At 35.7% G+C, this 288,358-nt stretch overlaps 2 protein-coding genes across 2 annotated transcripts; one reads left to right on the top strand and one right to left on the bottom strand.

Moving 5' to 3' along the window:
• Positions 1–4,107: 4,107 nt before the first annotated feature.
• wdr48a (WD repeat domain 48a) lies at positions 4,108–36,505 on the bottom strand. The gene is made up of 19 exons (XM_088918899.1): positions 36,430–36,505; positions 22,177–22,317; positions 21,663–21,741; positions 21,385–21,467; positions 20,056–20,185; positions 18,696–18,784; positions 17,781–17,882; positions 16,381–16,605; positions 15,971–16,045; positions 15,365–15,467; positions 14,062–14,159; positions 13,867–13,974; positions 10,264–10,360; positions 8,781–8,876; positions 8,283–8,388; positions 7,943–8,030; positions 7,470–7,546; positions 6,515–6,707; positions 4,108–5,845 (listed from the first exon to the last, which is right to left on the bottom strand). Exons 1-19 carry the CDS (start codon positions 36,475–36,477, stop codon positions 5,750–5,752), a joined length of 2,034 nt encoding a protein of 677 aa, XP_088775025.1. The 5' UTR covers positions 36,478–36,505; the 3' UTR covers positions 4,108–5,749.
• A 56,309-nt stretch (positions 36,506–92,814) lies between these two features.
• scn5lab (sodium channel, voltage gated, type V-like, alpha b) lies at positions 92,815–263,555 on the top strand. Its single transcript, XM_088918724.1, has 27 exons — positions 92,815–93,090; positions 96,151–96,269; positions 104,259–104,348; positions 106,078–106,206; positions 110,484–110,575; positions 121,153–121,395; positions 125,200–125,263; positions 147,269–147,410; positions 148,580–148,777; positions 150,533–150,712; positions 151,825–152,178; positions 164,370–164,502; positions 171,150–171,388; positions 175,816–175,989; positions 177,495–177,851; positions 212,516–212,938; positions 225,571–225,579; positions 231,019–231,139; positions 239,882–240,036; positions 242,371–242,544; positions 250,560–250,682; positions 254,931–255,206; positions 256,484–256,537; positions 258,563–258,700; positions 259,828–259,932; positions 260,995–261,265; positions 262,119–263,555. Exons 1-27 carry the CDS (start codon positions 92,821–92,823, stop codon positions 263,351–263,353), a joined length of 5,868 nt encoding a protein of 1,955 aa, XP_088774850.1. The 5' UTR covers positions 92,815–92,820; the 3' UTR covers positions 263,354–263,555.
• The last annotated feature ends 24,803 nt before the right edge of the window (positions 263,556–288,358 follow it).

Genomic DNA, 288,358 nt, shown 5'->3' with positions numbered 1-288,358 from the left:
GCAGAAAGATTCTTGATGAACCTGTTTGGCTAGGTGAGTCACTAGAAAATATCTGTAAGGTGAAGGATTAAGTGTCTTTTCACTTTTATTGCTCCCAAGTTCTTAAAAAAGGAAAACTGCCTGAATGAACAAATACCTGGAAATTTATGCTTCTGAAATAAGTGTTAAACAATAATTCAACAGAACAGTACAACAAAATGTGAACCTCACCTGAGAAATAAACATGCTGTATACCATCCCCAAAAAGGTTGGTAACTAGTAAGATGTTTATTGTGTAAGAAATAAAAAAAAACCCAACAGTCAGCACATATCCTTTGGCATCTGTGCCATAAAATTGGATATCTCACACTTTGAAGTGATAGGAACAAGGAGAGAAGTTAATTAAATTTAAAATCTTTAAAGATTCACACCTTTCACATTCCAGAACTTGGAAAAAGAAGCTTCTACAATCTTACCTCTTGACAAGGACTGACTTTTGACAGTTTAGGATGTCTGAACTTTGAAAGCATGCAGATGAGAAGAGACTTTGTGTAAAGATGTGATAAGGTCTCCAACTGCATCCCAGTGACATGGCCTGCGATTCGGGGAAGCCTTCAATACACAATAAAACACCGAAAAACACACATTAAAAAACACAGTCAGTTCACAGCTACTCCCACACAAGCAAACAAACAGACCACAACAACAAAGAAATTAACATTTTCTAGTCATCCTCAGATCTGGTCCCAAATAGTCTTCCTGTAAGATTATTTGGAACCAGATCTGAGGATGACTAGAAAATTCTAGTCAACAAAACAAGTCAAACAAACCAAAAATCTCTTTGCTCAGCTCTTCATGTCAATTTGAAACAAAGCTAATTACATTTCTAAGTGTGGAAAAAATTAACCCAAGTTCAACACATTGTTTTATATGGATATAGCATGATCAATCACAGTTGAATATTTCTTCCTCCTTCCTTTTTTTGAAATGCAGCTTATACTATCTGCTCTTTAGTATCAGAATCAAAATACAGTGTTGTTCAAACTGTGTAAACCCAATTAAAAATATCTGACAATCTCTGCGTTTATTAATGATAGGCTGTAGTCTCAATACTGTATACCACAGGGACTCATCTGATGATCATGAGAAGCAAATTCAGTCTCAGTGAAGCCTGAGTCTTTTCAAGATGATTGCACGTAGCAGGAAAACCTCACATCTGCCTTAATGGTCTCACCGATGTCGGGAGAGGAACTGACACTTACACTGACACTCTGAGATCACATTGGTGAAGTGGTTCAGATGGACTTCCCGAGCTCTCTCCCAATGGAGAAATGTGGAGATCAGTTCATAGAAAATAATTGTAATAGAAAATGTTTCATTGCAATGAAAAAATGGTCAGGCATTTAATTAGTGTCTGCAACTTTAACAATATTTAAGATTTAACTAGAATATTTTCACTGTCTTAATATTAATATGGGCCATGAACATTTTACAAAAGTGTGGCCTTACCGGCAAAATCAAAATGAGTTTTCTCCAAATTGTTTCTGAAGAAACGCACATTAAAAGGTCTTCTAATGCTCCAAAACTCACATTTTAAGGTCTTCTAAACACAGATAGATAAATACAGGTATAAGAACAGGGTAAATTCTAGTATTACAATGCATTCCACAAACCTTTTTATGAAGGAGTGGATGGCAAGATCAGAATGCCCTCAGAATGTGTACTATAACATAAACTCAGGAAAACAAATTTAAAACATCTTTGGCTTTTTGCATTTAGGAATTGCAGCATTTCTGTTTAATGCTTGGCTGACAGAAGACTTGGATTGTCGGTCACACAGACTGCTCTCAAGGCACATTATCCTCCCTCAGAAGGCAGCAGGAGGTCCCTGGCAAATTTACATGCATTTCCCTTCTCCTGTGAAAATCACACACAGAAGGAACTTCACCACAACACATCCTACAGAAAAGATACACAGAAATCACATGGGTGGGGCATGTTAAAATGTGAGCAGTCTGAGCAATATTAATCCAAACAGGATATGAGTAAAAGAAAAGCGAACAAACACTACATTGTGTGACTCATTTAAGTCCCACTAGAGAAATAAGGTGAAGCAGTTATGGACAGTTTAAATATTGCTGTTATATTGTCTTCACTTGGCATTTTTGCATTAAGAGAGAACTGAAAAGAACTGAAAGAGTTTCTTTGTGGGTGTCAGTTCTCTGTTGGTACACAACACTGCTAAGTAGGATTCTTCTGCTCTGTTAGTGGAATTTCAGTTCTGGGAAAACATAAAAATATATTAAATTGCTATCGTATCATTTGGATAAGTAAATTATATTATCATAGAAATATACCTGGCATATATTCACATGGTTTCTTTAAATGAATTCTAGTAGAGTCCTTGTAAGAAATAGGTGTGTGGTGTTAAAATCTGTTCCTGACTAAATGCAAAACAATGGGATGAATTTGAATCTAAACATTCCTACACACGAATCACATTCAACAGCAAACCAGGCACTGGATTCTCTGGCACTCAGAAGACAGGGTAGAAAATATGATACATTTTATTCCCTATCTGTTATGTTCAATTTCCTTCAATTGTGTGCCAAAATACCTTTATAAGTAGTTATTTTTTAAAATGTACTGTACGATAAGTATATGTGCCTGAAGAATCTGAAGTGATTTTCTATTAAACTGAAATGAGCTGAGCTAGTGTTCTAGTGTGTCTTGATGCTGCTCCACTTTCCAGAACTCACTTCTGGATGGACTCCACTGTGCTTCCCCTCTCTTGGATTGGCTACAACTGTTCCATCTGTCTCTCTCTCCTGAACAGGCTCCTGATGGGCAAGTGTAGGAATCCAAAAGTTTAAAACTTTCCTACATTTTCAAAGGTGAAAGGACCTGCATTTTATGTCCTGGAGAACTGGTTTGGAGTCTGGCCTCCAGATAAGACTGAAGTTTAGTTCTTGAGCGGCCTATGTAATACTGAGAAAATTTCCCTGAATTTTCAGGTTTGAGATTGAGGTACCTACAGTATATAAGGACTCTGTGTAGACTATTAACGGAACTGTTTACCATTTAATGACTTCATTAAATGTAACTCTTTATTTATCACTGAAATTCCTCCCTCAAAGGGAAGCCTTTAAAGAGTTTATTTATAAAGAGTGATATTACACTTCGCTCTTCAATTAATCCAACATATTGCATGAACTGAACCTTTTTGAATGGAAATAAAATATAGACTCGGCTCCTCACACTCTAAACATCATACAGAAATATCAGTAACAGTGGTGTAGACAAAAAAATAGAATAACTGGGTGAAGAAATAAGAGAGACACCTGGGAAGTGAGATAATATAATGTCTTGTTTTTGTATTTTTGCAAACTATGCAGTCTAGTGGCTTGAAGTTGGCTTTCCGCTAAAATATATAAAGATGCTGCCTGTCCTTGGTCAGTAAGATAAAGGGCATGTGTTTGGTAAAGCTGCTGGCTGTATGCCCAGAACGTGAAAAGAACTGTATTCTAGTCTGCATCTTAAATATAATTAATTGGCATGTGTTGCCATCTTATCACTTGTTTAGAATGTGTTATAGGAACTGGTTTGGTTTAAGGTATAAAGGACCATCTTCAGCTACTTATTTTCAAGTCCGGTGGTTGCAAGCCAGACTTCCATATGCATATGAAATAAAGAGACTTCTGCTTCACAGACACCTGAACTTTGTCATTTGTACGACACAACATGGGTAAATGAAGGACACCACATATATTGAAAGCAAGAGCTTTGACACAAGTGTGGATCATGCCATAATTACCTTGAATTCAAGACCTGACCCAGACCCAGAACTGACCTCTGGAGGGCTTGAGGGCTTAAGCAGTAAGAGGTTAAGCAAATAACCCCCCAGCGTGCTTATTATGTATAAAATGGCAGACAGACTTGGTTGCCTGTAATTATATGAGTAATACAGTAATCCACAGACATTTTAACAACTAATTTGCAAACTACTGTTTAGTTATAACATGACTTCAGCACAATTGACAGACATCAGCTGACAATGTACAGCTAATTTTCTTCTGCAGTGGAAAGGGGAGGGGTGTATAAATATTACAAAATGATCCAAACCTGGAATTTTATATTGGTCAATTTATTTAGCAGATATTAAACCAAAATATACTACATACATAGTTACAATCAACACGGGGAGCATAAATAATACAGGGGTCATGAATATGGCAGCTTTACACATTCCCCATAGATTTTAACTTCATATACAGCTTGTACAACAACTATACTTAAGAGATCTGTTTTCAATTTTATTTTTGGACTGGCCAAAATGAAAATATTATCATTTTTATGCTGAAATATATTTTCTATAATCTGTTACACTGGGCAGTGAAATTACCACCAATAAAAGTCAAATTTGTGGAGCACAGCTTAAATTGTACTATATAAAAAAATTGGACTGAGCTTCACTGTCTCATTTGGAAAATACTCAACTTTCTTCAAAATAACATTTGTTGCAAACCCTTAGTTTTTCTGTATGTACCAACAGCTAAGTTGATATTTTGCAGGCAGGCTTGGGTAACAACAAGGACATCATCCCTGTATTATTCCTACATGAGAAATCCTACTGTATGGACATTGACACGGTGTTCTCCACAAGGCTATAAATATAGCGCTGTAGCTTTACTTCTGTTTTTTTTAGGAGAAAAAAAAACATCTACTGAATTCAGAAAAGAATTGCTACATAAAAACAAGTCCAAACTGGCTTCCTAAAAATAAAGGGAATCATGTATTTCACTTTACCTATAAAATAAGTTTTAAAATACACATAATTTACAGAAGAAAGGAAAAAAACAGATACCCTCTACTAATGAAAGGCAGTGCAGCCCACCTAGAATATGCATAAGAGAAAATGGAACTTCTATGCATGAAACATTGAGGTGAAATTAAATCCCTGGGATTCCGATTGACTTACAAATTGATGCTTATGCTTAAAACCCCTACGTATTTATGTATCTTAGTGCTGTATATTCGCAGAATCGAAGGATTTGTTCTGATGCATTTCTTACGAGGAAGAACGATGAGGCATCAAAAGCCCATGAAATGAAACATGCCAGGTCAGGTCATTACCCTTACTAACTCACACTTGATTGAACGTTTATGATTGTTTCATACTGTAGCTTGCGCGTCCACATTCTTCATTTGGACTTCTCACTAGTATGGAAAGACAAAAGGGTGGTAACGTTGTTGGAAAAAAAGTAAGTTCCTGGAATGTACTGAAAAAAAAAAACACAAAAAGCGTGCAATTTACCCAACACATCACAAAGAGAACACTGATGTGCACAAACAACCAACGTGGTATGTTCCAAAATGGGCATGCCCCCTCAAAATATGTACAAACCAAAAGTACAACTAGAAAGCAAAGAAAATAAAAATAAAAAGTAGTAATAATAATGTCCTGGAAATGATTTTTTTAATCCATTCACTGTACACAGCATAATGTACCCCATACCATATTGTGTTCTTTCTCATGGACAAAGTAATTCAGACAACAGTGATTCATTGTATATTCTATAGTTTATCTATATTACATTATGAAACAGCTTCTTGCAATAATTAGAAATTGTCGTGTGGCCTGATCACTGAAAGACAGTATCTAACACAGGGTCGAGTGGGGCTTCTACAGTACTACTCTTGAGATTGGTACAGTGATTAAAAGTACAGTCTGGTGGTGGCTGGCAGATTTTCAGACTCCCATGCCTTTGGTTCACGTAGATTTCTGTCTGTAATGGAGGGTGAGGTCACCACCACTCTTCCAGATAAAATGCTTTACTGTTCGCAGGTCCATATTTGGATCCAAAACCTGAAGTAGAAAATATTCATTATTTAGTCCCAATTTACACATTTTTTCATGTCATTATTTACATAGAGGAAATATAAAATTAAAAATGTTATCAAAATGACCATTTTAAGCTACGTTTGCCATTTAGCTCTTTAGAGTTTTATTCTAATCAAGAATCTAGGTAACAATCAGTGCTCAGGTAATTATTTTATAAACAGAAATAATGTTAAAAAAACAGAGAATGCCATTTGGACCATCTATCCTGTTTAGCAGTTAATGCAAGAATATCAGCAGTTTCTTAAATGAAAACAGGGTATCGGATTCAACAACATCGGAACATGTTCCCACACTATATGACACAAAGAAACGTGAACCACGCTTGGTCATAGTGCTTTTGTGAACCTTGACCAGAATTCTTTATATTTTGTTGAACTCAATAAGAATAATAAAAATAGACATACATACAATAAAAAAACAACATGCAGGTGATCAAAAAAATCATTAAAAAAGTTTTACTTTTTCTCCCATTAAGGTGGGAAATAAGTAGTTATCCTAATGGCAGTTATCCTTAACTAGAGATGGGACACACACCAATTTCACACAAAGCCCAAGGAACCTGAGGCTGACAAGAGTTCCAGTTAAGTTTTTCTAAGACAAGAGCTGCTCTGATGAGTATTTGGGATGACACACCTGATCCTGACAGAGCAGTTCAATCTTCTCCTCTGCCAGCACAGCTATATCTTCCTCTTTCTCCTGCTCTCCTGGCTTCTCATTGTTGGAGGAGCTGGTGGTCTGCGACTCGTTGTCTAGGTTTATTATCTTCTCGTACACGTGCTCCATGACTTTTCTCACCTGCAGCATGTCACTGGCGGAGAGTCGATCCCTAAAAAAAAAGCATTGGCATTACAAATGATAGTAGTTCAGGTGGGTAGCTGCGTCAGCATGCATAGGCTGCAAAGGAACAAGTAATAGGTTTATTCCATGCTGAAAAAAAGAAGAGAGAAAACGCAACGTTTCGGCCGTGGAGCCTTCTTCAGGTTCATCATTACAAATGATGCTCTTCTTCTAACTCATCCATCCATCCATTTTCTAACTGCTTTATCCAATTCACGAGAGAAGCCGAAGCCTGTCCCAGCAAGCAACGGACCTCTGTCAATCATGGGGCATACATGCACACCAAGGCCAATTTTCCCAGAAGCCAGTTAACCTACCCCTATGTCTCTGGACTGGGGGAGGAAATCCACGTGAACACAAACTCCATACAGATAGTACCCCAGGTCCAGAAACGAATCCAGGGCCCCAGCAATGCAAGGCAGCAATGCTACTCACTGTGCCACCATACTGCCCTTTTCTGACTCATTCTTCCCAGTTTATACAACACATAAACAATTCATTTGCTTCACAGTACCCAGATATGGACAAATGAACAAAAGGGAAATATGGACGGAATCTGAAATGCTTAAATATTGGTAATTTTATATTTTATAATCTGTTTTCTTGTTCTCAGTTTAGTTAGCTTATTACACCTCTCTTGGCAATGCGCAGGAACTCCATCCTACAGTCTGTTTAATTCAAGTTTAATTTGTGTATGACGAGATGTAAACATCTGTTGTTGTTTAATGCAAACACAAATTAGTAAACTTACTTCTTTAAAGTCTTTGCACCAGAAGAGGAGTGAGGCTGGAGGTAGAATGGGATTTTGTTGAATTTAGGCATATTTTTCTGAAAAATAGAAAAAAAATGCTAGTTGTAAGCAATGGGAAACTAGCTAGCATTCTACCATCTGCTACGCACATTGTTTTTACCACCAGCTAAAGCTAATCCTGCCACATGAGCATCACCGTGAAATGACACTTGTTCATTTTTGTATGTGCTCTGATTCATGTTAACAGCTGCCTTCAGTGATATTATAACAGTAACTGAGATTGTCAAACTTTCACTCTGTTGTTCAAGAAATGCAACCAACTTGGCTTTCTTTTGCTTTGTTTACAAATACTTTCCATTACTTCAAATTAACAAGAGTGGTACTTTTGTGAGCACGCTAGTAACTCATTTATGGAAAAAAAAGTCCATCCCTCTCAGGAATCTAATGTACAGATTGAGTACAGCTCTACGTACATCCACAGTGATATCAATAACCCATTGTGGAACAGTCTCATTTAGCAGCATGGACTCTGTTTCACCACCTGAATCTCGACACAGTAACCTGTAATGAAAATAACAGAGATGACAAAGAGCTCTGTTTGCGGGAAATGACATGTTTGAATTGTTTATTTGATGCTGCAAAATCTTTCAAAGGGATAATAAAAATGTTTATAATTAAACCTCAAATATACAGTAATTACAACCAACAGTATTTAACAAACGTTAGTAGTACTTTATGAATACTGCATGTCTGATACTATTAGCAGCACTGATAAAGAATCCAAAGTGAAAGTGGAACTAACAGGACACTTACCTGAAAAGAGTCCTTCCTCCTGCTTCCCCAAAAATGACTGGAGTGTGTGGTGGAACCTGAAAATACCCATTTCCTTTCTGTATCCTGTTTTCCTGTTCCCCGTTAACTAGAAAAGAAAGAAAATTACACACAGGACAATGTCTGAATCCAGTAGAGTATTACATAAAAATGAGAACTGGAAATGAATTCACAATGAACATTTAAAACAAACAACTGGGATTGTTTAGTTGGCTTTTTCAGCCACCTTATCTGTTTTTTATGTTTTCCTACATGAACATTGGGTTTACTTTATGTCATACTAATAATACTTGGCATATGTTAATGATTGTACAATAACCTACAAGGTTTTCAAAAAAGAATTAAATGCAGATATAAAAAAGGCAACAACACAAGAAAATAAATGTAATAATCGTGAAAGAAAGCAACAAAAACAACAATGAACTTCACGCATAGCATACGATCTACCTATAGAAGGCTACACAAGCACAAAATACCTACCATGGTTAATTTCATTTTCCTCTTCATCCATCGGGTTGATGTGCGTTCTTGGCCAGTACTCCAACAAAGCTTGAAGAAGCAGTCCACCGAGATTTACTGGCAACAAAAAGGAAAATTAACCTTCCAGGGCTTTCAATGCATTCACAATGGATATAATTTCATTTGGAATTCAAAGTAGAGGTAATAAAACATGCAATACATTCTTCGGTCAAACTTCCTGTTAATATGTATGAAAAAGAATTCCTGAAACACAAGTAGAAGCTACAAGGTAGTGCATTTAAAACCAAGAACAAGGCAGTCCTTTGAACAAACAGTTGTGGCAGTATGGACCAAGCTACACAGTGATGTTGTTAAAGCTGGTACCTTGGCTTCTTTCAATAAATGGCTGGATGAGATCCTCAGATATACTATGTACAAACTAGAAATGGGCCAAATAGCCTTCTCTCAAATTAAACCATTCTTTTGCTTGTGGCGTGCTGAAAAATATTTCGTCCATTCTATTTCTGATTTGGTTTGCAATGAGCACATCAGAACACCAACTTCATGAAGTATCAGTCAGTGAAAGATTGATCCTCATAATTTATACCATTTACTAAAGTCTCAGTTACATTCTAAATTGTTTAATCCTTTCATTATTTTTTATTTTCTATACAGAAACAATTCTTTGGCAATCCTATACATTTTTTAAAGGTTACATTTGAGAAATCTAGATTTTGTAGTACAAAACAATGTTTTGGTGTGATGTTTGCATGGAAAGGAACAAATGATATTAGTAACGAGAAACATTAAGAAGTTTATAAGTCAAAATTAAGTAGTGTGCATTAAAGATTCCTAAATGATACTGTACGTTTAATTTTTCTTTGAGTCAACTCATGCAACTCTTTTAACTTCTTCTGACAAACATGTCTTAGTCTTTGAGCCAATCCTAGCCCAGACAGGAGAGATACTGAACAAAAGGAGAAAAGGAGCATGTGTTTTTTCAACAGCAAAAGCCTTATGAACAGACCCTCACGTCATGCATCAGGACACAAGATGTTTACATTAGGCATCAGCAAACCTTTCATGTGCTCATGTTGACTTGAATATGGCACCTGAGTACCTGTCTGAATCAAAACCTGTTTCCATAGTAATATATGAACATTTAATATGCCCCAATGCTAGCGAGATGAAAGATGAAACACACTTCTCTTTTACAGTCAGTAGATGCTGTACCCCATAAACACTGCTCTATTCCTCGACCAAGAGCTGGCCAGGCATATCAGGTTTTATTTTACTTCATCACCAATCCAAATCTCCTTGGAGTGATGCCTTTCATTATGCATGTAATACTTTCAGAGATGTACCATAATTTCACATGTGCTGGCTGCAGCAAATTAAAATATTAATTGATCAGTCTGTCTAGTTAATTTGTTAACAGTTACATTCATTCGCTTTACGATATAGAAGATAATGCTACAAAGATGTACTTTACAGCTCCACTTACGTTTTGGGTCAGATCCATCAGGACTAGTGAATCCAGCATCCTTGGCAGAGACCCAGGCAGCAAAACAGTCACTCTCATCCAAAGTGATTGTCAACATCTAGGGGGGAAAAAAGTCAATAACATTACAATCTTGTGGAGTTTCAACAAGCACTGTTTCTTCTTTCCTGAAGTTCTTTAATGAAGTAAAAGCCCTCCAAAAATAAAGTCCAAAATCTTGGAGAATAAAGAAAAAACTATTTTGAGAATTGATATTTACAGTGGTGTGAAAAAGTGTTTGCCCCCTTCCTGATTTCTTATTTTTTGCATGTTTGTCACACTGAAATGTTTCAGATCATCAAACAAATTAAAATATTTGACAAAGATAACACAAGTAAACACAAAATGCAGTTTTTAAATGAAGGTTTTTATTATTAAGGGAAAAAAAAATCCAAACCTACATGGCCCTGTGTGAAAAAGTGATTGCCCCCCCTGTTAAAACATAAATCAACTGTGGTTTATCACATCTTTGGAAAGCTGAGTTCAATTTCTCTAGCCACACCCAGGCCTGATTACTGCCACACCTGTTCTCAATCAAGAAATCACTTAAATAGGACCTGCCTGACAAAGTGAAGTAGACCAAAAGATCCTCAAAAGCTAGACATCATGCTGCGATCCAAAGAAATTCAGGAACAAATGAGAAACAGAGTAATTGAGATTTATCAGTCTGGAAAAGGTTATAAAGCCATTTCTAAAGCTTTGGGATTCCAGCGAACCACAGCGAGAGCCATTATCCACAAATGGCGAAAACATGGAACAGTGGTGAACCTTCCCAGGAGTGGCCGGCAGACCAAAATTACCCCAAGAGCGCAGTGACGACTCATCCAAGAGGTCAGAAAAAACCCCACAACAACATCCAAAGAACTGCAGGCTTCACTTGTCTCAGTTAAGGTCAGTGTTCATGACTCCACCATAAGAAAGAGACTGGGCAAAAATGGCCTGCATGGCAGAGTTCCAAGACGAAAACCACTGCTGAGCAAAAAGAACATAAAGGCTCGTCTCAGTTTTGCCAGAAAACATCTTGATGATCCCCAAGACTTTTGGGAAAATACTCTGTGGACTGACGAGACAAAAGTTGAACTTTTTGGAAGGTGTGTGTCCCATTACATCTGGCGTAAAAGTAACACAGCATTTCAGAAAAGGAACATCATACCAACAATAAAATATGGTGGTGGTAGTGTGATGGTCTGGGGCTGTTTTGCTGCTTCAGGACCTGGAAGACTTGCTGTGGTAAATGGAACCATGAATTCTGCTGTCTACCAAAAAATCCTGAAGGAGAATGTCCGGCCATCTGTTCGTGACCTCAAGCTGAAGCGCACTTGGGTTCTGCAGCAGGACAATGATCCAAAACACACCAGCAAGTCCACCTCTGAATGGCTTAAGAAAAACAAAATGGAGACTTTGGAGTGGCCTAGTCAAAGTCCTGACCTGAATCCGATTGAGATGTTGTGGCATGACCTTAAAAAAGCAGTTAAGGCTCGAAAACCCTCCAATGTGGCTGAATTACAACAACTCTGCAAAGATGAGTGGGCCAAAATTCCTCCACAGCGCTGTAAAAGACTCATTGCCAGTTATCGCAAACGCTTGATTGCAGTTGTTGCTGCTAAGGGTGGCCCAACCAGTTATTAGGTTTAGGGGGCAATCACTTTTTCACACAGGGCCATGTAGGTTTTTTTTCCCCTTAATAATAAAAACCTTCATTTAAGAACTGCATTTTGTGTTTACTTGTGTTATCTTTGTCTAATATTTCAATTTGTTTAATGATCTGAAACATTTCAGTGTGACAAACATGCAAAAAAATAAGAAATCAGGAAGGGGGCAAACACTTTTTCACACCACTGTATATTACCTACATCATGATTTTTATCTGACTCATGAAATCCATTATGCTGTACATTTATGCTAATTAAGGGACATGTCTGCAGCACACACTCAGTACAACCCCCTTTTACTATGCAATGCAATAGCAATTCAGCACTCACTCACACACCACTCACTCTATGTACAAAGAAAACAAGGCAGGACATAGACTTCCACCAATTTCACAGAACTCAAAACACAACTCTGGGACTTCCCTATGGTAATATGAACAATGCAGTCTAAAAAATGTAATAAAAATTGATTTGAATCTAAAACAAATATCTTGACCATTGTGTTAAAAACAACTACACAAGTTTCTTTATCTTAAACTGCAATATAAGGTGCCTTGCAGACTCTTGCATAATTGTCACTACTTGTTCCTTTACAGTTTGCAGTCAGAACACTTGGAAGTAACAATTGATATTTGTTATATACACATCCAGTACTGCACATTCAAAGCAAACAAAAAAACAAAACAAAATGTAAATTGATAATATTGAAGAAAATGGAAAAGTCATGACAGCATAAGTATTCAAGCCCTTTGCTGTGGCATGCCTAAATTTAATAAAAAATATTTTAGCAAAAGTAACATCTTCCAAAACAACTCAGGGTCAAAGTTTGAAGGCACAGAAAAGGAAGAAGGTATAAAAACCTTTCAAAGCCCATTATCATCTCTGAAAATGGTGAGGTTGATCATTAAATACTGCAATATACCCAAACACTACCTAGGTCAGGCTGTCCTATATTATTCAGATGGGCAATGACTAAATTGGAACGGAAGAAAACGTCCTTGGGTTAACAATATTCAGATCACTGCACAATGGAGGGCTTGAATGGAACTGAAAGAAAAACATCTCAAAACCTTCATGTGATGCTGCAAACATGGCAAAATGTTTTGTGATCAGACAAGAGAAAACTAAAATTTTGGCTTAAATGCAAAGGGTCTGAAGCAAATCCACCACAGTGCATCACTTAGTCAGCACCTTCCCACTGTAATGCATGATGGTGTCAGCATTATATCACAGTTCTGCTTCTCATCAGCAGGGACTGGGAAACTTGTCAAGACACAGGAACACAGATTGGTACTGGCAAATGTGACAAAAATTATTTTTTTCTGCAGGACAATGATCAAAAGCACAAAGTCAAAGCTACACCAGATTGGCTCGAGAATAAAAAGTGAATGTCCTTGAGTAGCCCAGTCAAAGGGCTCTCTTAAATTCATTCGATCATATGTGGAAAGACATAAACACTGTTGTCTATAAGATCCCCAAGCACCCTGAAAGAGACTTGAAGCAAAAAGACTTGCTGCTATAATTGCTGCCAAAGGTTCTTTAACCTAGCACCAAATTCATAGGTCTAAATACTTCTGCAATCAACATATTTCATTTTTTCTCTTTAGTCTTTGTTATCATTTACTGTAACCTATCTTAACCTTAGTCTTCAGTTAGAACATTCAGTTTTTTAAAAAAAATTACCAAGATTAAAAGAAAAGTGGTATACATAATTTTGTGATTGTGTCACAAAATGTGACATTAAAGGATGGGTCTAGATACTTTTCCAGGGCACTGTACTGTATGCTAAGTGATATGTTATCCAGTATTAAGTTGGTGGAACAACAAAGTATCTCCACTGTACTGAGTGCCTAATTTAGAGTATAGTAAGTTAGGGGACCTCCTACTTAAACAAAACTACTTTTACCAATCTTACCCCAGTTTTCAAATCTACAGAGAACCAGTTTGGCACGTATACCATCTTGAATCTCTTTTTGATTTCTTCATCAAATTCTACCTTCCCGAGGTCTTCCACCTTACATGCCTGGGAAAAAAAAAGTTCAAAACAGCAATTAGTCAAAAAGTGCTTTAGAAATCCTATATTCAAACATGATGAAGGTACACTACTCACCTTCAGTACATCCCAGTAAGCCACATTGTTGTTTGTGTCTTTGGTAAGTATGTGTCTCTTATCATTCAGTATGTGGCACTGAATTATGCTAGCTCCCCCTAGAGGACAAAATAAAACTTGTTTTGGGGTATTATACAAGCAAGGAATTAAAAGAATATTGCAGAACAAATCTTAACCCTTATTTCTAGCATTTTTAGAGTTAATTAAAGTGACAGCATACTACATATCGCCTGATTATGAAAGCATTTCTAATGTGTTCATTTACTTGTTACCCCTTTACTGGTACAAAAATGGATCTAAGCATCACAATACACCATAATTATGTTCATAATGAAAGGAACTTGAAAGGCAAATGCTTTTAGGATTTTGTTATTTTTGGCTTGTTTTGTAATGAGTTTATTGTTTTGAATTCCCACAAGTATGCTCAAGGTTAGCATCCATATTCAGCTTCCATAAGTATGAGTTGTAGCCCTGCTTCTAAAACATCTTATACAGCAATGTTTTCTATTGTAATAAACTGACTGCTACATTAACGGATTTTGACATTTCTTGATCGCTTCCTAACTTGTAACACACAAGTCTTAATTTTATCATTGATCATAACAAGGAGAGACCACTCTGAAATTGTGTTCAATAAAAAAAATAAAATAAAATCAAAGCTTTTCATTTAGGTCTAAAATGAAGGTAATACACAGAAGTGATCTGTATGCAAGAGGAACAAGTGATATTAATTGAAAACTCTTCCTTTTCTTTTCTGCATGACATTAACTATCATTTTGCAGCTCACATACTGGCACAGCTTCCAACTCCAATCTCTTTTCTATCTGACTGTGATCATACCACAGTTTATGCAGAAAGAAACAACAAGACCTATTTCAGAACAACTGTACTAGCGTAATCTTAAGTATTCAAACTAAAATAAATTGATAAAAGCATTACTTTTTATGCAATCAGCTTAAGCCATTGATGTGAAAGCCAGAGATGCTACCTTAAGAGGGCTTTGCCATAATCATGTTTCCCATGGATTGAATCCAATGGGAATTCAAAGGGAGTTACTAGAAATGAACTGTCTGCTACTGCATAGCTGATTAGGCAAAAAAAAAAACAGCTGCTGGGATAATGCTGTCAAGTGCATCCATCACTGCATGTCCCTAAAAATATGAAAATCAAAGCTCAGGTGCCTCTTCCAAAGGCTTTAGCAATACTTTTTGAATGTTGTTGTTGTTTGACACCACTTGAGAATAAACGAGGTGCACATACTGTACAACATTTTTCTTTTTCACAACGAATTAAAAGCCTTTACCTTTGATGACCTGTTCTGGTTGTGTGCAAAGAGGTGTCAAGGGAGTGCTACAGTCATTGTCATAATCACCAGATGCTCTGAAATTGTGGATACCCTTTAGGGACTGCAATAAAAATAAAGTGAACAAACACTGAGAAAATGAAATTCCATTATGATACAAATTTATGACACAAAACAGAATAATATTTAAGTAATGGGGCTATATTTTTCATCATTAAACCCATTATCCCATTAGGCATCGACAAAAAGGTTAGGAATCAGGAATATTGCACAACCAGGTTCTGCAAGTCATTTTACATTCCTACAAGATGCAAGATCTTTTGTTAATAAAATTACATATGGCATTTCTGCTCTGCTCCCGAATGTAGCTAGAGGTAAGTAATAAAATAAAAAACCTTTAGATAAATTTTATTTAGAATAATTCTCCAGATTACTGAAAACATTTCTAAATTAATTGACACACAGGACAGTAAGGAAAGTGACGATAAGCTAAGACTTCCAAAAATGCCACTGCAATCTTCAGATCTCTAAACCATGTACCTGTAGGCAGGTGGTAATTTTGCTTTTCACACCCAGAATAAATCCTTCTTTACTTGCTGTACATACCCATTTGTTCACTGAGGATTTAGTGGTGGACACCCAGATAGCTGGAGGAGGATCTGCTGATCTGTCCAGTTCCATCTAAACACAATTAAAGGAATAAATAATAAAGAAAAGACTACGCACATACTGTTACTGTAGTGAACTATGGGAGATGGTGTTTTCTTCTCATACATTTTCATAATGCTGGACTGCTACATTTGCAATGAGGGGAAACAAAATGAAACTGAATAAAGTGTGTTTCACAATGTGTATGTATGACTGTGCTGTTTTAGTGCAATACTTTAAGTGATGTGCTGGAGAGACTTGTTAAACACATTTGTTCTACATAACTTTCCAAAAAAAACATAACAGATTTCTTCAGGACTGTATAGCCTGATCTGGCTGACACTTTAAACAAAGATAGCACTCCTCACCTTCAGAACTGGGGCTTTTTCCTCACAGATGAGAACCCTGATGTCAGGACTCCGGAGGTCTGTACAGTAGATCTTTCTGTCCCGTCCCCCGGAGTAAACGTGGGTGAAGGCTTCATTAACCTGGAGAGCCCAGACTCCTTCATCATGTACTCGGTACGTGGCTATACACCTCTGCTGACCCAAGGACCACAGGCGGATTGTCCCATCAGAGCTGCCAGATAAACACTGTTCCAGAGAGAAATTCAATTTTCAATCAATGCCTACTGCTAGTCCAAAAATACATAGAGGCTCATTCACTGTCATTTCTGTGCAGGAATTGTGTTTTTTGATAAAGTTATTGATTCAGAAACTGTCACTTGCTCTTATGGAGCCATACCTTCACATCTTTTGCAGAAACTTGTGTATCACAAGTGGTTGTGATGATATCTGTTAAATTTATTCTTTCTACTTTTTATTTGGAGTTCTTAGAAAACGATTTTTGTGAAAATCATTAATGTACGATATTAATAAAACTGAATTATTTCCTTGCAGATTTAGCCAAAAGGATCACAAAGAGTCCTGCACATAGGATGGGATGCATTTCAATCCATCACTGCAATGCAGCAGCCATCTTGCTGATGCATGGAACACATTTAGCACCAGGTGCTCCACTACATAGCAAATCAGGTGGAGAAATGAGAAATTATTTCACTGATTGGATGACGAAGAACATTTATGTACACCAGATTGTGTTAGCACAAAGCAGAATTCAGCCAGGTCTCAGGGGTTAATGACCCTTACTCTTGGAAAGTGTGCCTGGGAATCTTTAACAAACAGTCAGAAACTTGGCTTAATGGCTCATCTGAAAGAAAGCACCTCTTGCAGCACAGTGAACATAGTCACCATAGTGGAGCTGACAAATCACTTTTCAGAAATTTCCTTAAAACATCAAACATGTTTAAATGTTCCATCAGGTGATAATTTTCAGCATCTTAATCTACAATGTGACTTGAGAACAAAACCATGTCTTTACTGATGTTGTCCTTCAACTCAAACGATAAAGTGATATTTATGTTTCAAGCATGGCAATTTGTAAAATTACCTACGTTTCAGGATTTGCACGACCTCTGACAAGCCACATGACCTAAGCGGTTTAATTTATTTTCATTCATTTCTTCCTCTTCAAATCAGAATAAATAATACACATGCTACAAAACAGAGGCAGATAAAGACTTCATTAAATCATATTTATTTAAAAGAACCTAGTCTATTATTAACACAAACATTTTATTAACCTTTATTAATGAGGCTGCCAAAACCTTAGATGACCACGTTTCTTCACCAACCACCAAACCACTTGAAAATATAGTATTCTAGAATAATAGATGTGACTGTGCATGTAGATGTAGTTTCTTTGTTACCTGTGTACCATCCCTGTTTAATAGTAATGATTTCACATTGTCTGTGTGTCCTTTCAGCTTCATTAGTTTCGCACAGGTCCGAGGGTCCCAGACTCTCAGCACCTATTAGAGAATAAAGTAAACAACAGACAGATGAACACAATACAAGATGCTACATGATTTCTCCAAATATTTTCTGAACAATGAATTGCACACAGTGCATACCTAAGGTGACATTTGATCATTTAATTCAATTCATTCACAACTGTCAAAACAAACATGTTTTCAGAAAATGCTGAACAAGCCATGATGAACATACTGTACAGAGTAAGACATCTAGCAGTGCTAGGCATCATCTTCCTTTTACGAAAAAGGCATCAGATCTAAGCATGCATAGCTTATCAAACTCTAAATCAAGACTAAACACATTCCAGCTTATCTAATGGACCAACCTGGCAACATGAAGAAGAGAAAAGGGAATTACTTGAATTTACTATGAAACAGAAAAGTGGGAATGCCACCTTTTCTGTGACTTTGTGAGACTTTCTAGCAAATACAGAGTTACTTAAGTCACACACTGTAAAAATACGAATTTAATGTCTGGCTACTTTCCTTTCTACATACATTTATAAATGTTATTATACCCTCTATCCCGATAGCCTAACAGAATAAAGAAATACATCTTTAAAATACAGCTGAGGAAGAACATTCATTTTTATTACATAAAGTTGAGTTTGAAAACGTGTACACGGGTTCCACGTCAGCAACTACAGTACCAGTTCAGTGCTACAGTTAAAGCTTATTGTGATTGCAGTGTTTCACCATCAGAGACAGGCCCCATTTCATTTCTCTATGGCAAACTTTGAAGTCAGTATTGCAGATGTGGACCAATTAATTTTGTACTCTAGTGGGCAAAAAAAAAAACTCAAAACAAACCTTTTCAGTGGACCCAGAAACAATTACTGTTCCCATCTGATTCATGGCAAGACTGTAGATTGAGTCCTTGTTCCCACTCAAGGAGGAAGCTGTTTCAGAACAGAAAAGAGGAACAATACAATTATTTTCTGACACTGAAGCATTTGAAGGCTGATAAACAAGGCACTGACAGTGAAAAATGGGATTGAATGATACTGTTAATATGCCTTCTGAGTTTTTCAATCAATATATTCCAAAGAAATCTGAAGTATCCACTGATTCATTTTAAAACAATGCAAAACAAAGCCACCTATTCCTGCTGAGAGTTATGGCAATGTGGAGCCTATCACAGTGTAGGGTATAAGGCAAGACCAGACACTAGATGGGACACCTGTCCATCACAGGGTACACACACATACAATATAGGGACAAGGAGGGACAATAGAGACTAGGAGACCACTTCAGAGAACATGTTAGGGCTGTGAAAATTAAAGATTTCTCCAAGCTCATAGTTTCTCATTTCACCTCAGACGGCCATGATCACACTGCTCTATCTCTGTTCTCAAAGAAGGATTTCTTTATGTAAAAACAACAGAAACGCAACTCATCCTGAAACTAGGTTCACACTTTCCCCCTTCGTTCAATGACCGACTTATTTTCGAGTAATCTTATCTATTCTCATGCAGGTTTTGACTTCACACTTTTCTCCACCCCTCTCCACTTTGCACTTCCTGAGTGGCCTATCCCCTCTCCTCCACTTTTCCAGATTTTGTTCTCTGATGCTATTTAATCTTTGCAGTCTACCCCGTCTTTCTCACACCTGAAGAAGGGTCCACAGCCGAAACGTTGTGTTTCATTTCTTTTCTTTTCAGCATGGAATAAACCCGTTATCTGTTCCAGTATAGGAACAATGTAACCTAGCACCTGAAGAATACTCACATAGACATGGAAGGAACATGCAAACTGCACACAGAAGGTTTCTCAGAATGGATCTAAGAGCTATTGTATAAGACAGCAGCACTTACCACCAACCACTAGGTAAAAATACATAATACTACATAAGAAAAGTATTTTAAAATGGAGATAAAATTAACCCATATCTGTAGTCTGTCATTTTGCAAAGTAGATCATGCAACCTTCGCACTGCTGTAAAAGCTAGGGTATATTCTTCCATGTCTGAAAATAACAATATCTCACTTATCTGTAACTGAATTTTAACCTCAAGTAACTTAAACAAAATCAGAATTAGAATCAGATACTGTGCTAAGTATTAAAAAGGTTTAAAAACTGAAGCAGGTGTTTCTTAACAACTACTGCCACACTTTTCTACAACGTACTAAAGTTTGCAGAACATACAGTATGTTTCTTATGGCATACTTACTTGTAACTGTGTTGTTTGAGGCAGTCAGTGCTGTTAATGTATTTACATCCCAAAGGAAAATCTGTCTATCCAGTCCTGCAGATGCCACCAATTCCTTGTCTTTTGCGTATGCTAAAGCTTTTACGTAGTCCTGCACATGGAAATAATATAAAAAGTATAAAAGAACAAAAGAAAGTTTGCAAACGACAGAAGGCCATTTGGCCCATCTAGCAAAAACATTAAGAAGTAATTTTCTGATAAATGATACAAGCATATAATTTAATGTACAAGCATTATATTACAAGCATATATTATAATATATATTATAGTACAAGCATCTGTGAACAGTACAGAGTTACACAATGCAGAATATAAGCATTCAGTCATGTTGAAAAATGCATTTCTGAGAATTATACATCAAGAACTGTCTGAATATATTCCAAACCAGATGCTGTGGAAATGCACATCTATATCTGAGGTAGGCATTTCTTTTTCTTTTTTCCTAATGTTTTCTAAAGACACATAATGTATAGCAATATATCTGCTTTAATTAAAAAACAAAGTTTATTATAAGCATCATGAAATTGAATTTGCAACTGCAAAGATCACTTCCAAACTGCAGATGGAAGTAACAGGAACAGATCTGGCTCAACTGATATCGGTTTACAAAACGTATCTATATGCTTCTTACAAGTAAGCTTCTGCTCGCCTGGGAAAGCACAGCTGCTGCCTGCAGCAGCAACTAGTCATCCCTATAAAAACCTAGGGCTCTCCTTAGTAGGTGTGAGGATAGAGCTGGAATCAAAAGGCACACTAGTGGGAGCCTTGATAGCTTGAACATGATGACTGCAGGAGAAGCCCCGACGAGCTTAAGTGCTGGAAGACTAATGAGATAAAGGAACAAGTAATAGGTTTATTCCATGCTGAAAAGAGAAGAAAGAAAACACAACATTTCGGAGCCTTCTTCAGGTGTGAGGAACCTGAAGAAGGCTCCACGGCCGAAACGTTGCGTTTTCTTTCTTCTCTTTTCAGCATGGAATAAACCTATTACTTGTTCCTTTGCAGCCTACGCATGCTGACGCAGCTACCCACGTGAACTAATGAGATAAAGTGCAGCAGCTTGTTTGGAGAAAAGATGCAGAAAGTTTTCTTTTTTTCCTTTCTTTGTGAGCAATAAAGAGCACTTTTGCACTATTTGTTTCTGGCGCATGCTTGCGTAATCATTTTTTCTCGAGCCTGTTACAGCTGTGTTCTTCACATTTAGGCGATAGCCTTGATCTTTACTGTGACCACAACAAATGAGCTGTCTCAACAATTCCTTATTTCAAATGTGAGTTATGTTTACTTTACCTTGTGAGTCCGCAACGTAGACATGCAAAAGCCTTTATGTGCATTCCAGACTTTCACTGTGGTGTCCGAAGAAGCTGATATTACTAAAATAATAAAAACATAATTGCTCATTTCTTATGTTTATCTTATGTTTATTTAACTAGATACATTTGTAAGAGGAATTCATACTTTGATTAACCTCAGTTTAAAATTCAATGATACACAAATTGATGGAAATAAATTGATATGAGGAAAAACTAGCACAATTTAAAATATTCAACAGTGAATAAAATACTCACAGGTTTTTCCATTGCAACACAACACAATGTCATTCACCCAATCTGTATGATGCTCCATGGATGCTATGTAGGGATCTTGCTGCAATTTAAACAAGAAAAATATGTTCGGACACATTTTACAATAACACACCAGTAAAAGGATCCTTGAATTTCTTCTAAAATGGGATGATTAGATGACATAGATTACACCTCTAATAATCTATGTCATCCAGGTTAAACCGCATTTTCCTTATCAAAGCAAGGATAACGAAGTTGCCCAGTAAATAAGAATCTGCATTTGGCTTCTAGAAATTACAAAATATAAGATACTCAAAAGACAGTTTACATAATTCTGTATTCATAAGTCAACTTCTTATTAAACTGTAGTACTGTTACACATATGGGAATGGCAATAAAAATAAGAGACAAGACAGACTGTGCTTAAAAGGGGTAAATTAAAGCTCACTTTACAGTATTTTCGAAATCCAAAGGCTATGGCTTCTCCTCAATATTTTTTCAATGAATGACCACTTACTTTGTGCTGGTTGACACTCCATATCCTAATGATGGAGTCTCTTCCTGCCGTGAATAGCCGATTCAGAGCCGGGTCCAACTGTAGAGCATTTACCCCATTGCGATTGTATTTCTCCACCTCATCTCTTATTACATAGGAAACCTGCCAAAAAGCCATAAGGACTTAATAAGAAAAAATAGTATCAATCTGAACAATCATTCTTTCACGTTTGTGTGTTGACTATCGTCTATATCAACATGCCTCATCATCGGTAGCACTCCAATTAAGAAATTACTTCACCAGCAGAATTAAGAGGGAAATTACAGTGAGTGAACTTAGAATAAAAATTAGGACACGTTTTATAAAGGTCCATTCTAAAAAATGGTATCTCCTACTGCTCAGTGTCCCTGGTCACCATACTATTCATACTGGTATAGGAAAAAGTGTCCAGAGGAAAAACTGCCACATACTGGCTCACTTACACCATAAACCTAGTGTGACGCCCTGCCTTCCTTAGTTTCTGTGATCTGTGGAGATGAGGCTACAAGGTGCTTGGACTGCTGCCTTGAAGAAGGTGGCAATGAGCAGTACAGTATATCAACCTGTTGCTTTCTTATTACTTGCAATTTTGTTTTTAAATACACCTGGATGAAATGGTACTACATCTTTTTGGGTGGTAACTAATTTGGAAGAGTTTGTTCACTATATCCATCTTCATTTCCCTACTGTCACAACTGTGACCATCAAAGTCCACCTCATTGTCATCAACACATATATATATTTGTCCAATCAGGATAAACAGCAGAAGCTATATCATTAATACAGTTCATGCTAATACCGTCTCTACAAATCACTATCCTTACAACTCAGTCAAGCTCACCTGCTTGATTCAATGGTGCAGAAGATCATGAATCAGAAAATTTGACTGAATAACTGAATAATACTAGCACAGGTGTGATAAGCAGGTCTAATATTCATGAGGTGCATACAATTTGAAAACATCATCTCGAATGCATATGACCTCATGTTCACAATTTCCATTCTTATCCAATACCTTATGTACATAAATATTCCAGAACCTCATCACAAAGTACTATTAACAGTCATTTTATTGTGCTTTATTTATTATTATGAAAAGCATAATAGACATCATACACAAAGATTTAGATTAGCACAGAACAATCCTTAATTATCACATACAGTAGTACTATTAAAATGAAGATACAATAAAAATAAGTTCTATATAAAAGGAGAATAAATATATTTGTTCCAACACTACTCAGAACCACTTAATGTTACTTGCATAATATTAGGCCCTCAAAGCATCTTAAGATCTCTCTCCTTCCAATAAAAGTTTAATCCCTACATTTCCTTTTTTTGTAGAGCTGCCAATTTGTTTCTTATATATATACTTTCAATACAGAAGCATTAGTTATTTGTGTCTTGACTCTCAGCAATGACTCACATACCTAAAAAGGGAGATCAAGAAGAGCACACTAACTGATCTACAAGCTACTCAACAATTTACAGGAGAGTTACTGTTGACTGGAAGAGTAGCATGCCTCTAACTGGTGTCACCCCAAAACTGCTGACACCCAAGAAGCTGTACGAATCGCTGCTTGATGAGCCAGCAAAGTTATGAAACAAAGTTGAATGTACTCAAGAAAAGGTTAAAGAAAGGAATTTCAGATTCCCCAACACCAAGGAACACCACCTCCTCTGTGGTAGAGGTAATGTCATACATGGCTGCCTCTGGAAACAGCAGAATCACCTGTACTGATGTAAATACAGCTAATGATAACAGCGGCAAAATTAATTCTGAAGTTTACAGATAGGATTTTTAACGCTAGTGTAGAAGAAGATGAATCAATATGTGTTGAATCTTCAGCATGCAACATGATGATGACCTAAAACATACCGCCAACGCAACCAGAGAGAACATCAGGAGGAACCATCGAAAACCTTAGACTGGCCAGTGGAGCATACAGTTGTAGTGTTTCATAGCCGTTCAGGGACGCCAAATATGTAATCATAGTGGCTCTCTGAAGGCACCAGTTCTGTAGGGTTTGGGCATTTACTGAGACAATTTTCAATTGTAGCAGTAAATCACAAAGTTGATTCTTTTGATGGCTTTAGAATCCAACCATGCGATATAACTCAAACAACGCACACACACAGGTACTAATACACGAGGATACATTTATTAATACATAGAGTATGCCTTAAACCTAACAGATCTTATCGAGAGGGTTATCAGAATACAAAAGATATATATTCAATCAGTTACGAAGTGCTACACATATCAAGAGGACATACGTTCAGTATATCATTCATTAAGACCGTTTCGTAAATGAACTTGGTTACAACTTCTACATTAGATACTCAAAACAAGTACATAACTCTTAGGAATTAAATTGATATCAACTGGTTGGGATAACAATTGAATTCTCGAGCTGTAATGCATTGAAGTTGAATACTCATCCAATTTCTGGGGATTCAGATCTCCTGCAGGCACAAACAATCAGCTGCAGGCTTGTTGCTGTCCAATCCGCGCTCTCTGGCTCCGTGCCAGGCTGTGCTGTGCGGCTTGCGACGGTGCGCTGCAGATGCTCACTGACCGGCTAGTTAGTGTTGGCTTTAACTAGCAAAGTTTGTGCACAGGAGAAAAGATGACTGTGGGTCCCAGCAAGTCAGGAAGAGGACTGGTTCGTTCCTGATGAAGAGCTAGTTCTGAATGGTGATTCAGCTGTCCACAGTTCTGACCTGTTCACGAGGCCTGCTGCTGGTTACTCTCTGGCAACCTCCACTCTAGACTCTTAGAACAAAGGAAAGTTCTGGCACTCGGACACACTGGCCGTTCCGTGGTTGTCCGGGCTGAGTCTCGGGATGGTCAGGAGGCGCGCTGCGAGAATGTCCTGCCCTTGGGAGCCTTCTGCTCCTGGGCCGTCCTGCCCTGGAATTCTCCTTTGAACTCCCTTTAGAACAGTCCACAGAATCCTCTCCAGAATCTTACTGAATCTCCCGAATCTGAATCTTGTTGAATCTGAATCTTGTTGAATCTCTCAGGCTCTCTGTGTTGCCTGTTTTTACCTGGAGGAACTTCAGCTCGTTGATTGGCTGAAAGTTCCATGGGCATCAGAGTCCCACATGGGTTACTCAGCCCTACCAGTCCCTGATTGGTTGATCAAGGTGAGATATGAGTCACTTAGTCCTGACACTTAGTAATGCAGTCCAGATGTCCATCCGGCACTCCCTAGACTGATAGGCGCCAGTGGATGACCATTGATCATGATAGCCAGACTTAGCTAAGTGCATCCCCCTTTGGGAGCTGTCCTAGGAAACCTTAAATCATCTTGCATGAATAGTTTCTCTGTGGCTGCACCACAGAGATGAACAGAGAAATGGGGCCTCATTTGGGAAGCTCAGAAACACTTAATTCTGCCTTATTATTAAGCCTCGCCGCTACATATCCCCCCTTTTTGAAGGTCACGAGGTCCTGAGGCGTTGTTGCCTTCAAAACAAAACAGAGTTAAGTGATGTCCCTTGCCATTAGAACATTAATCTTAAATGTCTACATTACTCCTCGAGAATTCATACCGGAACCAGCATTGGATACAAACAGGATGAATAACATCTGGAGTATGTATAAAAACGGTAGGAGACATTATCTAAGTCTAGGAATTACACATCAGGAAGTTCACTGTCAATATCTGATACCTCTGTGGTAGATATTTGGGGAGAAGTCACTTCCTTTCTTTTGGCATGCTACCTTTGACTCATTCATGCTACCCGGAGTACATCTTGATGTGAGAGTACAGCATTCAGAGTACATCCAGTCATGATCCAGCTACCCGGCAGTAGTGTTACAATAACAACAGTTCCTGTTCCCAGCCCCCCGATAAACCACAACACCTGTGTTGGGTATCTGCTAGGGTGGTTTGGAGGTTTGTTCCATTAAAGCAAACTAACTACCTGTACCTCTTCAGGGCTTACTGTTTCTTGGATTTCTATCCAATTCCTTAGTGTGGCACCTGAAGGCATCCATGACCTCAAGTTTGGTCTTATGTTGTCTGGTTCTAGACCGTACAGTGTTAAGTTACCATGCTGTACTATGGCCTCCTCAGGAACTTAAAGGAACTGTTTTATTAGGTAGCTGCATCATGCCTGTCACAAGTCACAGTGTCAGTTAAACGTGGTGTGCTGACCAGCCATTTACTTCCCACCTGCTCTTCATGGGGTTCATTAACCTTCCTCTGCTCGTTAGTAGCTTTACACCCTTCATTGGTGAATCGTTTAGACACAGCCAATGGATAGCTTTGGTAGCCATACCCATCTCAAGATTTGGAACCGAATTCAATCTTGGATTGCCTTCTGGGTGAGCTATGAGCGATGGGGTTAATGTCACATACTCCTCTACTGAGAAGAGTGGAATCAAGTGGGTTGGGATTTGTGCCGTGGCTAGACTGGCTACAGTGGCACTAAGCTCCCTTAACAGGTCTTGTGTCAACATTCTGGCCTGTTGCACACAAGCATAAACCCACTGTATAACACCAACAATCATGTCCACTGGTTGGGGAATAAGGTTTAACCCTGTTGCATAGGAAATTGCCTGTAGGGTTTTCCCTAAGCTTTCCAACTTTTGATGCTGTCGATACAGTCTGTCACTACCCTCTGGTATCTCTGACACCTGCCTTCTTGGGGCAGTCAGGATGAGAGTGCCAGCAGCACACAAACCTACCAGAAAAAGCAAACGTGCAACAGTGGCGGCAGCAATCAGTCTTCCCAAAAGTCTTTTCGGGTGGCTGATCCCAGTCATCTCCTTCTGAGTGACTGTTGCCTTTCTAAGCTGGCGCAGCGTGTACATGGTGTCTTTCTCAGTATGCCATGTGGCATCTTGGGCACCAACATCCTGGAAATCTGGGGAGATCTGACACAGCTGCTGATGCTGCTCCTCCTTTTCCAGGGCATCTGCTTTTTCGATTTGTTCATGCCTGTGCTCTAGGAACCCTGCAGGGGGCGGTGCAGCGGTGGAGCATACCTGACCCTCGGCTGAGTGGTCATCTGGAGCACCTGAGTGATCTGGGATTGTTATCCCATTCTCACTGTTCAGGTCCACCCTGCACACTTCCTGATTGAGGAATCCCTCTATTGGCATGTTTACAATCGTTCGCTGGGCGTGGGTGTAGGACACCTGCTCGCTCCCCCCTTCCCTCGCTAGGGGTTCAGGGAGCTGCCCCAGCACTGGGATAGCTAGTTCACTGTCTTCGAACTCGCTATCACCCACCAGGCCCATGTCAGTGCAGGCGGGGATTCTGACACCCCTCTTTGCGATGTCCTGCACTGGCAGGCGGGTGACTTGACCATCCAGCTCCAGTCTGGCTGAACCACTGTTGGTCAGACTCAGACTGACAGACTGAGCTGGTGGCTGTAAGAAAACCGGCTCGGCTTTCATTCCCTGTCCCTTCTGGGGGACTGGGTGTGTTGGCAACCCTGCCGTTGAGGCAGGAACAATCAGGTCAGTCTCACTCACTACCTGGTAGTTGTGAGAAATAATGTTACCTGACTGCAGGTTCCCTGGGTCACAGCAGAGGGAATCGGCATCTGGGATCAGGTGTGTCCACAGCGCAGTAGTCTCAGCGTCCAGCTGGACCTCCTGTCTAACCTGTGAATGTTGCACCAGGGGCACCTGGCGGTGGCCCTGTGACAGCTGCTCAAGCAGATCCTCACTAATAGAGGACCTCTCAGGGCTAAGGGCGAGGGCTACATCACCAACCTGCTCTCCTGCCATCTGGATCCCTTCCACCACTGCAGGGTGGTGGTCCTGACCCCTCTTGGGTGCCAGGGTGCACAGGGAAAGCTCCTTTTCATCGCCAGGTGGGGAGATCTGCTCCTCTTTAGGGATGTAAAAGGTGTGTGCTTTACCTGGTGGATCAGGCGGCTGCTCGGAGCACCGCTCCTGTGGCATGGAGGCTGTTGGGACCTTGGCCAGGGCACGACTTCCCTGTATATCCGGGGAACAAGAAAATATTTTTATTTCTTGTCCAGAGGGAACAGAAGGAATCTCCGCATAGGCTTCTGTGTTCGGTGGGCACTGTGTAAGCACAGTCTGCCTCTTGGCCCCCCTTTCCTTCTGTACAGAAGGCTTAGGAGGCTTGACCTGTTTCCACACTTTGCCTTTCTGGTGATCCACCAAAGGTTCCACTCTGAGTCGCATACCCTTTTCTTTTTCTACCCGTTTGAGCTTGCCGTGTGACATCAAACACCTTTCAACCTCAGTGTCAATCAGTGTCTCACTGGGTAAGACATCTCCCATGGCAGCCTTGAGGTAAAAGCTTCGTGCTTTTCCTCTGTGTTTTACTGCCTGCTCTGTGACTTCAGGGGTGGAGTCAGCACTCGCTTGGGAGTGGCCGACCTCATCCAGGCAGGAACCCTTCCGCTCAATCAGATAGACTGAGGGAGGGAGAGGGGGCGGGTCTCCGCCTCCTCCAGTGGAGAGTATCAGCTCATTCACGCTTCCGGCAGCCTTGGGGAGCGGTTGTCCCTGTCCTAATAAAGCTTGTTCAAGCCTGGCCAGGCGGGCGGCTACTGAATCCTTTTGTTCAGCCTTTTCTAGCCCTTTCCCTTCCCCGGTGTTCTCATGGCACTTAGGACGCTGGGTGCGGTCCTGTGTGAGTGCTTTGGAACGGGGCTTAGCCAGCTCAGGAGCCTGTGCTCCTTCGAGCAGGGGGGAATTAACCCTGCTGGCTCTGACGGCGAACACAGTCGCTTTAGCAGCTTTTTGCTCAGAGCGACTTTGGACATCATACTCCCAGGCTTTCTGCGCGAATCTCTTAATATCAGTCATTTTCATGGTCTGTGCATCTGTATGCATTAAGATCATCTTTCTGACTGACGGGTGGAGATTCGCAATGAATAAACCCTTGAAATGTGTGTTCTCTTCGCAACCCTCATCATTTCGCCCTGCAAAATAAGTTCGTCTAAGTCTCTCGTAATATTCGCGAGGGGACTCTGCTCTCTCGTGCTTAATGTTAAGGGCGGCGGCTATCGCGGCAGTCGGGTCAATAAACGCACTGTATTCTTCGATAAGTGCTTGACATAGCTGCTCAGAGTCATTACAGACTTCTTTCATCTGCCTAGCCATCCACTCATGTACAGCTCTGCTGGTAGTTTTCCTGACCAGAAACACTTTCTCCTGTTCTGTGGCGTTTGGCAGGTACTGCAGGGTATACCTGAGGTCCTGAATATAACTCTCGATATTATTCTCTGACACTGCGGGGTCAAATCTCATTATGTCCTTCGCTAGCTCTCTCAGAGAATGGAGATTTATCCTTCTAGCTTCTCCGCTGACGGAGATATGGAAGAGATCGTGGTCAGACTTGTCGCTGCTAGAGAGAGTGCTTAATAGCGACTCGAATTCAGACCTTTTAGCAACCATCGTTAAACTTAAAGAGTATTACTTTTAAGTACGAAATCACAGTTTTACCACAGAAAACCACAAGATCAGGTATGCAATCAACCCTGTAGATTGCAAAAGATCACAAAACAATCAAGCACTGCTTAAAGAGCAAGGGGAACTTTTTCTTTCGGCTTTCAGCACACTGTATTATCGTGTATGAAACCCGCGGCGTTTTATATGAATTATTCCGCTTGGTTGATTCATTTCAGTCTTGCCACGCCCACCCAGGGACGCCATAAATGTAGTGTTTCATAGCCGTTCAGGGACGCCAAATATGTAATCATAGTGGCTCTCTGAAGGCACCAGTTCTGTAGGGTTTGGGCATTTACTGAGACAATTTTCAATTGTAGCAGTAAATCACAAAGTTGATTCTTTTGATGGCTTTAGAATCCAACCATGCGATATAACTCAAACAACGCACACACACAGGTACTAATACACAAGGATACATTTATTAATACATAGAGTATGCCTTAAACCTAACAGATCTTATCGAGAGGGTTATCAGAATACAAAAGATATATATTCAATCAGTTACGAAGTGTTACACATATCAAGAGGACATACGTTCAGTATATCATTCATTAAGACCGTTTCGTAAATGAACTTGGTTACAACTTCTACATTAGATACTCAAAACAAGTACATAACTCTTAGGAATTAAATTGATATCAACTGGTTGGGATAACAATTGAATTCTCGAGCTGTAATGCATTGAAGTTGAATACTCATCCAATTTCTGGGGATTCAGATCTCCTGCAGGCACAAACAATCAGCTGCAGGCTTGTTGCTGTCCAATCCGCGCTCTCTGGCTCCGTGCCAGGCTGTGCTGTGCGGCTTGCGACGGTGCGCTGCAGATGCTCACTGACCGGCTAGTTAGTGTTGGCTTTAACTAGCAAAGTTTGTGCACAGGAGAAAAGATGACTGTGGGTCCCAGCAAGTCAGGAAGAGGACTGGTTCGTTCCTGATGAAGAGCTAGTTCTGAATGGTGATTCAGCTGTCCACAGTTCTGACCTGTTCACGAGGCCTGCTGCTGGTTACTCTCTGGCAACCTCCACTCTAGACTCTTAGAACAAAGGAAAGTTCTGGCACTCGGACACACTGGCCGTTCCGTGGTTGTCCGGGCTGAGTCTCGGGATGGTCAGGAGGCGCGCTGCGAGAATGTCCTGCCCTTGGGAGCCTTCTGCTCCTGGGCCGTCCTGCCCTGGAATTCTCCTTTGAACTCCCTTTAGAACAGTCCACAGAATCCTCTCCAGAATCTTACTGAATCTCCCGAATCTGAATCTTGTTGAATCTGAATCTTGTTGAATCTCTCAGGCTCTCTGTGTTGCCTGTTTTTACCTGGAGGAACTTCAGCTCGTTGATTGGCTGAAAGTTCCATGGGCATCAGAGTCCCACGTGGGTTACTCAGCCCTACCAGTCCCTGATTGGTTGATCAAGGTGAGATATGAGTCACTTAGTCCTGACACTTAGTAATGCAGTCCAGATGTCCATCCGGCACTCCCTAGACTGATAGGCGCCAGTGGATGACCATTGATCATGATAGCCAGACTTAGCTAAGTGCATCCCCCTTTGGGAGCTGTCCTAGGAAACCTTAAATCATCTTGCATGAATAGTTTCTCTGTGGCTGCACCACAGAGATGAACAGAGAAATGGGGCCTCATTTGGGAAGCTCAGAAACACTTAATTCTGCCTTATTATTAAGCCTCGCCGCTACACAGTTTACAGGCTGAAGAAAAAATTGAAGGGATACACATAAGCACAAAAGTGGCTATGGCAACACATCTCAAATGACTGCACAGAGTTTGGTGTGCTTAATGTCTCACAGAAAAAATGTAGTTATTGCCTTGATATGATATGAAACTAAATACTGACATTTTCTCTGAATTCACTGGGTTAAACACAAAGTATTCCTTTGTTCTAATAAGATCAAATATGTGTGTGGTTACCTAACTATAAAACGTATTTTCTCTTCATTTTAAGTGCATGGTGTCAATTACAAATTGCTGGACCCTAAGGCAAAAATATTAGTTTTGACTTTGCTGTCTCATAATGTTTGGAGAGTGCTGTGCATGCATCTGTGAGCCAATTTAAAAATAAATTCACATGCTCTCTTTTCCAAACTCTTAAAACAGAGCTCCAGGGTCCATTCACACTATTACTTTGCTCTAAAAGGTTTTAATTACATTTCCATTACTTCTTCCCAGTCAAACCGTCTGTGACATTGTAGCTCTTAATCAGTTTGAGGAGAGAGGCCCTGTACAGTGAAGCCCATTTCTTGATTATGGTCTGAGGCAGAGACATCCAATGAAGTGTAGTGTACATTTATTAATGGGCGCTGATATTTTTTTCAAGAAAAATGACCCCTACAAATTGAAATACTGAGCAAAAATGAATATAAAACACCCAAAACAACTGTTAGTACACCTTGTCAAGTGATTCTCCAGTTTCTGTTATGATACACACTTGCTACTGAAGAAAGATACAAGATGTTAAGTCCGTTCTGCATGAAGATTAGACTTCTAAGGCTGGAGTTTATGGCAGGAAAGGGAGAACTGATAAGGATTCCAGATGCCAACTAGAAACCCCCTGGGGACTTAATCCCTGACCATTTGGCCAAAAGGCTGTAAACTGGCCAACATTTTGCGCTTATTGACCAATAAGTCTTATGCATATTTTTACCTGCTCTCTAAGAAAAGCTGTTGCCAATGTCGTAAACAAGAAAATTAAACCTTACGTGGGACGGGATCTTAAGTTAGAGACAAAAAGTTGTTGTACAGTACACACAACTTGATTGCAATAAAGGCCATTTCCCATAAATGAACAGAGAGAAAAAGTGAATAACAATGGAGTGGCACAGTGGCTAGCATTGGTTCCTCACAACAATGGGGCCCTGGGTTCAATTCCTGAGGTGCTATCTGTGTAGAGTTTGTATGTTCTCCCCGTGTTGATGTGAGTTTTGGCCGGGTGCTTTGGTTTCCGCCCAAAGTCCAAAGACATACTGGTGTGTGAATGCGTTTGTTTCTGGCTGCCCTGCGATGGACTGGTGTCCCATCCAGGGTGTACCCTGTCCTGTGCACGTTGCTTGCCAGGATAGGCTCCAGCTGCCTCGTGACCCCGAATTGGATGAATTGGATAGAAAATGGATGGGTGGATAACAATTTCACTCTACCCAAAGAATAAAAAGACCTTATATAAACAAGCAGTGTGTGTGTATGTGTGTACCAATTGGCTGCCATGCAGCCTACATGTGCAACCTATTATCAGCTCCCCAGAGCACTGTGTTGATAAACACCGGTAACTGTCAAAATAAAGGAAACCCCAACATCAAGTGTCTTAATAGGGCATGAGTCCACAATGGGCTGCCGGAACAGCTTTAATGTGCCTTGGCATACATTCTACATGTGTCTGGAACCCAACTGCGACACCATTCTTCCACGAGAAATTCCATCATTTTTTGTTTGGTTGATGGTGGTGAAAAAGTGCTGTCTCAGGCCCCACTCCAGAATCTCCCGTAAGTATTAAACTGAGGTGAGACCTGGTGACTGGGACAGCCATTCAGTTTACAGTGCACTGACCACTCGAGCCCTGTGGGGCATATACATAAGTGCCATGTACCTCTCCACTTGTGGATAGGGGAGATGAGGATAGGATTGTGGATAGGGAAGATGAGGATAGGATTTTCATAGGATGAAAGTGATCACTCACAATGGCTTTGTATTTATTTGCATTTCCTTTGACCTCTAAGGGCTTCAGAGGACCTAAACCATGACAGAAAACCACCCCACTCTCTAACAGAACTGCCAGAAACTGGGAAACAATCAGTCGAGCCTATAGCCTTCTTCTGGTGTGGAAGTGTTTGCATGACTCACGTTCTGTGCATTCCAACATTAGTGCCATGTACTTGTCCACATGTTGAAAACAGAATCAAGGATGACTCATTTAACCATATGACATTTTTCCGCTGATCAGTAGACCACTGCCTGCGTTCTTTGTAGCACTTTCCTCGCAAAAGTGAACTTTTGTGAACTTCCCGACGGCTTGTACTTGATGAAACTGCCTGCTCATGGCTGAAACTGACATTTGTCGTCAACTGATTGCAGAGAGCTGCTTGTCTGTTTCGCCTTGCATTCAGAAACAAAGCATTGACGTCACAGTCGAGGAATATGCGCTTCTATCCACATCTGCCCTTAGCTGATGTCTTTCCCTCAGATTTGCATACCAATACCACACCTCTGTGAAAGCACCTACACTTTCTATCCCCCATTTACTCACGTGTTTCCTTTATTTTGGCAGAAACCTGTACATGGGTGTACTATGGAAGCGTAACTAATAATATCTTTATCTGGACAGATAAGGATGTTCAGGTTCCAACATCCTGGGATACATTACATATCTCAGAAACCAGCCTCATCGCCTTCTCTTTCAGATTTCTTCCAGTTATTACTGGGGTTTTGTAAAGAAGGTGTAGAGTTCACAAATGGTAAAACCTCAACATGCAATTTATGTCCTGGCCATGGAAAAAAAATGAGTTCATGGCTTAATGGTCAGCACACGCAACGTAGGGCTTCAAGAGATAAAATGTATTGATATGGTGAGAAGTGCTATGAACAGTCTCTTATTAGGCGTTTGCAATCGCAACAATTTACAGAGGCCTTCAGCTTTATTCATTCACCTAATCAAATAAGACATAGAACACAGAACAAAAAGATTTATGGAATGAATAATATGTCTTGCTTAAAAAAAATCTAAAAATGTTAGACTGCAGTGTTGATAGCATTTCACAAAGCAAAGTCAAATTTATCAGACGACCAGAAAACACACCAGTCACATTAATTCAGAAACAAAAACATCTTTCATATATCCTCCCTCTGCATTGATTGTAAAGACAGGTCTCCTAGTATTGTGCCATGAGGTTTCTGGCACTTCCTCCAGGTATGGAATTTTGGCCATTCGACCAGGCAGTATTGCTCTTGGTCCTTTACGTCCTTTGGTATATATTTGTGAACTGCTTTCTTGAATATAAACTACAATCATTCCAGTGCATTGAGGTCCGGAGATTGAGACGACCAGTCGAGAACACAGAAAGCACAGTTTTCTAAAAACACACATGCATAGACTGATCCATTTCTTTTAATGCTCTCATTTTAATATACAAAAGATACATTTGGACTATTGCAGCTTTACTTGTAGAGTATAACAGATACAAATGTACAGTACATCTGAATACTTTAAAGCAAGAGAATTGCTACGTTTTACCACAGTAAGAACTTTAATCAGTCTTACGATTGTCATTTAAATCAAGTCCATGTCCAAAATCAAGAAAAAATCTGTTAATGTCTTGGTTTTATTAAAACTAAAGGACAATTTAATAATGAAACGTGAACCAGACACTAAATCACTAAAATACCTACTTTTTTGTGTTTACTATGGTTTCACATTGTGTTTCTTAACATTAGTAGAAAAATATTTTACAGTCACTGTTAAGTATCTGTACATAGAGTCCTGCATCAATCAAGTCAAACTCAAGCAAATAAATGACAGTATCACAAAAGACACAAGTAGTGAGCAACGTTTCTGAAGAGATAAAGTCAGGGGAGTATGCTGCCTCTAGAAACATGCGTTTCCATTATGGAATCTGAAATAATGCAGTACATTTGGATCATACAGCAGGACCTACTGATCTAAAAACAGTAACTCCCAAACCTAGTCCCAGAGAAACCTTGTTTTGAACACTGAAATGAGTTGACTTCTAAAAAACTCAAAACTCAGCTCTATGCAAGCAACCGTGTTTCAGAATTCACGTCACCCAGATTTACTGTTTCAAGGTGGAATTTAACCAATGGGTTTATAAAGTGCTAAGAATACTTAATCGTAGACAAGTGCTTGTCTTTCCCATTTGTGTCTTTACATTAACTGATAATTTACACTCAAACATCAAACAAATACATCATTAGGGTTTCAGTACTAATGAAGTAACGACGCTTAACTAATGAAGCGTTCAATTAGAACAAAAATAAGCAAGACAGGGAAATATTAACCTAAAACCATTATCTTCAATTAATGCCACCCTTCTGTGAATACCTGTATAATATAATGTACATTGTTTTCATATTCATAACCGGACATACACGTATAAATACGTATCACGTATCACCTACAGAGACAGGTATTTTAACGAAACATACCACGATATGTAACAAATTTACCATTTGGGAAAAACGCTACACCCTAATAATGCAATTAGTGTCACCTGGACCGAAATTACTGTCCTAATCTAGGTTAAGGTCATCAAAAAATTTAAATAAAAAAAAACTTTCGGTATCATATAAATCATATTTCGCTATTCAGTAAATCTTGAACAGATCTGTATTCCGCGATTAATACAGTACATCTAAACAGGGATTCAACAACTAGTACTGTGAGGACCATTGAATTAACAGCTAGTTCCACAGAACCGCCAAGAACAAGGGCCTTTCACAATCTACCTCTTCTCACAGATTTAAACGAGACCTGAATGATTTATCGATTATGCAGTGATTGGCGATCCTTCTGGCTCATACGCTCAATATAAAGCTGAACCCCATTAGTCGAGCATTGCAATGCAGTACAGTTTCTAAATGTTGCAGCTACAGTACACTCATCCTCTGAGTGAACACCACCTGCCCTATTCCAGCCACATCAATGCAATTGTTCATACGAACGTCTTTTCATCTCGTTTCGCATGTTCTACACATCCTTACCCAGGGTCACTGTACTAAATTAAACCTGTACGCTTCACTCCACATACTGAGATCCGATGAAAAAACAGATTTTACCTGCACTTTTCTCCGCCCAGCAGCATTCTGCCTGTGATGAGCCGCCATCTTACATGTTGACAGCTCTACGTCACTTCCACCAAGGAACGAAGGCGTAATCTTCCGGATGGGCCTTGTCAATCAAACAAAAAACTCTGACGCTAATCGGAATAGTCTTGTTACCATATAATAGAGAAAAGATGAGAATTAAACAATGCCATTAAGAACCCCATTCTTGAAAAAAATATTAATAATAGATGGTCTTGTGACTCATGTCTCTCTGCGTATTACATTGAAAATAAAATCTGTAATTAGACGTGTAATTATTTTGCTATGAACTTGGCAAATCGTTTTCCTAACGAAAAAACAAACATTAATCGTTGTTGTGACTTCAATATATATATCGGTGTGTGATTTTTGTAAAAGAGATTATACGGTTCCTGTATCATAAAATAATATAAGAACAGTAGTTTATAAAAAAAAGGACGCTCGCCTTCCACCATAAAACAACTGCGTCACTAATCGCAGTTCTACGGTCACCGTAAAGTTGATGTGGGCGAAAGGAGTGCACCGAAAGAGACGCTGTACCTGTTCTGTCAAAAGCATGGAGATCCGTACCTGAACCGTGCTTTTATTTTGCATTTTGTATCTAAATTAAGGGAAGTAAATTATGATATTTCTAGACAGGTTATAAGTCATCGTGCAACTAATGTACGGGAATACAGTACATTCATTGAATGGAGAAAGTACATAGTGTATCGGTATTTCCTTGTTCCATTGATAAACCCCAAACCCTTCCTGCTGGAAGTTAATGGAATTACTGTTTAGGCACATTCTGTACGATCGGTCCAAATTATGTTCAATCTATGAAATAAAGAAGGTGACTTGTATGATTAGATTTTGTCATGTAAAAGCTGAGATCAATAAATATTAATTAACGTAGCATACATTTTTAGTGAAACAAATTATTAATGTCGATGGTAGAAGGAGAAACAATATAAGTAAAATAATTTAATTTATATAAGTTTATATAATATAAGTTATTTTTTATGGAAACATATAAGGTTAGCTATTCCATTTTTTTTATTATGAGGTTTTTATTTTACCAGTGGGGAATCAAAATGTGCACTACAAAAGCTGAACTGTGTAATACCCCCAGGAATGACGTCTTAACCCTTCAAGTCGACTATGCTTCTTTTCCCACTTGTTAGAGTGAAAAAATATAACATTATAAACCAAATTATCATTATATAAAACATTTGTGATTATTTAGCAATAGGCGTCCAGTGGACAAAAGACAAACTGCTTGCTTGTTATTTATACACACTGTATTATTATTTGAAAGTGCGATACTGAAATATATACATTTTTTGTTTGGTCATTGTTATGTGATAGAAAAATAGTCACCTAATTATACAATTATACCACACTGAGTTATACATTATTACAATTAATAGATTGTTTTAAAACTTGAGTGTCATCATGGATAAAGCCATCAGCTAAATAAAATAGTAACAACAATAATAATAATAATAATTATAATAATTTCTTACACTTACTGTATATAACGCTTTTCTGGACAAAAATATAACGCTTTTTTCTCCACTCAAACCTGGATGATGCGATCGCAGCCATAGTGCGCCGGGGTTTAACCTCTGTATATGAAATGTTTCTAATGCCCCTGGTTTATACTCATTTTTACGTCCAGGTAACTATTAGTTATGTATTCATCAGCATCTTTAAAATTCAAGAATAAAACTATGGAAAATTAAGGACAGGTGTGTGGAATATGATGCACTAATTTAAAGGTATGGTGCCTAGAACAAAGTATTTAACTAAGGTCATGGAGCTGCTGATATTTTAAAAAAATATCTGGTTGCCATCTGTCTATGCCCGTTGTACAAAGTTGGTCTAGCCATTCTGATAGTGGTGTGTGAGCAGTCACAGCCCTCTTAACTCTGTATCTGTTTTTATTTTGTCTTCTTGATTGCTCAGGTATTAAAAATCTGATATATATATATAAGGTACATTAAATTGATTACAAAGTGTTTTAATTGCATTAGTCTGCAATTTTTAAAACCATGTTTGTAGAACAAAAAAGCACATTGATTTCTTAATTTAACTAAATCCTTTAGTTCTTGTGGCTAGCCTATTGCCAACCATAGCAATGTGATACATGCAATTTGAATTCAACATGCTGTCCTATTAGTCTGATTAAAGACCATTCCCTTTCATTCACATTCATGTTGTTTTCTGTATTTTCCTTTGGAAACATCGGAAAGAGCCATACATTTTAAAAAGATAATTCAGAAAAGAGTATCATCACATTGAAAAAGAGCAACTCAAATCCAGATGTCCTCTCACGGTTTATCTAGAGCAGAGCAGAGACAGATGTGCCTTCTCTTCCGCTGCAATGATCATGTTAAACACTGAGATTAAAAATTACTCATTTTTTTTGTCTGGGAATAATGCCGAGCTGCATATTTACTAAGTAAGCCTGTCTGACCTTGTTATTTAGACCTAAAATGTTAGCAGATCACTTTTGCCAGGCAAAGCAACGTCTTTATGCTAAGAATTGTAGATATATAAAAAACGCACTGTTTCTCTGTAAAGCATTCCATATGATGTAGACCCTACTTCTTGATTCCACTTCCAATATGTTATGTTTCTGCCAGACTCCAAACTCCTCCTCCCCTTAATGCAGGTCTAGGAAAAAAGTTTTTAAACCAGGCAGATGTTTTAATTCATATTTTATTTATCTTATATATTTTGATCCCAGTTTTGCACTGTTACTCAATTAACTGCTATGACCCATGTACCAACATGGAGGAAATGAGGACAATGCTAGCTTTCTTTCAGACCAAATAATACTGAGATATTCATCATTCTACACACTGAACTAAAAACAAAAGAATGCGTAGAAATAAGAGGCAACCATTTGACCTATTTAGCCTATTTGGTAGTACAGTAGCTAAATAATTTGCTAATCCCCTATGTCTTTTTTTTAAGATGCCAGGGTATCGGTTTTTACAATATGATTAAGTATTGTAGCTCACCTGCCTCCCACAAGCTTTTGTGTAAAGACATGCTTTCACCTTAGTTACTGTTTGTATCCTCTGATTTGTGTTACCTTGCTAAGAAACCCATAAGGCTGACTTTGTCAATACCTTGACGTTTTCAGTGCTTGAACCAGATCTCTGCATAGTTTGCTCCATTTGTAACTAAAAGATTTAGTTTTTTTAGGCTACAGGAGTAGTACATTCCTTTGAGACTAGCTCAGTAGGGTCTTTGCTTCCAGAACAGCAAGACCTTTTTAGTAAAGATTAAAACAGTACAAAAAAACAAACTTTCCATCCATTGAATATTATTTCTTTTGAAGCTTTTCCATTACCGACAGTAAAAAAATGTTATGAAATAATTAGCTGAACTTCTTAGCACAATCTTACTGTAATATGTTGCACTAATAAATACACAACATGTTTATTTTTAGAATAAATTATGAATAGTATTGTATTACTACGTTTCAGAAAGAACTATAATATTACTTTTTATAGATATACCATCATTTTATATAAAATACCATACACTGTTTTTGATACATTATAACATAAATCCATATTAAAGTTTTATGGATTTATGTTGTATTGTCTGCAAAAAGATATAATGTACCAAAAAGCTGGCTATTTTAAATGACTTTCTACTCCATTCTAATCAGTAATAAAGTTGTCTAAATACCTTAGAAATTAAGTTCAAATTCAAAATACAGTTGTTGTTTTTTTTTCAAATCAAGATTTCAGCTTTGGTTTTTAATTCCTCACCTGGCTTTTAAATTCCCACCCTGTGTCACCACCTGTGACTGGGATTCCCCAAGTGACTATGCACAAATGGTTGAGTGCCACCAGGGGCAGAATGAGATTAGTTGACTGTCTCGACTGTTGTTGACACGGCAACCCCTTTGGTTTCGCAGGTACTGGCAGCCTCTCTTCCAGTGAACACTGAACCTCCAGTACAGGTCTGTGTAGTCTGTGACACATTATAAAATGAATGGCTCAAAGATGGCAGGTTAGAGGAGTCGAGCTGCACTTCCTCATTCTCTCCTGTGTGCGGCTATGGGAATTGTAGCCATAAGCATAGACATGAAAAGCACAATGGGCAAAATTATTTTACATTTTATTGTTCCTAAAATGTTTTATTTTTCCAAAGTATAAACTTTGTCAAAACATTTCCAATATCATTTCCATTACCAAACATTTCCATTGTCAACCTTGTCTGCTTTTTAGAAGACTGTCATAGTCCCCTTGGAGCTGTGATGTAACCAGGGACAGTGCTCCTAGAAGCTTCTAGAAGCCAATTAATCTAAAAGTATGTCTTTGAGCTGTGGGAAGAAAATGGAGCACTCAGAGGAAACCAAAGCAAACATGGAAAGAAAATACAGACTCCACACAGACTAATTGAACCAGGGGTCCCAACTCAGCAAAGCAGAAACGTTTAATTTAAATAAAACACCATTAAGTTCAGAAAAAAATGCTTACATTGTAATGATATCCTCATATTGTCTATCGGAATTGACTATCTTTGTGTCCCAGTGACACATTTTCTGAAAGAAAATGCAAGAATATCTGAAACAATGTGATTCATGAACTTCATAAACTTCATAAACTGGTTTGTCAACTATATAAACTCTATAGTTCATGATTACTCATTCATCTGTCAGATGGGATTTATTGTGCCAAAAATGCATAATTGCTAATATATAATTCAGTAATTTAACCATAAGTGGATATCCAGTAAACTCATAACTGACTTTTTCCAAGAATCTCTCTTACCAACACATGCTGGGGAATCATAATGTTTAATCACTTAGCCTCTCACTTTACAGACAGGTATCATACTGTTGATAGCCATTATCAGTGGTTTTCCTAAAGATTTTTTTATCCCAAAGCCATATGAACTCTGTCTTCCTAAAGCTTATGGAATTCCATTTGTAATAACCCACCAGGACATGCAGTATATCTTTGTCTTTAGTGTAATGTAGTGTAATGTTTTTTTGTAAAAAAATAATCAAGTTGCATGGTTATCTGCAACTTTAGAGCAAATTCCTTGTGCACTGTGTAACGTGGCCGATAAAGTATTGTATCTGCACCTACTACATTTGTAGAGCAGTGGCAAAAAATAAAAAAGAAGATAAAATTAATATATTTTCAGATATAGTAGAGCAAGGACAATTGTTTATTGAGCATCCCACTGTTATGTTATGTTTCTGTAAAAAGTACCAATACCAGAAGATGGAACAAAATATAAGAAATTTTGAATTTAGAAGAGATGATGTCATATGACGTTATAACAAGGTGGGGGAGAGTTTTCATCTGGGGTTCCTCCCACAGTCCGAAGACATGCTGGTAGGATAATTGGCTTTCATAAAATTTGTGCGAGTGTGTGCATGTTTGTGTCTGTAATGGCCTGGCTTGCTGTCCAGGGTATATTCTGCCTTCGGCCAATGCTTACTGAGATTCAATTTGGAAGCACAGTTATTGACAGAGATGGAAATGTGGTGACGTGATTATATACAGTATATGCACAAACTAAAATAAAGCTGTTTGTGTGAGGGAGAGGCAATGTGTCATTGATGTCGGGAAGGGCATACCGTGGAATGACTAGGTGAGCAGTAGAGACCCTATGCATAGCGGTAAAAGGGGCAACATGGAGGTTAGCCCAGGCTCAGGGGGTCAAACGATGTCGGTATAGAAACCTATGCCCTCAGGCCACGGACTTGGGGTGACCTGGTATTAGGCGGCTCTCACGACATCCGTACCCTCAATGCTGAACCAGGAGCAGAGCAGACACAGGAAGCTACACAACAAGACACACTGGAAAGAGATGAATAATCACAGGGAACTAAGAACAGGATGGAAGTAGAGCGCCCTCTAGTTGTACAGGGCATGACACAATGTTATTCATTATATTGGGTATTGATTTACACATTGCAGCATCACAGTTGCAATAACACAGCTAATAGTTGTGGTTTAAAATCCAGAGAATGCAAAATTAGTAATATATATCTTTCATATACTGTAGGTTTTATTTGCAGTTATAATTAAGCATAATGATTCACGCAATATAAAAATAATTCCTTGATTTGATAATGCACTTTTCATTCCAAAATGCTTAACATACAGAAGATGATCCATTTCATCCCCCACTGAAGTGCAGCACCAGCCTTTATGTACCATCAGCAATTCAGTATATTAGGGAGTCATTGCTTTACCAATGGAATTAAGGGGGAAATTTATTCAGAGCTGAATTTTATTGACCCCAAATGTGAACATTTATTGTTTCTTCTTGGTACCCAGATTTACTTTTGTTTAGGAATTCTTATTACTATCAAATTACATAATAAATGTTTTAAAATATATTTTTTGCTATACAGTGGTGGTACATAAGGGATTCAAAGATTGTAAGCTGAGTTTTGCCACAAGGTAAGCAACTAAGCAACCTTTTTAGGTTGAACGCCATGTGCATTCCCAGAGTTCAGCCCTTTGTCTATGGCCAGTGTTCAGAGTTTTTGTATAGGACAGACTAAAAATGCTTACATATGCATACAAAATCTCTGACCTGGTTTTATCTGAGGACAGAGCACAGTGCCCCTGTGGCAGTCATTGCTCATACTATCAATGTAATGTGTTATACAGAACATTGGGTGGAAATTTTGAAAAAGGTGTTATTAGATTTAAATACAGCTGGCCTAATAAGTTGTAGGTTAAAACTAGTACAATACATGCCATTTTTAAAGCTGTGTTCAGATACACACTAAAGACATTGGTTAACTCAATCTGTCAAAGTCATCATGAAACCAAGTCAAAAGGAATATAAATCTCTGCCTGAAAAGGTCATTTATACCATTATTTAATGCAGCTTTTCTGAACATTAATTAGGTCTTGGAATATTTGTCCACTGCATCATTGTACTGTGGTTGTCTGGTGTAAAATTTATTTTTATTTTTAAGCTGTATCCAAAGCCTTTCTGTTGTGCAGATAGTACTTTTATCAAGCTTGGAATGCATTATACACTAGATGTTTTCTATAGGGTTAACATCTGGACTTTCAAAAGACATATTTTATTTTGTGAAGATTTCTGGAACTTTGTCTTCACTGCATGTTCAGTATTTTATGGCGGTGTGCTTTGCATCACTCTGTTCCTTCAATATTAATTTTGCCAATTCAATTTTTCTTTGTTGCCAAAGTGGAAGGGAATAAAATTGTTTTAGCAGCTATACTAAAGTGAAGTTGTACTTACCTTCCACAGTTATGGCACCCAAGCTCCTCAAATAAGCTTCATTGTTTGATATCTCACACAAAATGCTTTTCCACCAACCTTTCAGAGGTTCTGCAGGAGATAAATCCCAGTCATTTTGCAGTTAGCAGTTCATATGCTAGTGTTCCAAAGATCATGATATACATCCTCTGCAAAAACAAGTCTTTTTTCAAAAGGAGTTTCAATAAGGATTCCATTTATTTACCAAATGCTTGATTTACAGTTGGTTCTAAAATTACTTATAGCAATTGTACAATATATGAGGGGGCATGGTGGAACAGTGGGTAGCAGTAGATTCAATTCCTGGGGTGCTACCTGCATGGAGTTTGCATATTCTCCTTGTGTTCATTTGGTGCTCCAGTTTCCTCCCACAGTCTTAAGACGTGCTGGTAGATTCTGTAAAATCGGCCCTAGTGGGAGTGTGTGTGTGTGTTTGTGTCTGTGTGTCTTGCAATGGACTGACGTGGCGCCCAGGGTGTATCCTGCCTTGTGCCAATGCTTCCTGGGATAGACTCTGGGCCACCGTGACCCTGAATTGAAATTGACCCTGTTATTGAAAATAATGTGATGTCATAACATATATTGGTGTATATTTGTTGCATATAGATTTGGATATTACAAAAATGCACGTGTCCAATATAATTGAATATTTTTAAGAGTGTGATGTTTAAAATTTAGGATGCATTCAAATTATTAAAACTATTCTGCAATCAGTATTATGTTGATCTTTCTTTGGCATGGATAACAGAGGGAAGGTGCTAACTTCTTTTTAATACAGTAGCTTTATCCAGTTATCGGAAGAGATTTGTGACTATCCCTCCTTGTATACCTTCTCCCTCCTTCAGAACATATAATGTGCGCATGTGAAATGCCTCCTTGAGCTCATAACATTATTGTTCAATTGGACTGAGGTTTAGGGATTGTGATGGTTAACTTTATGCTCCATCAACATTTTGGCAATAGATTTGGTGTGCTCTCAGGATTTTACCCTGCTGGAAATTCTGTTTGCAACCAAACTTGAGCCTGCTAGCAAAGTGAGCTGGATTTTCACATACAGTATACTATGGAATTCATACCACCCTCAATTCTAATAAGAGGGTGCACTACAGCTCCAGGGCAAAATAGACCCACATCCATAAGTGACCATAACAGATCCCTGCCTCCATCCATATGAAGGGATGACATTTGTTTTCAGAGCAAGGGCTTTAGCTTTCAGTATAAATCGTAATGTAATAATATCCTAAAGAGACATTTCTTTGTAATTTCTGAATCTTATCAATGTTCAGTTGTTTGGTTGTGTACAGTATATATAACATAAATATTTGCTACTTATTAAGTGATCCTGAAACAATATTTACTTGAAGAATCATGTGACACATTGTTTTTTTATTGTGAGGTACTTTTATTGCTCATCAATTACCATTAGAATATTTGAAGCAAGACAGTAAAAGAATATCCATTCTGTTTGTGACTGCAATTGATTTTCCATTATCCATGAAAAGGCATCACTTAATACTCTTATTTGCGGTAACTAAATGCTGGAAGACATCTTATGGCATTTTGTTGTTCTTTGATTTGTCAGAAAGATGATTTATTGGTGTTTAGGAACCATCATTTAAATTTAACTGTTGGTCTGCTTCTGGCTCCAGAGCTATCAGATTACTGTGAATGTACAGCAAATGCTGTAAGCTTCTTGTTGTGAAATGAGCTCATATGAAACATTAATTTCATTATCACTTCACCGCCCCCTAAAAAAATTGACCATAAAACACATAATATTACAGGGGAAGAAAGATGCATAACTTCACTAACTACACATCATCTATAGTTGATCTTCTCCATTTCACCACAGTGCTGCACACATGTCCTCTTCTGCTCTTGTGTTCCATTTGTGTCTATAAGAAAACAAATGACCATACAAAATGCTGTGGCCACCATTCTCTACACATCAAAATTCTACATCCATCCACCTTTTAATCCCTTCTTTCAATTCAGGGTTGTGGGTGAAATAAAGCCTATCCCAGCAAGCAATGGGATGTCAGTCCATCACAATGCAGACACATATGCAGAAATACACACACTCACACCAGGAACCATTTTCCTAAAAGCCAATTAACCTACCATTGTGTTTTTGGATTGTGTGAGGAAACCAAAACATCTGGATGAACACCATGTGTCACGCCCTCTGCAGCCAGAGGGCGCTCCTACTCTGTCCTGTCCCTAGTTTCCTGCTTTGCTGCCCTTCCGGTCTCTCGTTCCCTGGGGCTATATATTTCCGGGTCTTGCACTCTGGTGGGGCTCAGCATTGATGTTCGGATGTCCTGAGACCCACCTAGCACCAGGTCGCCCCACGTCCGCTACCTGAGGGCATAGGTTTCTATACGGCATTTCATGAACAGCTGAGCCCGGGCTAACCCCCATCTCGCCGCTACGCATAGGGTCCTTTCGCTCTCCTGTCATTCCATGGATTGTCCTTTCTGACATCCGTTACACCATGGAAATATAGAGAGAACATACAAACTCCATGCAGACAGCACCCCAGGTCAAGAACTGAACCCAGAGATCCTGTGAGGCAGCAATGCTAACCACTGCACCACCATGCTGCCCTCAAACTCTATATAATACTCTCTTTTTTATAAAAAATGTCAATAACAAATGATTTATAAAACAATACCTATAGCCAATTTACAATAATAAAATCTGACTCTGTTAATTATCTTAAACAAATGACAATTGTAATGGTTAAACACTGAAAACAACTAGACTAACTAAAGTTTTCCAAAGTAAGCATCGAACAATTTTCCACAGATCTTGCTCAGAAAACATTCTTATATTAGTTTGAAAAAGCCCCAGAGCCTTTACACAAAAGGCTACGGTCTCTTTTTAGAATTTAAAAATGCCACAAGGTTTACATGCAGATACTGGGAAACTTGGCACATATCGTATGAATGGGCAAATGCATGTCTGTCCTATTTCTTCAGGGAAATTGTTTAAAAAATCTAGATATGCAGCATATTGATGATGATAATAATGATCTGGCTGCTTTATCCAATACAGGGTCACAGGGGAATGGGGGGAATTTTAACATTGGTTTATATTATTATTAGAATTAAACATTATATTTAGTAATATATTAGGGTTGAGTAAGTAAATGCTCTTTTTTATCATCATTGTGTCCAGACTGGTGGCATCACACAACCACATGGGACAGAAAGGCCATACAGAGGGTGCTGTACCATCAATTGATAAGCTCTACTGTATGTCAACTGTTGCTGAAATAAAACCTTTGCCATAATGTGTGATTATAACCACCCTGACCACAAACTGTTCTCACCTCTACAGTCTGGCATGTGGTACTGCACCATCAAAACACACAGCACCAGGTTCAGAAACAGGTTTTAGCCCCAAGCACTACTGTACGTATCTTAGCTAATTGCTAAATGCAAACTGACTGACATCTAGCCACTACCACTGACTGTTGAATGCTGTATTGTTTTTGCAATACTTACCGTACATCGTTGTTTACTACTGCATATTGTAAATTGTACTGTATATTGGTTTTTATACTATATGTTGTATCGTAACCACTTGCTTACCGTTTTTATCACTTTCTTCACCTGTCTATAGACTGTAAGAACAAACATGAATAAGAATTCCAATGTACTTGATACTAATGGCAAAAACTTCAATGTTTGAAATATGTAAAATTTAAATCATTCATTCTCATATCAGGTTTCATGAAAGAGAATCCTGAAATTTAAAAAAAATAACAGACTGGGAAGAGAGAATACATTTCTGAAAATAAGCTTTTGATAACACTGACCTAAAACATGAATGATATTTATCAAACAAACTTTAGATTATACAGTGATTGTTTTGGTAGTGTAATTGTCAGACAAAATGTTATTTTCCATAAAACTTGTATGTAAGAAACTTTTACTGAAATGCACATCCTTTAGAAATTTACATTTTTGGTCAGTGTGCAATCACAAGCAAAGATATTGGCACCATTAATAATAATGTTATTCATGAACTAGGTCGAAAATGTTCATTGTTGGTTATCATGTCAATCTGAGTATCAAAGATGTCTTTTTACAGTTTACATTGATATGTGGTGGAACTAAATTCAGTTTCACCAGGTGAGTGCTCACTACTTTATATTGCTTTTCAGAAGCTGTTCAGAAGCTGTTCTGCATTCTCTTTCAGTTTAGTTTCTGTATCTGCACATACAGTACACTGTTTATACAATTTCCTCAATGGCCCTTACCTTTGAAATGTATTTATGGTCCTGTCAGAATTACTTTTGATCTTCTTCCCTGGAGCTGTGGTAGCTCACTTATATACCATTGAGGTAGAAATATTCTTTACCTTTTCCTTCTTTCAGGTTCTTTTAAAAGAATCACAGTGAACAGCAAAAAGAATAAAATGGAGATTAACCTATTCTTAAACTAATTTGTTGTATTATTGCAAATAAAAAGACTTTAATTTCCTATAAAGCATTATATTGAATTCTAAGCAAAATACATTTTTAGAATGCAAATGTGTAATGATTGTCTCCATCCATGAAAAAAATGCAAGCAGACTTCTGGATTTCCTGGCCTGGCTCACTTAACTCTATTCATGACATTTTAGTAGGACAGAGATTTGGGATGGCCAGCCCAGCCTGTACTTTAATCAGCCTCTTGATAAGTAATACTTTTGCGCAAGCAGCTTACAGAAAAGATAGGATAAAACTATGCACCATGGATTGCTGCTACATCATCTGTTACAATACGATCTTGTATATTAGAACTTAGAATGCCAAGTTATACCAGATGAGGTTATGTCCAAACAGTATCACTTCTGTCAATATTACAGTATATACTGTATAGCACTTTCCTGCATTCATGCTTTCCCTCTCTTCATCTAAAGGAGGTCCATATTACAATTCATCCATCACCACAAGCCCACTCCTTTACAGCTAGTGTACATAAAAACTTTGGTCTCTGGACCAAAAAAGTCTAGACATTTATTGGACAAACTTTAAAACACGACTGAAATTTAAATTACATTTTAAAATAGATTTGGCTAAATATTTGTTCAATTTTATGACATAATTTTTAATATTTTTAATATGTGTAAACAGGTCAAATAAATAGTTGAAATGGTTGTTTTGTGTATTATTTCAATAGCATTACAGAAAGATTATGATTAATGGAATTTCTATTGAATCTTGTAAAAATTCTATTTTTTATAATTTGATCATAAATTACTGTTTCAAGTTTTCAAACCCAAATGTGACCTCTTGTTTAATTTTTACAAGTTTGATGTTGATACACAACTTGGCTGGGATGTATAGGGGATAGGCATAGTTTATTTTTCTTATATTTAAACCAATCTGAAAATAAATAATGTAGAAACAGAGCTGCATTTTAAGTATTTATGTTTGCTGTTGAATGATTTGTGAAATTACATTAATTAAAGCTGGAGACTTATCTTAATCTAGCACTGCACATCAGTGAAGCACAAAACAAGGACGTGTGATCAACTTTAGGGATGGAAAAGTGTTAATTTGAAGGTAGATCAACACTTCTGTAAACAAAACATCTTAAAGATGCTACTCTGTATTATAAACATACGTTTATTTATGAAAAGACTTCATCACTATACTACTACTGCTTGCAGATTGTCCATGGTCTGAAATCTGCTTCTAAGTCCTTCTTGTTCTTTCATTCAGCTGTCCTTTTGCACCTTGATGAAAAGTTGAATTATTACAAACAGTACGCACATTAAATTGTGGTCCTTGAGATCTTGTTTATCTCCTTTGTTTTCTACAAGTAATACGCTGGCTTTTTTCATTTACTGGTATTTTCCTTTGCTAATACATTCTTTAAAAATGATTTGTGCCCATACCTCAGTCATTTCATCGCCTACTTTGTGAATTCCACAACCTACATAAACGTAACAGAAAACCAGGGCAGGATGCAAACAGCTTTTCTGCCTTCCAAAAACGTTTGTGTATGCAGCTTACAGTATGCTTGTACTAGAATGGGGAGCTGTATCAGTGCACGAGTTGCATAGGAACTAGCAGTTGTTTCCATGCTGTCCATGCCAGTCCAGCTCAGGTCCACAGAGAGAGAGATGAATCACAGACACTGATGAAACTTATTGGTGAAAGCCAGATCATGGAATAATGTGCAAAGCCCAGATGCACAGACACCTGGGACTGGTATCGACCCAGGACCATGAGGCTCCTTGCTCACTCTGTAGGGGAGTGAGAGGTGGCTTTGAGAGAAAGACACTGATTAAGGAGAAAAGATGGGGAGATTGAATGATTGGCATCCCAGGGAAGTGGTCAGTTTTATACAGAGCCTATCCTATCTGCTCCTCTCCCCCAACACCAACTGGGTGCCAAATATTCAGTCAGCCAAGACGTGTCCCACTTTACTTAACTTTTCTCCTTAATGGGCAGCTTTCTCTCAAAGCCACCTCTCACTCCCTCACACACTTCTTTGCCTCGTATTCGTGCTTTCTCCCGCATTCCTCCTCACTCCTCAGCCAAAACATCGCTTTTTCTACTTTCTCTCTAGTTTTCATTGCAGACTGAACTTCTGGCAATCCCTATGTATTATCTGTAGCAACATTCATCCATGAACTGAAAGCCCCTTGTCCTGTCAAAGGCTACAGCAACACCTAATCAACACACAACGTACAGTATATAAATTGGGGCAAACCGCCCGACCATCTGGGGAAAAACTGCACGATCACAGTATAACGTGCAAAGCCCGTTATAAATCCTGTTATAAAAGGAAAAAATCCCGGAATAAAACGAACCTTTGCCCCCGCCTGTTCATAACTGCTCACGCCGAGTGTAGAGCAAAGGCGCAAAACGCTGCGATTATATTACTGCAAAACAAAACAAAAAGTAAAAATGATCAATAAGAAAACACTTCAAAACATTTTTAATAATTTTAACACATCACTTTGAACGAAACTTCAGAACAGAGGAGGGCTTTGCGTGAAATTAACAAAACTACAATTAAACCCGTTACACGTGTTTCTACACTGCCCCTGCATTAACTTGGACCACGAAAGTGAAACGTACTGTACAGTATATGGACATTGCAGAGGCCACAAAAAAGGCAGATGTATGCTCAGATACACAAGAGAGAAAGAAATGAGAGACAGTGTGGACCATTGCAAGAGCTACGGGACTAAAATGGCCAGACACCGGATGAGACGAGTAGGGTATCACTGGACAACGGAAATACTGGAATGAATCTCAACAAATGTGAAGTGTCCAAGGAGACCTCCTGTAAACAAGACCTGATAAAAAAGCCCTTGAGGCCTTTTTGGATCAGAACCAGGACTCAGGTTTATCAAAATAGCTGGTACAAAAAAAAAGCTGAAATGGTAATATTTGGAAGTTTGGATTATTTATCCCCCCTAATTTGTTTGGATTGCTGTTTGCAAGTAGCTTTAACTTTTGCTGGTGCTTGCATCTGCTCCAGGAGAACTGCTGTAAGATAATGTCTCTTATTGTCACTGTTTGCACTTCATGCCCAGTGTAGCTCTTCCTGGAGGCTTAGGTTCTGAGTGTAGGTGCAGTGTTCACTGCTTGGGAATAAAGAGAAAACCATTTTTGTCTGTATCTCATGGATGCAGTACTAGTAGTATTGGTAACAATCCAAATCTCAAATGCTTTTGTCAGTTATTTCTGCATTTTTTTTAAAAAAAGTGATTCTATTAACCTGTAGCAGGGCCAGTGGCGCATTGGATAATGTGTCTGACTACAGATCAGAAGAATGTAGGTTCGACTCCTGCCTGGCTTGTCTTTCTTTTGTCAATTTCCCTTCTGGATCAATAAAGTCTTATCTACCTAACCTACTCTATTCTTACAGGGTATTCATAATTTTGTATACATTTTCAAATAAATTGTCTAATTTTTCCAACTCATAATGCATACTTTGATCTCTTCATGGGTTATACAGTCCTACAACTATGTCAACAACAACAACAACAATAATAATGATTAAAAAAATCAGAAGTGACCTGCAAATATTTAAAATAAAAATATGAGAAATAAAAATTGTAGTAGTCACCCTGGAATTACCTAATTACCTGATAAAACCACTCCTTCGAGCAAGAGTTCTCTCAGTTTATGCTAGCAGCACAGTCCCAATGGGTTGGGTGATAAGGATAGGCGCCTGATATGTGGTACAACAGGTGCCGATTGCGTTTTTGTATCTGGTACACGCAGCTTCAACATCAACGTCACCCTCCTCTTGTTACATTAGCCATATTATAATAAAATAAACAAAATTTATTTTTGTACCAGCAGAGGGAGCTATGAGCTCAGGTTTGGAATGCAGTACAGTACTGTAATTTTAGATCAGATCTCTATAGGTTCTACAACGTAACATGTTGACATTTACAGCTCGTAAACAATTCGGCAATAGGAGAAACAAAAGAAAGAAAAAGAAACAGTTAATTTAAAAACATCTGTGATACAAAATATTGATTTGTCACATTCGCAGAGGTGTAGCCTGTCACATCTGGGAATTAAGTTGACAAACAATACAAATACACTACTATGCATATTATTAAATATCGTTTAGATTTACTCTTTAACATGTAAGTGTGATAAGGAATAGTAAGTATTCATTAGGCTATTAATGGCAATATTCAATCCAAATGCTTGAGTAGTAAAATTTTAGGGAAACTGTAATTTACTTCACTTTTCTTCCTAATTCGCGCTCCGTGCATATAGTGATACTGTAGCGTCCAGATAGGTGTTGCGGATAGTTAATGTCAACACTAACCTCAAAAGCATATATCTTAACTAAATTAAACACTGCAGCCAACAGTAATGCCCTTTTCTAAAAGCAGCTGTCCGTGTGACAATCATTTAAAGCCAGTTCGGATTAGGGGCTTTCACAATCAAGAAGAGTTTTCACAAATCATGTTGCATGATCAAGAGTCCCTTTCTGCACTTTCTATTTCCTTCTCTTGTGATCGTGAGATAATTCTTCTGAAAAACACTTATAAAGTATTTGTTCAAATATGAGAACGACGAACAACAAATGTTTATTTTCCAATTCAAAGGCTAGAACAGTTCAACTGTGGCGGGAGGAGGCGTTACCTCAGAACATCTGACTTCCTCACTTCGCGGCTCAAGGACAATCAAAAGGTTTGGATGCTTTTCCGTAAAGGGTGTCATAGAGGACGAGCGGATTTTCTGAGTCGCTCTTGAGCAAGCGCTTTTAACAAATTGTTCTGCTTATTTCTTCCGCTCTTGGGCTCAATTAACAGCTGTAAGGAAACTGGGAGGAGATCTCTGAAAGGGACAACGCCTGTTTGGAAAAGGCACTATTAAGTGCATGTGTCAGAGTCTATCAGAACTGGAGAACAGAGGTATAGGCGATCAATGCAACAGCTCATCGGAAGGCACGGATCTTCACAAAATCTAGCAATGTACCCTATTAAAGGAATTTAATAATTCTCACTCACGTTTCTAAGAGATCTAAGCTCCATCTCAGGGTTGTGGGACATAGTGAAAAAAGTCCATAAAATATATAAAGTATTCTCGTACTTGAAAACCAAGTTTTTTAAGGATGGTCAGAATTTTTTCAAGGAAAGAATAATCGACATGGCGATTTCTGGAGTATTTCTACCGCTCCTTGGAAATTTAAAATAAACTATAAGGTTTGTTTTGGATGCAATGCAAATCAAGAAGTTTCACATGTAAGTACTACAATTTTTCCCACGCTTTTGTGTGACTGTGAAATATGGGTCTCGTTTTAAAACTATCCGTTAATACTAGTTCTTTAAATCCTGGATGTACTAGGCTAAATAAAGTTTTACTTGGTGAAGAGATAATAATGGCAGACAGATCTGATTCATTGAATAGACCACCAAATGAAAGTTTTGCATTGGACAATGCGATTTTGTGTACTGTCTTGAAAATAGGACTGAGATCAAAGTTTTTTTTGTATAATTTAAGTCTCTTTTAATACATTTTTGTTTATAATTGAGCAATCATATGATTGGTATACGCTAATGAAAACGGACTTAAAATGCTCAATTAAGTTAGTTATGTAAATTTAAGTTATTAAAACGGGGTACAGTGTAATGAAATCCCTATACATTTTAAACACAGAATGAACTGTATTTTTAGCCAATCGTTTAAAACATTCACATACAATTTTGTATTATTCGGGTATCTAAATTACGTATTTAACAAATAATAAAATAAGTTAATGTTCATATTGCATTTTATCTAAGATAAGGCTGAAAGATGTAATAGACCCTTAAGCCGCGTTTTATCTTGTGGTTTTAGAAAACTGTCTGTTTATGCGTCCAGGGATTGAAACGCCTGAGTAATAGGGTTTTGAACCATCCCTTTGCTGATTGTTGGGAAAGTGCTACGAAAAGAATCAAAATCTACTCCTTAGCCTCTCATTATTTAAAAAATGTTAGGAGCTTTGCAGGATACTCTACGAAATTAGCATTTGCAGACAGCATAATGGGAAGAAAAATGTTTATTTAGGTGCTTGTTATCTCCTAATGTGTCATATGCCTGACATAAGATGCCAATTTCTGCATAAGTTTTTCCTTGCTTCTTTATATGCGAATGTTTAGAACTCGTACAGTATATATTTGTCACGACGTTTTACAATAAAAAACGTAATAGTGCTAATATAATGAAAACCGGCGTTAACTGACTAGGATGTTCTGTGCCCTTAATGCTTATGATAAAACAACAACAGGTGCTTTCTGAGTATGCATAACATTCGACTGCTTTATAGCTGAAAAACCATGGCGCCCGGCTGCTTGTAGCAACTACTGTACTCTCCAGAGAAAATGGCACTTAAAACTCACAAGTGACTAGCAAAACGTATTTGTAAATACTCACAGCCGGATTTAAAACGTAGTGGTTTTAACATATTTTACCTAGAAAGGCTTCAAGCACCGCTGTCCTCTTGTCCAAGGTGCTGAAATTCAGGAACTAAGCGGATGTTTCTGCCCAGATCGTTTCTCATTCTCTACAATTTGGTTGTTCCTTATTTCACGAGGTCTGTTCGAAAGATACATCTGGATCACTTTTAAAGTAACCAATTGCCTTGAAAGACGACTGTCAACAGGTGGGAATCCCATTTGCTTCCACCAGTAATTGCGGGCCTTTGATGAAGGACAACATTCCTGTCTTACGGAATCTAGTCGCCAAACTATGAAGAATGTGAACGCAATTATGTAAACTATCAATGGAGTTTAATTTTTGAACCTGTGATTTTAGTTTGTTCAGAACTGGTGGTGTACACAACGTTACAGCACTATAGCATCAGTCTGTTCTTTAATGACAGGTCACGTCCTGACCCATACCCTCCAACAGATACTGTACATATAAATACAGTTTAAAAGTGACGATTTTTCATATTAAACATGATTTTAGCAAAGTAAAACAGTTTATATGTGTGGACATAGTAATCATATTATATGAAAAATGTAATTAAGGGCAACTAATAAAATTATACAGTATACAAGTAGAAAGAGAAGAGATTTTTTAAAACCATATTTGCAACAGAGAGGTACCAGAATACAGTATACTTTGTGATCTTTTCTGTTTGTTACAGCAGGAAACACATTTCAAAGAGATTTTGTTTTCCTGAGACTTGTTTGGATAACTGTTTTTAAGCCTTATTCACACATATTTAACATTAGATTTATTGTATTGCAATTCTTCTCAGTGCAAAATGATGCTGCAAGATATTATTATTATAAGTGTTACTCTCTTGACATCCAGTCCATTTTCTTTAACTAGATTTCAACATGTGAACAACTGAATAATAAGAGGGCATTTTGCTTGCTTTTGTCAAAATTACTATAATGGGGTAGAAAGTGATGTGGTAGCCCTTCATCACAGGTCAGGATTTTGCGATATTATTGTCAGATTTACTGAAATGAATAGTATTATTTTATCCTGTTTCTGTAATAGTTTTTTTTTTTGTTGGGTTGAATTTAAAACTACATATATTAAGAAAACCTTTTTAGTGGTCATTGCTATTTGTCAGTTTCAGTTTTAGACAAAACCAAGAACAAACTTCTACTTTTACTGACAATACATTGCTTGTGACATGCTTGTAAAATTGAAATTTGGAAAAATAGCTATGGAAATGACTGTATATAACAGATGTTAGGTATTGAAACATCTATAGTTGGAATTACCCAGTCAGAAAACTGTTGAATGCCAACGTTTAATTTAGCTTGGTAATAATAAAAAATCCAGTTGTTCATTATGGGAGTAGTGTTTATTCCAAATCTGTACACTTTCTATGTGTACATGATGTAGAAAACAATTTTGTGTGCTTTGTGCATTTCCTGATTGTATAGAGTCTATATGCAGCACTAATATGTTTCAAATTAATTCATTTAGTAGCTGAATTAACAGTAACTTTCTTTGTCAGTTGAAATAATTCTGACATGTATTTTCAATAATGCTGCTTATTAATACTTAACAGTGGAAGGCAGCCTAAAATAAGTCAAATAAGTCAAGGGCCAAGTGATCCTTAAACTGACAGACAACCACAGAAATGCAGAACAAAAGAAAACTGCAAAATCATAAGGGAACTTTGCTTTATTGTGAGTAAAGTACACTTTTGCTTTGAGCCTAAGGAGAGTCACTGTCTGAGTTTCTCTGGTATAGTAAAGTACAGGTGGCCCATTGTTAGTGTATATAGACAACAATATATATTATTGTATTAGACACATACACACATACTGTATATTACATACATTGTAAAATTTACTGTGACAAACATTAATAGATCTGTGATTTGTGTTGGCTTGCTTCAGCATATTGATTTGCTAGCTTGGTATTTATTGCTATACCTGCTTTGCTTACTAATTATTTCAGAAGGCGATTGTTTACTAGATTAAATGTACAGGCGTTCTAAACTCTCAATTAAATTTTAACTTACACTTGGTCAACATCTGTATTTTTTCTGGCTTTATTTATATGGTGATAAAGTTGTGCTTCTGCATACTCTCTCAACATGCCTCAAGAATTCATTCATACAATAAAAGCTTGTAAAGGAAAGTACGGTGTACAATAGCAGAAATTGTAGGTACTGAAACAGGTTTGCATCTGTTGGCAAGTATTTTTGGCAAATAAAGTATATGAAGTAGCACAGATGCCAATGGAAACAGAGAAAGAAAGGAAGAAAGAGATCTCAAAACAAAAATGAAGAGAGAGAATAAATAGAAAATAAATAATAAAGGGAAATGGTCTATTTGAATACATTGTGTATGTTCCCCTTTAAGTAAATTATCTTAAAATGAATACAATCATATAAGTGAAGGGGGGGTCTCAGTTGTCACAAGTCCCACAAGATTTGTTAAACTAGTAATGCCCCTGAGATCAAGACATTGTATGTGAAAGACGACAGCAGTCTGGGGATTGTCATTGAATAGGAACAGTCTGGGACTTATTGGAATGATCAAACCAGTTAGATATGACAACTGTAAAAATTACATGCAGCCAGAGAACTCTAGAACACTGAATTCCCAAAACATATGTCAGTAGGTCCAGCCAATCCATATCTGTGATAAGATGCATTTGAGACAGCACCCATTTGGAACCACCTTTATGATCTTGCACAGATCCTGTGAGCAAGCTTAACATACTTCAACTATTGTTTTGAAAAAAAAAAAAGAAATATATTTCCTCAAACTACAACCTACCCAGGACTACCTTCCAGTCTGTCTACTGTTGTTCTCTGTACCATATTTGAGAGACCTGGGCAGGATTAATGTTTTAGGTAAAAAAATGATCTGCATGTACAGTAGTTGTATCAGTATGTAATTGAGAAGGCTTGAAAATATGAAAAGAATTGATTCAGACACTGGAGGGTAAGGTAGGGCACAATCCCACTGCACTCAGAAGGTGTGCAGAGCTGAACGGAATCTAACTTCTGGAAACCCAGCACGATGGGTTTAAAGCTTTCCTTTAGATCCTGAATTGTATGCAGTTCATGATAACAATAAATGTGACAGGGAGTGTGAGCAGTTCTAAAGGACCATGGTAAATTAGTAAAAGGAGCCAGAACTACATGAGATCCATGAAGAAAAAAAATCCAGCTTGTTCAAAGAAAAAAACACTGTTGTTTTTACGGACAGAAAATAGAAATTCATGACTGCTAATTGTTTTAATATATCAGGGTCCTTCCAAGATCTAAATCTTAACTGAAAATCACAACAATAATATTTCAAATTAGGCATGTTCAAGTCACTGGTATGTTTAGGGCATTGTAAAGTTTTCAACTGAGTCTTAGGCTACCTGCTTCTCCAGATAAGACTATTTATAAAGAAATTGATCTGCTATAAATATTTTGGTGGAAGTGAAATTTAGATACTTGACAAATGCAAAAATATGTGAAAATACTTTAATTTTTATAATACCAAGTCTACCTTGCTGTGTGAACTATAAAGAAGGACATCTAATAATCTAATGAAATATACTTTGATTTTTTTAAAGTCAAGAGTATTCTCTTTAGGATTTTGCTTGAAAAGGAGATCAATTTTAATTTCATTTTAGTAAAGAAATGTTTGTGAAAGGGTTATAAAGGGAGGAAAAGTGTAGAACTAACCACAGACTTCAAAGGCATAAGACCTGATTTTCATCATTGTGTTTTAAATCTAGAAACAAGTGACCACATTATTAAATAAATCTACACCATAAGCGATTATAATTCATATTGGTCGTAATTGTAAAGTTAAATACATTTAGATCCCTGAATATTCATGGAACTAATGATACCATGTTGTTTAATAGCCTGCACCCACCAGTGTTTCCAATGAAAGTACCATTAGCAGAGGTGACAATGGACACTAAAATTTCAATTCTAAATGGACAAATTACATTACAGCATCTAAAGACAAAACTGTACAAAAAACTATTGTGAGAGGCTTGTTCTGTAAGGTATAAAGGACACCATATGTTATCAGAAGGAAATGTACCTTTCTGAAAGCCCGTACATTTTCTAGTGGATCTAAAAAGATCTTTTAAAGACTTTTTCAAAAAGTTTCTTTCTTTTAAGATCTATGAAAAGATCCAGTATTATCAAATGAAAAATATCCAGAATTTAATATTAAAGGTAATATGATCCCACACTATCAGCAAAATCTCAGATGGGAATGCCAGGAGAGTTTTGCTTTTGCACACATTGAACATCTGCCTTCAAATCCAAGTTATAGGAGAATCTGAAAGCTCCACCTGTTCAGCAGTCAACCAGAGTAACTGCAAGTGGTTTCAAAAATTCTTTTATCTTATTCAGGCCTGTACTTACTTCAGAGGTATAGAAGCCCTTAGTGACTTTGTTGACCTGTTCTGTTAGAGAGCATAGCATTATTGCTGTCTTTAATTGCCTTAATAGAAGATAAACGCTCATTTTGGTTTAATTAATTCTTTGAACAGTCTACTAGGATGTTCAGCATGCTCAAAATCAAGCCACAGTACCTTGTCTTGCTGTACATACTTGGAATTAAGATCTATTACTGGTGGGTTATTATTTTATTTAATAAACTGTTAAATGGTCAGCCTTATATTAGGGGAGAGTTACATTTTAGAAGCAAAGCAATAGAAGCAATAGATTCCTTGATAATGTATTAACTTCTCATAAACTTAATCCTTAATACCAGGGGTTTTGTTTAGCTTACAAAGGTCTTTTAGACCATCAGTTGTATATATATATATTTCAAAAGTAATTAAAAATAGGAAAGGAATAAATAGCCAGCATCCATGACTAGTGACGTCGTAAATTAAATCAAATCTCTATTAACAAATCTACAAATCTACATTTGACATAAAATAACATTAAACAAATTATAATGATTTCTGTAACCCTAACCCTGTCTCCACCCACAGTGCAACTTTCTGCATAGTAAATTATAAACACTCTATATATTTACAAAATTGATTTATAGTCATGCATTACAATGATGAGTTTGCAATGAAGCAAAAATGCTACGCGGTATTTTAACGTGATGTTGCATTCCTTTGCAGTTGTAGTTTTGATCATCAACTCAAACGTACAGTAAAGTAAATTGAAGGGTTAGAGCCCATTGGATGTGAGACAACTTTAGAATTGTGCTAAGGTTAGGGTTAGTTTTCTGCTAAAATAAGACATCCAATAATCATTATTGATTCATTAATAAAAGTCATTATTGTATTTGGAATAAATATAATTTGTATTTTGTTGAAATCTTGTTTTGGAGATATACTTCCAATTAGGTCAGAGACCAGAAAGAACAGAGGTTATACAGAAGTTAAGATTTTAATTTAAGATCAATCTGGACCTCACACTCTCTAAATTCAAGCATTATTAACATAACTATAACATTCAAATAATGTAAAGTATAACGTTTTTGTAATCCTAACTGTAGCTAAAGGAAAAGTAAAACATGCCCCCTAATACAATATGAATACTTTTTTATTACAGATCAAACTTGACTCATAGGACCAGAAGAAACATTTGTAATGAAGCAAATTAAATCCAGGATAAAAGATCTTGTTCATACTGTATATAAGAATGGAGAATGTTTCTCTAGCAATTCATACAGTTAAAGCTTAGTTCCAAAAAGATCAAGCCACTGGGAGTAGTAGCATTTAGGTGGTATAAGATATATGCATACTGTATATGATTACCATAGAAAGGGATAATTAAATAATTAGATAATGAACAAACGGAGAATATAAAGGAAGTGAAGAATTGTCAAGTGGTGGAATCAGGCATGATTTCAGTATGAATTCTTCTGTTTATGCTGGAGAATCAGAAGAAAAGATAGCCCATTGTGGATAATCTTCAGCTTTGTTGGGTAAGGCAGAGAATTATTCAATGCAGAATTTCAAATATAATTTCAAAGAAGCTGAATTATCTAGAAAGGACAAAGGATATAAGTGAATGTTAGAGGTTTGTACCATAATAAATACTGTTGGATATTTCAATCTCAATAGGCTGAACAGAGGCTAGAGGAGGCAGTCCTTTGAGCAGAGGCTCCCAGAAGAACTTGATGGCATTGTCCTTTTCAACACCTCTACTCAACTAGATGACATTCTGCTACCTGAATAATTACAGTTCTTTTGCTCTCTGTTTTAACTGAGTAAATATCAGATGTGATCTTGCCATGCAGAAGACTGTATGCATATGAAGGAAGCACATGTAGTGTCAAGCAGTGATGAGATTATCCACTACAGATTGATTAATATCGATGACAATTAAACTATCCAATGAGGAGAGGTGCGCACCAGAGTGCCAATTGCCCAGTGTTTCATTGTGAGAAAGCACAGGTGTATCAGACATACTTATAGTCTCCAGAGGGGTATTTTGTGGAGTGACACTCTCTTAATTCACTTTCTTTGCTTTCTGGGATTTCTTGCAACTAGATTTGGAAGTAGAGGAGATTCCCTGGCAGTAGCTTCGCATTTTTTCTTAGGTGGTGACATAATAAAGCTTAGATGGAAACAAGAACATTGTTATTATTGTTTCCATCTACGATTTAGTTGGTCTCTGTTAATACTTCCTATGTGTACCTACTATAAAATTCATTTCGCATGTTTAGTATATGTTTATCATGCTATTATTAATCTCCTCTTATGCTTTAAACTGCTCCACTATTCCAGTACTACTGTATTTACTATAGTAGAACTGGAACAATGCTGTGCATTATTTTTTGAGCATACTCTTTTTTGAATCATTTTTATCTTAAGCCGTTTCACACAAACTGTGAATTGCTGTTTTCCATTTGATTGGTTTCATAATTTCTGAATTAAACTATCCAAGCTACTGTATGGTTGCCTAGATATTTTAGGGATGAGTTTGTTTTCCCTTTGTTTGAAAGACCATCCTTCTGCCCCTGTTCCCTGTTTACTGCTTCTAAACGTCGCCAAAAACCTCCTTGTCTGCATGAAGGTAGAATGCTATAGAACGCTCTCAGTGTTAAGTCCTTAGAATTTCTTTTTTCTAGTTTATAAAAAAATAAACCCCATACATTTTAAACCGCGTGTACCCTCCTCCTTTCTCTAGCTTGCAGGTTATTTTGACATGTAGTCCCACACCACAAACCCTGCTACCATGTACGTCTTGCCATATAAAAGTGTACCCATGTATGATGGGTATTGAGTAAAAGGATGTGTGAACAATGCTACCATCTAGGTCAGATCCATCCTTCACTGACATAATGTTATATTCTAGCTATGAGAAAACCCCTTGTGATTTATGGAATCATATAACTACCCTTAATCCTTTTTACAGTTCTTTACCAGTTCTAACCAGCAGCGACAGCGTTGTTAGTGGAGCCTTTATTTGGATACAAGTAATGTTCTCTTGAAGAGGTTATTCTAAAGAGCTTGGCAGACATATGCATGGTATGTGTCCACCCATGATTGATGACCTTTTGCATTTGTATAAAACTATCAAAACAATCGCTGGTTGACAAAGGTACTGTAGAGAGAAATACAGCATGAGGGATGTTGGGGGGAATGTGATGTTTATTTTAAACCTTGCCTTGGTTTCCACTTCACTTCAATCTTAAAAGTCAGATTTTGTTTCTGCCGGATTCCATTCTGTATTACAAAAAATACATCATGCAGGCTATTCGGTTGTTTCTAGGAGAGAGGCAGATTGAATCTTTTTTTTTGCTAAAAAATTATTGTGGTCATGAGTAAAGGATTTATAGTACAGTACTAGGTTGGGGTACTATCAACATAAAAATAATGATTTAATATATATATTATATAAATTACACAGAACTATACATTACATGCATATAATGTCTGTAGATTACAGAAATACAAACTGAGACTTAAAGTGATATTTATAACTGTTTTTCTCTATAAGCAACATGCATTTCTTTGTGAAATTGATAGGTCATTTTGAGTGGTCGCTCGTCTATATAAAACACATCTGATGAAAAATAAATTATTTCACTAAAGGTTGAATATTTTGCTTTTTTGACAGTTTACAAAAATGTATTTTCCTATTAAGAGTGTTTGATTAATCCTGGCTGAGGTCAGCTGTAAAACTGACTTTAAAGAATCTAAGCAGGACCTAATTCCTTTTTGAGACATTATTGAAAATATTATATCTCTAAAATGTTCAAATGGTTTAGATTTACATGCTGCATCTCTTGCATGATATTTTAAAGAAACTTGTTTTACGTTTTATGTTTAATTACATGTGATGCCATAGCATTAAAATTGTCAGATGTAATAAACAATGTAATATTCAGGTTTGCTGGTACAGTAAGGAATCAAGAATAAATTATATTGTGAGCTGTTTCTTAGTCATCATGAATGACCGTCCTTGTCATTTCATTTTATATTTGATATAAAAAAATTGCCCTGATTTTTAACCGGCCTCACTAAAACAGGTCATGACTGGTGTGGATGAAGATGACCTTGGCATCATTATTATCTTACCACTCATAATTTATTTGTGACAAGTGTCTTTAAGACAGCCTTCAACCTCTTTGTTAGAACACTCACATGTTGTGTTTTCTTTCGAGTGCCGCTATATTTTCAATCAAAAAACAAAAACATGCCTTTTATCTGTCACCTAATTCTTCATTGAGAGTTTTTCAGTGCAGGGCTTGAACATTTACAGATACTGTACATTTTCTTAATAACAGTAAAGAGTATCCCACCTCCCTTTTAATCTTTTTTCTTTAATCATATTCTGTGACTGACTGTTTTAGGCATTGTCAAACTGCTTCATGAGCATTTTATTTATAGAAATTATGAGTTGTGGATTTCCTGTGAGCTGGAAATTATCAACTTCATGTACTTACTGGTCAATTAATATATTTAACAGGATATAGCTGTATAGCAGTTAGGGTTTTTGCTTGTATGATGGGTCGTTCAAGCAGTTGCCTCTTAAAGAATGTTCTGTGTCTCAATTGTTTACATTTTCTAATTTATAACAGTGTGTTCTAGAAGGACTGGTTAGTTTTGGAAATGCAATTTGCTCTCAAAGTGTTTACTTCACTTGGTAGGACAAGATAAAAACAAATGTGAGGTAGTAGTTGTTTTTTTTTTAATTTTAACCACATGATCCACAATATAATAACTACAGAAGTGGATGTTCTAAAAATACAGCCGGGCAAATCCTGCTGTACAGTACTGTATATCATTTATGACTACCAGCAGCTTTTAAACAATTTCTAAAACTTCAGGGGATATATAAAGATTTTGTTTTATTGTTGCTATGGACAGATAAAATCTACAAAATAACAATGTTTTTACTATAACATCAAACCTAATGTTCAGTTTTAAAGCAGTGCTAATGTCTGATTGTAATAGATCTGAAATGAGAATATCTAGAAGAAACAGAATGTTGACATTAGTTGCTTGTTATAAGAATGAAATTCACTTGGTGGATCAACATGCATTGCTTTTAGAGTATTGGGGAAGCTAAGATTATTGCTGTAGCCATGTTATGTCTAAAGATCATTTACTCTAACCTCAAGACAGAGGTTAGGGTGTGTAAACCCAGACTAGTAAAGCAAAATACTATATTGTACATTCCAGAGTGTGTAACTGCCTGATCAGCTGCTGTAGTCTTTCACTCCCGCATGCTCTTCTGAACCATAATGATCCTCTCTGTTTAAAATAAAGAAACCCATTAACTGCTGAAATAAGCATTACTCTGGTGAGGAAATGTTTTGACATTTGTCTCTACTGAACACTGAGGAAGACAAATGAAGAGTGACCTTGTGCCTATCTATTTACCAGGACAACCCTCAAATGTCAAAGGATTTGTTACTGGCCTAAGTTTAGTAATGTGCAGATTTTATGATTGAGCACTAAACATTCTAGATGAAATGACGAGCAGCAGCTATGGGCCCAGCAGTGATTCAGAGCATTTTTAGTGTTGCCACTGGCATCCAAAAATGCCTTCTGTTGCTTCGGTTTTCAGTCTGTAAGGACAGAATACATCAAGCAAACAGAACATTTCACCATATGCTTCGCACAGAAAGTATCATATTTATTTAATATTTTCTTAAGAATCTTAAATCAGGCTTATTAGAAAATTATAATGTGCTGAATATGTTTAAGATAAGAAATAGGGAACAAGTCAAATTTATTTAACTACAGCAGTGTTTTTTTTCTGTTTGATGAGATTTTTGTTGTTATTTGGACAAAGTCATTAGGTTATCAATTCAAAGCATCTTAGATCCACTTTATACAAGTCATTTGTTGGTGAATTAATATCAGGTTACGCAACAATAAAAATAACCAAATCACGAGTGGCAAGCCACTTTATGGCTGTATTCATAACACACATGGACCATAATGGTAACAGAAAGCCAGCAAAGACAGAAATCTAATCATTGCTTATTCTTTTCTTTGAAGAAAATTGAAAAAATAATAGAACAAGAGATCATACTGCAGTGTAGTTGCTCTTAATTCCACTTCTCCACACAGTGGGTGCAAGCAAGAATAACTCTTCAGGTTGCCCCTGTAGCCAGATCTCCTCAGGGCGTGAGTTAGAAGTTCCTTGTCATCTGCTCAATGGAATACCATTCATCAAATTAGCCTAATACTCGTGTATTATCACAGTTTGAGTGCAAAGTAGTCGTTTTCCTTCAGTGACATTGGTTCCTCCGCTCTTACTCATTGATGGGTAAGTTGGAGCTCCAACAGCCTTGGCTTCATGGACCCTTGATTGGTTTCAGAGTTGCATCGGTTTAGCTGCATCTCGTCACGTTTAAGCAGATGGACATGAAAGCTGCCTGGATTATAACCGAAGATTTATAGGCAGTAATGACTCGATTATCTGTGTTGCTCCTATCTTGATACTAGAGATTCTGGGGCATGCATTCTGTCTGGGACATGCCCGAATGATAATTCTTGCATCACCTCCATGGGAAATGTCAGGATGTGCTGCTATCTCATCTGTCTTGATACGACACTTTTATTAGGCTCTTGACCCACTGATCGTGTCATCATTTACGGCATCAGCAGGGTGTCCAGACCTCAAGGGATTCATTACTACACTTGAATGCAGCTGGCCACTTTACTGCTGCTAAGTACCGTCGTCCATTGCAGAACCAACTGCACTGGGAGCAGAATAAAGGAGTGTGTGAAAAGGAGGATAATCCTTGTTTCAACACACATACTGGCAACATGCATGGGTGCCTCTTTTTACATGGGAACAACATGTTAATAAATTCAGCAATTAATAAAATAGCTTAAAGCACTTTTATAGAAAGAAATCTGCATACAGCTCCACTAGTGCTGACGAATTGCAATACATGGCACAACTGAAGACTGAATCACTGAATGTTACAAACAAAAAAGGAGAAATAAAATCAAGATCCAATACACAAAATGAATGCCGTACATGAAGGTATTGTATTGTCTAAAGCGTATGATAATTTAATTATTATGACACCCGGAAAAGCTTAACAGTCAAATTGTTGTTTTTTCTTCTACTTTTCAGTGTTGAATTAACTTTTACTTGTTCTTTGACAGCCAATGCACACTGACACAGCTCCCTGTTTGAATAATTTTTTTTTTTGTTCTAGCGTCTTTAATCAGCTTTTATTTCAAAAGACCTATTTTGACACCTATAATATTTTACTTTACCTTTACACTTCTATCATGTGACAATCTTTTGCCCTGTCATATGTGTGATCAGTGATCAGGGTGAATGTCTGGCAGAGAAGCAACAGATCACTCTACACTGTTGTATGAACTGACTGACCTTCCCTGTGTTGATTGAAGTGTTGATTGAAAAGACACCCATGTTGAGTTTGGGGGAATGATGTGAAAATGTGATGTTTTAGACTCTGATAAATCCTCCAACTTACCCACACGTGACTGAATGAAAAAATCGAGGAGATCATTTATGAGGAAAAAAGGGGGTTAAGAAGATTCTGAAGGCGGTTTCATAAATTTTGGCTTAGATGATTGGATGGCAGTGATGAAAAGGTACCAATAACAGATGGAAGAAAATGTCATTGGTGAAGTAAAAAAAAACATTCACTTCATTTAAACAGTAACAGCAAATTGTTTGAACCCATAAATCCTGTAAATATGAGTTGTTTTCTCAGTTTTAATTAACATTTCACGGTGTAGCGCAGAGACGATCTTTTGGTCATTGATTAGTGGAGTTATCTAATTCCTATTGTAAATTTATACAGAATTAATTACCTGAATGGATTAGTATAAATTAATGCACAAACACTTTTAATATTTGTAGTTCCATTGAAGTAGTACACAAAGATAAGCAAATTGGTCTTCAACTTTAAAGAGATTTTTTTGTTGTTTTTCAGAGTGAATAGTATTAATATCCATATTCTTGGAAAATCTTATGGTTCTAAACATACATAGTTTCATGTGCAATTACGCATATGATAAAAGCAGAAATATACACACCGTGTATATACAGTACACGCATATATATTAGAGTATACATATATACACATTATATACTTTTTATTCCATATGTACACATAACATTGGGAATAAAAATATTGATGCTTTTACATAAAACTGGTTTGAGTTGATCATTGTTTTTCTGGTCCTGAACTGGTTTCAGAACAATAAAATATAGTAACTACTGGACTTTGCTGTTAGATAACTGGCTTGCATACAGCCAATTCAAGAACCACAGACAACTTTTAATCATGTTGTTGGTAGTGTTTAGGTTTAAAGAGGATTAGTGGAATTCAAAGGCTTTTTTTGAATATCAGCAGAGTAGACAAGACACATCATTTTGATAGCTAAAAACAGCAACATCTCTCAGTAAAAAATGCAATCATGATCACACAGTGCATTTACAGATGACTTAACATTAGTGATATATTTTTTCAGAGCTTTAAAAAGGAAAAAAAAGATTACTTAATCAAAAGGCAAAGAAGGAAACCTACAACAGATCAAGTTTAAGTGGACTTGATTTGGCTTTTACTGTTAAATCAGCCCCTTTAATTAACCAGGTTGGATTAGCTGAAAACGGATTCTCATTTTCATTAACAGCCCCAAGCAGCAGAAAGGGAATACACGCATCCTACTTTACTAAGGTTTTTGTCACACGTCCGCAGATGAGTTTGACTTAACTTTTACACACACACAAGAAATAAATGTGAATTGAAAAAAAGCCTTTGTAGAGATGTGTCTTAGATTTCTTACCTCCCAGTAAAAAAAACAAAGTGTTCCCACCACTAAAAATAAAGCTCGATAAAATAAAATGTTTTACCAGTTTAATAATGTTCTGATCATCTTATTATCGGACTTGGAGTCAAAATTGACCACCATTGTCTCAGGGTTTAATTATGATGATCTGTACAAATACAGAGGAGTGGTCTTTATTTATATTTATATCTGTGGCAAACATAACAGAATGTGTATTACCAACTGAATCACACTGTTACCCCTACTTCATACATCACAGAAGAATAGCTCTTCACCCCAGTATCTTGCATCCTCTACCATTGAATCTGGTGACTGAATGAAAATGGAAGAGCGTGAGTTATTTTGTGGATGGCAAATACATTGAAGGGCTAATGCAGCCAGCTGTAGTAAATACTATTTTTGTCACGATCTGGTAGTTCAGAGGTCTCTGTTGAGGGTGAGTATAGTTTCTAGTATATGACATTTTACAGCCTGTTTCATTCAAGGAGTCCAGCTAAACAGTTAACGCACAGCTCCCTTCCTAGCTACAATGGTGCCAGTCATTAATGTTGCTCAGTCAATAATTGTGTGTGGTAAAGTTGGGCTGGGAGGGGTGCTGAAGTTATATGACCAACATATGAGAGACTAAACATTTCTGATGGCTTTGACAGAAAAAAAACTGACCACTGGCCCAAAGCTTTGTGAATGGTCCACATTTTTTAACTGCTGCTAGTCAGAATTTAAGCAACTGCATGTTCAGGCCACTGCGGTCTGCGTACTGTGGGGGAAGATGATAAAAGCAAGCATTGTTTCACACACAGCACCTGGTAAATACAATCAGAGTCCTGCAAGCACTCATCAAGAAATAACAAAAGTTTGGAGTAGATTTTATTAATGCTCACAATGTCACATTCACACACACATAATTTTGGAGACTTTATTATTGTAATGTGTATGAATTATTGCCTCCAATGTAAAGAATAAACAGTATTTCAGTGCTGTTTACATATGCTTTGTTTGGATGACATTTATTTTTATCATTATTTTTGTAATAATTGTAGAACAAACTATTTTTTATGACCTAATAGCTACACTATAGTTTATTTCAATTAAATAATATAGTCTAGGAAGGCTTGAACAAGTAAAAGGCACAATTTATGAGTAAGAGGCAGTAAAACAGCTTAAGATTCTGTAATGTTAACATGTCCTGTGAAAAAAGCAAGTGATGCATTAACCTAACACAACAAAGGACAATTCCTCTCACATGCTTTCTTTTGTGAGATAAGCAATGATAAAAGCAAATCATTTTAAAAGGACTAGATGTCTAAAGATATGTCTAAGGATGTTTAAAAAGGTTCTTGTTCAGATCCTCTTGCATTCACAGTTCTTCCCTTCTGCACCTAGTGAGTCATAACTCACAAGTCACATCTGGTAATGAAAATTGGTGACATGAGGTAGTTGTCAGTATTTTTCCAAACATAGATAAAATGAAGATGAAAACACACTCTTTTTAGGTGAATAATACATGGGTTAAGGAGAGACATCATGAGGCTCAGGTTGATGAATTGGAGGTCAACCCTCAGATACAGAAAGCTTGTATTTTTCCAAACGCTGTGTAGAATTTGTGAATGTGCTGATTTAGTATGTGTACATTTTCTGCCTACAAATGATCATTCTTTTAATAATAAAATAATGGCAATACTACTGTATATACAATAATTTATAGTGGAATTATAAATACAAATACATTTTGGTTTAGTGTCAGTTTGCTGTCAGTTGGTCTGATATTAATTAATTTACATAATGATGACAATATTTAATAATCAATTTCCACATTTCACATTAGTTTTCAAAAGAAGCTTTAAACAAAAGTGTGTCCCGAATCGATATTTTTTAAAAAGATTGTTGGTTAACAACTGACTAGTTAATGATGTTGTTTGAGCAAATAATACCCTTTAGAACAGTCTTTATACAATATATAATGATCACTGCTGACTGGAGGAAAGCTTGCCCTGTATCAACTTTATATTCATAGATTTATCTTATAACAATTTATTTCACTTTTTTTTTCAAATAAAATGTCTTTTATAAATTATTATTAATTCTGTACTTTATTAAAATGATGTGTTCGAGAAGCAGGAATTTTCTGTTACTGTACCTCCTTAAGGAAATCTTGAAAATAAAAATGTGAGCATGTCATCCCAGGAACATTTGATCAATGCTTCTGTCCTGAGTGTCCCACGCTTGAAGGGTCTACCCAGTGTCTGAAATACTTTAAGATCCATAGTTGAGCTGCAAACTTCACTCAAAGGTTAATGCAGTAAATCCCACAGACAAGTCGTCACTTATTGCTTTTGCTTGGCTCGATCTCCTTGATGTGCGCGATTGATTTTTCAGTTATTTAAGAGCTTAATCATAATGACTTGTGCTGATGTGACAAATAAGTGAAAAGAAGATGTATCTCTTTTTAGAATATACTGAAACATGCTGACTTGCGGTGATCCAGAGTATCATCAACAGGTTAGATGGAAATGGCACTTTTAAAATACTTTTAAAATATTGCATCTTCATACTGTACATATTCACCATGCCCACCAAAAGCATTGAAACCGCAAGTCAAAAACACAAGTAATACAGCATTCAGCTTTATAGTCAAATGCTTTACATTTGTTGTCATGAGATTAATATGAATGATAAGCCTGATATATCATACATTTTATTTTTGACTATGTTCATGCATGTATATTAGAACAAAAACACATACTTTATGTTCAGCCTAGTGAGCGTAAATATTTTGGAAACCTTCACTTTAAGTATGTTTCAAGGTGTAAAACTTAGTGTTTGGTTGGATACCCCTTTGATCCAAGACTGCACAAAGTTTATGACTCTTTAAATTCGGTAATTCTGCAAAATATTTGTGCTATCATTTGACACACATTGCTTGAGCTACTTTGTGTTCTTGTCCATTACATTCACACCTACACTCTAGTTGTTATTGATAATTTCACTAACAGTCACTTTAGGGGTTATCTTGGCAGCTCTGAGTATTCTTTTTTATCGGCTGACCTGATTTTTAATGATGCCTGTGGTTTCCTTCTTCTTCAGTATGTTCCAAACTTTGGTATGCCCATTTTTTTGTTCGATGGTTCTGATTGAAGTCTCCATTCCTTTCAGATTCACAAAAGCGTATTTTCCTCAACAGAAAGTTCTTTCATTTTTATTTTCTTTTTCAACCCCAAACTCCAAACACTGAGTCAAAGTAAGACAGGTTAATTGAGTGGTCACTGCTCTTTAATGGGTGCCTAACTTCCTAACAGCAATACCAACTTGACTTACAAGACACACCTGTCACCCCATTGTCCTAATACGTTTTCTGTGTCAAAATTGTTTCAGCACTATTGAGTTTGTTTAATTGGCCCAGGAGAGTAGAACCAAATTAAATTAAAATTGTTATGAAAATGATCATGAGAGTTCATAGTAAAAATCTCAGTTTAGATTTAACTGTGTACAGCAAGTGTTTTGTTTGCTACAGTATATAGTCACTATTCAAAAGTATGCAATATTAAACGCCAAGCAAATTCATGAAGGAAATGACGATGTAGGTGTAGATGTGATTTATGTAAGAAAGAATTATAGGAAATGAATACAGCAATGCACAACACTACTTGATTAAAATTCCTATTTTTACATATAAATTATCTTTTTGCAACCTACAGATGACAAGAAAGATATTAATGAGCCAGGTCCAGTCATCACTGCTTAGACTGTGCAGTGGGAGTGTCACTGAGTTACTCCACAGGTCAACTTCCCAGGCAGCCTTTTTTAATGTACGAAGACACGAAAGTAGTACATCCATCTGCAGAGTGTTAGGGAAATCAGAAAATGTTTTGGAACAAATCAAACTTGAGTTAAATGAATGTGCTTGCAGGATTGGTCATGTTCCCAGAAGTGTAGTTACTGAAATATGGGAATGTTACGAAAAAGTCAATGGAGGAGATCCATGACACTGAGGATTTTAAGTGCACAGGAGCAGTATTGATAGCTGCTGGCCTTGTGGAAAAAATACAAATTTCTATTTACCTGAGACAGAAATTATTATTACGATACAGTATGTTGAAACACCAATTAACACTTTGGAACTGTCAATTATTTTTCATTCTAGTTTTTTCCTTTACCCCCAAATTAACTGTGAAATGTACAGTATATATGTGAATGAACAAGTAATAGGTTTATTCCATGCTGAAAAAAAGAAGAAAGAAAACACAACGTTTTGGCCATGGAGCCTTCTTCAGGTGTGAGCACACCTCAGCATGGAATAAACCTGTTTTTTTTCTTTTTACTCTGCTGAGTGGAACAAAAACAGGTCACTGTAAGCATGCCAGTGCATACACCCATAATGCTGCTCGGTTTTACATGTGCTTAATCAGGAGTGGTAAGATAGGATACCCTAGCTGATTCTTCCTTTATAATAAGATTAATCCTATTGGCACTTAGAAATTTAGTCACAATTGCTAACTGACCTGTGACTTTTGACTTATGACCTGTGTTCTGAATGCATGTTTGGCTTAGTAAATTTTTCTTTTACATAACCTGCTGTTAACTCTGAACTGTGCTACTACTACATTATCTCAGTATTTTCTCTGAAGCCTAAACATGATGTTAATCTATTAGGAGCTTTTAGGGGACATCTGGAGAGAACAGTTCTGTTTTGTTGTGGAAATCAAAGCGTGTATTATGTAAAGGAGAGTTTTGATGATATTTAAGCTGTTGTACGTGTTGGCAAGTGAAAAACAGGAAACAGAGGTTGACTCTTTGGTGCTAAAATTTGAGACCAGTTAACACAGACTTGAGGTTGATATTGTAAATAATAATGACCCATTTAGGTAAATTAAAATGGCAAGGTGTGTTTTGCGCACGGCTTAATATTTTTAAGCGGTGAATAAAATGAAATGTATAATAGGCCTTAAAGGAGCACTCTGGAGAACTACTCACCTGCATCATTTAGTTTAAGGAGCAAATAGCTTGAAAATGAATTGTACTTTTATGTGCATCTCCTCTGCATTTTAATAACATTTTCAATCACACAAGGTATTTCGGAGTTTCATTGATCGTGAATTGTAAATTTTACATCAAACTTGTGACTTTTGTAATGTTTTTTTAGCTGTTTGTTTCTAGACATGTCTGCTGACATGTTAAGATTAAAAAATGTTCTATAAAAACTTCTATACTTATGTGGCTTTGTATTTACAGTACAAGCAGCACCCTGAAATAAACTGTACACACATTCATTTTCTTGTATCGTGCAGACTTAATGAAAGACTCTCTTTTGTATACCTGTATCTGTTCTCAACTCCAGTCAAATAAAACCCTGCACAAGGTGAAAATACAACCCCAAAATATTTTTTGCATTCTTAGATTTAAAAGTGAATGGCATTTGGTTTTAACAAAAATATCATTAGCATTGTGGAGAAAATCTTGTATCTTTAGGAGGTCTTATTTCTTTCTCAAAGTTTGTCCAGCTTTTGAAAATAATATTTGCTCTCCCAAACACAAAATTAACCGACTAAGCAGAAAGCAAACAAAGAGGAAGGAAAGGTATCAGTAATATAGAGCAATAAAATCAGCTTAAAAAAGGTAGATTAGATATATGTGGTAGACATTCTCTGGCTTTCTTTCAGTTAAAATGGGTTTGTACTGAATCCTACAGAAGGGCCATAGTATATAACCTAATGGATCAGGCTGAGTATTCCAATTAGTCTTTATTTGTATTAGAATACAAAAATCTGTTGAAGCATTCTAAGCTTGCAGTCACATAATGGTGTATCTTGCTCTATTTAGGCCAGGAAAATACAGAGATACAATTCTCTTTGATGTACAAGCTTTTATACTCATCTATCAGAAAGTTAATCACTTCAGTGCCTGTTTCAATCAAACAAATTGAAAGTGTGGATTTTTAGCAATTCTATATCATTTTCAGAGTGTAATGAGGGACAATCTCATTGGCTAAGTGCCCTGATAATTCCTTTTGCTTAAAGGATTGCTTCTGTCCCACTCTCATTTTCCAAAACATTGTAGTTCTGCCATGCCTTTTATTTTTAAATTCATATTTATATTTAGAATCTTTTTCTTTCATTTTGGCTAAAGTTAGATTCAATTTTCTAAATGAGCATTGTAAACGTTTTGCAATAATAATTATGAGTAATTTGTAGACTTTTACTTTGGAATGTAATGGAAAGGGAGGCTGAGTATGAGATCGAGCACAGAATAAAAGTCAGGAGATGAAATTCTAGTACATTACAAAACATCATATGACCATTAAATGAAAATATAAAATATGTGCATACTTACATTTTCTAAAGATTTCCTTAACAATTCTAAAAATTCAGTTGTTCATTCATTATTTGAAATAACACCATATAAATAATGTATTTATAAGTTCAATTCAGATTCCCCAACACAGTATTTTTTTCTAATTATAGAAAAAGTTTGCCATTAGCTGATAGCAGAATTTTTCATCTACTCAACAGTTAACAGTTGTCTCAGTCATTTACAAAAGTACCTTCAGACTGGCATGCTGTGGGCTTGATAACCATCCAAGGTTTGACACGAATCTTAAATGAACACAATGGCCTGCAGTGGTCTGGCACACAGATGGGTCTATTACAGAGCCTTCTTGGTTGAAAACAAAAATCACTGTGGAGATTTAGTCAGTTGTTTTGCCCTGAAACAAATGAAAAGTGAACATTCCTGATGATGTAGTCAACTAAATCATGTGCTTGAAACATAGGCTATGAAAAAAAGCATGAATATTCATAAATGTCATTTATTTTTTGAGTTGATGCCTTGAGTTGGTTAATCCTTGTACACATTATAATTATGATTTGAGATTCTGAATAATTGCTACATTTCTCTGTTACTCTTTGTGTGTGCTTAGCTTGACAGAGATAAAGCACTGCATCTACAGTATTTTATGCTGTGCCCTAATACAGTTTCAACTTTAAATGCTTACAATACCATAGGAAAATGACAAAAAAATGCCATGGAGATAAAGGATTTTAAAATCATCGGTCAGTGCAGTATTTAGAAATTTCATTATAGCTGCAGACCATCTACAGCTCCAAAAAAAAAAAAAACAGTCACATTTTGAGTTCACACTCAGAATGAATGCTATTTTTCACCCCTGGGTGAAAATGTTGTAAAAAAAATGAGAATTTTAAAATAGGTTTTTATTATTATTTGGGGCGTAATAATTCCCAGCAAAGGTCAAAATTGTAGATATTTTATTTTTTTGATGTTGTCTTTGTATATTACATCTTGATTTTTTTTTGTACAGTCCTTGAAAAAAAAAACAATCACCAAGTATTATCACTATCAACAACAACAGCATTGGTCAGTCAGAAAATTTATCAAAATAATTTTGCAGGATAAAGAGACCAAACAATGGCATCAACAATTGAAACTGCAGGGTTACTGAGAACAGGACCTTGGGGTTTATTGTCAGAGCAAACTTTACGTTAGTGTTTACATAACCCTCTAGTCCAGACAACTACTGTAATATAATGCTATCCAACCTAAACAAATGTAGAAAGTCTTTTTTTTCCCTAAAATGGGATTTTTTTTTTATTTTAGAGAATGTTGCACGGTTACAATAATATCAGAGTTTTAGACATACGGTGCACGGATCCAGATACTTACTTGATAGTGTTTAATTGTTTTCAACTGTTGTTTGTAATGACTAGCTGAACCGACACCACCGAAACTTACAGGTCGCTGTTTGCTGCTAGCTGATAATCCTCCTACAGAGAACTATGGCTGCCCTACTTAGAAAGCGACAGCTGAATAACAGGAAGGTGATATAGGCAAGAAAGCACTTGAAACATGTGCCTGTGGGCATAGAGGAATTGACCACCCTCTCTAATTGAAAATTCAGATACAGTCTGAACTACACTGACTTCCTTCGCACCTCAGCTACCCCCCCTTTCAGTTCTTTCTCAGGCATGGTCTTTTCCTTAGGGTTTACTGAAAATAGACTTGTCTGTGTCGCAATGCCATGAATCACGCATTTTGTGTACAAACTATACCCCATTGTATTTGGCTTTGTGAAGCATATTTCTTAGGTAACGATAAGAGACATATACTGATAAATGAACTTACCAAAGCAGTAATCACATTATGAATAAAATTATATATAAAACATATGTGCCTCTATCTCAGCCCTAATAATGAAATTCCCAGTAGTTCTAAAAAGGCACAATGTTTATCAATTGGGAATTGTTCTCTCCCATAGCTGCAATAATTTTAGTCGCCAATAAATAAGACAGATATGGTGGAAGGTATTTTATACAAAATGTCTTACGGGATTCTGTTAAAGAGCTGTATAGCTGTTAATGATCTTCCATGCAAGATTTGTGGTCTAGATTTTCCCTTTCTCATCCACACTTCTTCTAAAATATAGCCTAACAAGTGTGAAAACAGTTCACTGCCAAACCCAAAAGGTTTGCGGCTTTCCTTTGCCTCACAGCTGTGGCTGTACTGAAATATTGCCAGATTTAGTTCTAATTGGCTAACCACACATGCAGAATGCCCACACTCTGACCTTCTACAAATAGCAAGTAAAAGTATAAGGAAAGGAAGATTAGTGAATTGCTTTTTTATCTTTACCTGATTCAAAACATCAGGAGTCTTATTCTATGTATTTCTGACTATAAGTAGTGCTATAGCAATATTGTTCCAAAGTCCTAACAACACAACCCTCAATCTACAAATCCAAATCCAAATTCAAATTCAATCATTTTTTGCCTGCTCTCTTCATTGACACATTACATCAAATACTTTTCTGACAATTAATTTATTATTAATGATACTGAAATGACAGAAATAATGTTCTCTCTGGGCATTTATAACAAATTAAATGGAGTTATCCAAGGGGAATACCTCCATATTATTTGGCTTTCGGCTAAACTCTGTTTTCTTTAAACCAGCAATGAAAAGTATGTTTAGTTTACACATACAGTTCACTATAGGGTTGATTACCACCCCGGGCTGTTAATTAGTACACATCTTATGTCTTTCTTTATAAGGAATTCTTCAAAAGTAGATAGAAAGCCATTTAGAGTACTTATTGCTCTTACAGTAGTCGTCATCCTGCCATCTTTTCATTTTCAAACTGCTTTATCTGATGCAGGGTCACGGAGAAGCTGGAGCCTATCCCAGCAAGCAACATTTACAAAGCAGGATACAGCCTGCACAGGACACCAGTCCATCGCAGGGCATACACAGACACAAAAGCACATACACTCATACCAGGGCCAGTTTTCCCAGAAGTCAATTATCCTACCAGCATATCTTTGTAAAGCAGGAGGAAACCGGACCACCCAGAGGAAACCTACGCAAACACAGGGAGAACATACAAATGGTGGAGCAGTGGTTAACATTGCTGCCTGGGAGCTCTGGGGCACTGCGTTCAATTCCTGGGGTGCTGTCTGCATGGAGTTTGTATGTTTTTCCCTTGATCACGTACTGTAGGTTTTGAACTCAGGCTTCAGTGAGGCAGCAATGCTAACCACTGTGTCATTGTTAGCTTTCATGTTGTGAACATTGTGCAGTTGCTCTTGAGGGGATGCTGCAGCATTTGCACAATGCTGTCAGTGGCTGCTAATTGACTTCTGCATAAAAGTAGGCCAGAAACATAATGTGAATAATGAGATAAAAACAGACATCTTTTCTGGAATTCATTTTTGTCATCTATTTATGATCCGAATTGTTACACACAATGCCAAAGAAAAGTTTGTGGGCCTAAAGATAAATCTGAAAATTTTCTACTTTTACCTTAACAGAATTCTTGAATCAAAACCAATCTGTTTGTAAATAACCAGTTGGGGTTATAGTAATTAAGTAATTATATAATTATAATAAGTAATTATAGTGTATAAGTTAGTAGAACGATCTTTGGGGCTGAGTCTGAGTCTGAGTCTCGAAGTCTAGATGAGCCTAGAAGGCCCCACACCATAGAAAGAATAGGAACATTGTGAGTTTGGTTTTCACCATACGGGTGGTTCATGACACGATCTAAGGAAAATTCTGAGGATGTCAGAAAAACAGTTAATGACGCTTGTCAGTACAGAAATGGTTGCAAAACCATTTCAAAGAATTTGGGACTCCACCAATCCAGTGTCAAACTGATAATCTACAAATGGAGAAAGTTTAAGACCACAGTCACTCTAGCAAAAAGTGGTTATGCTACCAAACTCTCCAAGAACAAACCGGAAAATCATTAAGAAAGTTACAAAGAACCCCAGAGTAACACTGAAGTAACTGCAGGCCACTCTGCACTTGGCTAATGTTACATGCAGTTCATGTCTTAACTTTCAGAAAATGAATGAACAAGAATGGTGTTCATGGATTTATAAGAGAATACTGCTCCTTTCTAAAAAGAACATTGCTGTTCATCCAAAGTTCAGCAAAGAGCACATAGATGAGCCACAAGGATTCTGGAACAATATTCTGTAGACAGATGAATCAAAGGTAGAATGTTTTTGCCTCAATGAGAAACATGATGTTTGATGAAAACCAAACACTGTTTTTGAACAGACAAAGTTCCTCCCAGTTGTCAAGCATGGTGGTAGTAGTATGATGGTTTGAGGCTGCTTTGCTGCCTCAGGACCTGGACAGCTTGCCATCATTGACACAACCATGAACTCTGTATTGTATTAGAAGATTCTAGAGGAGAATGTCAGGCCATCCATCTGTGACCTGAAGCTGAACTAAAGTGGGTCTTGCAGCAAGACAATAATCCTAAACATACAGGCAGATTTAACAAAAGAACAGCTGCAGAAGAAGAAACTGTGTTTTACAATGGCCTAGTCAAAGTCCAGCCCTAAACCCCATTAAAATGTTGTAAGGAGGAATGGACCAGAATTCCCTAAAAGTATAATGTTTTGTGTCATTTGTTTCATTGGTAAACTGTGTGTAAGATGAGGACTTAGGTTTACTCAATCATATGTATCTGTTTAGTTGCACAATTGTTGTGTAACAGGCATTGAACACTGAAATGTGTCTGAACTACAGTAGTAATGAATGAACTGAGGAAACGGTGTCTTGTATTTTATCAGAATTATAGAAAAAGGTCACAGGGAAAATTCTTTTTTTTCTTTTTTCTAAAATATATGTTTTCAAAAGGAAGAACATATAGATATTTTTTAATGCAGAACTTGTATTGACAACAAAACAAAAACGTCAATGGAAACAACGTTCTAAATCTCACTAGTGCAAAAGCCATAGTCCACAAGGTTAGAAGTATACCTCTTAGTAAAGGAGGGGGCCATATTAATCTGGAAACCCCTTATTGATTCATTCCTGTCTCTAGATGCATTAAGAAGGTTCTCTTTAAATGTTCCTGGAGCCTCCTGGGAGTACATTTCAAATGTATCCCCTTGGGAAATCAGCATGGGAGGATGTAAGCATGGTAACTGATTGCCAAGGCTTGAATATTCCATCATAGCATTCTCATCTCTTTCTTTCTTCTTTTGTCATTTTCTTAAATTGATTTTGTCTTGTCTTTCTCTTGCAGTGTTCCACTGAGTGATAACTACACAATAATTTGAAACAAAGTTCTGCAAATGTTTACACTAAGGCATAAGGGTTTTGGGGCTGTGGGTTGGAGTCTTTCCCCCTGTCTGTACGTTTATGTGACAATTCATGATGCTGTCCTGTACAATTTATGTTTTAAAATAGATGGACATAAATATCTGAGATTACTCCATAACATATTGCGTTTGATTTTCAAGGTTACTGTATATGACTTATTTATTAAGCACTTTTAGATTTAATGCAGGATATTACAGAATGAATAATAGATTGTCTTTCTTGAGCAGATCATGTTTTTCTGTATGGTAGGGGAGATTTCAAAGATTGCTTCACAGCCTTTTTGGAGACAGCTGTTTTTTTCCAACACCACCTTTACTTTATACAGTATACTGTATTGCCTTTCGCAACCTACTATCTGAAAGCACTTAACATTAAAACAAGGAGAACTTAAAAACAAACTAAGCCTTCCTAAATTAGAACTTTTTTAAATTGGAAATTAGAGTAATTTAACTACTTTGAGGAGAATGCTAAAAAACTGGAAAATGTTTTTAAACAAAATTTGAGTAATAATAGACAGGTTTCTATCAGGTTTCCAAGTTGGGTATGGAATTGCAGATTCTACATATGTAAGCACGGAATGTGATGTTTTCCTGAGTGTGTTGTTGAGGATTAAGAAAAGCTTGTCAGCCAGCTTCAGTAGAACATAGATTGCTTAACCATCTATAATATTATGTGATCTGTAGTATAAGATGCTGGCCAACCATCCATTTTATAGCTGAGTAGTAAGACTTTTTCTAAGCTGGAGTTCCCTATTGCTTAAGACGTGGTTTTACAGACTCCTGTACCCACACAGAGAGAACAAGGATCTGTAGACCATGATTGCCTGTCAGAACCACTAATCTTTTTGACATCTGGCAAGTGCAGTGCCTTATAAGAGGGAGTTAGTGCCAATTGGACATGCAGTATGCATTTCACTGATGTCACTACAAGCTTGCAGGATCACGCAAGCAGAAGGAGTCAGTGATGTTTTGTCGAAACCAGAGAGGGACCTGGTTAATGCCCACCAATAATTAATAAGTAATAGGTTTATTCCATGCTGAAAAGAGAAGAAAGAAAACACAACGTTTCGGCCGTGGAGGCCCACCTGGACTACCACCGATAATTAATGCCCACTCATGAAAACAAACTCTGAATTTCACTGATAACCAGTGAAACCAGAATTGGTGAAATGTGTCTTTGCTTTTTGTTAAAATATGAGCAGAAGCATACTGAACGTGCTCGTGAATGTTGCGTTCCATAAAATACAGTAATTTCATCACAAAGTGATGAAAGCACAGAATAATGGGGTTAATTATGTGTTAAATGTGTATAGTGGCATACAGTATATGGGTGTGAAAAAATCCTGTGAAGATATAGAAAATCCTGTTGTTGCAACAATACTAACATGACACCCATATTCTTAATTTCAGAGAGGAATTCAATATTAGTCTCATCATGTTAAAGTGATTTTTTTTCATGTGTAATGTGGTTCCATTTTATTATTTTTTGTAGTATATATTTTTGAGTTTGTACCTCTGTCACACTTCACTTCACATTTTATTATACTTAACTTATGTAATTATTTTAATTTTTCTGTTACTTATGTGTACTCTAACTGTAGTGAAGCACTTTAATGGTTGTTTTACTGGCACCCCTTTGTAATGCTGTGGCTTTGAAACTAATTTCTTTACTTGTAGAACTTTTGCATCACACATTTTATGTAAGCATGCTGTTTGAGCAGTATTTTCAACATTTATTTGTAATCTGTGCAATTTACATAGCCTTTCTTACGATTAAGAGACTGTGTTATGAGAGTGTTAGCCTATCCAAGCTGAGTTATACTGTAGACAGGCCTAGTGTAGTTTTAGTTTATATAAGTTGCTCTTACTTCCCTGTGTTTAGACAGTGGTGTTGATTTTAGCTACTTGAGCAGTTTCCAAAAATTGGTTTTCAAAAATCTGCCATTACTGTCACCTAGAAAAAAAAAACTTCTGCCTTTATGTCTACTACCTGACAAGAAATGCTTTTAGATTGCTTCTACATTGTGAATCTACCTGATCTGTCTGATTGCTTGAGTTTGACTTGCAACATTCAACTGCAAGACCCAAAATTGTGTCATTTACTATGTAATTAGAATGTCAGGTTTTCGCATAGTTGTGCTTTAGGTAATTTGTGAATATTTCAGAAATGAATTAATATGCAGTATTAAATGAATGAAGGTTATTTTACCATTGTCCTAAATAAAATGTCACTCACAGTCATTATATATAAACAGTCACATAACATCTAGGTGACTGGGCAGTGTTTCTTTGGCAGCTTTCTCAAGAGAACTTTAAATATTCACCTTGGAATTATCTGTACATACATCAAACTTTCTCCTAAAAGTACAAAAATTACAAGAACTCCTTACAAGAATTCTAGTTTCCATATGCTTTGTTATGGCATTTAGTGATTGTGACTTTAAGCATCTTTTTAAGGTGACTTGCAAACAGGTGATTTATTAATATGTAGCTGGAACAGAACAGCAGATATATCCATTAATCTCAACAAGACAAGCAAATGTATCTCTCTGCAAACATGCCAGCCACTGGTTTCTAACAGTAAAACAGACTTAACTACAGTAACATGCTGACACCAGTCTAGAAATGGAGATAATGCAAAAGTAACAGGGCATTTTTAACTCCACTACTGGTTGAGTTTGATGTACTTTAAATATCAATCCATCTTCTAACTGCTTTATCCAATTCAGGGCTGCTAGGGAGGTGAATCATGGCAAAAAAGCAGTGCAGGGTGGGATATACCCTGGATAGGATGCCAGTACATCGCATGACATGCACAGACACACCCGCACCTACACCTGGGCCAATTTTCCCATAAGCCAATTAACCGACCACTACACTATGTCTTTTGACTGTGAGAGGAAACTGCAGTACCAGGTGAAAACCCATACAAACACAGAGAACATACAAATGGTGGTGCAGTAATAAACATTGCTACAGTACCTCTCAGCTCTGGGGCAGTGTGGAGTTTGTATTTTCTTCCATGTGTTCCATTGTGTACTGGTTTCCTCCCACAGTCCAAAGACATACTGGTAGGAGAAAATTGCCTGTAATATGAGTGTGTGTTTATGAGTGCCCTGCGATGGATCAGTGTCTGGTCCAAGGTCTATCCTGCGTTTTGCCCGTTGCTTAGTGGAAAAGACACCAGCTCCCTGGATATCCTGTATTAGATAAACCAATTAGAAAATAGATGGATGGATGGAATATTTTATTCCAAACTCGAATGTTCAAACTGAAGACTTCTAAGGGTAAGATAAGTTACAGTAAATGTCATAAGTATTGTTTTTGGACAAATCTCTACCAACTTTGCCTACTGATTTTACTAATTCTTCTTGGCAGATTTACTGAGGCTTTTTCAGATTGTGGAATGTACATGGACAGCATGATTACTAGATGTTATGCTTTGCAATTACACTTAAAAATCCGAACCACAAAACCTTTTGCCACATGTTTGTAGTAGCACTAAATGCTTTGCTGTGAAGTACAGTACATGTGGAATTGGTGAGGCTTTTCCACTCAGCCATACAGGTCAAGCTTGTTGAATGTTAACTCGTGGACATTTGATCTCATCTCAACCATTAAGCTCTATTGCTCTTTCAAAGTTGCTTCTGGCCTCACAGTTGCATCCCACACCAATCCTGTTCTTGCCTGGCTGCCCAGTTTGGAGATATGGCCTAATCTAGGCACTGTCGTAGTGATTCTGTAGACTGTACACAAGGATATTCAGACTTTGATATTTTTGTACCCTTCTCTTGATCTGTGCTTTGCAATAACGTTTTCTCTGACATTCTTACAAAATTATTTCTTCTTCTTGATTAAGTCTTTGCTTGAAATTCACTGCCTCAACAAAGAACCTCAAACAAGTAGGTGTTATTATACTGAAATCACAAGAATCACTATTATTGCACACATCGGCCACTCAAACAAATTATGTGGCTTATTTAGATAATTTTGTGTGCCTAAATTAATTTACTGTAGGTTTGCCACAGCAAAGAGTTTCAATACTTTTGCAAGGCGCTGTAAATGTAGAAGGAGGGAAAGATTATGACAGGTTCCAAAAATAAGGTCGGTGTTAGCAGAGTAAAAAAAAAATAGGTCAATGTTTGTTATAAAATATCTTTAATACTGTGTTATTGTGCATTTTTGTTTCATTAAACTGCATAATGTAGAAAGGCAGAGTGGTGCCTGCTGTAGCTTTCCATGGAAGATACCAAAGACAATATTAAATTATGGAGCTGTTCCCTGTGTACTCCATTTCAAAACTTTGAAAAATCTATAATGGTTAAAATGGATTTCAACCTAGGTTGTTGAATTTTGTGACATGGCTTGATGTAAGAATTAACTGATGCTGTTTAGAATGGAACTCACTGAAAGCTGATAAAGGTAACAATTTCTTCATTAAATTTTGATGGAACCTGTAATTGTACTTTTGCTTTATTTTTAATTCAACAACTAAGCTGTCAATTCTTGATATCTCTTTCCCGGTCCTGTTTTTACTCTCATTTCTTTCTCATTTTCTCATCTCTTTTTCATTTCAAGTCCCAAATTTAGCCTTTAGTGGGATACAGTATTATATCTTTAAAAGACTATATAAGGTCTGCACGGTATGCACAATAAATCAATGTCTGTAAAACTGCCCTAAAACTAATTTATAGTTGCATTTTTTATTCTATCCTGTATTACAAATAACCTTTTAACATGACTACTGTATATGAGTGACAAGTGTATAGGGATAGTTAAAAACACTGTATACTCACCATTAGATATAGTAAGTAAATACTCAATAAGTTATTTACTTATTACTAAATCAAGATTTAATTTGTTGGTTCACCTTTAACATTAAGCTATAAATTGCGATAATCAAATTGGTGACCCTAAATTGTTATCTATTAGAAGTATTATGGTTGTCACTTAGAGGGTAGTAATTGTTTTAAACATGCACTGTTAGATTCAACTGTCGTAATGAAAGTATGAACGAATGCAAAAATTAAAACCTCAATTCCCTCTTATATCTGCAAATACATTTATCATAGCCAGGTATTGATTGTGGAGACCTTGACTACAAATTGGATTAAGGATGTTTTTGACACCAGAACAACCTTGATGGGTAGATTGAATGTGGCTTTACCATGTTTCCTCCAAGATTTACAGCTGCATTGTTAATTAATTAAAAGGCTACAATAAATATTTTTTTTATTTACCTATGATTATATTCCTGATAAATTAGATGTACCTGTAAGATTACATTCAACCTGGAAAATGTACTTAAATTGAACTCTTTTCAATACATTTTCAATACATGTACAGTATGTAATCGACTTCTCTGTGCTTGACAATTGCAAATGTCCCCTGTTCCAAAATATTGAAAAGAACTTGTTTTAATGTGTCAACTTGGCCAGATTCTACTAAAATCTCAAGACAGCTTGAGCATTTTAAAACTTTGCTGATTGAATATTTAAATGGTCCTTGATATTCTTGCCAACAGGGTGTGTTTTATGGGCTGCTTTGTGGTGGCTAATGTGATTAATGAAAGTTAGTTATGTTACTATTCCGATATCAAATGGGAAGTTGTTTTTTTTATGGCCGGTTGACAACATGGCAAATTTAGAGCAGTATTAAAACTACAATAATTTCCTTTCAGAGATGTATTTAGAAATCAAGCTATATTTGGAGATGTATGGTTAGTGTAACAATCTTGTGATACTGGGGAATAAACTGATATTCCGAGTGTTATACCTCTTTATCTTTTAGTGGTATGAAAGATACACAAATATCATAAAGCTCTGTTTGGGGGAGTGTAGCAATGCTTGTGAAAGGAAATCTGTAAGTCAAACAGTAAAAACCCTTATGTGACTTTATAAGACTTTTGCTTTTGTCTACTTACTAAACCAATTTAACTAGTATGCCTGGAGAAAAGGTGGCTCAAGTTGGTGGTGCTAACAGATCAGGGAAACCTAAAAATGAATGAGTTTGGGTGCCTGTGTTTATTGATGTCTTTCATCAATAATTATGAATTCAGGAGGTGATGATAATAATAATCATCTTTACTTAACATTTTTATAGTACTATTCCATAGGCCTTGGGACAGATGAACAGAATGTCTCCCAAGGCACAGAGGTTTAGTTTTTAGAACTGAGAGAAGAACAGAGTCCAAAGAGGGCAAATGTTGTATAAGGAGATAACAATTCACTGTTGTAGTCAGGAGCTGAAGCATTGAACTCCTTAAAGAGGTGCAGTGGTATTTTGATTTTAAATCTGAAATCTATGGGGAGCTAGTGAGAGGAAGTGAAAACAGAACAGATATTCCCAAGTATTTTAGTTTAAGGTATTTTACAAACAGCTAAGTTCAGAACATGTTGCAACTTGTTTATAACATTTTTGGATACACCAGCAAACACTGCATTACAGTAATAATGCCTGAAATACACAGAGCTTGCATTTGATTCTTTGCACAGATGTGGACTAATTCCAGCCTCATAAATACTCAGTCTAAAACTGGTACAGTTGTTAAAAAGAACCAGTCATCATAACACCTTGTTTAAAGTCCAGATTACATTCTTTTTCATTCATTTTTAAAAACATCTAAACACTGTATCAAAGAAGTGTTTGATCAAAATCTGGAAGTAAAGGTAGAACATATAAAAGAAATTACTGTATACCATACCTATGAAGACTTTGCACAGTGGTAGAATATACAGCAGATACAAAAATAAATGGGACCAAGAACAGAGTCCTGTGGAACACCAACTTTGTCAAAGAAGAACAATGCCAAAAAAAGTCATACTGTACATTGTTTATAATCAGTCAGATAAGACCAAAATTTAAGGCTATCAATCCTGCTAGGAGAGGGTGAGGAAAAGCAAAGGAGTCTTTTTAACAATAATACATTTGGTTAATGTTCTGTGGTGGCAAGGTGATGCAGTGAATAGCACTGTTGCTTTGCAGTGCTGAGGCCCTGGGTTCAATTCTGGACCTGGGGTGCTATCTGCTTGGAGTTTGTATGTTTTCCTGTGTTCATCTGTGTTACCTCCAGGTGCTCTGGTTTTCTCCCAGAACCCAAAGTCATAGTGGTATTTGTTCTGGCTTCTATGACAATTGACCTTGGTGTAAGTACAGTATACTGTATGTTTGTGTTTGTGCTTTCCCTATGATGTACTGGTGTCTTGTCCAGGCTGTACCCTGCCTTGCTGGGATAGGCTCCAGGTCCGCTGCGACCGTGAATTGGATGAAGCAGTTAGAAATGTTCTGATAACTATTATTGCAACACTGTCATTCATGGGTCTTGTCAAAGTTGTTTGAACTTAAATTTAAATCATAATAAAGCAGTTAGAATATATACTATCATATTAAAGCAGTTAGAATATATACTAAAGACCCTAATCCATTCAGATAGATTGAATTATCAACAATACCATGTCTGTTTTCTCATCATCATTGAGGTCCAGCAGAACATGAATGGATAGATGTATTAACATTATGTTCTTGATATGTATAAAGAACAGGATTAAAAAAATCCAAAGACCAATCAGAATATTTTAAATAAAAAAACTAGATTTGACCTCTCAGGTTAATACCTTGCCCTGCTATAGTGTGTTACCCTTAGATCTATACCATTGCAATAGCCTTACATGTTTTATATTTTTATGCATGATGATATGTAGATTTTTAAGATTTTTATATGAATTTGCTGCATATGAAAGCATTTCATACTTCAAACCTTTCTTCATGGGTGAGTGGTGTTTAATATGATTTAGTACAGGTGGGGAGTTGCGTCAGCATGCGTAGTCTGCAAAGGAACAGGTAGTGATAGGTTTATTCCATGCTGAAAAGAGAAGAGAGAAAACACAACGTTTCGGCTGTGAAGCCTTCCACACACCCGAAGAAGGCTTCACAGCCGAAATGTTGTGTTTTCTCTCTTCTCTTTTCAGCATGGAATAAACCTATTACTACTTGTTCCTTTAATATGATTTGTTTGCTGAATCTTAAGGGGATTTCATCTTCCAGCAACTGCGGGGCTTCTTTTGGTAAACATGAAATCTGAAGGGAAATGTATTGCATCAGTGGCTTGAAATGAACCCAATAAAGCACAGTGGGAGGTTTAACACATTAACTAAAAACTGACTATCACACTCCGTGCAAGTGAAATATAATCACAGGCAGCAGCTTTCATTTAGTAGACAACAGGCTGCCGTGAAAAATGCCATCTGCGAAAGGGGTGATTAGAGCACAGCAGCTATCTAGGGTTGCCACTTACGAGATGTTGCTGAGACTAATACATTTTTCATGGGAGAAAGGACATTTGTGCTTTAGGATTCAGGATGGGGGTGGGGGGAGGAAGGGAGGATATCCCTGCAACACTGAGTCTATGGATCAATATCCAAAAAAAGCCCCAGGACAACAGGTATTGGTATTTTGCAAGCAATGCCAAACCTTCCTTTTCAAAAGAAGCTTCACTGCAGTACTGCCTCTTCTTACTACATCCTATAAAGTAACAAGTAATAATAGGTTTATTCCATGCTGAAAAGAGAAGAAAGAAAACACAACGTTTCGGCTGCAGAGCCTTCTTCAGATGTGAGGTGTCTCCAAGGCCCAAACATTGTGTTTTCTTTCTTCTCTTTTCAGCATGGCATAAACCTATTACTTGTTCCTTTGCAGCCTACGCTGACGCAGCTACCCACCTGAACTACTACATCCTATAAAGCAGATGTGTCAACAACCATAAGAACATAAAAAAGATTAAAAGGGAGAGGAAAGTATTTGGGGAATGAGAGACCTTTAGATAAACCATGTAAGAAATAATTCTGTATAGACTGCACAGTTGTACAGTATCTGCAGTATGTAGGTATAATATAACAATTGCCCTTTTACACAACTAAGCTTACTTTCTGTTAAACAGTAGATGGTCCCTGGCCTTTATATCTGAAATACAACTACAGTAGATTACCTAACACCAGTGTCGCATATTTTTGCATTAACAGTATTTACATTAAATTACCTAGAATTATGAACCTAAGCCACCATTCAAGCTAGTTGTGAAGTTTTCAAGATATCACAGGTCCTAGCAATTCAAAGACATTGCAATGTTGCAATCTGGATATGGATTGTCCATTTGTGTGAGAAAGAACCATTAATGCATTGGCTTCCCCTATTAATATATTTCCTGTACACACTAAACAAAAGGCAGAATAGTATACCTTTAGTGGACTAATAACAGTTTTTGACATTTTAAGTTTTGTCTTTGATTAATACACGGAGCCATCCAAGGGAGAATGGAATATGAACCGTGGTTCATATTCATTATGAATATTGCTGACCTTGAGTTATTCAGAGCTGTCAGAACTGCTGGGTCACTGCAGAAATTTAATTCAATGTCAGTTACAGCATAAATGGCTACTAAGTTGGTACAGAATGAGGGTTTTTGTAAACTCCAGTATTATTGTGATATTCCTTTGTGATATAGTAGTACCTAAATAAGTGAACAGCCCTGCTGAATTAGTCATTTTACATGCTTCCCATGACAAGCTGCTCCAGTGAGTAGATTTACGTTGCAGAGCCTCATGAGGAAACAAATTGCCCTCAGGTAACCTAGATACTGTACATCAAAACATACTGTGAATCTAATACTTAGAACATCTTACCTTTTCTTTGAAATCCTTTCTTGATTGCTAATTTAGGTTATCATCTGCCTATCCCATCTGTCTGTTTAGAAATTTTCTAATGATGTACAGTATCATATCTTTACATATAAATGCTCTAGAAAGCACTAGGCTCCCCTAACTGAATGCCACCTTGTGTCTCTGCCTGTCCTCTTTTAATCACAGGAAAATAAGTATAAAGCACAATAAAGTTAAATCTGTAAACATTACAATTGACCATTTTTTATCTGAGAATTCGACATAAATTTTTGTATAAATTATTGGAAAGAACTAAAGTGTGTTTTATACGTTTTAAGGAATTATATGCTTTTTATTGAATGCATGTTAATTGCAAATATAAAAGAACAGCAGGGAATATCTTGTCATACACCTTATATATTAGATTTTATTTTGTCAAGATGCACTGTTACAAGAAATAAGAAACAATCTGTAGAGTTGTGAAACTTAAACACAGCACCTAAATGTAGTTTTATGGTCATCTGGTTATAAACATATGAAAGGTTACAAACCAGAGGCAGCCATTTGGCAGGATCTCATCCAGCTGTTTCCTGAAAGAAGCTATCGGCTTCAACAGCGCTAGCTCCTGAGATAGTGAGAGACTACTTGTGAAGCAGTGAGAGGTGGCTTTGTGAGGAAGCCACCGTCTTGGCTCAGATCTCAGGCCCAGAGGTGTGGCCTTGAACCAAGGTAACAGTCTGTTAATTGGAAAAGCTATACTACAGCATGAGCCACAGCTGTTGTGAATGAGTGATTGATACTCAGAGGGAGTGAAATTCCAAATGAGGGAAAGGAGCTGGTGGGATAGGCTTTGTGTGAAATTAGCCACAACTCATAATTAAGTTCTAATTAAGAGGCCTATAAGACCAGTTGGGAGGAGAGGGGTTTCAGTCTGTCTTTAGACTTTTGCCTGTTTGTAAGGTATTCAAGGGAAGGGCTTTCTATTAATATATTATGCTGGCTTACAGGCCTGTTTGACTCAATGAGCTATAGAGAGCAAATAGTTTATGCTGTACTGGGGGGTTGGTGGAGGTTCTCTGATTACAGGTATCCTCCTCTGTAGTTTGTTTAGTGAGCTGTTCAGAATCTGGGTTGGCCCTACTGAACCTGGTCTGACCCAGAGGTATTAACAGCTGGAGGAGTGGGGGCATTGCCTGACAAGGTAGCAATGTACTGTACTTCTCCCCGCAGCTGGGAAGAGTCTAGAGGATAGAGGTTGAGTCCTGAGTATTTTCTGTGCCTTACTATTTGTAAATAGATGGGCAGTCTTGGAGTGTGTGTGAGCTGCAAACTGGCTACTGGAGTGTCATGGACATGTTTTTTTTTTAATGGAAAAGTTCCCAGTTGACCCTGTTTAGATATGGCAAAAGTTAATTACTGAGGATCTGTGGACAGCTGAGTTGAGGAGAATTTGCATGTTAATTGGGTCCTTGGTGGTTAGTGACGACTTGGTGAGAAGTTGTAGTGCTGTGTGAAGAGCAGTCTAGGAGGAAGACCCTAGAAGGTATCCCTAAAGGAAGAACAATGATCTTGGAGAGATTTGAAAGACCAAGATAAACCACTTAAAATGTGAAGCTAGTGTGATGCACTGACAACAGTTGGAATTGTAGTGTTGGTCTGTCTGTCACATTGTTACCCTTGTTTTCTTTTTTTTTTTGTTCAAGGTTAAAAAGGTTCAGTTTCTTTATCCTATCATGTAGGACATTTCCTTAAGCTCTGGAATGCATCTGTTTGCACCCTGTCAATTGGAAATTGTATTGCTAATTATAAAGTGGTGAATGAATTCCTCTTTTCTGAAAGAGGCCTTACTGGTGTATTATAAAATTAACATAACATCCTTTTTAGTTGTATAGCCTAGCATTTTGTTTGCCTTTCTCATTGCTTCCCCATATTGTCTAGAGGATGTAAATGTGTCAACATACTGTACAGTAAATGCCTGTTTTTCAAAAGTAGCCTTTTCTAGCTCTGTGTAGCTTTTAATCTTGTATGTAAATTTTTACTTTTTAACTAAAAGCATGCACAACACTGTATAGCTACATTAAACTTCATCTACTTGATATTTATCCAGTCTTGAACATTCTCTAAATCTTTTTTTCCATTTTGTTTGCTCCTTCTGCAGTGTTTTCTCATCCTCCTTATTTACTATTGGTTTCAAACACATCTAGTTTACTAACCAATCTGGAAAATGGATCAATTATCTCAATTAGGAAGAGCAGGGATCCTAGTACAGATCCTTGTGGTACACTAATTATATTGTATCATCCCAAATATGAGTAATAGCCTTTATAAGAAAATACAAACCTTTCAATATTAAGGGTTTTTGTTAACCTGAGTTTTCAAAGCAGTGGTATAAAATGGGAATTAAAGACCCCCGAGTCCTCCATGTAATGCAGTAATTATGTTTAGGGACAATTTTTATAGACTGGTACAGCTCATACTGTACATAATCAACTAATGCAGTGTAAAAGTATTCTAGCTCATGAATACAAATTGTACTGCTTTCACATTGTACAATTGTACTGACATGTTACTGTTTTAACAAACATTGTATTGTTTTTAGTATGAATACATTTTTCATTTACAGTGATAGGACAGCAATAGCAATGAATATAATCCAGAGCTACCCCAAAATAACTTATAATAATGACTCAACTCAACAGTTTCATTTTGAATACCAAAGCAGCATGTGCCTTGGAATCACTGTGCAATGCTTTTTTACTTAGGGAAGCATGGTATAGTTTTTAAGAATGGGGAAGAAATTGTCCTTTTCCTCCTGTGTGTAACTTTTTAGCATTTTAGAAAGTGTTCTCATTAATTTTTAAAAAACTTAATGAAATTAAAAAATAATGGATGGTAGTAATTAAAATATGAAATACTAATTACTGTTTTTTTGTGTTACATTATCCTGTTAAGGTATTGTAGCATTAAGAACGTAAAAAGGATTACAAATGAAAAGAAGCCTTTCAGCCCATCTTGGCTGTTTGGAATTTAGTAGCTACAATAATTGATTTGAGAATCTTATCCTGTTGTTAATTTAAAATAGCTAGGGTGTAAACTTCATCAACAGTCTTGTTTGAGATTCCCACAACTCTCAGGGTAAAGAAGTGTCTTCTGTCTCCTCTTCTTGATTTTAATTTCACGTCCACATACAGTAGTTTATGTTTGGATCCACTGGTTCATGTTTACTGTGTGTTCTGAAGAAGTCTACTGGGATGACATTGTCAGTGCCTATGAGGATTTTGGGTCCTCATAGAAGGAGGATTTCTTTTTATTAATATCCTTTGCTTTTTTTAAAGAAAGCATCTTATTTCTTTAAAGCAAATATGCAAAATATGTGATAATTCCATGATTGAATCTCTTATTTCATTATTTTGGAACAAAGTTAACCCTCGATTGGTTTTTTAGGTTAAAGGGTACCTTAGGATAGGATAAGGGCTGTTTTTTTTAAAAAAAAAACAATTTGAAGAATTACATTACTTATGCTTTTTTGTGCTCCCTGCATATGTCAGTCTTTGTATTCACTTGTCTGGCATATGGACTCGTACCTATCCTGTTTTTTCTTTGTCCTTTTCTTAGCTGCGAGTAAAAACTAGTATACAACAATCAGGATGAAAAGATGGCAACCCTGTTGTTACCACCGGGTCCTGACAGCTTGCGCCGGTTCACACGTGAATCCCTGGCTGCTATTGAGAACCGGATTGCTGAGGAGCAGGCCAGGAATGCCAAGCAGGAGTACCGAGAGGATCTTGGTGACGTGGAGCCACCAAAACCGCGAGCCGACCTCGAGGCCGGCAAGCAGCTGCCGCGCATCTTTGGCGACATTCCTTCCGAACTCGTTGGTGTGCCTCTGGACGATTTTGACTCTTACTATTACAACAACCAGAAAGTAAGTGCCATGTTTATCCATGTAAGTAGGCCGCTTTACTTTGTAGGGAACAGGTCAAGGTTTGTCCCATGCTGAATCGAAAAGAGACGCAACGTTTCCACTGTGGGGCCTTCTTCAGGTGTGAAACTTTGCTTTCCAGCATGGAATAAACCTTTGCCTGTTGCTTTGCCACCTACGCATGCTGGTGCAGCTCCCTACTTGAATTACTTTACTTTGTGTTTGTCTTAAGTGTCTGTTCTGTCCTAGTGTGTATTTCTTATTTTACTTGTAAAGCAGGGTGTATGAGATTTATCCACCCCTCCAATGTGTGAGAAATTTTCATTTAATTTGGAGATGTTAATTCAGATAGCTTTCACTTTTTTGCACCATTATCCACCATATTAAAAATGTCAAGAAATGGATAAGCAGTTGTGAATATTACCCATAGGTAAAATGTACCAATACTCTGTTGTGCCTTTTCATATACCATATAAGACTGGAAAGACTGACATTTCTTCAGATGTCATAAATCAAAATCACTTTTATTTGAAGAAAATCATAGTTCTGCTCAGGGTAAAGGATACCAAAGTTTTTTATTGGTGTTTTAATGCATAACGTTATTCGTCTCATTCCCTGAATTTTATTAAAGGAAACTAATGGCTTCTAATCAAGTCTGATGGCTGTAATAGGTTTGCAACCATATTGAAAACTGATTAGTTTGGCTTGACATGCCAGTTCGCGCACCTCAGCCCAGGAAGAACTGAATACATACACTGTAGCTGTTCCCTGAAAATTGTATTGTGAGGCTGATCAGTTATTTTTTGCACTGCCATTTCAGTGTAGTAACAGTGCATCATACAGTGAACTGAACGAGAGGTCACAGCTCCACTCAAAATGCCTGGAGCCGAAATCTGACAAAAGAGCAAAATGTCACTGACTAGAACAACATACTTTAGTAGAGCAGCTCTGCTCCCTGTCCATTAAATATAACATGACCAAGTATTCATTGTATTTATTTAAAGTTAATCTATGTTTAAAGGCTATTCCAAAATAAAGAATGCTAGTTTCACACATTTGCTGAAGAAATGTCAAACTGTTCTGATTTACTATACAATATACTATATAATGTACAAATTTACTAAACTCCATATAACTACAAAAATGACACTTGCCTCATTCATGTCAAACCTGAGTATGAACCCTTTAAACTTACACATGTTGTATGTCACATTTTCAGATACATGGAAAATTTTAATGTCTAAGATACTAGGTGGTTGTGCACACAAGTGCTTCCACTGCCTAAACCCTAAAATGAATTGATGTAAGGAATTTGGTGCATCTTACATATCTCTGTGGTCCTGTTATATAATGTCCATTTAGGATACCTTCATCAGCACTGTCAGAAGCCCCTGTCTTTTTTTGTTTTCTTGCCTGTTTCACGTGTTGTCTTCACTGAATTTATTGTCCAGCTCCCAGAACATTTGTCAGCTTAATAAGCATTCTCAGTGACATTGACAAGGCATATCTGGAGTGGATGAAATCACCACAGGGCATTTGAGCTGAAAATGTGTCAGGGAGCTTTCATGTTCTGAGGAAACAAAGGTTGAGGTGAAACATTTCCCTTGAAGAAGCCTACATGTGATGCAGAGATTATCTAAAATGGCCACATTAATCCTTTATCTGTTGTCAGTTGACTTGTCTTGGTGCTCATTTTGCTGAGTTATTTCCCAAAAGACTTGGGGTTAACAATAGTTTAAATTATCACGAAAAAATCGTATTCATCCATTAGTTATTCATACTGTATAATGCCTACCAAAGGTTTTGGGACGATGAAGTCTAAACTGAGATTTCATTTAATATTAATTTCTCATGCAAAATCATGACTGATACTGTACAGTAAATATGACTTCTCAGCATTTCATTTTTAATAAAGCCAGTCAAATTAGTTGCATTGAACCAATTTATTTTAAAGGAGTAAAAGTGTTGAGATAATTAGCTTACAAGTGGTCTCTTGGTGGTTGTTACTTGTTGGGTAAGTGGATTCATTAAAGAGCTTTGATCTTTCAATCAACCTGTCTTGCTTTTAGCTTGCAGTTTTTGTAGTTGGTAATTAAAGATCTGAAACAGGGTCCATATTAGAATTCCCCTGAAACTTCAAAACTTTTGATTACAGGATCACATGTCATTTTAGTGAAGTATTACGTAAAAGCTATACACATATTTCAAACTCAGTTGAGTGGTTTAGAGCACTCAACCTATCTTTAGACCACATTGCAAAAGCACATAACTGTGTAAGCAGGCAACCTGGTAATAGTGCGAAAGTGCACTTCAGTTAAAAACCCCGTCTTTCTAAATTTCCGATCTTTCCTATCTACTCAGTGATGCAGTTATCTCCCCTGGCTGGCTTTGTTGACTTTCTGCATTTGCAACTAGGGAAGTCGGCAAATGGTGGATGTTTCACTTTGACGATTAATGCTGCACAAGTGGCAGCTAAGCCCTGTGGAATAAGGAATGGTTTTGGTTTCTCAAGTATCCTTTAACATACAGATAAATAATGATTTCAACTTATTGATCTCCTTAAAGGAGAATCTTTTTAGCTTAATGGTTTATGCTTTCTTTTCAATCAGGTCGAATCAATAACATTCAGGCCTTATGTTTTTTAGGTTTTCTGGAACTATGTACATAAAGCTGAATGAAAAATGTGAGTTGAAAAAGGAAAGAGCTAATCCATTTTCCCTCTGTAAGAATGGATAACATTTATGGTTTTAATTGAGTTTAAAGACAGGGATAACTTTCAAGAATTGGTCAATACAATCACAAGGCGTTTCTTGCTAAGCCTGGCCTAAGAAGAGCTGTTGCCTGCAGAAATGGAAGGATTAAGGGTTCATTTTTCACATTTGCAGAGTTCCAATGTAATATTTATTGAAACTTCCTTCTGATTGCCTGTTTGGGATATAACGGAATCTTGACCTTCTCAACATGAACTACGTTTTGTGCAAAAGCACCTCGTGTTGCTTAAGTATTGGTTATGTCTAAGCAATGAGTGTTTTGTTTTTAACAACAGTCTTTTTCTCTCCACAGACTTTTATAGTACTGAACAAAGGGAAGGCCATCTTCCGATTTAGTGCCACACCTGCACTGTATATTTTTAGTCCCTTCCATCCTGTCAGAAGAGCATCAATAAAAATTTTAGTACACTCATATCCTTTATATTTTGGTACAATATTGTGCTTTCCTCTGTTTAACGATGGAGGTATTATTTGGAGATTTATGGAAGTCAGAATGTAATCCAAATGTGCTGCATTGCATGAAAACTAGCAGTTACTCCTAAGGAATTAAGTGAATGAACCAGAAGTCCATTTCAGACTCTGACGGTCAGCCAAGTGTCTTTTTTTAATTGGTTTTCCAAATTCCAAAATGATTCTTATAAGAGAATCAAGCTGTGGTGCACTATATCTGACCCTGTTATCAAATGAGTAAACAGAAAAAAAAATATTTACCTGAGAAAGCATTCACAAGTGTTTCTCTTTTTTGAATATACATTTCTCTTTTGCACATGTGAGTGAATCGGAGCAAATCTGCACAGCACCTGTCAAATAGTTCTTGTACATAATCTACTAGCCTTACAATATAATTTTACTAGAGAATTAGTGCTGTTTTCACTAGATTCTGTTTGTAGTTAAGTTAATAAAAAACAATTACAAATTACTGCGGAGATATCTTAATTTGCTTTTTAATTATACATGTATCCTTCTGACATGATTGCGGAGAACTATCTGCTGCAAATTTCCTGTGGACGTTTAAATGACGTTTCATGTGCAGTAATCTACAGTATAGTGTTCTCTGTCTGTCAGGTCTAAGCAAGTGGAAAATGTGAGCTTTTATTTCCTCAGGTTATTTCTACAGTACTTGTCAATACCATAGATTTCTGTGGAAATCATGTAACTCATGTTAATAAAGTTGTCAATATGGAGAATTACAAGGGTACTAGCAGTGACTAAAAGATTTGAATTTCAAGGTGTCTTATTTTTCATTTAGTTTTGTATAAATACAGTATATAATACAATTAAACAGTATATACTAGACCTAATTTATAAAGTGCTGTTTACTACCCAGAAAAGATGATTATTCTGTGCTACCCGGGTTATATTTCCATCACATGAGAGAAAATGAAAATGGGCAGAGTTCAAATTGATTTAATATGGAGTTCACAACCTTGGTTTGAGTATGAAACACCCACTGTATGTTCTCAGAAGGTTTTTAAGGTATGAGCAGTCTTCACTACATGTAAAAACAAAAGGATAATGACTACTAAACAGTTGGGATATACAGTAAAAGATCAGAGAAAACATGTGCTGGAGTGCTACAATATAGTTCTGAAAAGGTGTATAAATCATTGTAACATGATTCATATTTAACAAAAACCTTCTTTGTAAGGTACTGTACATACAGTACCTTCCTCTTGTTCGTACCACTACACACTTCAGCAATAATTTGTTGAGTACACAAAGCAAGCTTGAATTGAAACAAACACTTGGTGGACCTGAGCTTAAACCAAATGCTTGAATTGATTGTTTTAGTGGATGGGTTCAGCACAAGTTATAATTGTTAATGATGCCTTTACAACAGGCATCTTTTTTTAAAGTTCCTTTTTGTATTTTTAAAGAACATTTTCGGAAGCGTCTGTGACCTAAAATTTCAGAAGGTAGCTTGTTTCATACCCGCATTTTTGCGCATTTTTGTGTAATGAAATACCTCTGTGAAATGTTTAGAAGTGTATCTTTGCAGTTTCTACTCTTGTTGCCCTGTTGAATTTGAACACAGCCATAGGATGGATGATGATTTTGAATATTTGAGTTAGTTCCCTTATAGTCTTATTTGTTCAAAACTGGAAAGCCTGTTCTTTTAGCCTGTCAGTGTGGGACATTCCAGTAATGATTCTGGTTGCTCACCTCTAAGTGAATTCCAGAATAGAAATATCTTTTTTGTGTCTTCATGGCAATTCTGCATTGATTTCTAAATAAAATCTTTTAGAGTAATATCCCTTGATTTTAATTTGACACTTTATATATACACTGTATACAGTATGTATATCCTACCATTTTGTTTCCCCTTATTTGTTGCTTCCCCACTTAACCTGTCTCTTTTACTACCGATTATGTCTCTGCAAAAATATAATAGGTATAATTATTTTCAAGCATGACATTAACCATTTTAGGTATTTAGTTTTTGCTTCCTGCATACAACATGACGTAAATTTGGTTTAAGACCTTTTGAATTTTATTATGTTTGGTAATCCTCCTAGTTTAGTATCATTTGTGAACATAACTAGTTTGCTAGCTAAACCAAAGTATTAGATCATTTACATAAACGAGAACAGTGGTCTTAATACAGATCCCTGTAATACTTTATTAATTACATCATCCGGTTTTGGGCATTTATTGTACTTCATCACTTCAGTTTGAGCATTTTTATCTTCTATTTCCTATTTCTATTTCCATCACCTACAATTTGAGAATTAATCTGTGAGCAATTCTAGCAAAAGCCTTCTGAAAATCTAAATGTAATGTTTTAAGTAGACATGTTTATATCCAATTGTTTCCTATCCAAAGAAGTCTGACACATTTTTAAAACAAGGCTTATCTTTTCTAAATCCATGTTGACTCATCCGATGAATCCTGTTACCCTCCAGTTACCCTCCATACAAATTACCCTCCAATACAGTTGTAATTGTTGTTTACATAAGATTACATTTAAAGGAAGTGAGACTACTGTAATTGATCTGTAATCACTTGCTTACATTTTGTTACCCTTCTATGATTGGGCACTACAGCAATTTTTAAGTCAGTAGATAAAAATTCTACACTTTTGAGTGACCTCCAGAAGAGCTTTGTTAATGTCCACCTGTTTCCTTGAGTAAAGCTGGTAGAATACCATCATGCCCTAGAGAATTGACTGACTTAAGTGCTTCTCTTACCTGAATCACGTCTGGCTCTTCTGTGCTAATATTACAGTTAATATGGTGTTTCCATAGCTTGTAGAATTTTATCTGTTTCTTCTTTGGTAAGCAGCTGAATGAAACATTAATTTAATACATCAACCATTTCAATGCCATCACCTAAAAGTATCCCATATTGTATCTCTGAGACACTTTGTTTTTTTTTTGTTCTTGTGATATTGAAAAGACTTGCTTGTTCGGTTCTTTGTTTGGTGCTTTATAGAGTACTTTCTTTCTCCTTAACTTCTTTTTGATTTAACAACTGAGCCACTGCTTTCCTGACTATTTCTTTACTTAATAATTGGAATAATCTGTTTTAAAATGTGCTTAGGTGCTTTTCTTAACGTGTTGTCATGTATCATTTACTGATTAAATATCTATATTAATTTTGGAGTGTAGGTACCTCTAAAGTACACTTTAAACTAAAGCATACTGTACCATATTATGATCCCTAATGGTTTTTCACCAATATTTTCCTTATGCTGTCTTGATTGAGAAGATGAAATCAATATAAGCATTTAGTCTAGTAGGTTTTCTGACAAACAAGAAAAGAGTCATTATCTGTATCTACCATTTCAATTTTAGTGGTTGACATTCCTATTGGTTTTTCCAAATCTGAGTGAAGATTGTTCCCATGAGAACCACTTTTTCTTTTAAAAATATTTTTACAATTTTAAAATAATTAACCCATTTAAAAAAATAAAAGTAAAATGCATACAAAATTGAGAGGGAATAAAACTATAAAACCTAAAGTACATCATCAGATATTGAATATATTCTTCCCTTATGTAATACTCCTCCCAAAATATTAAAATCACAAAGTCCTATCAAAGTCTAAGATTAAAAGCAGAAAAGCTCATCTCTTGTGTGAGCTGGACCCAAATGAGCCAATTAATGATCATGTCACAAACTGCTTTTGGCCAATCAGTGCCTTGCTGACTTGATAATTATTTTAATTGATAGAAATTTCACAATTGATTAAATTCTTAAATAGGACTATTAATTATGAATCACAAATCTAGCACAAGCACATCAATCATGATGTTGTTAAATATATTTTGAGGTGTATACAGTATGTGAATGTGGTTTAGGTTTCAGGTCCAAGTTATAATTTATGTTATGTACAGTATCTATGACCCAGTTTTGTGCAAAACCTTTCACTTAAGGTAAAATTGTCAGGACCCTTTTTTCTGATAGCACGAAGTAAAGAATGCCTGCATGCTACTTATAATTTTCTCTTTTCCTACCACGTTTCTTGTATATACAGTATAAAGCTTTAATCAGTTGTGAATCTGCATCAGCCCTATTACCTCACAGCACATCCTCTGCATCTTAATTACAATTTTTTGTGAAATAATTCTGCCTGTGCTTTATCTTAGTTACTGTAATTACTAAATAAGAGTAGTAATAATTTGCTTAACTGATTCCCTCATTTAGGGAACATTACAATATACAAATGAGATTTACAATAGGGCTATGTACAGAGAGCAATCATACATGTACATTAAAATAAATTAATAATATGATAATGTTCATGCAAGCTGGAAGTACCCTGCAAGGATTGTGGAAGTCCATATGCTCTAAAATATCAAGAAATAAAGCAGTACACAGCGGGGGTACAAAGTAGTAATAAAGACAGTCTGATAGCCTATATTGTATGTTTATTGTGAATAAGTGCCATAAGCAAATTTTATTGTCACTTTTGCCAATGCACACATTGGCAAATCTCATTGCCAAGACATCTTTCCCTTAGTCTTTTAAAGTTTGCATATAGCCTAAATTGTTCTAGCTTTGCTGTGAATGTATCTAAACCAATCAGCAATAAAAAATAAAGAGCTTGTTCCCAGGAAGATTTTATGAAGCGATGGCTGACAAATGGGCGATAATGTACGTATACAAATGGCAATGAGAGCACAATCACAGCAAGGCCCTTTCAGAACTAAAGGGTGTGGCATGATAAGATCCAGCCCACCATTCCTTGGAAAGGATCACATCCACCCCTATCCCAGAAGGTTTGGATACAAGATGGGAATATATGGTAAAAAAAAAACAGATGGAAATATGAAAAACTCACTTGGACTGGGAATTGTCAGTCAGTTTTAGTAGGGAAAGTAAAGGAGCCACACTGGAGCATTTTGTACGTATCTTTCACATTCCAGTCCCTAGACTAGCCCTCTGACATTTCAGTGCAGACGTTTTGCTGAGAATCTTTTTACATTGTGTGCCAAGTTTTGATGGCTGTTCTCCCACCTGTACTACGGCCAACCACCCCCAGCCCTTTTCTTTATAGACAGTTACTATAAATAAAATAACTGCCATCTGAGAGTGTTAAGAAATACTAGGCTCGTGGACGCTTCTCTCATGGCACACTGATAAGAGGGTGAAGAGGCTGATTCTGGAGGTGTTAGCTTGAATCCCAATGTCTCACAGTGTGGCTTGAAAACCATGCACCAAGTCATTTTGACTGTAGGCAATGGTTTTCATTGGGTTTATGAGACAGGGTCAGTAATAATAAAACCAAAACATTGTAGAAAATAAATGTGCTGGCTGAACTTGCCATTCTAAATCCTAATATTACCTCATATTCCCTCAATTGTTCTTCATAATCCAGCAAAGAAATAAGAAAAAGAAGGTTTACAATCATGTGAAGTCTGCTTATTATTTCTCAGAATTGTGGTCTGTTACTCACAGAGCAGTTGCACGCATTGAAGTTTTGCTTTTGTTTTTGAAAAGAAGCCATTGAAACTATAGGCCACTTTTTACCAAGCAGTTAAAGACATTAATGTGATAGGCTACTTGGAATATTATTGTGGTCTTTTTGATATTGTATATCTTAAAGTCATAGATGATGTTAATTGCTATAACTGGCAAAGCCTTTACCATTCATTCACTCTGGTTTCCTTTTGGGTTTATTTGCTCATTAACTTGAAATTGATTTTCCCTTACATGAAACAGGATGGTTATCACTCCTTTTAAAGCCAGTGGCTTTTTATCATGACATATCAGTAAGTGCTATTCAAATAAATGGAGATTAGGATGTCGGCATTCACAAAAAGTAAATAAATGTATACATTTATCCTGTTCTTTATATTGGAGGATCAAAAAATGTTTTATTCCACAAAATAACCCCCAGCCTTTTGCATATTACACCTTCTCAGTTAATTTATAAACGAAGGAAATGCAACAAACACATTAGTACTGTATTTGTTTTCTTAATAGCAGACAATAAATTCTGTCTTTAATTAATTTTCTTGTTTTTGTACAATTTGTTTCACTAATTCACTGTTGCTCAGTCCATCACAACCACCCATTTGCCATGGTGTAGTGTTAATATTATAAATCAATAAATACATATTTTAAATCTGGATCAAGTTTATATTAGTCATATACAGTAAACTAAAAATAGTTATACTGTACATGTGAACAGGGAACACAAAACATAGATAATAGGAAAAATATTCAATACTTAATTAGTTACCTTTGTGGATGCATGGATTAGAATGTAATAATTATTTGTATATTTGTCAATTTATTAAGTCATTCGAATTTCTCATTTAATTATAAAAACGTGCTTTAATTTCTCATGGTACTGGAAAACTCCAGTTCGGCAAATGTTATTGGTAACCAAGTTATCAAAGACCTGAAACGATTTAACTTTGGTCAGTTAAAGGAAGATTTAATAAATATAACAATTTAGAAATGAGAAATGTCACAAAAATCACAATGTGCTTTATCTTTCATGGACCAATGTAGACCTTGCATCCATAATTTATCAATAACCTCAAAATGTTCCTAATCTTTAAAATAGCATGCGATTTTGGGTGAGCTACTGTATAAGACGTATAAGTATACAGGTTTATAAGGTATAGCACTGTCTATCCTTGCTAATGATTTTCTTTATTCTTTCTTTTATGGTTTTGATATAGTATTGATTGACAGTTGACCTGATATTATTTTTTCTACGTACTGTAGGGGTGGCACCTTTACCCATGTAGCCCTTAGACAGATATACTCTAGTGAGCAGGACATTATACTGTAAATGTCCTTATTTGATTAAATAAAGCTCTATATAATGTAAGACATACTGTATTTGGGTTAACATATTCAGTATGTTGTATTCTATGTTCTTATTTAGGTTTGTTTTTACTGCGGTAATTTGTTTAGTATGACTGAAGTTTTATTTAATCTCTTACTCAGGGGAAAGTGTGGTGTGGACGGCTGAGGAAAGAATGCAGGCTTGCGCTGTATCCGTTATTCTTTTTTTTTCTGCTAGTTTTTATACTAGCTGATAATCGGCCAGTGAAAGCTCTATTTTCCTTCATCTGAATGCCTAAAACCCTAACCCTAAACCCTAATAACTTTCTGGCTATTGACATGCATTATCTGGAAAAGATGTAATGAGCAACTATTTCCCTTCTGCTTCAATTTGTGTATGAAACCTGATATCCTGTGTGACAAGTCATCCACTGTTGAGGTTTGAACATGTGCTCCCTTCAGAGACGTATGTAAAGTGTATGTCAAGGCATCAGGAAGCTTGCTCTTCAGAGTTGAAAAGAAAAATGAATTATATAAACTTTTGAGCTACATCACCTTTATATATCCTGATTTTATAAGTCATTATCTGTTAACTTAATAAAAGGCTAGGTATTACTCCAGATCTCTCTTTGTGAGGTACTGCAGCTAACATTGGGGTAGAATCGAAATAAAGCACAGATCTTGAGAGACTAGCTTGAGAATGTAGGCAACATATTCTACGTCTGTCTGAATCTACGCTTCCTGCCTTTTCTGTTTACTCATTTCTATGGGTAACAGGGTCCTGATTGCATGCTACTATTGTATTATTGTATAACGCAATATACTGTCTTTGTGACACAGCACACTATGAATGTGAAGCAAAGTCTCTAAGTAATCTTTCACCAAGTTCCACATTTTAATAAAATGATTAAATGTACACCTATAGCAATATTCAATGCTATAAGTATATTCAGCTGCCAGAGTTGTGCATTCAAATAAAGTGTGCATTTTATTTTTGCCATTCCAGAAAAAAGGTTTGTTTTATGGAATATTTCCTTGTAAAATACTTTTAAGTGCAATAATTAATCAACTATGAACATGTAATTGTATATATATATACTGTATATCACTGGTTTTGAAAATAAATGTTCACATATTCCTTAACTGACCTTTTTACATTGTTCAGTCTCTTTATAATGTGCACTATTTTGACCAACTGTGTGTTCATGGCCATGTCTGAACCAGCACAATGGGCCAAATATGTTGAGTAAGTATGTCTTTTATTTATTTGATGTATTTCTGTGCCTTACACTGCCACATTTTCTTGATAAAAAAATTCTTTTAAATATTTTCTGTTCTTTGCTATTTCCTAATGTACTTCAGCTATATTGACCTTTGAACTGTGCCCTATTTGTCCTGATACAAAGCTTTGCCAGGTGTTTGTTGCCTTGTGAACATCAATTAGCAAGTAAGTTAACAATTTGTCTCTCCAGTTCATAACTTTGCTAACTGCACTTGCTATGCTACATTGGAATGAAATCGTGGTATGATGTAACATACCATTATGCCTTACAGAATTTTCATTAAAGGGACTTTGAAGAGAATACTAAATTTGGCAAGATTCTATTTATCAGAAAAAGTGAACATGGGTTATATCCATAATCTATTAATTATAGTGATGATACAAAAGCATGGCATTTACTGTAACTACAGTAAATTTGTGCAGCTATAATATACATAAATCCAATTTCATTCCAGCTGGACAGGGGACTTTCTAAAATAAAGATTTTAAACTTCTTTTCTTAAGTTGAATAGTTGGAGACATACAATTAATTAACCTGGTTTACAATACTAAAAAAAAAGCTTAGAATCTTCAATTTTACAGTAATTTACATTTCACTTTTGAACAGACAAAATATTTGACTTGTTACATTGTACTTGATGTAACCCATTTGATGATGGTAGCTCTTGAGGTTTTTTAAATGAAGCAGCACCAACATGGTGTATGCGGGATCTGTCTTGAACCATTCGCTCAGTCTAAAGCGAGCAAGACTCTGCTTTTTTCCTTTAATGAAGAGAGATTTTTGTCTTACAGTGTTTCTGAACTGTCAAATGACATTTGAAGATTGTATTTGGGGTGAGGGGGAGAAGGGTTCATAGGCACTTAGCATGAGATAAATCTCCCAAACCATTATCTTCTCCATTTTGGAGAGCAGAACGTACCTCTCAGCACTTCATGACAGACCACAGTGAGTGATTTGCAATTAGTGGCTGTCATCTAAATCCACATTGGCAAAATCAGAGCTATATTCTAAGTTACCTCCTATCAAGAGATACTGTATGAACTAAAGATCTGTAATCAGGCTTCTTACTAGAACAAAGGCCCTACGATAGGAACAAAAAAAAAATAGTTCAAAAAGTGAACTTCATCATCTCAGCAGAAGGAAATGTTTCATTTCATCCTTGAAATTGCACATACTGTATTTTATTCTTTAAAAATATGGATTTCCTTATTTAGAAAGAGTTGAGATGAACGGGACAAAACAAGGGGCCTTATGTATAGCATCTTCTCGCTAAAAATTAGCATTCTTAGAATGCATAGAGTTGAGAGGTATGATCAAAAGCCACTTTTCCAAAATTAATTTTTTTATGTATAATAATGAGAAATAAGGCCATGCAAAACAGAATGCTTCATTATTCATTTCCCATCAACTTGGCTAAATTATGATTTTGATTTGAAAGTGACTTGTTGGGTCAATGTCCATTCTTGGCTTGATGACTACCAGCTCATCAAGGGATAATGTTACCAAGCTTGCAATTCATTACTCAGAGGCTGAGAATTACACATGCTTACCACCACATTGTATCATGTACTGTATTGCTGGAACCATACCTGGGGCAGCTCACACAGAAATAAAGTGGATGGAATGTGCCTCGTCATCCCCATTCCATTGACTGCTAATGCTCTCCATTTTGTTTCCAAACGCTTCACTCAGGTACACTTTCACTGGCATTTACACTTTTGAATCACTGATTAAAATTCTGGCGAGAGGATTCTGCATTGGGCCTTTCACCTTTCTGCGTGACCCATGGAACTGGCTGGATTTCAGTGTTATTGTGATGGCGTAAGTATGTCTTCAACTGTGTTTCTTTCCAGAGACTAACCTGTGTCCTTTCCCTTTCATCCTATTTTTCCTATATTTTCCCCTAACACTTCACATGCATTTTGGAAGGACAGTGCTGTACATAAATGTTTTGTAGAGATGATTTTGTAGAATAGTTAGAATACATTCTTTGTGTGCTTTCCTAAGTAGTCTTACAAAAGGCACACAAAATCATCCAAGGGCCTTATACCCCTGATATTTGAAAGCTCTGAATGTTTACTCATATGCAAATCCCAAATCCTCTACTCTGTCCTTCCTTTTCTAGACCTCTGATATTTCCTGTGAAAAGTATTTTTCATGTATTGGGGAAAAAAATGTATCAGGAAATAATAGCTTGCTGATTTTTTATCTCTTTTTTAATCTATCCTTCCATTTTCAAACTCCTTCATCCAATTCGGGGTTTCAGGGGAGCAATGGACACCAGTCCATCAGAGGGCAGGCAGGCGCAGACACTCACACCAGTCAATTTTTCTAGAAGCCAGTATGTCTTTGGACTGAGAGAGGAAACCCACACAAACACAGGGGGAACATACAAACTCCATGAAAATAGCAACCCAGGTCTGAAATAGAATCCAGGGCCCAAGCTCTGAAAGGCAGCAATGCTAAGCACTGGAGCACCGTGTTACACATATCTATTTTGTGATATGCATCATTAACAAAAATGCCTTTTTTATCAATACAAAGGTCACCAATTCGGATTCCTCTTTTTTTATTGAGAATTGACGATAGTCTTCGCTATAACTGCATTTACAATATCTGGTACACTAGAAACAGCAGGACGTTTGAGGACGTCCCAAAGTTTATGTGATAAAATTGAGATTTCTGCATTAATAATGTTTTGAGGTAATGAGTTATATCCTCTCTTTTATGCTAAAACCATTTTAGTTTAAGTGCTAGAAAGAAACATCTCATTTCAGGATTTTAGCTTTCTTAAAATGACACACATATCATAAAACTTTAAGATTATGCAAATATGATAACTCCAGAAGGTTGAGTAAAATGATTAGCATTTTATTATTTGATTTCATGCAGTATTAAAAAAGACAGAAATATCAACCCTTTAAGATAATGCAAGTGTGATAACTCCAGAAGGTTAATTAAAACTATTATTTATTTGTCTTCCTAACAATTGCAGCTACAGTACTTTTTTCAGTAAAAAGATTTAAATTTTTTATAAAATAAACAGTTCGATAATAATAATACCACATAAAGATTTTTCACTGTACCACAATACAGTACATGTTTGTCAGAACCATCCACCATTTTTACCGTTAAAGGTCTCACTGTGCCTACAGGAATATTTACATCAACTGAGGACAACCTGCAAGTCCCAGTGCTCACTTCTGCACAATAAGCTTAAGATATCCTGCCCAGCTCTACCCCATTTCTCCCCTGGAGCACTTGGTTAACTGTGTACCACAGCCTAGGGAGTGCTGATCATGCTGCCTTACGTCTGAAGTACAAGTCTGAACCTAGTCCTGTCTGATCAACTTCCCTGGTCAAGGATCCTGAAGCAGTGCAAGCTCTTATTTCCTAACATTTTTAATGCAACCTACAGTAAATGTCTTAAATGTGATTTCTTATTTGCATGGTGTCTTTTGATTTGATATCCTGCAATATAAAGTACATCATTTTAAGTTTTCTTGCCATCAACTGATAAGAAAAAATAATAAAATACAAGTAATGATGTATACTGTAGCGATACTCATTCATCTACTTTTCAAGGGACTATAAATCAAAAGACATCAATGAAATAGCACAATGGGCTTTAAAGTACCCTTGATTATTAGTCGGTTCACAGTGCACTTGGAAATTCTACCTTCATCAGATTCTGTATTTATGATAAAAAATTATGAAGAGAAATAAAAAAGAAAGGTATATATACTCCTACATTTAGAATTAGTTTACTATCACCAGTTTGAAATATTTGCTAGTTGGACAAAACTGGTCCTTTAGTTGTGTACCTGAAATTGTGGAGGCTTATTGGATTAAATCCGGTATAGTGGCTTTTTATATTTGTCTCCTCCCTTTAAAAAGCAACATGTAAAATAATGAAAATGCTTGCTGTATTTATTTTAGTAGTTGCAAATATATATTAAAGCTCAAGACATCTTCTGTTACTAATCCACTGATAGCCAATAGCAGCTTTATAATGCTCTACGAGTACAGCTCTGAGCCACTCATTTGTAATTTTTGGAAACTCAATTCAGACTCATTCTTTGTAGGCTTGTATGCTGGAAGGATGATAACTCAAAAGATGTCAAATACTGTACATTGTATTGATGTTTGCTTTTAAACATTTATTTCTTCCACAGTCTACTGTGCCTTTAAATTAAAATAAACAAAACACAGCAGTAAAACATGTATAGCTTGGATTAAGTTCTCTTTTGTGCATTAGATATGTAGTGCAGAAGAGGAAAGGCCAAAGACATTCAAGAATTTAATTTAAGGAACATTGACAGAAGAGAGCCCAGAGGAGGAAATTTCTTAGCAAAATCCATCAAATAAAAAAAAATCAAATTTTGTTATATAGGGCAAATATAACATGAAAAAGGAAACTCCTACACACTGAAATGTGAAAAACTCACATTTTTATGGCAAAACAAGATCCAATTTTTTCCAAATGTCTTTGGTCAGAAACTTTCATCAGAGCTCTACATTGCTTCATGCAAAAACAAGTACTGAATTTGCTGTTTACGGCAAATATGATAGTGTGTGTGTATGAAATATTTGTGAGTTAAGATTTTTTGCTGTATTTTGTGAAACTGTATTTTTTATTATTCTAATTCATTTGTATAAAATTTCTCTTACATAAATCCTGATTAGATTGGGGAAGTTTCTCTTTGTATAATGTTCAGTTCAATAAGTAAGTATAACTAGTTTAAGTAGTTGTTTTGAGAATTATTTTTTCTGATGAAGTTTCTGATCAAAATGCCAAGTCTTGTTTTTCTACAATAAAATTATAGAGGGGACTTTTTTTTCCATTTACTGTAGCAAGTACCTGTGAAGATTTCACTTCCAAACTTAGTTTTAGAGAAACTATAGATCACACACATCCCAGAAAACATGCAGATCAGTGTGTTTCACTGAGAAGCTCAAGAAACCTGCAGCACTCTGGGGGTGCCGCCCACTTTGACAAAAATCATGAAGATATTCTAAATAAATTTGATTTGATTAGCTACAGTATATCACATGCATTGTCAACGTAAAGGAGAGCCTTTCTCAGTACTTTTTCAATCATGGAAAAAGTTTAATAAAATTGAATGCATGTTGATCTACTGTACGTAGTCAGACTATAATTGAATGCCATAAAAATAGCATGGGTTCTCCGTTGAGGATAACGTGGATTCCCAGTCAGCTCTGGTGTTGTTTTTTTTGTTAAAAATCACTTTTGTCCTTGAGCTTAATTCCACAGTGGTCTTGCTGAGTTCTCAGCAGGACCAAAGAACACTAGGCAATCACCTTCTGAAATATCAAAATATTTTTATGGCTGGACTTCAGGCTGATGTAAATAACAAGCGATACAAATATCAGGAAACAAATTCTGGAGTAACTGTATATACTGTAAGTTTGTCTCCTTTCTAATAGGTTATGTTTGAGATTGTATACCATATCTAACAGGCCATGTCATTTAATAATGTTGAGGCTTTTGATAGTGATGGTTCTCATTTACAAACTGCCAAATTATCCTTTTCTAAAATTTAATTAGTGTAATGTTCACATCAGATGAAATCACACATACTAATATACTCAGTTGTGTCTTGATCCTTTGATCTGCCTTCCACATTTACAGCAGCTGTCTGGATGCATTTACACTAGTTGAGCATACAGTATATCCACTATCAACATTTTTCTGCCATTTTTATATTATTCTCAAAGGGTACGTTCAAGCCTTAGGGGCTTGTTGTCCTTGTTGTATTCTTCAAAATAACTTTAATTTGATCCTGCAGGTATCTAACAGAGTTTGTAAAAGTAGGCAATCTTTCAGCTCTTCGAACATTCAGAGTCCTGAGAGCTTTGAAAACTATTTCAGTAATTCCAGGTAAGGCATTCCAGTGTCCAGAATCAGGTTGCATTGCTGCTGTTGTCCAGTCAGATTTGCTTCATACCCCTTTCTCCCTTTCCCTCACTTCTTCTCCTTGAAACCCCAAATCATCCCATACTCCCAATGCCCTCAGTATGTTTGCCTGGTTTATGGCGCACCGTCATTGTTTGTGTGTGACTCTCGCTTATTGCAGATATGTTACTGAATTTGTGGACCTGGGCAATGTCTCAGCATTAAGAACATTCAGAGTACTCCGAGCACTGAAAACTATCTCTGTCATTCCAGGTGAGAAAGGAGTTAAACACTAAGGCTGCCTTAAAAGAAGCCTACATGCCATTTCCTTTCAACTGTAACTGAAACTAATCAAGAGTTTTACAAATGGAAATGCAAAAAGATGTAGGAAATGAGACCTGTAAATAGCATAACGTTTAAGAATAATGATACAAACTGAACTCTGTCTCTCCAGTAAATAATTTTATAATTAACTGACTGCAAAAGTTACTGCAAAAAAAATGCTTCTTGTTGAATAGGGTGCAAAACAAACACTGTTTCATGTTTACAGACCTGACATTAGAGATCGCAACAGTATTTATCATTAAATCAAATTGAAATTTAAACAAGGCAGTGTTAGGTTTCTGTCAGTTTTGCATTTTAAAATGAAAACAATGTTGATAGCTTTAACATTCTATTTAAAGACTATGTAGATATATTTAACTAACACATGACAAGACATGTCTATGTTACTTACATATCCAATAAAAAAAACTGTACAGTGGTATGACCTCCTTCTGTGAGGAGTTTGCATGTTCTTCTCACCATCAAGGGTATTGCCACAGTTTGGTTCAAGGATAGTTTCCAGGTGGTTCCGACCTTTAGCAAGAATAAGTGACATTCTGATAAATGTTGGATGGGCAGATAGGTGCATTAAATCAATAAATAAATTGTAAATTGAACAGCAGCAATTTAACCACATTGTAGACATTGTGATCTTGTAGACTGATGTGACACTTCCCTATGGACCAAAAGTTCCAAGACAGTATAGTGACAGGCACCTCTGTGCTTTAGGACGTTCTCTTTCAAATGAGATAAAATCATATACAGTAGTACTTTTCAAAAGACTAGGAGTGTTAACCCCAGAGTCGCTGTTAAATTCCACTCTGGATTTTAGGGAACAGGATTCAGAACATTTTCCATTAATTCAGTTCACTTTTCCACTTTTAACTGCTGTGTAGTGTTACCCAGATGGGTGCTATATTTTAGTGGTGAATGATGTACTTCCATATGTAAAGTACTTTGGAACCCTTTTAATGAAATACACTATACAGCATGAAACACAAATATAAAAAAAACTGTGTCCTATTTGTTACTACATAAATGGAGAGTCTGGAAGGATTTATAGTATGCTATATTGTGGTACAAAAATATTAGGAATAAAAGGATCATTTTGAATAATTAATAGTGTTTTGGTATCTTTGACGCATTTGTTATCTATGAACAGGTCTCATTCAACCTTAGTGTTTAACATCTAACCGGCATGGCTAGTTAGAGAGTTATCGGAGTTTGCATGGAAACTCTGTAGTAGGCCATTCACACCAGACGTTGGCAAGAGTACTCATACTTTATCCTGCCTAAAATATAAGCAATTAGCAATCCGTTATTCAAAGGTTATGTATATGAAGTTCAGAATACTGTCATCTTTAATATAAAAAAGTCAGGATTTCCTGGAAGTGCTGTGTAACACAACCCATTAATGGGTCAGAAGGCTCATTTGCATTTTTTCTTATCCATAGAAGAAAAACAAATTGTTACAGTATGTTAACTAATTTTATTCATACCGTTATGTGGGAGAAATTCATTCTCTGGTGGCTGGTAATACTGCAAGAATCATGAAATGGCATTAAGAGAGTAAAAGCAGGGAAGACTGTATACAAAATATTGCTATTCAGTTTGTCCCCTGTGTTAAACATGGTGAGACTTAGTATGTGAGAAATAGGGTGCCACTGGTTTCAAGATCTTATTTAAATTGTAACTATTCAATCAAGCCTCTTGTTGAATGATCTCCATAATCAGGCTTCCACCACACAACTGTGTAGTTTCTAAATTCTGACCACTTCAGTCTGGTTTTCCTGAAATCTGCTTTACTCCACACTGAAAAGATCCATTTCTTTTTATCTATCTGTATTCAAAATCCAATTCAGTCCTGATATCATTCTCTTTCCAGTGCTACAGCTAGTTGCGGTGAACAGAATTATACACACATATATATGAAGCTGCACCAGCTCATTACACAGTTTTTGTATAAGAATATCAGACCAAACGTCTGGAAAAATAAATTCAATAAATTTAATTCAGAGTTTCAAAATATTAAAACATGCAGTTGCAAAAAGAGATATGAATATAAATAATAAAAACAATGACTTAGTATTCTTTTTTACATTTGTACCTTATCATAAAACCTTGAAATAATTGTAATAGTTTGTGATAATATGACTCAAGAAGATTATTTTACAAAGCTTGACTTTTAAATTAAAATAAAATCTGTCATCAGTCCCTTTCCTACTAACTCACAAGAACATTTTAGTACCTCTGAAGAAAACATTGTTCTTTTATTTCTTGTCAACGTCTGCTGTGAACTAGTGTAAATTGTTAATTAACATAATAATGTTAATTACTCACAGAGAAAATAAGGAAGATGTTTTGTAGAACATTTTCTGTAGGGGAGTCAGTGTTGGCTTTCTCTGTGTGTTGTTTTTGTGTTTTTTGTTGTAGTTGTTGCTGTGATATTGTGGTGATGCATGCTACAGTATATAACTCATTCGTGTGAATGTAATAATAAGAAATGTGTATATAGTAATAAAAATTTTAATGATATTGTTAGAAACTTTTGGTCTGGTATATATCCTTTCTTTAAAATGCAACTCATCGTCATGCTAATATATAGAAACATGTTATTGAATAAATTTTCATTTTTAAATAAATGAAGTACCATCTAGCATGAATGAACAAGTTCATAATACGGAAGTTGCCAAAATAATTCTTAGCATATTTATGAAATAAAATGTTCCCTGATCCCTGATTCTGAAGTAGCAGAAATTATATAGACTCTTTGCCAGAAACTATAAAATAACATTACAAAGTATTACATTTTATGTGTTATTTCAGTGGTACCTTGAACATGAAGACACAGTTTTGTTTTGTTTTTCCTTTATTTATAGTTCTGTAACTCAAAAATGATCTGTGCCGGAAGCTTCTGACCTAAGATTTCTTTATAGTTATTTTTAATGGATTGTGATGGATCTAAACAGATACATACATAATCTACTAGTAAATTACAATAAATGGTGCCTTCTAAGATAATTGGATAACACTGAAATGTAAAATAGTTGAAAAATGGAACATAAATGTACCGTGATGTAAAATTGTCGTCGTAAGAAATTCAATCTGTCTGAACTTTCTGTAACTCAAGAGGTACACAACAGCTTATATCGTATACATTAAATCCTCAATATAAATCAGTAACCCCGGAATTCAAACACTTTGGAATTATTTAACCCATATATCAAATTTTGCCTGCTTCATGGGACTTCATGTCTAGATTGAATTCAGTTCCCTTTAGCATTTGTCATATTCTCAAACCTAACTAAAACTATCAAAATGTAAACAGAATCAAATATTTTAGTCTTGCTTACATTATAAAGTGCACTCCAGATGTATTTTTAGCTCTGAGGAAACAGGAACCATAAGCATCAGATAGTAGAATGAGATAAGATTAGATCACTTTATTAGCCACATACAATTTCTTGCATTAGGAATTTGTCTTTTTCGCATACCCCAGCTTGCTCTCCATGAGGCACACAGGCGGGGAGAAAGAGGCTTGGGGTCAGAGCACAGGCTTATGGATTGGATAATGTGTCTCACTTAAAAAATGTACTGTAATCGCTATGGCATTGTACAGAGCAAAATCATATTTATCATAAATAATTGAAAGAAGGTCACATTTATTCATACCTCTAAATATCCCTTTAAATAAAATTAAACTTACAAAAATGAACAGTAACATTTTGCTTTTTGGAAGAGGAATGCATTCCTTTAGTACTGTACTACACTCTGAAGGTTTCTGCTTCCCTGGGGTGTAAACGTAGGTGATACAAGAAAAAACGTTCAGGAGTAGCATTATCACCATTAAGATCTGAGAGTTCTTTGAAGACTGTAAAAATACCACATGTTAGGGAATGGCTATAATGTAATCTACATAAAGATTAATTTGCTGCTGTACAGATTTGTAGAAATGTAAAGCTACTGGTATAATGGCAGCTCTTCTAGGAAATGGACATGAGTGTCTCTTTCTACCACTGTCTGTGAAACAATTGGTTTTTGAGGCTGCTGTGAATCCAAACATAACACCAATGAGCATGTGCAAAAAGATTAATTTCACCTGACCATAAGGCATTGTTTCAATTGTCATTTAAAATATGTTAAACAGTTGGACATCATTAATACACACTGGCATCTCCAGGATACAAAGTGTCAGCAGCTGTTATTTGACATTGCCTGTATAAATGTGGTGTTCATGGCTGGGTTGTAAGGAAGAGGCCTCGCTTGAAAGCAAACCACAAAAAGAGATGAATCAAATTTGCCAGACATCTTTTAAAAGACAAAACAAAATGTCTTATAGTCAGGTGAAATCAAGCTTTTTGGCCATGCTCATTGGTGTTATATTTGGCTTAAAAAAATTAAATACATACTGTAATGGGAAAACACTCATACACACTGTGAAATATTGGGGGTGTCTGTTATGTTTTGTGGGGTGTTCTGCATCTATCCTTCGAGTAGTCCATTTCAAGATAGGGGAAATCTTGAGCTTCACCACATATCTGCATATTTTGCCAAGTCACCTGGATCTTTTTGCAACAAAGCTCAATCATGGCCAAAAATATACATTTGATATACAGTATATCCAAAGTATACAAAAAATATACAGTAATCCAAAGCATACTATGCATCCACATCAACAAAGGAATGGTTAACTGCACAAAAAAAAACTCACTTCCCAGACCTCAATTTAATTGAACATTGTTGATTCTATCTCAAGATGATAGTTCAGTAATGGAAACCAAATGGAGAAATGTTCATAAATTTCCTTTCTGAAGTGCCAGAACCTCATAGCACAATACAGGGGGCATCTATTCCTTCTCTGCCAGTGGAGGATTTACAAAACAGAGGATTCACAGAGGTATAAATAAATGTGACCCTTCTGTTTTCTGCACTTATTTATGGGAAATTTGACTCTGGTGTGTAATGCTTGTAAGATTACTATACAATATACTGTTTTTTAGATTCATAAGCAAGAACCACGCTGTATATTGGCATGTCTTGTATTACAAATTAAATAGCAACACGCCTTTGTAAAAGTTAAAACATTTTCCTAAAAAGTATTGAACAAATTAGTTTTATTTTTTTTACAGCTACATTAAAGGGGAAAAGCATACACTGAGCAGTTAACAGAATGTGTGCTTTTGATAAAAATCTTTAACCTTAATAATTAATCTTAATTTAGTAGTTTAAAGTAAAAACTTTTAACATTATATTTTGCTAATTCTTTTTTAAACAAATAATCAAATATGATTAGTCTTTTGCAGGCATTGAGCATGGGATACAAAATACAATCTTCTGTTTAAAAATGAAATCGTGAGTTTGGATAATTTCCATGACTTAAGATGAGTTAATTTTCAAGTGAATTGATCTCATGTCCAGGCATGTACAAATGGAAGAGTTGTCCCAAATGTCCCCCCAAAAAAGCATGGTATTTCCATGGGAAATCCATGTTCACATAAAATTAATGCCAACCTACTAAAGTTTAGCTCCAGTTTTCTTGTGAAAATTATAATAGACATATTCACATGCCTTCCATTAAGCTACAGTAGAAGTCACATACAATAGGAATAAGTAAGTTAAAATGGACAGAAAATGGCAGCAGCTAATATTGAATATTTTCTGGTTAATTATCATTTTAGTAACAATGCATTAAAGATTCCAGTATAACCTACAATTGCTGCCTCCCCACCATTTTTTACTTTTACATTTTTACTAGATATGAATAGACTACTTTGAGAAAAAAAAGAAAGAAAAATTAAGCCTATTCACTCCAGGTTTGGTAGTTATCATCTTGAAACAGGACACATGGAGATGGGTCCACAGCAAAATACTAAACAGATTGTTCTCTAATCTTTCTTTCTGCCTTTCACTGTGGAGTTAACTCCTTGTTGCTTACTGTATGTTACTTGTTCTGTCTGAAAGAAGCAAAAATTAATACATGTTAAAATAAGGGTGGTTGATCGCTGCCAGGTTGACCATTATGTTCTTAAACTTAAAACTACTGCTGTTTCTACTGCTATCTTAGGAACTGCACTGCTGATTGATAATCGCTACAATAATTGATACACGGTACAGTAGATGACATGATTAAAATCAGCCTGATTCAAATTTGCATTTCATATATTCCAATGACACTTTTTTTTCAACATCACCTGTTTAGCTAGATGCGTAATGTCCAACATGTAATTCTGTTCTTCAAAAACAGAATCACACTTTTCTCCCAGTGTTGAAGTAAGAGGGCATGGGCTTGCTTGGAAGCCTTCTAAACAGTTCTGTATGGTAATTATAAAGTGTTTTTCCCCACCACTGAAACTGCTTATGTTTGAAGACTGGACAGCCAAACAACTTCATATGACACAGATGTGCTGGGACAGAGAAACCATTAAATGTTTGACAAAACTTGGGATCCTGTGTCAACTAAGATGATGACCTTATTCACGTGTTCAAAACCCTTTCAAAATCTTCCTGTGCACCTCAGCACTGACTGAAATGAAACTTTTAGTAAATCAATTAAATCTTTTTTAAAGTGTTTGCCTGAATAGTTGCTACAATAATGATGGGTCATAAACTGTTTTGAGAATATATTCCATCATGCAAAATATGTTTGGTTTATTAACTATAAAATTAACATTTGTGTCATTTTCAGAATTCGAATGGATTTTTTTTGGAAAGTGTTGCAGCATTTATAAACTTGATAGATTTCTTGAACTCAAAGCTGCTTCTGTTTTTTACCTCACATGATGCTGGGATAAGTTTCTCACTCACCATGAAGTTATCTCGTTTTAAAGGATTGTTCAGCCAATTAATGCATAAAGTAAATATGAAAATAAGAAAAATGTTACAAAAGAATGAAGTTTTCAGGTCTTGCTCATTTGAATGAATGTAGCTACTGTAAATTATCTGAAAGTCTCAATCAGCCATTCCTTATAAGACACACAGCAATTTCAATTTCAAAGGATATCGACTTTTACAATACAGCTGAGTAGCTTGTTTCCAACTTCCAAACCTTTTATATAAAAAGTACCTCCTATTCTTAGTTTAAAATGACTTCCCTGTACAGTAACGTTCTCTGGAATCCTCTGGATTATGTTTCACAATAGATTCTGAAGTCCACTGAGTTCACTTTGAATTAATTCCCCTTGTGTTGTTCACTTTTCCAGACTAAAAAGATGCAGTTATTTTAGGCTCTAAGAGTAGGATGTTCCTTTAAACAGGGGGAGTATACGTTTGCTCTTTTCTGCATTAATGCCAGAGGAAAAATATCATTTTCTTAATATATATAGATTATATTTTGACAATGTGCACTTGTTTACATTAGATGTTAACTGTAAGGTGTTTGCTTTGTTTTCGTTTTTTGAATTTTCTTTATAGCTTCTTCACTGTATGCTAATATTTACATTTCACTATAATTGGCAAACCTAACTAGTTTACCAAATACAGAATTGAAATCATTTATATAAATTAGGTAGTGCACTTCTAATGTAGATCCCTTAACTTATATTCTACTCTGCTAATGACATCACCACAGTTTCAGTGGTCATTCCTTATGTGTATTCTTTGCTATAAATTAGCCAGTTCATTATCTGAATACATACACTGAATGAAAGTCTAAATAAACCTTAATATACAGTGTATTGTAAAGTATTCAGATCCTTACACAGTTTTCAAATTCTGTTGCGTTAATGCTTGTAGTCATGACTCTTTGAAGTAACAATTAGTATTTGTTATACTGTATACCCAACCTACTGCACACTTTCAAAGCAAAAAGTAAATAGATAATATGAAAGTAAAAATTGAAAAGTCATAATTGCAAATTGCAAAAGTATTCAAACCCTTTGCTGGGGCAAACCTCAATTAGTTTGCACAAATTACTGTAACAATGAACACAATCATTTGAGTGACCTCTGTGCACAATAAGAGTGGTTTCAGACTAAAAACGTGTCCCTGTAAAGCCCTTCAGTCACATACTGTATTGCATTTTAAGCACAGATGCAACCAAAAAGATAAAAGAAAGAACTTTCAAAGCAACTCAAGGATAAAGTGAAGGCACAGATCAGGAGTAGGTATAATAACATTTCAAAGACCCTTAATATTTCTTTGAGCATAGTGAAGTCAATCATTAAGGCACTTGGACACTGCTTAGATCTCATAGTTCCACCACACTGAGCAGCTGGGCAAGGAGGAAACTGGTTACGTTTCCTTGTGGAGTTATGTAGTGCAGTGGCTGAGATGGCAGGAAATGTTCATGGATCAACATTATCCCCAGTCATTCTACAAAGAGGGCATTGTATGGAACTGAAAAAAAAAATATCACTTAGTCAGCATCATCTCTACTGTTGAGCATGGTGATGGCAATATTATGTTATAGCTCTACTTCACATCAACAAGGACTGAAAAACTTATCATTAATGATGGAATGAGGAAAACATGCTTCAGACCTAAAACTGGAACACCAAAACACCAGGCCAAAGCTACATTGGAGTGGCTTAAGAATGAGAAATGCCCTTGAGTTGCTCAGTCAAAGTCCTGACTTCAATCCTATTGATAATCTGTTGAAAGACCTGAAAACTGCTGTCCTTAAGTGATCCTCAAGCAACCTGAGAGGGTTTTAGCAAGTCTGCCAAGATGAATGAGTTGCGACTGTAATTACTGCCAAAGCTGTTTCACAAAACATATTTCAGTTTTTTATCTTTAGGTTTTGCTTACATTTAGTGGAATTTATCTCACTCTTAAAAGTATTGAGTATTCAGTGAGCATTCAGGGTTTTAATTAAATATTAAGATTAAAAAAATGCGTAGGCATCATTTTGTAAATTACAAACTCAGATACCATCGACAGGGTCTGAATTGTTTTCCAAGACAAAGTGTACATTTTGTTTATACCCATTTCTACCGTTGCTTGTTCAGACAACACAAACAAGCTAATTAAACAAGACAGTACAGTACCTTTTCTAAATCCACGTTGAATACCTATCTATTAATGTTGAATCCTATTGCTATGTAAAATACATTTACATTTAATTGCTTGTTTTGGTTTTGGGCCTTTATACCAGTGGGTGCTACATTAATTTATTATGCAGATCAGGCTGCCATTTTAGTTAACACCAGACCCCATTTTTTGCAAAATAAGTTTGCTGCATCTCTCTTTACATTTCTATAATGAATCTATATGTGATGTACAGTACTTCTGCAATTTATTATGCTCCTTTTCTTTGCCTGGTTCTTTTTGTAATCTTTATTTAAAGTGATCTTTTTCTTATCCATGTACCTGTTTCACGTATTGATAACTGCACATATTGACAATTAGCAAAGCTGGCTAATTTATTCCTTACTTAGATAAATATGTATATTTCCAGTTATGCTGCAGTCAGCACATATGTAGAAATATGGTTTCAGCTTTAACCAAGATGGCTGTCTGGCCAGATTTTGTGTTTACATTTCAAACCGTCTCTGTATTTTTAACCACTAAAATATAAATATGGTTTCAGTATTGTGGAGTATGAAATGCAGGCCACTAAGGTTCCCATACAGTAGTTAAGTAAATATTATACAAGCCTAATTTCCCCACTTATTATGAAACCCAATGTGGTTGAGAATACTCCCTCAAAGCAATCAGTCATTAAGTTATTCAGAACGTTATTCACCATTTATGATCTCTTAAGAAATAATTCTCTTCACATTTAAATGGTACTGTGTATTGGAACTTTCAAGTTAGACTGCAAAAGCATCCATATTTCCCATACACATGACTAAATTAAATGTTATTTCCTCTGCATTTGCATTTGAAGGCAAACATGCTTAAGCGATTTAAATTAGAACTGATCAAAATCATACTTGAGATTACATTTCCAAAGAAATGAAGCAGTTATGCAATATGGATAGTCAGATCATACATACAGAATAGAGACTACAAATACAGACATTACCAAAGCAATAATACAGTATTTGCAAAGTGGTCCAAAGAATCATTTAAGCCTCTTGGCTTTAAAGATTGTAATCTGTGTGTGCAACAGATTTATCATATAAACAGAAGATTGTGTTCTCTGCTGAGGGCTGGCAATTTTACATGTTCAGTCTCCAAAAACACGAAAGGATGCCACAGTGTGTCTTGATTCTACATAATGGGTAGCAACTGGTGAGCCCAAACTCTCTGAATGCATTGTTCACAAATTCTGTATCATAATTAACATTTTCCAAAACAGCAGGCAGCTGAACATACTGTTTACCCTTGCCTTTGAAGCAGTTGAAAAGAAATAGTGGACATTCCCATTTCAACATTTTAAAGATATCTTTATATTTTCTGCACACTGATAATTGAACATTTAGGTTTACAATATTACAAGCATCATCTGTTTTCCCTTTTCTATAAATATTGTTCTTTTTTTAAGTGTTTAATAGATTTTCTAATGCACATTTTCTAATTTCTGTTGGAGGCTGTGGAACTTTTCATGGTATGCACAAAATTAATGTACGTTCTGTCCTTTACAGGATTGAAAACCATTGTAGGTGCTCTGATACAGTCTGTGAAAAAACTGGCAGATGTGATGATTCTGACAGTGTTTTGCCTCAGTGTGTTTGCCCTTATTGGACTCCAGCTCTTCATGGGTAACCTTCGGCAAAAATGTGTCCAAAATATTACAGACTGCTATCATAACACATCGACTAATGGCACTAACTATTACTGCAAAAATAAGACCTGGCCCTCTTACCAAGACTTCATTTCTGATGAAGGTAAGTAGTTCTTGATTATAATTCAGTGATTTACAACCAGATGTCTTAGTGTCCTAAAGTACCCTAGATGTCCTCATAAAATATCCAGGAAGTCATCAAAAAAAAAGGGAAAATTTGTCATTCAAGGTCTAGTACAGTAATACTCTCACAGAATGATTCTTCCTTGACAATGCTTATGGTGACTTTGTGATCTTAGAGATCTGCTTTTAATAATCTATAATTAATCAGGAAATAGACGGATTGATGGCCCCTATTAAATAACATTGGATATATATAAACAGATTTTCAAGGAAAAAATGAAAAGGAATTATATTTAATAACTAACTTGAAACAGAAAAAACATTAATGTTGTACTGCTATACAGTATGTGGATGTGAGTGTTGTATTGTTTTCTAAGTAAGGCCATCCTCTAGAGATGATTGCTCAACCTAACGGCTGATTACAATATTAAATGAAATTGGTGTCTGCCACCTGTATTCTACCCCAAAATACAAATGCAGTGAAAAAATCACCCATATACATGTTAGTTAACATATTGTGTGCATGTCAAATTAACACAACTCATATTTAAACTGATGATGGAAGAATTCACATACAGTATGTTGCATTTGCCTAGAATTGCATATGAAACACAAATCAGTTTATGTCTTGTAAAATTGAGAAACAAGAAAGCCTCTGTGCCTTCCATAGTGAAGCAACAATTATTGACTGATGTGTGTAAAGAGTCATCAGGTATGTTTCTAGCTATAATGTTCCAGCAGGCTGTTGCAAACTCCGTCAGATGTCCAGCAAAACATATTAGTGCACGTCATTGATAGGGCATGTTCTGGATGTCCAAATGTAACAGCACCAGCACTACTCAGATCATAGTCACACTCCTCCTTAAGCACTTTCAGACAACAGTTATAAGAATATCTGAAGATTACATGAACATCGTATTCTTGACTGACTGAGTTGTGACTTTATGTACACACACTTTGTGTTGCTGTGGGGGAAAAAGAACCTAGAACTGGGAGACCTACAGTATGTAATTGAGGTGTTCTGTTATGCTTAATCTTAGAATTGGGTCATTCACTGAAAAAAGTAACTTGCCTGGGGGCAGTTTACCAACACGGTATATTATGCTTTTGCTCGGTACACAAGCAGAATGAAATCTAGCAGTAATAAAAATATACAACTTTGTGGATGTGAATGTGAAGTAGCTATAAAAGGCATCTAAATAGGCTTCCAATTGTGTTTTACATATAGAGAGACAAAGTTAACAGCAGTGGACATCTGTTTTATTATTATTATGCCTAGTCAGCATGACATAACTTTGACCACAACCTTCAAAAACACCATAACACTGAAAGCTGCTTCTTAATGTACTGTATATGATATCTACAGTATTTCTGCATAACTGTGTTTTTTCTACTATGCCCACTTTCTGAAGCTAGTAGTAATTACTGTCAAACATGCATCAAATTTTATTTTGTGCCTTACTAAGTACTTGTGATAATTGTTTATTGTGTGACATTTATATTTGGGTTTAATAGAGTAGTGGAAGTGGACCTTATACAATTCAGTAATGAACAACAGAAGAAAATAAATGATATTGGATTAACAGATTGTCAACAATACGGACAATAATTTCATGGCAGGTATTTACTGCATAGATTGCTTATAAGCAAAAGCTGAACATTGTAAATAAAGGTCCCAGAATAGTATTGTAATGCAATACTGTGCAATAACAACAAACATTTATCAACCATTACTAACTACTTTTTGGTACTAGTCTGGCTCCAAATGCTCTCTTAAAATCACTTTCAGTGTCAGTCCAGGTAAGAACAAAGTGACTTTCAGTGAGATTTTCATATTTCACTGTTGCTTAGATTTAATAAAAATATGCCTCCCTCTAAGAGGAAAACATGCGATTACCAATCTATGAGATTAAATGTTTTTAAAACTGAAATGCAACTTCTATATAATCCCAATGCACTTCTGTTTTAAGAGATTTCCTGTTGTAATGAGGCAGCCTGTGTATCACCACGCTGCAATAAAAACTGAATGTTTGTTGTCACTGGGAGAATTCATGTGTATTATATAATGACTAAAGCCTATAGTGTTGAGCATTAGGGTGGGGCAGAGGGCTATAAAAGCAGTTTTGGTATTAAAACCATCGAACTGTGTCGACATAAAACAGAATTAAATCTATTCACAAAATAAAACTCATCAAGAAGCTTAGCCTTCTTAACTAATATTCATTCCTGGAGAGAAGAGAGTGTCTGATAGGTCTGCTGGATGACCCATTTACAGTAGTAATAAATCTTCACCAATTTACAGTGAACTTATTAATAGTGATTGGGGTGCTCAGAGAATGAAGGAAACTGGCTGGTAGTAATCGGGCTCTGCTAGGGGAGGTAGAAGAGCAACGTAATATAGGAAGAGAAGATGTTTCAGCTACACCATTTGAGACAGGCACATACTGTACATTAGAGTGAATTTTGCTGCAATTACTAGGGCAGCAGTCATGAGCTACTGAGCATGCTATAATGCTTATTTACTGCCCTGCTAAAGGGGAGTATTTTCAAATATTATTTTTTACCTGAATAACTTAATTGCCTGGCATTATACTGCAAGTCTAAAAAGCAACATAGGGTTTCAATGAGTGTCAATATACTGTATTTCACTTACCACAATACAGTACCACAATGTACTGTATGAAAAAAAACAACTGAAAATCGATTTGATAGACCTTCCCTTTAAATTCCGTCCCATTAATGTTCGTGCAGCTTCAGGACCACAAAGAACATTGAGCACATTTCTGAAAAGCTGCCCATGATGCAAGTCTCTTATCTCTCCTCTCGCAGTCTAATACCTCACACTCCTTCAGTGTTGGACGGTACAATCTAAAACAAATGACGTTGAATAGCAGTTTTCAGTCTCATTTGAGTAGTAGCATAACGGAGAACATTTAAGGCCATGCTGAAAACAGGAATGCCGACAGCTGAAGACAGTTAGGGAATATTGCCAAAGTACTCTCAAACTCTCTTAAATCCAGTCGCCTATAAGTACTTAACCACTGGAGAGGGACAGAGTGAAACTGAAATCTTGTGAAAATGAGGGAAGATAAAATGAGTGCTCTGTCTACTTAGGAAAGAGGGGAGAGGGATGGACAACAAATTTCTCACACTAGTAATCTCAATCTCAGATTATATTCAGTCTTTTAACTTGAAAAAGCAGTCCTAATGCTTTAATGAGTTACCTGAAAACCTGCAGTGTACAGTACATCAACAACAGATTAAGTCAGTTTCCATTTTATGGATGGCTTGTGTGACATTATTTTGGTTCATATTACCCCTCAGGGCACATATTATCTCAACGATGCCCTTACCACTAACATTTAAGTAAATACAGGTTATTTGTAAGGGGCTTCTTTCCAAGGTTTAAAATATTTCCAGTTATGTGCCTTTTTATGAAAGTTACCTCTATTTGTACTGTGAATGTGACATTTTTGCACTTTGATAATAGTTTGCTGCTGATAATGTTAAAGGGAACGTACAAATCAAGGAAACACAAATCTGTTTGCTTCTTAGCTTGAAGTATGATGATGCAGGGACCAATTTAATTGAAACTACAGTTTGTTACTGTACATACACTTCAGAGTTTCTTTCTCCAATCTCAAGGAAGAAACACAAAAGGGATTTCCACCATATTGCTTATTAACCCCTTAACATTAAAACTTTTATTAAGCAAGTTTGCTGGGACAACTGGTACATGAAATGTATTAAAGTATTCATTTTGTTTTATTTTTCCATGTTTTAGAAAACTATTATAAACTCGAAGGAGCAAAGGATCCCTTATTATGTGGAAATGGGTCTGATGCTGGGTGAGTAACTGACCTGTGTCTGTTTTTAGCTTGTTTTATGCAGCTATGTTGTCATCTGCTTCCTACAATAAATCAATTCATTTAGGCTTAGACACTGAAAGAGAGTCCAGATGGAGGAATGTCCTGAATGCTTTAGCTGTTAACCTCGAAGTAAAGTCCACTGAGCTAACCTAATGATTGACTCAGATGGGTTATTCATGGATTATATCCCATGTAGTGTCACAAAATAAACAGATCACCATGCATACGTTGGATTTGAAAGTCTGAGACATAATAGGCCAGACACAAATATAGACAGTAGGGCATACGTTGCTGAATAAATACGACTGGAAATTTTTACTTTCAGCTTTTTTCCTGCTTTGTAAATACAATATATTGTGATTTTTTTCTGTGGGTTATTTTTATTCTCTGTGCTTTCTCCCAAGCATGTCAACAACATCAAAGATTTTCCTTGTCTTGAAAATGACAAGGTGTGTCTGTGATTCTAAGATTTGGCTTATGTGAAACATTCACTTGGATGTTGTAATAGGAGGTGTGACCTAAACATCATTTACAGGTCACTTAAAATGTGGCAGTAGACAAGTGTTGGTGAAGTCAGGCGGTCAGAGATATCATATAAGCACCGATGTCATTATTGTTCTTCTAGCTGGCCTCCTTTATCTGAGTTTTTCAGTAGTTTCTAAGAGACCCCTGTTTGGTTTTGTTCACTCTATTTATGGTACATGAGTTATGAAATAAAGTAGTTGTCACCCCAAGAAATCTTCATTGATCCCAATTATTTTCTGTTTTATTATAATTACAGTAGATGTAGAAGTACTGTAGATGTGAGATATTTCTAAGTTTGATTCTGTTTGGTATTTCTGGTGCTGCTTTCAGGTTTTACTTTTCACTCTTTAAACACATTTATAAAATACGTTGTTTTCCCCATTCTTTTTCAAAATGGGGATAAAAGAGTGTATTTTCCAATGCTGTAAAGCCTGTTATCTATTCGGTATGCATTTGGGCCACTTCAAGATAATTTTCCTTGTGGTTTAGGGTAATGCAGTGTTTGTGAACAGTAGAATGGTAATTACAAATAGTACGGGAATACATAGAAAATCGTTTTCCGTTAGGAGCAGGGGCAAACAACAGACAATAGGCAGTGTTTATTCCGATGTGTCTACCCTGGGGATTCAGCTTCAGTAAAAAGAAGAGCTGCTGCTCATGGCGTTGACCAGCATGGGCCCAGCAGATAGTGTTACATTGGCATCAATAACTCACAGTTTCCTATAACTGCTTTCCAGCCCTCGTAGAGCTAACCCCATTTCAGTTCATCTACTGTAGTACAGTAAATACTGTATGACTGCTCAAGGCAGAGGTCATTGCTCCTGGCTAAGAACGTCAAGTTCCAGTATCTCATTGGAAATAATATTTAAAGAAATAATTATATTATTTCCCAGTACACTTACAGTACACTCCAGGCAGTATAACTCGTGCTCTCTTTTTAGCACTTTCATGGCTGATATAAGGTTGTGTACTCAGTTCTGGCCTCGTGTCTTGTTTATGAAATTGGAAAAGCATATTTCAACTTTAGATAGACCTCTGTGCCTTACAGGAGAGTTAGCACTCACTGGAGTAGAGGTGTGCCTTTCCATGATGATACTATACAGTAAGTTCACAAGCACCTGATAAGTAAACTAACATGGTCAACTCAAACCCATCCAACACCTGCAATTCTTACTCATGTGAGGAACCATTACACAACTGAAGGAATCCCTACCACTGTGGTCTAGTTGTATAAGCATATGTTTGAATCCCTAACATCTGAGATCACTTAACCTACCTTTAACTTTGTGATATATAGTTTTTATAAAATTAAAATTCATTTTTAAATCATGTGTTGTGGTGATAGGTCATGTTGTCCCTGCAAACTCCTAATGGTGTTTAGGAAGCATTTACTGTATATTCATCTTATAGCCAATAGGAGCTCTTTGTATCTTATTGTGCTTCTGCAAGATCACTTGGCTCCATTGAATGCAGTTTACATTAATCAAATGTGTATATAAAGCATACCCCTGTTTGTTAATGAGAAGGAAAACACTTTGGCTACTGTACTTGAAACAGAGGCAAGTTAATGTTACTAAGCAATAGGTAAATCAGTGTATGATATCAGTGTACATTTAATCCCTGATTAAATCTATTGAATAGATTAAATCTATTGAACTTTTTGGAAACACCAGCATTCCCACTATAAATCAGTATTTGATTTTTGTTACAGATCCTCTTCATCAGTAATCCCATAAACCCAACAGCTTTTGAAACTAGCATGAGTGGATGATGCTTATGTTTTCAGGGCAAATTCCAGGATTTTATTGAACTAAATTCCCATCTGTATCAATGTTTAATGCCAGGAGGGACTGTGTACACAAGCCTTTTTTGTTTTTTATTATAAATAAGGGACACATGACATAAACTGTAAATGTACATCTGAAAAGGTCAATCTCAAAGACTAAGAGTAAGATACTGTACATGACACAAGCAGTCAATATATAGACCTGTCTGTTTAATCCCTGAATTAATTTACTTCTTTAAGTTATATCGGTTCTGCTATTTTGTATAATTTTACATACTCCTGAAATTATTTTTAAATAATTTATTTTTTAATTGTACATGGCATTACAATTTTTTCAAATGTACTGTATGTACACTTTAGTACCCAAATAAATAAAAAAATAAGAGCAGTACAGTCTCCAATCAAAATACTCCTCTGACATTACACAGCACAGGATTGCTGTGTGTCCTGTAGTATTTTCTATTTAACATGATTCAAATGTCCTTTCTGACACTTGTTGCATTATTTGCAATCTGAAATGTGTTTAAGTGTGATTGTACGGCTCTCACAATACAGTATGTTAGAGATTGTTTTCCTAATCTACTGTAAGTGGCACCTGAACATTTTTTTTCCCTGTAAAACACAGAGCCATGTTGGTATGAATTCAAGTGAAGCAAAAATGAGGTCTAACACAGCTGCATTGAAAGAAAAAATAAGCTTTGGTGGAGATTTTTAAGTTTAGAATTTCTGGAAAATAGCAGGTTTGTTTGTATTGGTATTCACAATGTGCTCTCCGTTTCTCCCACCTCCTAATGACTCTGCATTTTGTAGTGTGCATGTGTGTTTGTTTGCTGCAATGGACTGGAGTCTTTTCCATGGTGTAGGACCACCTTGGCCCTGTTCTTTCAGGGTGGGCTCAGTGTTGCCATGACCCTTGCAAGAAATAAGCAGTTTTCTGACTTTCTGGTAATGGATAGATAAATGAATATATTGTGTCATGTGTCATGTGGAAATTTTAACAAATACGTTTCAACATTATGGATGCAAGAAAGTACAGATAGATCATGATTGCTGTAAGAAAGTCCTAGTCATTCACTCCCACATGTGCCGGCTTTCAATTTACTGTAAATAAATGTAGATTAAACTTGTCATCTTACTGGAAGATACACTGAAACAACAATAATGGTGCAATAATATCATAATGAGTGTTAGTGTGTCCATTGTTTTTCACTGTAATGGGTGTTTCACAATACAATGGCCATCTTTACAACAACTTTCTTACTTATAGTTACAGTTTTTTTACTGTATAGGTGCCTAAAATATTTATTTTTATACTGCATTTTGCAGTACGCTAAATGCTTTGTGGCTAACGTTTCCTAATTACAGCATAAGAACTGAAAACAAGTTAAGCATTCATAAATAAGCCACTCTAGATCAAGTACTGGGTGTATTGAAAGAGTTCTCATGCATATACTATAACCATGTAGTGGGGACTGTGATAGCCTGCAGTAGGATTAAGAGCTATGACTCCAATATAAACTGCAGTTAGCAGTTTAAGTGTGCTTGCTTCTGATGTGTGATTCTGAGAAAACAGGAGAATCCAATTACAAGCATCAAAACTTTTCCTGTTTCTGTCCCTGATGTTGCTGGTCTGTTTGCAGTGCTCAATAATGGTTTAACTCCTATCCTAAAAAGAGTCAACATCTAAATAATCTTTTGAACCTGCTTTTGTAAGAAGGGGCCCCTTTTGTATAAACCTCTGAAAATGTGAAGCAATTCTTTAAATTATTATACAACAGTGTTTCTTGTAACATCTGCCTGCAGCCAGCTGTAGATAAAGAGTGTATCTGGCAGTTTCATGGGGTGATAACAAGGCTTCCAGCTCAGAGACAAGCTTGTGCTCACCGTAGATAAAGCGTTCTATTCAGAAAAGATGGGTTATCATAAAGAATACATTGAATGCCAATAAATATTGTAAGGAATGTTTTGCATTGTAAATCAGTTTAGATGTTAGTCCTTCAAATTTATTTTTGTCTTCTTTAATTTAGAAAGGAAATTCTTAGAACTACAAATCTGCAATTAAATACTGTATTTAAAATCTATTGTAGTCTATCCTTAAATGTCTTGAATAATGGTTTGCAATGATTGGTATATTGTGTCTTTATAAATAAATAAAAAAATCCAAAATACATAATTTTTTCTCTTTTAACGTTTTATATTAAAAGTCATGTTCTGTTTTTACTATTTTTAACTATGAATACAATATATGCTATACTCACTGTCAGGCACAACTAGGATTAAGTCTATGGACAAAAACACAAGACAACAAATCTACAGTACAGTACTGTATGTTATATCCGGTGCATATAATATCCTCACAGATTTAATAGCTGTCATGTTACCAAATGTATTCACCTTAAAATAATTAATCAATTTAATATAATTAAACTTTCATGGTAAATTCCAAAATATTTTCAAGATATTGAGCCAGGCTCAATATCAACAGCTCACATTTTTTTCTTCTGAACACTTGTTTATAGTTTCAGATCAGTCAGGATGGAGATTTAAAAACACTCTGTAAGCAATGTACTACATATAAAATAAGTTTGAAGAATAATAGACAAAATCTGATATATATACAATTTACTATCTTAACGTATTTTAAATTTTAGATGTTAAAATCTTAACGTGTGTTGTTCATTATGTTTGTCTGTTTTAACGTGCATACTGTATATTGTATATCTTTTTCTACAGAGCTTCACTGAAACAAATGGAGCCTTGCAAACAAGACTAATATTTAGCTTCCTGAATCACAGAAAGGATTTCCCTACTTTAGTCACATTTTATCCATTTGTAAGCTCTTTTTCCTCTTCACTAATGGGTTTGTTAATGGTGGTTCAGACCTTAAAAGCAAAGTGAGGATTATTTTCTCTCTCCCTTTGAGAATGGCTTCATATACTCAGGCATGAGGTTACATGGTAACCCATTGTCAGAATGATACAGAACATATGAACTAGTACAAATTAGATTTTGTTTCAAGAGATTTGAAGGGTTTTGATATAGATATAGATATAGACATTTTTGATAAAAATGTACCCATTGTGGTTTGGCTTAGCTTTTGCTACCTACATTTCCACACAAAACAATCTATAGCTGCATGTGACAGTTAGCCTGGTTTATTCAGAACTATAATTCTGTTTCTTGCTCTACTGGAAATAAAGTATTAGGCAGGTTAAAATGGGAAATATATTAGTGTGGAGTGCTGCACCACATTCCATATTAAAATCTTTGGAGTGTGAACAACAACAACAAAAATCTATCAGTGTTTCCAAGTGACTGAAACAATTAACTTATGACACAACAGAAATGCCCTTTTTTGAGATTTTTTGGATTATGCTTTAAACAAAAACTGCATCTTTGAGGGTATGCCAAAACCATTTTACAGAATATTTTACTCAGTTCATAGAACTAAATAAAAAAGATCTATCAACCTTGATAAGCCTGGATCAATACACAAACAAGATAACTCATGCATCACAGTGGTGAGCAGAGTTTGCATGTAAATGCATTGATTTAAGCCTTTATTTAGCCAAATAAGTCAATTAACATCAGGTTTTTGTTAAAAGTACAGGCTAAAAGAGGGGTAGCTTATGTGCTCTATGATTTTAGGGCATAAAAATGGAATCCACAAAATAAATACGAATCATCCACCAACCTGCACTAACAAAAGCAGTGTTTATCTTCTTCATATTTTCCACTTCTGCTGCGACACACCTTTTTAAACCTCTTTTGTGACATTTAAACAAACAAGGAAGCTTCCTTTCAAAATGAAGTGTTATTTATTAAGCATGTGGTGGTATCAGTTGATAATATCACATTATTAGTTGTGAAATAAAAAACAGAAAAAAACTTTAAATGTACAGTTTTCTTCTATAGTTCAGCAAATCTGAAATCCTTAGACTACAATCGGAATGATTTTTGCAACCCAGAACATTTAGTGTACAGCTGTTTACCACTTGGCAGTCATGGTAGTCTTTCATGTTTTATTCTTACAACATATCCATGCAAGTAAAAGCCTTAGATAGACAATCAGTCAGATAGAAAATGTTATGAATATTTTGTATAGCTGCTTTGTATCTTTCATGAACTATAAAGTAATTAATTGAAATCAGTCCATTTTGGTGAATTGTACCATAATAGAAGACATTAATAAAGAAAGATTACGAATGTAGTTCAGGTGGGTAGCTACGTAGCATGCAGCATGCGTAGGCTGCAAAGGAACAAGTAATAGGTTTATTCCATGCTGAAAAAAAGAGAAGAAAGAGAACACAACGTTTCGGCCGTGGAGCCTTCTTCAGGTGTGAGAGAGACAAGGCAGTAGGCAAAGGTAATGTCATTACCTTTACCTACTGAAACTCATTAGGTCACACTACCTACTAAACTCATTACCTTTGCCTACTGCCTTGTCTCTCTCAAACCTGAAGAAGGCTCCACGGCCAAAACGTTGTGTTCTCTTTCTTCTCTTTTTTTCAGCATGGAATAAACCTATTACTTGAAAGATTACAAATGACAAAGGTATCTTCTTCCAAAACCTAGCCTCCAATTCTTAGCACTTGTTTATGATACGAAAGTCTGTTCTCATTTCTGAGATTAGTTGTCTTTCATTCCAATTAATGTCATTGGGTCTTCCTTTTCATTTATATTTTGAAGTAGCAGTCTTGATTGTGTCTGCTCATTCTAAATTCCTCTAAGTATTTATAATTCCAAATAAATTCTGTTACTCTGTTTACATATGACATACTGTACAATTACTGTCTTAACAGTGGGATTGGACTAAAACGCCAAATATTTTGCAGTCTCTGTCTTATACATTAGAACATACTTTAACTAAAGCAGTTACTCCCACGTGAGGTGCATTTTATGAAGATGTTGATTCTTCATTCAAAATGGGAATCAATTAATAACCAACCACGGGTTACCACATGGTTGTAAATAAATATAATTCCAGTCTCTGTTTAAATAAAACAATGTCCCTCTTGACAATCTGACATGTGACAAACTGTAAATGTCATATGTACAGGAAAAAAGGTTAAATTTAGTAAAATTTACTGGCTTCTTAATGGTATATAAAAATGCAATGGATTGAATTAAAAGGCCCAACTAAATTGCCAGTGTGTGGCGAAGAAAGTACATGTCTAGATGATATACAGTAGAAGAGAGTAGCTTTAAGAACTAAACTGAGGAAAGGCAGTTGGGTGTGGTTATGTAGTGGTAGAGTCATTTTGTCCTTATCTACAGTATAGAAGAGTTTGGTCTGCTTGCTTTTTATTTCGAAAATGCTTACTTTAGTCATCCAAGTGGATGCTGCACATTGGTGGTGGTGGAGGGGAGTGGAGCCCCATTACCTGTAAAGCACTTTGAGTGGAGTGTCCAGAAAAGCACTATACAAGTGTGAGCAATTATTATTATTATTAAATTATGACTGAAAGTCTATTTCACTGTTATAATACAAACCAATATGGTTCAAAAAGGTAACAGGATTCTTGTATTTGTGCGGGCCTTGTAATTGGTATTGACTGGAAAGGGGATTTTTAATGGACTTTTAACAGATGGAAAGAACTACTTGAAAAAAAAACTGTTGGCTTAGTGAGCGATAATATATACTGCAGATATTATTAGGGATTTTCTCTGCTAGCTAATTGCTTCATACAAATTATACAATACAAACGTAAACACATTCTGTTGTGTATGGGTCTGTGATTATGCATGTACAGATTCAATTCAATTTAAGATAGTTAAATGATAACAGCTGGAATATTTATCAAAGTAAGAAATAAATTAAAATATATTAATTTAACTTACATGTTGTTTTCATTACACTTTGCTGTCTAATAAAACATAAGCTGTCTGTGTAGACAAAGGCAGGCTTTGCACGCACTCCAACCAATCCTGCGTTACCTGCCATTGCTGTGTGAATGTGAGACAACATGCACAAAACAAACAATAGTGTACAAGTCAAAAATGTACTGTATGTGTCAGGCAAAAGCCTCTTAGAAGAAATGCAGCAATTCTTAAAGTGCCCATGGAAAAAACACGTGCTTTGGAGGATTGTGACAATTCAGTAGAAAAGGATGTGGTATTTCCCAACAGGAAATTTCGCACCAGGCATTGATTGAGCACTCAGATGTCAAAAATGTTCACCTTTGTACTAGAATACGAACATCAGCATGTTCACCCAGAGATCATATGTTGTGCTGTTCTTTAGTTTTATCCTTGTGGAATACAGATGGAAATACGCCAGAAAACAAGAGAGCAGCAGATCTTGTGTTACATTTAATACAATACAATATATTCTTAGTACTCAGCAGGTGCAGGAAGCTTACATGAAAAGCACCTAGTGACTTGCATTTTTACCCATTTCTATAGCTGGGCATATTACTGGAGCCATTTTGAGTGAAGTACTGTACAATACTCAAAAGTACAACAGGTATCCTACACCTGGGATTTGGACTCACAATGTTCCAGTTTCAAGTCTAGAGCCATAACCATTTAAAATCCACTCAGATGAGCATAACTAGAATTTTAGTATATGAGATTACATCTTTTTGAGTTGGAAAGAAATGTTTTACTTCTTTAGGTTAAGGTTTTGCTCATTAATCATCTTTGTATAGTCTTCTAGTACAGACATACTGTATCCAGAGGGCTTTCCTGAAAAATTAATCCATTACAGTCACAAGGCACTTATGTAAGGGATTGCTTTTTAAAATTAATAAAATATGGGGAAATTGCTTTAAAGTGGTAATGCATAGCTTTACACCATAACTATATATAGGAATACACTACATCCTACCATATATACAGTATCATTGTAACTGATGATACTGAATTTTAATTCTTTTTAACAGTGGAATCACATTTGCAGCAAAGATTTCTTTAGGGTGATGTACATACTGTACAGTAAAGATTCCTTCACAGTGCCACTACCATTGAAAACAAAAGATCATTGTCTTGATTGATCAAAACAAACATTCAGATCTGAACATCTGTGTCACTTGTGAATTCTGTTCTATTCTTTGTTGTTTGCACATAGGATAGACCCAAGTTTCATCACATGTTAGTGTTAAAAATTCATTACCCTCAATTTGCAATGTGTTGGACAAATCTGTGCACAACCTCAATCTGTTTGCTTTTTTTGGCCTTTGGATATGGTGGGACCCATCTGCTGTGGTTCCTTCTTTGTACAGTTCACTGAGAGAATTTGGTTAATTATTTTCAGGATTTAAATGTCCAGTATAAATCTCACTCAATGCAGTATACAGTACATTCAACATAAATAAACTCATAGAAATCAGTCAGTGTTAAAGTATCTCACAGAAACTTTAATATTTTGTGTTTTATATACAGTATATATACAGTATACACAGTTATATACAGTAAGTACATGTTAATTGCAGGGGTTTGGAACAAGCTACCCAGCAATGTTACAGCAATCTATACCCTAACTTAATTCACCACAGGGGTCATACAATTAGAAGAGAACCACAAAGATTTGTATTATAAGCAGTGCTCTTCCAGATTCACATCAGTTAATTTTGCTAATTGATGTATTAAGCCAACTGGATAACTTTCTAGCCTTTGAACCAAAACGTTCTGTGTTAAAAGCATGGTCTCTTTAAACTCTTTTCACCAATTCTCTATTGACTTGCTACCTATCTTAATCAAACCACTTCTGTACTGACTTACAGTACTGTCTTATTATTCCATCCTATTTCTTTAAAGTTCAGTCTTATTCATTCATATTCTCCTTTTCCAAAATTCTGAAGAATTTTTGGACTTGACCTGTACAGTTTCAAAATATACTTCAAAATACACCATATTATATTCATATAATATGAATGTTCCATAATGTTTCTATCACATCTACTTTCTTCACTTGACTTTTTGAACAGATGAAATCAATCCAGGCATTTCCTCTGGTGAGGGCTCTTACAAACTGACTAAGAAAGCTTTTGTTAACTATGATTGTCATTTCAATGTACAGTAAGTTGCTGATCCTGATGTTTTTTTCCAATCTACTGTATGTGAGTGTAGTGTGCTCTCACGAGGCACCAGTTCTGTAGGGGTTTGGGCATTTACTGGGACAATTATTAATTATGGCAGTAAATCACAAAATTGATTCTTTTAATGGTGTTAGAATCCAACCATGCGATATAACTCAAACAACGCACACACACAGGTACTAATACATGAGGATACATTTATTAATACATAAAATATGCATGTAAACCTAACAGATCTTATCGTGAGGGTTATCAGAATACAAAAGATATATTCATTCAGTTACGAAGAGTTACACATATCAAGAGGACATACGTTCAGTATATCATTCATTTAGACCGTTTCGTAATTGAACTTGGTTACAACCTCTACATTAGATACTCAAAACAAGTACATAACTCTTAAGAATTAAATTGATCTCAACTGGTTGGGATAACAATTGAATTCTCAAGCAGTAATGCAGTGAAGTTGAATACTCATCCAATCTCTGGGGATTCAGATCTCCTGCAGGCACAAAGAAGCAGTTGCAGGCTTGTTGCTGTCCAATCCGCGCTCTCTGGCTCCGTGCCATGCTGTGCTGTGCGGCTTGCGACGGTGCGCTGCTGATGCTCTCTGAAGACCGGCTAGTTAGTGTTGGCTTTAACTAGCGAAGTTTGTGCACAGGAGAATAGTGACTGTGGGTCCCAGCGGGTCAGGAAGAGGACCGGTTCGTTCCTGATGAAGCGCTACTTCTGAATAGTGATTCAGTTGTCCACAGTTCCGACCTGTTCACGAGGCTTGCTGCTGATGCTAACCTCGGGTGGATCCTCTGGTTACTCTCTGGCAACCTCCGCTCTAGACTCTTAGAAGAGAGGAAAGTTCTGGCACTCGGACACACTGGCCGTTCCGTGGTTGTCCGGGCTGAGTCTCAGGATGGTCAGGAGAATGTCCTGCCCTTGGGAGCCTTTCTGCTCCTGGGCCGTCCTGCCCTGGAATTGTCTCGCACCCCTGGAATTCTCCTTTTGGAATTCTCCTTTAGAATAGTCTCCTCAGGCTCTCTGTGTTGCCTGTTTTTACCTGGAGGAACTTCAGCTCGTTCATTGGCTGAAAGTTTCATGGGCATCAGAGACCCACGTGGGTTTCTCGGCCCTACCAGTCCCTGATTGGTTGATCAAGGTGAGATATGAGTCACTTACTCCTGACACTTAGGAATGCAGTCCAGATGTCCATCTGGCACTCCCTAGACAGATAGGCGCCAATGGATGACCATTGATCATGATAGCCAGGCTTAGCTATGTGCATCCCCATTTGGGAGCTGTCCCTTATCAAAAGAAAACATCTTTAAATCAGCCTGCATGAATAGCTTCTCTGTGGCTGAACCACGGAGATGAAGAGAGAGATGGGGCCTCATTTAGGAAAGCACAGCAACACTTAATTCTGTCTTATTAATAAGCCTCGCCACTACATGAGGACATTCCCTATAACTAATTCTTACTTTACATATCCACACACTACATTCCTGACATCATTATGTAAGAGTTTGCAATAATGTCTGAATTTGGTGGTTGTAGCATTCACGTCATACTGCTTCTTTTAATGTTTTTTAGTGTGACTGAAAGATTCTGAGGACCCTTATTCTTCAAAAGAGCTGCACCTCTTTTCCATCTTTTTTCTGTCTGTGCTAAAAACTACATATTTATTAATGTATTTTTTGCCACCAACATCTCTGTTAACCTTGTTTAGTTAGTCCAATTGCATCACAATTTCCCCTAATACAGTAGAATCAATTTCTTACATTTACTGTACTTCATAATACACCTGTCTTTGGGATGTACTGTAAGTACTTAATTATCTGGTCTTTTGCTGTTTTGTTTTTTTCTCTGCATGCTCTTTGTTTCCACCAATTCTTTCTGTGTACCTCCCTTCCAATTTAGTTTTTTAGATTCCTCTGCTTTCCGTTTTAGTTTTAATGTTTTCTGATTTATCCTAGTTACTTGCTCTAAGTCTTCTGGTTCCCATCTTGTTGAAATGTAGACCATTTGTAAAGATACATTTTTTGCTGTATAAATGTTTCCAGTACTGAACAAAGCTGAAGCATTCTGCAGAACTCAATATTCTGAGCCATGTGTGTAGAAAAGTGCTGTTTATATCAATGCTGTTTGTCCTGACATGACAACAATTGGAACTTCATCAGTATTTGTTAAGAACTTAGAACTTGTCCACTCCTTGGAGAGTGTTAACCAGCTCATTTCCAGCAAGACAGCACAATGTTGTTGATTCAGGGTCTTTGATAAGTACTGTACCTCACATACAGTATTTTCTTTTGCTCTTTGTGCTACTAGCAGTGGTTGATATTGTTATGGAAGGTGTCTGAACTTCAGTACCTATAAATTTACTGTCCTGGGGACTGCTGTCTTGATTGTCTAAGTCTGTTTCAAGGTTCTGGAGTGGAGCGCATCAGGATTATGGAGTGGAGCATAAGTTTGATGATGTGATGCTACACGTATGTGGAGATGGTAGGATAGGCTGCTCTGTTTTATTTCCCTTTGAGGAGAATAGACTTCTCATCCTTCTGCCTCTATTGGTTGTTCTTTAGACAATTTGGGGAGCCTACCTCTATGTGGGATTTAATAGGTCGTACTTGTCATGTCATGTCTCAGTGAGACATCTGTTGTGCAGCAAAAGCACACACTCGATGCCCTTGTTGCATTTTGTGAATAAAGGTGTTCTTAAAAATTGACTTAAAGAACTGTTAAAAAAGGTACATTTTAACAACTGCATTTTGATAGATAAAAAGGACAATAGAACAATAGTAAGATTGATTAGAAATCACTTCAGTATCTTTTTATTCATATAATATACTAATCTATACCTATCTGTACTATACTGATGTGAGTGTATCACTAAACAAAGTCACCAGAACTATAAGTATTAACATAATTTGATTAACTAAAATGGCAGTAAAAAAATAATGAGCAAAACACGATTTAACCTATTTACTCTTACTAACATTACATGAGAACTGCTAGTTAGGCCTATCTCGTGAAAACTTTGATTTTATTATATGATTTTAAAATGCATAATACATCATTGAAGTTACTAGTATTTACATACAATAGACAAGAAAGGAAACTACGTGGAAATCTGATATGAAGATAATGACATTAAAATTACATTACCTGCCATGCCCTCTATGGAATATTATTATCGGAAGCAGAAAGAGAGGGAAAACAGTCCCCCAGCACTCTAGAGATGTAGAAAGAAGCAATCTCCATAGGCAACAGCCTCCTGGATACTGTTGCTATAGAAACTTTAAGTACTTTTATCCTCACAGTGACCTTGTGTTTCTATTAGCTTACTGCATAATATTAACTCGTAGTCTTCTTATCTTTCCCTATACTGCCCTAGGGATGAGGTCAAAGGCTGTACACTGGACTATATTTATAAAAGGTAGCAAAATATGCCATGTTCAAAAGATTGTTGAGCAATAGTATTTTCTATATAGTACAATATATTTACTTTTACTTAGAAGTTAAAAACGGAAATCATGTACCTGTATAGCATGAGCAACCAAAATAGTTTCATCACCAGTTCATTCACGTTAATGTTCATAAGTAAAAAACAGAAGATAACAATTGGTTAAGTGTATTATCTATAAATTTGTTGCCTATTTAATGGCATTAGACTTAAATGCAGTTGTATGATGTTCACTGTACTGTGATCAGGTAATGCATCTCTACACTTATTTTTTTATTGTATACAATTTGTGTCCCTCATCTCTTTGCTCCACCCACACTTATTGGACTGTTTTAACTTTGTCCCTGTGCTGTGTTTAAGAGTGCTCTCAGATCTCAGTGCCTAGCTTGATCCTCTGTTCACCTGGTGAACTTGGGTAGCAGATGAACTGAGGCTCCTGAGCACAGGACAGCTGAGTTCACACACCTGGCCTCCATTTCAGGCTTTCCCAGTAGTCTTTGTTCTAGATGGAACAGGTGAATCAACCCCAGCAAGTCTTTCTAGTTTAATCCTTGGGGTACAGATGCCAGTTTTAAAGTCACTGCAGATCTTCAGACTAGATCAGAAACTACTTGGCTTAGGCTTCAATCACTGATGGGTCATCAACGACATATTAATGTTGCTGTTCTTTTAGAGACCAACTTGAAGTCAGTTTTTGAATTACTGATCTAATTCTTTCTCCATGGGACCCATTAAAGTCTCTTTCTTCACTTCATCTTGATGTCAACCGATGTTTTGTTTCATGTAATTTATTAGCTTTGAATTGCTGAACTGTTTTTGAAGAAGAACCAAAGACTTCATTTTAGTGGTGCTCAAGTTGTCACAGGGACACAACAAGTCTCATCAGAACTAATTTTAAATGATCATATCATTATAGAATTTTTAGCCACTAGAAGCATAGTGGTGTTTCTTAAAATGAAACCAATGTCACATGTCAACAGGAAGTTATTGGTACACTTAATATTACTGTCCCCCTGGAGTATAGTAGTGCAGTCTTCTTACATACTGTACATTTTCAAAAGAGCAGTTAGTCGGAAGTGGGAAGAGGGAATCTGCATTAGCTTACATTCAGGAACACCTAACTATCTTCTAAAACCCACTCTTCCTGCATTCACAACATCCCAGTAGGCTCAACGGGACAACAGGATTCAGTTGTGACTAAAATAGCATCCATCAGAATGCTGTTTCTTGGCCATATGGTCCACTATGGGCACAGCTGCTGTGGTGATGAGAGAAATACCAGTCCTTCTGACAGCTTCTTTGCAAAACCCCCCACCAACCCAACCACATCCGCCAGCACACACATGGGCACGCAACAGATCCAAACATAAGACCTTTCATTCAGGGCCCATTTACATCAGCCCCTGATTTTATATAGCATTAAACTCGGTTTTTCTTTATTGAAGTTTAAAATTGCAGTTGCAATGATAACATAAGAATTTCATATGCCTCATAGAAAAACCCAGTCCCTGAAAGGCTTAACTACTCTGGCATGTTAACACCTTTTAAGTGGTGCTCACTTATATTGCATTTCCCTCTCATGAAACAGTTGTTCCCAACATTAACTAATTGGTTCAGCTAAGGCTTTGTCTGTATAAAGGAATTGCTCAAATTTACATGAAAGGATACAGTTTTCAATCTCAAAAATGAAGTACAGGAGGGAATATAACACACATGGTCATAAAATGAAAAAAAAATACACTTAAAAACAAAATAAAGCCTTTGATTATTGTTCTAAAAGAAAATATTATATTAAATATTAAATTAAATATTATATTATATACTCTTATTTTCCTACAATCATGTTTTCAAATACAGATACTGTATATGTAGACAAGACATCAAACACAGAAAAGACACAAACACTGTGGAATGTAGTTTGTGTTTGCGCATTATATAGGATCACAAATTTGGAAGTGTGAAAACTAGACAGATTCATGACGTTTGGAGGTGTGCAACTTTGATAAAACAGGCTCTTTATTGCAAAGTTTGCATTTTTGGTGTTAAACTGTTAATGAAAAAAATAGTAAGAGCACTTTCATTTTCAAACTTTTATAAAATACTGCTAAATGAGAAGCAGAGAGTTCAAGCAGAGTCATAGTAGCTTCATGAACGAGCATTTGGCAGCTAAGCGGCTTTCAGAATTTCCCTCAAAACACAGCAATTGCTTTATTCGAATGTATTTCCTTCCCTATTTTATTGCTTCTAAGCAGTCACTTCTTGTTAATTTGATGGGTGGAAGCCAAATGTGGTTCATTCAAATAAATAGGAAGCCAAAAGACTTAAATACATTAATGTCATGCAGAGGGTTAACATAGACTTTTTGTGCAATTTTCACATGTAGAGAGGTACTGTAGGAGAGAGATAATTAGTATTACATAATGCTGAACCTAAACAAATTGAATCAGGGAGGAAATCTGCTTTAAAATGGGATCAAGTGCACTTTATTTCTCATTAATTGCTTAATGATTCAGCACTTCATATGTTCAGTCACTGGGGGTTGTGAGACTTTTTTCACATACTGTAGCTTTCCTTTTTAAGGTAATTCTTATTTTTGTTCTATATGGAGCCCCCTAACAGTGCTTATATGATTTTTTGTTGACCATTTAGTGTTCTGGGAAAAAAAGATAAAATGAAAAAGAAAAGAGGCTTTGAATTGTATAAATAAAATACATTATCCATTTTTTCTGTATGAGAATTTCTGCTGTTCTCTAACTTAACTCAGAATACCATCCAAGTACTCTTCAACTAGCTGAACACACTATCAGTTAAGCCACTTGTTTATAATTATGCATTGGTTTTCCCATGTTTTTTTACCTACTGTAAATATCCTAAAGATTGATGATCTGAAGGAACAGAATATGTTTTTAGTCAAGTTGAATCAGCAACACTTCTTTGAAAAAAGATAATATGGATAATATGATATGGCCAGCAGCCAGCGGCCATATCACCTTGCAACTCACAACTGGCAACCCACTGAAGCTAAGCAGGTGCGAGCCTGGTCAGTACCTGGATAGGAGACCTCCTGGGGAAAACTAAGGTTACTGCTGGAAGAGGTGTTAGTGGGGCCAGCAGGGGATGCTCACCCTGCGGTCTATGTGGGTCCTAATGCCCCAGTATAGCGACGGGGACACTATACTGTAAAAAGGCGCCGTCCTTCGGATGAGATGTAAAACCGAGGTCCTGACACTCTGTGGTCATTAAAAATCCCAGGGCGTTTCTTGAAAAGGGGTATAAACCCGGTGTCCTGGCCAAATTTCCCATTGGCCCTTACCAATCATGGCCTCCTAATAATCCCCAACTATGAATTGGCTTCATTACTCTGTTCTCCTCCCCACTGATAGCTGATGTGTGGTGAGCGTTCTGGCACAGTATGGCTGCCGTCACATCATCCAGGTGGGGCTGCACACTGGTGGTGGAAGGGAGTCCCCATTACCTGTAAAGGACTTTGAGTGGAGTGTCCAGAAAAGTGCTATATAAGTGTAAGCTATTATTATTTTTATAATACATTTAAAGGAAATACAGGAGATTTAGCTGATATTTTTATGGTTTGTTTTGTTTTGTATAAGATATGAGACATTAGTGTGAGTAATTATTTAATGTGTAAAATTAGTCCAGTAGTTCACACTGCTGGAACAGATTGGTGATACCAACTAGCTCAACCATCTGAGAGATTGTAGATGTTCTCAAAATTCTGTGTAAACATGTCCAATTATACCAAGCCACTTTTAAATGATACTGTTACATTGATGCCTGCCTGTTTGTTATTAGCTTTGAGGAATGCTGTAACCTTTGATATAATGATGTTGTGTAAATAAAGTGTCGGGGCCATTTTAGAAGTGGAGACACCATGCTGCAGGAATATTTTAAATGAAACTTTGATGTCCATCTGCTTCAATGTAATCCCTTTGGCTCCAGTACATTTTGTGAGGGTTGATGAGATTTTAAGTTCACTGATTAAAATTTATGTGATACAAGGAATTGAAGCAGACGCCAGGCAATCCCCCAAATCAATGAAAAGCAAATGATCACTGTGAAGGCCTGGATTAAAGTTTCTTTAGGACTGTAAGCCTTACTGAGACTACTGCATGGCAGCTCTGTGCTAACATTTTCCTTAATACTGTACATACAGTAAGTCTATATAACTTCATTTTTGCAATCAGGCTAAAAGGAGTTACACTCTTTTTTTAAATTCCAAAATTGTAGTTAATAGTCACATGAAGGATCTGTTTCTGTGCACTTGGGAAGGGCTTATAAGTGTAAAAATACCACACACATGTGTGCTTATTTCTGGGTATCTGTGACAGCATAAAACATTTGGTTTTCAATACTTTCAGTGATATGAAAGCCCATTCAGCAAAATAATTGCCTTTTATTCTAATCCCATGTGGAGTCACCCATCAATCATTATTTGTGGATAATAGTCAGAAATGTTCTGTAATACCCCTTCCAAAAATTACAAATACAGTCACTTTTTAAACTCTGCAAGCTGTTGGACACTTTATCTAACAAGCTCATCAGAAGATTGTGTAGCTTTTGCACGTTATCAATCAGATGCAAGGCCTCTACCATTTTTGCTTAAAAGTTCTAACAGCTGTTAATCACACTACTGTAGTCGAGAAGGAAAAAAGTCAGAAAAGGATGGAAAGGTAACAAAATTCTCTTTGAAGCACAGGAGAGTCTCCAGGACAAAAAAAGGTATACCATTAAAGTATGTATTTAATTTTTGCAGTTGCAGTTTCTGTAGCAAAATAAAAAAAACTACGGTACTCAATATTTGAAAATGTAGACTTGCATTATTACACTGAGAACCTAAAAAAATACATTTCCTTTTTGCTGTAGAAATCTGCATAAGATTGTATTAATAAACTGGATAAAGTTTTTGATTGTATTGTGGATCATATGAGAAAAACACATGGTAGAAAGCATTAAATTTGTCAGTTTTATATAACTTAATGGCAAACCGATCAATAAAAATCTTCAGTGATTCTGTGCTATCTCTTCAGCAATTGAAAATGTTTAATTTGTAGGTAATAAATTAAAATGATATATTATAAATTAAATCTGTATAGTACTAAGTATATTTACAAACCAAGTAATTGAGTAATAATCCAAACCTGTTTTTTAAAAATCAATGGCACCACAAAATGTGAACATTAGGGAATTGTCTTTACTGGGGACTTTGAGACTCCCCATTAGCCATGATCACTGACACACTGAGCCACCAAGTTTCTGAAAGAGTTCCTCAATATAGAGTTTCACTACTAACAAGAAGAGTTTGTGGTTACTGTAGATTTTGTGATGGAATTAACAATATAGTTAATATTCAAAAATGCTTTCAGTCTAAGCTCAGTGAGTGACCAAGCTAGCCAGGAAGGAACTGGTATGATGTGAATTGATTAAAAGCTTTCTGTAGTCAAAAGAGTAATGTTACTTGCCACGACAGAAAGCTTGTAGACCTTTAAGATGTTTGATAATGATCTCTGCAGCGCCAGTCAAACCGTCAGTGAGGTAGTCCTGTCCATTAGCACCTCCTCCAGTGACACAAATAGGTGTTGGATGATAGAGGAAGTATCAGCACTGCACCATCACACTTGCTTCAACTCATCTGACTAGCGGTGGTAACAGCCAGGCCCTGCCTGTCTGTTGCAAACACTCACGTAGTCATACAGCAGGAGTGCAATGTTTTCCCAGTGTCATGTGCTGACAGCCTGGCATGGCATTCCTAGTGCCCTTTCTGGATCCTTTGGTGTTAGGCTTGGCATCAGGACACTGTCTTATAGTCTGAAATGTAAAAATGGCATGTCCCTTCATGAATCTTATGTACTTCTTTTTACAACAAAAATACCTTTTGGTTTCAATGACATTTGACCAGTATATTTTGAATTGACATCACTTTCTGTGTTTTTATTTTTACTTGTATTTTTGAATCAGTCCTCCCAGTTCTTTTATATTATACAGTACGTGCTGTATTTTGTATGTGGGAATTTAAATAAAACAGAACGATGTTCAACTTAAGAAGTGAGGGTTCTAAACTTTATTTACCCATGCATATCTGGAGATTTGTATTTGTCATCTTCTAAAGCAGTTTTGCTCCTGAAGGATTGGTGTGTCTGCAGTTTGTATAGGTTTCTTCAAAGCAGCTGCACCTAAGAAGCTGGGAGAAGCTGTTAAATTGGTCCCATGAGGCCAATCTACAAGCTGATTGAGCTTTTAAAAAACTGGGTTTGGATTGAAAACCTGCAGACACACTGGCCTTTAAGAACTAGGATTGCCCACACATGTTCTAATGGAAGTTGGAGAAGACTGACAGTTGGAGACTAACAGGGGTTGTACTTTTCCATTTTAACATATTATCACCACAGTGGTTAATAACCCTGTTAGCTACAATACTGTACATCTTGGCTTGGAGGAACCACTGTGTCATCTGGGCTACCCTCTTGAAAAGTTCTTAATCAAAGCCAAATTGATTTTAATTTTTCTCTTTTCCGTACTGTATGCTGTAGGTGAGTACAGTTTATAAATGTAACTCTCAACTCTTAAAACGTTATATGACAATTAGAAATAATCATGTGCCTATGTTTGAGTTTCAGAACTCCCCTCATCTACTGTAGGTGTGTTATTTGAAATTTTAACCAATTGGACTAATTCTCAAATTGCACATGGTAGGTGTTCCGGGAAACAGTAGTGTTTGGATCGAGAATTGCTTAATAAATAAACAAAGTGTAAAAAGAAGTGACAGTGGTCTAATTGCAGTGATGGAAGTAGTGGAGTACTGTACTCTCTAGCAAAAGTAAAAAAAAACACTCTGGGAGTGTTTGATATAAAAGACAAAGACTTTTTCGTCAAAAATAAGGGATACATTCTAAAGCGTAATGTAAAGAGAAACTACATAATATTGCTAATGCTGGAGTCATTAGAGGGATTATACTTTTATTACAATATTTTTTAAACCAAGGACTGACTGCAGAAAAAAAGTCTAAATGAGCAAGAAATATGTTGGCTTTTCAATTTTCAATACTTCTTTTAGATCCCCCTTGTAGTCCTCTCTGTTCAATACTAAAAGGTTCAGTCAGTAGGACATTCTTTTAAGTACCAGAATGCATATGGGTGCCCTTCTCTGGACTGATACCAGAGGAGCAAAGTGGTAATGAAAAAAGGTACTTACTAGTTCATCATGTAATTATACTTGATTTACTGTAAGTACAGTATAAATCAAGTTTGATTATATATCCTAACAGTTTTTATATCCTTTTCAACAGTTTTATATATCCTAACTTTTTTCTTGTTTCCCCACATTGTCTTCAAAATGTAAAGTATTTGTAAAAATAAACAGCTGTCATTATCATAAGTAGCCTCTTCACATCATCTGCCTGATGTTTCCACAGTCTTGAATTTCATCTACTTTAAAATTTTGTTCCTTGCTTTTACAGTGTTTGCTAATTCTCCTCTTTTCGTATTTTGGTATCTGGTAACTTTAGTAATGTCCTAACAATAACAGAACCGTGACTGTTGTAAAAAATAAAAGCTTGTTACTTTTAGAAAAAAAGTGCCATTTAGATATTGTTACTGATTCCCTTTGCAGCTTTTTGAATTAGAAAAAGGTCCAATTAGGTTGTGAAACTAAACATGTTTGCAAAAGGAAGCAGTTCATAACATGTAAGTAAGCAGCATCTTATTCTAATAAAGAGATATTCACCACTAAGACAACAGAAAGTCATTTTTTGTGTCATGACCAGGCATTAGTCTGAAACTCATACACTCTTGACCAGCTGTAGACCTCCCAGTAATCAGTCTGACAATAAATCATTTTAGAAGTACTTACCACTTCCCTAATAACCCATGTCATATCTGTCAATGTGGATTAAAGTTTAATCACCTAGTGGAAATATGGATATTTAGCTTAATCACCTCCTCAAAAGTGAGATAACAAGCACAAGTGCGAGACATTATTATGGTAATGAGTGAGTGTGTGCATTGTGTGCTAGTTTGTAGTCTGGGGTGGGGGGGCTGTTATTCTTTAGGAAAAACAAAGCTTAACAATCCAACAATCCTCTGGGTCAAAGATACTTTACTTAGTCCAAGAATTAATAGAATTAATTACATAGCTTCCATTATTTTTTAACTTGTTTGTTTTCTAGGAGATGTCCTGATGGAGCTGTTTGTCTAAAGATAGGAAAAAACCCAGACTACGGCTACACCAGCTTTGACACTTTTGGCTGGGCGTTTCTTGCTTTGTTTCGTCTCATGACCCAAGATTACTGGGAAAATCTCTATCACCAGGTAAACTGATTCCCTTTGTGTTACAGCTTAGGTCATAATCAGTACAATAATTGGGGTGGGAAGTGGCTTACAGTGTTGGGGTCCTGGATTCAGTTCTGGACCTGGGGTGCGTGGAATTCTTACAGTACGTGTACTGTATGTTCTCCCTGTGTTCACATGGGTTTCCTCCGAGTGTTCAGGTTTCCTTCCACAGTCCAAAGACATACTGGTGGGTTAACTGACTTGGCCTTGGTGTAAGTGTGTGTGTGTGTGTCTGTGTGTGCCCTGAGATGGACTGGTGTCTTGTCCAGGGCATATCCTACCTTGCTCCTCTTGCTTGCCAGGAGAGGCTCCAGCTCTCTCGCAAACCTGAATTGGATAAAGTGGTTAGAAAATGGATTTATGGATATTTAATAATATTATCAGTAATACATAATTAAGATTTTACAATTTCATTGTGTCATTATTCCTTAAACCAAATTAATATCCATTGCACACATAAATCGTATTTAGTGATCATATCAATTCAAATTGAAATGCTGTTCGTATTTCAATTGCAATGGAGTTCAGATTAGTGTCTTGTGAAAATACAAATTAATTTTGGGGTTTCTGTAACAAAACTTAAAAACTTGATTTCTGAAATGAACAGAAATCCATGTGAGATACAGTCCAATAATTAATTACATAATAACTGAAATAAACTTGTTTAAATGTCATACTATTATTAATTATAGTGTCTATAGATACATTTCTAAACACTTTTGTTACATATTGTAAGTCTAAATAACTCTTAGCCTTTTCTGCGTATTAAGCTACTAATTAAAATGAGATCAGGTTAGACAAAGAGTATCTGGCATTATGTTCTGATATCAAACTGGGAAAATGTGTCTCCAACAGGAATAAAACACAAAGTTGCTAAAATATGATTGTGTTCAGAACATGCAATATTGATGAGAGCATCATAAGAAAAATGGCAAAAGATAGTTCTCTTATATATTTGTTGAGCTTTATTTTTGAAACCCCCAGCGATGGGTTTTAGTTTGAGGGGTGTTTATAGAGAGAGAAAGGAATGTGAATTTCACACAATTTACTGAGGCACTTTAATCCCTTTCTGATTACGAGCATCAGTAGGCAGCATAAGCAGTAAAATCTGCACCTGTTTCACTCACTGCAATTCCTCCTGACCTTAGACTCTCCGATCTGTGGGCAAGACCTACATGATATTTTTCGTGCTGGTGATCTTCTTGGGCTCGTTCTACCTCATCAACTTGATCCTGGCAGTGGTGGCCATGGCTTACGAGGAGCAGAATCAGGCCACCATTGCCGAAGCTTGGCAAAAAGAAAAGGAATTCCAGGAAGCGATGGAGCAGCTCCGAAAGGAACAGCAGGTCGGCCTGTGACCCACATTCCACTCTAAGCAAATCATCAGAATGTGTCAACAGTTGAATGTTTCTGCAATATTTTTTTTTGGGGGGGGCAGTTTTATTATCACTGCATTAGACTCATCTACAGATGCTTTGGTATATCTGTCATACAATTTATTAGAAGACACATTCTAATATTAATTTGTGACTATCAAAAACCATCTTGGTTGTCTTTCAGTTGTGTATTATATTTTAGACTTAAGAGTTTATCCAGAATAAACTGTTCTCTGTGAAAGCGAATACAAATTTGAATCCAAAATGTCAATGGCAATAGGGATTTGGCTGCCAAGAGTGTCCTTGCTGTCTTGGTGTATGTCTGAGTTGAGGATGCATTGGATTTTGCAGTTGTGCAGCTATTCATACAGTATATGGCAACTCAAGTTATTTCCTTCACCTAAAATTGTTTTAGCATTAATAAACATTTGTGACTTCTATATAATATATACAAATAATATAGTATATTGCCTTTTTGGAATTCATATTAGCGTGCAAATGGTAAGAAATATATTCATTCCCCTGGTTACAGTCTCTTGACTTAACCCAAATTTTACGTAAGTCAGAAGTGGCAATTTGTGTAGATACAGATAGAGAATGACCATTTATGATATTACAGCTATCCTCTCTTGATTACTGCAGATGTTATATGAGTGAGAAAGGAGGGACAGTAGAGCAGAACTGCAGACTCACCAGGGTCTATTATAATTTATTGGTTAACAGGTGTGTGTGCTCATCATTGAGGGGTTAGAGAGCAAGAGAGAGAACACAGTCATGGCTAGCAGTCCCTGAGTTAGAGACACAGGAAGGAAACTTTTCTGTTTATATAGAGGGAGAGTAATGAAAAAAATTAATAAAACCCTTTATTCAAAATAATTAAATCCAAATACACCATAGACTTAAAACAGAATAAAAAGAATAATTTATAAAAATTGTAAATTTCTTTACACTATACAATTCAGTATTTAAACACAAAATAAAATGCACAGTAAATTATAAGAATTATAAGAATGACAGTATCACTTGGTTGCTTCTCTGAATATGGACTACTCCCAATAAACGCAAGACAATATGCATATACTGTAGTACGTTACCATACAAACAGGAAAGCAATACCGAAGTGTAAAATAGAGCTCTGGTGGAGACGCAGTTCGCTCATTCTGCACTATTCATCTGCGGAAGGAACTTGCTGCACTACTTACTCTTTACACATGTAATGTAAACTCTCCTTACCTCAAAAATTTTATTGTGGGGTCCACAGATGGTTTTACATAAAGCTGAATTTAGAAAACCAGGTCTTTTGTAACTTGGGGAGGTGGTGTAATAGTATTTTTGCTTTCACATCTTAAAGATCTAAAACATTGAATGTCAGAACTGTATATTTTTATAATAATATACTTTCGGTAAATATTATATTTAGAATTCCATGTTAATCTAGGTTAATCCATAATATAATGTAACTGGAAGTAAATGAGAAAGACTGCTGATGTTTCAAGAACTGTCAGAGATAATTTATCCATTTGGAAATAATATGACTATAATGTCTTAAAAAAACATTTGTCAAAAAGTGGTACATTAATCTAGTCTATCTTGAAAAATACTTTTCCTGATTAGCTATTGTAGACAAATTCCTTCATGCACTTTACAAGATTTAATATCTAATATAAAAACTGAACATTTTTTTTAATGCAGACTTGTACAATATGATTGTTCTCCTACTTTCAGGCAATTGTGAACAAAGTTCAGGAGACAGACTCAGTCCTGTCACCTGAAATGTCCCCATTTCCTATGAAAGACACTAAGGAAAGACGGAACAGGAAAAAAAAGCATAAGACGTTATCAGAGGGGGCCGAAGATGATGCAGAAGATAAAACAGCAAAGCAGGACACTGAAGATAGGCAGAGGGTAAAATTCACATTACTTGTGAAACAACATGAATGATTGATCTGTATCAATGTAAAAGTCCCAGGGCAAAGGTATATTATAGATCAGAATAAAACCATTTCTGCATTATTTAAGTACAGTGATATAATTACCTGCATGTACAGTAGATGCAATTAAGTTTTCATCTATTTTTTTCTTTTTCTATTTTATGTCTATATTTAACTTTTATTTAATATCAGTTTATTTCTGATTGGTTCTGTGCACTGACATTACTTCTAAGAGAATTTTGATAATTATGGCATGAGAATGCTTATTGTACATGTAAATGTATTTTATGCTTATAAAAATGAAAGGTCTATTGATATAACAAAATAGATTAAAACATTAAACTGGAATAGAAGACACAGCAAATGCATGGAAATCTGTATGGTATACAGCAAGTGCACAATCTTTGGAAAACTAAAAAACTAATGTATTGTATTAGGATTGTGGATGTGATTTTAACAGAACCATCTTTTGAATACTTCTACAAAAATAACATACACTCTAGGTAAATAACAGGTTAATGTGTCAAACAAAATGTATTTTAGTTTTTTTCTGTTGTGGGACAGAACACTGTTTTATGACCTTGAACATCTCCAAATGTGGAAATGCTCATGGACATCTTACTTACAACGGTTGAAGGTATTGTCATATAAGCATGCCTGCCATTGTAAATATCTGTACCTCATTTTAGTAAAGTCATTTTCATATAAAAAAATTAGAAATACACCTGGCGATATGGTCACACTCCTTCGCTACTATTGATATGCTGTATACTATTGCTGATAGCAGTGGTTCCTAGTCATCTAGACTCCCCTTGCTTCTCTGATAATTACAAAGCTGTCCTGTGGGTGTTATATAAGAAATTTTGTCTCAAAATGTGCCCTGGCAATCAACATGTCAGGTTAGTTTTGCTATTTTTAAAACTTGCTCCATTATTGTGTTTTCTTGCTAACAATGGGAGTCGGTTTTTCACTTGTAAGAATTGCAAAAAAAATGAACTGAAACAAATGCTAGATTGAGACTAAGACTGAGTCCTCGGGAATACAACCCCAAGTGAGTGCTTACTAATATCTTCTTTTTTGTATCAGGGTAATGTCTTTCTTGCTCGGACACTCTCCTCTGCCAATCGAAGGGAGAGCCAGTGTAGCATCTTCAACTTTCGTTCCCGAAATAAAGAATCAGAGACAGATTTTGCAGATGATGAATGCAGTGCAAATGGAGACAATGCGAGTCGCACTGGGTCCCTTGTCATACCTTGGTCTAGAAGGCGAACTAGTGCCCACAGCACAAGTAGCCACTGTTCCCAAGGCAACACTCCCATTCTGAATATCAACGGAAAGCTGAATATCACAGTAGATCGGAATGGAGTTTCTTCTTTGGGACCTCCTTCTGCTTTAACATTGCCTGTAGTTATGGTGGATAAAGTAAACACAGAAGACCACGTGAGTACCACATGAATTTCCTTTAAACGTTGTCATGTGAAATTTTGTTTATGTTTTGTAGCACTGTCTGCACTTGTGGTTTTCAATGTGTTGGTAAATCCTGAAAATTCATATTCCTACAATGTGGACATGCTTTAATAGATTATTTTGGTACACATGTTTTTTTTTATAATAACATAGTTATTATATGGCTCTAAGCCTTCTGGATGTTAAACAGTTCACTTGTGTTCCCTTGGGATTGAAGGACTACTTCATTTTATTTGATCTTTTTCTCATTGTTCTCATTACATCCTAATACTGCATTTTTTAAAGTGGTTCTGAGTTCTGCTTTATCCTTAGTTTATGCTTTCTGTTCTGGCTTAATCTTCTAAGAAAGGGAGCTATTTGACTTTTTCAAAGTCAAAAGAAAGAGCATAAAAGACTGAGAGAGGTATACTGTATGAAGAATATTTTTTTCCTGGTACTCTATTACTTCTCTGGTACATTTTCTTGCAGTCAGCTTTAATGAGTGTTTTTTTTCTTTTTTGGGATTTTGAAACAGGTATTATTTGTGACCCTGAGTTATTTGCGAGCTGCGCTCCATCAAGCCATTAATAATTATTGCGAAGGGTGTATATCAGTGTAGTCGGGACATAAAACATTATAATAACATCTCCCTTAGTGCTTGTAGTTAAATAAGACATAACATGATGATGAGTTCCAAGCTTTTCCAAAACAGTTTCCTTGTCTTCAGCACGTGCATCTTCATCACTTTTGTACATTGCAGACTGCCCCTACAAAATTTGTATTTTATTGGTGTTAAGCTCCAAACAATATCTGATACTGTACCTTGTGGCACAGTTGAATGGAAAAGCATCCTTCAGACTAATGCAGTTTAATAAGGTAAAATGGTACAGTGCATATGGAGCTGAACTGTAGAAGTAACACATCAAAATTCTGTTATTGGAAGTTCTTTTTAAAAGACTGGTGCATTATTGCCAAATTTCCTCCCTTGGAAAATCTTATTGGTAAATTAAACAATGTATTGCATTCTGTAGCTCATTTAAATTCATTGAAATGCTTTAAATAATAAACCTTGTCTTTGGGGTATGTTTATTTTGATGCTTCAAGATACAGTGCCCTTCAAAAGTATTAGAATGGTGAAGTCAAAACTGGGGATTAGTTAGTATGGACATAATAATAATAATAATAATAATAATAATAGCTTCTCTTTAATATCAAAATACATGACAGATAAGTACAGTACAGCTCTTAATTACAGTAGGGTACCTGACATCTTTAACATTTGCAAATTTGCTTATTCACAATTCGGGCTGGGTGACGAGGTTTTCTATGGAAGATGAGTAGATCGAGATGAAACCAAGCCAAAAGTTGTAAAGCACAGCTTTTGTTCTTTTGTTGTTTTTCTTGTTGACAAATCTCCATGTCCCCCACCAAAGCACCCACTTCCAAGTATTGGCATCTCAGCGTTGTATTGTTTTATATTGTAATGAACACTCCCCAGTTTGTCAGTGGTGTGGAAAATGCCAAGCTGGAGAAAACTTCATAAGCTGAGTGGCAGATGTATTGCCTTTTTCGTTACAGTATTGTGTGCTAATCACAGAGCAGGGAAATGACTTGAAAATGCAGGCATCTGCTGGATTGATGAGGGATTCATGTTGTTTATTTCTGCTGATTACCATAAGCTTGTGATTACTGTTGTTTGTTTTAGTTGATCAATGTTATTTTATTAACCGTAAAACCCAATGAATTATCATATAAGGGGAGGGTAACTTAATTATTTACCATACTACTGTATATAGTGTAGTACATTATGCAATTGAATAGCGCTGGCCTTGGTATATGTGAATCTGGCTATTACTCTGCACCAATCTGTACTGTATACTATATTTTATTTCTCAATCAATCAAGGTTTATTTATCAATGGACGAACAGTACAGCATGCAGCAGTGTTGTCGGCAATGAAATGCTTTGTCCATGAGCTCGTTAAGAGGGATAGAAGAGTAGAAGGACAGGAATTTCTAGGGATTAGATTAACGAAAAGAAAAAAAAATTTGGATACAATAAATTACACAACTGCAATTTACAATACAATTTACAGATTGTGCGAAAGTAACACAAGGATAGGAGGTATTTAGGTATTCAATTAAACAAATTGAATGCTGAATATCTTTATGTAAAATGAGCAAAAGTAATGCGACAATAAGCTCACAGGAGTCCCTTGGTCAAGTAATTAGACATCCAAGGAACATCCTATGTTCCTGCATCCAAACCTGTCTCACTTTGACTTCAGTATTTGGAGTCTTTAGACAAAAGTTGAAATTACAACTCTGACAAAGAAAAACAGGCATTGTGGAAGTTCAAATAAAAGACAAACTCAATCATAACCATACTACAGAAATTGAACATTGGACATACCAAAATCAACAATCTGTAATATACTAAAGAAGTAAACAGCAGATATAATTACCAATCAGCCGAGCCTGGGACACGCAAGAAAAACACTACAGATGATGACAGAAAATTATCAGAACTGTCAAGGAAAGGGGCAAGGAGAGTGGGGCTGATCAAAATCTGCAAAGGTGTGTACTGCAAGGTGTAAACTCTCATCACCACCAAGAATAAATATGCCACAAAAAAAAGATATTTTACCCAGAAGTACTACAATGAGCCAGGAGAAAGAAGTTTTGGAATACAGTTAAATGAAAGGTTTAAGGTGGGGAGACAAAAGAACTGCAGATGTGCTAAAAAACATCACATGTACAGTATGTCAACCTCTGGAATTGGCTCATTCATCTTTATTGATAATGTAGGTAATGATTGCAGGAACAGAATTAATTCTGGAGTTTACAGAAACATGTTGCCTGCCTACATAGAAGATAAGGCTTACATATTTAATTTAGGCAGAACTTTGTTATGCAGCATAACAATGACCCCAAACATAAGGCTAATGCAATAAAAGTTCACTGGGAAAAAAATAAAATCGTGAAAAATTGTAGGCTGACCAGGTCATTCTCCAGATTTCATGTTAATTGATCATATTAATTTCATGAACACAAATACAAATTCTTTGTCTTTAAAGTAAAAATCACAATGTGTCTCAATACTATAGGAGAACACTGTATATTTATATCATATTTCTTTTAGGAATTCCAATTTTAATATAACTATTAGTACAGACTACTTAAGTCTTTCTTAAAAGTTGTATCACTTGGAAACGGGCCATATTGACCTTAATTCTTAGTACTGCGTTCGTGGTAGTACAGCACAGTATGGTTTGTGATTCACTGGCTAAAGACGATCGATAGTTGGCACTTGTGGTATGTTAGAAGTTGATTGCTTCATTTAATCTTTATCTCTACTATGCATCTTTAAATCCACTTACATGGACTATTATTATGGAATTATATAACTTAAAGGGACATTTTTATAGCTGAAAATGAAAGCAACAAAAGTATAACTTCTCTGAATGTCATGCATAATATTAATTTATAAATATAAATATATTATACCTTGTATACATACAGTAGCTGGTAGTGATAGCTAAAAATATTTTTTAAAAAGTACACAACAATATTCCGCCTTTTTTATAAATGTTTTCTGCATCAAAGACTTTAACTCAGTCATGTAAATGTCTCATAATACTGTAGGTATATATTGTGTAAAATACACTGTATACAGTATAAACAGTACAACATATACTGTACATTATACAGTAGGTATGTGCTGGAAATGTCTGTAAATGTTATGATGATTTTATATGCTTTGGCAGCACATTCATTTTCAAACACAGATAATTGCTCATGTTTGCAGCTGTAGAGTGTAATCAGCACATCAGAGATCTTGTTTAGATTACAAACTTAGTACAAGCTTTTTTATATTTCCAGCTGAGTAATTTTGTTTTTTAAAACATTCCTACTTTCTTTACTAATATTAATTTAATATTTAACAGACAGCATTATTTAAATAAATTTGAAATTTAGCATAAAATTAATAAAAGTCAAAACAGTATACAAATTAAATTCTATAATTGGAAAAAGATTGTTCCTACGGGGCTGAACGTTGACCGAGATTTGAAACCAGGTGTTTCAAACCGCCACTGGTGTTATTAAGCATTCACTGCACCACCTGGCAGTTTTACAAAATATTCCTGCAACAGAATATTTAAAAAAGAAAGCACAGTGCAATGCAGTATGTATACCACATTATGCTGCATTGTTTGTCATGTATTCTGAATGAATGAATGGATCTGTATATCGCTGAATTTTTATCACTTCAGTCTCCCTGTCTTCAGTATATGCATTTTGTAGTGTTTTATGTAAAAAGAAAATTGAAATGCTATTTTTCTACAAATTAGTCTCATGCCTCAGTGATATAGACAATTTGTCTATACTGAATAATTTGTTTCCAGTTATCTCCAAAGGAATGCAGGCAGTATTTATACATCTCACACTTACTAAATCCAATTAGCACAAACTGTAATGTTTGAATAAAATGCTAAATACTTTACTTTAACGGTTTCTTTTCAAGTTGTGGTGGTGAAGGTAATATGAACTGTGCCCACAGTATGTAGCTAAAAGTACAACAGAAAGCTTTCAAAATCATTTAAAATTAGGCTTTTCAATGTCAAAACGAAAAAAAGTAGGCTAAGCTTTATTTTAACGAGATATTATGTATCCCCTGTAACACCTTTGTAGTGGCTGCAATTGACATTGTGACTGTCTTTTAATTGTTTGAAAAGATGTAACAACTACATAATTTTCCATAACATTTGTTAAAATACATGATAGTACAGTAAGTCTCAGGGATACCATAAATATTATCATTGATGTTGCCATTAATATAGTCCTGTTTTTAATTAATAAAAGGTTAATGACATAAAGTATATATATGGTATAATCCTTCCATACATTTTCTAACCACTTTATCTAGTACTGGGTCATGGAGGAGCTGGATTCTAACCTGGTAAGCAAAGGGTGCAAGGCAGGATACAACTTGGACAGAGTGCCAGTGCATCAAAGAGTACAAGCAGATATTAATATATTCATGTTCATTTTCTTTACTGAGTCTCATTCTTTTGAAGAAATCCACTACATTTCTTCTACTTTCATCATCCTCACACTCTTGATTTGCCATATTGCTCATCAGCATGACTAAGTGGTCTAAGGCGCCAGACTCAAGGAGTCATGTCTTTTCAGCTCGCTTGGGTGTTCTGGTCTCTGAATAGAGGTGTGGGTTCAAATCCCACTCCTGACAGCTAAGCTTTGCCAGCAGCCATTTCACCCTGCAACTCACAACTGGCAACCCACTGAAACTAAGCAGGTGTAAGCCTGGTCAGTACCAGGATGGGAGACCTCCTGGGAAAAGCTAAGGTTGCACTAACCAGTGTTAGTGGGGCCAGCAGGGGGTGCTCACCTGGTGGTCTATGTGGGTCCTGATGTCCCAGTATAGTGACAAGGGCATTCAGTTATAAAAGGGCACCATTCTTCGGATGAGATGTAAGACCGTGGTCCTGACTCTCTGTGGTCATTAAAAATCTCAGGGTGGTTCTCAAAAAGAGTAGGGGTGTAATGTCCTGGCCAAATTTCCCATTGGAATTTCCCTTTACTGAGTGTGAGCGTACTGGTGCAATATGGCTGCCATCGCATCATCCAGGTGGATGCTGCATATTGGTGGAAGAGGAAGTGGAGGAGAGTCCCTGTTACCTGTAAAGAGCTTTGTGTGGAGTGTCTAGAAAAGTGCTATATAAGTGCACTAATTATTATTATATTTAAAATAATCAAGCAAAACGTATTTGATTAGCTAGATTTCTTAGAACACTAGCCAGTAATTTCAAAGTTGACACTGAAGACTAAGCTGTGTAATATGAAAAAAACACATTTAGATGCCTGGTTAGGTACAGTGTAGGCAAAAACAGACCATAGCATACTGTATATGCATATCTATTATCTAGTGGGCAGCAACATCATTTCTAGAAAGTTAAGTCTTGATTTCATTTTTCAAAAATGGAAAGAAGCATTTCCTATTTCCAATTTCCATTCGTTTAAACGTTTAAAAGAAAAGATAAGGTGTCAGAACGAATTCAACATTGTTAAGAACTTAAGAGAAGTCGCACAACGTCATTATGTAATTTGAAGAAAACAGGTGTAAAATTATTTGATATACTGTATATATCTTTTTTTTTTGTTCAGGATATTGAGATTTTATATTCCGTTATTCTACCAGTTAAGTCAAATATGACAACTTGGAGAGCCATTTATGCAGCTAGGCATTTATTAGAGTAATTTGAGAAGTATCTTGCTCAAGAGTACAACAACGGTGTTTGGGTCCCATGACTTTCCAGGCTAGAGCTCTAACCAGTGCTCTTTGCACTGGTTCCTGAAATGGAAAAGACAAATTCCCCATCCTTAATAATATGCCTTAATAACGCACAAAGATATTGTTGAAACTAGATCTTCAGAAAATGTAGGCAGTTGCTTATTTTCTATTATATATGAATACATATATATCTTAAGTACATACTGTATTAAAGTACAAATTTTAAGATGTCCAAATTCCCTTCTCCTTGTTGTTAGAAAGGCTGTTCTTGTTTTTTTTTCCTTTCCTTTTTATATAACACTAAATAAAAACGTAAATTCTCCTTATGTTATGTCCTTATGTTAACTGTGCAATTGCGTGAAATTTTGAATTTGACTAACTGGAAAATTAAATTAAGTTGTTTTTTTAAAGACATACCTTTTTAATGTGCATTTAAGAATAAAAAGATAGAATTACAACAGTCACTCAAAACAGAATGGAAATTTCATCGTTGTTTGTGGGGATTATGATTATAATGTTGAAATAAGCTTTTGAAAGGGCTCCAGTTCCTACAATAGAGCGGAATCATTTTGTGTGACTCATACATGAGAAGCTTTACTGCTGTTCTGTGAGCAGGATCCTGAGCTTTGTCTGTCTTGTCAAACCGAATGCTTCACAGACACTAATAGAATTTCCTCCCCTTTGAGCTCCCAATTCACAATGCAGATTGTACAGTGCAATTATTCTAATGAGAGGGACACAAGCATGACATTTTAAAAACAGCCTTTTCTGTATTTTTAGCAATGGGAATTGAAGTTTTATTTGTTCCTGTTGAGTAAATCAGTCTTGATCATTAAGAACCTGCTTTAGTATCCTTTGGAATCATGACTGAAATTAGAATTTAAAACCTTAAAAGAAATCCCTAAAACTATTGGAGGTCATACTAGGATTCATTAAAATGATGTACTGCTGTGTACGATTGTCTTGGGGAAGGAAGCAGACATCGCTTTGTATGCACTTTCTGTTCACAAAAGATACACACAGAAAATAACAATTTATTGAAATACTGTAATTATACAGCATCAGTTACTCACAATACTCAATAAAAAAATTAACAAATACAAATATATTAATCAGAACCCTTTCTTGAGATTTCCTTCTCAAATATTTTGGAAAGGGTAGATCTTTTGTAGTGTACTTCTCTCTTCATGATCTGTTTTTGAACAGATGTATACCTTTCTCTCTAAATTTGAAAATGAATCTTATTATTTACTTTCGGGATATACTGTAGGAAGTCCTGAAATATGGATTCATTTTGGCTCACTGTATAATCAGTTCTTAAGAACACTCCATGATGAAGTTTAGAAAAGGAGGTAATGTTCCTCCTAATCTATACGTAGGTCCCTAATTTTCCTCTAAGAATACTTTTGTGCAAACTGCCTTCTTCATATTAATTAAATTAGATGAAACATTTGTACACACTTTGCTCAGAGGTACTATAGAGTTCATTTTAAGCCAGTCCTGGTTGTAATAATCTTTACCCAAGAATAGAGCTGTAGTAATCAAGCCAAATATTCTTGAGGTTCTGCAAAAAAAGGATATATTATATTGCATATGTTTTTGTGAAGTGAAGATTAGGTCCACAAAAAGACTGCACACACATCTAGCAATTTTCTTCAAAGTGTAAGCACCCATATCAAATTTCAAATTCTGGTACATAGAGTAGTAGAGTAGTTTTTGTGAACAGCTCTCAATATAAAAACAGTAAACATCTAGAAAGGGAGAAAGCAAAATCGTATGGATGATGTAATTTGTTGGTACTATAGTTACAGTGACATATGCTTATGAAGTGCACTGATTACTGTAATCCCAGAAATGGGGCTTATATTAAACCATACAAAGTAACACTGATCTAAGGATTTTAATTCTTCTTGACTTTGTTTTTAGAAAGATATCTGTCCCTAGGAGAGTAATGAATTATTAAAGGCAGCTAAATGGAAAGCACAGAAGTGTATACTGTTAATATACTGTACAGTACCTTGCAATAGTATTCAGACCCTTGCACAGTTTTCACATTTTGTTTTAAAGCTTGCATTGAATTAGCAGTTAATATTTATAACAACCTACTCCATGCATTCAAAGCAAAAAACAAAACAAAACAAATAGCTAGGAATACTAATAAGAAAAAATCAAAAAGTCAAGATTTCATAACTATTCAAAATGTTTGCTGTGGCAAACCTAAATTAATTTAGTTGCACAAAATTAAAAATCACTTAATTACTTTAATAGGACTTTGTGTGCAATAACAGTGGTTCTCATTATTTCCAAATAAATCCTCCTTTCTCTGTAAGGTCCCCCCATCGAGGGATGGGATGAATTTCAAGCAAAGACTCAACAGTAAAGACAAAGGAGCTTTCAAAACACCTCAAGAAGAAAGTTGTATAAAAGAGCAGATCAGAAGCTGGGCATTAAAATGTTTCACATCTCTTAATATCTCTTTGACCATGGTAAATAGTCTTTCCTTAAGATGTGGTAGTGTTTTATGACTAAAACGGGGACATATATAGACTGTATTGTACTGTATATGTACAGTTACCTACAGTATATACAGTAGTAAGGCGGTATTAAATAATTCAGGTGGGTAGCTGCATCAGCTTGCGTAGGCTGCAAAGGAACAAGTAATAGAAAAAGTGTTCAATTATAGGTGAAATCCTTTAGGAATTATATTATAACGACGACATCTATAAAGAAATAGGAGGTGGTTAGAAAGCCTGGTCCTGGAACAGATCGCTGTGAAGAGACGGATTTCTGGTTTAGTGAGAGAGGGGGGCAAATTGCCCAGGAAAGAGGAGAAGGAATGATGAATAGATCTAGAAAATAGTGGGTCACAGCAGAAGTAGGTTGAAGTAGTTCAGGTGGGTAGCTGCGTCAGCATGCATAGTCTGCAAAGGAACAAGCATTAGGTTTATTCCATGCTGAAAAGAGAAGAGAGAAAACACAATGTTTTGACTGTGAAGCGTTCCACACACCTGAAAAAGGCTTCACAACCGAAACATTGTGTTTTCTCTCTTCTCTTTTCAGCATGGAATAAACCTATTACTTGTTCCAGTGTGAAATAATTATTAATTGTATTCCAAACAGATTAAAATTAATAGAAAAATAACAACACAAATACACAGAGTGAAAATATCATATAAGCAGTAACAGGTTTCACAAGATTATTATTGTCTTGCAATGATTTTTTCCAAAGACATTCTTGGGTAAAATATGTTACATTTTCATTCCAGTGTCAACATTAGCGTGTTACTGACACAGATGCCAGACTGAAATAACTAAACATTTTCATTTGGAGTTTCCTGTGCTAAAACGACTGTGAAAAGGGATGCACAGCAGACTCTTAGTTGTCTAGGAAATGCACTGCTGGCACCATGGCAACTAATACTCATTTGGCGATGCTCTGAGTGTACTGTTCATTTGTGTGAAGATGGCCTGGTATTTCAGATAGCCAAAACATGTGTGGGTGTGCAAAATGGCAAAGTGACTCTGCATCAGGTTGCCGATTACAGAGGAGCAGAAGGACATTAAATAATTGCAGGGTCATTACAGAGTGCAAATATGGAATAAATGACTCCAAATCCCTGTAATTTCTGTAAAGTGGACAGATAACCCCAATGGCATGTAGCCTTATAATGTGTCCCATTTACATCAAGCACTTATCAGCATATGAATCAGAAGGCATTTGATAATGTGATGGTTTACTGGTAAAGTGAGGTGCTAGGATAGGTTCAAAATAAAATGTTTAAAATGTTCATGGAAAAATGCTGTGTGCGAAATAGTGAAATGAAAAATATTTTAAAGCATTTTTGCCTCTAATGTTCCATGTGAAACTACCACTTACTGAAAACCCCCTGCTTCTTTATGGATTCAATCCATTACCATGGAATAAGGTACAATTAAACATCCTCTTCTGTTTCTTGGGTTGGTATTCTGAGAAATGCTGGGCACTGATGTCAGGCATGAGTCAGTTCAGCAGCAATTTATTCTGTGCAGTGCTATCTACAGCAAGGCTAAAAGCTCTGTAGTCACTTGTAAAATTAATTGACTTGACTTGTGACTTCAAAATGTGAGATTGATAAGAAGTCAACAACAGGCATTTAAAATCATCGTTTAGAAGTGTACTTAGCACATGTTATTATTCACATCTAAAACCCAAAGAGAACCCATATTCCTGGTATATACTGTATCTGCAACAAGTGACTTTTTGGTACATTATACAGTATGTATTTGTTTTCCAAACTGAAGTATTGTAGCCACTTAAATATAGAAATGTTTTTTTTCTCTGACACAATGTTTATTTCTCATTAATTGTATCCAGAGACAGCTCCATAAAGATTTAGTTTAAATAAAGTACTTCAATTAGGATGTCTTTCAAAAGGGGTTTCTTGACTCTTGGTACCCTTGGACCAAAAGCTTTAGACTTTACGCTTGCAGTTGCTCTCAGCAAAAGGGAAAGAAATTATTGAAAAAAAACTCCTCTTTGGAGGAACTGACATCTGACAGAATGGCAGTAGTTATTCAGGATGAATGTCCTTGGGTTTAAGGTTTTGTAGGAGTTTAATAACCTGAAGATTTTTTTTAGAATTATTTTATTGCTTGCCCTGTTGCATTATAATGGTATTTATTGAGAACCTTTGTACAAAAATGGTCCTGATAATTCGTATATACCCGCTTGATTTTAAACTCAGAGGCAGACGTGCTTCATATGTTCATATATTTACATTATTTAAATATACTGTAGGACTCTCCAGTTACTTCTTTCAGTTTGTGGTTTTGTACTCACTGAGTTTAGGATTGCCAGTGTTTTGGCAATTATTCATCTTACTGCTGCAACTCTTATGCTGCACAGGATGAATGAATTCCTTTAAATGCTTACCTTCAATCACCTCCCTGGGCAGAGATCTGGGCAGAGACTCCACAGTGCCTGGTAGCTCTGTGTTAGCTCCAATCAGAGAAGTGGTGATGGCCCACTGGTATTGCTGCAGGTTTGCAGTTGCAAAGCCAGGTCCCAGGGAAAAAAGGAAACCCTCCCAATGAGGCTGGTCCATAAGCCTTCCCATCTCCCGTGGCACTTGCACAGTTATGTCCTGCCCTGTAGGAAACCATGCTCTCTATTTGATAATGGGTTGAGCCAGGAACCTGGGCTATTGGCCTCAGTAGGTACTCTATACATCTGAGTGACTTGAGAGCACTTGTATGCTGACTGTCTTATAAACCTTTTGTTCCATTTCTTTAAGTTTGGAATTAAAGTCTGACATGCTTGAATCAGTTTTAGATTATAATAATGTTTTATGAATGAGCTTCTTCATACAGCTGGTAATGTCTTTGCAGGAAAACAATGTCATGCTTTGTAATAATAAGGAGCAATACCTCAGCTCATAATAGGATTGCCAATTCTGACACAACATTACTGTTAGAATTTAATATAATAAACTTCTGTGTTATGGACTCATAAGAACAGAGAAACTGTTGGCTCGGGGACTGTTTTAAAAGATTTTCTTCTTTTAGGGTTTTCCTACACTTACAAAACCTCACCGTATGGCTTGAACGGTCAGCATAATATATACAAACAAACAAGTACAGTGTAATAAACTACAGTATGCTGCTCAACATAATGGACCTACATGTAGTTGCCTAGTTGAACTTGTTAAAGTCAGTATTTAACATGTAAATAAAATTACAGTACAGGTATGTGCATGTCATATTACCTGTTAATAATTAATTCTGAATGTTGAATTTTCATATTGATCAGATTGCATTTTTGTTGGGAGCTGATTCATGTTTTGGATTTAGTCTGCACATGTTTCTCCGACCTGATCTCTTTTTTTCCAATGCAGATGCTGAATTGCACAAATGAGACAAGCAACATGTTAAACCCTCGCAGATTGTCTGCTGCAGAGTTTTTAGAGGAGCCATTTCAAAGAGAACGAGCCCTAAGTGCAGCCAGTGTGCTAACTAATGCTATGGAGGGTAAGAAATGTTACATCTCACTATGATTTATGTTCCTATTTAAAAAAAAATCTGTTTTCCCTTTTGTAAACTGACAGTATTCTATGTTACAACAGACAGTTATTGCTGAACTTGCTTCATTGTTACAAACAAACCGCAGTTTGAGAGAGAATTTAAAAAGCATAGGTATCCTACACTCCTTATTGTGGAATACAAGAGGATAATATTTCACTGGCTTCCAACCAATCTAGTCACGTCAATGCTCTGCCAACTTGCGCACTGCCCTCTGGGAATGTCTGCCCAGCCAACAACTTCTGGCCTAGCCTGTATTTAAATCAGAAACCATTGGCCTATGGAGCCAAAGCTTCACGGGTTCTATCATATGCCAAGAGGCTTTTTAAATTAGGAAACCGATTTCCCCGTATACTTATGGGAATTATAATTTGTAATCAAGATGTCAAGATGTTTAACTGAAATTGGTTATTTCCTACACAACCAAAACCAGGGTTAAACTGTATTTATCATTTCAATGTTTTGTAAGATGCAATGATATATGAAGCATAAAAAAGTGTTATTCCACATTTACAGTGCATAAGTGAAATAATAAGTGACCCCTAGTTTGCTTAGCACAATTAAGGGGGTGATCAGATTCAATATTTAGGTTCAAAAAGTGAATACAGACTATGTTTGGACACCCCTTTCCTATATAGTGGTCAAAAACTTTGTGGCTTTGGTGTTCACCATAAAGGTTAGTGATCTTTATGTAAAGATCTTCACAAGAGCAACTCAGAAGATCATCCAAGAGGTCATCAAAAACTCCAGAGTACCATTTAAGGATCTGCAGACCTCTCTTGCTGTTGCTAATGTTAGTGTTCATGCCTCACCCATCAGGAAAAGACTGAATAGGAATGGTTTCCATTGGAATATGACCAGGAAGAAATTGCTCTCTAAAAATAATTTTGCTACACGTCTCAAATGGTCCTCAACACTACTGACAGATGAGTCAAACTTTTTGGCCACAGTGAAAAACATTTTGTGTGGCAAAAATCAAGCACTGCCTTCCAATAGGAGAACCTCATTCCAATTGTCAAGCATTGTGGTGGGAAAGTCATGAATTCTGAAGGGCACAGTATCAGCAAACTCTGGAGGACAATGTCAAGCCATCTATTTATCAGCTGATACTGAGACAAAACTGGGTCATGCCACAAGGCGAACATAATGATAAAAGCAAATGAACAAAATAACTGAGGAAGAGTTGACCAAGTCAAAATCTGGACCTAAACCCCATGGAAATGCTATGACAAGACCTGTGTCAAGCTGTTTGTGCAAGTAAATCCTTAAATATCACCAACGTGAAAGTTCAGTAAGGAAGGATAGGCGAAAATGTATAAAAGCCAATTCAAGAGGCTGATAAAAAAATTACAGGAAATATCTAGTTAAAGTAATTGTTGATCAAGGAGGTGCCACCAGTCAATCTGAATCTAAGCGCTCACTCACTTATACACATGAGGATATTTGTTGGATTATTTTGTTACATAATCAAAATATTTTTACGTCTGTGTGTTATACCTTAAATAAAATTAATCTTTTAATAAGACTTTCATGGACATCTAACTATGTTTTAGGTATAATATACAGTATATTACAATACTGACAAACCTGGTGTTTCACAGACTTTTTCACGGCACTGCACACAGTAATGTCCTATGCGGCATATCTTGATTTTAAAAGTGTGTTTATTGTTAATAGATATATTTGTTAAAAAATCCAAATTCCCTAGTGGAATACTGTATATTGTATTTTCACTTTATGAAATTGCTTTTCTAGTGAAGCCTCAGATTTAATGATAAATCTCTCCATCTGGACAAGTTGGTCCTGTCAGTGCCCAAAGGTCCTGCTACAGGAGGTATTACATGCAAGGTGTTCTCATCTGGACAACTACTGTACCCTGGGGGCATCTCTGTTTTTTGGAATTTAGTGTCAGATTTGCCTCAATTAGTCTTGACTAGACAACCAATTGGCCCATAAATGCTGCAGTTATAAAGTATGATTGTGCCATTCCATCATGAAATATCAGCCTGGTGTTAATAAACAGCAGGATATGTGCAGTATAGTATATAAAAAAATAATTGCAAAGTGTTATGTTTTACTTAATGTGCTGTATCTAAATTCTCCTGAGATGGTTAGTGATTTTTCTAGGTTTGACTTTTATTTCACCAACATTGTCAATTGGTCAGTGGGATTATTTGCTTATGCATTTTTACAAATGAATACTTAACAGATGAACAACTAGAGATGTTAAGAGTGTAAGAAAAACAGCTTAATTTAGCTAGACAAACAAATAAACTCATTTGAGATTAAAAGCTAAGGCAGAATGAAAACCTAAATCAAACTTATAAAAAAACAAAAAGAACTGTCTGTCATTATCATTATCAATAGGTTAAGAATTATCTCAAATTTACCACAACAGCTTTAATTATACAATATGTATTGCAAAGTTTAAGAGACCCCTGGTTTTTTAGCTGCACATATTGCATGCAGATTTGTGGAACACTATCTGTACAATACCCTCTCCCTTCTAGAAGTTTGTCTTTTTTATTTTGCTTGTGGGCTAACTGTAAATTAATTTAATGGGCAATTTACCCATGATTTCCCAGCAATAAAAAAAACAGGCAGAATGACTGTAAAGTAGTATTCTGCCAATGACAGGGCATAAAAGAAAACTAACTCCTAGTATTTCATTTATCTAATGTATAAAATGATTTCATAATCTGTGTGATTAAGGACAGAATGCACGCTGATCGAAAGACATATTTGCCGCTTAAACAACAAGGTTGTGTGTGACCTGTCAAGTTTCAATCTCAAAACATAAGCTCCTAAATTTAATACACACGTGTGTGTCAGATTTACAATATGCGATCTTCCTCCCTGAAGAGAGTCAGTGCCACTGGCTGTGTACTTTGGCACTTCATTGCAGTTTCATTGCAAGTCTCTTTTCCAGCTAATTTGTTACAAGATCTGGTGATCTTCAGCTATAAGACAAATTAAGCAAAGTCAAGGAAAGAAGGCGCAATTTGAATCACAATTGTGCAAAGGAAAATAATGAAATTGTCAGATTTTTCTACCTCTGATCACTGAGCACCTGTGATAGGAGCAAGTTAATTGGCATTCTGATGTTTTTGTGAGCAGTTTTTAAACATAAGTGAAAATTTAATATTAAAAGTTAAATAATGGAAAAACATGAGAAAGCATTAAACAAAATGATTGAAAGTAATTTTGCCAATGCTACATCATGAATGAAATCAGCAGAATCTCATTGACTGTAAACATTAATAAATGAAATCGTGACCCTTAAAGTACTCATGTTTATGGCCAGCCAAGCTAGATCCTTCCCATATTAACAGAAAAGGGTAGCTTTGTAACACAGAGATTACATCTAAAAACATTAATTCACCAGGTAGACAGAGGATGTACGCTCGTCTCCAATAAAATAAAAAAATAAAGTAGAATGCTTACTAATTCATGAAAACTTCACTTTCAGAAATCAAATTGCATTGCAGTTCAGTGGGGATGACAAGAGAAGAGAACACAATTGCAATGAAATGTAATCCTAATTTCAGATATTCAAGTTAAAAAACATGCAGACATTTCTTAAATGGTTTAACCACTGTTTACTTTGTAGCGGTGGACTACAATCATTGTAGAAACAGGTGGCAGTGTCCTGAATTGTAATTAAAATGACAAGAATATGGAGGCAGAAACTAATCATTCACTCTGAAGGCTGATGAGTAAAATTTGTTTACCTTTTGACAAGGAATAAAAATATTTGTTGAGGATTGTATTTTAGCTATTGCTCTTTCAGTTCTGTGTTGTTTTGTGCTTTGACAATGAAATGTTGGTAATATTATACCTGTCTAGAATTTCAGAGATCAATGCAGTCAGGAAACAATAGCTGATGAAAGATGTGTTTACAGGAGGCTTAGTATTGGGTACATTTTCCAAAATCAATAAAATCTGGCAAAGCTTATGTTTATGCAGGCTGAAACAATGCCAAAATGCACACCATAAGAGTCACTAATCCTTAAGGTCTGCTGTTTCAGACATTTTTTTTTAATGCAATCTGTTTTAAATATACAGCAAGCATAATTTGTGTACATCAATAATAATGTGTTCATCAAGATCTTTAAAAAATAGACTATAATTCTAAGACCTGAACAATAAATAGTATAGCATGTTTGTATTGGATCTAACCTTTCAAGATCACACTTTGTTTCTTTTTATTAATATGTAATTGCTTTGTACAAGTACAGACAAGAAAATATTTCAATTAGTAATGCATTTAGTCTTAATATATTTATACAACCGTATATATTAAAGCATTAAAAATAAATACTCTAAATATAAGCCTGTGGTATTTTGTCAAAGACCCAGAAAGTTTATAGGAACTTCTGGAAGTAGGCTTAATAGTCACTGGGTATTCACAGAGCCTGAACACATAAGCAAAGCACTCAGTACGTCCGGGGGGAAAGTGTAAAAGTTTATTGTTTTCAGCAGCTTTAGTGACAGCTATGAAAACTCCATAAGAAAACCCAATTTCAGCTGTGATGTCCATCCTTAGTGTATAATAATATTTGGAAGACTGTTCCACAAACAGGAATGGGATGTACAGTAAGAGAGTTTTACCATAATGTCAGAAAAGGGGTTTGGGAGACTAGCTCACATTCATTGTATATCTCTAAAACTGTCATTTGAGGGTGACATCATAACTTTAGTGTCTGCAGTAGAGTTCCTTGATGAGGTGTAAAGACAATGCATGTATTTGCTACATACTGTAGCAGCTAATGATGCCCAAGTCAACTTGACTCACACAGGCTATTAAACACCAGCTGTGTAATTAGCACAGAAAGGTAAATCTTGTGTTAAAAAAATAGCCATTTCTTGTCCGATCAGTACAAATGTATCTGTTACACTTGAAAATTGCTTTGCATTTTCCTGTGCTGATGTCCTAATTACAACAGAAGAACAGTTTCTAAAGGTTACTCTTTTAGTCAAAAACTGGTACCTTCTTCAATAAAACCCACACATGGGGTTGACTAGATGGATGATTATGCATAAAAAAACTGCTGTTCTTGATTGGCTGTCACTGTGTCCAGTAGCACATCTACAGTATGAGCTGAAGAATCCATTTTACCACAGAAAGTCATACAACTTGCAGGAGCTGGAGAGGTCCTGCATGGAGGAGTGGTCCAATATCCCTCAAGAGTTAAAGAACCTATTAAAAGTGTTATGGGAAGCATCTACAGTACTTGAAGCTATCAAAGTCAAAGCAGATTTCATAGAATATTGATTGCTGAGGCATGAATGAATGTGAGAATCATACATTTAGAAAAAGCTATACATATTTTGTCAGATTTACACATAAAATATTGTATTAGAAATGTCTGTAGACATAAAGTGGGATTATGTCACACTCCACATTGTTGTAAATTCTAAATATTAACTAAAATGATTCAAAAGCATTCAGCAGTTGTTCTAGTCTACTGCATACTGTATACTGTTATTTAGTGCTGATTAGTGAACAGAAATTTTTGTATTTCCTAACATCTTATTACCCAAGAACTTAATCCCTTGTTTAGACCATCTAAAGGTGTCATTTCTATATTCGTTACCAGAGCAATTTGTAGAAAGGGGAAGAGCTTCTGATTTTAGTCAATTTACTTTATACCTTGAAGCAGCACAGCACTAATGCATTACTGTATATCCATCAACATGGAAATGAGGATTTTCTTTGATTATAGAGTGGGAATATGGAGTAAGAGACATAAAATAACAGCTTGGGTGCTCTAACTAGTATCTGTCTGTCGTGGAACTATACAGTTGTTCTCTCAGAAATGGTAAATTAGTCAAAGTTTATAAATAAAGCTCTTAATGTTTACTTTAGCGTACTGTGCAACTTTATTGTGTAATGCTTTCTCCAGCGTTCATATAAAGTAAGTATATATTGTTAAGCATAGGCTAGTCCATAATCTAACTATTTATAAGTATACACTGCACTGTATATGAAAATATTGTGGGATTTTGTTAAGCAGACAAACTGTACAACAGCAGGCTAATTAAAGTTGGTCAGGCAAAGCAGTAACAGATGAAAAGAGCACACTCACACAACAGCTCATACAGTAATCTGATTTTTTTTTTCAGTGCTAAAACTGTACAGGTATGTTTAATTTTGCACAAAGTTAACAATTTCCTTTGTTAGCCATTTTCAGATTTAGCATAAACCTTTTTACTTGAAAAAGACCCTCTTGAGGGTAATGGATGCTTTTTCTCCATGTGAATGTTAACACGTATGCTTCGATATTTTCTGTTTCTTTAAGACTGTTTTTAACCTAAGGGGATTATAAAACTTGAGCTGGGTCATGCAATGCATTTAGCAGGTATTAATTTAAAAAATATTATGGATTTTGAGCCATTGTGTGCACGTGCCCTGTTTTCCACGGGGGAGCATATAAATCAAAATATGTACTCTGCCTCAAAGACGCAGGAATGCACTGAGTATTTTTTTCCTTATCTGTTTGATAAGCTTTGTAAGTCTTAAAAATAATTTGTCTACATTGAGATGAAAATCGCATTCCTATTTCTCTTAATTGTCTTGATTTCCTTGCTTTTAGAACTGGAAGAGTCTCATCAGAAGTGTCATCCTTGCTGGTATCGGTTTGCACAGCATTATCTGATTTGGGACTGCTGTCCTCTGTGGCTGAAAATCAAAGAGTGGGTGAAGTTTGGAGTGATGGACCCCTTTCTTGATCTAGCTATCACTATTTGCATTGTACTCAACACTCTCTTTATGGCATTAGAGCACCATCCAATGACGGACGATTTCAACAGCATGCTGTCTGTCGGGAACTTGGTAAGGCTTTGATGATGTTGCTCCTGAAAGCATTACATATATGGAGAAAAAATAGTTTGGTCTCTTAACACACAGATATGGAATAGTTATAATATAGTAGACATCAGGAGGTTCACGTCTGATTTTTCTCATTGGCAAGATCTTTGTGCAACTCATTTCAAATTACAAATAAAATGTCAAAGCATTCTCATTGCTTGTTAACAGTAAATGGTTATGGTGTGAAATACTGCATGGGCAGAAAAATATCCTACATTTCACTGTTAATGTGTTACACCCTTTGGAGAAGCTTTTCACTTGTGCTTTGATGTCACTTTTCACATTGTTAAAGCCTTTACTTTGAGTAACACGTACTGGACCAATGCACGTACCTATATACAGTAAGTGCAAATACCACAATTTAAAATGTAATTTATAAAATAACTTTTATTTTTGCTGAGCATAAGGTAGCATATCAGCCTGATTGTAACAAAGCTATTTTTAACAATTCACCATTGAAATAGCTTTAGAGTGTAAATTTACAATCAGCTGAATGCGTGTACTGGGGTCGTGCTTACCCCATGATTGCTGATGACCTTATCCTTCAACATGCCATGTTTATGAGGGGAGCATAAACAGGATAAGTAGGATAATCATCACATTCTAGAGGATGGTTAGGAATTAGTCCCATGGATTCCTCAGTTGAGTAAAGTAACAGATTTAATTATATATATATTTCCATTATAAGCACCCAGACAAAAGTGGTGTAATGGTTTGTTCTATAACTGTTGGCATATGTAGCTATTAAAGTCTTCAATGCAGGATCTGTACCATTAAAAAAGAAAGTGTCTCCACACACAACGTATTATTACTACACTTTCAAAAGCTACATATTAAAATGTATAGTTGTGTTCTTTTTCCTTTGTGCAAACTTTTCCTCAGAGGCCTCTGAATTATTTCCAAGGATAAACTGTTAATTGTGAGATGAGGTCAAATTGTTTACATTTCTTAGCCTGAAATAGCTTTTCACTGTTTTAGTGATGGTGACGCCCTGAAAGAAGGCAGGCTCTTGTATTATACCAAGAGTTTATCCAGTTCCAAACAAAATGTAATGCTCCACACCAGTTCAGTTTCTTCATTTGTTTTCCCATTTATTGTCTTACAGTGCATATCATTTGTAATTCTGTGGTTAATAACAAAGTTATTTCTTAACATATGTTTTATTTGGGAAAATATTGTATATACTTAATGCATCAAGTAGAAATCAAGTATAAGATAAATAAATCAAATGAATGAGTTGTGTAAAAATATCCATTCTTGAATAAATACATACAGTAGGTGACGAAAAACTGTCCACAGCTTGAAAGAAAGTAAATAAAACAAAAATTACAGAATTTGTTGGTTATTTTGATTATGCTATTGTGTGTGAGGAATATATTGAATAAAAACACAATCTTGATAGCACTGTCAATAAATGTTTTTAATAAGGAACAAGTAATAGGTTTATTCCATGCTGAAAAAAGAAGAAAGAGAACACAATGTGTCGTGTTCTCTTTCTTCTTTTTTTCAGCATGGAATAAACCTATTACTTGTTCCTTTGCAGCTTACGCATGCTGACGCAGCTACCCACCTGAACTAAATGTTTTTAATATATTACCAATGGCAAAAGAGTGTCGCACTTCACGTAACAAAATCACAGGCTCTGAATTTTGCTAAGCTGTTGCGAAGTAGGAAGGACGTTGTACAGATGCAACAGCGGTCCAGCTCAAATACCATTCTTTTTTTTTTTTCAGCCACAAACAATTCTCACAGACTTGACAATTTGTGTACAAATTCTTAGTTTAGAAGCCTGGCAACTGATACATCTAAAGTGAGGGTGTGACATTTTATTCTGTTTTCCTTCTCAGAAAAATATACTTTTTCTCAGATGATGGACCCAAGATTTTATCTTTGTAATTATTAATGTCTGATCCTATAAGACATACTAAAAGATGCAGTTTGTTTTGTCATTTTCTGTAAGGACATGAGAATAAATAATGCCTTCTAGGTTTGGGGCCAGATGTAACACGTGTGACACCTGACCCCACTATGCTATAAGGCTATTTACAAGAAAATCAACATGCTGTACAGTAGTTGTTGCATATCCATATCAAATAATGCAGTATTTTCATGGTAACCATTTATTAAATGATATGCTTAAACATACAGTAAATATTGGAAAGCTTAGAATTTGTTTAAACTTGCTATGCGAGCAAAAAATGTTCCAGCAGGTCTTATGATGACTTTCACATGTTTATGCAGAGATTCTAGAGAAGAGAATAGACAATTCAGTGGCACCTACAGTACTCAGGTAAAGAGTTAATGGAGCTTTAGTGTACTGGGTTTCCGAGCCATTGTCTTTAGTATGGTGAAATATGAACATGTCTTGCACACTAAAAGTACATTATAATACTCCATTCACCTACAGAAACATTCCATTTAAAAATCAAGAAATGTGCTTTTTGAAACTCACTATAATCAGTCTTCTCGTTTGTGCCACAAAATATCCCTTTGTTGTGATTTTTGTGATTTAATAACTACTGTGTATATACTTTTCCTATAGACTTCTAATTACTACTGTTAAGTGAGGAAAGTTTTCAATAGATCTAAGGATAAATGTAAGATGACCTTCTGAGTACTGGTGCACACATCATAGAGTGTTTGATCGACAATATGTGGGCATTTAGCCATTGGAATAGTTTTTACAGAAGAATTACTTTTTTTCCCCATGGGTGGATCTTGAGTCTGTACATTCAAATTTTATTGAAACATTGAGAGTAGTAATTAAAGTACCAGTAAATTAACAAGCAATTAAACAATAAATCTTGAGAGGTCTGCACTTGAGTGCTTTCTAAGAGCACAAAATGAATCTGCTGAGACAATGGAAAATCTTGAATCTTTAGAAACGTAAAGATGTGCTTTCTTACATTTTCAAATTAGGGAAAGTTAACAAAACTAAAAAAACTATGAAAGGTCTTTTATATAATTCCTAGGAATCTCAGGGAATGAAAAGCAGTTGGGAACAGCTTAACTAAGAATATACTGTATTAAAACTTAAGATTGATATTTGTAACATTTGTTTAGCACACTCCCATTCACAGAAGAATAGTGGTCCTTACTTACTGTGCAGTAGAACATTTAAAATCCATACTTAAAGATATGGTTGAACAAGTACATAAAGGAAATATAAATGACAGGATACACAATATTATAGAACTCATTATATATATATATTACATTAAACAAACAGCATATTAATTTTAAAATAAAGCTGACTTTGCAAACCTCATTTTAGAGCATGCCACAGTACAGTTTGGTGGGCTGAAGCGTTCCATTTTGACCAAATCAGGGTTAATTAAAAAAAATTAAATGTGAAGTGAACAAAACTACCTTGAAGGTACTGGAGCAAAAACAGAAGCCTAGTGATCTCATTTAGATGTTGTGGTCTGCACATTTTCTGCTTCATAATATTGTAGGAAAGACTTAACAGCAGATGCTCCTTCTGGAATGGGTGTCTTTGTGTCACGTATCTGGTGTCAGATTGTGGAATGTAGCTTTGAAGAACAACAAACAGAACTGGAGTGCTGCAGCTGCATGTTGCAAAACTGCAGTTATATCAACTATTTTAGCTTTTGAGCATAAAAAAGAACAGGACATCATTTTCTCTTGCCTGAAATTGTAAAACAAGATACTAGGACTGCTTTTGCCAGCACAATCTGACCAGGAATGATGAATATGTTGTTAAAGCTGAAATTAAGAGAAATGAGTAAAAAAGAGGATATGTGCCCTGATCATTGAGGATAAAGCTTTCACATTTTGTCATTGTCATGCAATTGTGTGATCTAGTAATTGTGTATTTGTACAGTTTATCTGTCTGCGCTTCAGACTATGAAAAATGCAAATACTGTATATTATAAAGAATTTTATCTTTCAATTTGTGATTTAAATTTTTGTTCTATATGTTCAAGGTCTAAAAACCTAGAATAAAATAAGTGCTGCAGCCACAATAACCACAATAACCACAAGAATCTCTTATAAGTCTCTGTATATCCTGCACCCCTACCAGCAATAAGTGACTTTCTGATAAAGGATAATTCCATTTTCAGAATACACATTAGTATGATTGCTACTGGAGAATAGGCACAGGTCTGAACTTAACAGCTACACACTATGAAAGAGTGTTAATGTGACTATACCAACAACGTGAATGAAAAAAATATTTTTGAACTTCTCCAATTGATTTGGTTTTCAGGTTTGAATTTCTGTGCCGTACAATATAGTTTTTCATTTACCCTCTTTTGTTCTCCATATCATGTAATAATTTTCATCTACCACAGACCTTGTCAGTAACAAAATATCAATAACCTGAAGCGAATGCTATTTCTTATTGTGGACATTGCTTATTTTTACAGGTGTTCACTGGAATCTTCACAGCTGAGATGGTTTTCAAAATCATTGCCCTAGATCCCTACTACTACTTCCAGCAGGGCTGGAATATATTTGATAGCATCATTGTCAGCCTGAGCTTGATGGAGCTGGGTCTCTCAAATGTGGAAGGACTGTCAGTGTTGCGTTCATTCAGACTGGTAATTTCACATTCTCAATCTTCCTTCTCACCTCAAAGCTAATATGCAATGAAAGGGTTTACAAAAACAATTGTCCTGAAAAACATTATGTAAATCCAAAAAATCTTAAATCAAGCAATCAACAGCAAATTAACATATAAATACTTATATAATGCATGTGAGCCTCATGCATATAAGAAATACTGTAGCTTTAATCATTCAGTAAAAATGTAAAATACATTTTTACAACTTCACAATATTTTCTCTGGACATATTATTAATACAGCAGTACGAAGGCACAGTGATTAGTATTGCTGTCTCGCAAGTCTGGGGCCCTGGGTTCCTGTGGTGCTAACTGTGTGGAGTGTGTATGTTCTCCATATGTTCATGTGGGTTTCCTCTTGGTGCTCTGGTTTCCTCCCACAGTCCAATGACATACTAGCAGGTTAATTGGCTTCTGGGAGAACTGGTCCTGGTGTGAGTTTGCGTGTTTCTGTCTGTGTGTGCCCAGCTGGTGCCTTGCGCCAGTTGCTTGTTGGCTTCTATGTGTTCCTGTATTGGATGAAGTGGTTAGAAGGATTTCATTAAGAGTCACTTAGATGTTTAGAGATTAATTTAAAGTTAATTGTCTACTACTACTTCTAATAATAATAATAATAATAATAATAATAAATCTATAATTAAACTATTACTTGATTCCACTGACCAATGTAGAGTTATAGAATAAACAAAGGTATCCAATTTCTGTGAAATATTTACATTTAGATGTTATTTTACTTTTCGGAAATAGTAAGTCTGCAGACTTAATATTGATTTATTGAATTTACTGTTACTTTGCACTTAATTTCAATTTGTGAAAATTTATTTGTGAACTTAGAAAGTAACTCCACTGAAAAGATCAGACAGATATTATAAACAGAATTTTCATTCTATAATATATGGATGAAAATTAAATCCAATACTGTTGCATTTTTAAATGTACTGTATATAATTGTGTTGGCTTGAGTTGTTGTTTTCCAACATCATTTGCTTCCGCAAATATTGTTTAAAATTTACAAAACAGTTAACGTTAGCATGTCTGTAGTAAATCCCCTTGTCAGTTATTAATTTATGCATATTCATAGTTGTTATAAACACATATCACTCATCATAACTTTGTTTTATGTGGCTTCACTTGTTCGAATATACCCAGTGCCAGCTGTTATCATTAGTAGTTCTCCCCATGTTTGTGTGATTGTTTTCTGTTTTCAGACCATCTTTCAAAATCATGCTAAATAGGCCAACTGCTGTCTCTAAATTGTGACCATGTGCATGTGTGTGTGAGGACTCTCAATGGTGAAAAGGGCTCTGGAACACCAAAGGAAGGGAATTGGGTCAGGAATCAGCTCAAGCCCTGTGTCTGCTAGTTTAGGATTTGCCCTTCATTAGCATAGCATGGCTATGCCCCAGTCATGGATGGACTTGCTTTCTTGTTGTTTTGGAGTAGCAATTTCTTTAACTGATAATGTATTATTTCTGTTTTGCAGCTGAGGGTCTTCAAACTCGCAAAGTCCTGGCCCACCTTGAATACACTGATCAAGATCATTGGAAACTCAGTAGGTGCCTTGGGAAACCTGACATTGGTTCTAGCTATCATAGTCTTCATTTTCGCTGTGGTGGGAATGCAGTTGTTTGGAAAGAGCTATCAGGATTGCGTCTGCAAGATTTCTAAGGATTGCACTCTGCCCCGATGGCACATGAAAGACTTCTTCCATTCTTTCCTCATCGTCTTTCGGGTCCTGTGTGGGGAATGGATTGAAACCATGTGGGATTGTATGGAAGTGGCTGGGCAGCCCCTGTGCATCCTTGTCTTCATGCTGGTCATGGTGATAGGAAATCTTGTTGTAAGTTATGGCTTTTTTTTCTCTGCGTTTTTAAGTCACTGTTAAGCCTTTTCTGATTTTCTGATTTTACACCAATTCCACGGCTACATATTGGTCTGATTTTATTAACAGTGTGATCTTAATTGACGCCAAAATTTAAAGTGCAATATTTTTTTTCTTTCAGCTGTTTAATGCTAATGCTACACTAAGGCAATCTCCTTGTTTTATTTGGGAAATGGATTTAAATTTGAAAACTAATAGCGAAAGTAGACTTCTTATATGAATCTATGTTAAAGTCACTTTCATTTACATTTTCTGCTTTATGTAATTGTACAGTATAAGCATTTACACATTTTCCATTCTCTCAGTTCAGGTTAAAAAACTGCTAACATGCTGCAAGTAAAATTAGGAAATAGAATAGAGGGAATTTAAAATCATATAAAGCTTTATGATCAGTCAACATTTATATTTACAAATCATTGTTATAATATTTTTAAATTGTGTGTGTGTTTTCTATAATCTTAACTTGTGTTGCCTGAATTCAGGGCCAGCACTAGATATAGACTAGTAGAGACATAGAGTATGCTTTTATTCTTGCAGGCCCAGTGGATTTGTTGAAACAGATTTTTTGGTTTTCTGCTTTGTTATCTCAGGAATTCCTGTATGAACAACAAACCTAAGGGGTTTATCCATTTTGATAGGTTTAAACCTACCTGAGAGTACTACACCAAATGATTTGTGTATATTAAGCTGAAATTCACAGCCACATTATTAAATTGAGCTTTAGATTTGTATAGCAACTTACTATTAGCAAATTGTACTTCCTTATAATATTCCCATAATTACACAGTATAAAATTAAGTGACATTTGTCTCATAAAAGGACAGATACCTCGACATGTTGTTTTACAGTTTGTTGACTCATTACTGAAAATGTCACTTTCAAAAGATGGTATTGAAAACTAAAGCTGAACAGACTATTCTAAGCCAAAAAAAGCTCAGTGAGATAAATTGCCTAGTCAGTGTTTGGTATGTTAATGGACATAGTTGGCAGGTATTAGGAGTGAAGGACTGGTTTCTTGCAATTCTAATGCTGTCTTAGAGACCATAAATATTAAAATGATGTTCCTCGAAGTAGTTCCATTTGTACAACAATTCCTCTAATTTTCATTAAAAATTAGCTAAGATTAAATTTTTAATAGTGCTAATGTGCAGTGTATGTTTCAGATGGTATGGCTCAAAAATAACCTCCAGAAATATTGCAATTATGCAATGAGAATGGCACATAAACATTACATATCTGACAAACTTGCATGATTGTGTTGCATTTGCCTAAAAATATTACAGAGCACTTTGCACACAGGGAGGATCTCCCACACCCACCCTGACTGCAGCAGAGAAAGTTCACGTTGCATGAACCAGGTTTGTGTCATTGTCAGAATCCTCAGCTATTATCCATGTACAGACTTCCTGCCAATACTTTTCATTTTTCCCATGGTTGGAGTTCTTGGCACAAGGAGTACCTCGTCTTTTTTGCAATGGGATGACAACATAGCCCTTGCACAGCCTCTGCAATGCTCTCCCTGATTGGTTAGACACGTCCTGCTTTACATTGTGGTCTCCAGGACAGAGACGGTCCTGCTGGGAACACAGTTTCTAACTGGGTTTTCCCCTAGTGCACTAGAAACCTACCCACTACTCCACATTGCTGTAATGTTTCAAAAAGAGACACATCTTTTTGTGAACTCTTTGTGATAAGTAATTTCCTTTAGTCCCTTTTAGTACAAATTCACTAGAGCTCTTATGCTTACCTTTGAGACATGTTTTTGGTCAGTATCAAATCAAGACTTCAATCCCACCTCCAAGTACACTTTGCAAAACCAGTATTTGATAACAGATCAACAACAAATAAGGAGAAGCTTCTCGGAAACAGTCTCTCAACCCATCAATTTCTTAACCACTTTATCCAATACAGGGTCATGGGGTTGCTGGGCTCTTTCCCAGCAAGCAATGGGCACAAGGCAGAATACACCCTGGACGGGACACCAGTCCATAGCAAAACACAGAGAGACACAGACATGCACACATTCATACCAGGGCCACTATTCCCAGAAGCAGATTAACGTAGGAGTTTGTCTTTGGTGTGTGGGAGGAATCCAAGGCACCAGTAGCATGAACCCCAGCAGAGTAGACAACTTCCATGCAGATTGCACCCTAGAAATTGAACTCCAGCGCTGCAAGTTGGCAGTTCTAACCACTGTGTCAGTTTTAAATTTAATCCAGGCCAGTGTTTTTCATATAGTTTACAGTACATTCAGCTTGAAGGGGCGGAGGGATACATGGCAATAGCACTCTATGGACTAAAAATGACATTTTAACATTGGACCACCTCTACTCAGTTGTGAAAAAGGTGAAAACTAAAGATGACTTCCATCCAATCATAAACTTAAAACAGTTAGAGCACAACCTTAAAAGCTTTTTGCTGAAGCAAAAAATCTTCTCAATCTCATTCCAATAACAATATTTTTTAATTGCAATTGCTTTCAGAGCCAATATTCCTTATGATCAATAGGCTTTGAAAATCATTATGTTAATCTTATGTTGATTACTTTATTAAGTTATTGGTTGTACATACTGAATATATATTTGCCCTTATTAGGATAATTAGTTTCCTTGCAGTTTGTCTACCTTGAAAGCCACCACACCTGCGTTTTATGGTTTGTCTTTACTTGTGTAATATCCCATGTTGGATTATTTTAGTCTTATTCACAAATCCAGAAGCAAAGTCTGGCTCATGAACAGAAACAGGCAATAGTGAATAACTGTAAATAAAGAAACCTTCTCCAGCATGCCCAGAGGGGAAACATGCTGCTAGGCAGCAATGACAAACAGTGCTGAAGGGAATGGATATGCTTTCTGTTTGTGCTCTTGTGTGAAGAATTAAAATTATTCAAAGCAGGACATTCTGCTCAGAGAGGTGAAACATCCTAGGTCACGTTGCCTTCCATGCTTTCTAAACATCTTTTTGGTTTAGAACACTCAAAATTTACTTTACACAAACGTGGTACATTAAAACTGAGAAAGTAAAATATGGGTTTATAGTCTAAATTTTCTTGATGATTTCAGTGGGATGTACTGTATTGTGTTTCAGTATTTCATGCACTACAAGACAAAAAACAGGTCAGACACAGGCATCTCTGGTACTTGAAACCTCATCTCAGAGTGGACTTCTATTCGGTTCTAAGGAGAGACAGACAGAGTGTACTTAGGGTCATATCTGGCCTGTGGTCTCAACTGATTTCCAAGAACAAGAGCACTGTTGAATTCAGCACTGCTGCTCCTCATTTTGTCCAATCAGATATCATTGTAATGATAGGACTGGGGTCTGTGTTTTTGTGCTATGAGGGTGAAAACTACGAGGGCTTTGGAGTTTGCCTACTTTAGGTTCTTTTACAATACCTAACCTTGTTGGCTGGCAATACATACTGTAGTTCATTTTTTACATTGATAGCACAGTGCCTTTCAGGGGTATGTAATGTAAGGTAAAATTATACAACAATCAAATTCACCATATGTTAGCAAAAAGTATATCAGATTAAGCTATGTACACTTTTACTCATCAAATACAATAAGAAAGACTCACATTATAAGAACATTTTTATCATAATCCCAACTCTAAAAGTAGACCACTTACTGTACAGTAGAAATATTTGATCAGCTCTGTTGTGTTCTTTAACTTGTGTTTTCAAAGCCTTTTATTTCATTGTCTCAAACCTTCTTCAGTTAATATCCTAGACATTGTACTTGCTGTATAGCTTCAAGTAGGTCTCTTAAAATAGTTCTTCTGTCTTGGCTGTTTTAAACACTATTATTCGCTGATTGGCTTAATTTGTATTGGATTCTTTACTGTGTTGGGTGTTAATTCCTAACACAACTGTTGGTACTTGTCACACCATTGCTATCAAATGAGATTCGGGAGATTGGTCAGCTCTCTCAGTCTATGTGTTTTGTTCCTTGTTGTGTCTTTTTCATATTGTTATTCTGACTGTCTGTTTGGAACTATTTGAGTTTATTTTCGTTGGGTTTTTTTAATGTACAGTATGTAAAACAGACTATGCAGAGTATGTAAAGACACATGTTCATCAATCCCATTCACAAAGCTGAGTGATACTGGTGCTGGAATGATACTGGTGCTGGTATACAGTAGAAGGGTTTATTAGAACATTTAAATATCCCCTAAATATGTGCACAATAATATATACAGTATATATTCTAAAGCTCTGCTTAGTGTACATATCAGAATTGTTCATACAGTACATTAAGTAGCGGTACATAAGGCTGAAACCTGGTTCCATATTGGTATTTCATGATACTGTATGCTGTTTTTTGTAGTAAATCAAATTATCTTTGTCTGCATAGAACACAGTACTCTAGGTTGTTTTCTGCACAAATAATAAGACAATATTTTATATATAAAATTAGGTGTTTTTGGTTTATGCATATTTTGATTAGCTTACGGGCTGCACAAGTATTCTAATAAAAAGCAACACTTTAGTGTCTTACGGAGAGACGAATAGAAATCCAAGGAATATATCAGGAATATATTAGAAGGGGATTCTCATTCCGCCTACACCCGAGATTACTTAATTAATTACTTACTCAGATAAATTTATTACGCTTTCAGTTCTCAAGCAGCAAGTTAATTAATGTCATTATGAATCTCCAAGCACCAGAGGCTTTGAGGACTTCATATTCAATGTTCGATGAAGATCCAATTATAACAGTCTCTTTATTTAGGGGTTTCTTTTCTCTTATTATTTTGCTGTTGGGTTCATTAATTAATTGTTTTAGATGGTCATAGAAATTTATATTTCGAACTCATTTATTTACCAGTGTGATACTCATGGACGAATTGCACACTTTATTTAAAGCATGAACTAACTGAAAAGATTTCCTGGTAACATAGCGATATAACAGAACTTCAGGTTAATTGACATGCCTTCTTTTTTCAGGAAAATTTCTTTTGTTCAACACCAGCTAAATACAGTAGGGTGAAAAGTTGTTTGACCATTTATAATCACACTTTTTTGTTCACCTTATAAAGTAGTCCTATATACAATTGAATGACTCAGAAAGCAGTCTAACATATTTTTCAATGCACAAATATTACGGGGCGGAGTGGTAGCTCTGTGGCTAAGGATCTGCGCCTGTGCCTGGAAGGTTGCCGGTTCAAATCCTGCAGCTGGCAGAGGATTCCTACTCCGTTGGGCCCCTGAGCAAGGCCCTTAACCCCAACTGCTCCAGGGGTGCTGTACAATGGCTGACCCTGCGCTCTGACCCCAAGCTCTTTCCTTGTCTGTGTGTCTGTGTCTCATGGAGAAAAGCTGGGGTATGTGAAAAGATGAATTCCTAATGCAAGAAATTGTGTAGGGTTAATAAAGAAACATTATTATTATTATTTTTTAGTAATTAAGGAGGAGGTACTCATAGGTTACTTTTTGAAAAACAAATGTGTTGGTGTATGTGTAGTGCAAGAACTGAGCTTTTGTTCAGTCATTTTGTTTAAACATAGCAAACCATAATTAATTAAATTTGACTTACTACTTTTATGGATAATTCTTATGTCCAGCTTTCTTTATGAATTCTGGGTAAACATTTTTGCCAACAGGCAATTTCTGTGTGGGCTGGCTTTTATTAATGCTTGATTTCCAAATTTGTTGACCTTTCTATGTGTTTTTTTTATAAACCTCCTTCCCTGATGCTCTTATTTCAATGTGACTCTCAATACCTAGAAAGCTTGCACTGGCATTTCTTTCTTTAGCTCAATATGTTTTGACTCATATGGAAGACAAGTATTTTTACATTTTTCAATTCTATACAGAATTGACAAGTGTGGACAATTGTATGGTCAGTTATGAGCTGCCAATAATAGAAAACATAAAAGTAACAAGTAACTTCCAAAAGATACAAATAAATAAATGGTGAAAGAAGCTGTAGAATGCTTTAAAATAACATGCTTCTCTGTACTGTTTAAAAATGCCAATACGTGCTACATATGGTTAGGATTGTTTCTTTTTAATGTGAAAAAGATAACAAGTAGGAATAGACAGTTGTAGTGATATTTCCCTTATGAGAATATTATTCTTTTCTATTGTGAATGCCTATTTTACTTCATTTACTTCATTTCAGAAATGAAAAGATTAAAATATGGTGCCATTACTATATTAAAAAAATAATATTAAACTTTTTTGTTCATTAATGTACGAGCTCTCCCTCTTCCCTTACTCCCCCCAAGCTCCTACCAACAGTTCTCAAGGACCTTTTCTTTTGTTGCTAGTTTTTGGAGTGGTTCTGCCTGTTTGCCAGGAATCCATCCTCATTTGTTCTTCCATAGAATATGGACCATACACCTACTGTACATTCCAAGACAAGGCCAAGACACCCCCTTTCAGTATTTCATGTCCGGTTTCGTTGTTAGTCCCACCAATTTCTCATTCATACCACTCCCTTTGCTTTTCTTAGTCAACCATTCCATCCACTCAGCGACAAGTGGTTGTTGCTATTGGTTCCTGTGCCACTTCCACATCAGCCATCAAGCTGAACTTTTTGTCACTTATCCGGTTCACAGCAGTGTCTTCCACATCCCCGTTCTGAAATTCCAAAAGCTTCCGTCAAACTAAGATCAGTTTTCCTTCAAAGCGTTCATTATATCAAAACTCTGCGCACCACAAGGTCCCTGACTGAAGAATTCTGTATCAATGCTATGGGTTCCTTTAATCTATTTTGGGCACCTGCCAGTCTTGACCAACTGGGCAGGAGTTTGTTTCCTCAGGCTGTCAAGATGTGCCAAATAAATTCAATAATGTGTTTCAATCTTTCATTATTGTATGTTTCATCTCTACATTGCATTTTTTACAGTTTGACCAAACTATTGGAATAGTGTTTTTGTACAGATGTTAAATACTGCCATTTTCCTTCCTCTTTTCTGCTGTGTACCCCATTTGTGCTTCTTTCTCACACCTGTCCTCCCCATCTTCATCCTTGCAGCTGTTCACTACAGCAGCTCATTTCTCTTAAAGAGTAAGGGGTCCTGTCAGTGTTGCCCTCATGGATAGGCTGCTGTTTCTTCAGCCAGGGGAGGCAGACTGTACAATTCTTCTCAGCATTTACATGTTCCCACTTGGTCAGCTATTAAGATCACGTGGTCTAAATGATCATTTATATGCTGATAATACTCATGTCTACGTCCATACCAAACCTGACACTGATGTGTCTGTTTCTGCTCTCTCTAACATTTAAACATTGATGACTCAAAATTTCCTTCACCTGAACTGCGACAAGACTGAAGTCATGCTTCTTGGCACGCCCCATCAACTATGTAAAACCAATGCAATAACTTTATCTGTGGATGGTACTGTACTTGGGCTTCAATTAAAATTGAAGAAATTGGAGAGTGATAGTTAATCTAGGCTTGATGTTTGACCACCATGTGCAACATATTGTCAAAACATAATTCTTCCACTTCAGAAATATCGCCAGACTACACCCTATGTTGTCGCCAAATATTGCTGAAAAGCTGGTCAACACTTTTGTTTTTTCTGGTATGGACTACTGTAATGCCTTACTCTCTTGGGTATCTAAATCCACATTGAACAAGCTAAAGTATATCCACAATTCAGCAGTCAGAATCCTGACCAGATCTAGTGTTCTATAAAGTGCTTTGAGAAGCTATTTTTAAAGCTGCTACAGTATATAACAATAAAGTTTATTATAAAGTTTTAAATTTCAGATCAAAATGTTCAAAATGTTTTGTCTAGGGCACATTTATTAGAATTTGGCCAACTAATGACTTTTAGCTAAAATATTGATACATTCAATAATAAAAATAAAATATAATTAAATAAAAAATGTTCATTGTAGCATACGCTTATTGAAGGTGCTAGTGCTAATCCTTGCAAGATATAATATCTGCAAATCAATTTATTATTTTTAATTAAAATTCCAGACATAATGCATATTATACAGTATATTTTAGACGGATCAGTCAAACTCTGAAAATACAGTAAAAGGAATTGCATATGCAATAGACAGTGCCTTACTAAAGTATTCAGATCCTTATTATGGTGTCCCATTTAGTGAAATTTGTGAGATTCATCTACATTTTTTAAAACAGGACATCTGCGAATGTAATTTCACAGATTTGCTTATTTGCAACTCAGTCAGGCTGACGGGTCTTGTATGAAAGAAGAGCAGAGCTGGATTAAACCAAACTAAAGCCTGTTAAGTGCAACTTTCAAATTAACAGCACAGCAGACTAGGATCATGAGACGAATCCAGCCTCTCCCTGCCGCCTGCCCAGATACCCACCACCCAGCTTCTGCATCTCAACTTGGTCTTGTTTTTTATATTGTAAGGAGCACTTTTGGTTGTGTTGGCAGCTTGGGAAAGGACAAGCTGAAGATGACTTTACTGGCTCACTGACAGTTTTATTGCCCATTTCATTACAGTGCAGCATGATAATAACAGAGGCAGAGAGATAGAAAGTGCTGGAGGCTGCAGGCTGGACACAGAAGAGGGATTCCATGTTGTTTATTTCAACTGATTACTATAAGTTTGTGATTACTGTTGTTTCTTATATTTGATCAACGTTATTTCAATTGACTCAAAGCCAATACATTTGTACTTTGATTATCACATAAGGGAGAATTACTTTTTTTTTTAACCATACATACTATATACTTTAATTATTAAAACATTATTCTTGGTTACATCCTTGGTAAAATACCCTATTGTATTTTATTAAAAACCTGAATGCTCAAACTGAAGAGTTACTGTAGATAAATTACAGTGCATTACATTAATATATTAAAAGAGATGGTATTCAAAGAAACTCCTTTGTATAAAAAAACATTTTAAAAATGCGAAAACTGTTTATCAAAAACTAAGGGCCTAAAAAATATATTTTGATTGCGTAAGTGTTCAGATCTGTAAATGAAATATTTGGTGTAGGCTACTTTGATAGCAATTACAGTCATATGTTTTTGGGGTAAGTCTCTACCAGCTTTGAACACCATCCTGGTACAGTTTTTGCTCATTCTTCTTGACGGAGTTGCTCAAGGCCTCTCATGTTGCTTGGGGATCTCTTGTGGACAGCAGTTTTCAAGACTGTTGACAGATTCTCAATAGGATTCAGGTCTGGATTTATACTGGGCCACTCAAAGACTTTCTTATTTTTAAGCCACTTGAGTGTTGCTTTTGCCTTGTGCTTTGGGTCACTGTCCTGTTGAAAGGTGCATTTTTGTCATAGTTTTAGGTCTGAAGTTTTTGTTTTCTCTATCTATGTTCCCATCCATCTTGACAGGCTTCCCAGTTCTCAGGAAGCAAAACTACTGTGTAACATAATGCTGCAATCACCATGCTTGACAGTAGGGATGGTGCTGACTGAGTGATGCAGTATGATGGGTTTGCACCAAATGTAATGTTTTGCATTTAGACCAAATAGCTCCAATTTTGTTTTGCTTTACCACAATGCCTTTTGCCACATATTGGAGGTATCACTTAGGTGGGTTGATGTGAAGGATATGTGACTGGGATATGCTGACTCATGGACATTTTCTCCCATCTCAACCACTGAACTCTGTTATGTCCCTGACTTGTTTCCTCTTTGCCCAGCTGCTGAGTTTGGTTGGACAGCCTGATCTACTGTAGGTGGTTTGTGCATGCCTTCAATGTCTTGATAATTCACTTGATCATGCTCTAGGAGATATACGTACTAAATGGGTCTTAAAAATGCTTTTATACCCTTCCCCTTATCTCTGGCTTTATATAACATCATTCATGAGTTGTTTTGAAAGCTCCTTGTTCTTCATGGTTGAATCTTTGCTTGAACTTCACTGCCTGACTGTGGGACCTTAGGTGTATATTATTCAGAAATTACATGAATCGCTATTATTGCACACAGTTAAAGGCCTCTCATTGTGCTGCTCATTAAGATAAGTTTGTACACACAAATTAAGCTAGGTTTGCCACAGTGAAGAGTTTGAGTACTTATGCAATCATGACCTTTTCTATGTTTCCATCATATTATCTATTTTCTTTTTTCTTTGAATGTGTGGAGCACATTGTGTATATAACACAATGTTTTTGGTTCTTCAAAGTGTCATGACGGTGATCTTTAAAGCAACAAAATATGAAAACTGTGTAAGGATGTGGATGCAAGGTACTAAACAGTGACAAAGAAGAGTCTCTAGGCAAACAAATCAGAAGAATAAAACCATAATAATAAGTTTTTTTTTACATATAGAACAATGTTGTAGTTCTGTATGATAATATTGTAGTTCTAAATGACTACCCAATTAATTGTCCAAATTATGCTAATAATTATATAATTTTGATGATTATATGAAGAACCTGGAGTTCTTCAGAAGACACCCAGTAAAAGTGTGTTGTCTAAGGAGTTCAGAGGACATTGATGTAAGTACAGTAGCTTTGTGAAAGGAATGCACTTGTTGACCATAGGAAAAAATCTTTTGATTAAACAACTCTTATGCCTGTAGCCCCTCATTTTCCTAGTAGGTCCACTTATAAATACAGACGTCATGTTTGCCTATCCACTAACAAACAAAAGACTGAAACATAGCTTTTCATTTAGCTTTTTCACTTGTCATTACAGTGCATTACAGCAAAGTGGATGGATTTTTAGACCCAAATGTATATATTTACAAATAAAGATTAATGGGCAATTTAGCAGTAGCTGGAAAATGAAGATCATCTCTGACACAAAGAGAACACCATTCTTGATGACAACAGGATATTAAAGTGACAAGAGCATTGCTTGTTATTTTAATTTTTGCCTTCACAGCAGGAATTTTTCTCACATTCCTTTTTCTTTTTTTCCCAAGCCAGTCAGCATAATTTCCCCTTTGGATTATGCAACAGTATTCTAAATAGTTTAAATGGCATTTACCGAAAACCTATGTTTACAGTATGTCCCAAACTGTATCTTAAATGAAGATTTGTGTTCTGAGTATTAAGGTGTATTTCAATGTCATTCTTATTATATCATAATGCCAATATTTTCAGATTATGTGCCACACTGATTACCACTGATCTTTTAAATTTATATACTGTACTTCTTGAAATTATCTGAAAGGAGGGCTTTTTGCTTTAGAAACCTTCTGTCTATTGAATTCAGATGTTTAGATTTCTTTTTTGCATTTTTAAAATGTTTTTTTTATACAAAGGAGTTTCTTTGAAAACCATCTCTTTTAATATATCGCATTAATTTCTGTATATTGCACTACACAATATCATCAAGCTTGGTTCACAAAAGGGTGACACGTGAATATGTGTATTTTCTGACCATCTACCTTATCTATTCTTATAGATAATTAAACAAAGACACTTACAATTCTTCACATAAATTATGTTAAATTCAGAAATTAATTTGTTGTGGTCTGTCTGTCTTGTATGGCTAGTGTTTTATCTTCACGTATACTGTTTGGTCTTAATTCATTGGTTGAAAAAACTTTGTTTTCAGTCCTGCAGTACTGAAATGGAATAGTTATACATTGTTCCCTTTTAAGTTCCACTACAAAGGGCTGAAGAAAATTTTGTGATTATCTAAACACTGGCAGAGGTAACTCCAGTGCTGATATAATTCCTATAATTTCCTACAACCCTATAGTGTCCTTATTGTGACACCACCCTTCTGAATTTTGTGAATTAACACAGCTGTTTATGACCATTCATCAACTGATATATACTGATGGAAAAAAGGACACCTCCTCCTCCACACTGTGGCCCTCCTGTCTGCATGGAATAGGCTGAAGAGTGATTCATCCGTGAAGAGGACCTGGTGCCACTGCTGACGAATCCATCGCAGCCTCTGTATGGCCTTTTTCTTGAATTGACCTAAGCTTTGAATTAAGACCTTTTTAAAGGTGACCTGATCAGGAATTGTTCCACCTGGATCTCTTTGGACAAGTTGCAATGCCACACTGCACAAGCTGTATTACTGGTCAGAGGGCATAAAACAAATTGACACCTTTTTGTGAAAGTACATACTGTAAATTACACAGTAACTATAGTTTTCTCATTCCAGAAAATGTTGTGTTTCTTTTTTCCATCAGTATATATTCTACCTCTCACACTTACTATACATGCTCGACTAAGGACAAGGAACTGTGGAAGAGCTCATAAAGGACAATGTCATGCATCCCACCAGTTGAGTTAACATTAAACAGGATCCAAGGCTTTGATAAGCTAATAATACTGAAAGAAACAACAAAGCTTTTAAATCTGCATACAGAATTGTGTGGAACATCCGTAGACTGAAAAACAGAATCTTTAAAATCTGTGGAATAATTTAAGAACCTTGATCTTCCAAGGATAAACTAAATTTGTCTTCTACATTAAGACTGTCTGTTAATGCTAGAATTAAGATGATAGAGCTTATAACTGTCTCTTATATATATATTGATTATCCTTATTAAATAATTCGACACGCACTCAAAAATGCAAAATAATTTATTTGCAAATGGTCTTCTGTTTCCTCTTTTGTGTCTTATTTATTCAACTACTTATTTTGTTTTCAGTATTAACTGTAGCTGCTCTGACTGACATATTTTGCACCTGTTGTTTCCACTAAGGTACAGTACAATAACAAAGGTCAGCTGCTTGTGTCTAGTTTAATAGATAATTGTCTATTTATACCACACAGATGGCAAAGTCTCCTGGCTCTTGTTGCACATCATCTAACATAATATATTTGCATCTTAAGACTGTGTAATTGGAAGGAAAGTCTTGGGCAACTTATACTATGATGTGAAGCTCAATACATAAAATTTGAATCAAAACACTTGGTGACATATGGAATGTACAGTATGTCACAAAGAAGGAAAAATTGGTATGGAAATGGGGAATAAAGAAAACTATCAAATACTGTATGCATCATAGATATTTTCAACAAACCAGTCTCATGTCAGTATCATGTACTGTTTCTGCTGCCACTTTTGCACGACCAGAAGAAAATATCCTTGATTTACCCACACAGATGTTGCCTTAATGCCCAGCTATGGACTTTAAGCTCATAACTAATGAGCCTGGATCAGTATTTCTTACAAGAATCAAACAGCATTATTGGTTTATTTTTAGATCTTTTCTTTAGACTTTGTGAAACCTACATTTGTGTAATGGAACTCCTGGTTGAAATAAGATTCTTTTTTGTTATAATTTACTGCACGGTTGACGTCATTTACTGCCACTGCTGTGTCATTTACAGTACCTCTTTGCTATTGAAGCTGCTACCACAGTTGAAAGGGATTAAAGATCATTTGTTATCTCCTTGAATGCCAAGCTTTGCTAAATGCCATCAGTGAAAGCATTTAGGGTTTGATCCATGAAACTTTTTTTTAGCAACATGATCATTTTTAAGTCGTTCTTTTACCAAGTGACATTTTGCATATGATTCATAATGTATTTCTCAGCCTGTATTAACTGTTGCTGAGGTAACTGTTGCCACGTTTGTAGCTTTCTAGCAATGTCATTTTAGCCCCTAGAAGATCTGAAGCAACTAATTTAGGGTCTTAATCAAGAAATTAAAGATCATTTTACAGAATTAAGATGATGAATGAAGTCATTGTTAGTTTGTAACTGAAAAAATATGCACGTATTATTTGTTGTCAATTTAAATGGCGAGCTTAGCTATTGTAAATGCCATAGGCGAAACTTTTAGGTCATGTTCATGAAACTTTTTATTAGCAATGTGATAATTGTAATCAATTAAACTTAAAAAATGTTTAAAAGCTTTATAGTTATGTGGTCTACTACCTTAATCTAAGTTAGCTGAAGATCTGTAATATTTTATATATAGTATACTGCATTGCCTGCAGTGTACTGGCATCCTGTTTATGGTGTATCTTTGTCTTTTTCCCATAACTTGCCAGGGTAGGCAGCAGCTCCCCCTTGATACAATATTGGATCAAGTGGTTAGAAGAAATTAGTCATTACTGGAAAGCAACAGGATTGATTTAAAAATTGGGTACCCCCTTTGTCACCGTCTCTGTAACAGGTAGTAAGTGAAGAGCTTGTAGTAACTGAAAATGTGCTTTCTGGATCTTCTTGTGTGACAGGGTCATTAAGAGATGTGACTACCTACAGATGACTATTTAAACATACACTTAGCTCGCTATTAACCAGCTCAAGTGAAATGTTAACACAGGTATATTTGACAATAATTTGCATTTTCATTGTAGGTTTGAATTATAAGTTTTTTAAAATGCATGATTTGTATGGTTAATTATTTTAAGTCCATTTTTACATTATTTTAAAAGTTGTACAGATACTTTTTAAAATGTAATTAGTGCAGATACAGTAACATGATAAACATGGGAAATATCACTTTATGATGCTAAAGGATGATAAATCACCTCAGTTATACCAGCGAAATTTATTTGCTTTTGATTATTAAATCTTCTGTGTCCAGAGACCTTATCATTGGGTATTATCAGAGATTCTAAGAACAATTATAATAACCATGTAGTTTTGCAGTTTTCCTGTTACATTACATCATGCTTTGGATTAGTCCTGATCTTGTCCTTAGTGCATGACAAATACCATGTAAATAACGCTAATATCTAGACAGATTTCCTTACCTATTAATTTTGTCTTTACTTATTTGCAAAAAGGATTTAAGGTAACAAAATTGTATTCTGGATTATATCTGAACTCCCAAAACCTATACATTTTATAGGCAGACATTCACACATTTTGATTTGAAAACCCAATTACAGTTTGCAGGACTGGCTCTAAATGAATTGAATGTGCATATAAGAAGAGTCCAACAACTCCACGTTATGAATGCCACTTTGTTATTGGCTGGTAAAGTGGGCCTGTACACGAAATGTAGATTCAACACATTTATAATAATAATAATAATAAACTTTATTTTATATAGCGCCTTTAAAGGTGGCTTCTCAAAGCGCTTTACAGGATGACAATAACAATAAATAAGAAGAATACAACAATAAATAAGAAGAATACACAAGATAAGACACAATTACAATTACAACAATACAACAATAACAATAGAGGAGACCGTGGAAGGTGGTACTAAGAAGAGCAGAGGGGTGAAGAATGGAACCAGTTAAGTAAAGGCTTTTCTGAAGAAGAAGGTTTTGAGTCTGGATTTGAAGGAGTTTAGAGAAGGTGACTCTCTGATATCCTTGGGCAAAGAGTTCCAGAGCTTGGGGGCATAACAGGAGAAGGCCCTGTCACCCATACAATGTAGACGGGCTTGGGGGACAGTAAGGAGGGCAGAATTTGAAGAGCGGAGGTTGCGAGGTGGGGAGTAGGGCGATAATAGTTCAGACAGGTATTGAGGTGCCAAGCCATACCCCAGCGAGTAGAGCATTGCAGTAGTCAATTCGAGAGAATACAAATATGTTGATCAGCTTTTCAGCCACAGTTGATAGCATAGGGCGTAGTCTTGCGATATTTCTAAGGTGAAAAAAAGATGTTTTGGCAGTATGCTGCACATGTGGGTCAAATGTTAAGCCAGAATCGAATATAACCCCAAGGTTTTTCAATTTTGATTGAAGCTCAAGTACAGAGCCATCTACAGATAGGGTTATAGGACTGGCTTTACGAAGTTGATGGGGGGTACCAATAAGCATGACTTCAGTCTTGTCGCAGTTAAAATGAAGGACGTTTTGAGTCATCCAAATTTTTATGTCAGAGATGCAATTAGATAGAATAGAGACAGCCACATCAGTGTCAGGTTTGGTATGGATGTATATTTGAGTATTGTCAGCATAAAAATGAAAGCTGAGGCCATGTGACCTTAAAGGCTGACCAAGTGGGAACATGTAAATGCTGAAGAGCAAGGGGCCCAGTATTGAGCCCTGGGGGACACCAGACTTGACAAGACCAATTTCAGACCTGTACCCATTGAGAGAGACAAAGTGACAGCGATCAGTGAGGTAAGATTTAAACCATTTGAGGGCAGTGTCAGAAACTCCAAACACAGTCTCGAGACGAGAAAGTAAGATGTCATGGTCAACAGTGTCAAAGGCAGCACTGGGATCAAGAAGGATGAGTATGGAAAGAGAACCAGAATCAGAAGCTATTAGAAGATCGTTGGTGACTTTGACCAGGGCAGTTTCTGTGCTGTGAAGTTGACGGAAGCCAGATTGGAGGGGTTTGAAAAGGTTGTTTGTCATGAGGTGGTTATGTAACTGAAATGTGACAGCACGTTCTAGAATTTTAGAGAGAAAGGGTAAGTTGGAGATGGGGCGAAGTTGGAGAAGTTGTTAAGATTGTCGAGAGCCATGTTAGGCTTTTTTGGCACGGGGGTAATGGCAGCAGTTTTGAGGACCGTTGGTACAATGCCAGTGCTCATGGATTCATGTATAATATTGAGGACAATGGGACAGAGAGAAGAGAAACAGGACTGGAATAAAGTGGTGGGAATGGGATCTAAAATAGATGTGGTGGGTTTCATGCGCGTAACTAGTTTGTTTAGGGATGCTGAGTCAAGAAGAGAGAAGCTGGAGAGACGGGAACCAGAGAAGTTGGATGAGGAGGAAGGAGGTATGGAAATGATGTGCGTAGTGGAGAGAATGTGATGCCGGATGTTGTCAATCTTAGAACTAAAGAAATCTAAGAATGTGTTGCAAAGTTGTAATGAGGCAGGTAATGTGGTAGGGCAGTTTGGCTTGAGCAGTCTGTTGATGGTGGAGAAAAGATGTCTGGGGTTGTTTTGGTGATGTTCAATGATGTGAGAGAAGTAGGTAGATCTAGCAGACTCTATAGTAACCTTATAATCAGATAAGTAATCTCTCCAGGTCTGATAATGTACATTTAGACCGGAAAGACGCCACCTACGCTCAAGTTTGCGAGAGGCTGCCTAGCACATTTAATAGCACAATGTTTTCTCTTATTATTATTTGCTTCAGTGAGTGTTCTTCTGTTTGGGGAACTCCAACTTAACAGCTGTTATAAATTTGACAACAATCCTGTGCACTCTTAAAAAAAGAGTAATACAAATTTGACATATAGCTTGTGAATAGTCATTGTGGAGAAATTGCAAAGGTTCATTCCAACGAGTGCTCACATAGCATATACATTTGCCTTATCATCTTGAATTGGTTCTCCATTGTGCCAGCAATCAGGCTTCATACAGATGGAAGAAGCCTACAGGTAGATCAGTGTGATCTTTTGATCAAACACATCTTGATGGTTTCTCCTGCTGTAGCTTTCTATCACGTCTAAGCTTATGTGATAGCTTAGAATACCCTTTGGCAAAAGCAAGGTAAGGAGGCCTCATAAGCTGAAATTCAGTATGGCATGTTTTACACACATCTCAAGGGATTTTACAAAACATGCACATTACTGCACTACTATATTTAAGTCTAATTTATAAGAACATCACTTTATTAACCCTTTACAATTTCTTGCATTATGAATTATCTTTTCACACACCCCAGCCTGGGGTCAGAGCACAGGGTCTGCCATTGTACAGCACCCCTGGAGCAGTTGGGGTTAAGGGCCTTGCTCAGGAGCCCAACAGAGTAGGATTCCTCTGCCGGCTGCAAGATTTGAACCGGCAGCCTTCCAGCCACAGGCACAGATCCTTAGCCACAGAGCCTTCCCTCCGCCCAATCTCCCTGAAGAATGTTTTCACATATTTTTGTAGAAGGTTAATGTGGAATACATTTAAAGTAATGTTAAACTGTACAGTGACAATATGAAGTGGTGTCTTGTCCATACTCAAGCACACATGCAAAATTAAGACAAAAGTTAATCTCACCCACCATTTGGTTACAAACCTAGTAATTTATAGGGAGTTTCCTTGAGGTAAATGTAAGAAGTCAAGTTACTGAAGAACAAATAGCTGTCATTATGTATCAAGTTTGCAATTTGCAGTAGTTGAATGAGTAGGGTTTAGGTTTAATCTGGGCTATGTTCTCTCTTGCTTTGAAGGAATATTACTCAATACTTTTATTTATTAACATCCACCAGAATAAATATATCTGCAAGAATAAAGGAATATCAGAATAAAAAGAAGATGCAGAGCTAAGCCGTGATGAAACGTCATCATCTAGTGATAGGAGCCTATTAATGTAATTTTATCATTCATTATTGCAGATATCTATTCCCTTTTAAAGGAGAATCAATATATAGTAAGAATTAGATTTTTCCTTTTTTGAACATTTTTATAAGAATTTTGACAACAGCACTACCCTGTTCTAGCCTGCTCTCATCAGACCTCATAAGCTAAGCAAGGCTCTGCCTGGTCTTTTTTAGGATAGAAAGACTCTATCCAAAACCAGGTTGTTAGTGTAAGTGATGTCGGTGGATCAGTAGCTGACAGTATTAAATCTGCACCAGATTATCCTAAAATTAAACGACCCAGTATAAAGACTGGAGACACTGTGCTGTAGGAACTACCAATGTGCAGATAACAGAAAGTAAGAAGATCCCATGACACTGTTTTCTTGAGTAGGGGTGTTTCCTGACTTCATTTCTCTATAGGCTTTCTCATTCTGGATTACCTAAAGTCCCCCGATATTTCAGTTTCTCGCTTCTGTACTTATTCTGCTTTAAAGTAGGAACTTCTGGTGCAGAATGGCTATAGTTCAGGAGGGAGTACTATACTACTGTGGTGGATGAACCCCATACTGGGTGATACTGTACTTACAGTACCTATAAGTAAACTGCTTTAGGGTCCATTGGGATAAAAAAAAACAAATGCAACCAAATACACTTATTAATCAATTCAGTAATTAGCATTAGCATTTCTAATCAAAATACAAAAACTGTGGTTAACACAAATGGAAATGTTTAGTTAGACCCAGAAACAAATATATTGTGCCTGAAGATTTTTAGTGACTTGGGAATTGAAAAGAAATAGTTAAGAGCTGAGTGGGAGCTCAGTACCAGTCACATCTGAATGTAGTTCAGGTGGGTAGCTGCACCAGCATGCGTAGGCTGCAAAGGAACAAGTAATATGTTTATTCCATGCTGAAAAGAGAAGAAAGAAAACACAATGTTTAGGCTGTGGAGCTTTCTTCCGAAAGTAAATTATAAAGCAGATTAGTCAAATAAACATGAAAACACATGTCATAGACATTCCTAAGGCACATGCCCATCACACCTTTAGTGAAGGTCCAATCTTCATTTGAAAGCCCTGTTATGATGGTGTGCAAATTGGATTATTTATGGTGGTCAATGAAGACCTGGTCTTAAAATTAGTGGAAATTGGATATAGATGTCTTTTTCTTAGAGACCTATAATATGTTAGACTTGTTTTGATTGGGTTAAACTAGGAAGGAATTAATTTTGGTTATAAAACAAACCACTGAGAGGAAAAAATTTGTCATTTTATGTGTAGGTAGGTATCTAAGATGGCTTAGATATCCAAAGTTCCCAGGCTGAGGAAAAATAGGAACTCTGGTAGAAGGAGAAGGGTTTTCTTTTTTTAGCTTGATCAGGACTAACAGACATCTGTGGAGCTCTACAAAATGGACTGAGAACATTTTAAGAATTTCAAGAAAGCAGCTGACTTTCCTCCATCTGGAGAATTTGCGATGATTGGACCCGTTCAAAGAGAGATAGTTTTTCCTATGGGAGCAGAAAATAAAACAGTATAATTGACTTAATTAAAGTTTCCTTTCTTGGTTGCCATGGTGTCACCATGTCTTAAAGGAGACCACTTTGTCAAATCTGCCTTCAGTTTTTTCAAGACTTTAAGCATATTGTCTTTATAAATCTTCTCAAAATGTTTGAAAACATAAATAAGTAAAACCTTATGATTTTCGATATGTATAGGAATATGGGATGGAAGAGAAGATGTCACCGATATAGGCAATTAAAGATATAAAGATATAAATTCTGACTAGTTATACTGCGAGTCTACAGAACAAAAATTTACCGAGTAGGTTTAAGATACGTGGAATTAAACTGGAAATATCAGAGGGAGATAGAAGAATGGGAAATACATGTTTAGACATTTATATGTCAGTTGGATTGATGGTGATATTTTCTTTAATAGTGTGTGTAAGTCCTTCTAAAGAAAAAACAGAAATAATGGACAGCCATGTTGTGTTTATTAGATTAGAACCATTTGGTCCATTGAGAAACAGGTCTTCTCATAAAAAAATATATTACATTAATTCTATAATGCTTAAAATTCACCTCTGGAAATAAATTTATGTCTGAGTTAATAATGATAGCCTTTTTTATTCAGTACTTCTCTTTTATATAAAATGACAAAAGTCTTAAAGTTACTATTTTAACGTTCATTATTGGATTCTGTTCTAGACCCAGACATGAAATGAAACGCAAGTCAACCGTATACAGTACCTTATTTCTTAGTTTTCTGTTCACAGGTTGACCTAACTCTGTGCCTTTTGTTGTGTTTATGTGTTAATGTCTCTGTATAGAGGCCTTTTTTTGTTTTCTGCACAGAAAGTATCATGTTCAGATATGATCGTATTGTTTTCACACTTATTCAGTGTTGAGTGTAAAAATTCCACATGGAAGAGCATTCAGGCCCTAAGAGAACCCAAATTACACTGTATTGCTCATAATTCCACATTATATTTGACACACTGTTGTTTTGTTTTGTTTTTAAATCCAACAATTGAATTAGGGTGCTTAAATGAAGTTCATTTTTATTTCCTGTTCACAGTGGCTTTTGTTCTAGCAGTTGTTTCATTTTCCACGGATGCATAATCTAACAATCTACTGTATCCCCCTACCACTGAAACTGTTAGCTTGGGTGACAATAAACATTGATTTATATTGATCTGTTTCTACTTTTGTCTACTCAGAATTGGCTGGATTCCAGGCAAACTGAAATGAACCCGTATTTTAATGCTAGGACAGCCTTAACGGACAGCTGAGTTTAGTGCGATGGCCAGGATGATCTTTGATGTAGAAAACTGCCAAATTGCCAGTAAAAAATTTCCAATATTATTGGTCCTGTTAGCACACGTGACATCAATAATGATGTCAAAATACAGTATGTGATAATCTAATTTTCTATAAAATTATTTTTAAGAAATCCATCCATCCATTTTCTAACTGTTTTATCCAATAGAAGGTTGTGGTGAAGCCAGATCCTATCCCAACAAGCAACAGGCACAAAGCAGGACACAACCTGAACGAGACATCAGTACATACAGAGCACAGACGGACACAAACACAAACACTCTGTAAGATACAGGAGATTTTAGCAAAGGGGATTGGACCCTATGCGGTGCTTAGTAAAAGATGTTAGAGAGAGAAATTTAAGTGGAGAGCGGAAGCCGGGTCTACTTAGTCAAGTCACGTAGCTAATATCCTTGATCAAGAGGAAGTGTGGGTATAGTAGCCAGGATTTCTCAAGACAAAGCGTTTGTCAGGTGAAGAAGGTTAGCAAAGGGAGCTCTGTGAGGATTAACTCAATACTGAGCGAGGAGGTGCAGATGAGGAACCCTTGAGTAGTGGGTTGCCTGGAGGTGTCGTGCATAACAAGGGACGTGGTTGGGTAATTCGGATGTGCATCAGCGTTTGTGTGAAGTTGCAGGGGCTTGTATCTGATTAGTCGAGGCCGTGACACACTCACACCAAGGCCAATTTTCCCAGAAGCCAATTTACCAGAATGCATTGAGACTGTGAAACAAAAACCAAGCACCTTGTGGAAACCCACACAAACACAAGGCGAACATGCAAACTCCAGGAACTGCACCCAGGGCCCCATCACTATGAGGTAGCAATGTTAACAACCGCACCACCTTTTACAGATTAGGATTACTAAATCATTTTTTTACATCTGACCCTTACACTGTTGCATTTGATTGGGAAGTGCATTTTAATGAGTAGAAAATGTAAAAGTAGCATAGGTTCAATATTCTCATATATATTATTCACCTATGTATTATTATATAATATTGTATATAACTATATATTATTCACTTATATTATTAATCATTATTATTAAATTGCTTTATATTATCTGGGGGTGATCTTTTAATTGCACCAGCAATACAACTTCTATTTAATGTTTATTACTGCTATTATTTTTATTGTAGCAATTCTTTATTCTGCCTTAAGTTTCACAATGCAAACAAATCTCACTTTCACTTTGCCTCAGTAGAATTTATACACTGTATAAAATTATGAACTACAGTACTTTTTACAATACCTAGTAAACTTTAATTCTGTTTGGTGAAATAGTTGATAAAGATAATTCATCTTACTTACCAGTGAACATGAGGTGAGGGTAACCAAGATAACCAATACCTGCCTTAAGAAAATCCACTCAAAATAAAATTAGTAAATTGTACGTGATTATGCAATAACCTTTGTTGTCAAAATATACTTAAACATTTTTTGCATGATTAATATAAAACTTGGTCTCTTTAGCCTGACGGCACTGAAAAGTCTAGAGGTAGAGAAGCAGTCTGCCTTCCCCTATTATTGAACTTGAACATACTGTAAGCCACTCTGCTTAGTTGCACAAGTGTGTTCCAAGCTGACAGTCCCAGTAATGGGTGAGAAAAAACCATTTTTGTTGCATTCAGTGTGTCACTTGATTTCACTCTTTTCATTGCACAGATAATATTAATGCATACGCACTAGTGGGAAAAAAAACTTTAGCAGGAAAATGTTGATGGAAAGCCTTTGACTTTGTCTGCCTTTAGCAATGTAATTTAATTGCTGTTGTTAACAGGTAATTTACCTATCTAAGCCAGTCTACCAAGGTTAGCCCCAACCAAACCTAAAATGAATAATGTTATATCTCAAAAAGACGTTTCAGAACTGGACTTTCAAGTGAAGCAAATTGGTGAGCAAATACTGTACTGTATTTACAGAGTGGTAGCATGTTAACCGTATATTTTGGCTTTTTTTTCAAAACAGTAATACAAACAAATGTATACATTTTACAGTATATTCTTTTCTGGATAATAATAACCATCAATTTGACAGTGACGTCAGATAATGGCTGTCTCTGCTCTGTCTAACTGCATCTCTGACATAAAAACATAGTTGACTCAAAGTTTCCTTAATTTTAACTGCGACAAGACTGAAGTCATGCTTCTCAGCACACCCCATGAACTATGTAAAGCCAATGCAGTAACCCTATCTGCGGATGGTACTGTACTTGAATTTTAATCTAAATTGAAATATTTGGAGGTGATATTTGATCCAGGCTTGACATTGTGCAAAGTACTGTAAAAAAATAATTCTCCTGTGTCATAAATGTCACCAGACTAGGTCCTATATTGTCGCTAGCTGTTGCTGAAAAACTGATCAACACTTTTGTCTTTTCTAGAATTGATTACTGTAATGCCGTATTTGGTATTTGGGTATTCAAATTCACATTGAACAAACTACAGTATGTCCAGAATTTGGCAGCCTGAATCCTGACCTGGTCTTGTGCAAGTGATCACATTACTCCTATCCTGGAGTCCATGTACTGACTTCCTATCTGGTTTCATGTCGACTTCAAAATCCTCGTGCTCACCTAGTGTACGGTATAAGGCTAATTATTGTCCTACTATCTCTAAGGATATCAGAGTCTCACATTCCTTGAGCTCTTTCAATTCAAGACTCAAACACGTCTTTAGAAGGGCTTTTATTTAACTGGTTCTGTGTCTGGCCCTTTGTTTTCTTACTGTCAATATACAGCTAGGAGATCGAAGTTTAGATCCCAGTAACTATAGTATTTACTGAGTTTTAAACATCCAGTCTAGACACTTTAGAAAATAAAGTAATTACCAATCATAAACAATCAATCATTACCTAATGTTCTTCTTTAAGTGGTCATCCAGTTAGTTCAAACTATGCATGTATTTACGCTGGGTTAATTTCATTTGAGCTTAGTTTATTATGTTTGAAATAATGCATGAAAGTGTTCACTGTTCACAATTCACTTCTCACAGCTTCTGATCTGAGGATTAGAATGTAGACTAGAATTGGTTTCTTAGTTTGCTTCTTTGTTTCTGAAGGTCTAAGTTCACTTATGTTCACTGAGTAATAATGAAGTGAACCCGGTTCTTTGTAGACTGGAGGTTTATCTTGTTACTGTGCAGGAGGTTTACTACTGTGGATGCATTGTAAACTTCAGTAAAGTCATAAGAAATTCTTGTCCACACAGCCCAAAAATAATCAAACCCTCAACACCAAAAGATTGAAGGAGATCCGAATGCTCTTGAGAAACCCCCTGCATGTAACCATCCCTGTTACACTCACCCTCTCTAATCTCCTCAGCAGCCAGTTGGCTGACTGACATCAGATTATTGTATCCACCTCATGGCACCACTGTAGCATATGTGGTCAGATCCCTGTTTCAAATGACACAGCCCTGTCTTTTGATTCTTCCATACACTATGTATAACAAATATACATGGATAATAAAACATTATTAATATTCTTCTCACTACTTCAAATAGAAATCTGGGGACTGGCTGAAACCAGTATCTCATTTGTCTGCAGAACTGGCTCCTGCAGCTGCTCCAACATTCAACATGACATACTGTATGTACAGGACAGGGTTTATCATTGCAAAGGCAACCTCAAAACCAAGTGCAGAGTGTTGAATTCCCACGATGCGTTGATTAAAAAAAGCACATTCACATTTTCATAGCAATTGGATAAATATACTCATTAAGTTAGTTTTATGCTTTACAATGACAAGAAATACATGCCCATCTAAGTGATGTACTCCCGGGACATAAAGGAGAAATACTTTGAAAGATTCTAAAAAAATGATCTGATGTAGGTGTGTGGTTGTTAGCAATTATCTTTGATGTGGTGACTTTGGCAGTTCTCAAGAATTATTTGGTATTTGTCAATTTCGAAAACAATTAATTTATAGAAGCATGGTACTTTTCAGGATCAAATCTAGATAAAATTAATACATCTCATTCATTCATATTTTAATTAAATGTAGCAATTCCATTGCAAAGAACAGGATGTCAAGTGAACACCACTACATTAAATATTTAATTGGCTTCAGAGCCATAGAACAGCAGTTAAAAGACTAATTCAGTTTAGGAGATTAGGGTTGGTTAGTTTTTTTATCATTTATTTATTGTCCAATAAAAAAAAAATATCAATCAAGGAAGTATGCTATGTCATGAGTCAGATTAACTTCATGATAGCTTCCTTACACAGTTCAAACAAGAAAACATAAAAGTCAGAAACACACATAAAAGATAAAACCAAAGAGTTATGATCTCTCTGGCTGGGGAGAGAATCTTGTTGTTCCTTCGCACTCCAGCAATAATGAAACAACATTTAAAGCTTAAGGGGTGAGAATTACAAACACCTGAAAGTAAATAATCACTTTAAATATTTCTTATTTTTATTTTCACTTGCACAGTGAGGATTATTTGACCAATTATCCGATTTAATGAAAGCAACAGGTGCACCACTGTTAAAATTATGCTTCTTTTCACATTGCAGACCAGCCTTGTGTCTCTCCAATGGCATCCATTGTGTTTTGCCTGTTCATAACCCCTATGTGAAATATGTGACTGGGGTCACAAAATATTTGAGAAATTGATTTTTTTATTTGTTTTTATTTGACTGTAACTCAAGATAATTCTTATTCTTTTAACTTTTTCTAGCAACAGGTTTTCCTTCCTTGTGCATGAGTGATGGTTTGATTTGAGAGTGATACAGCTTCTAAATCAACTGTACTGTATATTCTAATGTCAGAGTCTCGTGTAACTCCTTAGCATTACTTTTGCATCCACAAAACAGTCTTAATTTGGCCTAAGCTTAGCTCCTAGCGCATAATGATTATTTAGCTATTCCAAGTACATCACTTGTTATTGTGCATTATTACAAATTTATTTGTATTGAAATATACCCATTACAGTGCTGCAGGTAAGGTCATTTCATAGTAGAATTCCATTTCAATGACGCTAGTGAGTTGAAGGGGTCTGTGAAATGTTTTTCTTTATCCTAGATTGTTTCAAGATGACCTTCAAAAATAAAGGTCTGTTGTACAGTAAGGAAAGCCAGAAAAGCCTTGAAAGGAATATAAAAAGCATGTTTTTTTTCCACTGATTCAGGCACCAGTGTACTGTAGGTAGCCTAGAGGTGCTCAATATCTTCAGCTGATTTTCTTTAAAATTTGATCTTTGTTTTAAATCTGAGGGTTATACTGTATGTATGTTCAGGTGGGTAGCCGCGTCAGCATGCATAGGCTGCAAAGGAACAAGTAATAGGTTTATTCCATGCTGAAAAAAAGAAGAAAGAGAACACAACGTTTCGGCCGTGGAGCCTTCTTCAGGTGTCACCCGAAGAAGGCTCCATGGCCGAAACGTTGTGTTCTCTTTCTTCTTTTTTTCAGCATGGAATAAACCTATTACTTGTTCCTGTATGTATGTTGCTTGGGGGAGATCATAACTGAAAGAGTTGCAAGTAATTATATTTTTGTACCCGTTGGATTAGTCTGCCTGGATTGCAAATGTTAATGGTGTGCAGTAAGAAAAGAAAAAAATGGTTAGCATCAATTATACAGTACATTGATTCATAGTGATATAGCTATTTTGTCAGTGTTATGATATTTCCAAAATGTCCCTGTCAGTAACACATTTAAGTAGAACAAAAGTTCTGAAACTACAGAGCAAACAGAGCAAGAAATCAAACGTACACATATTTGATAATCTCTCAACAGGATTTTGCAGAATTGGCAAAGTATGTCCTAAATTGTTTGGGATTGTATTGTTCTAATGTTAAGGGTCTCTATGTAATGATAGTGAATAAAAGGCCCTTTAAATCTGTATTATTTTATTGTGTAACTGAGCTTTTCATTACCTGCAGTGTAGTTAAGTAACTACTGAGATCTTGTTAACAAAATGCACCTCAAAGAATTTGAAAATTATGTTAACCTACCCATTGTAGCAATTCATTTTAATTAAATAACAACAGCTGTGTGGAAAAACATTTACATTTTCTTTTATTTTTTTTCAAAGTCTAATGCATTCCTAAAAGGTAAAGTTAATGTGCAAGATTAGTGATGAGATACTGTACAGTATATTTCTTTGCATTTTAGTTGTTAAAAGCCACAGAAAACTATTCAGAATATTAGATTAAATTTTCTTTTGGCTCAATAATGTAAACATTTTGCTATTTTTGCACAGTGCTAAATGTGTTCAACAGTCTAAAGCAGTTCATCTAGCACAATGCAAATTGCTTTATGAAAACGTTCCCATTTATATTTCTTTAAAAATAGTTTGATTTCTTGTTCTTGCAAATGATATGGTTGTCAGTGCAGGACACACTCGATTCTCTGACTTTGTCAGTTCTTTTGCTCAATATTGACAACAGAGGCTTAACTTTAAAAGAAGATTTTGCAAAATAAGTGTCAAAGTATGAAATGCTGTAGGCATTATCAGAAATGTTTCCAGATTTTTATTAGAGCCAATATATTTTGCATAATACATACAGTTTTAGGTAACTTAACTGTATTAATTCTACACTTTATTAATAAACTTAAAAAAACTTACTTTGTTAATATTGTGACTTAGTACTGCATATGAAAACACTGGCAATGATAATGTTCATTAGAGTGAGACTGAAAACCACCTAGTCTAAATTAGCAAAGAATGGGATATTGGGAATATGATTATTTTATTCAGAGCACTTTTTTGTAACATGCAAGGTAACTCTCACATTATCTTAAATAATACAAACAGAGTATTTTACTTCCAAGATTTTCATGATTCAGTACATGTGAAAAGATGAGCAATGTCATGTACAGTATTAGTACCCACAATCACTTAGAACAACTAAATAACAACAGTTAATATTAACTACTACAACTAAACTGAGGGTAATATTATGAAAACACATGCCATAGCTGAACATGATGTTTGTTCTCACTTCTTCTTTTTGCCTTCTCATACTTCTCATTACCTTCTGAGTATTAAATGCCAAAGTGCACGACAACATGTTTGTTAGAAGCGTTTTCCTGTGGGTGATATCCGCACACATGCAAGCCACGCAGGTTCACTATTTACAGTTGTGCCGCCGCTCAGTGAAAGTGACAAGGAATGTGCTCTAGGAATGGTGCCAGCAGGCATAACACAACACAGACTTGATAGGGCATCCAAGGAGCATCCATCTAAGCTCACTATGGTGCAGCCATGTTACTTAGAAACAAGTAACATACCTGCTGTTCACCCACAGTGTCACAGACTTACTGTAGTAGGTTTCTAGGTGCTCCTACAACATTATGACACAGCACCAGAGCACTGTAGGGCTACAGTTTATTAATCAATATGGGGCACAACCTCCATGTATGTCAGAAAAGGGTGTTTTTTGTAGAATACAAGGGTTATGTCTCATTTGTTGTTAAAAAAAACGTGTACAGCAGAAACAAACAAAGGGAGTCTGCATAAGGAAATGCCATTGTTTTGGTGACAGCATAACAGTTTTAGTGGTCTACTTTTTTTTTGTTGATGCTTTCATCTTTAATTTTGTATACATACTGTAAAGCCATATGAATTTAGTATATTTTTTAAGAACATGTTTCCAGAATCCCAAACTTGTGAATTAGCTTTAAAACCTGATATGAAAGAGTAGGTTACAACCCTATATTTGTTCATATCATCATCATAAACCAAGTGTCTTTTAAAAACTTCTATCTCTGTTGTAAGAGGGCAAAAAGTGAAGACAAGAGGGTGGTTATCGTCAGAATCACATACAACAGAAAGCCTTTGGGATTGACCTGTGGTCTTTAATCACTTTACTTTTTGAAGGAAGTGAGAGAACTGACAAAAGTGAGGAGCTACTGTAGCTTTTGGGTAGATGCCATCTAAAGGAGAAGGAGCTGCCTGTGCCCCCAGAATCCCACAGACAGATAGTGAGGCACATTGTGAAGAACCTCCAGAAGCAGAGAGATATGATGAGTTACTTTCATTACAGTGGAATCCGTCAGGTGGGAGAGGGTTGTGTCAGAGGTGGTAGGTGGAGATCAGATAGTTTAATTGAGAATAGCACCTGTATTGTTTAATTGGTGGAAGACAATTAAAAACCAGTAATTAGAGGCTTCTGGTGTCTAGGAATCAAGAGAACCTCTGTTATGTGTTGCAGTAGAGTGAGAAGGGCACAAGGAAGCAACCAATCAATGAGCCAATGAATTGAAGTGTGGATTTTGGATTGTGAGAGTTTTTTTTTATTTTGGGAATAAAATTTAGGTTTTTGTACTGGTAAACAGCTTAGCTGCCAGGCAGTGTTATAAAGAGGACATTGAAGAAGCTTAGCTAGAGCTCAGCCAAAATCATGCTTTTATTTTGTTTATGCTTGAAGTTTTTTTAGCACTCTAAAACAAAAGAACACTGTTGTTTTACCTTTCGGCTGTGCCCATGAGTTGGTTTCTCAGGATCTGCCTATTAAAAGATCCCTGTTATGGTAGTCTAGCCCCAGATATGCCACATTAGCTATTCTCATGCTGCACTCCTACTTATATACTGTACATGGTTAACCTTAGAAGAGACTCAAAGAAGCTCTACAATACTCCATATAAATAACTATAAGACCTTTGCTGCTTTGTAAGATAACTGTGATAATGATATATGTTTATGAACACCTTAGAACCACAATGTCTCAATGTACAAGGTGCAGTGCTGTGTTTAAAAGGTAAAAAAAAATCAAAGTGTGGAATCCACATTTAGGAACAAGTTTAGCAGGAAACAAAACAGTAAGTGCACATACTGTATCTAATTATTCCCATCATAGCCATTGAGTTGGCATGCCATTGTCAGTCTCGACTGGTGTCCTCTGAATCACTGAGCCCAGCAGTGACAGATCATCCCTTGCAGGAACATGTAGATGAAATGGAAGTGTCAGCTTTGTTTGGAGACATAACTTCTTTTTTTATTTTATTTAAGTAGAGTGAGTTAAAAAACAGATAAAAACAGATCCTGAAAGACATTGTTTTTATAGACAGTTGACTGGTTCAGGCCATAATGATATGGGTGTTTAATGTCCAAACTTAGAAGAGCCAATTATGCCCCTAAGCTCTGGAACTCTCTCCCCAAGGATATCAGAGACTCACCTTCTCTAAACTCCTTCAAATCCAGACAAAAAACCTCTTCTTTAGAAGAGCCTTTACTTAACTGGTTCCATTCTTTACCCCTCTGCTCCTACTGCATTTAGTACCACCATCTACTGTCTCCTCTGCATATTCTCATCATGTTTATCCTGTGTATTTGTTATTGTTTATTTTTAATCATTGGTGTTGCTGTTGTTATTCTGTAAAGCACTTTTCGAAGACACCTTTAAAGGCGCTATATAAAATAAAGTTTATTATTATTATTATTATTATAAAAATGCGAATCACCATTCAGAAAACGTTTAACATCACATGTTCTCTGGTTAATGTTTTGGCATGATGATGTTTAATCGTGCACATAAGATGTGAAATGTTGAAAGAAACAGAACCCAGAAAGTTTGAATATTTATTTTTAGCTGTCTGGGGAACACTTTTAGAACTTTTAGAAGAAGTGAATATGTTTTAGTTTCAACTGGAACTTTCTGCTTTTAAAGTTTAAAGTAGGAGTACGTTTAATTTTTACAAAAATAACTACATAAATTATTGACCTAGTTCTTCCATACACTACTTAGCTAAATGTCTAGACAAATCAGCAGCTGCTGAGCTTGGTATTCTGTTTTGTGATAGGAAAATCCTTAGTCAGTCTGGTGATCTCACTACACTGCAAGGAATACTGTTGTCAGAGTGGGAAATGACTTATACACTAATGAGTGCTGAATGTGGTCAATTAAATGCATCAGCAAGTTTTGTTATCTCCCAGTTGAGAAATAGACATTGTTTTATGATTCTCATCACATCTTAAAAGGGAAGAAGACAATCATAAATCAAAAGGTAGTAAGACAAAATTATAAGATGGAGCCATTTCTATTTAAATAGACTATGACACTATAACTTGCTTTTAGAGACATCTCATGGTAAGGTTTTTTTGTGAGGAAAAAATAAAGTTTACTGTGCACATTGAAACATATTCTGGTAAGCACAATTAATGAAACTTTTATTTGAATGAAATTAAAATGTCTGTGAGGCATATAATGGATTTTGAGTGCTTAATCTGAGTGGATTCTGGCAGAAAAGCTAACAAGGTCAGTTGTTCAGCCTCACGGATTTCGAGTCAGTGTTGAATCCCTCTGCTTCATTAGTGAAAGCTCCTCTTTACTGTATCCCCCGGGACTTCCATCTCAGGCACTCATCCTGTGCTGTGCTGGTCTGGCAGTTCTTATTTTCTCAAGTGTTTTGCCTGTAGGTCTAGCTCTGGCATCAATGGTTGCTAAGCATTTACCCAAACAATAATAATAAAAGAAAACTTTAGTAAGCTCATAATACTTCAGGACTATGGGAGAACGAGGGTATGGCAGATGCTTTCAAGTGTTGTTGATTTTACTTTCATATTGCAGTCTATGTTAAATAAATATGATTCACAAGCTATTAAGTTTGTTTTTATTAACCTCTTCTCAAATAGGGCATTTCTGCAAAAGAAAAAAAAATGTGTGCATTACAGTATGTAGCAAGAGATGCTTCAGCAAAGGCAATTCTTTTTTAATCAATCCAGCCTGAGCTATGCCAACATGAAAAAATGAAATTGAAAAGTGCTAAAGAGAGACTCTGGTAAGCAGTTGCTAGTTTGAAGAGATTTCTTCAGCTTTAAGGAAAGTATAAGAAACTTTAAATCTGTGAATATTTATCAGGAATAAAATGAACTGCCCATAATTCATTTTGATATCCCAGATTTAAACAATTCTAGGTGGCCAGATACTCTGCTTTCCAGCCCAGTAAAAGAAAACATTTACAGAGCTTTTGTAAATGCAGCTCCTGTATGGAGCTTAAATTCAATTCAGTGGCTGTATTCCCCATCAGTACTTTTGAAATCAGTATTGTGTAAACATGCAAGTTCCATATTTCTAATATTGGCATACTCCGCAGGTGATCCCCTGGCACAGCTAAGCTTACAATTGGACACATGATTAGACTCAGCTACATGAGAGCCCAGAAATAAAATGAGTAGCATAGGTGATCAAAACAATACGGTACTATAGCAACAGATTCAGCCTACAGATATTTGATCTAGCTGCTGTGTTTATTTTCCATTAGGAATAAGAACTTTAATTAAATGTCTTTTGTAAAATGTCTGCCCATATTTTTAATTATACCTCTTCAAAGACTGACTTCTATATCTGTACAACCATACATCATGAAAGATCAAATTTGAATATAAAGGATGATCCTGTTTGATTGAAGTTCAGGAACAGCCCAGAAATTCTAATATTTGAATATCTGAATATTTATGCTTCCTAAATAAATTAAAATTAATTAATGAGGAAGGAACAAATGAAATGTCAAACGAATGCTCCTTCTATCATCATTTATAAACCTAGATTAACAATAATCAGCTTTTAATACAGTCATTTTAATTGGTTTAATCCAGTTTGGGTATTTTACATTTATTGTCGATTTCTTATAGAATGTTTTACTTTATTGGCAAAATCTGGCGCGAACAACACGATATTAGTAAACCAAATACACATTTAACAGATAATGAGGGTAACTATGGTGTGTTTTGTGTTGCTGCAATCTGAACAATCTGAACAGTGAAACTATTTTTGCTGATTTCCTATGCAGACTGTTCTTGAAAATGTCCCTGCAAATAACCTTTGATTATGCATCTCATTTACTGTTTAAGATTCAAACAAGCACATTCTGCAGGGAAACTGGTATTCACATCTGCTCCTCCATTACAGGAAAAGCAGTTTCATAAAAGACGGTATCTTGCAGATATTAAAATGGGTCAGGATTAAACGAAAGAGGGCAAATAGATTTGAGCTATAAAGCCACTGTTGTTTTTTTGTCGGGACGCTGAGCTGGTTATGCTATGATATGAAAGTGAATATACAAGATGGGCAGTCAAAACAATTCCTAATGTCAGGAAGTGAGCTAGAAGAAGACTATTGGATTGAACTGAGCTCATTGTATTACCTTATTCTACATATAAATGGGACATAAAGACATTATGCAATGTTTGAAAATCGTGTTTCTTAATTGTGAGGCTTGTGGAACTGATTTACAAGAATCACTCCTGCTGTGGCCATTTTTTTCTTATTCTGTTTTTTGTACTGAGTGTTTCTGACTTGTCTGTTTGCCTCTGTAACTGTGCATATTCAGACAGTAGTACAATTACTTCATAATTTGTCATATCCCACCTTTGTTTAAAAGAACTAAGAACTACATTACTGGGGATACAATTTAACCCATTTTATCATTTATTTTACTGTATATGTGTCGCTGGTAACAAGCAATAACTTCCAGTATTATTTCAGATAATACTTGGATTATAGACAGAACCTCAATGCAGCAATACTTTTACAGTGTATGCGCTTACAGTGATGCAGAATTGTTTTTTCAGCTGCGTCTTCAGAAAGCATACAATAATTCTTTATGTTTATGGGTTTAAAAAAGACCATAAATTAGTACGGTTTTCATGTTGCATTCATTTGATTTGCCTTTTCGCGATTTTGATATTTAAACACTCTAGTCTGCTAGCAATAGTATTCTTTTAAAGTATGCTCTTACAAGCTCTCCAAACATAGACATAAGACAAGCTGCAAGGGCAGCAAAAGCCAGAAAAGGTAATTATCTTTCATCATCCTTAATGCAGTTACTATGCACAAGTGTAACTCCTTTAGTTCACCACTTCAGGTTACATACACACACACATGCACCACTTGACTTGCTGAAAGGCCATTGGAGACACAAAAGAAGCTGTAAACATACTTGGCTGCTCTCTGGAGCATGTAGCGCTCCTTTTTTAGAGAGACAGGAAACGTGGCTTTTGAAACCAAGTCCAGATCACACCTGTTGTTTACATTCTTGAGCCTGTGTGTCAGTGGGTCTGTGTCAGGATGTCTGTAATAGGTGCTGAAAAAGGAGACATTGATAGTTGGAATTTCTCACAGAAACGGAGCTTTCAAATATGAATTACCTATCAAGAGGCGTATAGAGACATTATGTTACGCAAAGGACCTGCTGATATTCCCAAATTCACCTTGAAAGTGCTGCATGCCTATACAGTATATATATATACAGTATATATATATACTGTATCTTTGCTGTGGCAAAATTAAAAATGTTATACTCACGCAGATTGTTTATGGTATGTGCCATACTGCCTCGTACACATTAAAGGATTCTAGTGCAGAACCAACATGTTACTTGATGTGACAGGTGAGCTGTACAGCGAGGGGATGACTGACTTGACTCTTGTTTTTTTGGAAAATGGACAGGAGCTGTTAGGAGATTAAAACTGGCATCGGAGTTCCCGTAACCTAGGAAAGGAATATTCCACTTTGCATCACAACATAAGCAACATGAGCTGATTTTATTCTCCCAAATCTGTTGAATCGGTTTTGCAGTTGAAGAGAAGTCCTATCCCTAAAGAGAGACAGAGATAAACATTATCTTTGACTTTCCTGCATGAGGGTGGTTGCAGTGGTATGGTGGATTCAAAATTAAACATTTTATTCAGTGATTGAAAGCTTCTTTGGAAAGGGGGATCCTTAATTTAGGAGGTAAACAATTCCAACCCGAGGACGTGTTCAAGAACATGTAATATTGTTTCTTCATGCCTCTTTCCATAGGTGCTGAATCTTTTCCTTGCTTTATTGCTGAGCTCCTTCAGTGCAGACAACTTATCAGCACCGGATGATGATGGGGAGATGAACAACCTTCAGATAGCCATTGCCCGCATCCAGCGTGGTATTAACTGGCTCAAGCTAGCCATCTGTGACTTCTTCAATGGAAACTTCAAGAAAAGGCGGCAGAAAGCAAAAGAAGCGAAGGCCATGACAAAGTTGCAACGTCTTGGGAACCACATAGAAGGGAATGGAACCATGGGAATCATAGGTCGAAATGGAGAAAAGTATGTAATGTCTGATGGCGACAGCTACATGACTAATCCCAATTTGACTATCAATGTTCCTATTGCCCCCGGGGAGTCAGATGTGGAGTTTCCAGAGGAGGATGAACGAAGCGAGTGCTCAGAGGATGAGGAGGTCAAACAGGTAAGCTCTACTTTTGATGCTCAAATTACCTCTTGTGGTAACATGAGATTTAATGTTGTACATTATGATGGCACATAATGATAATGTTTCCTGTTGCACAATAACTGAAATTTGAAGAGCAAAAGACCATTTTCCTCTCTATTTCCTTTCATGGAAAATTAAGTGTTCCATATTTTCTTTTCTAAGTTGCTTTAATGAAAAGGTGGTAGTGGTGTGAAGTAGTGGTTAAGGACTTTGGACTCTGTTGGACTCTGGTCTCAAGGTTCAGGGGTTTAATGCTGTTGTTGTACTCTAGAGCTCCAGCTCATGCCCTGTTGTATAACCAGATATCCCAGTTGTTATGGAAAATGATCATTTGTTCTCAATAGTGTTACCTGGCAGAACAACAGAATAAAAAAAAGATTATTATAGAATTAAACTAAAGATCACAGTTTTTGGTTGGGCCTTCAATTAACAAATACAAATACATTTATCGAAAAACTAAATTCTATCTGAATTCTAAGATAACATTTTGCTTGTGTATCTTGTCAGTTACAATTTTCTAATGCCAACAAATATAAAAGACAAAATAAAGCTCTTATAGAAAAATGTCAAAGTTTGCCACTGGCACTGGTCTTTGTTCCATACAGTCTTCAACTATTAAATAATCTGGTGCAGTATTTACGTCAGTTAAGGAAGAACTACTATAATTGGTAAAACACCTCAAACAATAAAACAGAATGTGTTGCTATGTACTATATGCATTTTCACAAAATAAATTATAATCAGTTTTCTATGTCATCTGCATATGAAAAATCAATCTATTAATTCTGATATAACCAATTAAAGTCTTGAAGGGGTAGTCAAGAGCAGGCTCACTCTGCCCAGTACAGAATTGGAAAAATTCAACAGGATGAGAGAATTATGTAGTCTCTATATAAGCAGAATACAGTCCTTATCATGAATCTAGTGTTTATGCAATATGCATATTATGGGTAGATTAACTAACAGCAATCCTATGGTTTGCTGGAAATATCAGAATCTCATAATGTACTGTCATCATTAAAGTGCCGGTGTAGCATAACAACATGCACCCTTCAGGGTTGTGTCTGTATAGACACAAAATACGCATTATCAAAAATACCATTTTAAATAGAAAAAAGTATCGATGTAAATAGCAAAACAAAGAAAATTCACGATATGCATTTTTCCAAAGAAACAGAATGAGGTTATTTGATTTTACTAGTAAACGCCACTAACCCCCACCAGCCAACAATATAAAAATAAGGTTATCTATTAGAGATAGTATGCTTTATCACACCATTATGGTGGATAGCTCTCAAAAGGTTATCCTCTTGTTGGGCTCAAATATGTTTATTCTGGAGCCTATTTGCTTCATATCGGACTCATCACACCTCTCATCTCCCACTTCACAACATTCTAATTAATTCTTTAAACTAATCCCCTCATCGTGGGTTCCAATAGGCTTACCATATTTGCTTAAGCTACTGCATAGCTATTATGTAGACTCTTGGTGTGATGTCAAAAGCACAAAATGTGGATGGTTTCTGATTTAATTTTCATCTTGTTTTCCTTGAACAGCAACTTTCATGTGCCCAGAAAACATATAGAATCATTGGAAAAAGTATTAGTTGATCTTTGACACTTTAAATTCAGAATCAATTTGAAAATGAAGCAAAAATTCAAATGGAGACCTACAGTATACAGTACCTTGGCATTTCTCATTAGAATTTAGGCAGTAATACTGTACTTTGTGAGCACAAACTGGGACAGCCATGGGTTGCTGGAGTTAGTCATGGCCTATACGCCATGTGCGGAAAAACAAACTTGTAGCAGATTTTAGGGTAAGGGTTCATAGAAACTGATAGGATACTTGATAGATTAAGTGTGGCCACTTTAAGGATAACTGATTATAGTAATTACTGGAAATAGCTGTCAGTGGAAAATGTATTATAGGATTCTCCATCAGACTTCAGTTCTCCTTGTCACTCCCAACATCTAAGTAAAGACATTTGGGAATCACATTGAACACTCTGTTCATTGCTTTATTTTTTTAATCTTTGTTTACAGCTCTGTTTTATGTGAACTATGACATCAGACGTAATCATGTCATTCTGAATGTATGATATTCCTTCATCTACAGAGGTTTGATGGAATGTTTCCGTAGAGATAAAAATACATGCCGACTAAGATGGGAGCTCTTGAAACAGAATAGAATGATAACATGGATTTCTTGAAAATGCTCTGTTCTTCCTGGTTTTACCAAACATAAGGAGTATGTATCTTCTTTATTTATCCAGTTGAATTGTTTCCTAGACACTAAAAAGTCTTTCCAGTTAAACCCATAGGAACAGACTGCACTTTGAATCATCAAAGTGACAGATCATCAGTTTAACAAGAGCTTTTCACTCTATGGCTGTGAGTGCTCTGCCTATTATAGAACATTGCGATAATTAACCACATGGAATTTGAAATGAACTGTACTGTACGGCAATAGAAAAGAATGAGCATGTACTTCAGTAGTTTACAAATCCTCAGACTAAATTATATGTCAGGCACGCCACTCAGGGAAAGCTTTATGAAGACCTTTTCTAAATATGCTCATGTTAACACTTGACAAATAGTTCAAGTTGGGTTAAAATATTCATATCAATACACAGTTAGGTCATATGAGTTAATTATTTGTAGTAATCAAATTTTGGAAATGTTTAATTATGCAGACCTCTCCTTTGTACAAATATATATCAAAATATTTTTTGTTGTGAAGATGTATTTGTACCAGATACAAATAAAAATATGAGTCATACCCCATGTTGTATTTAGTATAAGTGTGACACATGTTTGTGGAAAGGATAAATCTGTTTTTTCATACTCTTATATGTATTATTGTCAAAATCGGTTGATGCAAATTGTAAAGTGATTAAAAAATATTTTCTTAAACTTGAATTCAGTCTTGAAAAATGCTCTACCCAGTTGCTATTACTATTGGCTGCTATGATCTTCAATGTTTTTTGTGTGAAGCCAGATTAAGAAAAACACACGGGCTGCTGTTTGTAGATGTAAAAGAATATACAATATACAGAAACTGCATTAAAAACATACAGTGGGAGTAAGCTTGAAATTGAGTTAGATTGAAATATGCAGAAAACAACTTAAATAAGTTCTCAAAAAAATTGACAAAACAATGTTCAAAGTTTTTTTCAAGACTACGTCAGACTGATGCAAGTTAAATCACAACATCTTTCGTTTACAGATACAAATAAACAGTAAAAAGGTAAAAGATGACATTTTGAACAAATTATATGGCATATAACATTAATGGAACTTAAGAATGTCAGCATATTTGCATGTTTTTTCTCAATTTCCCGAATTAAGAACCTCACTGAGATAATCATTCTTGTGGAAAATTATCCTGGTTATGTAGTATCTATAGTGTAAAAAACTATACCACATTCATTTCAGAAACGATTTATTTTTGATCTTCAAATTTTCTCAATGGTGGTTAACATTTTTATTTTGTGGCAGTAAGCGCTCGCCTACGGGAACAGATTGCTCCTGTATGAGTAGAACAAGGATCTTTGTTCAATTATTGTATGTTCCCCAAACTAATTATTATTACAACAACAGCAATAATAATAATAAATTGTATACTGAATGTTTTTTATATTATTGTTATTAAAAGTACCGATATTATTAATGTTGTTCTAATTAATACGTTTCTCATATCTGATTTAGTCTTTAGGGACATGAGATTTATAATGTTTTATTTAATCAAACATTAGTTATTGAATATGGAGGACTATACTTCCAAGCAGCCTTTAACCTGTTATTTATTGTGTAAAATTCTTTGGTTTAGACATGATTGTACTTTCCATAAAACGTGTTTAATACACAGCACAATGCATGACATACGATTGTATGAGTCATTCTCTAAGACCTCCTGCTCACCAAAAAGTCAATCCATATAAAAAAAACTGAAATTAATTCAATAGAATTACCTCAAATCAAGAATCAGTTTTTCATTCACAAAAGAAATTAAATATATTTAAGCATTATTCGCACAATGCAGATATGACGAAGTGAAAAATATTATTTTCACATTATTGAATAATGAGTGAAACTACTCTCATTTTGTGTAACACAAGAAAAAGACTTCTTTGTCTTCTTTTCTCGAGCAAGGGTTTTCACCGCTTAGTGGTTAACAACAGAAACATTACCAATAAAAAGAAATCCAGTTCACAGTCCCACTCTGTCAGCACAGCTCTGAGCACTGGGGACACGCAGGATGAAATCTGCAGAGAAAAATAAATCATCTCTTGTGGAAAAGTCAGGGTTTGACATCCGCCTGTGTGACCCCTACTACCAAGCAGTGCACACGGAGCTCCGCTGTCAGAGACAATCAAGAGGCAAGCACCTCATGTGATTAGCTTTGATTTTGCAGCAGCTTATTGTTTCAATCAAGCAACATCTTCACTCCTCTTTAAAGTCTGCAGACTCAGCTTAGTTTCCTAAGCCTGAAGATGAAGCACTGAGACGATAATAATTGTCTATTGAGCAGAACAGAGTTTATTTGTAAAGAAACTGAAAAGCTGTGCTATAATTTTTTTTTCTTGCAGCCTGAGAGTGCAATGTAATTTTCTGTTTTGATTCGTAAGGCTGCCATGACTTTCTGGGATGAAATCAAAAACTTTTTTTATTGGTTATGTTTTGCATTTATGGTAACATGGAATTTCCAGATGGTTATAAAAAGATGAGTGAAGCCGAACAGAGCAGGACATGTAGTCTTTATACAATTTGATACCAAACTTGTACAGTATGTACCAATGAAAGCCGTTACTTGATCTGTCTGCCGCATAAACATGTTTATTGTATCATTTCTCATCTTTTATATTTTTGAATATGTTATTGAGGAAGAAAACAGGAAAGGAGATGAGGAGATGGTTTTATTATTGATCAAAATGTTTTTGTTAACTGCTGTCAACAGAAACAATGATGTGAACACTAGCTGGCATGCCAGGAGCCTTTTTTATTCTATGCTGAGAAAGCACACAAACATAAAAAATCTCATCATGAATCATGAAATGACAGTGACATGGATTTATGTAAGATTATATAGAATTATTCTCCGGAATGCTCTCTGACTTTGAGCCATTTTGGTAAGCGATCATGAGAGAAAACATTTAATTTTGAATTAACTCTTGACATAATAATATTATTATAATATTATTATTATTATTATATGTTGACATAATAATATTATGTCAACATAAAAATGACATAATAACTTGATGTAAATCAAATCCAGTCTCAAATGAAATTATAATGAATTAAGTCAATAAAAAAAAGGTTTTACATGGACTAGATCACTAAGGTGGTTTGTCCTTTATCTTGAGAAAATCAAAATTTTACCAATGACATGATTTACTATGTTGGTCTTTACAGAAACACCAAATTACATATACACAAACTGCTTGTCCAACCGTAATTCTCAGAAATTGTAGCATAATTAAAGGTAAAGAAAACAAGTATTTTAATAAAACAGATAAATCATTTTTTATTTGCAAACAATACATTATCAATGTATTCCATCATTACATTAACATGGTCAATTAATTCTAGCAAAATGTTAGTTCTTGAGAAAATGTTTAATAAAAATTATGTTAATGATGTAGCAACTTCTCTTAAATTAAAAAAGAATCTTGGAAATACAGTAGTAATCAGTATAAAAATTGCTTTTCACAGAAACTTGATTTAATAAAAAATACCTTGCCTCATTTTCTAATATCTTTTTTTGCCCATATAACTTTTTTTATTTTTCGGTGAAAGATAATTTTCCGCCAGCAAAGAGCTGATTCCTTTAACCGAAGCACAGGCAGTGCTGTCATCCCATTACACTTTTCGCTTACACCATTGACTTTGCTCCTGAATTAAGAGGTCTTGACTCCATGAAGGATGATGTCAGCCTATCCTTCAACACATTGGTTTGGTTTTGTCACTGACATGATGGCAATTTTCTGCAGGAAGAGTCTTTTTTTTTCTTTGCCAGCCACCCATGTGACCGATTGTGTAACAAGACATCCCTCGCAGGGCTGGCTCTTTCATAATCATCACGTTGCTCGCACAGCCTCATTGAGCAAGCACAAAAAAGAGCACGACTGATACAGTAATTGAACTTGAGTACCTCACACCCTTATATATAGCCTTCAGGAGCTGGATTGAGAAGGGGGCACAAATTGACAACATTAGGAGGGGAGTTTTAAGGGGAGTATCCAAAGGGAAAAGTGTATTGTTCATTTAAGCTATGCCTGGAGAATAGAACATGTTTTTCCTTGACTCAGGTGTTTGGGAAAGCTTTCTGTGGGTTTTTCCGACAAAAGGCTAGAAAATTGACTGCCTTGTGTTTCTAATGACTGTGACGACTTCCCTGTATTGTCCTGATCTTTGTGTGTTTCAGCCGCTGCAGTGATGTTAGTCACCTCTCAGAGGTTAGCAGTTCCACTGCACTCTCTCAGTCAGCTGGCTCTGTGACAAGGCAGGCGGCAGAGTCTTTCAGGGCACAAAGCAAGGGAGTACAAGTGATCCCCATGCAACAGATTAAAGGGCCAGCATCCCATATCCTGTTCTCAGGAGACAAATTAGTTGCCAGGGAAATAGGAAAAAAAGAAAGGCAACCCTCTGATCATCTGCTATTTCAGCTGTGTACAGAACACATTGAATTCAGTAACAGAAACTGGGGACTGCCCTTTAAAAAAAATAAAGTGGGTCTACTGTCCTTAGTAAAACAAATTCAACTTTATACACTTTTAGACAGTGAACGGTACGTTTACAGAAATAAAATTGCAACAATTAATTTCGGAACACAGAACTATAACACCAGAAAAAAGGTATGTTTTCACTCTTACCTTTGTCACTCTTAAATATTTAGGATTTTGGTATAAGCTCCTTATGGAGGTTTATAGCTCAACTCTATTTCAATTCAAGGTTTATGATTTTCTGATTTCCAGGCACTGTAGAACTCTCCTATTCATATTATGTGTCTCTGTCACATTCATTAGGACGGGTAAAGATCCAGAAATCCAAAGCATTGTATAGAACGTGTTATCTAAAAAATCCTAATATGAATGCATGTATAACCGTGAAAATATAATTGTTTAAAAAAGGTTATTTATATTATGCCAATTTAAAATAAGGACTCAAAACTAATTAAGCAGGAGATGATAAAGTTTCATTGAAACAGAAATTACATTTCACAAATATATTTAAAAACATGACAATATTGGAAATACCATTCCACAGCTCTGCGGATTTGTTCAGGTTTAAAAAGACTGTGGTATTGAGGTAGTTCAAACATCACACAGTAGATGGCAGTAGTGGTGAATTTCCTCAGCCAGCACTAAGTCAATAATCATTGAAAAATATAGTTTTAATTTATTTTATTTTTTCTACTATGAATCCAGTTGTTATGTTAGTTCTAGGAAAAAAATAATATAATTTAAACAAATTATTTTTGTTTTTATTCTTGCCAGAGTGGTGGTATATGTAGATCTGAGCTTCTACTGAATATAAAATTATAGAAGTTTGTTCACTTCACTGAAGACTTTGCAAAGCTGGTGCATTGTTTTTACATAAATGTTATACTGGTGATAAACTGTAGTAAGCACTCTGAGTTCCTTTGGTAAACAGTATTCATTTTCATGAATATTGCACCAAGCTCAATAAAATAGCCAGATTGTTAATTTTAACAGTATTAATTTTTCAGTATTTTTTTTCATTCAGTGACAATTAAAAGTAAAATTAAACATAACATGTAATTAGTTTTAATTGCAATAATATGTTTTTACTGAAAGCTATTTTTATTTCTGTAGAAAACAGTTGCATACCTGTAAGCCAGGTTTAAGGTTTAGGTTATGGAAAATAATTACACCAGCTGGATTGTTTCTCTTCTTCAAGATTACTCTGTATCCTAAATTCCATTTATATTGTTTTATTTCTACATTGTATTTCCTGTAGCACATAACAGACGTTTAGCACTTCAAACGGAGTGAAGGGAATTGTAACCACCTTTGTTCTAATAATGAATGCCTAGACAAAACAGCTCAATACAAATTTGTGAATAAAAGAATAGGCACATCTTAACTGCTTGGATAGGTTTAATTGCATTTTGTGATGTTTACACAATGTTGTAGTGTCATAGTTAACCTGAGATGCTGCTGTCTAAACAATGTCTCCTGTAGCATTGACTTTTCCTCATTGTATTTGTCTCTATACCTATATATATACTTTACAGTGTACTGTATTTTAGGCTTTTGTCTCTGGAGAGCATATCAAAAAACAAAATATTATGTTTAATTCCATATCATTATTATTTGTTAAAGAAAAAAAAGCAAGTTTTCTAAAATCACAGTTTCACATTTTCCTCTACGTATCACTTTCCCAGAAGTGGCCCGACGGCTTTTCCTGGAATCGGTATTCGGCATTCTGTAGCCTCCTCACAGATGGCATCTGTTTCTGTGAAGGGTGGCGTTCTAAGCCACTGATGTGATAGAACCAAAAAGAACAATCCCATGTATTTTTCTCTTGTACACAGCCCACATCACTTGAGGAAATTTAAAATTGTTTTTGATACCATGATAGTTGTCCTTTAAATCAATTAAATGTATTCTGTCATTGCTGTTGTGGTGTTCATTCATCTAGATTCCAAAAAGTAAGGCCTGTGTATTAAGCATGCTGAATTAATTTAACTAAATATAAATGATTAACGCGGAGATGGCATTTCTGCAACACATGACAGACCAACCCAAAAAGAGAACAGACTCAAATATTTTAGTGTTAACCACTTTTCCTTTTGTATCCTGCAGCTCCTAATGTGTATGTTTGTGTGAAAAACTGACATTAAATCCTCCTGCTGAAATGGTGGGAGATAATAGGACTATCCCATCCTGCCTACGGTGAGGGTGGTGGAGGAAAGGGCAAGCCTTAGTATTGTAGGGCTTTAAATGTGTGTTTTTTTCTACAGGAAATGCACAATGTGTTCAGATCAGGTCTTGTTCAGTCTATTTTGAGATATGAGGAGGTGAAGTGTGATGCCCAGGGTCTTGAGTATGAATTCTGAGCTAAGATGCAATTGGATTTCTACAGAGTTACCTGGAAACAGGATGATGTCAGCCATCATTCGGACTTCCTCACAGTCTTCACTGAAAGCCACAGTATCTGTGTAATCCATTGTCTTCATTTAATAAAAAGTATGTGGTCATGCTGTGTAAGTGGTACAGTACGTGTGTACAGTATATACTTACAAGTACTAGCTGTACTACTCAAGTGTTGCACGGCTGTTTGTAACGCCATCCTCTCCACTGTGCAGGACTTGGTTGATGTGGGAGTTACATCCTGGTGGTTACAGTTCAGATACTGCTACCCACAATAACATCCTTCCTCCTCTTTGAATAATTAACCAGGTAAAGAGTGCCAGTGGCTAACATATGTACCTGTTTAGGTTTGCAAAGGGACATTTTGTGTGACTGGGTATGGGAGGTGTCGCATGTGGCACTACTGCCTCACATCGCTAGGAACCTGAGTTCACTTTTGGGATCTGTCTGTGAGGGGTCTGCGTGTTCTTTCTGCGCCTTCATGGCTTTTCTGTTTCCTGACAGAAACATGCAAATTAAGGTACTTATTCCTATGACTCAGCTGTGTAAGCATGTAAAAAGAAAAAAGATGAAGCAAAAAAATGAAAAAAACACGGTGCTTTGGCTATGGAAAAAAACACTTTGTTTTTATCTTCTTTTATTCCTTTTTACCTCTGCTATTTACTTTGTAGTTCCCCTCTCTAAACTTTAAGTTTAAATATATTTATTATGTTACATACATTGTTTTAGTAAATTTAGTTCAGTACAGCTGTTGTCTGCATTGCACCAAAATATCTTAAATGTATTTTTATGTTACAAACATTGAAAAAGATACATATATAAACAGCATATACATGCATTATGTAATATTCAACAGGTTTACATTTAATTATGGAGCCAAATCAGAATATGAAAAATAAAGATATATATATTATATTATAGAAGTTCAGGTGGGTATCTGCATCAGCATGCATAGTCTGCAAATACTGTATAAGCATTATATATAACTTACTTTGGGTTTAATACATTTGTAAAAAACTTGTCAGAGGTTAACCCAAAAATGCAAAGAAAGCCTTTTTCCACTGGACAAAATAGCACTAGAAATACATTCCATTCCACATTTTGTTTGAATTGCTAAGTGTATGTGACTCACTGCAATTCAAACAGACATCATCCAGTTGTATATAAATCAGTACATACTGTTATAGTCAGACAAGGCTTTTTTTAAAAAAAGAACTGTCTTCATTTTAATGATTATAAACAGATATACATCGCCATGTGTACAGATGTACATCGCCATGTGTGGCTTAAGGAGAAGTAGTTAGATTGTTAATAAGCATATAACCTAGTGCTAGCCTTTATTAATACTGCCCAGTATAGGTCTGAATTCCAACTCTCTCATATCATTCGCATTGGATGTTTCAACAACAAAGCATTAAAGATCATGAGCAGTAAGCTCTAAGCTGCAGAAAAAGAGGAAATGAGTTTCTACATAAAGTATGTTGTAAGTCAGACCTATACTGTCATGAAAGCCTCATCCTGGGTATTAAATCCCTCTTCTGTACAAACAGACTTAGCCAGCTGTACAACCCCCACCTTTCCTACCCCAACCCCAAGCCCTCCTCCATCCAGTTCCAATTGGCTTGTTCAAAGGTCTAGAACAGCCTCCCATCTCAGACATTAGCAGTTTGTTTTTGCAGTATCTCTGAGAAACTATTACGATACTATTATTATTATTATTATTATTATTATTATTATTACTGAATGGAAAAAAGTTAAATGTTAAATGTTTAAAATCTTAAATGTTACCCCTTTAGTAAGTAATAATATTACTTGGCAAGTAGTGTTAAAAATGTGAAAATGTTAATAATTGAATGAGTGTACTGTGAATCTGTTCCAAGTTGTGGCCCACAAGGCTATTTTGCAAAGAGAAGGGCAGTAAAATTGTAAACACCCGAAAAAAGATAAGAGAAATTTGAGACACCAGTTATACTAATTAAGAAGCCGTGATAAGACATTTACATTTCATGTGTGGATTTGTGAAATATTAATTGAAAGAAATCTCGAATTCCAAGGTTATATGGCAATGATGCCTCTGATTTTAATTTGCTGGGTTAAGGTTTAGAAGAAGTCATCAAGGGTTAATGTAATAGCAATTCTTCTAACAGGTAATCTTGCCATTACTGTCATGTTAAAATAACCCTACAGCTTAACACTCTGTCAATGGAAGAAGCATGGCTGAGCCTCCAGTCATGAGTCTTATGCTTTAGTCTGACAGTACAGTATTTGCATGCTAATCCCCGTTCAAGAGGCCCTGTTAAAATCCTTTCGTACATCTTGCGACCTAATAATAATCCTTCAGACACACAACCTCAGGTTATCAAATACAGGATTATACAGCGGTGTTATTGGATTGCACTGACACCTGCAAGGGGTTTTCTCTGTTGTAATCCAGATAACGTGTGTTAAATATTGTTATATTACAGGACTTAAAAGAAAATCAAATTACAATTGTATTGAACTCAAAGTGATATAATGATAGGATTGTCTGGAGAGACTGCATAATGCTACCAAACAAATACAGTGGTAATAATAAATGGTACAAATTGTTTATTGTACTCAATTCCTGGTTAGTCCTCTTGTATTTAAACACCTGTGCTGTATTGCCAGACTCGAATAAAGCACCACCAAACAGAAGGTTAAAAAATAACAGGAATGTCCATGGACAGTTATATGTAGTAGTTATGTAAAACTAGAATCGATATCAACAGATTAGTTTAGCAGGGCATAACTGTCAACGTGATTATGAATGAATGATCCACATATGTTTTCTATTGTTCCTAAAACCTTCAGTATCAGAGCCAACTGTACAGACCTTTGGGTCATGTACAATATGCATTTATGCGGCAGTAGATTTCTCTGGTTGGGTGGCAGTAGTATGTTATACCGGCCCTGAGTTGCAAACTAAAAAAAATAAAAAGTTACCAATATTAAAAACTGTGTATATTTTTTATGGAAAAAAACATGCACCTCTTAAGTTCCATCATATCTAATAAATTGAATCAAATAATTTAAATAAAGATATCAAACAAAAACAGAAAATACGGATTAAAGAATCATACCAATTTTATGTTTTTAATCTGAAGTGTGTCAAAATAAAAACAATTTAAAGTTTGTATTGGATATAACCCCCCTGTTTATTAGCATAATCCTGGCCATATTGATGCACAGACCTGATCAGCCTCTGGACAGTTTGCTGTGTTATTCCATTACACAGACAGCTGGTGAAAGCTTGGCCAGTTGTAGTGGTTTCCTGTGGATGATATCAGTGAGTTGCTTCTACATTTGCTCTACTGGACCCAGGATAGGAGAACCTCAGCACAATAAGTGATCACTTATCTCATTAAAATTATTTGTATAATTGTATTAATTTATGGTCTTGCTTTATCCTTCTGGAAAACACTTCTGGATTGATTGGCAGAAATGGAAAACTGTTGACACTGTCAGTGCAGACCAGTAGGGATTCTCCCCATTCTTCACCAAGGTTGTTCAAGTGCAAAAGGAGACTTCCTCTCCACATCATCTAACTTCCATTGCCCCTCCAATTGGCTTGATCAATGCAACAGTCAGCACCCCGACTTCTCCACTAATACAGTCTTGCATCAGGTTTGTGAAGGACAAAACAGCACTCATGGGTGAATTAAAGACTCCACTGCTCTCTCTGCCACCACCCCAGATGTGCTTCAACCCACAAAAGACAGAAATTTAATTTCTCAGCTGTCAACATGTTACCTCTGAATGTGCAGTTCACTTTCAGGTAGACAGCAAGCTACAGTCATTACACCGATGTGCAAGATATTTCTTCCTTGAATCTCTCATGTTATAACCACTGCAGTCTGAAAAGTAATAGATGATCAGATAGATGAAAAAGTCTTGGGCCTGGTGTGATCGGCCTCTGGATTGCAGGAGGTGGCCTATTGACATTTCTCAAGTGATGCATGGGTCTGATATTTTGCTGTTCCTGCATTAATGAAATTCACATCTTTTTGAATGGTTATTTGTTCTTCATTCTTTATCAACTCATGTTGGCAATACAACTCAAAAATCAAACACTGAGTATCTGATAGGTCTATGAAATCACATGACCTGATCTCAGTTTATCCCAAAGAACTGTACTGCTTAAACTCAACATTCAACAAAACTACCTTCTCACTATTTAAAATTCTGAATAATGTTATGTATTTATTAGTAATTATATGTGCTACCTGACCAGCTACCGCCTTTAATATTAAATATACTGTACTAGTTGTTGGAATGGACTTCTGCCTGCAGGTGTAAAGGATGGGGTTGTGGGATTGGATGTTCAGATGTACATACTACTGGCAAACTTTATTTTGCCCACATTTTTTTAAATGTATACATTCTAGAGCATAGTTCTATACCTTCATAAACTGTGACAGTAGACATTTTGTGGCAAACATATAAAAGACACATTTTAGAAAGATTTGTTGTTGTACTTGGTAACAGTTTTTATTTTAGATACAGTAAGATTTTCCGAGACAGATCCACACATTTTTTTAGGATTATTATTAGAATTATTTTTTGCAATTCATTGTGATTGAGTCAAATTATTACAAACCTATACAAAACAGGGAAGCACATACTGTCAACGTCCTGTGAGCTATAAGTCAAGCTTTATTTTCTACTTAAATGAGATTGATTTGAACACCTCATACTAGAGTGTCTTGAGTACTTGCTGAAGTTTTTGATTTGTTTTTAGTGCTTCTCTTCAATTCCAGAGATCGCATACTCTTTGCCGAAATAAAGGCACTATAAATACCTACGCCTTATGCATGCAACCCATGAGCTAGGATGGAGGGATGCCAAGGCACAGCTGACACAGAGAAGGATGTAGAGGGTCCTATTTCAGAGCATTTTGATGCTGGGTAAATGGTGCTTTGTACCCCCTTCTCTTCTGAGGCTATTTTTAAACCATTTGTGGTGGTAAATGCCACTGGTATGCGCAACACTACCGGGCTTCACTGAGCTCTGGACACTGCAGCATTCAAAGATGCCAGGCATCTCAGTACCTCACACATGGACCATGGCCAGTGAGGATGTGGTATAGAGCAAAGGGGGACAATGAGGGCAGAAGGAAGGCAATACTGATGTTGGTATGCTGTCAGAATTCTCACATCCAAGTCATTGCTTTTTGTGCAGTCCGAAAGCACCACCTATAGATAAGTGACACACAGAGCAGTTCTGGGATCTTTAGTAACAGCAGCTGTGTTTTTTCAAATCACATGTATGTATTTGTAAAAGTTGTGTACATCTAGAATGGTAAATAAAAATGTTTCCGATTTCAGCCAGTAATACCTTAAAATAAAGGTGAAAAAATCAAATTTTTAAAATGAAATTATTTGATTACATGTGTTTGAATTGTTGACCACAAACACGAGTGAAAATCTGAGAAAGTCTAAATGAAGTCTTATGTATCAGAGATAATATGGATATTGCCAAGTGAAAGTTTGTTCTGCCGGATCTGAAGTCATTGTCCTTGAAAGCAAGAATCTGTTGGGATGGTTTGCTTCCTGCATTGTAACCATGGTGTGCTGTAACAGCACTAATTAAACAGTCATCCACAGCCAGTGTAGTCATCTTTCAGTGACCTGGTAGAAAGAAATCTCTCATTTGCATTGTCCAAATTTTTTTAGCAAGAAAGGTTTTCTTTTACCTGCCAAATAAAACATTCAACCCGGGCATGTTTCCATGACTTGTGGAAGACAACGGAAGTCAGCACATCTGAACAGGATAGAGTTGGTACTTGCAATTCTTGAGCAAAGGCCAATGGAGTTTATTTCTGGACCACTGGTGTTGTGGACAGCATATGTTTTAGCTACAGCAAGCGTCAATGGTCTCCTTGGGGTCAATTTCAGTCAGATGTATAAGGAAAACCCTGCCATTTAATGTATGTCCAAGACCCTTACAAAAAACCCTTGCACGGCAGGAGGCATGGAGTCTTCTGGCATGTTTAAATGTGAATGATAGTTGCCACAAGAAGGAGCATAATGCCAGTAGAAAGATAGATTACATTGGTCTTTAGTCTTGTTTTTTGTTTATTACAAAGTATTTTGAAGCTGCAGCAGATACAGTATATATATACTGTATATGTTTAAAACAGGGAGTGTTTTCTTTTTTCTGCTATATTGTTCAGAATTTGAATTATTTTATTTGAAGAATCTAGTCTGTTTCATATTTCATCAGTCCCATTACTTAGAAACGGGTAAATCTGCTACAGTACATGATAGTTTATTATTAGCTTAACAGGCATTTTTGTGTAATTGTAGTTTAATATTTTCTGACAGATTTTCTTAAACTCTCCAAGGACGCAAGGCATAATAGTATCCCAACGTCTGATGTAATTATTATTATTTAGTCTATAAGTCTGCCATTTCCACAATATCTTCAGTACCTAATAGCTTAGATTTCTACAGTACTCTAATGCCCAGGGAAAGTCACTGTCAGCCCTTATATATAAGATATCCTTGACTACAGTGTGTGCAGATAAGCTTTTGTTTAATAGACAAAAATGTCTATTATGATGATGTCAGAATATTTATAAAGAGAAAGTGTTTGTCAGCAAATAAACTATTTATTTTGATTTTACTTAATTTACTACAATAACTTTTTTCTTTTTTTAATGCAATGAATAATTTTAAAAACTGTCCAATTTCAATATTTCACTTTTGTCTATTCTAAAAAGTTGTTTTTTTACTACTTTAGAAAGACAAAATATTACGGATAACAGCATAGCAATCTATTGTATGAAATAAACATATGAAAGATGTCTGAATATAGAAAGGTACAGTATACGTACTACAGTATAACTAAGCTATACAGTGATAGCTATATAGCAGTATAGATAAAATCTGTCAAGAAGAAAGCTATTCCAAGTCTTCTTGGCAAAGAATAACATAATGTATTATGTTATTGTATTATGCTCATTTATCCTACTATATATCAGCTTGTATTATAGCACTGTTTCTGGAAACAAAGCTACAAATTGTAAACAATAGGATTTATGTCTAATATAAAAATCTAGCTTACCCCTCTTGTTTTAGAATTCATTATTATAACCTTTTAGCAAAGTGTCAGATTGTAACTTTCTATGCTTGTACTAAGGCATGGAGCTAATTCAGTACATTACATTTCAATACAACAGATTAGATAGTAAGATATTGTAAATATGTTAGTAACATATTAGAATGACTTTATCTTGGATTTTTTAGAATTTTTGCATATAAAGTCTAGAATTTTACATTAGTCATTACTATTCAGCAATAATAGTATTTTGTAAAGTCAGAGAAAATAGGAGTTCCAAACTTACCGAGTAATGTTCTGCATTAATTTTCATAGATAAATGTTTCCTTGTGTGAAATAAGATTGCAAATGTGACTGAGCTATTCTTGAGTGCATATCCACTTAGCTCTTGAGACATAGAAACATGATTGTTCATGTTCTGTTCCAGTCCTTATTAAATTGCATTTAAAAAACTTCTCCTAGCATATGTTTTTTTCATCCTCATTGAGATAATACTGGTATATAAAACCTACTTCAGAGGAGATTAAAAGAGAGTATTCAGAAAAGATGCACTGAAATTACACAGAAAGACAACCATTATCCACCAGAGCCAAAGGGATTTGGCTTAATTAATTAGTCAACTAATTGTTGATAATGAATAAAAATATTTTTTATTCGTATTTAGTAGCTAAAGATTCTTCAATACCAGGGGTGCCCATCCCCGTGTAATCGGGATCAGTAGATGGATACACAATGTAGTAAATTGGGCTTACAAGTGGGGTGGCACAGTGGTTAACATTGCCACAGGCAGTACTGAGGTCCTGGGTTCAATTCCAGACCTTGGGTGCTACAGTACCTGCAAGGAGTTTGTATGTTCTTCCCAGTGTTCACATGAGTTTTCTTCCACCGTCCAGAAACATACTGGTAGGTTGATTGGTTTCTGGGAAATTTGGCCCTGGTGTAAGTGTGTGTGTGTCTGTGTGCTCTGTGTGAGTTCTGTGTACTCTGCCTTGTGCCCATTAAATTGCCAGAATTAGCTTCAGCTCCCACACAATCCTAAATTGGATGAAGTGGTTAGAAAATGGCTGAATGGAAGGGTGCCCACCTGCTGGTTGAAGCAATACCTGGCTGTGACTAAGTTTCTCTGTGCAAAAGTACAGTACACAGTTTCTTGTTCTGATATGTGAGTTATAGCCATGAGCAAAGTTTCTTGATGGTGATCATTTACACATTCTTGTGAATTCTCAGAAAAAGGAAAAAATAATTGCTAAACCTGGAAGCATAACAAAATAAAACATATCAGACCAAGATATTATTTTTCTTGAAACAGGACTTTGTGGAAATGATAACCATTTGTGTTTATTCCATTTTTATTCATTCTTGAATCCTTTCTCAAGCATCTGGTGACTGTGCATGATTGAAAAAAAAAGGGCACAGCAGAAACAGATCCATTCCTTAGCATTTGTGGAGGCATTCATATGCTTCTGGAGTTCATGAGTCACTCTCATCTTTAATTTGTTTTTTGTTGCCTGGCAGGTTAGATTATGCCAAATCTTCCTAGATTTATAACAGAATGAATTATTAGATTTACGCCAGACCAGAACATCTACAGTCTTCACCTGTCTACAGAATGTCTACATATTTGTATAGCTCCCACAATAAGAGGTTTGCAAATTTACAACAAATGTTGTCATCAAAATGGCTTTCCAAGCTATTCATTTGCAGAAGTTTGCTACAAACTTACATTGTATTACTGATACTTACTGAACAGTTTAGAAATTAAATCTAGTATTTAAGGAACACTTTTCCCATTCTGAAATGTGTATCTCTCTCCCATATTATGCAAGACTGAGAGTAACTTAATTTCACCAACAGAAAGATGAAATCAGCCTCTCTGAGGGAAGTACAGTGGATCTCAGGAAACCAGGAGAAGAGGAGGATGAATTTTCAGAAATGGCTGAAGAGGCCATGGATCCAGAAGACTGTTTTCCTGAAAGTAAGTGGCCATGAAATGCACGATTATTCTTCAAAATTGTGAAACTTGGTGGTTAAAGAGTCTTTGTTTTGCTTTTATCATGGATCCTATTACTTAGCACCTAGAAACTTTTCAATTAAATATATGGGCTGAGCTGTCTGAAAAGAATTAAGTAGTGCTTGTTGATATAATTTAAAATCCCAATTGAAAATAGTGTGCCATAAATTGAGAAACTTCAAAATCCATTTAAAATCAGTTAGTCAAGATTGTGTAATTAAGATATTTCTGCAAGTAACTCTTCTCAATTTAAAATCAGGAAGCAAACAAAATGTATTCAGGTTATAATTCAAATATTATGTATTAAATATGATTTCAGTCCATATTTGCCTAACTGTATTTACTGGTCAGCACAAATTTTGTTCTAAATACATTCGGTGAATCCTTATCCTGGAATCCTGGAAAGCTTTACAATCTGTTTTAGATCTGCTGTATTCCAAAAGTGCATTTTTACTGACGAATGATGATTTGATAACATATGAAGTTGGTAGGGGGGGGCAACATGGAAGACCTTGACAAGAATAGTGCAAGCCTCATGAGGTTTTTACTACTCAATCTCCCCTGTTTTCTACCATCACAATGGGTTATAGCTTGGAATGGCCAGACTGTCGATGTACTCTAGCATGAGGTTTAGGATATGTAGGAGGTGTGTCACCTGAACTACATTCCCCAGAAGCCTGTGGAAAATGAGGTAACACCCACTGCTTGATGGAAGGAAATTGGAATACTGCATCTGCCTTTTGAGAACAGGGGGTTCAGTAAAGAGCTGTGTCAATGGTAGAAGGAGCCAATTAGATTCTTCTGGTTTGAACTGTGATTTTTGATGGTGATACGGATCAAGTAAAGGTGTTATATGGCCGTAAGTGGCTTAGCTGCCAGGTTCACTAGTTAGAGACTCAAGTCATTTAGTGCTCAGCAAGAGCTAGGCATTTGTTTCTGTTTTCTATCTTCAACAATGCAAATAAAATATTTTTTACCTTTAATTACCATCTATTTGTTCTTTTCCCAAGTTAGTATGGGCAGGGCAGAATGCTTTGGTGAAAGTACTTTAGAAAAAAGATCATAACCTCCTGAAGTAATGTAATCTTAATATTCCAAAAGCACGTCACTGAGCACTGAGTTTCAAACACCTAATTTTCAGCAGATCACATTAATAACATCCTCTGTTATTATGACAGCTTGTACATACAACTGCAAGCTAATGCTGGAACTGCACTCAGTGAACTCTACATTAAACATGAAAATATGCACATAGAGGCTTTTTATAGTAGCAAATAAAAATGCCACCAAGTGCTACTTTCAGCACGTTTCTTTTACTACCAGAGGAAACAATACATTGGATCACTGCTATTCCACTATTAAGGGGATGTACCACTCTGTTGCATGTCTTCACTTTTGTCTGACCATGCATTCGTACTCCTACTTCCTGTTTGCAAACAGAAGCTAAAAAGCATGCTGTCTACAGCAGAAACTGTGCAGCACCAGTCAAATGTTACTGATTTTGAAACTACAGATCAGTGTATATTCAAAGATGCTTCCAAAGACTTTAATAAGGATACAGTGTCATTCACATATTTCATTAAATATTGTATGGATAGCTGTAGTCCTACCAGAAAGATTCAGTTATACCCAAATGAAAAACACTGGATATATAATGACATTGGCATGAGACTTGAAAACTTGACTGCTGCATTTTACTTAGGAGATAGTGAACTGTACAAAAATACAGGTATAACCTGGAGATGACCATCAGAGAGGCAAAGAAGGAATACAAAGACAACCTAGAAACACAGTTTCGATTCATGGTGCTTGTGGCAGGCATAGCAAGTGAGCACCAACTAAGGGAATGCCAGTGAGTTCACCACCACTGACACCTCACTACCAGATAATCTGTGTAGTTTTTATTCCCATTTCAAGGCTCAAAACACTGAGTCTTCCTCCATCAAGTTTGTCAGTGAATCAGGGGGGTTTCTGCTACAACTCAATGAACATGATGTACCCAGGACCTTTAAGAAGGTAAAAACTTGCAAAGCAGCTGGCCTGCATGGTGTTTCACCTCAAAGCCTCAAATTTATGATCAGTTAACTCCTGTATTGACAGATATTTTTAGTCTCTCGCTCTTCCTGTCTGTCGTACCAACATGCTTCAAGAAAACCACCATAGTGCCTCTTCCCATGAAAATCAAGGCTTAGGTCCAGTGGCTCTCATTTCTGTGACCATGAAGTGCTTAGAAAAGCCAGTAATGTCTTACATCAGTTGCACTTTTCCAGTCTCCTAGATCCTCTCCAGTTTGTATATCAAACTACAGTAACAGGTCAGTGGATGATGCCATCTACCTGGCCCAGCACATTGTCCTTGATTACAGCTCAGCCTTCAATACAATTATTCTTTCAAAGCTGGTCTTGAAACTCAAAGACCTGGGCCTGTGTAACTCTATCTGCAAGTGGATACTGGATTTCCAAACGGGCAGACCACAGGTAGTTAAGGCAAACAAAACCTCATCCATAGTGACTCTGAACACTGCAGTCCCTCAAGGAGGCTGCCTCAGTCCTGGACTCTACTCACTCTTCACTTATGGCTGTTTCACCACATACAGTAACAACCATATCATCAAATGTGCTGTTGATGTTGTAGTAATGAACTGATCAGCAAAAATGATGAGTCTGTATATGAGAATGTGGTTTCAGATCTGAGAAAGTGGTGTCATGATAACAACCTTGCCCTGAATATCGGCAAGAAAAAAAACTCATGGTGAACTTCGGGAGACACAAAGTGAGGCACAATCTGATCAGCACTGATGAATCACCAGTGGAAACAGCTCTTTCAGATTCCCTGGGTTGCAGATTTTGAATGACCTAGCATGGAACTAAAATACTGAACTCGTTCTGAAAAAATCACGTGTCCCTCCACTTTCAGAGGCATCTGAGGAAATGTGTGTTGAGTAAGTGAATACTCCTGAGCTTTTATCATTATAAACTATAGAGAGTGTCCTGACTGGTGGCATCACCATATGGTATGACATCACACAAACACACAAGACAGGAAGGCCATACAGAGGGTGTGACATTTGCAAAAAAACGCATAGAATCTGGCTTACTGGACCATCAATTGATGAGAAGTATGTCAACACTTGCCAAAATAAAGCCTTTGCTTTTATAACCACCCTGGATACAAAATGTTCTCACCACTACAGTCTGTCAGGTGTACCACAGCACCAAAACAAAGACCACTAGGTTCAGAAACAGTTTTTTCCCCTAACCGGTATATGCCTTGAATAGATAATAGCTACTGTAAATGCAAACTGGCTAACTATTAGTCACCACTGCTGACTGTTGAATGTTGAATTTTTGCACTGCATATTGCACATTTTTGTTTACTATTGCATATTGTAAATATATATTGTATGTTGCATTGTATTGTGTACTGGAAGGTACTGTCTTTTGGACTACTTGTTTAGCTCTTCTATTTAATATTCTTCTATTTAATGCTATCTTCACCTGTCTGTTGAGAGAACAAGCATTATTAAGAATCCCAATGTACTGTTACAGATGGCAAACAAAATTAACTTGAACTATTTGCAGAAGTGCAAATCCCCTCAAGCCAAGCAAGTCAAAGCCAAACATTGTCTTAAGCACTCATTTCATTTAACTTACAGTAATTGCATTGGTTGTTGAAGGTTATTGTATTTATTACCAGAAATAGAAGTAAATAGAAGTAATAGAAGTGTTTATAAGCATAACAGATTAAATAATTCAGATTTGATCTGCATGATTTCTATTAAAGGAATATTATTGCCACTTTTTAAAATATGCAGCTGCAGAGCAAATCTGTACATACTGTAGGTGTGTTTGTGGTGAGTGCATTAGGACTGGTACCATGCACAGGCAGATGCAGGTTCAAACCAGGAAAAGGTTGTTACAGCAAAGAGCACATCAGTCCCTTCAAGATAATTTTCTCTCATAGTAATTAGTCTGTAATCTCCTGCTGATGTTCTAAGGAATAATTTCTTCAGGTAATGTAGATAGAGTTGTTTGATAGATGAAAAACAAGAGGGGGGAATTCAGAACATCTGTCAAGGGTGAGGGGAATGAGGCCACACATTCATACTATTCATAACGATAAAAAGAAAAAAATGTATCCATATCATTTTGAAAAAGAGTTAATATTCATATTATAAAACATTTGTTGTTCTGTCTTTTAAATGATATTCAAGTTTTCTTTCTCTGCCTCTTTCACCTCTACTTACTAAGTATGCTTAAGTATTGTTTGAATGCAGAAAAACATAGTAATGGCAAAATGGTGAAATTAAAACTAGTAACGACAGACAACTTTTGTTAGCCATGATTTTGAAAATGCTGTTATTAGTAACATAATAATAATAATAATAAAAATTCCTTACACTAATGTAGAGCTTTTCTGGACACTCTACTCAAAGCCCTTTACAGATAATAGGGGCTCCCCACCACCACCACCAATGTGCAGCACCACCTGCATGATGCAAAGGCAGCTATAGTGCACCAGTACGTACACTCACCACACATCAGCTATCAGTGGAGAGGAGAACAGAGTAATGAAGCCAATTCATAGATGGGGATTATTAGGAGGCCATGACTGGTATAGGCTATTGGAAATTTTGGCCAGGATGCTAGGCTTACACCCCTACTCTTTTTGAGAAACATCTTGGGATTTTTAATGACCATAGAGAGTCAGAACCTCGGTTTTACATCTTATCATAAGGACAGCACCTTTTTACAGTATAGTATCCCCATCACTATACTGGGACTTTAGGACCAACACAGACTGCAGGGTGATTGCCCCCTATTGGCCCCACTAACACCTCTTCCAGCAGCAACTTTAGTTTTTCCCAGGAGGTCTCCCATCCAGGTACTGGCCAGGCTCACATCTGCTTAGCTTCAGTGGGTTGCCAGTTGTGAGTTGCTTTGTGATATGGCTGCTGGCATATAGGTTTTATATGAAATTTATGGATTTTATGGACTAATACCTTACTTCATAGAAGAATCAACATTTCTGTGAAATGTGAACCAGAGGACCCAAATGAAAACTACAGGGAAGTGCATTTGCAAATGAAAATGGGAAGCATTTGTTTTACTCAAAGGGTTGGAACAACTTCCCAGTACTTTTGTTGAAGCTGATGCTCTGGTTTCTTTCAAGAAACAGCTGAATGGGATTCTAGGATCAATTGGCTATTTGCAACCAACTTAGCTAGATAACTGAATGGCCTGCTCTTGTTTATGACCACAGTATAAACTTTGTGAGAGTACAGCCCTGTTGGGACCACATTTCCCAGAAACCTCTGAAGAAATGAGCTGTTGTTCTCAGTCACCTGACCAATTGCCTTTTGATGTCAGGTCAGGAGATGAAAAGCAGCAGCTTATTTCCTTAGCAGTTTCTAAGCCATGTGGTACCAACAGGGCTTTGTTTTTGTGATCATATAGTAGTCATCAACCCTCACGTCCAGATTGAGATGGAAGGATGTTTTTAATGGTCAGAGAGCAGTTGCATAAACTGATTTGTTAAGTAGAGTGGCACAGTGGCAAAGTGGTTAGCATTGCTGCCTCATAGTGCTCAGGCCCTGAGTTTAGTTCCTGTATCCTTGTCAGGATGGGCTCCAACTTGCAATCTTGTATTGGATAATTGGTTAAAAAATGGATGGATGAATTTATTAAATTTTCCTTTTTTTCCAAACAAGTTGCAACAAGTTGAATTCAGTTATCATAGTTAAATGAAGCATTATCCTTATTAAATACTTAATAACTTGAGTATTAAATATTGAGTATTACGTATACTTGAGTATTGAGTATGCTGCTTTAAATTGAGATATATTATTAACTTAAATTTTATATCACTTAAGGTGTGCAACAAAGATCTGCTACTTAAAAACTGAAATGTTGGGGTCAGTTTCTGAAATAAACTTATTCCTTTTAGTATTTGGTTTAAAGCTGAATTTTTATTGTTTTAAATAACCCTTCAGGGCATCAATGTTTCAGTATGATAAAGCATCTGTCTTTTACTTCAAATCATACCAAACCCTTCTACCATTGATGAAACAAAAATTAAACACTTTCATGCAGTGTATTTCAGAATTAGAGCTTGGCATTGAATTTATTGTTTATTATTATAGTCCATATGTTTTTGCTTATAGAACTTTGCAAGAATGTTTTTCATAGTTTTTCCTGCAACAAGAAGTTATTTAAAAGTCTTGAAATCTAGTCTTTAATTAAACAAAAAGAAACTTGGGATGGTTCACAGCTGCAAACCCATGTGCAAATGGATGTGAATAAAAATAATGAGTATGTGCTTCTCTGGTGTGCCTCTTAATTGCTAAGTCACAGACAGCTCTTGAGAAGGAAAAAAAACATTTAAATACATCTAGTCACTATATTCCAGAGAACACTGTTTGTTTAGTCAAGAGGTTTAAAAACATTTTAAATTGTAAAACTACATAAACCCTGAGGGTACCCTACAGTATGAATTTATTCTTCAAAGCTTTGTGACAGAATCCTTATTTTCAGTTAATGAATGTTGTTCCAATTACTATAAGAATGCGTTCATTTGAAGCCTTCAAAACACTGTAGGTTCACCCTTGAATAATTACATGTAATCATCTACAAACAGAAAAAAGTTAAAATTTGTACACTTATGGCAGTAAAATATTTCATATTAACTTGTGTATCTATGTGGTGTGGATGAAAATGGTTTGACTGCTATTTTCAGTAACCACATCATTCAGCAAAATCATGGTCGATTTAAAAATCTGACAAAAACGCTGTAACAATCAACACTCCCAAGCCAGATAAAAGAATGCAATCAATACCTGATGGGCAAATACCATTTGTGAAAGTTTCACCTATATACACTGACTACATCTAATATATTTGGAAATCAAATTAGACTCCAAAGATGTTATAGTTACCGTTTAAAGAGTGTCTGATGTCTTTGGTTAGTTTCGTCGTTTGCAAAGCCAATTGCAATATTGTCAAAATGTATGTACTGTATATGTCAAGTATGAACAATATATAGGCCTGTGTAATGTAAAGTAAGAAATGCTATATGACACAATTATCATAAGCAACAGAATGTGTGACCCTTGTATCCCCTTAATTTCCACTTAATGGTTGTTAATCGCTTAGTAAATGTTGGCGCCAGGGTGCTAAAATGTCTGTAGCCCTTAAGAAAGTGCTTGAGCATCGTTACAAATTGAGTTGTAGTTACTCTGTTACCATAATCACATTATTAGGCTCACAGGCAATAAGTTAATTTAGAGAAGCTCAAATGCCAGTAATGGAGACAGTCATATGAGCATTGCACATAATAATGTAATTTCATGGCAATGCTCCATTGTTATGAAAGTATGACAGAAAGCTTTTAAAGAGTAATTGATACTGGGGATTCTGTTTTATAACAGCCACAATCTCTTATCAACTACTGCAATGAGATTACCCAAAGGCATGGATCATTAAACAGGCTAAAGCTGGATTAGGACTGAGGAGCACTGTACAGTGTTGTATGTTTTGTGTGAAATGGTTCTTGCAGAAAACCTGGGGTCAGTATGCCTTCTTTTGTATGAAAACTATTCATCTTCTATTGAAAATATTACCCTCAACATGGATCAATATGAATGCATTTTACAAGAGGCTTGTTCTTACTACTGCTGTCTGATATTTATGAATAGTGTTCTGCAGTTCATGTTAAAATAAAGCTGCAGGTTCTCGACCCGTTTACTGTAATTTATTGCATCATCTGTGATCACACTGTACTATAGGGAAATCACCATCAAAACTATACTATGTGATTTTAATTAAACTATCCCACTGGAAAGAGGTTGTAAATTATGATTCGTTTATTGAGCTTTTATTAACATTGTTATTTTTACCACTTTCTTCATTTATTCATTTGTATCTGTTCTGTGATTTTTTTGTATGTTAAGCAATTAGAGTTTCAATTAGTATAATAAATTGCTGATATAACTAAGGCCCACATTTACATGGTAATTCATTTGAAGTTAAGAATGTTTAAGATTTTTGTGTAAGAGTGTAAAACTCTCTCTCCCTGCTCCATAAACAAGTGTCAGTTGGTATACAATTACCGATTATACATCTGACCCTTTGCTTTTACAGTACAGCAACGGAAAAAAAATAAAAACACCTGCAAAAAGTAACTGCAGAACAGAAAGTAACTTTTTCCAGGAATAAGTCTGTTATTCAAAACCTTGACTGATTCATTATTGTAATTTAATTTTAATTTGACGACATAAGCTTTGCTGTGTAGTTAACATGACATAATTCAGTTAAAATAATTATTTGAATTGTACTTTATTTCCCTGATGTAGAGAATTTATGTGTAGTTTATACAGATTAATGGTACTGTATGTTAAATCCAGAAAACATATTTTGCTTAAGTAAAATGGTATTTCGTTTCACTGTATTCGTTGAACTGTATTTAACTCTTGTGAAGATGGCTTTTCTTCACAAAAAGGTCATGTTCTTGAGCTGACTTGAGAGGTACATTAATAAGTTTGGAAGCTGTTACTACACTGCTATCAAATTGTTAAATTACTACGTTTTGTAATTTAATGAAGTAAGCTAGTGAGCTGGAGAATGTGAAAAATGAACTGTTTTGCCATTGCCTTATTTGTCCTGGGTTCTCAGCATTATTAAAATCTGTTTGGTTTTTTTTTTGTATTAGTGTGCGTGCGTCGTTTCCCATGCTGTGATATTAACACCACACAGGGAGTGGGCAGCATATGGTGGAGGCTCCGAAAAACCTGCTACCGAATTGTAGAACACAGCTGGTTTGAAACTTTTATCATCTTCATGATCCTTCTCAGCAGTGGTGCTCTGGTAAGTTGTCCTCCTGACTCTGTTTATTTTGACTGTTTAAACTCGTATCTGGCACTTTGCAGTGCATCATGCTGCACAGTTAGATGAATCTGCCTGCATGCACGTTTTTCTTTTTTCAATTGCAATTAATCATTTCCAGCAGCCTAGGAAAGCTGTGCAAGTGAAGCAAATAATTTCAAAGTAATAGAGTATAATTAATTGTGTTTATTGTTATCTGGAAAAAGAGAAGGACAATTGATTGTCTAGCTATTAAAATGTGTGTCCTTTGTGAGAATGTTACAGTACATGACTGACAATCAGGGGTATTATTGTGTGTTTGTGGGGCTCATTCCATTCTGATTCAGCTAACAGATTTTAAAACAGCTTTTTCTTTAACTTTGCTGGATTTACCTTTAAATAAAAATCCCCTCCCCATACTTTATGGCAGACTACTGAAAACATACATAGTGGAAACTATACAAGAAACACAAGGAATCAAGGGATACCTGTGTTTCCAGTCAGTCTTTAAGGAAAAATCCAACCTGTTTGAGGAAATCTTTTGTCTCACTGTTTTCAGGTCCAGATTGTAATATTTTTCCCATGAAAATGTAAGATATCAATCCATATTTCTGGAAATAATAACTAGTTAATAATAACTAGGCAATCAGAATGAGGAACTGTCAGCACATGAGCTCCCAAGATAAAAGCAAACCTCAGAGGATAATTTCAAACTGAAAAGTAAAAGGAAAAAGAAAGAGTCAGAGCTTTATGTACAGTACTGTATATACTAGACTGCATGTTTGTAAAATTAATCAAAGCACACAAACACGATGGAGTGCTAATTTTATTTTTTATCTTAGTTCAGGCAGATACAACATTTCGAAAAAGACACATGAATGTTACGTGCTGGGTTTCTGTATTGTCATGTGGTTCTGCATTAATTTTTTCTGTATAGAGTGGAGTATTGGTTTAGTTAAATAAATAATAAATAATAATCAGAGTTACACATCTTGAAACTGAAAAGCAAGTTGGAAATGCTTTATATGAAGTTAAACTGTTAAGAGGTCAACAGAAACTAGAGCTGTCAGGTTTTGTGTTTGTATTTGCACGCACCAGAGAGGAATCAGGTGAAAAATTGGTCAGGTTTCTTGACTATAATGCTAATTAGTACCCCCCCCCCTCCCAGGGGGCAAACAACAGAGCTTCATCTGCTATCAGTGCCTCATGCAGAGTTTTCCATTATACAACTATGGATTTGCCAAAATACAGTGTGTCTCAGAGCCATATACTGTATAGTATATTATCAGTTTTCTGATATTGAAAGGTTAGGTATAATCTTTTAATGGAAAAATACATTTTACAGAGGGCATTGTAACACTAGATTTTGATTTTATATTAATACTTAGTTTAATACTTTCATTTTATGTTATTGTTTCTGTTAAATAAAAACCATATTTTATCAACAACAAAAGGCAAATCAGCTGTACCAGTCTCTTTCAATTTAAGGGCTCGAGTTAATGTTTTTAAACTCTAAGGCTAACTTTACAGGCAAAAACAACAGAATATTTTTGTCTCCCCTTTATTAATGACTTTCATTCATGAACATTAGGGGGGCAAGGATGTCAATGTTATGTTAATGTATTTTTAAAGGGCTGGTCTCTTTAACTTCTCTAACATGGGCCCACGTAAAACTTGGCTGTTTTTGGAATGAGAAGTGTTTGGTCTTCTTTTTCTTTAACACAGTTCTGTATATTTTAAAAATACTCAGCACTAGCCATCTGTGACCTTCCTGGGCCATGACACACAATTAGCCAAGTGCCAGTGGGGTTAGGGCTAGAATTAGCCATCCAGGGCAGGCTTGGATCCCTGTGTGGGAAAACTGACTCTTATTACATCCCTGCTGCCTGTAATCGTGGCTCACAGTGATGTCAGAGAAATGACACAAAAACATAAACAATGTTTCATACAAATCATGTCCATGCAGTCCTCTAGGACCTAATTGATCCTCAAATCCCATGCAGATATTTCTTGGAAAACAAAAAAGATATTGGTTTTAATAGCATGGCTGGGTAATGTGCTACATACTCCCACAACCCTTTGCATAACGAAATACCTCCTGTTTTGCTTGAAGTGCCCAAACAACAACTCGCAGTAACTTTGGTGTTTGCAAGACATTATAATTGGTAATAAAAATGTATTGTGATTTACCGAACATTTGTTGTATGTACACTGTATGGTCACCAGATTAAACTTTAACAACACGTTAAAGTTTAATACTTTAAAGTGTTATATTCTGAAAACATTTTCGAAACATACTTTTAATAAATCTTTGCACTGTTTGTTCTTTTTACACAGGCATTTGAAGATATCAACATTGAAAAAAGGAAAGTCATTAAAGTAATTCTGGAGTATGCTGATAAGGTGTTCACTTACGTCTTTGTTCTTGAAATGCTTCTGAAATGGATTGCATATGGCTTTAAGAAGTATTTCACCAATTACTGGTGCTGGCTCGATTTTCTAATTGTAGATGTAAGTATTTTTTTCATATTGTTTTTATAAGCTTTTAACGTAATTTTGTTATTTATTTACTTAGACATAAAAATAATAGAAAGACAAAAGGCAGTTTGTATTTTGGGTTCTGTAGGTGAGTGCTTAGTTAGCCAGTATAGAAAGGATATACAATAAATAACACCAAATAAATGAAAATATTGAATTTCTTTTTACTTTTGAACTTAAAATTTAAAAAATTATTTTAGTTTGAATAATATGTTGAAAGCGTACATAAGTTACTAAAGGTCTTTCAAGTTTGACACCCACCAATGACAGAAGAGGTAGTAAAGGCTGATTAGTTCCATGAAAATGACAGCTAAAAAGAATGGTCTTGTTTGCGTCATGGTTTTGAAAACGTTGAAATTTTACACACATTGTATGGTTTTCATTTTTTCATCTGACTTTTTCTTCATTTTTGGGAGCAGGAAATGCCAACAGGAAGAAAGTGTAACATTTTCAAAAGCGGCTTATGAATTCTGTCATTGGGCTGGTGCATACCCTGTTACATTATCTCTAAGTATCAATTTACTGTATAACTTTACTTTCTTAAGTGCAAAATTAAGCAAGCAAAAGAAGTAAAACAAAAGCAATACAGCAATCTTGTCAGTGTCCACACTTTTCATCTTCTAATGAATTGTAAAGAATTAACAGACATATATTGCATTAAAGTTAAGGAGCTTGAATAAACTGGAATAAGAGCTGATATATTCAGAATATTTATAGTGCTTAAATCCAAAAAGAACACATGATGACTTAATTACCTACAAGTTTTGATTATATGGTTAGTTTTACTTGTGACAGAATTATCAGTGTGATGTAAAGGAAGTGCAGATAAAAAGTGTGGAAAAAATGTGTGGAAAATGGTCGAATATAAGCTCACATATTGGATAGTTTTGTGGTCTATACAATATTTCAGAGTAAAAGCTGTTAATGTTGCAAGCAAGCAAAGTGTATTTTGAAAAGCTACAGAATTCCAGAATGATGCAGTACAGATTCAGGAATATCATGTTTAGCTCAAGCATCAGAAAGTCCTACTGTAAACGCAGAAAATAGTAACTAATCATAAATTGCTGGGAGACTTTCTTAAAATGAATGGGTAGTTCATATTATTATTATTATTATTATTATTATTATTATTATTATTATTATTATTTGCTTTGCAGATACCCTTATCCAGGGTAACTTACAAAATTAGTATTACATAAAGGATATACAAAAATGAAATAATTTATATGTGGTTAAGAGTAAGCAGAAATACAAATGAGGTGAAAGCATATTAAAAAAACAATGAGCCAGGCATATGTTAGGTACAATGCCTGTACACAACCTAATTCAACTGAGTGTAATGTCTGTTAAAGAGTAAACAACATGTGGGTAAGAAATCATTGATTACAGTAAAACGTGAATGCCATTGAACAGAGTGCAGTAAAATTTATGTTTAAAACTATGTTTTGTTTCAAACAAAGTGTGGATTTCATTTGAATTCTGATTTTTTAGCTTTCCAGACTTTGATGCAGAAATATAAATTATTCATATCCAAAGAATAATTATAGTTGATTGAAGAATCATATAAAAGAATCCGCATACTCAAAACTGGGACCAGTGTCCCTGGCTTACTGAAAGTCTTGGTTCCTAACCAGAATTTGTGAAATGTTATCAAAGCGCTGTCTAATATTTTGCAAACAAATGCAGCATTGGTTTCAGTTGATTAGATGTGAAGAATTTGCTTGCAGCAGTAAGGCTACTAAGTCACCTTTTTTATGTCCCTAAAAAGAAAGTGTAAATGTGGAAGTCATCTTGCATGAGCATACATTTTGTGAGATGTCATATTGGACTGATTTGAAGAACTTGACTAGAGTAAGCAATACCTGCTAAAGAAAATGTTTCTCTATAATTTTCATGTGTCAGTGTTGTACTTGAGAAGTCAAATGAAGGAACTATACTGTATATACATACCTGTTTGCACTTTTACCTTCTTCTTCAAAAATATTGTCAATGGTATGGTACCTCTGAAAGGTAAAAAAGTCTATGATGGATGTCATGATATGATAGATATGAAAATCCATCAAAGTTATCAATTAATTTTCTCTTTTAAAGTTTGCCTGATTGCCCTTATTAAGAATAAACTTTTGTCCCTTTTCTCACACAAGCATAGTTAGGAAGCAAGTCAAGTGATGTAAAATTAGTACAGGCTTGATGTTTTATTACTTCTCTGAAATATCAAGTCTGTCATTGACTGTGATTGTAATAACAAAATACAAAGGAACAAGAGATTGGTACTGTAGGTTTAATTCTGCTGCAGGAGCTATTCCTAAGGTTTTATCAACATTGCATCAGCAGTATCTGTATTATATCACTGTTAGACTGCAGGGCAAAAGTCCTGGGGCTTGTATTTCTCACAGGAAAAAGGCCAGTCTAATATCTCGCAAAACAGATGTAAACTTTGGCAGCATCTGAACCTGACCTATACTCTTTTCTGTATCCCAGCCTTTAAGTAGAAACAAGTAGGTGATGATAAAGTGAAATGGTGTGTACACCCTACCAGTTTTAGTTTTTAACCATTTATGGAGGCCTGATTTATTTTGCAATCCAATTAAACTCTCCTTTTCACACTTAGAACACGTAAGTTCACTAGAAATTATTCAAATGATATATGAAAGTGTTGCAGCTTAAATGAGAGTAAATGTTTACAAAGCTCTAAGTACATATACATTCCTTTAGGTGTAAATATTTACACCTTTATTATTCTAAAATTCTACTTCTTCCAATTGTAAGTTTTGTATACCTTTTTTGTAAGGAGATTAATTGGATCTTAAATTTTTCTTTGCTTTGACAAATTTAGTGAGAAAGTGTTGGATCAGGCAAAGAACGCTATATGATTATTTACTGTATGTTAAGGGATGGGATTTTGTTGTTGCTGTGCACTTTTCTTACAATTCTTTGTACCTCAATGAAGTGACATAGCCCAAAAACAGATGCAGGGAAATGTTTCCATGCACAAATCCTCATTTTGCTTCTTTTGATTTCACCCTGCCTTTGACTGTTGCACAGATCTCCACAGACACTGCTTTTGATAGGGTAAGTTCTAGTTAAGTTTACAGAGGTGAGTAGCACACTTCATCAATAAAAGGTTAACAACATCCATATCACAACTGCTTTTTGTGTGTCTAACTTGTAAGTGTCCAATGGAGAGATATAAAAAGCCAATGTCCCATTTTAAAGCATGTATTTAAGAAAATAAATGTGTTGGAAATATTTTCATTTTAAAAATAATGTTTAGATGAAATTGTATTTGACTTTGGCTTTTATATCAAACAAAATGTACTGCCCTTTGATCCTTAGATTATCTATAGAAGATCTGCAAATTTGTATGCTTTTCTTCAAAAAAGACAACTTTACTTTAATTTGAATCCATAAGCATTCCTTGTTTTGTTTCTAAAGGCAACATTATTTTTAATCTGCCACCATACTCCCTACTGTTAATCTCCACCTAAATTGATTTTTTGAGAAGTTGACAAATTATTGCTTTCACCTGAAAGCCTGATGTGTCATTTAGACTTTTGCAAATGAGGTAGCAGAGTCCCTGAGGTGAGGAATTAGGATATAGACATTCATTCAGGTTGAAACTAAAAAAAAAATCTAAGACACAGCACTAGATAGGAAGTTTAGATGAGTCTTTAAAGCTGATTATATTTTTTAGTCATATGCCAACTCGATTTAAGTAACAGGAGATTGTTCAAAATCTAAAAATTATACTATTATATGTCTATTTGAATAAGAAAATCTCAGTGTAATAATTTCTACCTGGAATGAAGGATGTGACCAATTTCAAGGCAGCCAGTAGGTGACTGCAAGAATTCATAGTGCATCTGCAAAACTGGCCAGGTCACTCTGTAATTAGGTGAGATACAAAATATGAGTAGAAGAATCCCCGTGCTCAAAACTGGGACCAACTGGCTTACTGGAAGTCCTGGTTCCATTTAAAATGATGGATTTCAGCAACTTAACGTTAAACCACAGGGATTCTGGACTAAGAGTTATTGGAATTTAGTAACCGACAGTGTAGAAAATAACTTTCAAAGAAGCTTTATTATTATGGATCTAATATTGTATAACAAAATGTGAATATATAATTTTATATGTCATGTTTGTTTTTTACTGTCTTACACATTGAAAACAATAACTGCAAATTAATATTGTATATATTTTTTTCTTTGTATTTGTTCACATGATACTGAAAAGTATTGATGACATTTTTTCTAACAAGGGATTGTGAGGGATTAAAGGTATTTCTGGTACTATTTATAACAGTCTTCTCTAGATATACTGGAAGAAACCCCCTTAACTTTTATAAAGAAATCTGAATAACAACCTGTTATTAGCACAGCTGTTGGCAGGCTGTGCTCTTGATATCATACATCACCTCAACACAACTGTAGAGATGAAACTGGTCAAGTGATTGGATATGACAGATATACAAGGAAGTCAAAATTATTAAATGGGTTTTTCATATCATTCTAAATTGTAATCCTGACATTATATTAAGTAATAGATTTAATATTAATAGCTCTTCAAGATTTTCAATTAGAATAGTTGCTTTGGTAAAATATGTATTTTGATCATTCTAATGGAAAAAATGTTCTTTATAAAACATCACTCTATTTGTATATATACATAGCTATTATGTATGTATAGAGGTATATGTACTATATGTATTTGGTTAAACATACATATAGACATATATGTGTATGTTTGTGTTAGTCATTCTTTTCATTTTATTTTTATGGTCTCATAGAACTGACTTCATGTTTTTAATCATGATATTCATAAAAAAGTGATACAACAATGGAAAACCTTAGCACTCTTAGTTCGGTGTGTGTGCTGAAGTTTCTATTAACGTAGGCTGAGATTATCATTACACAAAAAAAGGTGTCTAAGAGAAAAATAACCATTTATTATGTGAACCAATGCATTGCTGTAGAATCATGTTCCAAACCAACATGTGAAAGTCACACATGAGATTTCGAGAAAGACACTTCTTAAATATTTGTATTTTCTGTTTACCCAACTCATAACTCTACTTATTTTTAAAGCATTACTATTTTAGAATATTATTAAGAGAGATGCCTAATATGTTGAATGTAAGAAGAAATGACAATTAAAGAATTAGTGGTATAATATACACAATAGGTAGTCACTACTATTTGACTGTTTAAGCACTGGACTTATATTCAATGCCTGGGAATACAGGTTTCTTAATAATAATAATAATAATAATAATAATAATAATAATAATAATAATTGCTTACACTTATATAGCGCTTTTCTGGACACTCCACTCAAAGGGCTTTACAGGTAATGGGGACTCCCCTTCACCACAGCCAATGTGCAGCATCCACCTTGCATGAATGGCTTCTTCTATTATATATGATAGCATGCAGTGCCCTTAAGAACTTGTACTACATACTGTATATATGTAGTGCCACTAATGACTGCTTTCTACAATATGTTAATGGATTTGCAGAAAAAAACTAAAATTTTATAGTTCTTTACAAATTCTGCCTTTAGTCTAACATTATCCTCAAATACACATTGTTTTTAGTTAACAAATTATACTACAAATTTTCCTTAGATATCAAATGCATGATTGAAAACATATTTACCCTGAATTAGAAAGGCTGTTTGATTTTCAATTAAACATGTCATTCTAGTACAAACATGCAAACTTGCAAGGAGACTCCAATATAATACCAGTAAAGCACGATATCCAATATATTCACTACATTTATTATAAAACCAATAACAAAATTATGCAATATGTTTGTTGTTACAGGATCTGGACTGTAAAGTTACAGAGCAGTCCATTCATGAACACAAAATAGCCCTAATATAATTTCATAGGTTTTTTAAATTTCTTTGCAGATGCATATTTTCATTATCTTTCCCTTCTGGCTTTTAAAAGGAATGACAACAGAAATGTCTTTTGATTTTTTTTTTTATTTCTTGTCAGAACACCTTTATGGTGCACAGTATGTGCTTTTGGATGCTGAAATATCTATTATTTTGATTGGATTTGCTATCAAACCTTTCACTTCAACAAACTTGAAGATATGTGCCATTTTCCTACTGTATTTATTGCCCTGCAATCTCTTTATTTTACAGTAGTATTAATATTTATTTTAATATTCAAAATATAATTTATCCATGCAATAAAAACTATAGCAACTTTATACTCAGTATTTATTCAGTATTATTTAGGTAAATGCCTACTATATAAATGGTAAACATGGGCTTTGTGAAACATTTGTAAAGATTTTATCAGGTGATTTTAAGAACTAGTAGAGACTAATCAATATGCATTAATGTACAGCTAAAGGAGTAAGTCAAACCACTTTAGTAAATGTCTTTTTTTTTACTAGTTATTTTACTAATCATACTCAGAGGGTCATTCATAACAAAGTGCCTGCCATTCTTTATGTTAGTAGGCTGGATAAGGTGGTTGAAAGCCATTCCTACTTCATTTCTCTTATTTTCATCTAAATATTTTCCTATATAGCTCTTTAGCGTTCTTTTTACACTTTTTTCCAGGAATCTTGTGTTTGGTCCTTTGAATGTGCCTTTTTTTTAATACAAACCACTTATTAGATTTAGGAACATGTTTCCAGTCTTGTCAATTAATAGTAATGAATATGCTTTGCTGAGATATATATTTTTCTCTGAACAGTTATTTCTACCTAACATTAAACAACATAAACTCTGTAATGTCCTGAATGTGAGAATTTCTAAATGTCTGAACACCTACAGCACAGTGTGGATAGAGGATATTTTGCCTTGGCCATTACAGTAATTTGAAAAATTCGGTGCAAATTGTGAAATTTTTCTTTTACCTTTCATTAGTTTTGAGCAAGTCCCATAATCTTCAGATACTATCAGTTCCTTCGCCAGTTATAAATGAATCATGGGTTAAGTTATATAAATCTTTTGCTTCAGGTTGCGATCGGAATTAAAAAATGTCCAAAGATGAAAGTCTAATTTAGCATTTAAAGAGATAAGGGTCGATATGACAATGTTATCACAACTACATTTCCTTCACCGAGCAAGTACAATAGGAAGACCTACATATCCTGTGGTGGACTCAGAATAATATGAAATTTGATTTAATTTACACAGATATCAGTCCTTGGCCTCATGGTTACTGTTGTCAGTTATGACCAAATTGGCACCATGAAAGTTCTCCGGACCCTCAGGGCCCTGCGCCCTCTGCGAGCACTGTCCAGATTTGCAGGCATGAGGGTAAGGAGATCTTTGACCACAATCTGATAGATCCTTGTGAGCATTACACTTGTTTTTAACATTCTCAAAGTTTCACAGGCCCATCAACATCGATTTACTGGAGATATATACTCTTTACAGTACGTAGTAAAAGTTGATTTAATTCCTTTTCTAGGTTGGCTTAAGACTTTCATGAAGAGATCCCAGAAAATGCACGTGCTGTAGTTGAAAATCTTGAAAATATGGGTCGCTTGCTTTTTTTTTCTTTTTTTAGCCTGTGCTTTCCTCCAGAGGACATCAAAGGGCAGATTCCGAGATCCAGATCCTGTTTCTCTCTTTATGAAACAGCATCAGCATAATTTCTTTTTTCCCCTTCACTTTCATTTTGTTCGAGTTCAAAGTGTTGAGAGGTGCCTGCTGGAAAAAAAAACACCAGGGTGTAAAGGAAACAGGATAACAAACCTTGTGTTCTTTCTATAGATAATTAGATCCATCCTATTGTTTTCTCTTTCCAAGACAAAACAACAGTATTGTTTTATTTTGTTTTGCCCTTCCATTCACTATTTCACACAGCATCCAGATGGATTAATGACTACGAATGGTTGTCTTTCAGCAAGACATCATGCCAGAACTTTTTTCCTACAACAGGTGCTAGGGACCCGTAACAAAGGTTCTGGAGCTCTCCTAACAGATTGGGTTCTTGCATTTATGTCTCCATATAGGTATCTTTAATAAGCCTTATAGCTAACACGCTGGGGTACTCGGACTTTGCTGCCATCAAATCACTAAGGACCCTGAGAGCTCTCAGACCATTAAGAGCCTTGTCCAGATTTGAAGGCATGCGGGTAAGAGTTTCATCCTCTCTCTTTCTCTTCTCTCTCTCAAAAACAAGCTTTTTTCAGTAAACAAAAATGATCTGAAATGCCATGTGCTGCCTTCATTTAACATTTCTTAGAGGTGCCCAGGTTTGTTGGGCACTTTTCCTATACTATGACTACAGCATGCTTTGCCAGAAAACAAAATGAAGAGAAATGGCAGAAGGCTTTTTAAAGTTTAAAGCATTTTTAGTAATGTCTAGCAATCACAAAAAAATAAAAATAATGTTTCACACCATACTTATAAAATATATGACAGAAAAGAACCAGCTGTTTTGGCGTACCACCTACTTCTAAAATGCATTATTTCTTTTCCTCTTAACTGCTTTACAATTCTTTGGATTCGCATTTGGGCCAGGGTCTTACATATCAGAATATGACCTCTCAGTCCCTCACTGATACAATGGTTAACATTTTTTTCTCTCAAGTACAGATTTTACCCACGCATCATAATAAATAGAACAGCCAAGCATAAGAAAGTACTGAATTAAAGAGCATTGGACCCAGTTTGGCTACACTTTCCAGATATTGCAACCTAGAGTAAACTACTAGTTCCCTTTTACAATTTCTACAAAAAAATAACATATTAGTGTTAAAGTTTCCTGCTGCTGTATTCCCATTGTATTACAGTGCCTAATGGTAATATTAAGTATGCCATTCCTTAATATCTCACACACCTTACATCCCAATTGAATTCTCTTCTTTGAATATGACTAATGTGATAAGCATGCAGGTTAATTTATTATGACTGCAGCTTAGCTATTATCAGGACATTAAAAATATTAAAACTAAGTTATATCCATCTAGGCTAACCCAGGCTGAAACTATGTATTGTTTAATGTAGTACATTACAATGAGCTCATAAGACTGTACAATTTGCCAATGCAGATTGTACAATTTGCCATGTGTTGTCATTTGCATTTTGAGGTGTTGAATTTCTTAAGTATTACTAATTCTTGTTATCAGTATTAAACTTTCTAAATCCACAGAACACTATCCAAGTATGATAAAGAAACATTATTTGCAGCACTAATTTCCTTTTTGGTTGGTGAAAACTAATGCATACCAATGTGGAAAAAAATCTCACTGACAGTATTACTGTATATATTTAATTTCTACATCCAAGGCTCCAAAGTATCAATACTGTACCAGTTCTACTGCAGTGGAGTTCATATCTGGGAAGAGCAGAATGATTAACTGTGCATCTGAAATTTCAGTCCACTCAGCTGAATAGTTTGACTAATTCCAATCTGTTTGCATTTTTTTTAATCTTTCAATACTTAAGCAGCATTTTTGTTATTGGCATGACAATTATTTTGTAACAGGCATGAATACTAAGAAGCAGTAAAAACACAACAACCGCTTGTTCTATTTTAATGCCTTTCAGTGTATGTAAAATTTCATAAGTGATATTTTTCAGACCTAACATTTATTCACTAACACCTTCATGTTCTTGTGTTAAATATTAACTCTTCTGTATAAGCATTTTGGTGGTTTCTTTCAGAAGTTCTTCATGAAATATCTGGGCTGTAACATTTTGTGAATGTTAAAATATAATATACAGTTTAAGCCTTTTTGTTGTTTTGTATCGAAATTTTATCATTGTGTTTTTTCATATTTAAACTGACATGTCATTTGTGATTTGAATTTCCACATTTTTTTACCCATGGATTGACACACAAAGTATCAAGTCTTGGAAAAGGCCAGATCATGTTATAGCAGTGTTTAAATTAAATGCTGTATTCACATCTGTATTTCATGCAGTCTTTAGAAACACTTGATTTCAAATTGTTAAATAGAAATTGTCAATATTCAGCAATACAGTATAGCCTTGCACTTCACAGTATGCCTTTTAAATGGTGTACTGCAAATTAAATATTACATTGTATCAAATGACAGCTTGTCCTTCATGATTGAAAAGGTTTCAAAGACAAGGAAATATTGCTTCATTATCCCACTGAAAGCAATACAAGTAATAAAAAAATATCTGACATGTTTTTTTGAGTTAGTATCTCTCTATTTTTTGGAAGAGAACTATGTTACAACTCCTTACTGCTCCTATTCTGGCACTATCTCAGCCTTGGCTGACTATCATTAGTCCACAAGTGCCTCAGATCAGCAGACTGCTCCAATTAGTAATTGTTTCAGTTAGATAATAATGTGCAAGGCTGGTTTGAAAACCTGAATTATGTTCTCATCTGGCACTGAAATTTTCATTAACTGTGAAGCATGAAATATCCTTTTTAGGGAAGACTTTAAAAATCAGATTGCATTCATTTAATACATCATTCTCTGGCTACATTCTTTCCTGCTCAGATTTCCTTCGCCAGTGAGAATTAAATTAGACTGTTTCAATGACCCAAGTTCATCTTTAGGAGTACGTCTAGGACGGGACTATTAATTTCACTACATTGTATTCTGCAGACAATCAGAACAGAAGCCTAGACTCTTAACTGCTTCATTCCCTGCCTGGACCAGTATATTCTTTACACTTACACTTTCTTATCAGAATCTCTGAAAGCATAGGACTTTCTGTATCAGTGTTATCTAACCTTTGTCCTGGAAAGTCTTAGAAAAATCTGGGTTTTGTTTTAGGCAAGTCTAATGAAATAATGGATTTACTTTTTGCGATATATTGATCAATTTTGCATTTATTCCAGTTATTTATCTGTAATGATTTGGAGAATTCTATTAAATGAATTAAGTTGTCTTTAAAGGAACTGGATTGCCAATCTGCTCTAGAACATTCACCTACAGTTTAGCAAAGTAAATAATAAAGTGAGGAATGGTGCCAGAGATTGCCTTAATCTGTGCAATGTCTAATTCTCACATTGAATTATGTTTTCTGTGACATTTATATGTAAGACTGACCAGCTTTAATTAATACTCAGTTTTAATTTTTACAAATTATGTAATATTTATTGTTTCAATGTGTAAATCTGGTTTACGTCTTATAGAAAATTACAACAGTATTTGTTTTTAATTACTGTTGTTAAAAAATAAATGATCTTGGTTATTAGGCTGCATGTGTTTGATGTAAGAAGTAAACACAGGAATATAATGAAAGAAAATCTAGTAATACCGAGTGCTGTATTGGTAGAAAATGCATTTAATCCTAAGAACATCAGAAATGTTACAAATAAAAGGAGGCTCATAAGCCCATATAGCTTGTTCCATAGTCAATAGTTAATTGATCAGAGAATCTCATCAATGTCAGAGTATTGCCTTAGACAACATGGCTGTGTAGATTTTTCCATACTCCCATACTCCTTTGCCTCATGTCTTAAGTTTTGAATACGCTTCCATGCACAAGTGCTTGTGTATTCTTGCTCATGTTTCACTGTTCATTTTGAAGCTCACTGGGTCTTCGTGTCAGTTCCTTTGAGAACTTTGATAACTTAAATCAGGTTCATTCATAATCTCTTTTCAAGACCAAAAAGGTTCATTGTCAGTGTGGGACATTAAGCCTAGGATGGTATCCAGCTATTCATATATAGACAGATTTCAGAACAGGAATATTTTAAATGACCATGATATTCGGCACAGTTACACAATTTCAAGATAACATCCTTTGAAAAAATTCTACACTGCTTTCTAGATGTATTTTAAAATTGTTTACCTGTATTACTACTGCACTTTGTTTAGAAGATGTAAATGATGAGTCTTTGCTGTAAAGTATGTCTTTTTTCATAACTAGCCCCCTACCTCAGTGTTTCCCAATTTGTATGTATAGGTTGTTTTTACTACCTGCAGGTAATCTTTGCTTGTCTACAATCGAGTTTATCTGCCAGGCTTGAATTTTAACTTAATTGCTTAAAAGTCTCAAAAATTTCATAATCACAGTTTTGACTTTCAACCCAGAGGAACAGATGAAATGGGAGTGTAGTAATGCAATCTACACATCAGCATCAAATCCCTGCCCTAGAAAACGTTATTAAAGCTGGTCAGTCACTTTGTATACACATATTTAAGTAACTGGATCTGTTATACATGAGTGCTTATATAGAAATATAAATAGCTAAACAGCAATTGATAAAATATATTTTCTCCATTTTTAAGACAGTCTGGTCAAATAAAACATTACCTAAAATAACAATATAACAATATCTCCTAACTACCACTGGGAAGATATTCTTATGAGCAGCAGTGTGTGTTTTGACAGTGGTGAGTAATGTTCAGAGTCTGACATGTTACTGTTGGTTTCTTTCCTCCTCACAGGTTGTGGTAAATGCCTTGATTGGGGCCATCCCCTCCATCATGAATGTGCTACTGGTCTGTCTGATCTTCTGGTTGATTTTTAGTATAATGGGGGTGAACCTCTTTGCAGGGAAGTTTGGAAAGTGTGTCAGCAAAGCAGGTTACCAGTACAATGCCTCCCACATAAACAACAGAAGTGAATGCCTAGCCATGAACAACATGACACTGTACTACTGGACCAAAGTGAAAGTAAACTTTGATAATGTCGGAGCTGGATATCTTGCCCTTTTACAAGTTGTGAGTTTTTCATCTTGTTATAAATTGTCATTGAAATCTTTAGCACTAGTATTTTTTAAATTAATGATGAATTACACTTAATATTATTTTTAGCAGAATAGTTGGCAAAAAAAAACTTTCTAAGCCCATTCTTCTACTTAGTTAGTTGGTAGTGTATCCTAGCAACAAGTCACTTAGGTCTGTTCCATCTTTCCTCTGACATCACTCAATATAAGCCTTTCATTTGCATCTAGAAATAGTCAGTCACTAGTTACACACAAAAGCCTGCAATTACTGGTTACCAAGGAAAAGGCTAGCTGCAGTCATTTCTTCTGATGGGAGTCCACAGACCTTGAAGTTAACTACCTCTTCCATTCCCTTTTTTGTGTTCCAAAAATAGTTTTTAAAGAGGAATATGTGTTTGCCATTTTAGCACCTTTTATTTTTAAAAGGTAGTTTCCATGTACACATTCATCTATTATCTAATTCTTAGACACAAAATGTAATCTTTGTGAATTGTATTAGAGATAGTTAACTATAGAAATAGTTATACTCATATAAAATTAACATTTTTATTTTCTTTGCCTATATTAGATTATAGACCATTTCACCCCTTGAATCAAAAGCCAGTTGTGTACAGTAGGTATATGTATGAAGTATTGTATTAAACTAAGCTTATATTGAAAGCATTGAATCATTAAATAAGCTTAAAGTTTATATTTAAGTTCCTCAGTAATATATAACAATTTGTACACCTAAAAAAATACTAACATAATAAATACAATGTAATGGAAACCGTCTGTGTTTTCTTAGTAAATCCAAATTTAGTTTTCCTAATGTAATTCTTTACATGGTACTGTGAACCAGCAGATGCCCCAGAATCAGTTGCATTTCTGTATTTCACATTTCTAATCAAATTGAAAAAAGATTTACCAAAAAAACTAAGAAAACATTGCTTTATTATCTTTTAAAAACTCAAAATTCTCAGTCTGAGTAACTAATGATGTTGGAACAAGAACCACTGCATTTAAATTTAAATGATGAGTTGGGTTTGTGATAAGAGCTGGGGAGTTGGGTTAGGACTGCTGAAATATGCAAGTTGGATTACTGATAATTAACACTCATGTTTGAATGTGTATCTTTTGCAATGTAATAAATGAAAGCTAAATGAAAGTTAGAAACAAACCTTTTTAATAAAGTAAATACAAATAACTGTTGAAATAACAAGGAAAATATGGAGAAGATATTTTGAAGGATAGAACAATCAATAAACGTTATAATTTTTGCTCCCATTTAAGGCAACTTTCAAAGGCTGGATGGAAATAATGTATGCTGCAGTGGATTCACGTGGGGTACGTACAGTAAAACAGTTCTCCATGACATTTTTTTTTTCTTTTAGGGAGTCAATTGTGAAAAGTTAAACAGGGAAGAGTCAACATTTTCAGATTGATATAGACAATGTTTTCACTCTATAACAGCCTACTCAACTGAGTCCTCTGCCTCTTATAATGATATTGATGCTTAGCTAAAATAGTTTGGTATTTTTCATGGTCATTGCTTGGACAAAACATGGCAATTTCTTTTCATTTGATTCTCTAAAATATTTTTATTAAACTTAATGAACATTGAGTGATCATTAAGACCGTTTGAAAAAAAACATAATTAGAATTCACGATGTTATTGGAAATCCAATCCTTTTACATACTATATTAACTATAAACACTATTTAACAAGGTTATCTAAACAGTGGTCAGCTTCAGGTTCGACAAACAACAGTTGAAAATAAAACTTTTATTTGTTTATTTAATATAATGGTAATAGAAATGTGTTAGTTTGTTGTCAGTGGTTCAGTTTACATATGGGGCAATGCTCATGTGATGTGATTATACGTACTGTTCTGAAGAAAAGCTCAAGACAATCAGGTCTTTGGTGAAGAAAGGCAAATGAGAGCAAAACATAAAGCAAATCCTTATTTAGAATACTGAAAAACATGGATAACACATGCCTGCTTTCACTCAAAAGCGCACATTTCATGACAAAATATTTATGACCTTGACTAATGACAGTATCTATAGTCTTGCCTCTCTGCTGATCTCCAATCCTTGGCTTTAAGGTTTCATTGTATACATTCATGTGGTAGGCCAGGCCATGAAGGACTAAATTACAGCTAACCTGCCAAAAGAAGCCATTAAAGGCCTAGGTTATTGTAAATATACACACTGGGTGGTTATTAGTTAATTCATTAGATAAATTGCACATTCCCTTCTTGGGTTAATTAAGGTGTTTGTATTTTTTCTGAGATTCTCTACAATAATGTCTCCTTTGCTGTTCTACTTATGTCCCAGTTTTTAGACCATTTGAGCTCATGTCACACACCTATATATTACCTAAAATTGTCTTGGGAAAACAAGTCATGTTGGCAACAGTTAACTAACAGTCAGGCAAGGGGAATTTGTTCCACAGCTGTATTTATTATAACTGTTGTTTAAAACATTTAATTTAAACCAAATCTTAGAAGCTCGTATTGCCCTGCTGTTTCTCTATATAAATGTTCTCTATATGGGGAACTCGGTCCTTCCAGATAATGTGAAGAAATAAATCCCCGAAAACACTGTATGGTTAAATTGCTAAATAAACCTCAACCTTTAGTTACATGTGGGTAACCTGAAGCAAAATAGTGGAAACGTGAACAGATGTAGGTCCGTTTATATTTGTTTCAAGTAACATGTCTTGAGTAAAATTGCAATGTACATGGAAATTCCCCCAGTAAAAATCTGAAAACATAAGCAATTCCATTTGAATTAAAAAAGCATTTTTTGTTTTTATTTTATGAAATCCAAAAGCAGCCTATTTTCTCAAGAGCAATAAGTTGATTCAGATTTTATTATTTATAGACATATTTGTATATTTATATAATATATATGAAAGAATAATATATAATAATATAAAATATATCAAATAAAATTATTGACATATTGTATATCTTTATTTTTTGCATATTTAATTACACATTTAATATATAAAGTAATGTATTAGATTACTTTATATAGTATTAGTAATAAAGTAATGTATTAGAACTGCAATGATTTTTCATTGCAGAAGTTCAGTATGTTTTGCACAGACTCACACATAAGTTTAGCAGTTTTAAGTGTGTTCAAAATTAGAACAGGCTTTGGGTCGGTGTCAGTTTATTATTTATAATATTTCACTGTGCATCCCCTGGTATATGAAACATCAACATAGTCAGAAACTTTAAACTTCAGTCACTTGTATATTTTGACCCAGCTACATACAAGGGATGTTGGTCAGCTGTTGTGGAATTAATAGAAAGGATATATGCAAAGCACAAAAGTTTTTTTTTTCTTTTTACTTAACAGCTAGAAGAGCAACCTGTTAAAGAAAGCAACCTGTACATGTACCTCTACTTTGTCATCTTCATCATCTTTGGATCATTTTTCACATTGAATCTCTTCATTGGTGTCATAATAGACAACTTCAACCAGCAAAAAAGGAAGATAAGTATCTGATATTATCATGAAAAACACTTGCCAATAGACATGCCTACATGTCCAGAAATTTGGATTTTTGAATTAATTGAGCACAATGAGTATTCTGTACTTTGTTTTGGATTACTTCTCTTTTATCTTCGGGATGTATCATTTTGACATTATTGCTGATATCTTTCCCCAACAATAGCATATGAGGTATTTTTATGTCTAATACGCTAGGTACTTTCATGAGGATTCATTAGAAGTGAGTAATAGAAGATATTGCGAAGGCATTGTGTCCATGGATTTTGTTCAGGATTAAAAAGGTTTAGACTCTTCAGCCTGACAGTGTAGGACATTCCCTTTAGACCCAGAAGATACTGTATCTAGTTGCTCTTTTCTGGACTGATACCAGGCAGAAATACAGTGTCATACTGTAATGAACAAACTTGTACACACATCCAAAATAATCAAACTAATTATACTAATACACAGTAAATTATACAATTAACATAACATCAATTTAAATTCTACAATTTGAACTACAGTATATAGTCAAACATTTTGTTTGCTATTTTATTGCTTCCCCACAGTGTCTAGAAGGAGTAAATGATGATTCAAGATAAACACCTTTGTCATAAGTCATCTCTTCTATTTCAGTATTTCCCAATGTGACTACTTTACTGACTATATCAAAGTCTAGATCATTGATATAAATTAAGAATATCAGTTATCCTAGTACAGATCCCATTAGTGTAACCTTTTATTAAATTGCCCCAATTTGCTGATCCACCCCTTATCTGTACACTCTGTTTTCCATTTATTAAACAATTCTCAATCCAAATATGTACATTTCTCTGTATGAGTATAGCATACAATCTAAGATCTGATATTCTGAAGGAATTTAATCAAAATCTTTTAGAAAAAAATAAATATACTGTATCATATGTCCTGTGTATTCCTTATCATTGTCGCATGTAACTGCAGCAACTCTAACTCAAAATCATCTATTTTATTTCTAATATTTATATCCATAACTTTGATGTAATGAAAGTGAGAATCCCGATAATCCTTTTATCAAAATTAATAGGTAATTCTAAATGTAAAAAAGAAGTGCCGATAGCAAAAATAATGGTAAGGATTAATTTCTGTACTTAGGGGGACAAGACATCTTTATGACAGAAGAACAGAAGAAATACTATAATGCAATGAAAAAACTTGGATCCAAAAAACCTCAGAAGCCAATTCCAAGGCCACTGGTAAGTCATTAATTTTCTGCACACAGTTCTTTTCATTAGTCTTGGATGTCCTTAAAGTGACACAACATGTAACTGTCATTGAATCCTTTAAGGGTGTTTAAGGGTGTTTATAGTAGGAATTATATGCACTATATTTTATTTGATAATAAGATGGAATAGTTTTCATTTCATTTATTTAAAATTTAATTAAAATTTAAGACACAACCCTGCATTTAATTATTTTCATGGCAGTGCTCAACAATGGCTGAACAAGTAAAGGTACTTGCTTCAAGCACAGGATGAAGTCTGTTGACATCATAGGTTTATGCCCGGGTCATGTCACTAGCTAGACATTCTGCAAGTAGTGGCAAACAAGCAGTTCACATCTGAGGGTAGGGTGATTAGCTGGCCAAGGCTCCCTCGGAAGTGACTCCTGCTACTTCCCTCTGACTTACAGAGATTTTAGTGTGGCCCCTGTTGCATCTAGGCCTCCTCTGTATTGCCATGGAATTTGCCACATGTCAAATACCGTGCTGGGTGTGCGTAGGATGGGCATGACTCCCCTTCCAATTAGATGCCTATAAAAATAAAAATACAAAAATGTATTACTGTATTATTTCCTTCCAGTTGTTCTATATTCTGTATTATTTTAATAAACTTTGATTGTCTGATTTTTGCCAATGTTAACTGGAAATATCTTTACAGAGAAAAAAGCAAATATCAAATATATATATAAAATAAAATAAATTAGCTTTTCCAGCAGTATAGCCTTATCATATACTCTATGATGCAATCGAGTTGAGAAAAACTGTTTTAAAAGTATTAGCTCTATTCAATTGCAAAATCATTAATTATCTGTCCCAAGAGAAACAAAACTGTTATATTAGCAAGGTAAAAAATTGCCGGGTATTCAGACTACTAATATTTGATATTGATCACATCACATAGAATGGAAAGCAGTACAACATTAAAACTTTCAGCAGCTGGAACCACGTGTTAATCTAAACCCAAATAAATGGATCACAACTGAAATTTCTCAGATAATCAGAGCACTGATTTACTTTTTTATTTCCCCTCATACAGAACCCATTTCAAGGATTTTTTTTTGACGTTGTGTCCAAACAAGCCTTCGATATCATCATCATGATTTTGATCTGCTTGAACATGGTAACTATGATGGTGGAGACAGACGACCAGTCCAAGCGCATGGAGGACATCCTCAATAAGATCAATCTGGCATTCATTGTTATCTTCACTGGGGAGTGCTGCATTAAAATCATGGCACTTCGTTGCTACTTCTTCACTGTTGGGTGGAATATCTTTGACTTTGTAGTGGTCATCCTTTCAATTGTGGGTATGTACAACTTGGAGTCTTGAGAAGTGGAGCCCTTGCTCAATCTTGCATACATGTTTCTGGTAAATCTTTAGTAAGATAAGCTGTAACATATTAATAAAAGTGTAAACAAATAAGCACTCTAAGTATTTAAGAATGCTCAAACTACAAAAAAAACAGATTACCGTTTCCTGTTAGGTGCCTCATACTATTCATACTGCTTGACCGCACAAGTTATCCCTTCATACAGTTTTTTAATTTTCCATATTTCCCTTCATCAGATGTTTTCTATGTGTGCATATTTGCAAATGACATTGATCTACAATTGTACATATAATAACATGACTTATAATACATTATAAAATAGTAATTATGATGATAACGTCTCCAGATAAAGCTTTTTTTCCAATTGAAATTATACTGATATATGATAAAACTGTCTTTTCAAAACTTAGTATTTGAAAAATGTCAGTCTATACTATGAGAAAATCTCCACACTAGAAACACACCCCAAACTGAAGCTTTTAAATAGAAAGGACAGGACACCTCTTTCAACATTCTACTAAAATATGGGGAAATTACAGTAATAATAATGATTTGTGAAAATTGGATTGATTATTTTTAATTTAAAAAAATCATATTGCAGATGACTGCTCCTAGTCAGTTGTAGACCAAATTGAAGAAAGGAAGTCAGAATAGCCTTGACTAATTCCTCCTCTCTAGAATTAAAAATGAGAGAGAGGATAAATTCCAGTTTAGAATTGACTCCCTTGAAAATTAACAACCTTCACAAGAAAAAAAAGTATAGATATATATACTGTAGGTACCGCTACAGAAAAGTCTTTTTATAATTGACTTGTACTTTTTTTTCCAGGAATTGTTCTTGCTGACATAATAGAGAAATACTTTGTGTCGCCAACATTGTTCCGTGTCATCAGACTTGCACGCATCGGGCGTGTCCTTCGACTTATACGTGGAGCCAAAGGAATTCGAACTCTACTTTTTGCCTTAATGATGTCTCTTCCTGCATTATTCAACATTGGTCTTTTACTTTTTCTTGTGATGTTCATCTATGCCATCTTTGGTATGGCGAATTTTGCCTATGTGAAAAAACAGGGTGGAATTGATGACATGTTTAATTTTGAAACATTTGGTAACAGCATGATCTGTCTTTTCCAAATCACAACCTCAGCTGGCTGGGACAGTCTGCTCAGTCCCATTTTGAACAATTCCCCTGAGGAGTGTGATGCAAACAAAACCCACACTGGCACTAACGCAAAGGGAGACTGTGGGAACCCATCAGTGGGCATCACTTTTTTTGTTAGTTATATCATTATATCATTTCTTATTGTTGTGAACATGTACATAGCCATAATTCTGGAAAACTTCAGTGTAGCTACTGAGGAAAGCACAGAGCCTTTGAGTGAGGATGACTTTGAGATGTTCTATGAGGTCTGGGAAAAGTTTGATCCTGAGGCAACACAGTTTATTGAGTACGCCAAGCTCTCCGACTTTGCAGACTCTTTGGAGGAGCCACTGCGCATTGCAAAGCCCAATAAAATCAAACTCATCTCTATGGACTTGCCTATGGTTAGTGGGGACAAAATCCACTGTCTGGATATTTTGTTTGCTTTCACCAAAAGGGTTTTAGGGGAGTCAGGAGAAATGGATGCTTTGAAGCAACAAATGGAGGAGAAATTCATGATGGCCAACCCTTCCAAAATATCCTACGAACCCATCACGACTACCCTCAGACGTAAGCAAGAGGAGGTGTCTGCTGTCATAATTCAGAGAGCCTACAGGCGTCACCTTCTCCGAAGGTCAATGAGGCAAGCTTCCTTTCTGTATCGTCACATAAACAGTGATGGGAACATTGATGTGGAAGACCCTCCTGAGAAGGAAGGTCTTATAGCATCCATGATTAAGGAAAACTACGGACACGAGACAGAAATGACGGAAACATTATCCTCAACCTCTTCCCCACCATCTTACGACAGTGTAACCAGAGCTACTAGTGACATTTTCCAAGTTGTGATAAGTGACCCAAGGAACACTGATCAAAGTGAACCCTTCATACATCCTGACAGAGACAGAGAGTCATTTCTGTAACACTGGTTATGAAATGCTTTAAATCTTGTTTACCGAATGTAACATAACTAAAACAACACTGATTCAATCTAGTTGTACACTTTTTAGCTGCAAAACAAAAAAGGCAGGGCTTATAGGATGATCAAATTTTTTCTTGTCCACTTTGGTGGAATACACAAAGGGACTGTGTAACTTACACAAAATCCCTTTGACCCTGCTTAATCAACTGTGCTTAATATTTATATGCATGAATGACCTCTGCAGGGTCCCAACAATTATATCACTGATGTAATAATCATTTATTAGACTGAAAAAATACAATTTATCAATATTTACGAACAATGCTTGACTGTATGCATTCATTAAAGGTCTTACTTATAATGGTGTGATTCCTTATGATAGCTTATAAAACAAAACTAACTACAACTACAGTAGTAAAATGCAACACATTATTTACACATTATAGTCCTTTTCATATAGGTACAATAATCATTGTATTTGATATTTTTCTACTTGTGACAATAGCTGTCTCTTTTTCAATGGGAACGACTAGCTACACTGTTTAAAATGAATGGTTCTATCTGTAAAATTCTAAAATGACAGGTTGTATCATTTAAAATGTAGTTTTAGCTATCTTTTTGCATTATTGCACTTCTGAGTTTGCATGTATTTTTATGGGGTTGGTGCAGGAATAGAAAACAATTCACAGGGAAGGTTACTTTTGTGCTTGTCAACACAGTATCTGACATCTGCGCTTGACAATCATACTGTACATAATCAGAAACAGGTCTAGTAATGTTTTCATTAAATGGTTAGAAAGACCAGAAATTTCTGAAAGCTTAGGCACAAAGCAAAAATCCGTTGGCTTCCCCTGTTGGATTAACGGCAAGTATTAAAACATATATCAGGAAGACTTTTTATGTTTTCAGAAATAATCATCCTTTATGTAAAATAATATCTCTCTGAAAAGCAAATTTTTGTTACAGATCTAATGCAATTGCAATTGGAAGCTAATTAGGGCTTTTCAGGGTAAAAGAAAGCAAAAAAAATGTGCTGTCAAAGCACATGACCTGCATGAAACACAATTCTTATTTTCTATAGTGCTATTTTTTCATTATAATTGACCAACTGACTTTTAAATTCTAAATAATGGAGCGATGAACACGAAAAGATTTAAGCAAAAAAAAGAAGTAGCTGTAATTATGAATGTTTACTGAAGGGCTTTGTAAAGTAGCAATAGCTACATGTGTGCCTGATTGTATGAGTTCTGTATGAACATAGGTCTATTCATTTGATTCTTTTGAAGTCATTCAACTTTTGCTAGTTTTTCTCTTAGAGTAAAAACACCTGAGACTGCACTATAGTGTTACATTTAAATTGCGGCACACTTTATGATTTTGGGACTTGCAAGTGAATTAATTATATAAATAATATACTTTTCTGTATTGACTTGCAATTCTCTGTTTTAAAACCACCCCTCAGAGTCATTTAGACCTAATTTACTAACAGTTAATTAAGCTGGTAAATTAAATTAAATTTACAGAAATAGAAAAATTGTAATTAAAAAGTTGGAAAATATATCGCATTTAATATTGAGAGATATTACATAGTAAATAGAGATTTTACTTGAAAAGTCTTCATTATGTAAATATGTTTTACTTCCAGTACAATTTAATTTGTTTTTTTTTTCCACTTAGACTGAAAATCAGATTTGTGGAGTATACATTAGCTGTTTTATGTCAGGACAATGTCTGCATAAAGTTTCATATGAGATCTAGAAAATTGTTTTACATGAAACTAAGCAGCAAAAACTGCTGCAGTTAAATAACATTATTTCATCATTAATAGTGTTATATAAAAAAACATAAAGCCTTAAATCTTTAATTTTATTCTCAAGTATTTGCAAGTAATTAAATTAAGAGCATTTCATTTGACCAATAGAAATTGTATTAACATTTAGAGGATTTTCTTTCTTTATTCACAGTTTTTAGACACATTGGGAAAGTCTGCATCAGAATGGTTGCTGTCACGTCATATTTTGTGTAGCTAATGTCAGAATAATATAGAAGACCCAAGCTTATAAGAAAAGTTATTACTTCCATGCTTACGAGAAACAAAGGTGCACTGTACTGTACACATTTGAGAACACAGGGGAATGTGTTTTCCTCAGGCCTTAGTATATCTGTGTTTGCATGTTCATTCAGCTGCTAGATATTGTGCGGTGAAATTAGGGAGTGTACTCACAACACAAAATCAATGTGAAGAAACATTTAAGAAACAAATGAAATAAACTAGTTATTTTTTGTACTCTACAAACCATACATACTGTTGTGCAAGAGTCTTGAGCATTTTGAATTGTTCTACACTTTTTACTCCACTGGAATGTTAAAGATTTTTAATCCTGGAAGATTTGCATTTTGCAGTTCAAATGTTACCCCTCGGTTTTATGGATGTTGGTTTGTTCACCAACTATGTACCTAAGCAGAATCAACAGAGTGAGGAGGGTGGAGCTACAGAGGAATGAGTAGAGGTTAATTCCAAACAGAAAATAAATAGAAAACACCCTTTCTTTGGGTGTTTTTTAAATATCCTTTGTACTTTTTAAAGTAATATAATAATTACACGATAAGCTTAGTTTGTCTCATAAAAATTAATAACAAAGTTGTTAAAATAGTACAAACACCAGTGGAGGTTTTGAATAAGTTATCAATGTATTGTAACTCCTGATTAAATTGCCTAAGGCTTTTGCACAGTCATGTTAATGGATTGTGCACATCCCAAAGTAACAATTACTTAGTGTTCCTGTAATCATCTGAAATAGTAACACCTAAAATGTATTTTAGTAATTGGAAATATGGCTCCTCAACATAAAGAAGCCTTTTTGATGGCACATGCAGAGCTAAACCTTCATCAGACAATACAAGAACTTTTAACTGGCTTCTAGATTTAAAATGCTTAAACTTTTATTTGTGAAGCAAACTTTTGGATAAGTCACTGATGCCATTCCACATCAGTTAAGTTTTAAGCAACATTGTTGAAGGTTTATGGATATTTCTACCTAGTGTATGCCCAAAGAATATTATTTTACAATTCTTTATTTATATACAAATGGAAAACCTGGGGGAATTTATTTTAATCAATTTAAAATATAATATTGGTCATTTTAGGTGTCATGTTCAATTAAGCTAATGTAGGTTTATCATTTAGAGTGGTTAGTTTTTATATGTTAAGCTGAATAATCACACAGTTTTGCTTTAAATAAAGTAAGGAAATATATTTTTTGTAAATGTTATGTAGCCTGAATAGACTCGTTTTTGTATAGGAGTAACATAATGTCTTTTCATATTTAGGAATGTTGAGGCCCACGCAGATTCTCTATAATTAAGGTATGAAGAAAAATAAAGAACTCAACAGCAGACATAAGCTTGATCCATCTCTGCTTGGGCATATGATTATGATTATAGGAGAACAAAGTACCCAAAAGACCATTAACATGCTGAAATCTACATTTCTTATTGTAATACCACTTTCTTCACAAAATTAAAAATTGAAGTGTGAATGACAAAGTTCTGGCGAATCACTTCAAAACCCAAGATGAAATAAAGCCATAAACTGCACTATTGCAAGTGCAATTGTTGCACATTTCCTGTCAACTGGCCTTAACTTTTATAGTCTCAAAAGAAAGGGTATTTATCTTTTGTAGATCTCAATCTGAGAATCTTTCTTTTCAATATTTTCCTAGGATTTCCCTGTTTTTTTATTAGATGAAATTGAAATCATGAAATATATCACAGTTAATGAGGTTACAGTATATCTTTAGAATTCTATTCAATACCAGATCACATATGTTAGGCAAATAATATATCTAGGGTGAAAAAAATATATAAAAATACAATTAGAATTCATAAGCAACTTTGACCATTTATTGAAAGTCTTACTATTTTAGGAACCTCTGGAAAGGAATTAATTAAACTGGATATTTGATTACTACTAATGTAATGTTAAGTGTAACCTCTCATAATTCATTGAAGACACGGTGAACTGGATTTCAGTTATTATTTTCTTTCCATTACTAATCAGTTAATTATATTTGCTTCAGGTTTAAAGAGACTTATGATTAATCATTTAACATATTTTTACCCAAGATGCATTTTTTTATTGAGGTATATGATCTATCCATGGAATATAATCTCATTAATCAAGATATAGCTTTCTTACTATCCTTAAATATTAAAAATATTTTAATCTACTGAAGACCCCATAGTCTAAATGACTTTTTTTAGCTGGAGTGTCTATTTTATTAGTGTTACATATAACGTTTTAAGCTTTGCTTTTTTTGTCACCTTCTGTTTTGTTGTCTGTTTTTCATTTTACAGTCATTTCCCCAAATCTCTTTGCATGGTCTTCATATCTTGCTTATCAGTACAAGCCTGCAACTTTATTTTCTAGATTAGTATTTAGTGGTTAAACTCTTTTTGACACTGGTTTCCTATAAAAAGCACATGATATTTAATAGGAAATTCATTAAAAGACTGCAATTACCATTTAATATTTTCCTTCACACTAATGTGTCTATACAATACATTTACACATGTAACGTTCATTGTAACTCAACAGTTCTACATGCTACTACTTTTACTTTGTAGTTTTCTGCACAACTTTCTGAGTTTTATGAATTTTCATGCATTTTATTTCTTTCTGAATAATATTTGGGAAAAAAATGAAAATCCATCTTGCATGTAATGTAAAGTTTTCAGTCTTCTAGCTTGCACAGTGTTATTGGAAATTTGAGGTAATTTCAAAATGCTTCATGAAGAGTTGTGAACAATTGCCTTTAAAATCACACTGGAAAAGGGGTGAAGTCACTGTAAACTAAGCAATTGTTTCTTGTATTTGGGTGCTTTATTGGTCTTTGTGGATAAAACCAAAGATCAAAAGACCCCTTTATAGCTCACTTAAAACGGAAATAAAAACTGTGCAATTCCGGAAAGAGTGCAATCGATATTCAGGTGTTTTGTGAACTAATTTGAACCCAAAACTACATTTTTGGACAGAGTTTAATTGATACTCAGTTTTCACATCTGAGTTTCTACCAAAGAACCCCTTAGCAACAGTTCTCTGTGCCTCCCCCCATGTTTTCCTCTCCCATTTCACCCCAACACATGTACCATGGATGTGTACAGTAAAGAGCTACAAGATAGTACAGCATCCCATGATGAAAAATTAGAGAATGTGGAGACTATCTTTTTAGTCTTCGAGCGCACACAAGGGACTAGGGATATTGAGTTTTTGATTTATAAATTTGTGACCCTGTTCTTCATCAGCTTTGAAGACGACAAAGCCTTTGTGCTATAGAGAACAATAATAATTCTGTCTTCCCCATATTGAGACCTGATGGAAGAAAGGATAAGGAACCAGAACTTCAACAGTCTGGTACATTGCTTTAGTATTTCAAATAGTTTATTGGTCTAACGAAGAGGAAAGGGAGGCATTTAATTTGCTCTTCTTGAAGAGATTATAGAGATTGTCAGAAATGAACTGCGATAGTGTTTTGTGACTATACAGAGGCACTAAATCTTAGTTCTTGAAAGGTTAGACTTACAAATGTAATGAGAAAGCATAAAAGTTTTTTTTGAAAGATTGTACATTTTAGAGAAATGGTTCAAACTATTTTAATGACGTACAACAAAGCACATCAGACTCAAAATTAGGAAATATACATTTTAAATCAGTATATTAAGACAAAGTGTATGGTAGGTTGCTGCTCTGTGTTGACTTGAGTGTAGTATTAATTACTCATACAGAACCCTCTCAATTTAGGTTTGTAATAGAATGAAACAAATAGGAAAGACCTTTAAAAATATTTATCCAGAAATTAATATGTGGGAGATTCTGACTAAAATACACTGTAAAAGCTTCCTGTGGGCTCTCTTTCAAACAGTTCAAACCAGGCGAAAAGGAATCATTTCCTAAGACCTTTAACACAAAATCAATTCAACCATTATTAAGGATTGTTTTGCAATTTGAACAGAATTGGATATACTAAGGGAAATGTGTATTAATAGATATTGAAAATGCTTTGATGATGTTAATGGATGTTTAAAATGTTCAATTTACCTTTGTTTAAAACAGGCAAAGCTGATGGAATAACATATTTCATGTAAGAAACACCATCGATGAGAATATTTTGGTATATTGTATTTATATCTAGTATATATGTAAAGTTTTGTATATACTTTTACTTAGAATATAAATTTATTTTTATGACCAAATTATTATTTTGTGGAGTTCTAGTCTTTACCTTTCTTTTGATCTACTCCACATTCTCAAGTTATTCTCCTGTTCATTCATGGGGATTCATGATTATACTTGCCAAGTTATGGCATAAGGTTATTTTTAATTAATTGTGAAAACACCATGGAAAATGAGAGCATTTGTATATTTTGGTTTCTGTTTAGTGGTGGTATTTTGTACAGGATCCACTGTATTTGTATTTTATTTTATATTAAATTCCAAAACAATTACACCAGGTATCCAAATCATATATGTATGCACTGTCTACCTACAGTACCTAATTTTTAGGACATGTATGAAAACGATGTCAACATCTGAAGCCTCTTAAATGACTTAACATGATGTAAACAACTGTCCCCCACAAGTCTCTGCCAGGTTTTGAAAGCTATGTGACATGCGAGCATTAATTAAATCAAGAATTATGCCTTCTTTCGTTTCAGTAAGATTCAAGATTGTCTCCACTTCTTTTATATTCCCCTCATTAGTTAGTAAAACCTAAAGAAAAAAAAACTACAGTGTTTCAGGAGATTGGGGCTACCCCAACAAAACTAATTAGGAAATGGAAGCATGGTGTGTAAGCATTATAAAACAACACTGCATGATGTTTCACTGGATTGGAGAATCTGAGTACTGTCATTTGAAATGTGATGTTTCTTTTTTTTTGCTTGTAAGGGAGATTGTGGTTTTAGTTCTTTCATTGATTAGGAGATACTGTAAATTATGTTGCAAGCACACAGAGGCTGTCCCAGGCTTAAACTTTGAAAAAGCAATCCATTTTTGAGAAAAAATATGTTTTTCAGCATGTTAATTGAATTAAAATACAACCGTCTGAATCCTTTAATGTTTTGTTTTCTGACATAAATGGTGAACATATGATGACATTGTTTTCCTAATAAAATACTGTTTGTTTCAGTCAGCGGAACATGCAGAACAAAACACTGAGGTAATGTTAAAGGTTGCAGATTTGGTTCCCATTTTCTCCCCTTTTCCCATTTTTATATTTACACTAGAGCATCCTTTAGATCCATCATCAGAATTCCTATTGTGTGCAAATTGTGCAAGTTGATAAAATTAACTTCTTCTGTTACATAAGGTCCAGCCTTAATCCTTATTACCCCAACACTGTCCTAATCATGATCATCCACCATTTATTAATATTGATAAAATAATGGATACAATTACATCACACATGAATGGCTTTCTATATTTTACAGTTCGTTTTTTGAAATAAAGAACATCATAAAGTATATAAAGCATTGTGCATATTATCATTATTAAGTTAGCATTGCTGCCTCACAAATCTTAGGTACTGAGATCAGTTCCAGAATGGGGTGGAGATTCCAAGATCTTCTCATGTTCCCTTGGGATTTAACATTTTTCTTCTACCTTCTGAAGATATATTTGCCGGGTTAACTGGGGTCCCTAAAACTGTGTGTGTTCACTGCTATGGCCTGGTCAGTAGTGTACTATAGTCCTGCCTTTCACCCTTTGCCAAGATAGACCCTAGGTTGTTGATTCCTTAACATGGATCATGAATATTGGAGTACTTTCTGAAAATGGACAGGTGGACATCTGTCCATTTAGCACCGGCTAAATATTAGTCTGGTTAATACTTTGTGGGGTTGTTCGTGCTCTCACATGAAGAAGAAACATATTTTTGTTCTATATTATGGACAAGATCAGCAGTCCTGCTCTAAAGAATTGCATATCATTCCTGTTATATAAAATGGAAACCCATGATATTCAGCAGATGAATCCACAGGGGAATGGAATAGGTGAATGCATACTGCACTGAAACATTTTTACAGAGATAGGCCAGATATGCTCAACAGTGGTTCATGTTCACTGATTGGTAAAGCAATGGTAAAGCTGTGATGCTGTCTTATTATTTTTCATTAAGGGGGCAGGAACACCTATCTCACAATATTCCATAAGAACGAGAGGCCTCTCTGGAGAAATAGCTATTGATACAGAGAGAAGACCGTGCTGGAGAATCAGAAATATTAAAGAGAAATTAGTTTTCTCATAGTCTTCCAGATCCATAAGCCTAAAATTCCATTTAGATTCCCCTTCCAAATGCAATTACACATACAGTAGCTAATGGTGGGTATATATTGGGCAGTAGCAATAAGAAACATGCAAGATAATTGTTGGTTTTAAATGTGCTTTATATAATACTGTTTCCATACCTTCTAGTAATTAAGAACTTAAGAAAGGTTACTTAAGAGGAGTAAGAGGAAAGAACTTAAGAGGAGTCCACTAGCCCATTTGGTACTTAGTAGCTAATAGATCCAAGGATCCCATCCAGCCATTTATTGAAAATAGGCAGGGTTTTAGCTTGACTTGGTAGCTTGTTCCATACTCCCATAATCTTTTGGGTAAAGAAATACACCCTGTTCTCAAATGTAAATGCACCTCCCAGCATTTTTCACTTGTATCCTCAGATTTGTACTACAGTTCAAAGTTGACTTTGTCAAGTGAGGATTATGAAGGATTTTGAATAGTGGACTTGGGAAAGGTTTGGGTCTTTTTGTCTGTCACTGTAGGGCATTTCATTTGTCCCTGAAATGTACAAACATATTTCAGAGCAGAACAACAATACCTCTCTGTGCAGTGTAAGTAAGTTCTGACAAAATGGAGATCCTCATGTGAATGATGTGGAGAATGAGCTGCTGCCCTCAGTCACCTGACCAGCTGGGAGAAGTCAAATGGTAAAGTGATAATTTCAAAACAAGGAAGTGAAGGCTTTCAGCTATTAGTCTGTTCTGCTTTCTGGAGACAGAATGTAGATCTAGATCCTCTGTTGTGCAAATCCACCAGAGAAAAGGATGTGACTGATCAACAAACAGAGGAACCTGTAGGGCAGCGTCACACGGAGAAAAATTTAGTTATTGAGATGTTAGCTTTGAGAGATGTTGTCTCGCCTTTGCCAAGCAACCAGAAGAGTTAGTTTAGACGCTGTAGCCAGTAACATCACATCAACTCGTCTCCTTGTTGCCGTGGAAACCAATTAACTTGAGACTTGGAGCACCCAGAGATGGTTTATGACCATGCCCATTCCAGGTGTTTCTCAAGATAAATGCTCAGGTCTGACAGAGCTCGGGGCTCTGTTATTGTGTTTCGAGTCTGAGTCCTTTGAGTCTTGTTCCTGAGTTTTGTCTCTGAGCCCGTCAAGTCTTAGTGCTGTGCGATCCTAGTTTTTTTTCTCCAGCTGTGCTTTGTTTTGATTACTGACTTTTGCCTGCTTTAAACTCATCTCTCGGATCACCACTCAGCTTTGTTTTACTCCAGTGTGTATCTCAGCTTGGACCCTGGCTTGTGTCAAAGAAAACTCTTCACTTAGGTTAGGTGTGGTTCAGCAGTCCTTTATTCATGTGCATGGAGAGGATACAATCATATGGATATGAGAGCAGCCTCTGATGAAGGTGTCAAAGGCAAAGGTTTTTATACAGCAAGTTCTTGTTAGCATAGCTCATTCTATATTTCCATATTAGGAGTTGTTTTCTCAGACATACTGTATACTTCTCTGTGTAGGGGTTTTGTGAATTTACTGGGACAATTTATTAATTTTAATAAATTTACTTATCCAGATATCTGATTTACTTATCCAGATATGGATTCGTATTTCCCAGCACGGGCACCAAAGACCTGCTAGCGGCTGCGTCCAATCGCTGCGGCGTTCAATAGGCATTGTCCAGGCGTCCTCTGGCTCCTAGCCAACCAGGCGGGGCGCAGCTCGGAGTCAGATGAATTAGGAGGAGAGATTTCTGCTGTGGCAACGCCGACAGTGTCTATATCAGGGACCTACTAGTAGTCCGGCTGACTGGTAGAAAGTCTCTATGCACAGAGGGTGACTGCGGGTCCAAGCAAGTCACTCTTTAGGGGGAAGAAACTCTTCCGGTTTTCTTCCGGTGTAGTGCTGCTGCTGAATAAAAACTTATTCAGTTTGTTGACAAGAGTCCAAACGTATACTCAAGTGATCAAGCGAAGCGTCCAAGTTGGTGTTGGCTAGCGATTTACGTATGGGCATTCCCTGGGCTTACACTTGCTGAAACAAGGTTCCAGTCTCTATACAGACAACACTGGCCGTCACGTGATTGTCTCTGAGTGTGTGAAAATTGTCCAGAGAAGCAAAGTTTCTGAGCTGTGTAGTATCTTTTAAACCAGAACCAAGACAGGTGGTGACTGGTTGAAAGTTCAGCAGCCATTTCAGACCCATGTGGGGTTACCAGGCCCTGCAGGTTCCTGATTGGTTGGTCAAGGTGAGAGATGAGTAACAATGACCTCTGACATCTAGGACCGCAATCCAGATGTTCTCAAGAATCTCACAGACAGATAGGCACCAGGAATGGCTGGGCGCATCCCCATTTGGGAGCTGCTCCTTATCTGAGAGAAAACACCCTAAATCAAAACTGAATGAATAGCTTCTCTATGGCTGCACCACAGAGATGAGAAAGAGAAATAGGGCCTCATTTAGGAAAGCACAGCAACACTTTGTCTTATTAATAAGCATTGCTGCTACAACTGTAACTGGCCACTTTATTATAAAGAAATGAGATTATACCTTTATTTGGACTAAAGGAGGTAAACGAATAGACCGTGCGATGTTCAGCTAGACATCTGCGGTTATAGATTTCATATCAGCAGATCAGGTGATGTGCCTGCAATTTATTCTTTTATACTGTCGCTAGGTAGAAAAGGAATGTTAGCAAGGACAAATAGTTAGTATCTTGTACACATAAAAAACGTAAATGCTAAAATTCTTCCTCAGTTGCTCTGACCTTGTCTCCCAGATTTCCCATTTGCTTAGTTTCACTTTGTCTCCTGCCTGCTTGACCATGATCGTGGACTGTGCTATCGCGCAGGTTTCTTAACCTGCCACATCACACCACCTCTCTGTGAGCACAGCAGCGCATCCCTGTGTCCCAAGCTGGGACATCTTCATGTGTGCACAGTTCGGTGCAAATTTCATTTAAAGCTTCTGTAGTGTTTGCTCCAATTTTCACATCTTCTGCAAGCATAGCTGTTTTACAAAACAAAATCTATATAAATGACATAGATTAGGAGGATCAATGGTCCCAATAGAAATCTTTGTGGTACTGTATGTAGTGGGACTGTTGTTCATATGAGTTAGCCAGTAGCCTCTGGCAACAAAAGTAAAGCATTATCACGAAATGTTTTTGCAGGTCAAGGTTTTGATTCAGTCTGGGCCTGAGTGTCATTTACAAACCAGCATGTGGCTCAGAAATGGCTTTCTGTGTCATTTGAATGTAAGCCCCTATATGACAACTCTGTGATTTGTGTAAATCCAGAATCATTAGAAAAAAATAGTATTCCACAGGAGTGAAAGGCAAAGAAATATGTTTTGCACACCACATTTTTCTTTCTGGTAAATTCTGGATATCTTTATCCACTACATTCACTAGGAATTTAGAAGGGTGTCAGCTATCACTGGTCCCTGCAAACTTTGCCAATGGGCATTTTCAAATTTCCATATTAGGTGAATCAACTTAACATGTACATTTTTATTAAATCCACAAATAAAATCAGAAATCATCTTGCATGTTACATTTTTTTTAGTTCTTAATATTTTGAAGTTTAAAACTATGAATTTTCTATTGTAATGCTGTCTATAAATTAAAATGTCATCCTAATATGCACGGCACTGAGAATTGATCCTTCATTCTTCATTGGATGAAGGTGAACAACCAACTATAGACCATTTAATCATGTATATTATTATTTTATTCATTTATTTCAATTCAAAGCTGACTTGAAAATACTGTTCAGTGAGTTAACCTGAGTTCATCTAGCCATCTTATTTTCCATACCCTCTTCAAAGCAGTATCCACTGTGTTGAACATCTGTTTTTTGGTTTCTCGTAACCTACTGTACAATTGCCTTTTAAAGATAACGGTGGCAAATAAAGCTTAAATAATTTCCAAATGTCAGCTATGACAATCGCAGTCCTAAAACAAAAGCATTTAAAGCATTAAAATACAAAGCATTTCAGACATTCTCTTTACAGTATGTGATTTGTAGCAAGTAATTCATTGCCTATCCAGGGAGTACAATACATACAATAGTAAACACAGTCTGTTTCACACTACCATGTCGCTTGTTTTCATGCATTTATGAGACAATTATGACTTATTATAAATGAAGTTAGGATTTCGTAAAAATAATGTGATGGCTATAAAGTAAAGTACAAACACAATTGTGCCTGAATAGTCTTCAAGCCCTATTACAGAGATTATTCCCTAGAGTACACCACTGTTTTAATAATGACTTTCAACAAAAAGATCACTTTTCTAGACTGGCAACTAAAAAATAAATCTTCTTAGAATGAAGGTAACAAAGCATTAAGGGTTGTGATCATTCATTTTGGCCATTGAAGAAAAAGGATTGATCACAAACTTTAAAATGTTATTTTTTACTAAATTCTGACTTAATTTGGAATTAAATGTATTTTATTCGTACAGTTTTGAGATAAATTTTCTTCATGTTATTAAGTGTTTCTAAAGACATGCACAACATTTTCTCAACAAAAATACAGTACATCAATTCCAAACAAAATACACAACAAAAAAGCTGACAATTTGTCAAGTGTGCCTAATTGGATGCAACATACAGTAGCTATAATAATACATTTTTTACAAATACAATTTACACATTTCCATTTTTAAACAATTTTAAAAAACATTTTTAGAATTGTGTTGCCAAATGGTCACATAAAAGAAATGTGATGTGCCAATAAACCAGGCAGCTAATATTGTGTGTTGCTAACTACTGCTGTCACTCCAGGAGCAAATTAAATCTGAGTAACAGCTGTGTTTCCATTCCAGCCACAAAAGTTACACTATTTTCACAGAACCATGAAAAAAGAGCTGTTACTAATTGAACTTGTCTCGCTTTGTTAAAATTGCTCAACACTGTATGATGTACTGTAGCTTTTTCCTGCTTTAATGTACCCCTATTGGCCTAGACATAAATTAACATAAATGCAGGACTGTTCGGATATACCTAACAGTGTGTGCTCCATAACTCCATAACTTTTCACATAATAAAAGACCTACTGTTTTGCAGTTACTTGGTTCAGTCATAATTATTTTGAATGGGCACTACATTAGCAACTTACAGAAGATAATAAGAAAAGCTAAAAACTTGTACTCCATTCATCCAATCTAGCTCTGATGGTAGCTAATACAATACTTTAGATCAGCGAATTTCATCCAGTTGTTGCTGAAAAGAAGCAATGGTATCAGCTTTGATAACATGGTTGGGCGGATTGTTACAGACAACTCTTTATTAATGGTTGTGGAAAAACATTCCTTGTTTAGTTAAAAGAGACAAGTCTTAAAAACAATTAGTGGTTCCAAATTAGCCAGGTAGGCTAATTTAGAAAAAAGTAACTGAAGTTTTATGGTGAATAAATAATAAATAAATATTATCTTACTTGATAATTTTCTGCTAACATAATGACTTTGCACAGCTTCCATTACTTCTTTTTTTATTAAATTGTACTTTATGGTATGACATGGTATTTCTACTAAGCTATTATAGTGTAAATGTTTTTTGTGATCCAATTTTTTCAAAAACTGTTAAAGAAATGTTGCTGCATTACTAAATAGCAAGACATACAGTACACTGTGTTCTGAGAACAGGATCTGATTTTTGAGTCACAGTATTACCGTCCAGAAAGATAATAATAAACATGCCCTGAGAAATTATTCCCCTCTCAAACCTCGTATTTTAACATAATTTCCTTAATGTAATAAATATCTTTAAGGAGATGTATGATGGATCCATTAATTTGAAATAGCAGTTCTAATAAGATCTTGGTAAAATATATAGAAATATCTTGTAATTACAAGTAGCCAATAGAGATAATTATTTTAATTTAACACAGAAGTCAGAATCATCAAAGTGTTGTCCTGCTGGGTTATATTTTGGTTATGAATTTGGTCATATTTATCTGGACATAGAACACTCCAGTAAGGTTACTAGTTAAGTTAAGCAACAAGGAGAAATTTATTTTAACTGCAGTGACAAATTGCACTCAAAACAATAACACTGTATTGTGAAACTGGCTGCAAGCATAAACTGTACCATATATGCAGACTGAAACAATCTTGTCATGCTGGAAGCCTAAAAATATTTGCTAAGTCACTAGGTTCTGTCTGTGTATCAGGGGAGAAAGACAATATTTTACAAATGAAAGCATCCTGTCTTATTAGCTGCTAGAACACTGGAATCCACTTGATGGCATTTCACTTATCCCCAGCTGTTTCTATGTCTCGAAAGGAGACTTCCCTCGGGTGACTGCTGCCTCGGCTTTATTTCAAAGTTGCATAATGCAGCTAAAGTTCTTGACAAATTTCTGGACAGTAATATACTGCATGGCAGCTTGGTAAGATAGGTTTGTTCATAGTGAAGTCTAAAGCAACTACAGACACAATAGTAAAATACTACAATATTAATTTACTGACATTTTTTCTGTATTTTTTATAATCACTTGTTTCAAAAGGTATTTATTTTTTGGTGTTGAGATGGCATTTTATTTGTCCAAGTAGTATTTAGCTTAATTTTAAAATTATGGGGATACAACAGGCTGTTGACTAGTAAAGCATGGACAGTTTTTCATTTTCATAATAACTCTATTTGGCCCATCTTGTTTCATTCAGCCAGTTCATAAAGGCCTCCATAGTTTTGGGCCTCAATAGCTGCGAATCAAATTGGCAGATTCCAAAACCTTTCCTATTCTGTATTTCCTATTCACCCTTTTAATTCCAGGTGTGACCCTGAATCCTTGTTTCACAACCACATGTGTAATAATCCTGTAAATTTACCTTTTCCGTACTGCTTAGAATATTATATTCTATATAATACATATATATCCCAATCTGAGACCGATTTTACAGTACAATAGCCCTTTAAACCTGTCTGTACTGTATATGACCCTCCCTCAAGATCAGGAATTATTCCTGATACTCTTCTTTGAATTTTAAATAGAATCTTTCTAAGATTATAATATCCTTGTTGTGGTATGGTAACTAAACCCAAACACAATATTCTTAATGGCATCTCGCTAAAAAAAAGCATAAGTTCCCTTAATTTTAATTTCTAATTTTTTGCCATATACCTCACATTTCTTGAAGGGTGCATAGAAGAATTTCAATAAACACCCAGAAATCTTTCATCTGCAAATGTAACTCTCTTGCTAGCTATACCAGACCTTAAGTAACTGACGTAATGGTCTTAAAACAGATTGCTTCTCTACAATACTACTGTACTTGCAATGGCCCAAACAGACAGCAGATTATACCGCCCAAAGATGGTAAGTTTTTTTATGTTAATTTTCTTCTTCAGTTGGAGAATCTTTCCCATATGTTGGAACTTAGGTTCCATTTATTTACTCTTTTCTCAGGCTGGCATCCAGTAGGGCCTCTATAAAGAGGATTCTCTCATCCAGCTGTCTCTTCTTAGCAATGGCCTGGTTTAGCTGGGTCTACAGACTCTGCACCTGTGCCTTCCTGTCCTTCATGTCTGCCTCTGGGCTACACACCCTGGGCTCGAGCTTGGTGAGGGACGTGTCCAGGGCTCTTGCCTGGGCTTCTCAAGGTCTGTCTGAAGGCTGTTATTGCTGCTCTGGGACCTCCCCAGCTCTTAACTCACTTCACTCAGGCACTTCTGCAGTGTGCATATACTCTCAGACTGGATGGACTGCAGTTGCCTGCTTCTGTCTTCCAACGTTGGCCACCTTATTCTCTAGTTTCTTCACAGTCTGCTTTTCTAAAATTTTAAAACCTAATTATAGACCCAGGTTTTCCTGATTTAAAGTAACGTCCAAAGATTCCACTCTATGGTCATAATTTTCCAGAAGTTACATTATTAGTTACATCCATTCTTTTAATTTTATGAAAGTAAAAAAATAAATACTTGAATAAAATAAATAATCTTCCCCAGTAAGTGCGTTTACAAAGTAGGGTAAGAAGTAACCATTAACCATTTGAATCTTTTCGTTTTCAGCTTCTGTATTTCTCTATCACATTACCCCAGTCTAAATATAGCAAATTGAAGTCTTACAATAATATAGCATTATCTTTATTGTATATCTTCTCGATATCTTCATCAAGCAAGCTACTTACGCCCGTGTCTGCATTATGTTGTCTATAATATACACCAGTTGTTAAGGCCTTAGAATTATATTTTCTAGTATAAAATACAGTATATGCACTCTAAACTCCATTGCTTCAGTTGTCAAGTTTAGTTCTCATATTATTTTTATATGATATTCCACACAGCCACATACCAGCCACTCTTTGTTTGTTTTTCTGAAAACATATTTAGCTATTGACTGTATAATTAACTCAATCAATCCTCTGCTAGCCATGTTAAATTGTTTCTATTATAGTTACATGTTAATGCAGTGGGCTAGAGTTCTTCCATTTTTTTATTTATGCTACTAGCATTGAAGTATAAGCACTTTAGATTGTTTTAACATTGCCAAAAGGTTTTCCTGATTCTGCTAGAATTGGCTTAGTATGAGCATATTTTAAATATTCCTCAACTACTCTATGTACACATTTCCCCAATACATTGGGGATCCACTGGTTCAAGTGCAACCCATTCTGCTTGTGCAGGTCAGATAAACTTCACGGGGACACCCCTTGTCCTCATAAACCCCAATGCATCTTCTCTGTGCCAATATTTTATGCATCACCTTTTAAAATATCTTTATTTGATCTTGCTGTCCTGAGCTTGTATGTAGTACTTGAAGGAGGCCCTCAGAACATTCTACATTTAGAAGTAAAATCCTTACATTTTCCTTCCAGAATTGTCACCCTACCTCCTTCTATGCCACTTGTTCCGACATGGATCCATGCCGACTAATTAGGAACCTCTCCACACACTCCGGGTGTTCTGCCACCTGGGCACCAGGCAGGCAACACATCATAAGAAATCAGTTAAGCACACTATTCTTTTTATATCTCCAAAAACTGAGTCCTGTAATATTGTTACATCCTGGGGGAAAGATTTCCTGGGTGCTCTGTCCTCCCATGTTCCTCACAGTTGTCAGAGCCAGCTCTGTCTTCAGTAAGGCCTGGAAATAATTGGGCACAGCACGCACTGGGGATGCGGCCCCTGCATAGAGTGTATGCCCTTTCCTGACTGCGACTTCCAGTCACTTAGTTACGTGTTCTTCTCTGGTCTAAAGCTTCACCTTTGTGTGTACACAGCCTCCCAGTAGCAACAAAATAACCTTTCCTGAACCTCTTTGTAAACCCTGGAATAAACAACACACATTTACCAAAGAAATGATTTGACACTTCCTTCAATTGTAAAACAAGCCTGATGCCCACCGCTGTTTTCTTTGAATTGAAGAATTCATATCCACGGATCTTGAAGATAAGTAATCTGTGCTCTTGCTTCTGTCCTATAGCCATGAGATGGAGCAATTTTCCCAGCTGGTGTACATAAAGACAAGCAGAACATTTCTTCCAAATGGATCAAAACAAAAGGTAGCAAAGAGTTCAGTTCCTGTGCATGCTAAGGCACTCCAGTGCCATATAAGCTTGCCTTTACGCTTAGCTTTCTCCAGGGATAGAGCACAACCCTCTAAGTGCATTACGATAGCAATGTATAATCCAGTTTGGCCACAATTGTTTTGTTTGTTGTTTTAGCATTCTATACTGTATTACAAAAAAACTATATGTTGTATACAATGTTCTAAACATGTTCTTCAGGTAAAATAATAAACTGAAGAATGTGGTAAATAATGCAGTATATAACATCTGAAAATACCTGTCTTGTTTGCAAGATATGAACAATATTTTGCAATTATTACATTACAATAATACTTTAGGTACAGAATATTTCAGACAGCAAGAAAAATAGTCTTATTAAAAAAAGAATATATTTACAGTATAGACAGATAATATAGTGAAAGTTTAATTTTACATTTTAAATGACATTTTACATGTTTTTTTATCCATTCCTTTTAAGAGAAATATAATATCTTCGATACAGCAGGTGACATAGTCATTAGCACTTAGCTGCATCACAGCCCATGAGACCTGGGTTTGATTTTGGCCTGAGCTACAGTTTTTTTGCTTGTTCTCCCTGTGTTTCTCCAGATGCATCAGTTTTTTTCCCTACTCCCAGGACATGGTGCCTAGGGTAATCGGTGTCTATGGTTTGTTTGTGTGTCCTGAACAATATTTTGGGGGCTTTGGTCCTCAAAAGTTTTTGTTCATGCCATTGGGAGTCAGACTTTTGGTCTCTCTGCCTGTCTTGTTTGTACCTCATTTTGACTTTGCAATCAACATCATACTTTTTTTTCTTTAATTGTGTGCTATATTTTCACTTGGGACATGAACTTGGGTATAACTGAAAATATTTTGCTTTTGTTTCATCCTTTATTTCAATGCAGACATTGCTTCAGGGCATTCAGCCCTTGTAGGAGAGGAGAGTGGGAAATTAGAACAAGATCACTGGCTGAGTTATATGCAAGTAAGATTGTATTTTACCTCTTTTATCTCTGCCTCAGGCATTTCTCCTTTAATGAACTGTTGCATATGTAAGTCACATGTAACAGTTGGTCTGTTTATGTCACAAGTAGAAGTATTAGGATTTTAAAGGTATTGTTATGCTAGATTATACTAAGATACCACAATAGCACCATTTTTCTGGAAAAAGCTTAATATCTGGGTTTGTAACAGAACCCATAAAGAAAAATATGTACTGTAACATTTCAAGTTTAGAAAGGTCTTACATAACCTATTTTCCCTCAAACAAAGTTGTTCACGATGTTTGTATGTAAAAATGTACCAAACTGTTCAGCCAATATTGATGATCCCAATAAATTATTTACTTTTCTCAGGTAAAGTAATGCTACAAGTATTATTATGAAACATTAAAACCCCTGGCCGTAAAATGTTGGCTGCACTCGTACATTTTAAACATTCACCTCAACATTATTTTTTTATAAAAAGCTCTGTAATGGATTGGTTGATCACTGCACAAAGAAGCATAACATTTTATCTCATAAAAGGTGTTCCAGCAGTATCTGAGGGATTCAGTATGAGGCCTCCTGAGAGAATTTCCTGCAGGGCCTGTAAGCATAAGTACTGTACAAGTTGTTTGCAAAGGACTTGCCAAAGGGTGGTACATCTAGAGTCAGTGTTGACCAAGGTAAGTCATTGATACTGTATGTCTCCTCTGGGACATGTTCCATAAAGCACACTAACAAATTGGTTAATGAGGCTGACACCATGATAGCAAGAAAAGAGCATGTCTCAGCTGTATTCAAATTTGACACAAAGTTGACAAAGTTCAGTTTTGATAGTTATAGTAATGCTGTCCTATAACAGTGATGGGGAGACATTACAGAACACTGATAAAGTTATCTTATACTATGGCGGACTAGAGCAAAGCCATCATGTGGCCAGCATGGCTTCCAAATTTTATTCACCCTGTTTCTTAGTCTCTGTTGAGACATGGACTACAACCAACTTTTGCAGTTATGTAGTATTTTGTAATTAGACACACAATCATGCTAGACATGTCATGCTAGACAGCAGGTGGTCCTGCTAATGACTGGTATATCTCAGAATTCCCATATGTGGTAAATCATTGACATTTCCAACTAGAATCAGGGTAACCAGTAACTAATAATGACTGTGAAACACACAATCTTTCTAATCGGAATTTCCAATTAGAACATTTCTAACACTCCTCATGTTTTCTTCATACTTCATACTTAGTTGTGATATGACCACCACAGCATAGTAATTGAATGCCTGCCCTGTGTCAGTTCTTTTATACTCATTGTACTGTAACATTTTATTCTTTTTACAATGCTTTGTATAAGTTAAACGTGAAAGTTTACTTATAAAACATAAATTTTACCATAATGCTGAATGTATTTGAGAATAAATGTTTACCAATGTTCTATACCAATTTAAATTATAGAAATACTTTTACAGGATATAGCTTAAGAAAGAGCATATAGAATGAGTAAGCCTCTGTCTATGCAGAGGTAAATAGAGGCAAGTGATTGAGCTGCACACCGGGAATTGTACATCATATGATTTTACCATTTCTTTTTAATACACATAACAATATATTTAGACTTTTGGGTGGTAATATATAATAACATGTATCTTAATGATACGCTTGCTAAGAATGACAAAATAGATTGAAGACTGAAACTTTCATTGAAATTAGGTTTTAGTTTCATGGGAAGGATCATGGGTGCTACCTCCTGTTTCTATGTTGTTTAGCAAAGCTTCCCAAGCAAATGCATATCAATATTGACCAAAGATCAGACAGCAATATAATCTCTTTAAGGTTTCGACCTTTTCATGTACAGCGTGGGATATATCCCAGATTCAAGGCTGAGTGACTGATGTGGCTGGTGATAGCTTGTTTTCGTAAGTGCCTAGTGATAACCAGAAGCAAGGAAGGCCTATGTTTGCTGTGTAGGGTTGCTATGGCAGCAGAGTGCTGATGAGGTCCCAAGACACCTACAAGATGAGTGAGCTTTCCCATTGTGGGTTGTGACCTCCAGCTTGCTTGGTTAATCCTGTGTTTTTCTTTAAATGGAGGAGCCAAATACTTGATAAGCCCAGGACCTTAAATGCAATTAGATAAGTGCTGAACATGGCAAGTGAACTAGCCCTACCTTTTGAAAGAATTGAGCCTCTGGGGTTAGCAGTCATTTTTTATTAACATTTTGTAAACTCCATCACATAGACAACCAATGTGTATTTACAATGCCACTACATATAATATCATGTGAAAATCCTATGTAATTACCAGAAAAAGAATTCTAACATACTATCATCTAATGAAAGTTACTTTCATATTTCTTAACATATTTCTTTTTTAGTTCTGCTGCTACAATAACATGCTTTCAGATTAAGTACAAGTTTTGCATGAATTGTAATTAACTTGTGCTAATTAATTGTGCTATTATATAAAATAAATTTTAATTCAAAGTACAGTATTCTTATTATAAATCATTACTTTACTATAATAATATTGAGACTCTGAATGCACTAATATTTTAAATTTGTTCATCTCAAATTTCTATACTCTTAGACTGATAACTATTCAATACAATCTTATTGAGGAAAATAAGGAGAACGACCATGCTAAGTTGTACATACCTGTATGGTGAAAGGGTTGTAGCTATAGGGAATTGTCCTGAGTGCTGGGCTTGTGTACAACAGATTATAAACCACGTACTACTGGAAACAGTGTCTGATTGAAGCTCTCCTTGACTAAGAGACGTTATACTGTCCCATAGATAAATTTATTTTAGAAACTTTTAAATTAGTTCGTTTAATTTAAAAAGGCTGTATAAAACACAGTAGTTCAATGATTTGTTTGGTGTTCCTTCAACAGTCACTCAAAACAGGGGTAAAAACCATAGACTCGAGAATTGCTAATGTAGTTCTCACCCATAACGAGGGAGAGAAAACTATATGAAGTAGCTACAGACCAATAAGTCTGATGTCTTTTATATATATAAGGTTATAGAAACAATTATTAGAATCAACTATATGGAAACCAGATCTTAGGGAACAGTAAGTGTGGATTTAGAAAAGGTAGGTGGTGCCAAACACATTGTTAGAGTTTTTTGAACAAGTAACAACACTAATGGATACACATAAGGCACATGATAGGTGTATTATGAGGTAATAGGGGTGATACATATATATATTTAGATGAGATTTAAGTACCATGTACCTCAGGAAAAAGGAATAAGTGGGTTACTAGTCAAGAATAAAAAAGTGCAAAGTGTGTATCCAAACAGCAACAACTTTGTGTAATTTGAAATCAAATGTATTAGCAGTTTATTGTGGGGATACCTAAAAACAATACTAAAGTACAATTTAGACAAAACAATTACAGACAACTAATTTATCACAGTAAGATGCAACCGTTTTGCTTCTGCAAACGGCAATCTTACTGCAAATGTTTAATCAAAAATATTTCACTTTGTTAGTGGATCACATTTATATTCTATTGAAGCGACACACCACATTTTGAAAGGCTCCCATCTGTTTTGGTTTTTCATAACATTTCTCCTTTGAGTTAGAAAGTTCATTCCATTTGTCCAAAGCATCCTTCTCTGTTCGCTGATTCAAAGTCCATTCCAAGTATTTATGACAGTTTCCTAGTCTGGAAATGTACTGTACTGGATGATGTACTGTATGTCCTCCAAACACGTCACCTTCTTAACAGTATCTCTTTGGTTTTGTTCTGGTGAGATTTCATATGATTTGGGGTACAGAGACCAGGAAAAGAAGCTGAGCTGTGTAAATGTCAGCTCCAAAGAAAATGCTGTAAATTGCAAAATGTAACTGCAATTCATTGACTGCCCAGTCTTTACAAAAAAGTATAATGATACTAAGAGTTGGTTTCTGATGTATAATCATTATATTTTCTTCATAAACAATTACACTCATGTGGATTTGGTGCAGGGATGTCCAATTACCCCTTAGGTCTTATTTTGTTTGCAAGCTTTCATGGTCTCTTTAAAGAATCAGCACCTAACCAGCTTGGAGGAACTGAATGAACGTACTGTACTTCTAAAATCTTGTTGAGAAAAGCCTTGACAACCCAATGTTTTGTTCTCTACTATTACCCAGGAACTAGATCATCTGTTTATCTGCATTACCTGCCGTCAGTTTGTGAAATTAATTTTTACCACTGAGTTCTTTACTACAGAGGTTGGTAAAATCTGTTATTTACAGCAACACACTTTCTTCACCTTAGGTAATCCTTTGATTTTCCGCATAGCTACATAGCTCTGGTTCATACGATTTTTCCCAGTACTTATCTTTAAGACCCATTCTGACATTTCTACTTTTCTCCTGTTTTCAGGCTCTCTGTCTGTTCACTCAGAACTTAAAATTGCTGTGCTTAAAGGCCTTTTCAAAACCAACAATCCTACCTTTCTTGTTGAAATCTCTTAAATGTGTTAAGGTACAACAATTAACTAAAAACTTCTCATTTAACAAGCATTATGAACCTCTTCAATTTCAGCTGAAAAACTGGTTTATATAATTGAAACAGCCCTTATTTAGGCTGATAATGATCTTTTGATGGCTTCATACCCAGATGCTTCCTCTATTCTAATTTTAAGTCCTCAGTGTCACTTTCAATACCGTAAAACATAATATTATATTTATTTGGCCACATGCTCACCTATCATTTCTAGTTCCTGATTTCTGATAGCTCTTATCACTGCAATAAAAGGCAAGTTGTCTCCTCTAGTGTCCCCCAGGGGTCCAGACTGGGGCCTATTCTTTCTAGTATATATACAGTATGTTCAACCTGGCCAACACTTTGGATATTTTGGTGTGAATTTCCACCTTCACACTGACAATATTCAGATTTTCTTGCATACCAGTCCTTAACACAAGTTGATGTTTCTGTGCTTATGCATTGCACAGCTGAGAATAAATTTAGGACACATCGTAACTGAACAATAATATGCATGAGATTGTGTTATTGTGTGTTAAGTATCAGCTGCAAAAACAAAATTATCTAGGCAGATCAGGATTTGTGCTAAAATGATAACTTTGGAGGCCAGTTTTGACCCTTGTTAAACTTATGAGCTGCAGGTCTTTCTTTAATCTTAGGAGCATTACTGGGTTCCATTCTGTCAATTCCAGCTATGAAAAAATAATCGATGCTTTTGTTTCATTCCATAAATGACTACTGAAATAACCTACTTGCCAATCTATCAAAGAAACGCTTACAAAAACTCTACAAATACAACATATTCAAACCTCAGCAGCTACATTCTGAATAGGTCTTTTTTTAATGGACCCAAAACCGCTGTCTTGAAATCCCTGCATTGGCGTCCTGTTGAAAAGTATATAAAATTTAGGCTAGCACTCTTGACTTTTCAGGCTATAGAGGAAATCTCTTCTCTTATTTATGACCTCCTTAAAAATGACAATTTTTGACTCTCTAGTCCTCGACTGCTGGTCTCTTGTCCTTCCTGAGAGGAAAACTGGTTACTGTTCCTACACAATTCAGCTTTTCCGGAAATACTTCATTATTTACCAATTCACTTGTCAAATAAAAATGTGGTCTGAGTAGGCCAGAAAGTGGTTCACATGGCTATTAGCCTTAGTGTCTGGGATTTTATAAATGGTGGTTGACAATTGACAGAGTGCCCACTGGGTTTAGGTAGTCTTGACGTGGTTATATTATTCTCTACTTTCAATGCAGCAGTGATCCCTGCGAGCTGCCAGTCACCTCTGAGTTTAAAGTTTCATAAGTGAGACATACAGCACTCCTTGTACTCTTTGTGAGGCATAGAGCTCAGATCATTTCAAATCCAAGTGGTTTAAGAGAATCCAAAGTCCTCCATTCACCTTGCCATGGTACAGTGGTTGAAACAGCAAGGTGAGATGGTCAGGTTACCAAACTGAAAGGGTATGTTGCAAAAATATTTAGTGATTTTGCATTTTATAAATGTTTGCTTGGAACAAAACATAGCTGAGAGCTTTCTACAATAGATGAGTACGTTATAATAATATACTGAGAGATTGCATCATTTTCTCTTTTACTAATAACAATGGCCTAGAAAAGGGATTTTGGATCATTTCCATCAGCAGTATTAGCCAGCTGTCCCAGAATTTCTCTTTTTAAAAGACCGCTCTGTCCTGTTCAATATTCATAAGTGATGTCTGCTCTCTAGTGGTG

The sequence above is a fragment of the Atractosteus spatula genome, chromosome 6 (assembly GCF_055471065.1).
Source record: "Atractosteus spatula isolate fAtrSpa1 chromosome 6, fAtrSpa1.hap1, whole genome shotgun sequence".
Classification (NCBI taxonomy): Eukaryota; Metazoa; Chordata; class Actinopteri; order Semionotiformes; family Lepisosteidae; genus Atractosteus; species Atractosteus spatula.
The sequence above is the reverse complement of the archived record's forward strand: the minus strand, read 5'-3'. Positions and strand labels throughout refer to the sequence as shown.

What these genes read in the sequence shown, in the direction of transcription:
- wdr48a (XM_088918899.1), bottom strand. Translation starts at nt 36,477, where the DNA reads ATGGCGGCTCATCACAGGCAGAATGCTGCTGGGCGGAGAAAAGTGCAG. An exon ending in CTGTAGATTTGAAAACTGGG is followed by an intron (nt 10,361 to 13,866) that starts GTAAGATTGGTA and finishes TTTCCCCCCTAG; the next exon opens with ATGTTGACAATCACTTTGGA. An exon ending in TTATTGATATCACTGTGGAT is followed by an intron (nt 7,547 to 7,942) that starts GTACGTAGAGCT and finishes TCTATTTTTCAG; the next exon opens with AAAAATATGCCTAAATTCAA.
- scn5lab (XM_088918724.1), top strand. Translation starts at nt 92,821, where the DNA reads ATGGCAACCCTGTTGTTACCACCGGGTCCTGACAGCTTGCGCCGGTTC. An exon ending in GGGAAAATCTCTATCACCAG is followed by an intron (nt 147,411 to 148,579) that starts GTAAACTGATTC and finishes TCCTGACCTTAG; the next exon opens with ACTCTCCGATCTGTGGGCAA. An exon ending in GCTAACTAATGCTATGGAGG is followed by an intron (nt 164,503 to 171,149) that starts GTAAGAAATGTT and finishes CCTTGCTTTTAG; the next exon opens with AACTGGAAGAGTCTCATCAG.